Genomic DNA, 288,358 nt, shown 5'->3' on the forward strand with positions numbered 1-288,358 from the left:
TTTCAGCCCTACGATCTTTCTGCATTTGCATATCTTTGTGTGTCAATAATCATGTAATTTTTTACAATAACCTCACATATTATCACTCTATCCCCATATTGAGCATATTAGTTAAGGGGTTTTAGGAGAAAGTGATCTTCTTCTTCTTTCGGCTGCTCCCTTTAGGGGTCGCTACAGCGGATCATCTGCCTCCATCTTGCCCTATCCACTGCCTCCTCTACTTTTACACCAACCATATCCATGTCCACCTTCACTACATCCATAAACCTTCTCTGAGGTCTACCTCTTCTCCTTCTACCCGGCAGCTCCATCTCCAACATTCTTTGACCAATATATCCACTATTCCTCCTCAACACATGTCCAAACCATCTCAACCTGGCCTCTCTGGCTTTAACTCCACTGTCCCTCTGATCTGCTCATTTCTAATCTTGTCCGTCCTTGTCACTCCCAATGAAAATCTCAGCATCTTCATCTCCGTCACCTCCAGCTCAGCCTCCTGTCTTTTAGACAGAGCCACAGTCTCCAAATCATTCATCATAGCAGGACGCACTACTGTCTTGTAAACCTTCCCTTTCACTCTTGCTGCTATCCTTTTGTCACACATCAGTCCTGACACCCGTCTCCACCCACTCCATCCTGCCTGCACCCTCTTCTTCACCTCTTTTCTACACTGTCCATTGCTCTGGATGGTTGACCCAAGATATTTGAAGTCATCCACCTTTACGACTTCTACTCCTTGCATCTTCACCTTTCCACCTGCCCCCACACATGCATTCCATCTTGTCTCTACTGACCTTCATTCCTCTCCTCTCCAGTGCAAACCTCCACCTCTCCAGATTCTCTTCCACCTGCTCTCTACTCTCACCACAGATTACAATGTCATCTGCAAACATCATGGTCCATGGAGCCTCCTGCCTGACCTCATCTGTCAACCTTTCCATCACCATTGCAAACAAGAAGGGGCTCAAAGCTGATCCCTGATGTAACCCTACCTTCACCTTGAAACCATGTGTCACTCCAACTGCACACCTCACCACTGTCTCACTATCCTCATACATGTCTTGCACCACCCTAACATACTTTTCAGCTACACCTGACTTCCTCATACAGTACCACAGTTCCTCTCTTGGCACCCTATCATATGCCTTCTCTAGATCCACAAAGACACAATGTAGCTCCTTCTGACCTTCTCTGTACTTCTCTACCAACACTCTCAACGCAAAAATTGCATCTGTGGTACTCTTTCTGGGCATGAAACCAAACTGCTGCTCACTGATCTGAACCTCTCGCCTTAGCCTTGCTTCAACAACTCTTTCCCATACCTTCATGGTGTGGCTCATCAACTTTATACCTCTGTAGTTACTGCAGCTCTGCACATCACCCTTGTTCTTAAAAATGGGGACCAATACACTGCTTCTCCACTCATCAGGCATCCTCTCTCCGGGATTTTGTTAAACAACCTGGTTAAAAACTCCACTGCCTTCTCTCCTAAACATCTCCATACCTCCACAGGTATGTCATCTGGACCAACTGCCTTTCCATTCTTCATCCTTTTTAAAGCTGCCCTCACTTCCACCTTACCAATTCTCTGCACTTCCTGATCCATTATCTCTTCCCCCGTTGTCCTCCTCTCTCTCTCATTTTCCTCATTCATTAGTTCTTCTAAGTACTCCTTCCATCTACTCAACACTCTCTGTTCACTCACTAGTACATTTCCCTCTCTATCCTTTATCAGCCTAATCTGCTGTACATCCTTTCCAGCTCTATCTCTCTGTTTAGCCAAATGATACAAGTCCCTTACTCCTTCTTTACTGTCCATCCTCTCATACAGCTCATCATAGATCTGAGGCTTTGCCTTTGCCACCATTCTTTTCGCTATGCGACTAGCCTCACAGTACTCCTGCTTACTTCCTTCATCTCTCTGGTTATCCCACTTTTTCTTAGCTGCCTTCTTCTTCGGAATACTCTCCTGGACTTCCTCATTCCACCACCAACTTTCCTTGTCTTCTTTCCTCTGACCAGACAAAACACCCAAAACATTTTTGCCAGTTTCTCTCACCACCTTAGCTGTAGTTTCCCAGTCCTCAGGTAGCTCCTCACTGCCCCCAAGGGCCTGTTGCAATTTTTCCCTGAACTGCCTGCAACCATCCTCCTCCTTCAGCTTCCACCATCTAATCTTTGGTATGTCAATCATATCTGTGATCCGCATGATAGTTTTGGCATAAGTTTTACGCCGGATGCCCTTCCTGACGCAACCCTCACCATTTATCCGGGCTTGGGACCGGCACCAGAAGTACACAAAGTACACCCTTAATGGCTGGTTTGGATGGAGAAAGTGATATTAGTACATAAACAGCCTCAACAAAGAAACATATGCATGCTTGACTAGATGATACACAGACGTCAATAAACACTCCTGCACACTACAACAGGAGATATTAATCCATAAACAATTCAATACATGGTCCTATACACTACAGTAAGAGATATGAGTCCATACAAACCTTAATAAATAGTCCTGTGCACTAGAAGATAATATAACAAATGACCTCAATGAACACACAAGGAATTAGGATATTAGTCCATAAAAAGCCTAAATTAATGGTCCCATATACTAGAATAGAAGATATTAGTCCATAAACATATTCAATAAACAGTCCTATACACTTCTATTAATCTGGAAACAACTTTAATAAATTGTTCTGTACACAAGAATAGGATATAATAGTCAATAAACAACCAAAATCATTTCTCCTATATGCTATAATATAAGATATTAGTCTGTAAACAGCCTCAATAAACATTCTTATACACTAGGAGACATTAGTCCATGAACAACCTCAATAAATGTTCCGATACAGTAGAAAAGGAGATATTAGCCCATAAACCTTAATCAATTCTCCTATAATATTTTTTTATTATTAAGTGACCCTTATTAGTGTGTCTGTAAACAGCCTCAGTAAATGCTCCTAAACATTAGATTAGGAGATATTAGTCTGTAAACAACCTTAATCAATTCTCCTATAAGCTATTATAGAAGGTGTTTGTCTGTAAACAGCCTCAATAAACAGGTCTATACACTAGAACAGGAAATATAAGACCATTACCAACTTCAATACACAAAAATAGGAAATGTTTGTTTATTGACATCCTCACTGAACATTTTTATACACCAGAGGTGTCCAGTCTTATCCATAAAGGGCAGGTGTGGGTGCAGGTTACTGGAGCACACCTGACTCTGCTTGTTTAATCAGGTGGCCTCCTGCAGTCACATCAGCCCTTTACGGATAAAATTGGATACCACTGTTTTATACTGTACACAAAAAAAAACAACAAAAGCAGTATTCTAAAAGGCACAGTGACATTTTAAGAGTACAGTAGGCTAAAATAAAACACTCTAACAACGAACTTTTCCTGAATGTATATTTAAGCATCTATTACTTTCACAAAGCCTTGATATCACAAGAGTGCAGGATGTTCCTACGACCCTGCAGTTTTAGATTTTGAGGCATTTAAAGGGTTCAAAGGGTTAATCAGTCCCTCTGTTTCACATTCTGCGTGTTACTGCTCTCTGATAATTTTGGGTTTGTTTGATCCAGTTTCTGCTGTGCTGCACACAAGGTCCGAGCGGCAGTGCTAAGGGGGGACTTTATTCAGGGTGACTGTGGCCATGTACTGCACTCTGTAGATAAATATGGATGCGAATGGGCCGTTTGGTGATAATACGTGTATTTATTTAATGCCTCTCTCTCCTGTGTGTGAGGCAGCGTGGCAGCTGAACACTTATCCCTCAGTTTATGTTAATCTCTCTGAGGCCATTATGTTTATTCCTCATTAAAATTTTATCAGCCACGGCAAATTGTGGAGATTAGGACAGGGAGCGGAGATGGCCTGTCTGTTCACACGGTTATGCTTTTCCAAATCCGGACCGATCAGATTCCAGCTGCCAGGAGTTTCTGAAAATGGGATAAACCTGAAGTGAAGTGTAAAAAGCCAAGCATGCATGTGAGCTAAATCAGCTCGGAAATGAAAACACATTCCTCTTTTATTATAGCGTGCTCTCAACTATGGAAGCCCTCTCTCACCACACAAAGGAGAAAAACCTCTCCTGTTTTTAGTCCTTCTCAGTTTCTAGCAGCATTATCTCAAAATAATGACTTAATGTCTCAAAACCTTGAATTAAAATCTCAAAATAGTGATATTTTCTCAAAATATTGAAATTAGTCACTTATTTTCTGACTTATTAGCTCAAACTATTAACTTATACTTCCAATGATTTATTGACTTAAAATATTGACATAGCACCTCAAGAGTTTTCTTCTCAGAATTTTGCTTAAACTCAAAATAATGATTATGTCCTAAAATACTGAATAAATATTACTGTCAATAATATTGACTTATTGTCTCGACAGACGGACTTTCTCAAATTAGTGATTTATATTCTCAAAATATGAATGTATTATTACTAAATATACACTTATTTCTTGAAATATTGATTTAATATCTCAAAATAATAATTTCTCTCCAAATATTGACTAAATATTTCAATATATTGGCCTATTATCTCAAAATATTGACTTATATGTCAAATAAAGTTCTTCTGAGCATTTAGCTTAGTCTCAAAACAATGACTTATAGTCCTAAAATACTGAATACATACATCAAAATGATGACTTTTTGAAAGTAAAATAGTTTTTTTTACTTAAGCACATTCAGCAACATTTTAGTATATAAAAGTTGCTATATAAATAAAGACTTCTACTATTAAAGAATATATTATTTCTTAAAAATACTTTATATCTTGAAATGATGACTTATTGTCTCAAAATAATAACTTTTCATCTTAGCATTTAACTTAATACAACAATGTGTTAGAAGTTTAAAGAACTTCCATGTATTGTGAAAGTTCTACATCAATTAAAGGTATTTATGGTTGGTGGTTGGTGTAGTGTAGTGGTTAACACCTCTGCCTTCTATGCTGTAGACTAGGGTTCAATCCCCCATCTGGGTAAACACCATACCAATAAGAGTCCTTGGGCAAGATTCCTAACACTACCTTCACCTACTTGTGTAAAATGATCAAACTGTAAGTCACTCTGGATAAGAGCATCAGCCAAATGCCATAAATGTATTTATAATCCTGTATAGCATTTTAGGGACCTTAATAAGAATCTTTTTCTATAATCTTTATATCTAAAGCACTTTTTTTCTAACATTTAAATAATAAAAAATAATGGTTCTTTTCACAGCAGAATGGTGCTTCAGATTGATTCAGATTCAGTACTGTCGGTGCTGGGGATCGAACCGGCGACCGTATGGTCCTCTAACCTCTAGCACATGACTGCCACTAATCCTAAGAACAATATCACCATGCAAAGAACAATTTAATGTTCTATTTAGAACCATGGTCTTTACTTAAGAAACAGAGTACCTATAAGCTGATGGCATAAATGAAGTGAAATTCTTTTAGATTTTTTTTTTTTTTTTAGAATGTTATTCTTATATAAAATTTGAGTGGCTACCATATTATTTTTCCTCTTTGTGGAAGCTACAGAGTGTAAAGGCTCCAAGTAGTTTATTTACCTGAAATAAAGGGTAAAGGTGACAAATAGAACTAAAAAGGGTTACATAGAACAACCACCTTTGGTTCCCTGAAGAACCACTCGAAGGTTTACTGAAATAACCATTTTTGTACATAGAATGTATGAATATGAAAAATGTTGTTATAATTCACTCTCGAGGTAATGTAAAGGTTCTTATACTAATAATAAAATGCAATTTCTACTAGTTTTGGAAGACCCTCAAATGAACTTCTTCATCACCATCAATTAATATTTTCAATGAGATCTGTATTTTGCTCTCTATAGGAAAGCGAGCAGGTCAACATTTATTATATATAAGTGTATTTTTTTATTTCCATACAATGTGTTTATTGTGTCAGTTGTGCAGGACTGTTTGATATAAAGAAAGCTGCAACTGTCCATTTTATCGCACCACAGCCATCTTTGTGGAGAGGTGTAATTTTTTTTTTTCACATCAGGGGGTCCTCATCACTCCCCTTTCACTCCTCATTGCTCACTACATTCCCAACAACATTCAACACACACAGAGAGTCCAAATAAATATGTTTTACTTGATCCTATATATTAAAATATTCGAGTGGCTTTACATTCCACCCTCAAGATGGCCACTAGGGGGCCTTGCAGTAAGAAGCATCAGGTTTTCCCTAGAACTATACGCTCAAGCCAAGAACAATTTATTTTCAAGAGTGTGGAGTGTTACACAGCAGTTATCTGAGTGAGGAAGTGAGGAGATCAGGAATTTTCCCCAGGCCTGCTCCGTGTAACAGCCATAAAAGACCCTTCTGCTGACCCACCAAGAAATGATAAACATCTCGCCTCACTCTACAGGCCACACTTCATGCTCTTTGGCTCCTCTATTTATCATGTTTTTATTTTTTTTTTTGCTGCTGTTTGCTGCAGTGGTCCTCAGCTGGTTTTGCCTTAGGACAAACATGTGTCCTTTATCGTTAAGTCTTGACCCAAAAACAGGTTAATATTCAATGCTGTTTGCTTAAACCTCACCAAATAAAACATGCTCTTATGCAACCAATGGCAACTCGTTAACTAACTATGTATGTGTAAGACACAAATCTCAAAGTGCTAGGTACATATTTTGGGAAGCATGATGGTTGATGTTAGGTTCCAGTAGCAGTTCAAGTAAATTACATGGAAATCTAAATATTAGGGGTTCTAGTTATTAACTCGGTAAGTATGTGGCACCTAAACAGATTTTGGGGAAAAAGTGTCAGGCGACACATGTGATACATGAATACACTACACAGTCTTATATAGACTGTACCTGTAATCCTTCATCTGATTCTGTTGGGTTATTACCATTTATTTCAGAAAACATTGTATGTTGTGTCGTCACTTTACACCATATAAGTCACCCGCTACTTGGAGACATTAGTGATGTACCCCTTAGCATAAACATATGACATATGTTTGTACCATGTTGTTACTCCAAATGTTTGAGATATTTTATTGTGTACTTTTTCATTTTAATGTCTACCAGTTTAGCATTGGCCCTGTGATGTCCAGGTTGTTTCCATTCCTCGTGCCCAATGAGCACTGGGATAGACTCCAGCAGTCACTGCGAACCACAAGCATAAGCAATTTAGATAATGTGTGGGTGTGTGTGTGTATGTTTGGCATTGGAAGAGTAATTTAGATAAACTCAGAACTTACCATCATGTTATCTAGTACTTTGGAGTTTGTACCTCACACCTATCTAGTTAATACCTAGAACATCAGGGGGTGTCAATGACACCATTACCCAGCTTTTCTACAAAGCTTTTTTTTTTTGTGTAACAGCATGTACACTTTATACTTTCTGGGCAGCTACTGTGCAGAAAGCAACACAACATCACCATCAACGCATTGCACTTTATACCTAGTACTTTGGAGTTTGCGCTTGGATATGAATGTGGATGTGGGTGTTTCTGGATACTGCCTAGAACGTAGGGGGCTGTATAGGAAAGGGTTAGCGGCCTAACAATAAAACAAAACCTGCTGGAGTTGATAACCACTGGTTTACAGCAGACGTTAGATTGTTCACTCAGCTCTAATGTTGACCGTTCGGCCTCTTCTGCTCCCCAGCATCTCATCTATTGGCGGCCGCAGCATGGTCAATTCCCTGTGGATCTCCAGGATAGAGGAGCAAACCCTCTGCAGGAAACCACTCTCATTCTGCACAAGCAACCATCACGGCAGGACCACTTAAGTGGCCACTGCAGGCCAAGTGCACACACACAATCGCCCGTTGATAAAGCTTTCAAACTATGAATCCAATTAAAGCGAAAACAAAAGCAATATTTTCGAGAGGGAGCTGCAGTAGAGCCTGGAGTGGCTGCATAATTTATGTTTGTCCCTCTTTTTTTTCATCCTCCCCACTCCTTTCCACTTTGAACGGGGGCCTCATAAAACCAACATCCATTCAATAATGCACGACCTGTGGGTTTGTTAATAGGCTTTGTAGTCGCAGTAATGTATTTTCCTACATGGCTGATGTAGATTATGGGCCAGCTCTCTGGGTTGCCAGTTATCGATCTCCTCTAATCCCCCTGAGCTCCGTGGGTTCCATTATTCAGCCTAGCTCCTCCACCCACTACGGCGCTAGTGCTAAAGCAGCTCCAGGCAAGGGTTAGGGGCCCGCCAAGAAAAGCACAGCTCTAATCCAATAAATTCCGTCTTTCTCCCCTCTTAAATCTGATTATTCTAATAATTAAGAGAAATCACTCATGCAGAAGTTCAATAAGGTTTTACATATTCAGAACCCCTCTCAGCCCATCAGCCTCGCATAAGAGGAAAACAATGGATCTGCTCCACACAATACAATCTGATTAAGTGCGTGCCAGTGGCGGGAAACTCCAGTGATGGAGCATTCAGAAGACTGGGACCCATACAGGGCAAACAGCATTTACTTTTAAGTCTGAGACAAAAGAAGAGAACAAAGAGGTTCTGACAGTCAAGAGTGAAATTCTTTTGGACTTGCTCTTACAGTAGCATATCAGTGGAATGGTGGCTTTTTTAAGGATGGTTTGGCGCTTTTGTGGTGCCTACATGGGGTTAAATGATAAGAGAGGAGAATGACAATGCCTGCCAAATGTGGTGCACTTGAAAAATGGTCCAACTTTGATTCCGGCTGTCAAAAAGTTCTGCAACAGCTGGACCTGGTGCAGTTTAACCACGGTGATAAATAGAGCGAATCCGGCCTTAGTTTACCAAATGGCTTGAAAAAAGAAAGAAGATGACTCTACAGTTAGGGTGATCTTTGTGCTACAATGCTTTTGGATCCCATGCATGATGGGAGAAGGTTTGGCACAACCTAGCAGATCAAACCTCATCACATCACTGGATTCTCCTGCAGACAACAAAGGATCTGGATTTGAATCAGACTTCCTGTTTCCCCAAAAGGTAACAGCTGATTCCTGTCTGTTGAAGTGACGTTGCTGGGCGACTGTGTTGCCAGGACATTGGTGCTACAGACCCTCAGATTAGCATTTCAATCATCACTAGGAGCCAAGATGGACATTTTTTTTTTCCACTGGACAAAGTCTGGCATCAGAAAGCTGGAAGCCTTTTTCTTTGGCCATTGGCCTACTACTGAAGGTTCCAGTTTTATTGTAGTTTTGGTTCCTGCTCAAGATTGCTACCTACCAGCAGGACATAAAGGTACTCCAGGGTGTTCTCCTGTATCTTTGGCCACAAAGCAGCTGAAGCCAATGACAATTTAATACAATTTACAATGTAATAATTCTTTACAGGCCAAACAAGATCACCAGAATATAAGCTGGCAGTGTTGATTGATCTTTTCTTTATTATTTTTTTCACTAAGCTTACATTAGCTAGCTAGTTACTAATGTTCTTTCAGGTGAGGACAAAAACGCCAAACACTGTTACCTCAGAAGGTGAACTAGAATGGTATGTTAGTAAGCTTTTGGGTACCTGTTCAAGATTTATACTGACAGGATACCTTATAGGATGTTCTTTTCTGTCTTTGGCAATGCTTCCAGCTGATGCTAACAACAGTTTAGCAATTTTTTGAACTTACAATGTAGAGATAAAGGTACAGAAATATCAAAATAATGCACTGATTACAGAGTCAATATTTTGCATCAGTGGGGGCAGCCAATTTAGCAGTTTGTCGATGAAGACATTCTTTGCGAATGGACGTGGTCACAACCTTGAAATTTAAAACCCTCTTTGGCTTGTGCGAAAGTCCATTTCCACCAGGACAAAATTTTCTCTGATACAGGTTCAAACTTTGACTTATTAGGTTGAAAAGAATGACTTGTTGACTTATAAAATTGATGATTGTAAGAGACATAATGGAAAACTATTAATAGTATTTGAGCTAACAGAGGCATAGTGTTACCATATTTGCTACTTAGCTGCTGTTGTGAAGTTGGACAGCCTAATGAGAAACTGTAGAACAGACTCAGTTTATATCATAATACCTACATTTAAAGCCAATTATTTATTCAACCTAATGGGAAACTGTAAAACAAACTAAGTTTATATTACAATATCTACATTTAGAGTAAGTTATTCATTTCAAATTGTATTTATTGTGTATGCTAACATTCTGTAAAACCTGCTCAACCTTGCCAAACTAACTACAAAAACACACAGAGCATGGTTTGGTCAAATCTCTCATAAGCCTGACTGAGATCTAGAGAGCAGAGTCCCAACTCTATCTGCATTGACCACTCTCTGGGCACAGTCAGGGCCAAAGGAAGCCCATGCCTAGTTCCCGGAGCGCTGAAGAGTTAGCCAACCTGATTAGCGCCAGAGCGCTAGCTGGAGAGAAAGACAATAGGCAGAGTTCTTCTAGCTGGTTTGCCTCAGGAGAGAGGGCCAAGGTGGTCTGTGGGATATTTCTCCTGAGGAAATGTGCCCAGGGCAGATAAGGTGGAGGGCCAGATCGAGCTCAGCAGAGCCTGAAGCACTGACACGTCTCCACCAATGAGTAGGGCACGAAAAAGAAAGAGAAAAGAATGAGTTAGAGGGAAGAATAGGGGCCATGATGCAGAACACGGCCTTCAGAACTTTTCTTCCGTTACTGAAGATGAGCAGCAAGAACTCCCTACCGAGTCACCAAAACTCTTCAGTCTCTGGGGAAAAAGAACTTTCCAGAAATATCTCTGAGCAACACAAGCTCTGACACCGCAACAAAAGGTAACTTCTAAAGGTTTTCTTTTTAAAACAGTGAAAACTAATATTGTCCTTGATCATTCATCCCTGCCAAGCATGTAAATTAGAGCTGGGAGTAGATCTACAGAGAGAGGAAAGTGCTGCATACTGAGGAAACACAAGTGATGTTTAAAAGCGAACGTCATTCTAACTCAAATTAGCGCAGACTGTGGAGAAGGTGGGATGGAGCAAGGTCCTCTACAAATCTAGCAGAGAAAGATGATACTGACTGACATGGAGAACAGTCCATGCACACTGTTCACACATTAATGCAGGACAAGTCAAAAGTTTAGACACTCCTGATTTAATGTATCTTCATGATACAACTTCATGCTAAGTAAGTCTTGCTCAAGTGGATGTGCAATATACATGTACAAAGTGGTCCTCTGAATAACTTTAATGCCAACTAAATAGCCAAATGTGTTTAAACTTGGTGGTCCTACTCTTTGGTGAGGTTAGTAAGCAGTATGCAAAAAAAAAATGGGCCAAACCCAAAATATAATGGTTTATAATAATAGTTTTAGCCTGGCCAGGTTCCAGATTTTAATCCTATGGATAATAATTGATTCAATTATTTGTTGCTAAGACTAGTTAAAGCTTAATTTTTCAACATTTTATATTTTTGCCCAAGAGTGTAGGTTGCCCTGCCCACACAGCTTTAACAAAACTGTTTTCCCCGAAGAGTCTCTCTGTGTTTGAGTGGGAGAAACCTACACAAAGAAAGCCAACCACCATGCAAAAGCTAATCTAAGCCATGTAATAGCTGGATTGCTCCCCATTTTGCTTAGTCCTTCTTCAGGATGTTGGAGGCTGGTAGTGCTGTACTCTGAAGGCTGTCAGTCATTAAAGTTTGCTCATCTCTCATACATGTATGATTAACATCCTACAATTTCACATCCTCACCTTCTGTTCCTGTGATGAAGTGTAAGCACCCCCTTCTCCTCCCTGTCCCTAAGTCCTGCTACAACTGTGAGGGGATTTTGGCCTTCTAGCAGCAGGCAGAAGTTGCCCAGAACTCAAGCCCTCGTTCTCAGTGTTCTACCCTTTATATTACCACTGCAATGTTGAAGACCTGATAGGAACTCACAAAGATATATTAGGCAAGAAAAAGCATAGACATAATTGAGAACAAGATATGAGAGAACAGGAATAGATGTATATCTATTAGCATGCTTATTTAAGCATATAAGACAGGTTGGTTTCATTTGTATGACAGCAGGTATTGCATTAAATGTTATGAGATAGTTTAATACACAATGAAGGCAATCATAACCTGGAGTGGCAACAGTATTTATAGTCTAAAGTGTGCGGTGAGGGTGGCATTACTGTAGCGGGTTATGATCTATTGCACAATGTCTATTAACAAGAGTCTGACTACAGTAATATGCTGTGATTGAGATCCAGGTTTAAAAAGGGTATTTTACCCCCCAACCCCCCCTCCCCAGTTTTCCACAGCCAACAAGATTTCAGCTCAGTTGCATTGGAAAAGTATTCCAGGTGTTTTTTCGTGAAGTTGTTGGGAGAACCCTAGGAGTGTGTAAATATGTATCAAACCGAACAGACCTACCTTGAACCTACCTTGAACAATTGTTCTGCTCATGGAGATCTACCACCCTTGGAAGTTTACATCCCAACCATCTGGATGTAATGCTTAGATGATCCTGAATGCCTTTATTTATTATGTGGATCTGATGGGGTAGATTCGGTTAGGGCACTCTTGATCAGAAGAACCACTCTTGATTACTTCAAGATCTTTCAAATGGATCGACCCACTTTTATAAATGAGATGCAAGCAAGGAGAAACTTTTTGAGGTTTACAAGACCTTCACATGGCATCTATATATGTTTTAAACCAATTAAAGGTTTCAACTTATAACTGCACATTCAAGCCAAGAACAATCAATCTTTTTGCCAAATTTTGTTTTCATACTCTCAACATAACAAAAATTCTTTTCTTCCTACAGTATTTGGTGATGTCCGTGGGTTATACTTTGCCATTCATTTGTCTTTGAATGTCTGTCTTAACTCATTATATACTCAGCCATAATTTCAATTATGGGCGAATAATAATGATTATGATAATATTGTGTAACTGGGTTCTGTAGCTGTGTAAATATCGCAAAGTTTGCTTTCCTTCCTCTCGATCAGGCACTGAAGCGAAGCAGTTGAATTAGGGGAAACGAATAGCGTGTGACAAAGTTGTCCTATTTGTGCAAACGTCCTGATCTTGGGCTCGTTTCATTTGTATGCGCCATGTGAACGACTCTGGCACCGCGTGAAACTGACTCCATCCAAATGATTTGAAAGGTCAATTGAAGCTCAACTTCTCTGAATGAGCATGATAGTCCTCTAAAAAGCATGAAAGACTTCACTGGAGTTGGAAAAATTATAATTTTCTCAGGAACCTTCAACCCTGAAGTTATAACCAGAGATAACAAGAGCAAAGTATGGCTTTATATGAATTATTACTCACTTGTATTTCGTTTTTTTTTTTTTTTAAGTGGAGAAATTGTGTGGAAAAAGGCAGATTCTGAACTTTGAAGTAGTACCACATTAGTTTTGGTAAGTAGAAAAGGAGATATTTTTATTATGATTTAGATGTTCATGTTCAAAATGAATAGAATAAAAGTTGGAATCTGTGCACATCAAATGTAAATGTAATTAATTACTTATTTAACCAGATGCTCAAAATAGCACCCAGAGAAGCAGCCACGGTGTATTGGTGTGTTTTGCGTTTAGATAGATAGATAGATAGATAGATAGATAGATAGATAGATAGAGAGATAGAGAGATAGAGAGATAGATATCCTGAGACAGAATATTGCAGCAGTATAAAGTACAGTAAACAATTTACTTATTACATCTGGACATATGAACAGAACAGTCAGTGTTGCTATGTATATATATATTTTTTCTGTATTTATTATTTTTTTATTTAATTTTGCGTTATATTAAAGAAATTCTATGTATGTCTGGACTTGACAAATAAAGATCCTGATTTTGCATTTAAAGTCAATTTTATACACACTTGAAAAAGTCTAAAAATTGCCACATTTTGCAATGTGTACTGCCTCTAAATGAATGAAGGAAATCATTGTTTAGTTTTTGTTTTAAACGGATACAAGTGGTTAAATATAAAATTAACATTATAATGTTTCCAGTGTCCTGTACATATTTGGTACACATTGGTGCTCTTTAAGGTCAGTTTGACCCTAAGCTGTTTAAGCTGTATAAAACATACCATACTGTAACACACCTAGCCTACATAACCACACATGTAACACGCCTAACCTAACAACACATGTAACATACCTAACCTAATATTACCATACCTGTAACATATAATTACCTAACATAACCACACCTGTAACATACCTAACCTGAAATTACCATGTCTGTAACATAACTAACCTAACATGACCACGCCTGTAACATACCTAACCTAACATAACCACACCTGTAACACACTTAACCTAACTACACCTGTAACATACCTAACCTAATATAACCACACCTATAATGTACTGTGGCATGTGCCCGAACACCCAATGCTGATGAACCTCAGCGAGGATGCTGCGGAGAGAATCACGAGTGTGGAGGGGGAGCAAAGCCCAAGCTCCCCCAATGGACGAGAGTGATGTGAGTCACAGGAGTGACGGTGGGAGGGAGAGGACGATGATGATGCAGGCAAGGAGCGAGTCCCGGGCCAGGCGGCTGAGCTGCCAGCTGGGGGTGGTAACGAGGAGGCGGAGCGGCGAGCTCTCTTTCCCTCTCGGCTTGGGTGCTCACACTGCCCTTAATAAGAGCCAGCTGATGCTGATCTGGCTGGCAACATGAGCGCCTTTAAAATGAGCTGAGAAGGAACAGAGAAACTAGCAGCAGCAACAAGAGGACTGAAGAGCTGAAAAGCTAACTAGCTGTAGGCACTGAAAAATGGCCAGCATAGTGTTGGTTTGGATTGGTTTGTGTTTATGGTGTATGAAGTAAAGATATGGCTGCTGCAAACCTGAATCCTGCCTCCAGCGTCCTCCTTGAGCCCAGGGTAGCACATGCCATGCTACACATACGTAGCCTTATATAACCACACCTGTTACATACTTAACCTAAAATATCCTCACCTGTAACACACCTAACCAAACAACACATGTAACATACCTAACCTAATATAACCATGCCTGTAGTAGTCTGAGAACCCGTGATAGTTCACACCACAGGAGGAAAGGGAAAATATAATTCCCACCAGAGCTTTGATTTTTTTCCAGGATGTTTAAATTGGTTGGGTCAAACTGACTCCAAGGTTAAAAGATGTTCGTAAAGTTGAAGATTTCAAGAGGGTTAAACATTTTATTGCATCAAATCAATATGAATAGTAACATCTGCAACATGATGCTAAACAGTTTTAGAAAGTAGTTCAAAGATCAGGTTTAAAAAGAGAAATAGAGGTGCTTGCCTAAAATTAGAGTGAAAAAGCTCAGTCCCTCTTAAATGGTAAACATGCCCTTGAAATGGCCAAGAAATCTGGTGAAGTACCTTTGAGTCATCGAAGACGTGAACCAATCAGCGATGAGGGGCCAATCCATTAAGGGCTTCAACAATTATTAAAAGTACTTGATGTTTTGTAATAATAATACAAAGCCCATGTCATGTAACTGATGTAAGAAATGAAGCCACTACTGCGTTCTTCATGTTTACTGGACCACAAAAAGATCACGAAAGGACCCGAGTGTCTCAGAGTGGGAATGTACGGGGGTGGGTGGATTGATATTAATGGCTTTTCTAATGAGAGCACATGTTGGCTTAGTGAACACTCCACTCTTTCACGAACAGGCTTCTGCTGAAAAGGTAGCAGGAATGGAGGGAAAATTAATATCTAGTTGATTTTATATTTGTCTCTGTACATGAGTCTGAACACATGCACAGGTTAGAGTGCTGATTTTCAAACAGAGATTACTGGTTACTAAATTCAATGTACATACAGTGGGGCAAAAAAGTATTTAGTCAGCCACTGATTGTGCAAGTTCTCCTACTTAGAAAGATGAGAGAGGTCTGTAATTTTCATCATAAGCACACTTCAACTATGAGAGACAATATGAGAAAAAAAATCCAGGAAATCACATTGTAGGATTTTTAAAGAATTTATTTGTAAATTATGGTGGAAAATAAATATTTGGTCAATAACAAAAGTTCAACTCAATACTTTGTAACATAACCTTTGTTGGCAATGACAGAGGTCAAACGTTTCCTGTAAGTCTAAATACACTGTAGCTGGTATTTTGGCCCATTCCTCCTGCAGATCTCCTCTAGAGCAGTGATGTTTTGGGGCTGTCGCTGGGCAACATGGACTTTCAACTCCCACCACAAAATTTCTATGGGGTTGAGGTCTGGAGACTGGCTAGGCCACTCCAGGACCTTGAAATGCTTGTTACGGAGCCACTCCTTCATTGCCTGAGGGGTGTGTTTGGGATCATTGTCATGCTGGAAGACCCAGCCACGTTCCATCTTCAATGCTCTCACTAATGGAAGGAGGTTTTGGCTTAAAATCTCACGATACATGGCCCCGTTCATTCTTCCCTTAACACGGATCAGTCATCCTGTCCCCTTTGCAGAAAAACAGCTCCAAAGCCTGATGTTTCCAACCCCATTCTTCACAGTAGGTATGGTTGCAACTCAGCATTCTTCTTCCTCCAAACACGACGAGTTGAGTTTTTACCAAAAAGTTCTATATTGATTTCATCTGACCACATGATATTCTCCCAATCCTCTTCTGGATCATTCAAATGCTCTCTGGCAAACCTCATACAGGCCTGGACATGTACTGGCTTAAGCAGGGGGACACACCTGGCACTGCAGGATTTGAGTCCCTCTCGGCGTAGTGTGTTACTGAGGATAGCCTTTGTTACTTTGGTCCCAGCTCTCTGCAGGTCATTCATCAGGTCCCTCTGTGTAGTTCTGGGATTTTTGTTCACCGTTCTCATGATCATTTTGACCCCATGGGATGAGATCTTGCATGGGACCCCAGATGGAGGGAGATTATCAATGGTCTTGTATGTCTTCAATTTTCTTACAATTGCTCCCACAGTTGATTTACTCACACCAACCTGCTTGCCTATTGTAGATTCACTCTTCCCAGCCTGGTGCAGGTCTACAATTTTCTTCCTGGTGTCCTTCGACAGCTCTTTGGTTTTGGCCATGGTTAAGTTTGGAGTCTGACTGTTTGAGGCTGTGGACAGTTGACTTTTATACAGATAACGAGGTCAAACAGGTGCCATTAATACAGATAATGAGTGGAGGACAGAAGAGCTTCTTAAAGAAGAAGTTACAGGTCTGTGAGAGCCAGAAATCTTGCTTGTTTGTGGGTGACCAAATAATTATTTTCCACCATAATTTACAAATAAATTCTTTAAAAATCCTACAATGTGATTTCCTGGATTTTTTTTTCTCATTTTGTCTCTCATAGTTGAAGTGTACCTATGATGAAAATTACAGACCGCTCTCATCTTTCTAAGTAGGAGAATTGCACAATCAGTAGCTGACTAAATACTTTTTTACCCCACTGTAATTTCCACATTCATTAAATATATTCCATCAACACTCAGTTGACTTAGTTTTGGAAACAATAGTTGTCATGTAAAGTGTTCAATTCCATGTTCTGTCAATTTTCTAAGTCAAAATAATTATCTACTGCAAACAAACTTTTTAAATACACAATTACTGTTTCTTTGCTAAATTGAACATTTTGGGGAAAAAGAAAATTGGCCAACCTATGTCTTCAAAAGTCATGGCACATTTCCCCAATATGTCAAATAATTAATAGACATTGTGCACTAAACATTGCTGGAAAAAAATGTAGAGAATATTCAGTTATTTTTATTTTCACTTAGAAAGTCAACAAATGCATGCAGTTCAACTTTGACTGCACTAGTTCTCTACCACTGCAAAAGACTTGCAATCGTGAATTAAAAGTAAATGTTTTTGTAATATATTGCACACAAGAAGGCTACTTCATTTTTAAGATGTAGATGTAATATTTTTCTATATAAAAATATTCTATATATATTTTTTTAAATAATATAACCTGCTTTATTCCTCCAACAAAGGGGCATCCTGACTTGTTTGAAGCTCCATATACCGGGGACCACATTGCACATTGTATGGTTCAGACTGTTTCATCCTAGCAAGAGTTATTACAGAATATTCAGGGCCTCTTTCCAGTGAATCTCCCTGTAGTATGGTACTGATTTTCCTTTGGGGTTTCAAATGGATTCTTTATATATGGCTTTAAAGAATAGGACAAAATCATAAACTGCCATAAACAATGACATTATTCATTTGACCATGCAAATTACATGCAATTGTACTCATATTCCCATCCACAATCTGAAGTGTTCCTTTAGTCCTTCAAAGTTAAGTGTGAATAATAACAGTAAGAAGCAGAAATCTAAAGGAGAACAGTTAGACACTACAAACTCTCCTGCATTAAAACTTTTTCATTTTGGCAGTCACTTCCGCAGGAGCGGATAACGAGAAAGCCTGGCACCAGGGATGAATGCATTATAAAATTCTGGGGAAGAAAGTGACACTTTATTATGCACTGCAACATGAATTTCGCTTCCTAACTAACATGAAACACACTTAAAATTATCCTTAATGTTTCAGGACAAATTTCTAGCTTCTGAAACACATGATTTTTTTTATATATACATATATGTTTTATTTTATTCTTTTGCCAAGACTCTGTAAAAAGGAAAACATGTAAAGTGGGATAAACAAATATGTATCACTTTTTTCACAATAAACCTGAAATTATTTTAATGATGGTAATCATGTCAGTACGGAAGCTCCAAATTTAACAAAACAAAAACAACAAACTGTTTTTGAATTTTATGGTTTCCCTTATTAGATGTTTTTTTGCACTTTTTCAGTTTTTAGTTTAGAAGTCACACATATGATTAATAAGTGGTCCAATATAAGCCGATATGCAGTGACCCCATAAAGAATTTAGACATTTAAACCACTGGTAAACTACTCTGAAGTTCTTATGCTTATAAAATTTTGAATAAGTGATGTCTGTTTTTTTCAGCACCACGTCAGGCTGATGGTAGGCTCTTTGTGTGGAGAAATCCACTGCACTGAGGGTTCAGTAACAGTGTTGGAAACTTCAAACATCTGGAGCTGTTTTTCTTACAGGGCTTTCACTGAGCTTGTGTTCAGTGATGTATCATGAACTCTGAAGTGTACAAAGCCATGTTTGTATGCAAACAGAATTCTGTGAAGAATTAATGACCTGAAACTCTTCAGCTGCCTTCTGAAAGAATACTCCACCAGAAAAAGGTAATGACAGTGTTGGCACAGGCTGTTTAGCTTCTTTTCAGAGCAGCCACAAAATGCAAGCTCAGTGAGTTTTGGAGGCTTCTTGCTCCAGCCTTGAATTCAGATCTTTAGAATTACATCAGAAAGTTTGCTAATACTTTAATTCAATCTTAATTGTTAGAATTATTTTTTGGGAACAATATCTGATGGGCCAACTTCCATTCTACTGGTGCAATGGCCAGTTGGAGGCCTGCAGAAAGGGGAGAAAATAACAATGTTTTGTTTCCTGACACATTGAACATACAAACTTTTTGAGGCTGTTGTATTAATAATTTGTGCTATTATATGCCACAAGGGCGGCACGGTGGCGTGTTGGGTAGCGCTATTGCCTCACAGCGAGGAGGGCCTGGGTTCGATTCCTCGGCCGGGCGGCCAGGGTCCACTCTGTGTGGAGTTTGCATGTTCTCCGAGTGTCTGCATGGGTTTCCTCCAGGTTCTCCGGTTTCCTCCCACAGTCCAAAGACATGCAGTCAGGCCAATTGGACATGCTAAATTGCCCCTAGGTGTGAGTGACTGTCTGTGTCTGTCTGTCTGCCCTGCGATGGACTGGCGACCTGCCTTCCACCCGAAGACTGCTGGGATAGGCTCCAGCATCCCCCCGCGACCTTGACGGAGAAGTGGCTTAGAAAATGGATGGATGGATGGATGGATGGATATGCCACAAGTTTACAAAACCAGTAGTAAAAATGCTTCTATTGCTCATTAGTTTGTATCTATCATCCACAGCCGAAGATGAGTGGCACATTAATAATCTTATTTGTCTTACTTAATAGTAAATGCACATTGAAAACCACCTGGCAAAACCCTAGTAACCACCTGGGATACCATAGCCATCTAGTTTCCTAATTTGTATTTGTCTCATATTTATTGCTTTAATACACATTTATATTGACTCTTTTTAAAGCTTTTTTTGTATAATGCTCGGCTATGTCGTAAATGAGGGTCATCCTCAATGTAAATTGAAATAAAGGTTTACTGTATTGATTGATTGGATAGTTCTCCAAGAACAGCGTCAGTGACCGCTGGTCTACCTGGTTGTGCCTGTGTCCCTGCAAGTAGCTACTGCTAGTTTTGCTCAGTATTGTCCACTCCTGGCTACAAGGTGGGATTTCTGATAAAGTGGCTGAGTATTATTTTAGAATGAACACTTCACCTTCCCTTCTTCTCCCACTTTCGTCTCATTCCACTTCTCCACGTCAAAACTAAAAGCTTTTCCTGCCTGTGCTACTTATCACACCACGTAAACTCGTCATTCAGCAACTTGGGCTCCGCTAAAGGATGCGGTCAGAAGGAAAAGGCATTTATATAACCTCGTCCAACTTTAACAAGTGCACTGACAGCCTGCATGAACCGAGGCTATAAAAGGGAAAAAAATAAGGAAAGGGTTCTCTAGTCCTGAACAGAGCTGTGTCAGACAGGTGCCACAAAACTGGACACGGTCAGTTCTTTATTAACTACAGCTTTACTGTTACATCAAATTGTGCTTAATATGTCTCTTGAGAATGATGGACAATTAGAGAGAGAGAGAGAGAGAGAGAGAGAGAGAGAGAGAGAGAGAGAGAGAGAGAGAGAGAGAGAGCAAGAGAGAGAGAGAAAGAGACTGAAAAAGACTGAGCTAGTAAAAGAGGGTGGAGAAAGATAGGGAGAAATGGAAAAAGAACTAAGCAAAGCAGATACAATTTGGGTGGTGAATAATTCACTGTCCATTCTATTAGACACTCATACCTTGTCCATCCATCTTGTAGATGGAAAGTCAGAGATGATTGCTCATCTGCTGTTGCACAGTTTGTGTTGGTCATCCTCTAGTCCTTCATCAGTGATCACAGGATGCTGCTCACAGGACACTGTTGGCTGGATATTTTTTGGTTGGTGGACTATTCCTACTCAGTCCAGCAGTGACACTCAGGTGTTTAAAAACTCAAGCAGCACTGCTCTGTGTGATCCACTCAGAACAGCACAACACACACTAACACACCACCATCACATCAGTGTTACTGCAGTGCTGAGAATGATCCACCACCCTAATAGAACCTGCTCTATGAGGGTCCATGGGGTCCTGTCCACTGAAGAACAGGGTAAAAGGGGGCTAACAAAGTATCAGAGAAACAGATGGACTGCAGTCTGTAACTGTAGAACTACAAAGTGCACCTATATAGTAAGATAAAATGGACAATGAGCATAGAAACAAGGAGGTGATCATAGTGTCATGCCTGATTGGTATAAAAAAAAAATACATAAAAAAGAAAAGAAGAGAAAAAGAGCAAGGACTAGAGATGGAGACAGAAAGAATGAAAAAGAGAGAGGCACAGATGGAATAATAAAGTGTGAAAGAAAAAGAGAAGAAGGAAATAGATGGTAATGGCAGGAAAGTGACACAAATAAATAGAGTGGCAAAGGTAAAATGAGAAAGAGACAGAAGGAGAGTGTTAACTAGAAAAGTGGATTTCTGGAAAACAATGCAGAGTAATTGCAGAGATTAAGGAATTCCAAGATGGTTGCTAAGGTGTTGTTAGGTTGTTGCTAATGTATACCAGGTGATGGCTTCTGGTTGCTATGGTGCTGCAGGTAGTTACTGGGGTGTTGCTAGGTGATTTCTATGGTCTACAAGATGGATGTGAGAGTGTTGCTAAGTGGTTGCTATAGTATGCCAGGTCATTGCTAGGATATTGATAGGTGGCTGCTTTGGTGTTTCAGGCAGTTGGCTAGGATGTTGCAAGCTATGGTTGCAAGGATGTTGATAGGTGGTTGCTATAGTCCAGTTTTCTTGACTGAGGGTTGCTAAGTGGTTACAGTGCTACCTCTGCTGGTTGTACAGATATTGGTGGGTGGTTGTTATAGTATCCTAGGTGGTTGCAAGGATGTTGGTAGGTGGTTAATATCTCAGGTGGTTGCAAAGATGTTAATAGGTGATTTCTAGGGTCAAGTTGGTTGATTTTGTGTTGCTACGTGGTTGCAGTGGTGCCTCTAGTTGTTGCAAGGATGTTGCTAGATGGTTTCTATGGTATGTGAGGTGGCTGCAAGGATGTTGGTAGATTGTTGCTAGGGTCAAGTTGGTTGATTTGGGTGTTGCTAAGTAGTTGCAGTGGAACCTTTGGTTGCTGCAGTGATGTTGCTGGATAGTTGCTTATTATCTCAGGTGGTTACAACGATGTTGCTAGGTGGTTGCTAGGGTCATTATTTGCATATACAGCACTGTGCAAAAGACACACGAAACTAAGCAAATTATTTAAAACTATTTACATTAGGATTAAGTATGTTTTGCTTGTAAAAAACATTTATCATTAGAAAAAAGCTAAAGAGAGTAAAAAGTAACAATACATCTTTGTTTGGCTGTTAGAAGAGCAAAAGTTTAGTTCTAGATTTGTCCTGGGCACATTCAGAAATCGCATGGATTTGTTAAACTCTATCAGCAGCACAATAAATAGCATAGTAAAGCATTGATTCGGTAAACCAGTGAATTGATGATCACTGTGCTCTTGAAAATGATCATTCTTCAAGCGATCTTTACACTCTTTTGAATATTCATTTAATCATGAACATTCAAAAAAACACTGGCACAAGAACAGCGGTTATTTGCATTCTTCATGGAATTGATGGAAAATGTGCTGCAGATATTCTATATTGCATCTTTTTGAAAAGGGTTCTAAATAGCACCAAAAAGGGCTCTTTTGTTGTTGCAAGGTTAGCATAGCAACAAGAAGAGCCATCCTTTTAAAGTGTATAAGAAAGGCAATGGTTCTGTATACAACCATGAACACTTAGAGAATCATTTGCATGCTTATATAGTTGTTTGCATGGTGAAATCGTTCACGTGATGGGGAATGTGTTGTATATAATTCTATATAGAAACTTTTTGAAAATGGTTCTAGACAGTACCAAAAAGTGCTGTGTTATTGGCAAGATGTTAAGCTTGTAATAATAGCAGAATCCTGTTTGGTGGTATATAGAACCACATACATGTTCCTCATCAGTCTGAAGAACCATTTCACCATGCAAAGATTCATTTAATCATGCAAAGGGTTCTTTGAGTGTTCATGGTTTTATATAGAACCACTGTCTTTACTAAAGAACCCTTGAAGAACCATCAAGTGCACAATTAATACAGGACTTCATGAGGTGAGATGTTTCATACATGTTATTTGTGTTAACTGTAGTGTTTTCTGAGTAAATTGCTTACTGTCCAGATAGACAGCTTTTTAATGTACAGTTTTCTCAAGAGGCCAAGATTTTTGTTCAGTATGGTAGATTTAACTCCCTAAAATCTCAGGCTTATGACATACTAAGGCTTATTATTCAGTGACTACATGGACTTCAGAACAAACTAGCTCAGCTACTGGGTTATATAGGTGTATAATAAAACTTTGTGCCTGTTGACAGGCCCTGGACCTTTAAGAGGTTAATGGAATTATTCAATGCATTATGTTTAGTATTAGCTAGCTGCTGCGCTTCACAAACTGACAAATCTCTACAGCCACAGTAAAATGGGTCAGTGTGTGCAATTGGCTTTCTTTGAGCTACTGTGTTTCCTATCACTGTGTAAAAGAAGCTTTATGCTGCCTTTGTTGTTGGATGCACTGTGATAACTTCAGACAACAATCTCTACACTCTCAGAAATAAAGGTATAAAACTGTCACTGGGGCCGTACCCCAGGTACATCTCAGTGCCTTTAGTCAGGGAACATGATTGTACCATAATCCATTGAAATAAGATTTTTCTAAGTTGTATTGACTCCACACATCCTGTCTCATCTCCAGGCCTTTTATTGTTTTAATGTTCTGTTTCAAAACATGAGGTTATGAAAAAGTACAAATACATACTTTTCACCTGGAAAACTTATTTAAGGAACACAATTAGACATAAAAACCACTATTATACCTTTGGAACAAATGTCCAGCCTCTCTCCAGCACCCCCTACCCCTGCTCGCACCTTCACACTGCTGAAACTCCCTGCCACCTTTTGTCACCCTCGCAAAAATTTTGAGATCTGCGCACCCTTAAAGGAAAGAAAAGTAGATAGATATAGTATATTAGTTATCATCTTGATATGTTGAATATCATCTAAAAGACATGTTGGTGAACAGTTTGTATATTTAAATCTGTCATTACACCAGCGTAGGTTGTATTAAAGGGTTAACCAATGTTGGATAGTTACTGTCACTGGCACAAGGCAGTGTCGGCTGTCCGTCATGCTCTCTGAATATAAACTCCCACACAAATGCTGCTGTTGGCTGTTAATTGCATTTGTAGGTGGCACCAACAGCCGTTCCTCCAACAGAAAGATCACAATCCGTCTCCGAGAGGCCAGAGTCACTGAGTAAACATCACACCGCTGTTCACAAGGCCTTCATCAGAAACTGAGGATCAAGTGAACACAAAGTGAATGTGGAGTTACTTCTCATTTGCAAATTAGTATCCCTAAAGGCGACAATGCGGACACCCACACACTCTCCGCTGCTGCTGCTGCTGCATGTAGGAGACACACACATTGTTCTAACGAGACAGCGAGACTGATCAGATAGAAATAAAAAATAGAGGTATTACGTAAATTCCTGCCGTGTGGAATGAGCTAAAGGTTGCTTTGGCATGTGGAGGCTCATGATAAAGAAAAAAAAGTAGGAGGAAGCAAATGCTGCTTGAGATTAAAGAGAAACTGATGAAGCTACTGGTGTTACAGACAGGTAAATACGACAAGCCGAACTCTTATTGATTAAGACAGTGTGCTGTCTTAATTTCAAAGGATTCTCTGTCTTTTAAGGTAGGCTTAAGTATTTTAGAACTTTGGCTAGACTTTGCTAGTTCAGTTATTTTGTGTGTTGTCTCTGCTCTAGCTCTAATCAGCTCAGCAGTTAGGATAGTGTGAATTGGGTGAAACCAAATAGACAATTACTTTGGAGGCGGGTCCAGTTAGCTAGTCCTTATAATCAGCTGTAGCCCGCTACAGTCTGTAGCGGTTAGCACTCTCTGCTTGATTTTCCTGCTGACATTCACCTTGGCTAAGTATCTTCTCTTTTATCCTTTCTAGCACCTTTTTTGTCTTTTCTTTTATCTTCTCTACTACCTTCTCTAGTATCTTCTCTAGTATCTTCTCTGGCTAAATACTCATGCCATCAACTAATTTAAATGTTTTAACTGCATCATGCACTTTTCAATCCCTGTCCTTGTTTCTCAGAGTCATACACGGCGGAAACATTACTGGAGAAAGCGTGAAACCAGCAATCTCACCTACCCTCCACTTGTGACACATGGTCCAATAGTGGTGGCTGGTGGACTCTGGAATTGCCAGTCTGCAGTACAGAAGGTTGATTACATCACAAGCCTTGCTTCTTCTCAGTCTCTTGACTTTCTGGCTTTGACAGAGACCTGGATCACTCCAGAGAACTCTGCTACCCCTGCTGCTCTCTCTTCAGCTTTCTCTTTTTCACATTCTGCCCGCCGGATTGGAAGAGGTGGAGGCACGGGTCTGCTTCTGTCTAAACACTGGCGCTTCACACCACTTTCTCTTCCACAGCTTGTTATCTCTACTTTTGAATTTCATGCTGTCACTGTGTACTTTCCAAGCAAATTTCACATTGTTGTTGTTTATCGCCCCCCTTCTGCACTAGGTCACTTTATTGAGGAGCTGGACACTCTCCTGAGCCTCTTTCCAATTGGTGAGACTCCACTCATCCTACTTGGTGACTTCAATTTGCCGTTAGACAAGTTACAGTCATCCTGCCTCCTTCCTTTGCTGTCTTCCTTCGACCTGACCCTCAACCAGTCACCTCCCACACATAGAGCTGGCAATGTCCTTGACTTGGTCTTCACCAGACCCACGTCTGCAAAGGACCTCGTGGTAACTCCACTAACCTGTTCGGATCACTACTTTCTCTCATTCTCCCTCTCTCACTTCCTTCTCTCCCAACCTTCCCTACTTCATCACACACCACCACAACACGTCGCAACCTGCATTCCATCTCTCCCTCAAACCTTGCCTCTTGTACCACCTCAACTCTGCCATGCCCTGACTCCTTCTCTTCCCTCTCAGTGGAGTCGGCCACAGATACACTTCTGTCTTCCATATCATCTTCCCTTGATCATCTATGTCCTGTCTCTTCCAGACCGTTAAGATCATCTCCACCTGCTCCCTGGCTGACTGAGGCTCTACGTAGCAACCGACGGGCTCTCAGACTGGCTGAGAAACGATGGAAGAAGTCAAGACTCACTGCTGACCTTCTTTCCTATCAAACTCTTCTGTCCAAGTTTTCTAAAGAGGTGACTGCTGCTAAGTCTTCTTTCTACAGAGAGAAGCTTGAGGCATCCGCAGCAGATCCACGTAAACTTTTTAGCATATTTTCTTCCCTCCTTAACCCTCCCCCTCCTCCTTCTCCCATCTCTCTTACTGCTAATGACTTTGCTTCTTTCTTTAAAGAAAAGGTGAATAAGATCTGTGACTCCTTTTCTCTGACTCCAACCACTGTATGCCACCACTCACTCTCTCCTAAAACTCTTACCTGCTTTTCTTCTCTTTCAAATGAGGAAGTACATAAACTACTAACATCTTGTAACCCTACCACCTGTCCTCTGGATCCCATCCCATCTACACTGCTCCGGTCTATCTCTCATTAACTTCTTCCCTTCATTTCCTCCATCATCAACAGCTCCCTGTCATCTGGAATGGTTCCATCTTCTTTCAAGGCAGCTAGGGTGGTCCCCATCCTAAAGAAGCAGAGTCTCGATGGCACCGACATCAACAATTACCGACCGGTATCTCTCCTTTCCTTCCTTTCTAAAATTCTCGAACGTGCTGTTTACAACCAACTATCTGTCTTTCTCTCTGAAAACCAGCTACAGGACCCCAACCAATCCGGGTTCAAACCAGCCCACTCTACTGAAACTGCACTCATCGCAGTTTCAGAGAAACTCCATGCAGCAAGGTCAGCTGGACTATCATCAGTTCTGATTCTTCTCGACCTCTCTGCAGCCTTTGACACTGTCAATCACAAGATTCTTCTGTCTATCCTTTCTGGCCTTGGCATTTCAGGAACAGCATGGAAGTGGTTTGAGTCCTACCTAGAGGGGCGCTCCTACCAGGTAACATGGAGGGGCTCAACATCCACTCCATGCAACCTCTCCACTGGTGTTCCTCAAGGTTCAGTTCTGGGTCCTCTCCTATTTTCTCTCTATACCCGCTCACTCGGACATGTTATTTCTTCTCATGGCTTTTCATATCACTGCTATGCTGATGACACACAACTCATCCTTTCTTTTCCTCTTAATGACACACAGGTCTCGACTCGGATCGCAGCATGTCTGGCAGACGTTGCATCGTGGATGACAACCCACCACCTCAAGCTGAACCCAAGCAAGACGGAGATGCTTTACATCCCGGGATCTTCTGGTATTCGGTGTGATCTCTCAATTCCCTTTGAGAACACCCTGATTACTCCATCTACAGAAGCTTGTAGTCTTGGGGTAGTTGTAGATGACCAGCTCTCTTTCACGGCTCATGTTGCTAACCTGACTCAGTCATGCAGATTTCTCCTTTACAACATCCGGAGAATTCGACCTTTTCTCTCTAGAGAGGCCACACAGGTACTCGTTCAGTCTTTAGTCATTTCTAGACTAGATTACTGTAACTCCCTTCTGGCTGGTCTTCCAATGTGTACCATCAGGCCCCTGCAACTGATCCAGAATGCTGCAGCTCAACTTGTCTTCAACCTTCCTAAATTCAGCCATGTCACTCCACTGCTGCGTTCCCTTCACTGGCTTCCTGTAGCAGCTCGCATCAGATATAAAACCCTGATGTTGGCCTACAAAGCCAAAAATGGTCCAGCTCCTTCTTACTTGAGATCAATGGTGAAAGCTAGATCCGTACCCAGAGACCTTCGTGCTTCAGGTACGGCTCGACTTGACCCACCATCCTGCAGATCACAAGGAAAACATGCCTCCAGACTGTTCTCTGTCCTGGCACCAAGGTGGTGGAATGAACTTCCCCTAAGTGTCCGAACAGCAGAATCACTTGCTGTCTTTAAACGACGTCTGAAGACCCATCTCTTTACACTACACTTATCTAACCACTAACACTGTCTATTAAAGATCTTCACCTCTTTTATTGTTCACTGTATTACAAACTTTTTTTCAGCAGGTTTAGTGTTGTGTAGACTCTGTGTTGAGTTGTAGGTATTTTTCTACTTGTTGTATTTGTTTAGGTCTCAATGCATAGATAACTTCAGGTAGCAATTTAGAGCAAAGCTCTTTAAAATTATGTCGACCTTTATTAACATGAGATATTCTGAAGTAATGACAAGCACTTTTGTAAGTCGCTCTGAATAAGAGCATCTGCTAAATGCCATAAATGTAAATGTAAATGTAAGAAGCTTTTGTTGCTGCAGTACAACAAACAGCCTGTATGGGATTCTGACAGGAGCTTACTTCTACATAATAATATGACTCATATATACTATATGGCCAAAAGTATGTGACTTGCAGTCTCCATAGACAAACACTGACATTAGAACATGTCGTACTGATGAGCTCAGTGACTTTAAACATGGCCCTGTCATAGGATGCGACCTTTTCTACAAGTCAGTTAATGAAATTTCTGCCCTGCAGAAATCTGCTTTGACAAACTGTACGTGCTATTATTGTGAAATTGAAGCTTCTAGGAGCAACAGCATTTCAGCTATGAAGCTGTAGACGATGTTAACTCACAGAGCAGGGCTGCCAAGTGCTGAAGCATGCAACATAAAATTATCACTCACTATGGAGTTCCAAACTGCCTCTAGAAGCAACATCAAAACAAGAACTGGGCATCAGGATCTTCATCAAATTGGTTTTTATGGCTGAGCAGCTGCAAACAAGCCAAAAATCCTTACTCGCGATGCCAAGCATTGGCTACAGTGGTGTAAAGCATGCTGATACTGGACTCTGGAGCAGTGGAAACATGTTCTCTGAAGTGATGAATTATGCTTCACTATCTGGCAGTCTGAAGGATGAATCTGGGTTTGATGAATGCCACCGGAATGCATAGTGCCAACAGTAAAGTTTGGTAGAGGACAGATGATAAGCTGGGACTCTTTCTCAGGGTTTGGAACCCTTAGTTCCAGTGAAGAGTGATGTTAATGCTACAGAACATAGAGACATTTTACACAATTATATGCTTCAAGTTTGTAGCAGCAGTTTGGGGAAGACTCTTTCCTGTTTCAGAATGAAAGCAAGGTCATGGTTTGATGAGTTTGGTGTGGAGGAATTCCAGTGGCCTTCCCAGAGCCATGACCTTAACTCCAACATCTTGACCAACATCAATGCCTGACCTCACAAATGCTCTTTTGACTGAATGGGTATACATTCCCACAGACACACTCCAAAATATTGTAGAAAGCTTGAAGAGTGTTGGTAATATAACACAAGGGGCAACTATTACTGCCCAAGGTTTTGGAATGGGATTTCCACCATTTCAGTGTATAGTCAAGTGTCCATATACTTTTGTGTATATGTAGTGTATATATGTTCCATAAGTGTACACACACACAGACACACACACACACATCTGCACCATCTGGGTCGCAGGGGGGTGCTGGAGCCCATCCCAGCTGTCATCGGGCAGATTCTTTAAGTATATAAACAAATAAATAAATAATGTATGTATGTATATATATATATATATATATATATATATATATATATATATATATATATATATATATATATATATATATGAATATATGACCCAGAAGGAGAAGGCTTTTATATATATATATATATATATATATATATATATATATATATATATATATGAATAAATATTTTATTAATAATAATAATAATAATATGGCTCAAATGTATTACATTATCACAGTGAGAACAAAACCTAGTATGTTTTTGTGTTTTCTAATTATTTTCCAGAATTTTAAAACTGAAACTGCCTTTTACATTGTGTTAACATTTAATGCCAAATGGATCAAGCGAAGGGGTGAAAATGGCTTTAAACAAGTTCAGTTATAGCTGTTTTTTTTCCTTCCTCTGTAAAGTTACTTTTCGTAGATATAATATATTGATTAATAATGTTTGAGCATGTATATGAGCTATAAAATTTGTAATCTTAATCTGAACATCAGTAGGTTAGTGTCATGCCTACTGGCCGTTCCTCCATCCAGAGATCAGCTTCTCTGGAATATTGAGAGGCTGACTCCTCCCAACACACACACCTGCCTACAATTCACTCATCAGCACGCTTTATAACTCAGACTCTCACTCTGCCTCCTTGTGAGGTATTGCCACTCTCCGTGTCTCTATCCAGCTACCTTCACTGTGTTTTGGTCATTCCTGTTTTTTCCTGGACTCTTTGCCTGTTAATTTGCTGTTTTTGATCTAGAGACTTTGTTTATTAAAAGACTCTCTGCATGTGCATCTGACAGCTCTGTCTGAGTGTGACAGTTAGTCCTGCTTACATAGAAAATCCTGCAAGTGTAGAAAACACAACAAAATTACACACAAACACATCTGCACAGGTAAAAAAAAATGTGCAGCTTTATAAAAACTCTTCTTTCAGGTCTTTTTTATTTCTAAAGGCAGTTTTCTCCTTTTCTTCTGCTTTCTCTCCTTAAACAAATCTCCATTGTTACAGTTTTGATGGAGGTATAGAAATAATAAGGTGAGTTTATTGGGTTTGATATTAGTTAAATTGTAAGAAATAGCTGCTGAAGCTGTTCCATCCACTGACCTGTGGATTATAGCTGACATACTGCTCTAGGTATTTTGTAAATATGATTATTTTGACCCCCAGATATCAGCAAAGGATTCTGCATGTGTGTTACAGTTTTACTTCAATATTTTATGCCCGATATTGACAAAATCTGGCAGCGTACCTTCGTCACTGCCGGACTGTAATAAGTATAATTATAGCATTCACTCAGAGCACTGAGATCCCAGAATTTCTCTCTGCTCAACGTTTTCTTCTGATCAGCCTGTTAATTTTGTCAGTACAATACCAGCAGCGCTTTACCCTGCAATTATAATATAATATAACACTTTGTAAGAATTTTTTAACAACGTCTTTGAATTCACTCTGGTGTCTGAAACTGAAAGTGAACAGTGTTGGGTTGGGTACTTCAAAAATACTGATTACAAATTATTGTAAATGTCATCAGTAACAATCTTTTGGATTACTTCATAGGTTAAATATAATCTGATCACTTTAAGATTGAGTTGCTTATCTGATTTTTTTGATTGATTTACAAAGTTTTATTTAAGCCCTGTCACTTTTTTCTTTCTCACAAAACTACACTTATTATTAATTATAGTTACAGTTTACAGCTATTAAGCAGTTCATACTCAGTAAATTAAGAGTTAATGAGTCTGACTTGTTGATGTTGCATAGTGAAATGTGTCTGATTCAAAAGTTTGGGCACCCCAATCCGGTTACATAATTAGATTTTCTAACCGAATGTTATGATATCTCCGGTTTCCTCCTACGGTCCAAAGACATGCAGTCAGGCCAATTGGACATGTTACATTGCCCCTAGGTGTGAGTGTGTGAGTGACTGTCTGTGTCTGTCTGTCTGCCCTGCGATGGACTGGCAACCTGTCCACGGTGTATCCTGCCTTCCGCCCAATGACTGCTGGGATAGGATCCAGCACCCCTCCATGACCCTGACGGAGAAGCGGCTTAGAAAATGGATGGACGGATGGATGGATGTTATGATATCCTTTACAATTCACGTTTCTGTAAATTTATGACACCATTTCGATTTATTTGCTGAGTTTAATACATTGAAGAAAAACATAAATGAAACATAGAACATGGAATGTCGCATGTGCCCAAAATTTTGAACATCACATTCTATGGTCTATGCTTTTTTCCAACATGATAACAGAAGATCCATTGTTTTTTTTCATAATTTCTTCATATTTTTATTGGTTAAGACATAAAAGAGTTGTTTAGAGTGGTTTGGTGTGAAATGCTCTATTCAGTCAAAATTGTTCACAGTGGTGGTGATAGAAACCAGACGTCCATCTCTGAAAGCTCCCTTACAGAAAGTTATTATATGAAATGATTGCTTAAAGCATATTTTTTCCATGTTGCAAAAAAGTAAATGCAGGCAAAATAGCTCACAAATAAATGTATTTGTTTCAGATTTTTCACTATTTTACCAACATCAGCATTACATATTGTTGTGTCCACCACTGACTTCATGTTACTTGAGGAGCTTGGGGGTGTGGCCATGTAAAGTGGCTCTCCAAGTTAAAACAAACTCCAAGTTAAAAAGATTTGTTGTGACTGCTGTAGTTTTGGGTTGTGTAGTTTGTTGTTAAGTAGAGTAATTGTCAGTGAGGAGGGTTACAGTGCTGGAAATGTCTACCCTCCTTGGATAGTCTACACTCGTTTTACCCACTTCCTGTGTTTCAGGTTGGGGTTTGCGCTGGGCTGGGCATTTCTTGCTTTTCAAAACACAAGAGTGATATAAAGCTTAGAAGACACGTGTAGGTTCACTGGAAGTTTATGAAGTATATAGTAATTAAAATGGCTGTATTTGTGTTGTAGACATGGCAACCCCTGGTTTCTGTCACCACCTATGTTAATAAATCTGAGTCTCTACAATCAACCAGTTCAGACCAAACCACTCTGAATGACTCTTTGTATCTCAAATACTGGATTAAGGGGACCTTTGAAAATACTGTACTCTTTTAAATCTGCAGATAAACAGTAATTACCAATTAAGGTGCACTTATTTTCTCTCAAGAAGCCATGTAGTTTGACCAGTTGTGTCCAGACTTGCATTAAGGCTGTAGAGATTAGATTGGAAAATGATGGAACATTCCTTTATTATTCAAACATAGGTATATGCCAGGTTTACGGAGCTGTCACTCAAAGGTATATGTTTGAAGGTATTGCACATACAGGGGTGAAGTCTCAACCTGTCTTCCCTAATCCTCCATTAATGCTCTACTCTTCCTCTCTGCTGTCAGGTCACGTGGGGTCATGCAGAGGTAACTGAGGTGAGATGATGATCACTGCACTGGTGACACGCAAATAAACGGCTGACAAAACACTTCAGCTGTAATAAACTGGGCCTGAGCTCAGAAAGCATGACGCCTAGACACAGGGACATGACAGATGAGACGCAGGAACATGCTACGGTGATGATTCAGGAGAGCACAACAACACCTCCATATGCGCTATCCCCACTCCTCTTCGTTACATCCCTGACAGCTCAGCCGACAGCAGAGAGCAGCTGAGAGCGAAGGTAAAGGTTAAAAGTGAGATTTGAACGATGATCCTGTTTCTTCATGTAAAAGAAGAAAGAAGGTGCGGTGGCGAGGAGTGATGATGTTTTAGGGAGCTGTCACTAACCGAGGATACCTGAGTCATGTTCGGCGTCGGAGCCAGTCAAATGTCTCTGTTCAAAAAAACAGCAGTCGTTCTCTTTCATCCCATTCCCTTCTTTCTTCTTCTTCCTTTTTTTTTTTTTTTAATTCGTTACAGGGTTGACATTCATTGCAATTTTCAAATGGGCTGAAAAAGAAAAAGCTGCAATTTTCAAACAGAACAAAAACTAGCAGGAAGCAGGAAGGAATGAAGCAAGCGAGCGTTTGAAAGAGAAGGCGAGGTAGATAAGAAAAACTGTATGTGTGCAGGATCAAAGCCATTTTCCCTGCGAATGATAGAATTTAAGTCAGCAGCTAACAAATGATTTACACGGCAAACAAGCGTCCTTGCCGCACACGCACACACAAAAAAGCGACATATTTACAGTAGTGGGGAAGGAGAAAGAAGAAAAGAATGGAATCCAAGCGAAGGATTAAGAAGGCCTAGAAGCTCAGAACAGTCAATCTTGCACTCAATTCTTCTCTCTTCTTGGCAAGAGCGACTGAACTCGACAGAGGGGAAAAAGCTGGCGTTTGTGGAGACAGGCATTTTGACTTCCATGACAGCTGATCAGGGGACAGAAGCAAAAGCGAGGGGATTGCTGTGAACACCGTGTATGTGTGAAGGAGACGGCACGAAACACGGCGACACAAAGAGATCCTGTTGTCAGTCAACTGTGAAAAGTTGTTTTCTGCACAGTTATTCGGCGTGTAAAGCGAAGGGGAGTCTACACACACACACACACACACACACACACACACACACACACACACCCCTCCCCCCACCAGCCCTCACTACCACTCTTCCCGTCTTTAGGGGGAGAAGAAGGAAGGAAGCAGATGTTCCATTTTTATTTTTTCCAGATTAAATATAACACAGCCAGGTGTGCTGTTTAAACTGTATAGTGTGTATAGAGTCCACAGCTAAAAAAAAGGAAAACACAAATACCTACAAAAGGTCAGGCCTGAACCCTCGGATAGCGCAAAAAGTTTTTCTCCAGCAGCTGCGCTACACAAAATACAACTTTCCCCAGACTGTAGAGTGCTGATCCACATTGAAGTCGCTACATTACTGACACTGTAGTGTAAATGGATGAGCAAATAAACGAGTTAACAAACCGTTTATAACAAAACTACAAAATCTGTCTTTACAGAAGAAGGAAAAGGATTCACTGCATAATTAAACAGCAGTGACATAAACAAAGTCAAAAGAACCAGACAGTCCTCTAAAAGCCTCTAAAAGCTGACTCACACAAAGTTATCACATGAAATCTTTATGAATACTCCACCTGATGTCTGAGACAATGTGTTATAATAGTTTTGTGAATATTTGGGTCTAAAAAGTCCCTTCATAGCAGGGAGAAAGGGCTCATACAGGCCCTTTTTTCAGATTTACCACAATCTGGAGCCTCAGACGCTGCAGGAGGTCACAGCTGCTGCACTGCACTGCTGCTTGCTCTCTTGCCTGCAGCATGTCTGGCCTACCCTAATGAGACATACACCTCCTTGGCGTAGCTGGTGAGTTAGTCAAGTCAAGTCAAGTGGCTTTTATTGTCATTCCATCTATGTACAAGTACACAGTGGAGTGAAATTACATTCCTCCAGAAACAACCAGGTCTGGTTTGAAGCTGATGTACAAAGCTCAGAAACATTTTGCTGAAGACAAGCTGTCCAAGAACATAGATTACTGAAACCATGTCCTGTGGTCTGACGAGACCAAGATAAACTTGTTTGGCTCAGATGGTGTCCAGAATGTTTGGTGGCGCCCTAGTGATGAGTACCAAGACAACTGTCTCTTGCCTACAGTCAAGCATGATAGTGGTAGCATCATAGTCTGGAATTGCATGAGTGCTGCTGGTAATGGGGAGCTGCAGTTCATTGAGGGAAACATGAATTCCAACATGACACATACTGTGACATGCTGAAGCAGAGCATAATCCCCTCCCTTTGGAAACTGCACCACATGGCAGTTTTCCAACACAATAATGACCCCACATACGCCACCAAGATGACAACTGCCTTGCTGAAGGTAAAGGTGATGGACTGTCCAAGTATGTCTCCAGACCTAAACCCAATTGAGCACCTGTGGGGCGTCCTCAAGTGGAAGGAGAAGGAGCACAAGGTGTCAAAAATCCACCAGCTCCATGATGTCATCATGGAGGATTTGAAGAGGATTCCAGTAGCAACCTGTGCAGCTCTGGTGAATTCCATGCCCAAGAGGGTTAAGGTAGTGCTAGATAATAATGATAGTCACACAAAATACTGACACTTTGAGCACAATTTTGACATGTTCACTTTGAGGTGTACTCCCTTGTGTTGCCACGTATTTAGACATTAATGGCTGTGTGTTGAGTTCTTTTCAGAGGACAGTGAATCTATACTGCTATACAAGCTGTACACTGACTACTTTAAGTTATATCCATGTTTAATTTCTATAGTGTTGTCCCATAAAAACAGATAATAAAATGTTTGCAGAAATGTGAGGAGAGTACTCACTTAAAAATGATAAAAATTTAGATTTTGTTCTCACAACAGTGATATATGACAGTAATAAGGTGAATATCTACAGAACTTTGACAGTAGACCACCTCCATGAAGCACTGGTATCAAAATGAATATGTTAATGAAACATCTGTCAAATTTTCAATTACAAAAAATAGCAACTATTATAAAAGCGATATAAAAACTGTTATAAAAACAGCTTAAAAGAGCCTAAAATTCTCCACTGTTTGGTGTTGACTGTTTGCTTCTGTGGTGTTAGCTCTGTGGTCTGAGTAGTAAAGGAAAATAAAACATTACACTTCTTCCCAGTTTCTGGTTTTCCCTGAGTTCTCCTTCACCACCAAACACATTGTCATATAACAATTTGTTTTTGTTTGCAAAAACAAATAGAATTCCTTATGTGTTGTCTGATAGAGTGAGAGTTGAACAACAAATAGCTTTTTATTTGGCACAGGATAAAAGCTTATTTGTGTTTTACTTGCAGCTACAATACTGTGATGCTCTAACTACATAATTTTCCCAGTTCTTGATGCAGCAAACATAAATGTACCTTCACGTTGATGGTTATCTGAACTGAAACTGTCATTCCATACTTCCAAGGTGCCTAAATGATGGATGCTAAGTTACGAATTGAACCATCTAAACATTGCAGATTGTCATTTTCCACTGTGTGAATGACTCAGAGAGTGTGTTGGGTAGGAAAGAGAAAGCGAGGGGATTAAAATAGTGCAGGAGGGTGGATGAGAGGGAAGGTGTACGCTGGGATGAGATGTTGCTTTCAGAGACGAGTTCAAACCACCTCCTAATGAGATCTCCAATCAGGTTGTTTTAGCCACATTTCACAAATTAGCATTTTTCATCTCACCCAAGCTAGCCTGTGCCATCTGCTCGACATACATGCTCCCTACGGAGGCCGTGTTAATTAAGCGCCTGACTCAGAACCAGAAAATGCTTGCTTTTAAAAAGGCGCTCCCAAAAGATTCACTGCCAATTGCAAAAAAAAATGAGGAGGAAATATAAGTGCGTACATATATAGATGCATGCTTATGGTGTGGAATGATGAAGCTGCAGATGTAGACACTGAGATTGTTTATGCTGTTTCTCCTATTTTCGGGCAAATTTGTTTAGATGGTTTATAGTTAATGTAGGTTTATAAGAGGATCAGGTTCAATTTTACACAGTACACAGTTATGTGATGAAAGTTGAGTTGACACTGATTAATCGCTGATGATGTCATGAATAAATCACAGGAGAAGAGAATACTTTGTAATAAGCAACTTTAAAAAACTGACTTTAGGAACTTGAACTTGACAGTAGAATGTGATGTTATAACACACCAGGTGTGAGAAATGAACTCACTGCCGTTGTGATGGTAAACAAGAGCTCTAAGGGGCTAAAGGGTGGCCTCAAGTGCAGGGCAACAGGGGCTTGAGGGCAAAAAAACAATGGACTTAGTACTTGGGAAAAACAACCAAACAGTTTTGAGAGAAACAGTAATCCATTTTACTGTTTCACTTAGAGCTTCTTGAATAAATCAAAAGAGTCTTTCTTTATTTACTAGACATGCACTGAGACAACAACTGAAGGAACACCACAGATTATTTTTTTATATATATTTACACTGGAGAGTATCTTGAAAGAGGCAACACTCAAGACTCAAGACTAGAGAGAGCAAAGTTACTGGCTGAGTCAGAACAGCATGCATGGGACAGCATGAACTCAAGACTGAATGGAGAGCAGGGTGTGAGCACTCCTAAAGTACGGCAATCACAGCTTTTAACGTTCAGTCCTACTTACCCCATCCTGGATCGCATTGCTATCCTTCAGAAAATGGAAATATGAGATAAGGACCCCAAAGTCACCAGGCTCCTCACCTCTTGTCTTCTTTGAGGCTCCCATGTTTTTAGTGCGATCTAGTGTGATCACATGATCAGGGACAAGTCAACATCAAACTTAAAGCATCATTGTTGATCAGCAAAGTCCTAGTAGTGAAAAGTCTAACAAAGGAAGTAAAGGTACAGCACCATCTAGAAATAGAAGCCAAAAAAAGCCCCAAAAAACAACAAAAAAAACATAAAATATCTTTATTGTTGGCACTCATAACTTGACTCAAAAGAGTATTTTTCAGTAGTTTTACTTAATGTTTGATTTAAGCTAGCCACCTTAAGATTTAAGATTAGATGAATTCTGGACATTAATCTAGTAGAATGTTGTTTTAGATGTTCTACAGCTATATCAGGCATTTTACGTCTACAGCTCATTATTCTGAAGACACCTAAAATTTCATCATTTTGTTTGCAGCTTCCTAAAGTCCTACTGATCCATACAGGAATCATTTCACACATTCATCTGCAAACATATTGGCTTCATGTTATCGAAAACATCGAGTCTAAACGTTGACATCTAACTTTTCTGGAGGTCACTGCAACTGGAGGTAGAACACTTTCCAAAATTATTGACATCTTTGATAAAATAAGGTACAAATGCTGAATAAATGTAAAATTATTGAAAGTAAAATAACCCCCTACAAAAAAACAAACAAACAAAAAAAAAAACATAAAAAAACCCACAAAATAATTTACCCTTCTGTTTTTTATACTTCATGCACCATCCCTCACCCAGGATAAGGAAAACATATAGAAAGGGATTTGGGATTTAAATCTCTCCAGATATTCTGCTCTTTATTTGTAAGATCTCCCCTTCAGCTCAGCTTCATATGTTAACAATGGGGTTTGGGTCATAAGATGGACAGCTGGAGTTTCACACTCTGGAAACGTGCAAAATATATTTTGAGGGTCCAGCATTGTCAAGCCGCTAACTCACTCACTTAACAGTTCTTCTTCTGGAAACGTTCTGTTCTAGTGTGGTAATGCACTCTACCTCACATTAACTGAGACCTCACTCATCTCCTCTTCTGTCTTCAGTTTGAGACATGAAGAACAGTTACTTTTTACACCAAACTCTTGAGAAACTGGGCAAGTTTTCAGATTTACAGATGTGCTGTGACACATTATAAAGAATCCAGGGGCTTAGTTATGGTTGTTATGAAGAACCAGCTGGGTGAAGCAGTCTGCCACAGCGCCACCCTGAGGCAGAGCAGTTGCTAACTAGTTAGTTAAGAATACCAAAGACAGAAGCTGATTGTAGGTGAAGCAGCCAAACAATGAGCTTCACTGAATTTATATTTGAGTGTCTAATTTTGCCGTAACAGACAGCATGATGTCAAAATAAGTTTATTTTCAAAGATGCCCCAAAATTTTGATTTTGAAAGTAATTAGGATATATATCTTGGATTTCTGGATCTTGCTGTCTGGTCTGTAAAAATAGTTTGTAAGGATTTGAAGGCTTTGTTTAGAGGATCCAACCCTGATCCAGTCCACGGTTAAATTTTCCCAACTTTTGATGTGGTGCACCCAGTATTATATAGCTATTTACTAACTCTTTGTGGAGAGAGGGAAGGAGAGAGAAAAAGAAAGTAGGGGAGAAAGAGAGAGAGTGTGTGAGTGTGTGTGTGTGAGAGAGAGAGAGAGAGAGAGAGAGAGAGATGGGTAGAGAGAAGGAACGTAAAGAGATAGAGAGCATTAGAGAAGCACAATTATGAAGAGTAAATGAGAAAAAGAAAAGGAGATAGAGAAAGAGTAAGAAGAAAAGAGGGAAGGAGAGAAGCAGAGGAGGGGGAAAGAAAAAAGAGAAGAGAGTGAGGAGCAATAAAAACATGGAGAGAGCAGGAGAGAGAGACATAGAAAGATAGGGTGAGAGAGAGAAAAACAGAGAGAAAGTGTTTAAAGATAATCATAATAATTGTTCTTTATGCCACATTATGAAAAGAATAATAATAAAGGCAGCATGTGAGCAGAATAAAGCAGAATAAAGCATATTGTGTATAAAATACCCCATAATTGTGTCATCTGCATGTTTTATAAGTTTGTCAGAAGTCATCACAAACAAATCAGTATCAGTTTCCCATCAAAAGGAAAATCTGTTTGATAAACAGTTGCAGCTTTGAAGCTCCTGTGAGACGGATAATGATGACCCCCACTATTTCTCTTCAGAAACAGCGGCAACTTCAGCGTTCATTTCACATCTCTCTCTTTCTTCGAGCACGATGACTCTCATTAAATGATGAGAGCAAGCAGAGAAAGCCGTCTGCAGGCAGGCTTTTTATTTGTGGCTGCAGTCACATGGATACCAAACTCTTCATTTGTCCATCTGATCACTGATAGGGACTTGATGTGGGAGTTGATGTCCTATGTCTTGCCAGCTCTGTTCCTCTGATCATTAAAACAAAACTCCACCCTAATCTCCTCACTTTATATCTGAATATATCCACACAGTCCTTCTAATGGGTGAATGGTGCTACTTTATAGTCACCCATTGCTGACACTGCTTGATTGAAGAGCACTGACCAGTAGAATGGGATGCTCTGGAACAGCTGCTCATGCCTAATGCCAAGAGTGGGCTAGAGGGGTATAAAGCCCCCCACCATTGGGCTGTGTGGGAGCTGTGTTCTCTAGAGTGATGAAACTCCATGCAATACCTCTGGGATGAGTTGGAGTGACTGAGAACTGACCATCTAACATCAGTACCTGACCCCACTAATGCTCAATTAAACCTCACAGCAATGTTCCAGCATCTAGTGTAAGGCCTTTCCAGAAGAGTAGAGGTTGTTGCTGCAGCACAAACTCACTATTAATACCCTACAATTCAGAAGAAACACTGAAGGCTAAAAACGTTTGGACACATAAATCTGGTTTCCAGACAGAGATAAAGCCTATTGCTGGACCACACAGTGATCTCAATGGAGATATTATTACAGAAACATCTTATCTCTGAAATCTTACCTCTTACATCTCTGATGACTTCACTATGGACAGAATTTATAACAGCTATTACAGAATAACAGTTCCTAACTTAATGGTATTATCATTAACTCCAGATAAGAAAACAGTCTTACACAAACATCCTAACTAGACTAAATCGCCTAAATACTGTCCAAACTTTAGGAATAAACCCCAACAGTGTCCTTACTTCTGTTTAACCATCTATTTATATCTTTTTTAGGCAGCTGTGTCAGGCAGCATAGTTCACTAATAGGATAATGAGGCTACATTTATTTATGCTGTAACAGTTTCTAACTTAATAGTCTTATCATTAACTCCAGATAAGAAAAGAGTCTTACGCAAAACATCCTAACTAGACTAAATCTCCTACATACTGTCCAAACTTTAGGATAAACCCCAACAGTGTTCTGACTTTAACCGTCCGTTACTATCATTTTTAGGCACCTGTGTCAGGCAGCATAGTTCACTAATAGCATAATGAGGCTACATTTATTTATGCTGTAAACGCTGCTTTCACTGTGAGACAGTTTTCTTTTCAAACTCTAACTCATGTCTTTTAAAAATCTCCATCATCCATCCTCCTTATTACCTTCATATGTTTATGTTGATGTTAAAATAATACTGTGATGGTGGTGAATAATAAGGAGACAGAGCTGAACATGTGTCTGTGTCCTAAGAGGAATAATGTTAGTGTACTCATGTAACACTGGGTTTGCCAATCAGACAGGCATGGATAAAAATGAACCTGGAGGATTTATTTGAAAGGAGATGAACGAGGTTAACACCAGACCAGGTCAATAACCAGAAGAACCAGATACAATACATAGGAGTAGGGAGAAACAGGCGAGGTTCGTAACCATAGAATCATACAGACAACAAAGCCAAAAACAGGAGCGAGAATCGGAAACTGGAAAAAACAAAGCGAGGCCGAAACACAGAACACCTAACAGGAAAAATAAATGGCTTGATATGCACTGACTGAACAATGGCAATGCTTCACAAGGACATGGTTCACACAGACAGGTATATATACAGAGCAAAACAGGTGGACATGATTAGTATTCAGGTGACTGTGATCTGCTGGGTGGATTATGATTGGCTGGAAGAGTCTTGTGACTGACAGAAGGATTCTGGGAAGTGGAGTCCTTGATGGTACGAGTGTCGGAATGAGAACCCGGAAGTGTGACCGCTCGCTTTCACAATATTCACAACTTAAAGTTTATCACACTTTAGTTTTGACCTGTTTTCATCAGTGCCCTGCGATGGACTGGCGACCTGTCCAGGGTGTATCCTGCCTTCCGCCCAATGACTGCTGGGATAGGCTCCAGCACCCCCCCCCCGCGACCCTGACGGAGAAGCGGCTTAGAAAATGGATGGATGGATGGATGTTTTCATCAGTAATGGTAGCTATAACTTACATTTTTAACATTATTTTGATCATATATCAACATTTTAGTTGTGCGTGTGTGGTCGGTTGTTAGGTAACAGACATAACAGTTGATTGTCGACTTCGATCAAGTCAGTTAAGATTTCCTAACTTGAGATAAGATGGTGTAAGATAAGATACAATTCCTAAATTAAGGTCAGATTTGCTAAAAAGATAGGAAGATTCTGTAATATGGCCCCAGGACTTGGCTTTCCTGTCCAGGAAAGCAAACCATAATGAATCAGCTGCATGTGAGGTCCATTACTGTGGTCAACACCATGTTCATGATTAGAAAAGAACATGAAACACAGACTTACAATGCTTTCAACAGCACCAAGTGACTAGATGCTTGTACCTAACTGGTGTAGTTATGATTAAGAGAGGCTGCCTGTCAGTAAAAAAGGCAAATCATTTTATATTTGAGACCGCTGCATGTTTTCTAAATCTGTGAGAAGTCATTACATAACAAATCAGCATCAGTTTCACATCAAAGGGAAAAATGAACTTAATTAACTTCAAGCAACTGCTTGAAGACCCAGGCTTGCTTGAGAAACGTCATATGTATACAAATCATTCTACTGAACTGGTTCAAAGACAGAGCTAAAAGCACATTTGTGACTTTTAATTGTTTAAAATTATTTTGCTTTGAGTGACTCTACACCTTAATCATTTAAAACTTTATTTTAATTAAACTAATGATTGAACGTTCAATTTTATCCCTAAGAAAACAATTATAGCACTGCCGAAACATTTCAACAGTGGTAGTGACAATTTTAGCTCGTTTTAAGCATAACTCAAAAATGCTAGCCAGTACATGATTAGCAAACATAAAATCATCATATTTTTTCTTTAAAAATAAATTCAAAGTTTACTTAACTGCAGAAAATCTGTTTGGTACGTCAGTTTTAGTTATACAGCACATATAAAACCAGTTAATGAGCCGAATTTGTCCCACCATCAGTTCTCCAGATCGACCCCACCACACCCACACCTCAGAACAAGCCACTGTGCAGTTAATACAAGCAATCAATAAAAATGTGATTTGAGCTTCAGTTGATGTCAGTTCTAGGCTGTTCTAAACAAAAAGCAAAGACCTGATCGCATTATACACTAAGCCGAGACTGTGGGACAGTCAGCAAAACCTGAGACGACGACTCTAAAGATCCTGAAAGAGCATGTAGACAATGCATGTACAGCACCCTCCACGATCATTGGCACCTCTCATTAAGATGTGTTAAAAGCCATAAAATAAATTCAATTTTTATTTCAGAAGCATAATCTCACACTGAAAGAAAACTATAACCTTTAACTCAAGTGAAATTTAAAAAAAATCCCTGACTAAGAAATCATTATTTTTCATAAAATCACCTGTTCCACAATTATTGGCACCCCTAATAATTCCTAGAAAATAAATGTAATTGAAGTATTTCTGTCATTTCTACTGTAGTTTCTAAGGTTTGTCAGGATATATAGGAACCTTTAATTCCTGGGGTATAAATATGATGTAACACAGAGGCCTATGTCTCGTATCCACTCTTCAACTTGGGAAAGACAAGTGAATACACCATTCAAGTAAGGCAGATGTGTGTCGACCTTCATAAGTCAGGTAATGGCTACAAGAAAATAGCCACTTGCCTACACCTGTGCATATCTACAGTCAGAGGAATCATAAAGAAGTTTAAAACGACTGGAACAGTGGCAAACAAGCCTGAACGAGGACGCAAGTTTATCTTGCCACTACGCACAGTGAGGAGGATGGTAAGAGAAATAAAAAGTTCTCCAAAGCTCACTGTTAGTGAATTGCATCAAAAAGTAGCATCTTGGGGTCACAAAGTCTCCATAACAACCATCAGGCGCTATCTACATGCCAACAAGCTGTGATGCATGAAAAAAGCCTTTTCTCACTTACAAGCATAAATGTAAATGACTAGAGTTCGCTAAGCAGCACTGAGATTTCAACTGGGACTGTGTGCTTTGGTCAAATGAGACCAAGATAGAGATTTTTGGCACCAAACACTCTAAGTGGGTCTGGCGTAACACAAAAGATGAACATGCGGAAAAGCATCTCATGCCCACTGTGAAGTATGGGGGAGGATCGGTGATGCTTTGGGCCTGTTTCTCTTCCAGAGGCACCGGGAACCTTGTTAGGGTGCATGGCATCATGAACTCTTTGAAATACCAGGACATTTTGAATCAAAATCTGGTGGCCTCTGCCTGAAAGCTGAAGATGGGTCGTCACTGGGTCTTTCAGCAACATAATGACCCTAAAAATGTGGCTGAATCTACACAAAATGGTTCAGCAGACACAACATCAAACTCCTCCCATGGCCATCTCAGTCCCCAGACCTCAACCCAATTGAAAACCTGTGGAATGAGCTGAAGAGGAGAGTGTATAGGAGAGGACCCAGGACTCTGGATGATTTAGAGAGATTGTGCAAAGAGGAATGGTCGAAGATCCCTCTCTCTGTATTCTCCCATCTTGTGAAATGTTATATGTTGTCTTGTTGACAAAAGGGTGTTGCACAAAGTGTTAACATCAGGGGTGCCAATAATTGTGGCACAGATGGTTTCATGTAAAATAATTATTTCTTAATGTGGGATTTTTTTCCCCACTGAATAAATGCACTTGAATTAAATGTTGGGTTTTCTCTTTTTTGCATTGTTGTTCTGTATTATTAAATAAATAAATAAATAAATAAATAAATAAATAACTAAATAAATAAATTAATAAATAAATATTAGAAGCCTAAAAACACATTTTAACGAAGAGTCCCAATAATTGTGGAGGGCGCTGTATATTTAAGGGTTCTAGCTCCAAAAAGTGTTCTGCTCTTGTTACAACATGAGCTTGTAACAATTGCAAAACCTTTTTGTTGCTATAAAGGATCTTTTTCTATATTTATTTATTTGTCTGTTTCTTTGTTTGTGACCACAGTTTGAACTAATTCAGTAGAACAGCCTCTATATAGTGGCAATGTTCTAATCCCAACCCTATTCTTAATCTCAGGAACCATAAACATGGTTTTGCTCTTTTAGTAAACAAAAAAAAAACAAAAAAAAAAACATGACTTTTCATAAAAAGCAATTTATGAAATCAGGAGCATGTTGTTGGTGCTGAGTTTGTTGAAGCAGCTGCCCATTGGCTGTGTTATAACTATGTTTTGAGTTGATGTTTTATCTGTTCTCCTCCACCTACAGGGAAATGGTTGTGTGTTCACTGATCATATGCTTCAAATAAAGCTGATAGAGATTAGCTTGAAAAAAAAAAGAAAGAAAGAAAGAAACAGTAGAGTGTTCCTTTAATCCGGCACATGCAGGGCAGTTGGAGGAGGATATGATCACTGATCAAACAGTGAGCTCTCTGTCATTGTTATTGGAAGAACAGACTGAATACTAAACTTTTTTTTTTTTTCCCGTTTTTAATGAGCATTTTTGAAATGCTTTTCTGGCCAGCTTGCCAAGCCTCGTCCAGCAGAATAACACGCATATTTTTTATTCTTTTTTTTCATTGTTAAACTCAAGTCTGTATTCCAAGTCTCTGATTAAATATATTTGGACTGCAGATTTCTGTCTGATGTCTGTATTTGTGCGTCTTTGTAAAGGCACCATAAGGTAGGCATCATGTCAAATTTTTCTCTGAATAAACTCTCTCTTCTGCAAGCCTGTTGTTCAGTTTTCAGTGCAAAGGTGGAATTTGCTGCCATATGCTGCCTGTAGAACAATGGGAGACAGTATTAACTCTTAAAGCTGGTAGTCAAAACAAATACATTCAGAAAGTGATATGAATCATCTCTGACTCGTGGTTCAGTGACACGAGACGGGAAACTGTGGAATGTGCAGATGTACTTCCAGTCCATACCCGTTTTTGTAAATAGAAAAGAGTATTTATGATTATTTTCATGTGTCATATGTTTTGCCACCTTTTTAAGAAGCCAGTTTTGTTAATCTTACTTACTTTCATCTTCAATCTTACATTATATGGAATCTGATTCAGGTCCAAGTCTGTTCAATGACTTGGTTTTGTCATTCTCTCTCTCTCTCTCTCTCTCTCTCATTCTCTCTCTCTCTCTCTCTCTCTCTCTCTCTCTCTCTCTCTCATTCTCTCTCTCTCTCTCTCTCTCTTTCTCTCACCCCTTTCATCTCCTCCTCTCTGTCTACCTCTCCCTCTTTTTCTGCCTCTCTCAACTCCTTTGCCCTATCTCTCTCTCTCTCTCTCTCTCTCTCTCTCTCTGTCTATCCCTCTATTCTCTATCCTTGCTCTCTCTCTCCTTTCTATTCTCTCTAGTACCTCTCTCACTCTCCTCACACTCTCAGTATCTTCATCTCATTCTAACTCTTTCATCTCTCTCTCTCCCCTTTCTCCCTTTTTCTCTTTTCTTCTCCTTCCTCTCCCCACTCTTTCTTTTTCTGTTCTCTGCTCTCCTATCCTCTCTCTCTGTTTCTCTTTCTGTCGCTCTCATCTTGTTCTTTCCTCTGTTTATCTCAGACTCTCTTTTTCCTTACCTCTCTCTTTCTGTCCTTTCTGTCCTTGCCCCCCCCCTCTCTCTCTCTTTTCACAGTCTCTCTCTTCATCTCTCTCTATCTGTCATATTTTGAGTAAATACCTTGAGATAATTGTCTTTCATTGCTGATGAAACACAACAGATGTAACAGAGATCAGGTTGAAAAACATTGAAGTATTCTTGTAAAGAACCTCCATTTAAGTGTTCTTGAATAAAAGAGGTTATTTTAATGGAATCGATACAACGATTGACTAAAATGTTTCTTCTGTTTTGCCTTTTGGCCCACCTTTAACATCATACTTTAATCCATCAAGGTAACAGTTTAAGCACAAGAATAAAACACAAGATAACAAAAAGCTTCATGCAGTGGAGTAACACTATTCCCTCCATATAAAACTTACCTACATTAAATATATAAAAAATTCAATGTTATTTGCTTGTTTACTGTCTTTTGTTGCATCTCAAACAATTTGATGCTCTCAAAGTCACTCCACCCACTACAGCAGCTAACACTAAGTCAGAGATCCCCCTTTATTTATTCATCATTCAGTCAAAACAGCCATTAAGTGCAGGTTATTCATGTTTCAGATTAGGCTTAATCCAAACACATAAAGAATGAGAACGTCCAAGGTGAACAAACAAAAATTTCCAGAACTGAAGTTTAATAACTGATTATAAGCTACAGAGAAGATTCCGGGTGGTTGGTAGGGATTCAGATAAGCAGCACTTAAAGCTTTCATCTTTAAGAAAGAGGAGAAAATCAAGCTGCTTCAGATCTGAAAACATCCACAGGTGTTTCTGTCCATCCTTCCACTGTGAGAAGACAACTCAGCGCTATGGCGCTGAGAGGATGTGTAACTGTCAAGAAGAACCTCACTGAGAGAAGGAGACAGACACATCAAACACAGAAGCTGAACAATGGACTGACCACCCAAGAGTCCAGGCCTCAACATCACTAAATGTGTTTGGAGAAACTGAAAGGGAGTCTCCTAAAGAATGGAATGTCATAAAGATAGTGGACATAATAAACACTGAAACATCTCAAATGTTTAGTTCTTGAGGCTCAGAGGTGTAAAGAGTACTGGAAATCCATACGTAAAGGTCAAGAGGTCAAGAGGCTTTTACTCTCCTTCCATCTATGTACAAGTACACAGGGTTAAGTGAAATTACATTCCTCCAGGAACAACACGGTGCAGCTGCAGTGAAAACATGCAGACATAGTGTGCAAACAAAAAATAAGCTAGAGCCAATACAATAAATATGATAAATTAGACATTCGACACAGTAAACAGACAGGACAGTGCAGCACTGACACAACACACATTTCTGGACATGAGGTAGTGGAATAAGGTGCAGAGATATTTAACATGCTGTGATCTGTGAGACACACAGTCAGATTACATACATAAATACAATTACTGAGGTATTAAAAATTGAGTAAACAGTGTAAACACAGTGTTAGCAGCAATGTTCCAGATAGTGCAAGTAGAGCATCAAAAGAGGTGTATGTGTAGAGTGTGTGTGCGTGTGGGGGGGGGTTAGTTAAGTCCTTGTGAGTTTAAAAAACCTGATCGCTTGAGAAACAAAGCTGTTGCAGAGTCTGGCAATGGTGGCACAGATGCTCCAGTACCTTCTGCCAGATGGCAGCAACGAAAAAAGTCCACGTGAGGGATGGATGGGGTCATCCACAATGCTAGTGGCTTTCCGGATACAACATGTGGAGTAGATGTCCATGATGGAGAGGAGAGAGACCCCAATGATCTTCTCAGCTGTCCTCACTATATGCTGTAGTGTCTTGCAGTCAGAGGTGGAGTAATGATGATGCAGCTGCTCAGGATACACTCCACAGTCCTCCTGTAGAACATGGTGAGGATGGGAGGGGGGAGATGAGCCTTCTTCACTCTCCCCAGGAAGTAGAGGTGCTGCTGGGCTCTCTTGGCTATGGAGTTAGTCTTGAGGGACCATGTGAGGTTCTCTTTGATGTGGACAGCAAGGTACTTGGTGCTCCTGATGATTTCCACGACAGATCCAGTGATGTTAAGTGGGGGGTTGTCACCTCGCACTCTTCGGAAGTCAACAACCATCTCCTTAGTTTTGTCTACATTCAGAGAAAGGTTGTTGATTCTGCACCAGTCTGTTAGCCGCTGCAACTCCTCGCTGTATGCTGACTCATCATTCTTGCTGATCAGACCCACCACAGTCGTGTCATCAGCAAACTTGATGATGTGGTTTGAGCTGTATTTTGCAGTACAGTCATGAGTCAGCAGAGTAAACAGCAGTGGACTAAGCACACAGCCCTGTCACCGGTGCTCAGTTTAGTGGTGCTGGAGATGTTATTATCTATCCTGGCTAACTGAGGTCTCTCAGTCAGGAAATCCAGTACCCATTTACAGAGGGAGGCATTCAGGCCCAACAGGCTCAGCTTTCCAATCAGCTGCTGAGGGATGATGGTGTTGAAGGCTGAACTGAAGTCTATGAATAGCATTCTGACGTAGGTGTCTTTATTGTCCAGGTGGGTGAGAGCCAGGTGGAGTGTGGTGGAGATGGCGTCATCTGTTGAGCAATTGGGGCGATATGCAAATTGCAGTGGGTCCAGTGAAGGAGGAAGCTGGTCTTTAATGTGCCTCATGACAAGCCTCTCGAAGCACTTCATGATGATGGGAGTGAGTACAACGGGATGGTAGTCATTGAGGCACTGGAGACTTCTTCGGCACAGGGATGATGATGGTGGACTTGAAGTACGTTGGAACGACTGCAGTGCTCAGATAGATGTTGAATATATCCATGAGAACATCAGCCAGCTGTTCAGCACATTCTCTGAGCACTCTGCCCGATATGTTGTTGGCCCGATATGATGTTGACTCTGTGTAGAGTTCTCCGCACATGGACAGACACAGTACCTGTCCACTTGGAGGAGGTGTGGTTTTCCTCGTCGTCATGCCATTCTGTGCCTCAAACCAAGCACAGAAGTTACTAAGCATGTCTGGAAAGGAGGTGTAACTGTTACAAGCAGGTGGAGGTGACTTGTAGTTGGTGATGGCTTGAATGCCCTTCCACATGCGCCCTGTGTCAGCAGTGTTTTGAAAATGATTATGGATTTTCTTTGAGTAGGCACGCTTAACCTCTTTGAAGGCCTAGGAAAGCTTGGCTCTTGCTATGAGGCTTGCTTTGTCCCTTGACTTGAAATCTTTGTTGTGGGTTCTCAGCAGCATGCACACCTCTGCAGTACTCAAGTACAAGTACGGTTACTGTAGTGCTAATTTACTCAAGTAAAAGTATTAGTAAATAAAATTGTAAGAGTATATAAGTAGTAAGAGTAAAGTAAGAGCATGTAAGTAGTTCGTTGAAAAACGACTTAAGCACTGAATTGCTGAGTTACTCATATTTTTCATATTTCCACTGCCAGAACCTGAATATATTTCTGAGCTGACTCGGCTACATCCTTGGAAATAATCTGTATGGAAAAACATTAAAGCTAAAGTTCTGAGAGCTGAGACTGATCACAGGTCACTCTGCTAGTCACTTTTACACACCTTTGTATGAACTGTCTAAGGAACAGGGTTTACATTAAACTGCACATGTTTCATGGTTACATAATTATGACTTCATAGTTTAACTGTTTCTAATAAAGTATTTCAGAATCCCTAGAATATTCTCTAAAGAATATTACTGCTTAATTCATTTCATTTAAGAGACAAAAAAAAGAGTCAACATTATGAGCAGACTGCTTAATTAATAATGTAATTTTAGTGAGAGTCTTGCTGACCATCTGCTCCCTGGACTCTAGCTTACATTAATAGGTGTGACCCTTTACAGAGAACACATTCACAGCCTTCAAACTGTGTATTTTCACTGATATCTGTTCAGAACATTTACACCACTAAAATCAGCTGCAACATTACTGATGTACCCAGCTTTGATATTTTCTGTCATATATTTCACTAATCATGCGATCACTTCATACAGAACCAGATATTATTATTGCATTTCACAGTTAAACACAGCTACACAGCCTCTCACAGTTAAAGACAGAGAGAGAGAAAGAGAGAGACAGAGAGAGGGCAGGGAGGTGGGGCTGGATCAGATCAGCTAGTCAACAACAGCACAACAAAATCACTGTTCAGAATCTATGAAGAGCCTCTATTAGACTAGATTTCTTGTCTCACAGCCGTTCATGTCCATTTATCTCCAAAACAAAAGTTGTATAAATGGTTAAACTGTAGGCTGTGACAAACACCTGTTAACCAAAATAACTGACAGACATGGTAAAAAAATATACAGCAGATTTCCAGTATAATATATAGATTCATTATAAAAGAAAGAAGAGAATGTTGAACACTGTACCTGTTTAGCTCAGATCAGCTATTCTAATGCTCCCTCAGGCTGGAGTCGAGCTGTGAGATTGGATCTCAGCAGGTTTCGTGTTTGGCTGCTGAAAATAACACTGTTTTCTGTAATTCATGTTAAATGAACACAGATGACCATTTGGACGCGGTCTGTTCCTCCTGTGTGTGAGTTCTCCTCTGTCCTTCTCCACTAAACTGGACCTCTCTATAGTGTTTTTCCTGCTGGAGCTGTTTTTTGACTGGTGAATCGTGTAAATTGAGCTGCTCTTTGTTCCTATAGGTTTCTGAACTGATCCACCCATAATTTAATTTTACTCTGTAATGTTGTGAAAATTAAAGTAGTGAAGTGTTTCATTAAAAATTTGCTTGCCAGAGTAAAAGTACTATGATTTCATTCTACTCTAAAAAGTACCATTACAAGGAAATCTGTACTCAATTACAGTAACAAGAGTAAACGTAACTCGTTAATTACACCTCTGTCGAGATTTCTGCACAATTCTGCAAACATAAGTTATGCTTAAAGTCTGTGTTAACTGGAAATGAAATAGAGGAAAGATGGTATCTGACTTTTACACAAACTTATAAAAGTCATTCTAATGACATTTTATTCAAACATTTTTGGACCATTTCTGTTTGTCCATTCATCAAGAAATGTTCACACAGTCTAAAGGGCAGCTGGCACTTTCAAATGGTAAAAAAAGAAGGCAAACAATTAGAGAAGACCTTATTCTGCCAGTCAGCATTCTTCTAATAACCTTTTCTTAACTTCCAATATAAGTCACTGCTGTATCTCTTGGGTGTTTGCTCTGTTTGATTTTGATACCTTTAATTAATATTTGTCTTGTAAACTCGTCTCCTAACTGCACTGGTGCAGCCCAGTGATGGATGGGTTCTGTTGGGTTCCTCTCAGTGTTTTTTCTTTTTTTTCCCTCATGCTCTTGTGATGCTGCCACATGAGAAGTGTTATTAATAAAGTTCTGTTGCACATATAAGAAAATGGTTTAAAACATGAACATCGTTGCAAGGTTAAACTTTCTTTATGTGTTAACCTAACCCTAACAGTATTAAGTGAAAGTTTTGGTAACACTTTCTGTTAATGTTATGTTTTTAAACATCTATAAACGCATTTATAACATGTTATAAATCATTGATAAGGCTATAAACATGGTTATAAATATTTATAAAATGAATTCCACTGAATTCCACTTTATAACCTTTTTTATTATGAGCTATGAATATAATACATTATAAGTAGTGTTAATAGCATGTTATACTATCAAATCCCAGCTTAGAGAGTGTAAAGACAAATACAAAGTTTATCTACACCCTGAGATTTCCAATATTTTATTTGTTATTGCTGGTGCGGTTAGGGCTGCATCTTTGGGGCTTCAGTCCTGAATATTTAGATGCTCAAAACAGTATAATATTTGATATGTAGTGTGAAGTTAGTGCCAAGCTACGGTGGTGTGCACTGATTTTTCCACATTGTGTAAAACACTGATGGCAGTGCTAGTTTAAAATCTAACATTTGAAGCCTGTAATGTGCTTTATTGTGTATGTTTTAGTGCTTTAGTAAATACTTCAACTTGAAGCCTCACTCAACACTGGAGGAGGCTTTAGTACAGTACACTTTGCTTTACTCAGAGCAGACAAGTACGACTTATGAGCTCTTATAATTTGTTATGAATAGTACTTATAATGCAATATGTTAACATTTCATAATGCATTATAATGCATAATAAAGCATGGCTATAACACATAAGGCATTTCTATAAATATTTATAGCCTTGGTTATAAATGCATTAAATAAAATAAATGCATGCTTAGGAATGCATTATAGCATGTAATGAATGTGTTTTCATTCCTAGAAAGTTACCAAAGTTTTTTTTTCTTCAGAATTCTATATTAGCCATATGTTGTTCAGGGAACCAAAGTAATTTGGAATAAACTGAACTGAAAACCCTGAATAGGCCCTTGAAGAGCTCCGCTGGCAAAGTGAGAGAGGAGTCACTGGGACGGGACAAGTGACCAGAAACAGGAAGAGGAAGGAGAGAAAAAGTTTGACCTTATGGAAGTGAAGGTGGTGGTGTGTTAGGGGGGGAAAGAAGCAGCACATCCTAAAGCTATTTTTACTTTGCACAGTAACTTATACTCTTGGCTGAGGATTAACCAAATGAAGCAAGACCAGGGCATGGAGGAACTAAAAAGTAGATTTCCTCTGATGTCTTGGGAGTCATTTGAAAGCAGGCCTACACTACTGGTGAGATCTGTCCTGGATTATTTTTTTCTTGCTGTTTGTTGCAATACATTGCAAAGGACTTGTGGGATTTTGGGGTTTTGGGTATTAAGTTTGGACTTTGATGGACACTCGATATATGGGGGTCATGTATGTGCATGGGTTTGTACCAGTATTAAAAAATCTGGTTACTGATGACTCAATATAACCTGGAAAGGATTGTGTTTTGTCTCTCTCATGTTCAGAGTTAAATCTAACATCTTTAATTCTTAAACAACATATTTTACTTGGGCAACATCAGTAACTATTGTCTTTGATGAACTTTTAAAATCCCAACAGATTTAAAAAATGAAGAGCATCACACAACATTCATCAGTAACCCTCTATTGCACAATGGCAACAAACTAATTTTCCTCAAATTTCAATAACGTTATGCATATTTAAAGACAACAATGGAGTTAACAATAAAGGGAAGAGTTTGAGTAAGACAATAAAATGCATGTATGAGATTATACCATCCCTAATTGTGCACATTTAAACCTCTTTTTCAACATTCAGTAGCATTTTTTTTTGTGTCAAGAGAATTTGCAGAAATATGTTTGTTGCCTAGAGGAAACATTGAGCCACAGTGGAATGGATTTAGCCAGTCACAAGCCAGGTCTCACCACTTCAGGGAACATGGCTCTATATCATTTCTTCCCATTGGTGCACAATGTTGCCTCAAGTCAACATACTCCAAAATTGTCTATGTGTCATTATCTATAGAGAGGCTTTATTTTGGTTTAAATGGAAAATAAAAATGGAAAATATCCTTCTGTTTTTAAAGATGAATATACCTTGGTTTGGGTTGGGAGGAGAAATGCATCAGACTTCACAAATCAGAATGAATTCGTTGAGACTAGAGGCACCTGTTGGCCTTAAAATCCACTAATTCCGAACCATAAAAAGTGAAAAATATAATTTGAAACTTGTTAAAAGTGTCAAATAATAGCAGAGCAGCATATATTAGCACAGTTAGTCTGTATAACCCTTTCCAATCTTTCTCTTTTTCACCACTATCCCCCCTCTCTGAGTCTGGTGCAATATTAATCCTCATTATGTACCACCACGGGTTTGATAATACCAATACTAGCTTGGCGTGAGCCCGCCTAGCATCATGCTGTTATCAATATGCCGTGCATTCATATTCGACTCCATTGTGGTGTGTGTGTCAAATGTGTGCATGTGTGTGTGTACTTCTCTTCTCACCACCAGCTGTTCCCCATCACTCGGCATCCTCGTACAGCGGGCTGTAGTAATTGGCAATGAGCACATAAAGCTATATCCACGCTCGCTAGTGCGCTGGCTGTAATTGAGAACAGTTTGACACAAATTGGTTTATTTCTTTGTTATGATTTCCTCCCTATGGGCAGCCTGGCTGTGAAATTGAAGCCTCCTCGTTTTACAGACTCCGCGACAGGCGAACAGAACCCGCCGTGGACCGCCGAGTGAATGAGTTAGCGGAATTATGTTACTCTGTTAAAACAAGTGGGTTTTAATGAATTCAGCATCGCATTGCTAAGCGCTTTGCTTTTATTAGTATTCATTATGGGCATTTTGGGCTATCCAGCTGTTTTAGCGGTAACTGCTGAGTAAAGCGCTCTTTAACCTATTCATTTTATCAGCACGGCAGACGCACAGCTATCTGTTTTAAAATAATCAGATTAATTTGATCAACAGAGTCCATTGTCGCTGTCCACGGTGCTGACATCGTCTGCAACACGCAGGTATTATTACGCAGTCATTAGCATTAAGCATTTCAATGGGATTCACTCAGACATGCTGATTGGCTGATGGCACCATCTTGTTGTTTCATAAAATAAAAGAAACAGAGGCTAAAACATTGTTTGATTTCAACCAAAAAATAAGGTAGTTTTACATAGAAGTCTATGAATAGTGTCTATCATAACTCTAGAGGCAGGCAGGTTGGCCAGCAAAACCTCCTACCTGGCCATTTCTACAGACACTACCAAACTGTCCATCGAGCATTAAGCATTAACTTTATTCATTAGTAGAATCAGCTCAGAGATGTGATTGACAATGCTACAATTTTCGTTGGAGAGTCATGCCTTTAGAGGTGGCCCAGTTGGTCAGCAAGCCCCATCCATCTGGCCAGTTCTTCAAACACTAATGAACAGTCCATGGTGCTGAAATTAGTCCACAACATGAAGGTATTATAATACTATGCAAGTATTAGCATTAATCATTAGCTCATGTGGCTGACAAGGCTATAAACACAGAAAACAGGCACAAGGATCCTTGCCTAAAGACACCATCTTCATTTTGCCATGACAACAGCCAAACCTGTGGATTAGTTTAATAAAATGAAAGAGGTTAAAACACACATGAATGATGCTGAAATCAGCCTACAACATGCAGATTTTTTATTACACTATGCAGACATTAGCATCAGAGTCTCAAGTCTCTGAGGTGAGAGTCTGAGTTGAGTCTCAAGACTTTGAGATGCAAATCTGAGTATCAATCAGCCTTTATTTAAACTCAGTGATCTTATTTAGCTGAGCCAATACAGAAATCAGGGATTGAAAAAATTGGATTGTGAAAACATAAAAATAATAATATTTATTATGATAGTAAATTTAATAGTAAAAAGTCATCAGAATAAATCATTAAAATTGCAACAATATACTAACTTAATAAATAACATATTAAATAGAGATGAGGTACATGAAAACATAATTAAACAAATGAATAAAAGACTAGAAAATGTGACACAATAACTAAAACATACCAACATCATATTAAAAGTTAACAGAAATCAAATACAACAGTTTCAGGCTGACTGGAGGTGCTCAGAGACTAGTTGAAAATGTTCATGTGACACCAGTGAACAAAGCTTTAAAGTCTCCTGTAACAAAAGTCTTGCCTTTCTGAGATGCAAGTCTGAGTTGGGACACACATATGGCATAGTCAAGTGTTCAAGCTCAAAGCAAGAACAGTCTTATCTCAGTTTCAGTAGCTTCTCAGCTGATAATGACCAGACGAGAAATGGGTCTGTGCTAAAGTTAGTGCTGCAGCCGCTTTCAGAGGAACAGTTTTCATTTTTTCACCCTCAAAAACTGTCAGTATCTGAGAGAGCAAGCGCCCAGCAAGGAGTAAACCTTCGATCACTGGAGATGATGGTTATGGAAAATGCCTACAGTGGCTCTACAGATCATGACGACAGACACACCCCCCTGCCAGTTTGGGTGTATTTACCTTATTGCATCCCGAGCTAACATGGCATATCTGACATTTTGGTATATGGACAAAAGCATTTGAACACAGCTCATGATCATTGAATTCAGGTGTTGCATTGCCTTGAATTCGTTGTATCTCATTGCCACGGGAGATAAAATCAAACACCAAGCCAGGCAGCCTGACTTTACAAACATTGGTTCTTACTAAAGAGCTCACTGAATTTGAGTGTGGGATTGTAATAGGATGCCACCGATGCAACAAGTCAGTTTGCTAAATTTCTTCCCTCCTAGATATTCCATGATCAACTGTGAGGGCTATTATTAAAAAAGTGGAAGTATTTTGGAGCCACAGCAACTCAGCCACAAAGAGAGCATTGAGTGTTGAGGCACATATTACATAAAAATCACCAACACTCTGCTGACTAAGTAAATGCAGAGTTCAAACCTCCTATGACATTAACTTCAGCACAAACGATAGTTAGTAATATGCTATATGAACTCACTAAGTGTCCATACTGGACATAAACTAGCTGGCTGCCTATTCCATTTTCTTTTCTAGTAATTTTTATAGGAACGAGATCCGTAACTTACTAAAACTCAGCTAGATTAGCTGACAACTTCAACTGCACAGGCTGCCACACTTGTTAGTCTACTTGTCAGCCTACCTCTTTGTTGTCTTGCATCTTTTCTTTCAACACCACATTTACTGTATGACAGTGTTCATTGTGCTCTTCAGATTTTCAGGTTTTCTATAAAGAAAGGCTTGTTATGTGAAGGTGTATCAAACCTAATGCTGCTGTAAGCTGCAAGAGAACAGCAGTGCAGTAATGAATATAGCAAAGATGACCCAAGTCACTAACTTAGAGTTGGAAATGAAAAGTTTTGTTTCTTTACTGTAAGATACAGTACTTTGCGAAAGTCTTAGACACATTTTCAAAATCTATTTATTTGTGCAGTTGTGTAGTATGTGTTGCTGAGAAAAGTGTTAATATTTGAATATGATATATATATATGTATATGTATGTATATATATATATATATATATATATATATATATATATATATATATATATATATATATATATATATATACAAAGCAATTCCTGGTTTGACCAATCAGTGCTTCATTAAATTGTGCTCATGATGTAATTGATGATATTAACAAGTCTCTGTGGTGGCTGTGAAGATGTCAAGGAAAAATATGGACCCAAGAAATTCAGTTTTTATGTTTATTTGAACTATGAATATGACTTTTTTTCTAACGTATATTGTGATAAACTCACTGCTGAGGTAAATTGTTTCAAAATTTCTTAGATGACTAAAACTTTCACACAGTACTGTAGATGAACCAAACCTGCTGTATTTAGATTATTTTTTCTCTCTCAAGGCCTATTATGCTTTTTATTTCAACATCCATAACTAAAATAAAAATTTTATTTTTTATTTTTTTGGGGGGGGGTCTACTAGAACAGTTTTACATGCTTCAGTGTGCCAAAAAACATATTGCTTCTCGTACTGTACATCTCTATTCACCCTCTATCTGAAATGCTCTGTTAGAGCTCCTGTTTCTTTAAGCCCCACCTCCCAATGAACACAGTGTGCCCAGTGAGCTTTGTGACTTTGCAAACCACTTACATGCACAAAAAGCTACACAACACACCAAAGTAAGGGGAAAAAGCTGGAACAGCATAATAGTTCCCCTTTAAGTCTCAAGTTTGAGTCTATGTTACATTCTTCTTCTTTCGGCTGCTCCCTTTAGGGGTCGCCACAGCGGATCATCTGCCTCCATCTTGCCCTTGCCATGTCCACCTTCACTACATCCATAAACCTTCTCTGAGGTCTACCTCTTCTCCTTCTACCCGGCAGCTCCATCTCCAACATTCTTTGACCAATGAGTCTATGTTACATACAACGCTATAACTCTAGGTTCTTTTATGATAAAAATACAGTAACTTCTTAAATGGCCAGTAAGCCTAAAGATTTATTACACACTTCTATAACCTAAGAATCAGCCCATTTGCACTGAAGTCATTGTAGTTACTGAATAATAAGCCTTCGTATGTAATGAACCTGGGATTTTAAGGGGTTAACTCCGCTCAAGCCAGATATATGTTACGTACACATGAATGTAAACCATCAATGCAGAATCGATTTGTGCAAAAAAAGACAACTCAGCATTTAGAAAACAGTCTTTGTGATCTGTGCCGAAGCAGAAGCTTTGTAAAGCCCTTGAAAATGCTGTCCGTGGTCCTGAACCTGGCTTTGTGTTAAGTCTTAGTGGTTAGTGCTGGACACTCCTCTGTCCATGGTGCTGAACCCATTTTGCTAATTCTGTCTCCATGGTGCCGAATAAGGAATGCTAATCCAGTGCCAGTTGCTGGACTACACTTGCTGGCCTGAGGCACTCCCCTGAAATTAATTCAGCTCAATCCTTTCTGCAATAGATTTCCACTCACACTGCCTGCGGAGTCTTTCACAAAGCAGTGTTTAAACTACAAATCACATTCTTGATCAAATCTGCGTGCATGTTAACTGTATGTTGATATATAACTGCAGTGAGTGGATATTCTCGGCTACTGAAATTGTTTCAAATCCACACATGGCTTCGGCAATTTCACTGAATTTCTTCTTTTCTCCTTTGTCTTTCTGTCTTGTTTTCTTTTTCCTTCTTCTGGTCCTCCTTTGTGCTTTCAAGCTCTCGAGCAGACTTGTCTGATTGTCCCTGGAAATCTAATAAGAGCTTGATTGCTTTTCCTAATTATCCTGTTTATTGGTGCTGCAGGCAGGCCTTGTTATTGGTGTAATTAATTTCAAAGATAACTTCTTCTCCATCCGGATTAGAAATGGCATACGATAACGGTATGTCAGAAGAAAGTCCATATGTGTGTGTGTGTGTGTGTGTGTGTGTGTGTGTGTGTGTGTGTGTGTGTGTGTGTGTGCTAATTAGCTGAAAGTGCTGCCCATACGCCCATGTCCTCCTTCCTCTTGCAGCTTCTCTGGAGCTTGACGAATGTCCTCTCTCTTTCTGTGCCGGAAAAAACGATACCACGCACCGCAGCCTCCATTCGTCAACTTTACCTGTGAATCAATACCAGCGTTTTGCCTCCTACGTCTTGATAACGAGGGTGTTTAATTTGAATAAGCACAAAAATGACCTTTTTCACACAAAAAAGAACGAGAATGTTGGATTTTATACTTTCTGGCAAGTTTTCTTGTGCATAAAAATAAAATCAAGTTTAATCATGCTTATTGATAATATTCATGTCAATAAAGCAGTTCTGTACTGACATAAGGGAGAGAAAGAGAAGAATAGAGGGAATGAGAAAAGATAAAGTTGGACAGAGGAAATAGACAGAGAGGAGCAGAGAGGAAAGAGAATGAAGAGATATAGATAAAAATAAGACAAAGAGAAGAAAGAAAAGAAACAGAAAGAGACGGGGCAAGAAAAACAGACAGAAAGAGAATGAACAGATTAAGAGGATAGATGAACAGAAAGGAAAGGGAGATCAAGTTCAATTAAGAGAAAAAGTAAATAGGGGGCGGAGAGGAAATGGAAGCATGAGAGAAGATGAAAAGGGAGGGAGAGAGAGAGATAGAAAGAGAGGTAGAAGAGTAACAGGGAGGTGAGACAGACAGAAAGAGAGAGAGAGAGAGAAAGAGGTAGAAGAGTAACAGGGAGGCGAGACAGAGAGAGATAGAGAGAGAGAAAGAGAGAGGGAGAGAGAGAGAGAGAGAGAGAGAAAGAGAGAGAGAGAGAAAGAGAGGTAGAAGAGTAACAGGGAGGTGAGACAGACAGAAAGAGAGAGAGAGAGAGAGAGAAAGAGGTAGAAGAGTAACAGGGAGGCGAGACAGACAGACAGAGATAGAGAGAGAGAAAGAGAGAGGGAGAGCGAGAGAGAGAGAGAGAGAGAGAGAGAGAGAGAGAAAGAGAGGTAGAAGAGTAACAGGGAGGTGAGACAGACAGAAAGAGAGAGAGAGAGAGAGAGAGACAGAGAGAGAGAGAAAGAGAGGTAGAAGAGTAACAGGGAGGTGAGACAGACAGAAAGAGAGAGAGAGAGAGAGAGAGAGAGAGAGAAAGAGAGGTAGAAGAGTAACAGGGAGGCGAGACAGACAGAAAGAAAGAGATAGAGAGAAAGAGAGGTAGAAGAGTAACAGGGAGGCGAGACAGACAGAAAGAAAGAGATAGAGAGAAAGAGAGGTAGAAGAGTAACAGGGAGGCGAGACAGACAGAAAGAGAGAGAGAGATAGAAAGAGAGGTAGAAGAGTAACAGAGAGGTGGGACAGACAGAAAGAGAGATATGTTATCAATATTATCATGATTATCAATATATCTCAGTGTGCTTTAAGTGAATGTAGTGCATTGTGAGTGTGGCACCGATTTATACCCCCCACCCCAGGGGCTGTGCTGGATGGGCTGTGGTGACATTGAGCTCACGGTGAAGCCTCTCAGAGCTCCTTCACTACCAAACTTAACTTACAGAAAGGATGGAGATACACGGAGAACCACAGAGGAACCAACACAACTACAAGAACAGATCAATACTCTCCACCTACAGACCTCAACAGAGAGACAGACAGAGAGAGAGAGAGAGAGAGAGAGAGAGAGAGAGAGAGAAAATGAAAAAGAGATGAGGAGAGAAGAGAGAAAAGAAGAGAGAGAAAAGAAGGAGTGAGGGTGTGTCCGCTCTCCTATAAAACAGTGCTACTAAGTAAGGTCGTTCCCATATAAATACTGAAGCATTCTGCCTCACAGTGTGATGGAACACAACGAACCTGACCAGTGAGAATGTTACAGAGCTCCAGAGATTTACATGCTGTACACTCTTAAAAAGATGGCTCTTCAGTGATTCTTTAGTAAAGACAGTGGTTCTTTATATTAGAACCATAAATACTTAAAGAGCCATTTGCATGGTTTAATGGTTTTGTGTGGTGAAATGGTTCGTCAGACTGACTGAGAATGTTTTGTAAATCGCTACTGTCAGAGCAAAACTTTATAAAAAATGGTAACCTTACACTGTAAAAAGCAGTACAGCCATCATGTAGGTTTAATATACTTTAAATCATTGTGATCTACTTTATTTCATTTGTTTTATCTCAGGAATAACAATATTCCTTCTCTTTACTCAAAATGTGTCAGTGTATATACAAAAGCATATTTTAAATAAATCCATCACAATTGATATGTAGATATGTCAGTGCAGTTGTTGTGTACATGAGACATTGTAAAATTGAGTTAATAGTTTATTAAAATATGTGTGGCTGATAAAAATGAGTTGACATCCATTTCCCTTGCACTGCAATGTGTCTGTCAGCACTGGGGCTGACGGTTAACTTTTCCCGGGCAGACTAGGCATCTTTCTTAGCTGTAGGCTGCAGCCTGCTTGTGCTGTAGATTTTATGGATCCTGGAAAACACGATAAGTTGAGCAATTTTAGCCGAATATTTTGAAAATTCTTTGGAGTCAGAGATGCTGTTCGCTAAACACATTTTTCCTTGGAAGAGTGCTTTTCACTATTGTTCCAATCCTTGTAAAATCCATGGATGGCTTTACCCTCTTTACAGGAACTTATTTCCTGGCATTGTTATGAACTACTGTTACTTTTGGGTGTTGCAGCATATCATGTGAAATATCTTCCAACCATCTTCTTGACCATAATTTGACAATAATTGTTTAGAAGTGTAAACGTTATCTGGAAAGTGAACAGGGTCGCTGTGAATAATAGTAAGGTTACTTGCTTCTCTCTTCCAACTCCATTAAAGACTCCAGAGAATCTGCATTTTGAAATAGAAAATGTTACAGCTCCGTTCATAACATGAAGCAGGACGGCTTTTAGCACTAACGTTAGCTAACTAGCTCGCTAGCATAACTATCGCCGCGTCCCAAACCACACGCTTCTGTACTTCACACACTACACTAATGAGTACACTTCTAATTGTATATGTGCTATTTCTGCACACTATTTAGGGACAGAGTGTATCTTACTGAGACAAATTTTCACTTAGTGAGTTTCCTCCTCAGATGCTCCAACACGGAGGATGGGCCCCCATGCCAGATAAGGTCAGCTTTACAAATAGCACAACTAACTGCTTTTTTCTGAGTTTAGCTCCGCACTTTTAAGGATTTTGTTCTTGAGGCTGCCATTGTGCTGTTGTTAACTTTCCAGTGAGCAGTAATGTCAAAACATTCCTAATGAGAGTGAGAAGGATGCATAATGACGTCAACAACTAATTGACTACTACTAAATTAATTGGCAACTAATTTGGTCGTTGATTTTAGTCGATTAAATCAAATAATCATTGCACACCTACATTATAATGAAGCATTTCTGACATAAGCCTAATACCATACTGTTTTTTGCATCATAAATGGAGTCATTATTGAATGCTCCAAATGAGACATTGATGGGTGGGATACTACATGTACCTTTTGACTGTCATATAAATATGTGTAATTAATGGCACCTGTCACATTACTAAAGCAGAATGCATAGCCTTAACCACAGAGGTGTATGCTTAATTGTAGCCTACACGATTTTAGAGAATTGAACCATCCTTTTTTAATGCTCTATACTGCATTAATGACAGATTTCTTGTTGAAAAAACCCTGAAACGATTTAAAGTTATTAGATAAGCAACTACTGATGCCTACAGAAGCTCTTTAATCTTACTCTACATGCTTGTTTCTTGTATTTAGATACCCAAGCACTTTTTACCTTCAGTCTGGACTCATCAAACTACAGATACAGGTAAGAGGAACCTGAGATTGATTAAGCTCTTAGTATTGAAGTGGACATTGGTACCTGTAACGTTTAAGCCACAACTGAATAAGAAAAAAATGAGTACTGAAAAAATACATTTTAAGTGGTAAAATTCAAACAAAGGTCAGACTGTACAGTTTTACATAAGGGCTTCCACCTTGTTATGATCTGGTAAAAAATGATTAAGTTTGATCAGTTTTCAAACAGAATTTCAAAATGCCTTAGGAGTTCAGGTCAACTCCATCATAATCCAAATTATAAGAGCTTTTCTCTCCATTTTTTGTGAACATATGACATCAAAACATTAGATTCAGGGCAGGCATTTAGAGGAGTTCAATTCATTCTGGGATATTAGTCTTAGTGTCAACCTGGTGAGTTTTATCAGGCTCATCCTTAACATTCTTAAGCAAAGTGGTGTGCCTTCCCGTCTTCAACTGCAAAAACTGAAATATCTATTAATTTCACTGTCACTCTTTTTCACTCTTAGATTTTGTTGGCATAGGTAAAAATGAGTTGGCCAGTTTACCTACCAGAAGTGACATTTTGAAACATTATAGACTGCATCATGCAACCTTTGGCCATAACCATTCATTACTCTGTATATTCTTGGAATTCCCATGTTCCTTCACAACTTGGAATAGTCTGCATACACGTTTGTTTCAATGCCATGTGGAAAGTCAGTCACAAAGACCTGAGGCTATGCTGTCATTTACATGCCTGGTGAATAGGACACCAGGGTTTCCAACAGAGAGAGAATATTTTGAACATGTTGGCCATCATCCTTAAAAGTAATGTTGAGTTATGCTTAAAGGATGCAATTTTCAAACTAATATTTATGGAACATTTAAAGCACACAAAAACAGAAAGCTGTTCTTCTGGAAAACCAAAATGATGAATCAGCTGTTGAACCTGATAACTCCAAAGCTGCTCAAGATGAAAATATTGGTGATGATAGTGTGGTAAGAACCAGCTCAGATGTTCACTCTTTGGAAAAGGATGACAGACACTTCATTGTAGAACATATTGCTTCCTTCCTGTTTAAACTGGAAAGTGCACATCATGTTTCTAAAAGGTGTATTGATGAATTAGTAGATGAGCTACAGTCTGTGTCATCAGCATCCATGCCAATTATCATAGACACTGTTGAATCACACTTAAAGAAGAAGAATCTTGCCATTGTTGACACCATTGTCACATCTTTAGTTGAAGAATTAAACAACTCCAGCCCTGTAAGCATGGCTTTTGATAAGACTGGTCCTCTGTCATCAGCTTTCAAGAAAAGACAGTATTTCATACAAAGGTTTAACATTGTGGATCTAGTTGAATATGTTCTTGATTCGAATGAAAAGAGTTTTCATTATGTTCCAATACTTGAATCCTCGAAACAAATTTTGAGCAACAATGATATCAGGGAAAAGTTCCTCACAGATGATGGCTGCACAAGTATTCCCACACAGTACAGATCATTGCGTGATGGTGCCATTTATAGAGAGAGTGATTTTTATTCTGAAGATCGTAGAATTTCTATATTTGTGCAAAGCTAATGGTATTAAAAGATTTGGCTACACAGAGGTTCTCAAGCCACTCTTAGATGACATAGCTAAACTGGTACAAGATGGTATTTTGATTCTTGACCTTGGGAAAACTGTCAAAAGGACTGTTATTTGTGTAGTTGCTGACAATTTTGGTGCACATTCAATTGCTGGCCTTGTTGAACATTTCTAAGGACCATACCTATGTAGGCTCTGTCTTGGGGAGAAAGAAAAGGAAGTGAGATTAGGTGCTTTCTGCATGCGAACAAAGGAGGATTATTCTGTTCATGTTCAGACTCTACAGGAAAACCCTGCACTAACTCATTGCTTTGGTGTGAAAAGGCCTTGTTCACTGACAGAGAAACTGAGCCATTTTCAAATGGTTGAAGGCTATCCACCTGATATTTTGCATGACCTTTTTGAGGGGATTATTCCCATTGAACTGGCTCTGTGCTTTAGTTTAAGAGCTTAACAACACAATTAGATAATTTCTCTACAAGTGGGGAGATAAGACAGACTATCCACAGGCCATTCCCGTCACATTCTCCACATGAATAACTATTGGAGGCTGCTCCCACTAATGATAGGATACAAGATACCATTGAATGATCCAGGATGGAATGTAATCATATGTCTTAAGGACATAGTTGAATTTGTGATAGTGCCAACCCATACTGGAGCAAGTATGTCATATATTAACACAAAGATTCCTGAGCACTGACTCAGGCTACTGGAAGCATTTCCTCAGGTGAAGTTGATCCCCAAACACCACTTCCTGGAGCACTATCCAGTCCTCATTAAAGTGTTTGGACCTCTCATTGGTTTTTGGACGATGAGATTCGAGGCATAACATCGTTACTTCAAACAAATTGTATACAGGACATTTCAGGAATGTAACATTTTCCCTTGCAACAAAGCATCAGTTGATGATTGCACACTACTTGCATGCAACTATAACAGTTCCCACTTTCAATGCCGCTGGAGTATCCCTAGTGTTGTGGTTTTGTATTCAAATGTACAAGAAGCAATAAGACGAGTCTCTCCAGGTCAGACCAGTGGACATCTTTTCAGCACTATGATACTGTATGGAACAACATACTCAAAAGGCATGATTTTGTCCTATGGGACAAAACTTGATGCCTAAAACTTTCACACTGTACTGTGTGTGTGTGTGTATATATATATATATATATATATATATATATATATATATATATATATATATATATATATATAATCATTATTAATTAATATTCTATAAATTTTGTTTATTCAAATTTTAACACTTTTCTCAGCAAATAAACACATACTACAAAATTTGATTTTGTAAATGTGTCTTGGGTGCCTAAGACTTTCGCACAGTACTGGATGTCCACTGTCAGACTACAAAGTTGCAGAAAGATGTATAGTGGTGCTGAAGTGCCATATCTGTCTGGAATTGTAGGTAAATGTTTGGTCTTCTTTCAATTCTCTTTAATTTTCTCCTTTAAAACTGAATACAATTTCATAGCCATAAAAGAAAGATAACACTAAACAATGCATAACTCAGTGCAAAAATAAATAAATTTCATCGTTTTCTCATCTTTTTAAAGTTAGTATGGATGCAGCTGTGAAGTTTAGAGTTATCTAGCATCAAGGAATAAAGAAACTTTGTCTTCCTGGAATACCACATGCAAGAGTTGGAAGCAGCAGTAAAGCAAGCATTTGGGATCTCAGTGGACATAAGCCTTCAGCACAAAGACCCAGATATTGATAACTTCATTACATCAAGCTCAACTGATGACCTGAAAGATACGGACACACTGAAGATAGTGTATGCACCATCTGCTGTAAAATTAACAAATTTAGACTTTCCTGAGCTCTCAACAGCAGATTGCTCTTTCTGCACATCAGTGTCAGAAAATGACTCTGGGTCTCTACCATCAAGTGACACCATCTCTGCAGAATGTGATAACACTGTAGAACTCAGTCCCTGTAACCCTGGAATGCATAAGCCATGGTCTACCTAGTTTCCTATTCAAAGGTTTTCATACAACACTGACGTAGTGCTTCAAAAAGGACATGAAAATTACCTCTGAGATGGTTCCCTTTTGTGCAAAGAGAGGTTTTACTCTGGTGTTAAGTCCAACATTCTGGAGTGTTTAGCTGCAATCATCTTTTCTTACACTCCCTACCCAAATGATGCATGGTGTGCAGTTGCAGAGGCTGTCATAAAACAGCACCCATGTTTGAAGGAACGGGGCTCTTTCAATGGTCTCTAAGGATGGCATCAGACCCTGAAGTATAAAGTAGGAAATTACAGAAGCAAACTTCGAATGCATGGGATTCCAGAAGTATTGATTAATTCTGTAAAGCATAAACCTTCTGAAGACAAGAAACCAGCGAAGAATGTAAAAAAAGCACAGAAAGGCAAGGTGAACTACCTCACCTCTCATCCTATTGGGGAAACTGAAAATTCTCTTGAGAGTGTCAGGCTGGAATTGATCTCTGAGACAAGGAAGAAGAATAATGGCAGAGTTGTAAATGAGATGAAGAACCTTCAGTTTAAGAAGACATGAACTTGTGGGTCAAGCCCCAAGTATTGCAGATCTCCTAGAGAGATGGCCTGCTCTCTTTGAACAGTAACAGGTAAGCAGAAATCAGCAAAGCTAAAGAGCTAAAATAATGTCCATGGTCATCTATAGGTTTGGCTAAAGAATATAGTGCATAATGCATTTAGCCGATATACGTTTTTCAAATTTTACTTCACGAACCTTCATCACCAGATTCTGCTGTTTTATGCTGTATCTTGTATAGGTGTTAGCATTTTACATTGCTAGAAGTGCATTATATTTGCCTCCCATTCACACACATCAGAGGAACCAACTACAGAAACCCTGATCAGGTTTATAATAAATAGCAAATGAATCATACTGTCAAAAAAGGGTCTTATCTTAACAAATCCTGTAGTTTTTTAAGAATAAAATCAATCTGAGCTAGTAAATCTAGACCTTAACACTCAGGAAGGACATGAGGGGAGATGAGTAGGGAAAGAACAGAAGGAAATTAGGGGAGAGGACAAGAGGAGCAGAGAGAGCAGGGGACAGCCAACATTGAATGTGGTGTTTACTTACACCAGCTGACAAATCCTGCATAGTATAGCTTTAAAATCTTCTCTGCAGTGAAAGCCTTAATCCCCCGTGTCATGATTGGCCCCTCCCAGTTGTCTGTGTGCTTTTGTTTACTTGTCCATGTGCTTTTTGATTTGATTCTTCCCTGTCCTGCCCCCTTGATTGTAACCACCTGTGTTTGCCACCTGTGTCTTGTTGTCCCTCGTCATCCCTGTTGTATTTAAGCCCTATGTTTCCCCATGCAAGGTTGCTGGTCTTTGTTTATGCTGTTGGTATTGTTTAAAGTGTTTGGTGTTCCAACCTCCGTTGTTTGTTTATCCTGTGTTTCTTTTGTCATGTCAGTTCCCCATTCCATCCATGTTGGCTCTATGGCCCTGGACTGTTTTGACCCTGACTATGGATTTGCCCTTAATAAATCTTGCTTATCTCAGCATATGCGTCTGCCTCATCATCGCTCCCCAACGTTATACCCCGTATGTTGTTTAAGTGGAATAAAAACCTATCCCTTTTAATAAGTAACCAAAATGACTTACTTGTGCTTACAGGTCAATGAAGAGTTATTGAGAATCAATGGCATATCACTTGAGCCAAGATTTCTGTCACGGTTGGACAAACACACTCCAAAGATGTTGTCCCTACTCAATACAAAGGGAGGAGCCTTTGGTCAAAGAATCAAGTTCCAGATGTTGGCACTCATCCAGGTAAAAGTGGTGTGGTTCGGTCAAACATTTTTCATCCAAAAGCTATTTTTTGTCTTTCATGTACTTGGTCCTCAGTGTTATAATGTGTTTCTACTGGAAAGGATGGCGATGTCTATCTGTCTGTCCATCTGTTCAACGCTCATCTCCAACGCAGCATATCTTGAAAAATATAGCTGCACTAATCCACTTTTTTTCAGTTCGAATCTGAATTTGGATTTGGATACCCAGATTTGGATATCTGCTGATACCAATACCGGAGCTTGTTATTAATTATTATTATTACTATTATTATTTGTTGTTGTTGTTGTTGTCATTATGTGTAAAATGATGTGAGGCTGTAGTAAACCACACGAAACTTAATATTAGCAAATAATCCATTTAGATGTATTCCAAAGAAACATATTTGAACTGTAGGTTCAAATAAACCCATAGGGGAGCAGCTTGTCACTAAAAACAGCTGGTCCATCTTAAAGGTCATTCCACCTCAAGTGACCCTGGGCCAAAGCTGCTTCTAACTTCAGACTAAGATTAAGTGACCCTTATTAGTCCCACACATGGGAAAATTTCACCTCCACATTTAACACATCCATGAAGTGAAACATCACATACACACACACACACACACACACACACACACACACAGTAGTGAACACACACACACGCAGTGGGCAGCCCTATCCACGGTGCCCGGGGAGCAATTGGGGGTTAGGTGTCTTGCTCAAGGACACCTCAGTCATGAACTGTTGGCACTGGGGATTGAACAGGTGACCTTCCGGTCAAAGGGCCAGTTCCCTAACCTCCAGCCCATGACTCCCCCCTTCAGGGTTAATTCCCTTTACTTAAATCAGCTGGAGGGCCTTAAAGAGTAACATTTTTTCACTGACAGGTAGAATAAACTGTATCCACACGCCACTGCTCCATTTACAGCTGTAGTATTACTGCTAACTTCTTACTCACTGGCACACACTTGGTCTTGCTTGCTCTTTCTCTTGCTGTCTCTCTCTCACTGTCACTCGCTAACATTACACAGACGAGCTATGCACTTAGTTATAAAGGAGTATGCTACTTGTTCCAACACATGTTCCCATTTCTTATGGGGCAGGCAACTCCTTTCACAACACACTGGTTCACCTGCATAGTTTAAATACAGAGGCTGTGGGGTTTGTTCTGGTGTAATCAAGCTGTGAATTTTGATCAGGTTTTATTTCATGATAGGATCCATCTGCCTCTGTGGAGAAAAGGAGAGAAGTGGTCCTGAGATGTCTGATCGAATACATGGGGTAGAGACTAGAAGAACTCATCAGTGACCACCATGTGCGTGTTTGGTTTAAAGCTGCTTTTCTGAACTTTTCTTTTCAGTCTCCTTTAGAAGTGATAGTAAAATTTTGACTTTGTGTCTGATCTGTGTTTTAACCTGTTGATATGTTTGTGTGATTGTTCTTTGTCTCCACCAATAGAGTCGGGATGAAACAGGGGTGCATGTTGCCTGATAAAAATTCATGTGTGACATCAGCCTGATGCCACTGGCATCATAATAGAAGGACGTCCAGTGATAAGAGGTCTGACTAACCTATCAAAAGCATGCTGCCTGCTAGAGACTTTTTGTCGGAATGGATCACGTGCTCTAAACCATCATCTAAACACACAAATCTCATCACCACATTGTCTTAGATTACTGCTTAAATCCTTTCTGCCATTATTGGAAAAAAATGCAAGCTCTCTCACCTTGATAGCCTTAAAGCTGACTTGACAGTTGACTGGTTTCAGTTTGGTGTGTTACATGAGTTGCCTTTTGGCAAGTTACTCATGTAACCAGATTACAATTAGCGTTTTCTTTTTGGGTTCATTCTAATGTGCTTTACATGAAAATGGACTTTGGACTGTGTTCTGTACCAGTCATTACCTCATGAGGTAAATAGACAACAATACTGTGTGGGCAATTCAGGAGTTCTTTAAAAATAAAGGTTGTTCGAATAGGGCTAAAAATATAGTAAAAAAGCCATATTTGATGCAGTTATTTTGACACATACTGCAATTTCAGTGTGAGTCAATGTAATATCATGTCTGGTATTTACCTTTAGCAGAAAATTGCAGTTTTACCAATTTGGATATTTTGTGCCAAATTGATTGTTCTTGCTTCAAAATCCATATACACTTGAGTAATTGACAGTTTTGATTTGGTCTTACTGATGAATTTCCTTAACATTTATGGTCACATTTATGGCCTGTTCTCTAGTCACTGTTAGAAGTGAAACTGAAACTGGTTTCTAAACATTAAGCAAATGTCATAATGTTAAATCTTGTTCTCCTTAATTTGGAATAGTGTATGTTAAAAATGCACACACACACACACACACACACACACACACACATATATATATATATATATATATATATATATATATATATATATATATATGTGTGTGTGTGTGTGTGTGTGTGTGTGTATAGAAATATACAGAAATGTACAGAAATGTATGCAGCATAATTTATTTACCAGATTTTGTAGCCTGGAATTTAATGGAGTTCATACACATGTGTGATTAATTTCATTTTTGCTAAGAAAATTAAGTTACTCAAACTTGTACATAGGCTGCTACAAGTAACCTGTACTCATTTTAATTGTTACCTTTACCAAGAAAATTATGTTTACCTAACTAAGTTATATCAGCAGTGTTAGTTAACTCAGCTTGACTTTTCTGAGCTCATTTTAAGTAATATTGCTGAGTTTATTCTACTTTAAAAAGCTGTGCAGTTGACTCAACTGAAAAGGTCCAATGCAACCACTTACCTCACTTTTTTAAGTTAGATAAATGTATTACTTTTTACAGTGTACATGAGAAGGAGAAAATAAACTTTACGTTTAATGTAAGTCATTGGAACCAGAAATTTACATTTCATTTTGGAACATTTTTGGTCAAATCCTCATGAAATTTAGACATAATGTAAAGGACAACAGGCATTTTCAGATTAAAAACAAACTAGCTCAGGAATTTTCCAACTGTTTGAAGCCATCAGTGCTGAGTAGAAAAATACTGACTTTTCTGTCTGCAAATTTACTCAAAAAACTTCAACATTTAAAGAGAATTCTAAATAGAACCACTGTCTTTCCTAAAGAATCATAGAACCATCTTTTCTGAGATGATAAGTCCAGGTATTTGTCTGCACTTTGCTTGTTTTTCTGTTAAAAAGGACCACAAAAGAGACTTTTTCAAGATAACACTGTTTTATATATATTAAAAAAATCAATAATAATAATCCACATCATAATCATCATCATCATTATTATCATCATCACACTCTAAAACTTATGTGGTGCGGATTCAACTTTCCGAACAATAGAATCAGAACATAAATCATACTGTACACTCAAAAAATTCTGGCACTGGTTCTACATGAACTAATATCACTCAAAGAACCATCAAGAGATATAAGTGGTTCTTTACATGGGTAAATGGTTCTTCTCTATGAAAGAAAACCAGGTTCTTTAAAGAATCTCATTTACAAACAATTCTACATAGCACCAGAAAGGGGTTCCCCTATAGTTACAGAACCCTTTTCAGTGCTATGTAAAACCCTGTTTTGTAAGAGTTTAAATGCACATTATTATGTAATGATGTAATTGGTTAAGTAATTATGTAAATTTAAACAATAAAACAAAACAGCAGTTGGTATAATAAAGAATTAACTGAATTCTGATGGGCAATGAATGATGTTCATGTTTAAATTCATATTGACCGTATTTAGACGGAATGATTTGACAAACTGAGCTTTAGGGTGAAGAATGCTGAAGATACTGGAACTGAATGATGGTGAATTGGTTGCAGTGAACTGAGGGCGACTCATTCAGTGGTTAAAATCAGTGTTTGAATTGTGAAGAAAATCCAGAAGAAGCTCATCAATACAACCCAGAGACCACAGTGGCCTTTAACCCAGAGAGAGCCCAGCACATATGCAGCATTATTACACACAGTGGTCACCATGTGTGCAGTAAACACTGAAACCTTGAACAGTGAAAGAGATGGGAGGAGAAAAAGGGAGGGGGTGGGGGTGTGAAGAAGGGAGAGAGCAAGAGAGAGATAGAGAGAAAGCAAAGGAAGGAGGGAGTTAGAGAGAAAGGAGAGAGGGGAAAAAGAGAGGGAAAGAGGGAGGAAGAGAGGAGATGAGAGAGAGAAGAAGGGAGTTAGAGAGAAGGGTAGAGAGGGAGAAAGAGAGGAAAGGAGGGAGGGAGAGAGGGGTTAGAGAGAGAGAAAGAGGGAAGGATAGAGGAAGGGATAGAGAGAGGGAGAAAGATAGGAAAGGAGGGAGGGAGGGAGGGAGGGAGGGAGAGAGGGGGTAGAGAGAGAGAAAGAAGGAAGGAGAGAAGGAGAGAGGAGTAGAGAGAAAGGCAAGGAGGGGGAGGGAGTTAGAGAGTTAGAGAGAGAGAGGGAAGAATGGGAACGGCAGATGTAGGGGGAGGGAGAAGGCAGGGGAAGGGGTGTGTGAAGAAGCGAGAGAGAGAGAGAGAGAGAGAGAGAGAGAGAGAGAGAAGGAGGGAGTTAGAGAGAGGGCTAGAGGGAGGGAGAAACACAGAGAGGAAAAGAGGGAAGGAGAGAGGTAGGGAGAGAGGAAGAGAGAGAGAAGAAGAGAGAGAGAGGGAGAAGTTGGGGAAGGAGTGGGAATGGGAGAGAGAAAAACAAGAGAGAACTAATAGAGAGAGAGATGGAAAGAAAAGATAAGAAAGACAGAAAAAGAGAAAAAAGCTGAGAGAAAGAAAAAGGATAGAAAGATAAATAAGAACAGCAAGAGATGAAGAGGGATAACGACAAAGATAGAGAGAGAGAGAGAGAGAGAGAGAGAGAGAGAGAGGAGAGAAAAAGAAGAAGAAAAAACTCAAAGAGAAAGGATGAAAGGAAAAAGATGAGCTAGAGAACAAAGGAAGAAAGAGAGAGAGAGATTTAAGTATCTTAAAGCATCATACAAGCAAAGGGACGTGAGGAGAGAAGAGAAAGAGAGAGAGAGAGAGAGAGAGAGAGAGAGAGAGAGAGAGAGAGAGAGAGAGGGGACGGGAGAGAGAGAGAGAGAGAGAGAGAGAGAGAGAAAGAGAGAGAGAGAGAGGGGATGGGAGAGAGAGGAAGACAGAGAGAGAGGGGGGGAAAAAGAGGAAGAGAGAGAGAGTAAAAAGAATTATTACTTTCATTTCCTCCTTCTTTACTGATAAGTAAGCTTGTAAATAACTTTTCTAATGTTGTCTGTATTTGTTGTTTTGTTATTTGTTATTATGTTTTCTTGTTTTTTGTTCATAACACACACACCTGTGTGTACTGTAGAGGTTCTAGTGTGTGTGTGTGTGTGTGTGTGTGTGTGTGTGTGTGTGTGTGTGTGTGTGTGTGTGTGTGTGTGTGTGCGTGTTTGTGCGTGTTTGTGTGAGCTGGGTAAACTGTGTCTCTGAATGGATCATCCCTGAAATCCGGGCTTTGACGGGAGCATGACCATGAAATAAATGCAGAAAATGGGCTCTGAATGGAGCGGCACTGGAGCAATCCCAGCATGCCCTGCTGCCAGCCTTATACATCACACTACAGCACACAAACCTCACAGTGGGCGACCAAAAAAAAAAAAGAAAGAGGATTGAGATCATACAAAAGTCAGAAGTTTCGGGAAAACCTTGCTTTCTTTCTATTTACAGGTATTTCAATTGCTGATCCTCTTTCTGCAGCGCCCTCTGGTGACCACCCTGCTGAAAGAACAGACATGAATGTTGATATTTTTAATTAATATGATTCAAATAAACTCCCCATGTCCCCATAAATAATTTTAGATGATGTACGACTCTGCTCCCTCTCTCTCTCTGTGAAATGTTGTAGAGCTGTTAGTGAGCAATGAGGACTGAAAGGAGAGGGGTGAGAAGCCCCTGCTGTGAAAAACTATTCACACCTCCCACAAAGACAGCCGTGCCGAGACAAAACACACAATAAACACAATGAACATACAACATTTAAACACGGAAACATTTCACTCATAATCACCTTATTTACATTCAACAGGAACGCCAACACTGTCACTATAAGAGTCCCCTATAATTACTAGATTAAACTGAACACTGTTTAAAAACTACTACAATTTAATGTTAAAACTGACAGAATAAATGCTAATAAAAATTACATAAGATGTGCTTAAATTAATTTGGATGTTGTTTTCATACCTGAAGAAACATATGGGACACATTTTTAATTTTTTGAGAAGACCACCTGCCTAGCAGCCCCCAGGTAATTTGAGTTTGAGACCCCTGATCTAGATTAATCTGTATGTTGAAACCTTGCCATGTATCAGAACAACGTGTGTGTTAGATTGTGGCTTCAGCCCCCATGTGTGTGTGTGTGTGTGTGTGTGTGTGTGTGTGTGTGTGGAGGATTCTGCAGTTCCTAATCTCTTATTTATTTATTCAATAACAGCTTGCGGCCTGCGTAGTTAACACTTGTAACCAAGCCGTTCTCCTGAAAGTACACCCCCCCCCGGGCGCTGTGCTAATCCCGCCATCACCATTCAGCCCCATAACACACACTCCAGACTAAGATACTGCTAACACTCTATCTCTCACACACACACACGCACACACGCACACACACACACACACACACACACACACACACACACACACACACACACACACACACACACACACACACACACACACACACACTTGCCAGTTTATTAGAAACACTCACATGTCAGGTGAGTCACCAGCATTGCAGACGAATGGGCTCCTCTCTCTGCTGTCATCTGGCAGAAGGTACCGGAGCACCCATTTCACCACCTCCTTAATCTGCAACAGCTTCTTCCCTGAGGCAGTTAGATTATTGTGTGTGTGTATATATAGGGCGGCACGGTGGTACGGTGGGTAGCGCTGTCGCCTCGAGGAGGGCCTGGGTTCGATTCCCCTGCCGAGTGACTGGGGTCCTCTCTGTGTGGAGTTTGCATGTTCTCCCCGTGTCTGTGTGGGTTTCCTCCGGGTTCTCCGGTTTCTTCCCACAGTCCAAAGACATGCAGTCAGGCCAATTGGATATGCTAAATTGCCCCTAGGTGTGAGTGTGTGAGTCTGTCTGTGTCTGTCTGTCTGCCCTGCGATGGACTGGCAACCTGTCCAGGGTGTGTCCTGCCTTCCGCCCGATGACTGCTGGGATAGGCTCCAGCACCCCCCCCACGACCCTGATGGAGAAGCGGCTTAGATAATGGATGGATGGATATATATATACATATATATATACATACATATATATATATATATATATATATATATATATATATATATATATATATATATATATATATATATGAAGCCCAATAGCATATATTGTTTTGTTGTCCTATCTAGTATTTATTGTGTGTGGTTGGGGCCTGAAGAGCCATATTTAGTTCCAATATATACATGTTATATTGAGGAATGACAATAAAAATGACTTGACCACTGCAGAACATGTCAATCTTTGTCTTAAAAATATATTTTCACAGTATGATGCATATCTTTGCACTGTGAAACACTGTTCATGAGTTTTTGAAGTATCTGACAGAATCTGATCAGACAATAGCCCATCATCAATAAATAATGGGGAACCAGTCCCACTGGCAGCCATACTTGGCCACATCATGGTTCTTCAAGAGTTCTTAATTAAGGCAATGGTTCTTTTTAGAACCATGAATTCTGTGTATCACCAAAAAGGGTTCTGCTATTTGTATGAGATGAACAATGTTCTGTGGTGGCTGTAGCAACTTCTTTACTCATGTCTGCGTTATTCAGAGAAGAAAAAAGAAACTTCTACTGTTTCTGTGTAAGAATGAACAAAAACGGTTATTTATTCCTGACTGTACATGTGATGAAATTAAATTAAAACAAAACTTTCAAACCATGGTGAGGTTATTCCAAATATAAGATGGAATACAAATTGTAACACTAAACAGGGTAAGAAAACTGTGTTGCAACCTGTATCCTACTGCCGATCGCTCAAAACCACCTAAAAACATGTCCAGCTCCGGCACCGTAGCTGCTTAGCTCTTACAGTGACAGTGACCAAAGATGGTCTTTATGTTTTGGCTCCTACACTATTGTTATGGTGTCAAGCTCGTAACAGAACTCTTTTTGGTGCCATATAGAACCATTTTCAAAAAAAGTTTAGTACTGATGCATATCCATATACTGTACATGCTCCACTGAGTAATGTCTTCTGGGTGTGTCATACACTAGAGGGCGCTACTGAGTGAGTTCACAATGAAAGAGTTAATATGGTGCAAAATCTTTAGCATTTTTATATAGAAGAATTAACTCCTTTTCTGAACAGCTACTGGTGGGTTTTACAACTCCAAATACAACTCCACTCTTAAGCAAACCTGAGTCTTTCTTCATGCTATTATATTATTATATAAAGTCCAGAACATTTTACGAGTATTATTATTATTGTTAACAGCTGCATTCCTGAAATCAGTGGATGCTGCAGCCCCCTCAGGACCCCCACTTCCCACATCCCCGGTCTATGACACTGTTATATTTCATGGACTGTTCACAACCTGCAGTAGCTTCACTATTAGTGTTCTAACTGATTTAATTGGGTTAATGGTAACTTAGTAAACAGTCGGTCTGCATTTCTGTGGCTCCCCGTCTCCCGTCTGTTGGTGACCACTGCAGTGCAAGAGTCACACATGGTCCTTCAGAGCGAAAGGCAGGGCAAATAAAAATGATGAAATAGAGCAAAAACTCTTTAAAGACAAAGAAGTGCCTTTCTTTTTGGTGAGCTCATGCAGGCATGATGCAATGCATGATGTTAGGATGACATGTTCTGCTCCTCTGGAAATTGGACTAATTTCTACTTGTGTTCAAGTCACATGACCCATAATGTAACAAACCCCCCCCAAGACCCCCCCATGCCAACCCCTCTCCACCAACACATACACAGAATTCAATTAGACAATCATGAGTCTGGAAGCAAAGAAGCTCTCTCCTCCATTTTCTTTCTCTTTCTCTCTTTCTTAATGTATTTCTCCTCTTTCTCCACCTCATTCTCTTTCCTTATTTCCTTCTCTACCACTACATCTCTCCTTCTCTCTTACTCCTCATTCCCTTGCTCTCTCTCCCTCTTCTTTTCATCCGTTTTTTTATATTTTCTCCCATTCTCTTGCTTTTCTCGCCTCTCTATTTTTCACTTTCCCATGTCTTTCACATTTCTTCCCATTTCCTATCTTTTGTCGTTTCCTCTCTTTCTCTCATATTTCCTTCCCTTTCTTTCAACTTGCTCTCTTCTCTTTCTTTTATTTTTTCACCATTCCTCCCCTTTTGTTCTATTTCTTTTCCATATATTATTTTTCTTTCTCTCTTTCTTTCTTTCTTTCTTTCTTTCTTTCTTATAACTTTCTGTTTTCTCTTTTATCCTTTCCTCTTTTTTCTGACTCTTTCTCTGTCCTTCCTTTTCTTTCTCTCTCTCTTCTCTCTGTTTTCTTTTACTTTTCTTCCCATTCCCCTCCTTCTTTTCTCTTTGTATCTTTTCTATCATTTCTTTCACTCTTTCTCTCCTCAGTCTTTTTCCTCTCTCTCTCTCTCTCTCTCTCTCTCTCTCTGTCTGTCTGTCTCTCCGGGGATGAGGAGTGGAGGCCAGTGATCTGCAGCTCTCCAGCTCTTTTGGGTTTAGTTCTATTTTTTATTTTTAGTTCTGTTTAAATGGCTGCAGCTCTGAGGTTTTCCCTCTGCTGATGGAAAGCTTTTGTTTGTTTGTTGGTTAAGAACACGTTCCTGCATCACTGATATTGATTTAGGAGTTGAGTTTGATCTCTGTCATATTTATGAGTTGGATAAATATTGATTTATTAGGTTAACAATGATTAACTGACACGTGTAGTTCTGTAATGTCCTGACTGGTCAGGTTCATCATGTTACATCACACTGTGCAGCAGAACGCTTCAGTATTTCTATGAGAATGAGGTTAATTAGCAGCGCTGTTTCAGAGGAGCGCAGACACAGCGAAGCCTCACAGGGATACACATGATCTAACAAGAACACATGTCTGTGGACAACCAGTTAAACTTCTGATGCTAAATTGTGGTGAAATCCATTGAAAGAAAAGAGATACTCTAAATCCCACTCCCAAATTCCTCTAGTCTGTGCACATTTAACGTCACTCTCATTGGCTAACAGGTCTGTTTTCTCTGTAAGAGGTTTACTGTTATTGTTTGTTTTTACAGTGTAACATGTTCTCTACATGCTTAACTGGAGTTTTTTGAGGGTCTTCACATTAAAGAGGCTAAGTCACAGTATGTTACTTCCATATGCTCACAACAGGATTGTTGTCTGCAGGACAATGGGCTTCATGCACCAAGCATTCTTAAGAAGGAATTTCTTCTTAAAACCCCCTCATGCAGTTTTCATGAAGATTCTAACATTCACCAGTGTTTTCTTAACTGGAATTTGTTCTTAGGTAAGAAAAGAATCTAAATACTCAAGAGCACAAAGGTGAGGATCTTTCTCAAGAACAAATTTAAACTTAGGAGGATATTAAAGAATGAGGCCCAATGTTGATAAGTTACGGTAAGCTCCACCTTCACAAGGTGCCTGATTTGGAAATGTCACTCTAATTTTGTTCTCACCTTATCAAGTCTATGTTTGCCCCACATATGCATTTTTGTATATCGTCACTGTCCAAAAAAACAATTATTTGATTTCTGTCGTTTTTTCACTTTTTGACATAATTTGCACAGAACCTTTATTTCTAACAGTGTGCAAACAAAACTAAAGCAAAACATTATATTACATGAGAAAAACTGACATCTCTGAACACAGAAAGGTTGAACTGAGGAGTTTTGTGGAGCTGCATCGCTTTGATTTTGCTTTCAGAATTGAATCTTTCAGTTTCTTCCGATTGGTTTACAAGTTGAACCATATATTTAGTTTTGTAACAGTAAAATGTTTTCAGTGGTGACACGTCTGGACTGCCGACCAGTTTCGCACTTGGACTCTTTTAATATGGAGCAATGCTATTGTAATACATGCAGAATGTGGTTTGACATTGTCTTGCTGAAACAAACAAGGCCTTCCCTGAAAAAAGACACCATTTGGATGTCAACATATGTTGCCAAAGCATGTATATTTCATTCAGTATTAATGGTCTCTTCACAGATGCACAGTCACCCTTGCCATGTGGACTAATGCACCCCTATACCATTATGAGTCCTGGCTTTTAAACTGTGCACTAATAACAAACTGAGTGGTCTTTAGTCCAAAGGACGCAGTGTCCATGATTTTCGAAAAGAATTTAAAATTTTGATTTGTTGGGCCACTGGACACTTCACCTCAGTCCATTTTAAATTAGCTTGGACAATTGTAACAATTACATTTTTCATTTTCCATCCATCCTAGCAGTCTTCGGGTGGAAGGCAGGACACACCCCGGACAGGCCGCCAGTCCATTGCAGGGCAATTTTCAATTTCAACATTTGATTTTTTGTCTTTGTATTATTTTCAAATATAGGGTTTAAATGATTTGCACATCATTGCATTTTGTTTTTATTTATATTTCGTACAGCATCCCAACTTTTTTGGAAATGGGGTTGTAATTTATACTTGAAATGGGATTTTAAAAATAAGAACTATTTCAGTGAAAATGTACTTAAATACTGTAACATGATTTGTTACTTTAGACCTTGACTACTATTTATTTCATATTAGCATCAGATACCTAAGCTGCCAGATGAAAACCTTCTTTTCTAATGCTCAGTTCCTTAACATATTCCCAAATCCAAGACTTAATCTGGACCATTAGCAGACTTACTGTGCTAACACTGCTAACACAATCATTTGAAGAACCTTCAAATCACACACTAGCTTGTGTCACAACATCTGAGCAACTTCAACACAGCACTGTCAGATTAGCATTAGCAAGCTTTGAGGTGACTTAATGCAAAATGAAAATGCTAATAAAGGCAGCCGAGACACGTTTAAGGTCTGAGGGAAGACAGCGGGAAGGCATGAACTCAGTCAAGATCCTCTTAGCTGTGCGTTTTAATGCCTTATAGCCAGTTATTAGTGGAGTATAAGCTTCCTTTAGTTGTTATCTACATTAGCAATGCTGTTAATGCAGATATCTAGAATAGTTGCTCAGCTCTTACCCAAAAATGAAAATGGACCAAAAAAAAAAAACTAGGGGTTTGGAGGATAAAAACTTCACCACACTGAATATTTTGTGTCGCATAATCTAGGTGACTTCAACACAGCTGTCGGATTTGCATTAGCAGGGTTTTCCAGTGACTCAATGAGCCACATGCTAACTGAACATGCTAATAAATGCAGCTGAGGCTCACTGAAGGTCTAATGGTTCTTGGCGACAACAAAAGACTACCAGGAACTCTGTGACGATCCTCCTGGCTGGGTTGCATGTGCTAATGCATGTGAAAGAATAGTTGCTCTTTTTTATCATCAGTGACAGTGTAAACAGGTTGGGTTTGGAGGGTTAAATCCTCATTGCATCCAATGTTTTGTGTCACACAATATAGGTGACTTCCAAACAGCACTGTCAGATTAGTATTAGCAAGCTTTTACAGTGGCATAGCACACTGCATGCTAATTGAACATGCAAATAAGCAGACTGCATGTCTGTGAGCTGTAAAGATCCTCTTATGTGTGCTGGACAATGGAGAATGCTTGTGTCACATAATCTAGGTGACTTCAACTGAGTGCTGTGGTTACCATTGCTAACTGAACATGAATTCAGTTCATAGTCACAACAGGGACAACAAGGAGCTGTGAGATCTGTGTAAATGCCTTTCTAGGCAGTCATCAGTAAAGTATAAGCTGTATTATAGGTTAGCTACACTAGCTACATTCTGCCAATATAGACATACGAAAGAAAAGTTGACCTTTTTCCTAAAAGTGAAAAAGTGAGTGTAAAACCTTCACCCCAAAGAATATTCTGTGCCACTTAAATGGGGTGCTGTCAGATTAGTGTTAGCATTAGCAAGCTTTTCCCATCACTCAGTGCCCGGCATGTTAAATGAACATGCTAATACATGCAGCTGGGACTCACTGTTTCTTAGCCAAGACAGCAGGGAGCCATGAACTCAGTGAAGATCCTTTTAGCTGTGCCAGATAATGGAGAATGTTTTGCGTCAATAATCTAGGTAACTTCAACAGAGTGCTTTTGGTTCACCATTTGCATTAGCAAATGTTTTTTGTGCCATATGCTATCATGAACTCAATGAGGAACCTTTTTAGTTATGCTGAATACAGACCACACAGTTTCAGTTTCACAGATATTGCTGCTCTTCCCCGCTGTTAGGAATGAAAAACTTCATCCTAACAAATGTTCTATGTCACACAATCGAGGTGACTTCACTTTGGGTTGGGTTGGCATTAGCAGGCTTCCAGTGACTGAGTGCTAACTGAACATGCTAACAAATGCAGCTGAGACTCACTAAAGGCCTTAATGGTTCTTGAAGAAGACAGCAGGGAGCTGTGAACTCAGTGAAAGATCTTCTTATCTGTGCCAGATAATTGGGAATACTTTGTCTCACATAATCTGGGTGACTTCGACAGAGTGCCATTGGATTGCTGTTAGCATTAGCAAGCTTTCCCAGTGACACATGATAACTAAACCTGCTAAGAAATGCAGCTGAGACTCACTGAAAGCCTTAATGGCTCTAGGAGAAGACCATAGGGAGCCTTGAATTGAGGATACTCTTAGTTTTGCTAAATAATGTCTCTCTACACAGTGGCAGTGCTGCTAACACTGCTAATGCAGATATTGCACTTCTTCCCATCTGTGGAGATGTAAACTGGTTGGGTTTGGAGGGTGCTGCTTTCACTCAACAGAATGTTTTATGTCACATTACCTAGGTGACTTCAAACCAGCGCTGTTGGGTTGGCATTAGCCTTTCCAGCTACTCAATGCTAACCAAACATGCTAATAAATGCAGCCGAGACTTGCCGAAGGTCTAATGGTTCTTGGAGAAGACAGCGGGGAGCCGTGAACTCAGCGAGGATCCTCTTAGCAGACGAGAGCATGAGGGGCCCGGGGGAGAGACATGGCAGGCAGATGAAGGTGACACTAATTTGTTTTCGTGTGGGGGCTCTTGCTCCTCCCAGAGCACTTTGGAGCCAAGAGGGAAATGTAGTGCCCCCAGGCTAGATTCCCACTGGCTGAAGTTACCCTCCCATCACAGCCTGCCACCAGCATGATCAGCCACTAAGCAGCCTTCTGTCATCTACTGCTAACGCTAACCCATAAACTGGGGCAGCGCTAACAGCCTCTAAGATCAAGAGGCATTAACCAAGCAGAGAAATGAAGTCATGTGACTTGTTTCCCAGACTTGTATTCAAAATTTATTTTACATTTTTTTGTAAAGCAGCTCTGACAGAAACTTTTCTTCAGATTTTGAACCTTGAACACAATCAATAAAACATGAGGACCTTTGTCACGCATCAAATGTAAAATCAGCTCAGTGCCTTTTACAGCACTGTTAATGATCAAAAGCTGCCTTTTCATGGCCCACCACTATTAAAAGACCCCTCGAATGTACAATGTGGATTTCAGACTCAATAATGTCTTTAGAAATGCAGCAGTGAACTGATTTTAACCTTTTCATGCAGGTCCATTGACACCAGCACCACGCATGTCTGCTCTGTTTTCCACCAGAAAGAATAAAATGATCATAACATCTGAATCAGCCACTGATATCACAGTAAAAGTCTTCTGTACACGACCACTGTGGTTTATTAAAGACAAAGATAGTTATAACTTCTATAGTAACGTACTGTGTTCAACCCAGTATGATATCATGCATGTGTTCAGCATTCTATGTTGAATTCTAGGGAAAGAAAGACATTTACAGAGCAGACAGATTGTATGGTATTAAGCACACCAAACAATGCAGTAAAACAATGCAATGCAACAGTAGTTTTACTGTAAAACTAGCTGTCCGATGTAGAAAAGCAATCATCAGTTTTTCACATTTCTATTATTTCCGTGTTAAAGAGCTGCAGTAATATCTGTGAACATACAAGTTCAAAACTAATTACTGGTACGTTATTAGTTAATTCTCGTTAGATCAGCTAGCCAGTGCCAGCTATCTATCAGCATGCTAGTTTACCTAGCACTACCTGTACCAACATAAAACAAACCATAAATATTTAGGGTTTAGTTAATGAATATTTTGTTTTCTTTGTAAGTGTCTGCTTAGCACTGCTATATTGATGTTAATTTCAGCTAGTAACGGAATTTGGTCGGGATTTGCAGTGTCATGTGTTGACTTTCGGAGCTGCCTATAGCGTATCATCACTGTCCAATGAAAAACAAGTATCTCCAAAATAGAAACTTTATAGGAGAGGGCAAAAACTTTCTTTACTTTCAATGTTAATTAATGGAAAAAAAAAATTATACTAACCAATTGTGGAGCATTTCTATTGTTCCAATTATCAATATATATTTATACAATATAAAGGACAGCTGCTGAGCTCAAATGATCCAGAAAAGTAAAAATCGCAAAAAATGGAGATACGTTTTTATTGGACAGCAATGATATTTTACATGGTATATTGCAGTTTTTCAGCGGATTCATTAGTAAATACTTAAAGCTGAAGTGTGGGTCTTATTAAAGGATAAATACAAACATAATACATTGATATGGAAATTATTTAATCCCTACATTTAATTGGAAATAATGTAAAATAAAAGTATCAAAGGATTTATTTATATATATATATATATATATATATATTTTTTTTTTTTTTAATACATGCCCATTTTGAATATGCAACCCAAATATTTAATACATGCCCATTTCAAATACCAGCAACACACTTCAAAAAAGTTGGTACAGGGTATCTTTACCATTGTATTTTATCACCTCTTCTACTAAAAGCACTCTGTAAGTGTTTAGGAACTCAGGAGATCAATTGCTGTAGTTTTGAAAGCGAAATGTTTTATTGTTTACAGATTTTCAGCTGCTCAACAGCTGCAACAGGTCTGAACTGTAGGCAGGCCAGTTTAGCACCTGGACTTTTTACTACAGAGCCATGCTAATACTAACAGAATGTCATCTGGCATTGTTTTCCTAAATAAGCAAGGCCTTCCCTGAAAAAGACGTTACCTTGATGGTAGCGCAAAAAAAGTGGAGAAGAAGAGCCAAAAACAGTAGCATCAGCCTTCAAGCTTGACTTTCTCCATTTATATTTTATTATAATATTATTATAATATCTCATACAGTGTAAAAAACCACATAAGTCCAGTTACTTAAGATTACTTAACAACATCACACAGTTTGCACAATGCTAACCTGCTAGCTCTAAGCTTCCATTACTTTTTAGATACCTTTGTATCCTAACCCCAGTACTGAAACCAAATAAGCAAATTTAAGACTGGGGCTAAGACTGGGCATATTTTTTTTTGACTGAATAAAAGATGACAGTTATTTTAAATGAATTAAGTTTAATCTTGGTCTAAATTGCAAGGGAAATGGTGATTCACCACTGAAAATCCATTCTTAGTGATAGTTTAAGCTTGTCGTGGGTCTTTAATGTTAAAAAGTGGTAAGTGGAAGCGGTAATATATATATATATATATATATATATATATATATATATATATATATATATATATATATTTGTTCCTTTTAAAAATAACACATGCATGCCAAAATAAACAATGCAAATTAAAAGTCAAAGGACTCATTCTCCAGGCTCTGCACACAGTGATAGTAGCCAGTTGAAGGCCTTTGTGCTCTGCTAGCATGGTGTTGGCAGGGCCTGAATGTTGACATGCTGTGTGGAGAGCAGAAGCTGGAGGCTGCTGGCCCTTTCTGGCCTCTGTTAGCACTCAGGCCGCATCGCCCCAGCAGGGCGGCGGATGCATAATTGACCTGCACGGGGACCATTTTCCTCATTTGATTACAGCCACATTAAGCAGATCAGACAAGCCGCACTGGCCTTGTTGCCCCTGGAAACCGTGGTGGGAATACAAGTTTGGAGTCCGTATGGGCATCATTGGACTACTGGACTGTGCCAAGGCTGACACGGAGGAGGGGTGGAGGGCGAGGTGGGGGTGCACAACCAGGGTCAATCGCTCTCGATGTGGCATTTGCAGTACGGGTCTAAATGAAAGCTAATTGGCTGAGCTGTATCTGCCGGTCGCTCCATTATGATGAGAGGCTCTCGCGCTAGTGGAATGGTGGTTCTAATCACAGCCACAATAATGCAAACTGCCAGCTGTAATTGCAATATGGCGCAGTGGGAACAATAACAAGGAAGACTCTAAAAGATGTTTGTGAAAAACACTTAGCAAACAAACTGCCTTCATTTGGGTGAAAGAGTTTGTGTGTAGAAGCTCATACTTGGACACAGTTTCGACCCACTCTTGCTGTTGTCATGCTCAAATATCAGTATTTACATCAGAATCAGACTCATTTTACTGGCCAAGTATGCTTTCTTGCACACATAGAATTTGTCTTGGCTATTCAGATGCTAATAATATGGATCCACACAGTTTCAGTCACAATCCTAGTTCATCTAAGAACAATTGCACAAAATAAATTCCAGACGTCATACAACAGTGCAGCAGGGAACAGCAATGAGTGTATGTCAAATCTCAATGTTCATTCCATGTTGCTTATCCAGACAGCCCATCTAATGTGAATTCAGCCACTTTAACATCACACATTGTTATCACAGCTTCAACATCAATACATGACCTCACTAATGCTCCTGTGACTGAATGCAATCAAATCCTCAAAGCAATGTTCAAAAATGAGATGAAGACTTCTCAGAAGAGTAGAGGCTGTTACTGCACCAACGTGTGCAAAACTCACTGTTAATACCCTTCATTTCAGAAGAAACACTGGAGTCTACAGACTTTTGGACACATAGGGTTGGTTTCCAAGACAAACTCAATCATGGATTACACATTCCTATCAATACAGAATCTCTATTTAAAATGCTGCATCATTCAGAACATTGATTACCCACAGTATACATTCTATACATGTCCTATATATCTGTTATGGTGCAAAGTAGGAGTGAATGATGTCCCCCACTTCTACCAAAGTGAGGCTCACAGGAAAAAGCTCAATGTTCTGTTTAGACCTGCCTTTTAACATCAATCTTCCAGCCTGGATGGACATTTTAAACACGTCATATGCGCTTTTAGTACAGCAACTGCCAGATTAATTTATTTAGCAGAGAATTATTTCAGATCAGTGTCATACCAGAGTGTCAGGAGCTCTTTTACCCAAATCCCCTCATCAAACTTAAAATACTCTCTAAGACAGCAAGCATAGACTCAGTGTAGACTGAGGGATTCATGTGAAAACATCAACATCTGCCTTTTCTATCTGTCTATAGGTAATATTTTGATGTGGACATCTCTTGAGAATCAGCATGTTTCGTGGAACCACATCTAGGGTTGCCACCTTGACAAAAAGCAAAAACCACTTTTTCACCTCTTTGCTCCAAAACACTCATGGTCAAAATTCCTTTAGACTCACCACGAATGTTCCTTCCAGTTGTACTTTGTATTTGACCTTGTCCCTGTCAGCAGTCGTTTGTTTTTTTCAAACCAAGCTCAAAGAAGTTATTACATGACAGTCTGAAAGGAAATCAAATGCAGATTGCTGCCTTGACAAAACTTGGTGACATTTTGTTTCGTTCATTGCGTCAGTGTTTATAAACCAGAAGACACTCTCTGCATATATACTGCTTACATGAATTGTGAGAGCATGTCTGTGAAATTTGAGGAGGTTTGGTGAGTCATGTTTTTCAAAGATTGAAACCCATTTCTCATCCACTGAAAGTTCATTCTTTGGATCAAGGCTGGGGAGCACCTGTTTCAAGTTGCAGTACTCATTGAAGAGCTGGTCCCCATCAGCAAAGTCCATTTTGAGTTTATCTAGAATCTCTGATACCATGCTAATGGTGAAATCATCCCAGGGGCTGAGACTGAGCATTGAAATCTTATTCAAGAGGGAGTCTGGTCTTAAATCAAAGCAGTCTTCCAAGCAACTTGTGCTTTCTTGATGGACATCAATTGCAGTTTTTTGAAGGGCTTGGTTTACTTTGAAACCAAAAAATAGCTCATTTATGTAGGCATTTGCAGCAAAAAGACTGGAATTCTCTTGTCTCAAATTACTGAATACAGAGTGATGTCTCCCGTATTTCATGACATTATCTATCATGGCATTATCTGCACCATACGCAACAATACTCTTAATGGTAAGGCTGCAGTTCTTGAGCATTTGTGTCGAAACAACATTCAAGGTTTATTTTGCATCTTCAGAGAAATCAATCGCTCAATTCTGAACTCTATATTCTTTGCAAAAAAAACTGCTATAAATGGGAACTGGGAACAATGGACTCTGAAAAAACTGCATAGAGTTTGCGGCAGAAACATCCTCATGTTTAACAGTAAATTAGAAATGACATTCTGCATTTTGCAGATGTTGAATCATTTGGGGGGCAGCATGGTGACGTGGTGGGTGTCGCCTCACAGTGAGGAGGGCCTGGGATCAATTCCCCGGCCGGGTGACTGGGGTCCTTTCTGTGTGGAGTTTGCATGTTCTCCCTGTGTCTGTGTCCCAGACTGTGTTCTCCAGTTTCCTCCCACAGTCCAAAGACATGCAGTCAGGCCAATTGTCCAATTGGTGTGAGTGACTGTCTGTCTGTCTGCCCTGCGATGGACTGGCAACCTGTCCAGGGTGTATCCTGCCTTCCGCCCGATGACCGCTGGGATAGGCTCCAGCACCCCCCCGTGACCCTAAGAGGAGAAGCGGCTTGGAAGATGGATGGATGAATTGTTTGGGTGTTTCACAATCCAACCCTTGAAATCTTCATTCAATTCTTTTGGAGCCATTTTTCTTTAAAAGAGCAGCAGTGCTTTTTCGGGGGATTTCTTCTTTGGCCATTTTTGTACTGGTGGTACTGGTGGTTTATGATTGATTATGCTAAATGCCTAAAACTGCAATTGGGAGGGGAAAAGTGGGGAGTGACAAACAAACTGACCAAATTATTTTATTGCTTGCCACATCGAGTTAATGACTAAAAAATGTTGATAGTTTAAACCAAGATTCTTTTTTTAATAAGACTTTTTTTAATCTTTATTACAGCTTAGATCAAAAGTTCCACTTGGTTGAGTTGGAATGATGAAGATCCCCTGAAAACATATCAGATGAGTTGAAGCAATAAAGATCCACTGAAAACCTTTGGGTTGAGTTAAACCACATGTGTCAGGCTCCAGTACTAGCAGGCTGAGTTTGCCCAGCTCTAATAAATAATCTCTTTCTCTTGAAAACACAAAAATATGCCAGGCTGAGGATCCTCCAGGACCAGGGTTGGGAACCACTGATTTAGAGTGATAAAGCTCCGTTGAACACATATGAGATGAGCTGGAGTGATGAAGCTCTCTTCAAAACCTTTGGGCTGAGTTGGAGTAATTAATTAATTAATTAATTAATATACTCCATGCTTTCTCCATTGGGAGAAATATGGTAGATATCTTCAGGCTGTGATACTCCGTGTGTTATGCCTTTTCTGCCAGCCTGGCAGAAGCAGAAGGTTGGGCTGGGAGCTTCATCAAGGCCATTATTTGCACCTGAAAAGTGCTATACATTGGCTTTTCTTCTCCTATGAAGTGGATAGATGTTTTTTTATACTTTTTTTGTTGTTGTTTTTTGTTGGTGTGTTGAAATCCTGGATGAGCCACCACATTTTTCATGACTGGCTCAGCACTGTGACAAAAAGGGATCACACAGTAAATCATCATCAGAAAATACTCTTTAATGAGGTAAACAAAAGAACTCCAAGTCTAGGCTGATTTCCTATGGGAAAAATGAAGGAATAATGTTCTGAAATCACTCCTATCACATCTTTTAATAACCAAAACTGCTTCAAACCTGAAACATTCTGCTCCATGTAGATTGTTCCCTCAAATATTGTTGGATCTTTTGAGCCAAAATACAACTATTTCTACGTGCAGGCTAATGCTGTTGCACACTGAATTGACATCAGAAAATTGGCAACCTCACCAAAATACCCCACACAAACCAGCAATTTATGCAAAGCGTCATGGTTTATTTGGCAACTTTAGGCTACAGTTTGAGTATCTGGTATCGTGTTTAATAGTTTAATAATACATTTAGTTTCATGTATTATAGTTGCTTGCTTGTAATGCCGAAGAAGCATTATCGAAATTTTGGGAAAAATGAAGGGCAAAATCTTATTTGGAACCAATTTGCTCACTGCATGGTGCAATAGTGGCATTTTTTGGAAACCATTTTTTGCTCCCATAGACAAATCTGCCTAGACCTGGAGTTTCTAATACGGGCACAATGCCTGCTAGAGAACGACGACACAACGTCAGAGGTCTATTTTTTATCTTACAGAGCATTTTGTCATGATAATTTACCATGTTCCCTTTTATTTGTCACAGTGCTAAGGCAGTCGTGATAAATGTGGGGACCTGCCTGGGATTTCTGGATGACTCAACATAGCATAACCCCAAAACAGAACAAAGACAGGCCAAAAATTACTCTCTGCTCTGTAAAAGAAGAAAAGTCCAGCCACCACACACCACTCTTCAGGTGACAAGCGCTCCCAGATCCATCCTGGCATCACGCCCACATGATGTTAGAGCATTCCGGGTAAATGGTGCTGAAGATCTGAAGCGAGAGCAGAAGGTTTTGCCGCTGTCTTCTGGTCTTTGTATGAGTGAATTAATCCGTGCCAGTCCATCATGCCAGCATGTGTGAGTATTAGCACTTCAGAAGCAATTGTGAGCGCAGGTTAAATGCAGAGAGCGGGCGTTTGATCCACACTGAGTCCAGCTCAGTCTCTCCAGGATTTTCCTGTGTGTCACGGGCTCTGTCGCGCTCCACGGAAAGGTCACACTGATTGATTTCTAATAAAAGTGCTTCCTGTGGGTCATCATATGGCTGAGGCCTGGCCTTTCCACCAGGGAAGAGGGCCTGGGGACCACAGAGAGAGGAATGTTTAATAAATCTCTGTTGAAGCGTTGGATAGGTACTGTTGGGTTGCATATACTCAAACATCATATCAAGACACATTTAGATGTCTTGGTTTTGTTCCAGCTGTAGCAGAATACTGAAAAAGCACTTTAAAACACTTTACTCCTCTACATTATAAGTAATAAACCAATGAATAAACAAGCACTGTTGACCTGATTGTTTGTCTCACACTCTTTGCTTGACTCTCCACCCTCAATCTCTCACTGCTTTTCTTCGTCTCCTGGTAGCTCCAGTGTTTCCTGTGGTTTCGTGCCAGCCTGTGTGGGTGTGACTGCAATTGTGTTGACTATGTGCTAATGTGTTCTAACCGCTATTTCCGTTCCTGATTAGGATTATTGGAAATGCTCTAATAAACAGACTGTACGCCACCAAGCTTGTGCTGGCTGCCTTCGAGTGTCTGTGGTCGACTGCTGGCTGTAGTTTCTGTGATGTGTCCCACACTGTTGGCAGTGGTCAGCTCTTGTCAGCACCCATTCAACCAACTGAGCGTGCTGAATCGCCATCAGATATCAGCAGTGAGAGAGATTGCTTTTTTGCCATTGGGCGGTTGTTCAGCCTGGCCAATCAGTGCATGAAAAGAAATACAAATGACTCAAGAAGCTCAAAAAATGTTCAGACTCAGGCTAGATTAATTTGCTTGGCAGCTAAGATCATATTAGGCTGCTTTGTTTATTACCTAGGCTTAAGCTAGGCTCAGTTGTTTATTAGCTAAGTTTAGACTAGACTAATTTGTTATCTGGGATCAGAGTAGGCTAATTAATAAGAGATTCAAGCTGGGCTTATTTTTTGACTGGCTTCTGGCTAACTTAATATCTTTAAAATATATGCTTATGGGGCGGCATGGTGGCGCAGTGGGTAGCGCTGTTGCCTCACAGCGAGGGGGTCCTGGGTTCAATTCCCCTGCTGGGTGACAAGGGTCCTCTCTGTGTGGAGTTTGCATGTTCTTCCAGTGTCTGTGTGGGTTTCCTCTGGGTTCTCTGGTTTCCTCCCACAGTCCAAAGACATGCAGTCAGGCCAATTGGACATGCTACATTGCCCCTGGGTGTGAGTGTGTGAGTCATTGTCTGTGTCTGTCTGTCTTCCCTGCGATGGACTGGCGACCTGTCCTGCCTTCCGCCTGATGACTGCTGGCAAAGGCTCCACCAACCCTGAGGGAGAAGCGGCTTAGAAAATGGATGGATATATGCTTATGATGGGCCATTAGGCTAGGCTTAATTGTTTATTAACTAAGTTCAGTCCAGGGTAGTTTGTATGCTAGCTGGGCTAAGACTAGGCTAATTTGTTTATCAACTGAGATCAGACTTAGCTAAATATCTTACTAAGAAATTCAAGCTAGGCTTATTTGTTGGCTTCTGGCTAAGCTAATTTGTTAAGAGCATATACTGAGGCTGGGTTCGTTTCAAGCTTATGTGTATACTAACCAAGTTCAGGATAGGCTAACTTGTGTGGCTCTGATAAGGCTAATTAATTTACTTTTTTTTGTATCTAGGCTTAAGCTAAGATAATTAGTTTACTAACCAAAACCAAAAGCTAATTTGCTTGTTCTTCTGTAGTTCTGGGCATTTTCTTTCTTTTAAAAATGTAATTTATTTATTTATATTATGAATTTCGACTGCTGCCAGCCCCTGGTCATGATACAGAGTGATACAAAAAGATTCATCTGATTTCAAAATGATTTATTTCACTTGTAAATCATTACAGAACAACACAGTAAACTATAAATGGTTTAAGGAGCATAAAGTTTATTATGTAATTTTACAAGTGCTCAATATGAACCTCCTCCAGCTGTATCATCTAGTGCTGTGGAACCAACGACGAATGCTCTGAGCTGTTGGAGGTTCAGTGCCGACGAAAATCAAGCTGCACAGTTATGACGGATTCACTCTTATTGAAGTGAAGAACGCAAAACACTTTCTGCTCAGGGGTCTCATCTCCTCTCAGACTGAAGGGGGGCATCTTCTAGTAACAGTCAGAAACTCTATGACACCTCCCCCGTTTTTCAATTGGTTTGAGATTGGTTCCTAGGCACCTCACAGTTGTAAAATACAGTACTTTGAAATCGGATCAATCTTCTTGAATCATCCTGTAGTTACTTTTTTTACACAAACACAAAATGCATACCAGATTCCAACCGTAGCCTTTGTAGTTTGTTTTTATGCAATAAATATACAATTCACCCCCATACAAATGTCTTATTTACATTCTCAGTCTTATTTGCAATCCCACCCTGAAAAGACTAATTATTGCTGAATGATTGTATTCATCTGTGTGATGTGTAGAACAAATGGCAGAATAGGAGGATTAGATGGTGTGACTTTTGAGCAGAGGAGCATTTGTGTGGCTCCAGAGGGGAAAAAAAAAGAAAAAATCCCAGATTCCCACGGCATGAGATGGAGACGACTCTATTAACAGAAGGAGGTATAAGCGTGAAGCTCCAGCTAATCTCTCGGGCGAATCTAATGCATTAATTTATGCTTACATAAAATCAAAATATTTTTCGCTTTTGAGGTGAAAACAAAGAGACGTGCCACAAACAAATGATTAAGAGGAGAGATTAAATTGTCTTAATTGCAATTTGGGTTGTTTTGAGGACGATTTAGCATAAAATGATCTGTTTGTGTGGAATTTTTGACACCACATTAGGCATCAGTCATCGGAGCAGCTAAATGCCTGATGTTTGACTGAAAGTGGGAAACGTCAGGCCTGTACGAAACCCACTTAAAGACTGATCCCCTGTTTAAACCGAATCTGCAGTAGGATTACACTGGCTAAGGCCGAGAGGCCATCTGCTTTTTATCTGCCGGAAGAGGGGAAGACAGAATAGTAATCAAAAGAGCGAGGGAAGGGGTGGAATCTGGTTATTATTATCATTAAAATAAGGATTGGAGATAAAGCAGGATGAGTTCTGGGGATTGGAGGAGATCACAGCAAAGGATTACCTCCAGTGCTGTAGAGGATTACCAACATAAACTTACACACACATACTGTATGTATTTGTCTTTATACAGTGTCAGGATCATGCTTAGGTAAGAGCTGTATAATAATAATAATAATAATAATAATAATAATAATAATAATAATAAGAGGCTCATATATATATGGTCCCTGTTATCTCTGCTCTCTCTGTTATTCTGTGTAGCACATCTAGACATTCAGCAGGTGTTGTGATCAGGTGTGCTTAGGTTTCCAGGTTCTTTTGGAGCCATTCCAGGTAAAAAAAAGAGAGAGATACAGAGAAAGAGAGAAAACAACCTTGCATTTTTTGCAGTGATTAATGTTCTCCACTTCTCAGACCAGAGTTTTATACATTTATTAATCTTGAATTTTCCAAAACTTTGCATACCAAGCTTTTTAATACCAATCTGCATTTATTCTTAACAAAAAATAAAACAGCATAAATCACATTATGACACAGACATAAACAGATAAACAGACATGCAGACAGACAGATAAATAAATATACATAGAGAGATAGAGAGAGAGAGAGAGAGAGAGAGAGAGAGCAAGAGAGAGAGCTAGAGAGAATGTGTGTAGAAAAGAGATTGGAAGGAGAAGAAGGAAAGACACAGAAAAGGCAGAGAAAAAAAATAAGAAAGTGAGAGAGAGAGAGAGAGAGAGAGAGAGGAGCAGCTGTACGCTCTACCCTAAAATGCCTGAAGTTATTGAGAGGGATTTTAGTTAATGATTCAATCTGCTCACCGTGGAAATGATTACAATCTGCAAATGTGATATTACAGCTGCTGGCACTCCAGTCTTTAGAAAAGAGGAAACGATCAAGTGGGCATGAACGAGAGAGAGAGAGAGAGAGAGAGAGAGAGAGAGAGAGAGAGAGAGAGAGAGAGAGAGAGATTATTTTTGCTTTTAAAGAAAAGGCCTTGCAGATTTTTCTTCTAAATACTAAATGTTTGTTGTTTGCAGTTCACATACACATTAACAGGCGCACAGTGTGTTTCAAAGGTGAATACAGATGCACAGAAGGTGTACACGAAAGCCAACGATGATGTTTCAGAATGCCATTTAGTTTAAATACATGCAATTAAACTCGCATTAAAAAGGCAATTTCTGTCAGAAGCGAATGGCAAGTTAGAACAAAAATGAAATGCCCTTCTGAAAGCATTTTTCAATCATAATATCCAGCGGGAAAATTATGAACATTAAAACATTTTCGGAAGCATGCAAACAACATCCCGCATCTTTCATTAGTTCAGCGGGGCGAAGCTAATAGCCACATTACAATCAAATCCCATGTCCAGCTTTAAACCTAATAATTCTTATTCCAATTTTTCTACCAAGAGCCAAATATGAATTGTAATTGCAAAAGTTTCTTTCATATTAAAAAAAAGTAAATAATATGTTGATTGAAAATTGACTCAGCACAGTAGTTGGTAATAAAAAGAAACTGCAATCATTAAAATGGTTGGGACATTTCATTATTTCTCATTAAAGGTGTCACATGTCAACATTTCTCCCACAGTATGTGGTTATTGTCTCCTGGATTAATTAATATGTACTAGTTTGTTTTGAAAACACAGCCATTTCATTCTGCCACAAATAATTAAGAGGTACGATATGAATGAAGTTTCAATAAACTAATTTCCAGGTTGCAAATTTGCACTAGTGAATATAAGGATATGTATATTTTGTGATGAATATTTAAAGTATTGTTAACGTTAATGTACAGGACGCAAGTAGCAGCTCATTTGTTTTAAGTTAATCAGTTTGTTTATTGTGTGTGTGGAAGGAAATAAAAAGCTCTGTAGATTAACCAAGAAATCATATCTACATGCACTGGCCACTTTATTAGAAACACCTACCTTCTACTTCCACTTACTGACCACTTTATTAAAAACACCTATGTTCTACTTCCACTCACTGGCCACTTTATTAGAAGCGTCTGTCTTGTAGTTCTATTAACTGGCCACTTTATTAGATACACTTACCTTTCACTTTCACTCACTGGCCACCTTTTCACAAACGACTACCTTCAACTTCCACTCACTGGCCACTTTATTAGATACACTTACCTTTCACTTTCACTCACTGGCCACCTTTTCACAAACACCTACCTTCAACTTCCACTCACTGGCCACTTTATTACAAACACCTACCTTCAACTTCCACTCACTGGCCACTTTATTACAAACACCTACCTTCAACTTCCACTCACTGGCCACTTTATTAGATACACTTACCTTTCACTTTCACTCACTGGCCACCTTTTCACAAACACCTACCTTCTACTTCCACTCACTGACCACTTTATTACAAACACCTACCTTCAACTTCCACTCACTGGCCACTTTATTAGATACACTTACCTTTCACTTTCACTCACTGGCCACCTTTTCACAAACACCTACCTTCTACTTCCACTCACTGACCACTTTATTACAAACACCTACCTTCAACTTCCACTCACTGGCCACTTTATTACAAACACCTACCTTCAACTTCCACTCACTGGCCACTTTATTAGATACACTTACCTTTCACTTTCACTCACTGGCCACCTTTTCACAAACACCTACCTTCTACTTCCACTCACTGACCACTTTATTAAAAACACCTACCTTCAACTTCCACTCACTGGTCACTTTATTACAAACACCTACCTTCAACTTCCACTCACTGGTCACTTTATTACAAACACCTACCTTCAACTTCCACTCACTGGCCACTTTATTACAAACACCTACCTTCAACTTCCACTCACTGGCCACTTTATTAAAAACACCTACCTTCAACTTCCACTCACTGACCACTTTATTACAAACACCTACGTTCTACTTCCACTCACTGACCACTTTATTACAAACACCTACCTTAAACTTCCACTCACTGACCACTTTATTACAAACACCTACCTTCTACTTCCACTCACTGACCACTTTATTACAAACACCTACCTTCAACTTCCACTCACTGGCCACTTTATTAAAAACACCTATGTTCTACTTCCACTCACTGGCCACTTTATTAGAAGCGTCTGTCTTGTAGTTCTATTAACTGGCCACTTTATTAGATACACTTACCTTTCACTTTCACTCACTGGCCACCTTTTCACAAACGACTACCTTCAACTTCCACTCACTGGCCACTTTATTAGATACACTTACCTTTCACTTTCACTCACTGGCCACCTTTTCACAAACACCTACCTTCAACTTCCACTCACTGGCCACTTTATTACAAACACCTACCTTCAACTTCCACTCACTGGCCACTTTATTACAAACACCTACCTTCAACTTCCACTCACTGGCCACTTTATTACAAACACCTACCTTCAACTTCCACTCACTGGCCACTTTATTAGATACACTTACCTTTCACTTAAACTTCCACTCACTGACCACTTTATTACAAACACCTACCTTCTACTTCCACTCACTGACCACTTTATTACAAACACCTACCTTCAACTTCCACTCACTGGCCACTTTATTAGATACACTTACCTTTCACTTAAACGTCCACTCACTGACCACTTTATTACAAACACCTACCTTCTACTTCCACTCACTGACCACTTTATTACAAACACCTACCTTCAACTTCCACTCACTGGCCACTTTATTACAAACACCTACCTTCAACTTCCACTCACTGGCCACTTTATTAGGAACACGGGTTTTCTATTTCTGCTAACCGGCCACAATATTAGAAGCACTGACCTTCTACTTCTAATAAATGGCCTCTTTATTACAAACACCAGCCTTCTGCTTCTACTCACTGGCCATTTAATTAGAAATGCCTATGTTGTGCATCCATTCACTGTCCACTTTATTAGAAAAATTGACATTCTACATCGACTAACTGACCACTTTATTAGAAACATCCACTTTGTAGCACATCATAATTCTTTTTCTAGCTGGATAATGACATTATTTACAAATTTCTACACTTTGAAAGTGGTGGGACAAGAGCTGAATTTTGAAAAATGTTCCTTTTCTCCACAGTGGAATCTTCACGTGCACCTTTTCAGTATGGCTAAGATAACTTCATTCTGTCTGGACGAATCTCAAATGTAGCTGTGTACTACCAGACGCTTTTTAAATCCTCAGTCAGTTCCTCTCACAAACCCACAGTCGATCAATAGCCATACTGGGCAGGGGACGGCATGGCGACTAGCTCACAAGGTTAATTTCATCGACTGTGCTTGGCAGCAGGGGTCCATGGGGGTCCACCATGTCCCTTCAGCCCCTGCACAGCATGAGGCCTTCAGAAACCCAGCACACAGTCCTCCAGCATAGATTACGTTTATCTTTGGTCATGTTTTACATCAGACCAGTGCAACACCTACTGAGAGCATACACATGCAGAGTGATATATAAAGAGACCTGGTAGACCACCAGAACTGGTCTCATCAGATAAACAGCACTTACAACTTTCACACTTATCAGTGTGAAGGACAATCACTGCAAGTTTAGGAACGTAAAAAAACGTCCATTTTTGGTGATAGGCATTATGAATGATGATACGTACAAACTGGATTTGATATGTCATGCAGTACCCTTGATAAAATTGGGAAGAAATTCATTCTACAGCAAAGATAAGGAGGAGATCAAGATGTACTTCTCAAACAAAGAAGCTGCGGGTGTCCTCAGAACAATGGCTTGTCCACCTCAGAATCCTAACCTCAACATCACTGAATTTGTTTGGATTACTTCAGGATATGATCAAACAAAGACTGAACTTTGGAGGTGTGTCTGCAGGTTTCTGAAAGTGAGTCATCTGAAAAGAATGGACGCTGTAATAAAGGTAAAGAGTGACACAATAAACACTGAAAAATCTATTATTATATATTATTGTTGAGGCTTCTGTGTAATTGTTTCATAACTTGTGCTTAAAGTCTGTGTTGACTGAAAATGAAATAAATGAAGAGTGCTGTCTGACTTACACAGTACTGTAGATCATTGCTGTCATAAAACTTGTAAAACTCATTCTAATGACAATTTATTTAGGCATTTTTGGACCATTTCTGTTGGTCCATTCATTAAGAAATGTTCACACAGTCTAAAGGGCAGCTGGCACTTTCAATAATAAATGGAATAAAAAAGAAAACAGTTCCAAAGTTTTGATACGACAGTGAGAAATTTTTTAAACAAACTGCTCATCCAAAATATCTGATTCTGACATTAAATATTGCCTTAATAATCTTCGATAAACTTCTTGGAGACTTGCTCTGTTTGATTTTGGGCCTACACTGGACTTTTAAACTCCACAGATCCACAGATTTTGAATGCATCACCAAGTTAGCATCGATCTTTAGCAAAATTTCCTGTTGTTTTGTATGAGGACATGAACAATGCATAATATAACAAAGAGGGTACAACACACACGGGCACTAAAATTCTTAGACTCCCCTGTTAGCACGTGATGCAAATGAGACTAAACTGGACCAGAATTGTTTGAGCTTTTAATACTGTATTATGAATAAATATGAGGACACCAGATATCACAGTCAGACCTACGTTCTCAGAAACAAAGGTACTAAACTGTCACTGGAGCAGTACCCCTCTTCACTAGGGTGGTCACTGGGGTGGTTCCCTCAAGGCTACTTCTCAGTACCTTTAGTCAGGGAACATAATTGTATCATAATCCATTGCAATTATGTTTTCTAAGTTGTATTGACTCCACACACCCCGTCTCATCGCCAAGCCTTTTACTTTATTGTATTGTTTTAAAACATTGGGTTATGAAAAGGTACAAATAAGTAAAAAACTTACTTAAAGTTCACAATTTGACCTTACAACCACTGTTTGTACTTTTATATATGAAAAATGTATCTGCACAACACCTTTTTCACTCTAAAAGTGTAGAGAAATATTTCACTATAAAGTGGCTGCTGATTTTAAACTGTAAAGAAAGTAATTATATGCAATTTATTTTGATGGTTCACTGTAGATGCTGTGCAGATGCTCTGTATGTCTTCAAGTAACATTCAAATAAATGTTGAACAAATGCAACTAAACTTGAAGTTAGGACTGAAAGATTGTAGTAAATCTAACCCTAAAGCAAACCCGAAACTTGATTTCTATACAAAACCTGTAGATTCTTAACAATTTAAATATCTGTAGATCCTCTATAGGTGACCATTCAGTGAAGTGTGATTGTTATCTAGACTGTCCAGGCTCTGTTTTTGTATGTGCTAAAGTAGGAAGACAGGAACAGTTAGCAGAGTCATACACTAAGCTGCTTTTCCTTCTGGGTCACTGGAGGAGCTGGAGCCTATCCCAGTGGTCACTGGGCAGAAGGCTGGGAATACCTTGGGCTATTGCCAGGTTATCGCAGGGCTGGAGTCATACAGTTATTGTAAAATAAAACATTTGTGAATGTTATTTGTGAAAAATGCTTCTCAACTGTTAAAACAAGATCAAATCAGATTGTGCTGTCGAAACTAAATGTTATATCGAACCCAGTACAATACAGAGAGCAGAATAAATTCTTGGCTACAACAGCATCTGTAGATATTCCACTGAACTGAATTCAAAGGAAGCTGGAATGATTTGCTCAGGTGCCTAGAAAGTCTTCGATCTATCCATCTTTGATCTTCGATCATTAGAATGTGTGTAACTTTGATTTCAAGCTGTATAGATTTCTCTTTCTTCAGCGTAATTTGTACCATGGGGTACTTTAAAGCTTTGCTAACTAACACTACCAGTCACACTCCTGCACCGCCGGGTCTTAAAGCTGCAGATCGATCCTGACACTCCATTCATCAGCGTGTTTATCATCAGTGGCAGTGGATGAGTACCGTCTTCTTTACATCAAAGCTATTCCACCCTTTCTTTCTCCCCATGGGGTGTTCAAACAACCCCCTCCCCCACACACTTGCACTAAAGGTTAGCTTATCAACTCTTTAATAGGAAACGGAAGAGCCATGCAGTCAATGCCACAAGCTTCTGTCTCCGAGAAATGCGTCGATGAGGTTCAGGCCGATCAATGGCGGCCTGGCTAAATGGAGACAAACATGAGTGCTCACAAGGGGGGCACACATGAATAAACAAACAAACGGCGCTGTAAACAAGAGTTTATCTGCACCATTTCAGCTGAGGTATATTGATTCTGGCTCCGCCCATCATGGACACATCACAGTTAAAAAAAAAAAAAATCAGGACAAAAGGTTATTTCTAGCACGTTTCGAGCGCTTCGAGTAAACCGGTTGGTTCTGCTATGCTATGTTACCTGTAGAGTTATCTACGCTTTGCAGACAGAATCTCAAAATAAAAGAATAATTATATTACATCAGTGATATAGTAATAGAGTTGTATGCAATTTTTTTGTTTATTTTTGAAGTGAGCAGAAGTAAACATAACCTTTCCAATATGTTTTAAAAAGAATATTGGGTAGCACTTTATTTGAAGGCTACCTACATAAGGGCTTCATGACGCATTCATAAGCGCTGAATAATGCGTTTATGAAGCACTACTTGAACATTTATTAAGTGCTTATGTCGGTTCTTGCAACCTGACATAAGATGTTTTATGAAATAAATGACATTGTACTGACATAATATGAATAAACCTTGAACATATTTACAGCACTAAACATATTTAAAACACTATACATAACTATATATGTCAGCATTCTTAAGATGACATTGTATTAATATCAGATGAAATATGCCTGGAAACCACCCCCTCTTCCCTCCATGGCATAGATAAGATGATTGATGCAATTATGTATAGTGTTTTAAATGTGTTTAGTGCTGTAAATATGTTCGTTTATTCTTATTATGTCAGTACAATGTCATTTATTTCATAAAACATCTTATGTCAGGTTGCAAGAACCGACATAAGCACTTAATAAATGTTCAAGTAGTGCTTCATAAATGCATTATTCAGTGCTTATGAATGTGTTATGAAGCCCTTATGTAGGTAGCCTTCAAATAAAGTGTTACCGAATATTGTTCTGCAAATAAATGCTTGCTTTATATTTGATGGGGAAAAAAAAACAAAATGGTATTTATGGCATGTGTAAAAGTTTGCACACCCTTCCAGATGTAAAATCTCAGATCTTAATGAACTTGTTAGTTCATTAAGTTAAATCACTCATTACGCCTTAACTGAATTGTTAAGACTGGTTAAGAAGGTCAAGGACTGTTAGGAGCTGATGAGCTGATGAACTTAATAAATTCTCTTTAAACACTGGATAACCACAGGCTCCACTTAGTAGCTGGTAGAGTTAAAACAGCTGACACTGTATTGGTATCTATGTATATTTGCACATTTGTTTGTAAATCCTTTAGCATTTTCTATAGTTCTCCATAAATTTGACATCAAACTTCATCACATTTTCACAAAAGTCCTAATAGTAGATAAAGAGAATTAAACAAATGAGACCAATGTATTAGACCTGGTCACTTATTTTTTGAGGAAAATTATAATTTGAATGTGAAATAAGACAGGTGTTTTTAACCAATTGGATGGGATGACCACCCTGTTTCATTGAAAGAACTGAGGTCTATCACATTCTGATCTTCACAATGAATGTTTGTGGAAGCGTATCATGGCATGAACAAATGAGATTTCTGAGAACCTGAGAAGAAGAGTTGTTGAGGCTCATCAGGCTGGAAAAGGTTACACAACCATCTCTAAAGAGTTAGGACTCCACCAATCCATAGTCAGACAGATTATCTACATATGAAGTCAAATTTCTGCAGAAATGTAGACAATACTAAAGGGTTAACACACTTTCAAGCACCAATGTGTGTGCATCTGTTTAACATTTGCTTACATGGAAAGTTAAGAATGTTTGATGTCCCTTTTCCTGCAAAGTTGCCGTGTTTGGAGAGAAGAGGATTTGCTATACACAAATGTAATGTATAAATGTGTCTGGACTGTGTGAATGAACAGTTTAATAAAAGCTACTGCACATTACATAATTTAGCAAAATGGGACATGAAAACAGTGTTCAAGATGTGAAAAAAAAAACAAAATGTAAAAATTGAAAGACCGAAGCTGAACGTCGTCTGCTCTTCTACACATACCATGTACACAGATACAGACGTCCTAATTCCAGATGTTAATTCTCTTTTTTCTCTCTATTCTCCAATCCGTCTCAATCGTGAGACGTGTTATCCTATTAGCCTTCCCATTTTATTAAACCGCTAAAAGCTGCTTCTGTGTGGCTGTATTATTTCTCTGTATGTGTATATATGATGGAGATCCTACAATCGCTGATATTATATAGGTTTTAAGCAAAGCCTAATGCGGCCGCTTCATGTTTGACCCAGCTTGTCGGCCTTTCAGCAGGAGCCTGTGATGCTAACCCTCCAGATGCTGAGAGATAAGAAACAGATTGCGGCTTGGTGGAGGGGGGCTGAGTGGGTGGGATTTGTCCATCCTGTACGGATGGTTAAATATCTCCCCCTCCCCTTTCCAGCCCACCACTCAATGTCAATTTAACACACAGCAGACGTTTTACTTTATGCACAACATCTAAAGCTTTTTATTGGATTGAATCAATCACTGCAGCAATTGCTGAATGAACACGGAGAGGAAAACAAAACAATGGCGTCCCGTAATCCGACCGCATCGATTTGTTGGATGGCTGCTTCATAACAGCATATTTATTCATCCCTTATTGAATCAGGCCGTCCCAACTGAGCCCTGTGTCACCAACAGTACAAGCTGATTGTGGCTGGATTACTTAAGGACAAATGGCCTGTAATGAAAGCAGGTTCAATAGAGCAAAAAAAAAAAAAAAAAAAAGGAAAAAATACTCAATATCCTCCAGCACATGAGATACATTACCAGCTGGTGATCCAGTAGTTGAATGTTCAGTGGCAGTGAACTGTGGACAAAACAAAATATAGCAAACAAACTCTGAACACTGTCTAGTAAGAGTTGGCATAGAGATCCAACATCACAGAAATGCGAGTGTAACCAGGGGGCAGAAAGCAAATGAAAATGGCAAAATGGCAAATAAAGCAAGAACAGCCTACCTAATGCAGGCTGAAATCTTTGCACCACCCTGATGATGTCCACCTTGCGTCTGGGAATGCAAACACACCAGACAATTCTCAGAGGACATTGTGCACAGCCATTTTTTAAACAAGTTTCAGAATCAGCACTTCAGAATGTTAAAAGTAACCTTCAAAAAGGTATCTGCTATGCACCATTTGTTGGGCCAATTATTTCTCACTTGCAGCTTGATACGTCATTGTTTGCTCAGAAAAAAACCCCCAAAAAAACAAAAAAAAATAAAACAAAAGAATAATCATTCATGATGCAAAAGCTATTTTTGCCTTTCGGCTTTAGTGTTCAAAATTTTATGCCTAATGTTGAATAATATTCCTAATGTTGAATGAGTAACTGGCTCTAAATGTAGGTATTGTGATATAAACTGAATATGTTCTGCAGTTTCTAATTAGGTTGAATGGAATTTTTACCATCATTCGTTTGTAGCTACTTTTGTTAGGCTTCACAGAACACATTTGTGGGTGGAGCTTGGGCAGTTATTAAGGTAAAATGGGTTGAAAAAATACTTTCAAACTACAGTAGGCAAAAGTTTGGGCACCCTTGGTCAAAGGACATAGTTTGTGGATTTATTAAGTGATAAGAACCTATTGCATGATATCACATCCCCTAACCCTACAAAGTCTAACAGTAACTGTGCATTGAAATGTTCCCTGTGGATGATGTAATAAATTATTTTTACCTACAAAATTAACAGAATTTGAACAGGAATACACAAACATTTGCATACAGTTGTACATAAGCTAATATAGACAGACCCATCATGACCATGTAAGACAAATTCATCCTGCATGCAAATGTACTTGGCCAATTCTGATTTTGATTTATCAAAAACAATACAAATATGGTAATGATGCATTGCTACATGAATAAATGCATTGAAATTCGTAGACTATGCCTTATTGTTGGTGGTTAGCAGAGAAGGCAGTGCTGAACAGCAGGCTTGAGCTTTTAAATGATCTGTCTGTCTAAGAAAGGGCTGCAGTACTGTATCTGTTATTGTGCCTGTTTAAATGGCTTAAATGTGACGAGGTTTGTTGCTGTCAGTGCTTGTGTATCTGCCTGTGTGTGTGTGTGTGTGTGTGTGTGTGTGCGCGTGCTTGTGTGTGTGTATGTGTTTGCGCTCCTATTTGGCAGCTGCGCTCTCTGTAGAGTCTGGGTCTGGCTGGCTTAAATAGCTTTGCGGGGGCTAGTACGCGACACTGGTACATAACAGCACATTCAGATGAAGCTCGCTCATGAAAGCCGAGAGAAAAAGCCAGCTTTCTGCCGTTCCTCCGAGCCGGAGAGGTGAAAGAGGAACAAATGCCCGCAGGAATGAGGGATTGATCTCTCGTCTGCTTGTTTTTGAGGTTCCTCGGCCATTACTTTCATGATTCGCTCTTATTTTGGAGGCCGTGCCGTGAATAAGTTGTAGCCTTGCAGTCCCCTGTCTTTTGAAAGTGAAGAAAAACTTCCTTCTTTTTTATGTCCTGCACTGGTCACTGAGCTAGTTTACAATGAGCTTTACTGTTTCCCCAGCCTCAGTCTGTCTGCTTATCAATTGAAGAGGTTGCCATGGTTATACACAATCTATTCATAAGTGTTGTTTATTTATTTATTTGTTTGTTTTACAACTCCCATTTCTTTCTTTGCAGATATTACACCACCATCAATCGCCACTGAGACTTTGAATTATGAATGATTATATATATGTGCTTTTGCACTTTTCCCTGGAGGCTAGTTCTCTTGTTGTAGGAAGAATAGGCTGTGCTATTGAATATATAAACTTGAATATGTCTTCCAGAGCAAAATACAACTACCATGAATGGGTTTAGAAGAAAAGGCCATAAACACAGAGGACACCATGCAGAACACAATGACCTATGCATTGTACACAGATATATGGTACAGAAAATTAATGACAGTGAGAGAAAGTTGGGAAAAGTTGTGATCGTCTCGACTAAACAAACAATGAACGTGTTTCACCTCTGTAGAAATACGATGCTGAAGATGAAGAAATGCGCTACTGCATAAAATCAATCATGAACGGCTATTCATTTTCACATTGTCTCTGGCTGACATGCTTGCTTAGTGACTCTCAATTTTAACCCCTTAATCCAAATTTCTGCATAATTCACTCGTTTAGATGCAAACAAAGTCATTCAGAGTGATTTGGTGTGAAATGATTGATGAAGACTCTTTCTTTATAGTGGTGGTGATAGGAACCAGGGGTCATCATGACTACAACACAGATACAGCCATTTTATTTATTATCCAAAACCACCAGTACATCACAATACCTACATTTAGAGCCAGTTATTCATTCAGCCTAATGAGAAACTGTAGAACAGACTCAGTTTATATGACAATACCTACATTTAGAGCCAGTTATTCATTCAACCTAATGAGAACTTAGACATGTCTTCAGTTTTATATGGAATGTTGATGAAGGTAAATTTAAAATTTAAATACCTATTTTACATGTATTCCACCACCATGAATGGAATTTAAGGCCAGAATCTTCTCAAAACTATCATAAAACAATATCTCAGACATGAGGCAGTGTATTCATCAGGCAGGTGGATGTCTGGATCCTATCACCACCACTATGAACAATTCTGACTTGAAGTTTCTCTAGAATGGAACATTTCAGATCAAACCACTGAATGACTCTGTTTGCATCTTAATTGTTTAAAAAATGTGAAAGTGGTTTATGAACAGATATTAACATAACTGCTTTAAAAACACATGAACTATTACATATGTTAGAGACAGTTTAGAATTTAGACTAATGCATGTAAATGAGCTTTGTTCTGACTGTTTTCTAGTATCGGAGTCCTCTTTAATGGGTTAAAAAGTTATAAAGCTACTGCCACTTGCCTTGGACTAGCTGCCCACCCTTCATTGAAGTTCTCATGGACTCCTAACTATTACTTCTACTACTACTACTACTACTACTACTACTACTACTTCTACTACTACTACTACTACTACTACTTCTACTACTACTACTACTACTACTAATAATAATAATCATCATCATTGCTTACATTATATATACTAAGACTATATCAGTACACATGAGCATTACAGTAGACCTATGTGATATATAGGACCTTTTTTTTTTTGTCAATAATTTGTAGGTAGTTTGACCAAGGAGGAGCGGTCCCCACTTGTGAGCCTGGTTCCTCCCACGTTTTCTTCCTCAACTCTGAGGGACTTTTTCTTGCCACTGTTGCCTCTGGCTTGCTCACTTGGGGGTTTTACATTTCATTTGAAAACTTTTTCTTTACTGAAATTCCCTGAAGCTGCTTTGTGACAACATCAGTTGCAAAAAGCGCTATACAAATAAATTTGATTTGATGATTTGATTTGATAAAGCACAGAGGCTGGGATGCTGAAGAAAAAAAACAAAAACAAAACAAAACAAAAAAAACAGGTTTATAACTGTCTAGAGAATCTTCTGTATCTCTGCTCCAATCAGAAAAAAAGTGCCAGGATCAGCAATGATAGAAATTGCCAGCTCAATCCCTTCCATTTGTTAATAATGACCAATTTTCTTCTAGCAATGTCTGACAGCTGTGAACAGGAAGGAAAAAGACACTTCATTCTCAGTAGGAATGGTGAAAAACTAACCTTCTTGCTGCTTTTCATCTTTTAGGGTTTTTTTTTTTTTTGTTTTGTTTTGTTTTGTTTCTGAGCTTGAGCCAGGCGGCTGCATTTGTTAGACAAGTGCCTGTAAACCAGACAGAGACAACACAGCCTTGACCTGATGAACCACACACACAGTAGAAATGCCAAAAAGAGAGTGCTTTAACTTCAGGGCATAAACAGAGCACATGCATTGTGAGAACTCATATGACCCAAAGGTTTATAACATAGCAGCTGAGGTGGGTAACGTAGCCTAAGTCCAAATTCAAGCTAAAGTGTTATTGTTCTAATGCAATAACAGTTCAAACAGACATAAAAATAGCAAAGATGTAAGAATGTCTGAGATCCAAAAACTCCTGGAGGGCTGAGTTCCCTACAGAGCTACAGTTGAATTTTTGTTTGTTAGGCTACAGAATAAATATTTTTTTCGATTCTTTTGGTCAAAAACAAAAAAATAAAATAGATTAAAAAGTAAGATGGTAAAACTCATGGCCGTGTCATAGATGGTGGTGTTATTCTAATAAAAATTGGACTACTTTTTTTGAGGGAGCTCAGAATGTTAAAAGTACACGTATTGCAATTCATACTGGAATAATTCTGCAATTATTACAGTCAGACTGTAAAAACTACACACATTACAGATTCATACTGGATTAACATCAATGGATTAAAATCGCTGCACAATTATTGCCATCAGACTGTAAAAACTACATACACTGTAGATTCATACTGGATTAAAATCACTACACAATTACTACTGTCAGATTATAAAATATACACACACTACAGATTCATACTGGATTAAAATCACTAGACAATTACTACTGTCAGATTATAAAATCTACGCACACTGCAGATTCATACCAGATTAAAATCACTACACAATTACTACTGTCAGATTATAAAATCTACGCACACTTCAGATTCATACCAGATTAAAATCACTACACAATTATTACTGTCAGACTGTAAAAACTATACACACTGCAGATTTATACCAGATTAAAATCTCTCCACACAATCTTTACTGTCACAACAGTACAATAGTAACTCACTACAGATTCATACTGGATTATAATCACAAATCTCATCACTAATCTTAAAATAAATGACAAAAACTAAATAATAATTTTAAAAAAATACCATACAATTTAACTGGGTTTATTTAACTCAAGAATTGAAAGACAATATCTAACACAATTTTTTTTGAGAAATATCAATATCAATTCAAATCTAATGTGAAATTTAGTGTAATCCAGCTTCAACAGAGAATTAAGTCTCCTAATCTGAAAATACTTAGAAGTACAAGGTCAATAGTGCTAGCTACTGCCCTCCTCAGTTACTGACCACCTCAAACTTACCCCAGCTATGCAGCCTGCAGCAAGTCATATAAAGTCTGTGGCCTGCTCTTCATTAAGCCCAGACCTGTAAGGGTTTTAGAGGTCTAGGGAACACTAATATGCATGCAGGGCCTAAAAGAATCAAACCGTGAAGTGCTTGGCAGACATAATTTTCAAATCTTTTTCCTTTAGCTAATACAATTCAGCACGTTTCAGTCAGCAGCAGAGATAATACAGGTTTCTCTCTATGATAGCCAAGCGGTGGAAAGGCAAGTTAATAAGAATCCGCACTTGGCTCGCGGTCGAAAGCACTGGGCCGATAAGCGCCGAAATCTCCGAACGGGGGAAAGAGGAGGGGATGGTGGAGGGGGGTAAAGAAAGAAAAGGATTTTATTGCTTGTGCCAGCAGGTTGAATAATGATTATCAGCACTGTGTATCTCTCATATCTGAGTCGTAGCAAAGAAAGCCGACGCTCCAAGGCCCTAAAAGGCTCCATGTGTGTTGAAGGAGTCAAATTTGATCTCATTAATAAGTGAAAGAAGCTCATGGACAAAAATACACTGCACAGAGGAAGATGCCACAATATTGCACTCACAAATGACTGCCAGGCTTTTGTGGAGTTCAAGCATGTTGTGTGCTCTGTAGACAAACGTACACAGCTGTATTTTTTGCATTTATCATGAACCTATGGTGCAAAATGTATAAATCGGTTTCATTATGGAGTTCATACTATCTGAAACCTGGCAAAGAAAAAAAAAAAGTTTGAAATGTTTAATTAAAGAACGCTTCACAGGGTGCTCTCGTTTTCATTTGAATTTCTGTCTTTGTCTTTTTTTTCATTTTTCACATCATGACTTCAGCTTCTGCACAATAAAGGAGGGCAGAGAGAGCGAGAGAGAGCAGAAAATCCCTCTTTTTGTGCTCCCTGACAGCAGGAAGAATAATGTGGCAATCTTCCCTGGCTAATTGTATTATGATTCTGCACTGTAGCAAGCTTCCTGTTCTGTTCATTTTCAATCAGGCACATTAGGGTCTCCTGCTGGGTCCTGCCTGTCTGTGCACTGCCAGACACATCATTCATTTAAATGACTGATATGTTTCTGTTACAGATGTAGCTTCCTGTGGCAACTCGCTCGCTGTCTATATGCAGTCCTTCCGGGCTCTAACAGACATGTTAGCTCACTTCCTCACACGTTTAGACCACTCGCTTCAGCTTTAGCCACTAAGCCTTAGTCCATAAACCTGTTACATTGTTACTGTTATTAATGGTCATTAATACTCATTATCATGTGCTGTCAACTGTCATCATCACCACCAGTATTATTACCATCACTATAATCACTATACTCCACCCGCCATTATCCTCAAAGCTATCATCACCATCACGTCCATCACCATCTGCATCATGTTGTTGCCGTCATCATCAAGCAACATAAGTAATCATAGATTATTATCATGTGCTCTCAACTCTCTTCACCACCACTATTACCATCACTATCATCACTATAATCACCTAGCCATTATCCTCAAAGCTATCATCACCATTACTTCCATCATGCCATCACCATCTTCCTGTTGTAGTCATCATTATTGTCGTCAGTTACCCTCAAAAATAATCAATAATCACCATCATCTTCTCTCCACTGTCTTCACCAGAATTATTAACAAATTCTAATAATTACATAATTACAAATTCTAGTAGCTAGTAGCTGTAGTTGATACAGTTTTATTAAATGTAGCCAGTAGCTTTAATGCCTACCCATTTTTTTGTAGCTATAGTGAAAATTTTCGCTACAATTTCACTACAGGCTTCAGTCAATCTGTGCAAAATGAACCACAGAATGCAGTTGTTTACTGGGCTGGTGGCGATCCTGACTGAGCCGAGCAAATGGGCACACGCTCGCCACTCAGGGGTAGCAACAGAAACGTTAAAAAAGCCGTTTTATCCTTTCAACAAAAATCAAACCACCTTGGGAGGCACAACATTTTCTGTCCGTTTTACCATTTTGTCTGTAAGTATATCTCAGTATGTGCTGATGTTGTAGTACAGGCTGAAGATATAAACCCAAACCCAGACTTACTTTGCTCTGCTTTAACCTTTAGCTCAAATGTAGCCGCTTTTCTCTCATCTCAGGAAACTTCTCCGTGAGTTTCTTTTAAAATGTCTCTCAATGTCTCTCTCTTTTTATGAGGTTGAAGTCGCTTCTCATCCTCCAGCTTGTCATTTGAATTCTCCTCTTCCATCTTAAATGATTCCAAATTATCTTGCTGCACCATTTGGATAACTCAGAGGAGAAGCAGGAGAAAGAGAAGCGATTTATGTTTTGCGAGTTGTTGCAGATTAAACATATCAGCAAACCAGAGTGATTATAAATGTAAATAAGTCAGTTCTTCTCCAAATTATCGATGTTCGTCTTCTGTCTTTGCCGTTTCGTTATCTGCTTAGCTGTGTCTCCAGCAGTCTGTGCGTCTTCAGCGTTAAAAGTTGGTGAATTACCAGTTATACACTCCAGCGTTAAAGAAAATATATTGTGAAATCTGTGTTAGTACTCTGTGTTATAATGATTTTACAGCAAAGGAGGATTATTATGTCATTTTACCTAGAAATCTAGTTCTGCTATGGAGCTGCAGCAGCTCTGCAGCAGTGGAGCATTTATTCAGGCCTGATTCTCACCCCAACCAGAGCCACAGTCAATGATGAGGATTTTGAGGCTAAAGTGTTTGCTAGCGCCTGAAGTTTAATAAAGACTCTGAATGTGAATGTCTGTACACACACCAATCAGGCATAACATTACAAGCACCTCCTTGTTTCTACGCTCACTGTCCATTCTATCAGCTCCACTTACAATATAGGTGCACTTTGTAATTCTACAGTTACACAGTGTAGTCCCTATTATTTTACCCTATTCAACGCACCTGCATTGTCAGTTCACACTGTAGATGCAAAGCCAGAGTCGACATCTTGAACACTATGAGGTAATCATCATTTAGTCATTCATCACTGGTCACAGGACGCTGCCTACAGGACACTGTTGGCTGGATATTTTTGGTTGGTGGACTATTCTCAGTCCAGCAGCGACACTGAGGAGTTTAAAAACTCCAGCAGCACTGCAGGGTCTGATCCACCATGACCAGCACAACACACACTAACACACCACCATCACATCAGTGTTGCTGCAGTGGTGAGAATGATCCACCACCCAAATAATACCTGTTCTCCATGGTGGTCCTAACCACTGAAGAACAGGGTAATAGGGGGCTAAAAAAGTATCAGAGAAACAGATGGACTACAGTCTGTAATTGTAGAAGTACAAAGTGAATCTATATAGTAAGTGGAGCTGATCAAATGGACAATGAGCGTCTAAACAAGGAGGTGGTCAATATGTTATGCATGATCAGTGCATCTTGCTGAAATGTTTAAATTGGAGCAGTTTTATTTCAACAGTAGACAACACTTTGCACAAAATTCTCTGGTTTTGTATTCAGTTATATTTGTTGATTAGTTGTTAGGACAAACCTGGAATGATTGACTTTGCATTTAGTCTTAATCTTTGTTGGATATCATGCCTTTGGCTGTGTAAGTTTGATTGTCGGTTACACTTTTCTTTTATATATTTGCAGCTTTTCAATTGTATGTTTCTTTCTGGCACAAGATTAAATGCAGTGTCTTGTTCACACAATCAGTTGGGCGTGTTTCGTGTGTTGGGTGGAGACTTAGTAGTGCACTACTTTTCAAAGAGTAGCTAAAAGTAGCCACTACTCTTTCTGGAAAAGTAGCTAAATTGTAGCGAGCTACAAAGTGGCTTTCTGCTAATTTTCTGATAGTTAGATAGTTACTAATAACTATCCCAACCTTGGCCACATCCCATAGCATCACCATCAACAGCAAAACCACTTGATCACCATCATTTCTGTCATTCTACATCATGCTCATTCTACCATACTGTTGCTGTAACGCCATGAGTGTTTTGTGTGCAGGTGTTGCCAAAACATTTAAAAAATGTCACATGCAGTCAGACAACTGATCTCAGCTTGATACCGTGGAGAACCATGCGGACTCGGATATCATCTCAAACTCCATCTCCCAGACAGCATCAGGAGATCACATGACTGGGGACGAGCGCCCGTGTCCCTACCAACGCTCGCAGTCTCCTGATTACTGATCATGCGCACCTGTACAGGTAAACCTACTGAGACACTATTTAAGACTAGTTCAAAGTCGGCTTCGGTGCAAGGTATTGCTTCTATTTCTCAAGAACGTACTGAGCGAGTTCTTCATCTTCTATGATCTCCTCTTATGACTTCTGTTCATCGTTGTTACCGACTTAGTCTTTTGGATTTACCCTTTTGTACTTTCACTGGCGGTTTTGGTTTTCTCGTGTTTAAACTTGGAACTGGTTTTGTGACTTTGGTATTCGGTTTATCCCGGGTATCTAGATAGCTTCTTCCGCGTTTGTCTCCCTCTGGTCCAGCGTTACAGCTGAAGCCAAACCAAGGAGAAAATCCATGATCTACTGAGCAGAAAGCATGAAGAAAAGCATAAACACTATAATGTACACTGAGGAAATACACCACAACTTTGTTGAAAATCAAATGTAGCAAAATTACCAAGTCGAAAGGTTTCTCCCAGGAAAATAATTAAATAATAAATAAATAAAGAAATGTGGCCTAATACCTTTACCCATCATCCACATTTGAAGCTGTTAATTGGCATCTGATTTTACCACAATTTGTCTTCCGCCGTCATGCGCAGGTGATGCTATAGCTGACTGCAGAAAGGAAGTGTATGTTGTACTGCTAATTATTCCTCATTATATTTTTCTAACTGTTTTACCAATGTATAACAATTACATTTCAGATTTCCTCATTATTTATTGGTAATAACAAGAAGGTTGAAACTTTTGCAATTCATTGTTCTCTGACAGCAAAACCTGATGCATCACCCACTGCAAGAAAAGCTCCAGCCATTCAGTTAAAACTATGCTAAAATAACCTCTATTTTTCAACGCAGAGCTATTGAAAATTGTTATGTCCAGCATTTCTTACAGTCATTTATGGTGGCTTGGAGCATTCATTATGGTCGTTTAGAGAATAATATCTCCTAGAGGTTATTTATGCAATAATATCTCCTAGTGTACAGGACTGTTTATTGAGGCTGTTTATGGACTAATATGTCCTATTCTTATATATAGGAGTGTTTATTATGGTTGTTTATGGACTAATATCTCCTATTCTTGTATAAAGGAGTGTTTATTGTGGTTGTGTAATATCTCCTATTCTCATGTATAGGAGTGTTTGCTGAGGTTGTGTTTGGACATTTACTTTTCTAGTGTATAAGACCTTATTATGACCTTTCTATGCTCATTGTTATCAGCACCACTTACTATATAGGTGCACTTTGTAGTTCTATAGTTACAGACTGTAGTCCATCTATTTCTCTGCATATTTTGTTAGCCTCCTTCTACCCTGTTCTTCAGTGGTTAGGACTCCATGGACCCTCACAGAGCAGGTTCTATTAGGGTGGTGGATCATTCTCAGCACTGCAGCAACACTGACATGGTGGTGGTGTGTCAGTGTGTTGCACTGGTCTGAGTGTATCAGACACAGCAGTGCTGCTGGAGTTTTTAAACTCCTCAGTGTCACTGCTGGACTGAGAATAGTCCACCAACCAAAAGTATCTAGCCAATAGTGTCCTGTGAGCAGCATCCTGTGACCTCTGATGAAGCAAAGAACAAACTGTGTGCAGCAGCAGATGAGCTATTGTCGCTGACTTTACGTCTACAAAGTGGACTAAGGTAGGAGTGTCTAAATGGACTGTAAGTGGACACAATGTTTAAAAACTCCAGCAGCACTTCTGTAACTGATCCACTTATACCATTACAACACACACAGTAACACACCACTACCACGTCAAGGTGACTGCAGTGCTGAGAATGATCCACTACCCAAATAGTACCTACTCTATTAGGGTCCATGGGTAATTGTAATTGTAGAAGTACAAAGTGCACCTATACAGTAAGTGGAGCTCATAAAATGGACAATGAGCAGAGAAACAAGGATTATGTGATAATGTTATGACTGATAGGTGTATATCTCCTATTCTAGTGTATATGAGTGTTTATTGTGGTTGTTTATGGACTAATATCTCCTGTTTGATGTATGGGAGTGTTTATTGTGGTTGTTTATTTACTAATATCTCCTATTCCAATGTATAAGAGTGTTTACTGAGGTTGTGTTTGGACAAATATCTACTTTTCTAGTGGATATGAGTGCTTTTCGAGGTTGTGTTTGGACTAAAAACATCCTTTTCTAATGTATAAGAGTGTTTGAGGTTATGGACTGATATCTCCTATTAGGGATGTTTACTAAGCTATACAAGTTATACTGTATTACTGTTAATGTGAAAATGTTTATAGTGGCAGTCTCTGGAAACTGGTTTATCACTGCTAACACTTCTAAAGCAACTACAAGGGAAAAGGCTGCAGAGCTAATTCACTAAACCTACTCAAATAAACTAAAATTTTAATTGGAGCATATATGTCTTATTTTTGAACGGCTCTTACCCCGTTCATTAGAGGAGACTGACAGAATCATTCTGCCTCTCCAGTTCATTGATTTTGACTTCCATCAGCGCAGCATTTCTAGCCTATTGTACACACCTGTTGTCCATTAGAATGTAATTGTGTTCTGGAATTTCGGTATTCCAGCACTGCAGCTTTTCAACTCTTATTTCTGTTGTTTGAATCGAAATGTGAGCCTGTAATTCTTCCATTTGCCATTTGTCATTGCTATCTGAACGTTCTTTTTGCTTGTCTTTGCTTGTTCATTTTGTCCGGCTGAATGTTTTCAGACAGTACAGAAGACTTTAAAGCTGTCATCATTTACAGTTATTTTTCTATATGGTTCAAATGTAACTACATATCAGAGCATATCACTGTTGTCAGATCAAAATCTCGCATTTCCAAAATTGTAACTTTACAGGAGAAGGTAAAAACACTCTACTTTTAATGTAAGTCAATGGAACCAGACATTTTTTCCAAGTAATTTTAGGTCATTACTTTTGGTCCATTCATCATGGAACTTACACACAGTATATATGACTATGGGTATTTTCAAATCATGTCAAGGTTTTGTACCAACTGCAGCAATATGTATATTGCATAGTTAATTTCAATGAGGTTTGCCTGTACAACTTATTTTTGCTTGTTTGAACGTGAAAAATGTCAAAAACAAAGCAAATTTGATAAAAGGACAGTTTTTCTTTCTGCAACGTAACTCTGCACACAACAGTAACTTAAATAATGATTAAATCCTAATAAAATATCTCCTCTTCTACTAATGTGCACTGATGTGGTCAGGATTGAAAGTTTAAAATCTGAACTTTATAGACATTTTCTGTACTTGTTTCAGTGGGCAACAAGAAATTATTTATATACAAAGTTGTAAGGCTTAAGGTTAGGAGCAAAAGAACACAATAACAGTGTTCATATATTTTTGTTCTAGATGGCCTATCTAAAATTCTTTGAATAATCATTAGAATTCATAAAATTAAAAGTCAGTTTCTTTCTCTTGGCTCACTGAAGTGTTCAAGGGTCAAAAGTCTTTAGTTCAGTTTAGCAACTCTTATGGAAATTTTCAATACTTTCTGTTCACCCCTCATTATATTCCTCTATGCTTTGAAAATCAGCTTTGGTTATTAAATTTAAATGAGAGAAATGCAGGAGAGCTACTTTTGGGTGAGTCTTTGTTAAATGAGCACCGCAATCAGAATACATTTCTAAGAGAAGCTAACACCCCTCAACCCCCAACCCACCCCCTGAAAAAGAAAAAAGCAGCTTTAATTTCAAGTAATTCTGTTCTACACCTGAATTCCCCAATCATTATCTTTATAACTTACAGATTAATAGGTCACGAAATTTAATGCTTGTCAAACTGAGTAATTTATTGTGCTCATCGAATAATTCATAGCTCTTACACAATTTATCATCACTACTGAACAATTCATTGTGATTGTAGAATATTTCACAACACTTACTGAATTTCATAGTTGAAATGGAATAACTCATAGTAGTCAATGATAATTCATAATGATCACTGACTAATTTGTAGTAGTTTGTTAGCAAATCATGATGTTTGCTGCATAATTTATAAGATTGCTGACTAATTCATAGCAGTTTATTAACAATTCAGAATGTTTACTGAATAATTTTAATGATTTCTGCCTAATTCATAGCAGTTTATTAAAAATTCAGTATGTTTACTTAATAATTTATAATGATTGCTGACTAATTCATAGCAGTTTATTAACAATTCAGAATGTTTACTTAATAATTTTAATGATTTCCGACTAATTCATAGCAGTTTATTAAAAATTCAGAATGTTTACTGAATAATTTATAATGATTCCTGACTAATTCATAGCAGTTTATTAACAATTCAGAATGTTTACTGAATAATTTATAATGATTTCTGACTAATTCATAGCAGTTTATTAACAATTCAGAATGTTTACTGAATAATTTTAATGATTTCTGACTAATTCATAGCAGTTTATTAAAAATTCAGTATGTTTACTGAATTCATAGCAGTTTATTAAAAATTCAGTATGTTTACTTAATAATTTATAATGATTTCTGACTAATTCATAGCAGTTTATTAACAATTCAGTATGTTTACTGAATAATTTATATTGATTGCTGACTAATTCATAGCAGTTTATTAACAATTCAGTATGTTTACTGAATAATTTTAATGATTTCTGACTAATTCATAGCAGTTTATTAACAATTCAGTATGTTTACTGAATAATTTATATTGATTGCTGACTAATTCATAGCAGTTTATTAACAATTCAGAATGTTTACTGAATAATTTATAATGATTTCTGACTAATTCATAGCAGTTTATTAACAATTCATGATGTTTACTTAACAATTCATAATGATTTCTGACTAATTCATAGTAGTTTATTACCAATCCATGATGTTTACTGAACAATTTGTAATGGTCACAGACTAATCCATAGTATTTTATTAACAATCCATCCTGTTTATTGATTCATTCATAATGATTATGGAATAATTAATAGTAGTTTAATTACAATTCATAATGTTTATGGAATATTTCACATTAGACAACAATACCAGTTAAATACCAGTTATTGAATAAGTCATAGTAGATGCTGAAGAATTTATAGCAGTTACTTAATAATTCATAAAAGTTATTGATTAGTTCAAAGTGGGTTTTCTCAATGAACAGTTTATAATCACTGAGTAATATTACAACTAATAATGTGTCAACATGCCTGTTTTTAGAGTTTACAGAAAAAAAGATGGGTCGTTGTTTTTACTGGTATAAATCCAATCACAATCTTTTCAATTCAAGAAAGTAGTCATTCATTTTCATACAGTAGGCAAATGCAATAAAAGCACAGTTTAGCTCTGGTTAAATACTAGCAGCATAGTGATGGAGGGTTAGAAGTCAATGCAGTCTATGAGCTGCTCCGTTTTCACCCGCGTAACATCACCCTAGGCAGGGCTGGGCCCTTCATTTTCCATCTGGCTTTTTCTCCTTCTCCCACTGCGGCCCACATTTGCGGCCAATGCAGATCAGTGCACTCGGGGCCCCGTGCAGTCTGACTCACGCTGGGTAAATATACAAGGTGTCAAAGGTTGGCTTGGCTGAGAGGGAGGGGAAAAATGTTTTTATTATTATCATTATTATTATGGCATAGATGTGTAGGCATCCATTAGGCAGAGAAATATGCCTCGATATGCGGCTGCCTCCATTTGCATGGACCATAAACTCCTGGAGGACGCATGCTGAATAATAATCTATGATAATGGTTTTCCGCAACAACCTCGGATGGCATGCGACAAATTGAACTTTGCTAAGTGTAAATTTGTTTCTGCCCTGATTCGCAAAGTGAGGCTTTCATTAATTTTCACCCAGGGTGGAAAAAAAGACACTAAAAGCTCTGTATAAATACTTAGTGGCACCTGCAGTAATGACCATGTTGCTCTAGTACTCTTGCCACAGGGCCTGTCTGTATGTGCACACAAAACGAAAAATGGGGCTGGGTGTGGACCGCCGCCAAAGCGCCACACAAATGCTCACTCGAGCCAGCGCTGAAGTCATTGGTGGGAAAAGTACCACTACACAAATATTTCGGTAAAACTAAAGATAGCAGAAAATCTGCTGACACATTCTTTTTCAGTCTCTTAAGTTAATAACATATAGATATTAACCAGTTAGGAGTGGGGAACAGGCTCTGAAGTACTAGGTAATTATTATGGTTAACATGAAAGTGAGTTCTAACACAGTTGACACTCTTAAAATCATGGTTACCCATGTAGCATCAAAACTGGTTTTGCTGACGTCTCCATCGCTAGCTAGCTAAATTTCCTGTTCCACCTGAAATGGTGGCAGTTACGTTCTGGCGCCTCAGGTGTCAAAACTGCTGCAAAATGTAAAATGGAATGGAGCAATTCGAACAAGAATCTGGCAAATAGCTGACTCTTCCGCTTCACATCACCAAAGAATTTGGGGTGGATGATAAATGTAACTGAAGCCCAGCGGAGAAGTTGCTAAACTTTATCCTCCTCTGCTTTCACTGCAAACTGGCAGGGTCACCTACAGAGCCACACTAGTAGCCTGTTAATGAAGTGATGTTCTTTTTTATTTGAGGGTCCCATTTCAAACACTACCCCTTGTGACTCCAAGGGGCAAGGTGATACTCAAAAACAAAGGGTAGGAGTAAAAATAAGAACTGCGATTAGGCCTTTGTGTGGCTCTGGTAACAGTTGTCTACAATATAGTCACATTAATAAGCACTATTTTTGTAAAAATGGTTTATTCAACGACGGCATTGCTTTAGCTCATTTGATCCCAAGTTAAATACACTTAGTAAAAGTAAACAGCTGAAAGTGAATCAGAGTCTTGGCAAAGTTGCAGTAACCAAAGTGCAGCATTAAGAGCAATGCAGCTACAGTTCAATTAAGCCCATTCTCTTTAATTCACATCCTCTGAACCCCCTGCATCACCAACTCCCCCACCCCCAACTCTTCACTCAGCGAGCGCTTTTGTACTTTTTTCTCTTCATAAGCGTCACCATTACTGTCCATGTCCTAATTGCCCATCTACACTGGGTGCCACTTGTGCGATGTGAAGAGTGTTGATGGAAATAAAAGAAGAGAAAAAACATGTGGCCTCATCCACAGCCGTGAAAGTCGAACGGCTGCAGTTTTTAAATGCCTCTCCATGCTGCGGGGGCGAGCAGAAAGCCCGCCATTAGTAAAAACACCATCCATTCTCATCTGCCTGCGAGAGAAGAGGAGGTTACCAGGGTCAGCAGGTGCACTGCAGTATAGAGATTTATGTATTTATATTTTCCATTATGAAGTTATGACTAATATGCACCAGACCTTTGTTCGGGAACTCAAAGAAGACCTTGTGGCACCATCCTCCGAGCCAAGCTTTAAAACAGAATCAACATCGGAAAAAACTGTGGCATAATGGAAAAACTCCAAAAGGACCAAAAGCATTGCACTGAGCAGAACTAATATTTTAGCGCTTTTTGTTCTTGCACTGTGACAGCAATGTTGCTAAAGTGGCTAGGACCGGTTTCTTTTCCATAGGCTGTGTTAATAGTCAACTATCAAAGTAGGTTTGTAAAGCCGTTATACTAAGCAGTTGTATTTGTGTTGTTGAGGAAGCTTAATTCTTAATTCTTCTTTAAGGGCTCTTCACATGATATGATACTCATATACTTCATATCAAAATGCTCTGGTAGCTTCATCACTACTTTCCAAAACTGCTGCAGCAACTTCATCAGCAACTCTCTGCATGCCATTGCACATGTGTCTCTGATGTGGACTGAATGAAGAATGTAGGGTTTCTGGCATGATGGGTCAGTCCTTAGTGACTTCCTGTGTGTACATTGCTCAGTTTCACACAAAATGCAGATGTACATACAAATCCACCAGTTACACAAGGTGAGAAGCAGATGAAGAGCCCCTCTTAACAGCCTAATAACTCCAGATGTGCGTCATGTATGATCTTGTGATAAGATGGAAGGAATGGAAAGGGCAACTTTACAGATTCAGGAAATATTTGAACTGTGTTTATGTACTTCATTATCATCAATTTGACCCCAGAGACTTAAATGCTCCATCATATATCAATGAAATTGCCTATAATTATTTACTAAAGGTTGATTTACATGTAAAAATAAGTCTTAAGGCATTGTTGCATGTTTGTAGACTTAGCAAAGTCCCCATTTAAAATATATAAGCATTCTAGCTGGCTAAACAGTTTTTCACATGAAGACACATGATGCCAAATTTGTGTGAGAATATTCAGTTTGTGATTGCTAAATAAAATATGAATAATTAGACCAACAATAAGGCAGCTAATTTCTTTCTTTTTAACCCAACTGTTCTCGCCAATTAGTCCTATTCAGAAAGCTTTAGTACAGAATATCAATTTGTTATTAGCTGCAAACATAACAGTGTACAAAAGTAAATCTGCTAAACACCTGGCAGGTTCAGTAGAGTCCAAAATAATGAGCATTTTTATAGCAGGTAAAAACTGAAGTGCTACACAAAGTAAATGTGTAGTGGTTTATTTAAAGGAAAGAGGCAAAACTGCTTGACTGACAGTGATTTGTTAGCCTGTAGTTTTGTTTATCAGGTGTGCTAGTCAGCTTACGAGTCTCAGTTTCAGTAGGAATGTGTTCTATAAAGCTAGATTAGATTAGACTACAGAAGTTCATTCTGCCCTTATGGATGATGTTTTTCTCCAGTCAGTGGCTTGTTATTGGAAGTCACATTGAACCTGATGCTTCTGGTGTCACAGTGGTGATGACTACACAAAAGTGACAGGCAAAGTAAAGTTGAAACTCAAGCTTTTATTTGTTTACTGCATTAATGTTGGATGTCCTAATTCAGTCAGTTTAGTTCTTCTTTTTTTTTTAGGCCGAATCGCAAGTGTCAATTTCGAGTTAAGTCACAGATCAGTCAACACTCAAGTCCCCATCTCTGGGCTGTGTTGTTGCTGGAAATCAGACTAATTATCTCCTGCTGTAAGGGTCACAGATTATACAGTGATGCCACTTTTCCAGCTTTATAGAACAGCTGTATAGACCCGAAAAACAACCAGATTTCAAATGAACATTTCTAGCTTGATTGCTTTTGTTTTCTTTTAAGCAAATTGGCATTTGATTCTTTGTGTAACTTTTGTTCCTTCATTTGCTGTCCACTGTGTTAGTTCTTGTCAGGCAAAATGCTGGCTGCTATCACTCTGGATTCTAGGACTATGAAAGAGCGCCTTTGAATAAGAGATTTATTTGGTATCATCTCTTGCTTTTGAACAAGTGCTCCAGTGTTGTCCACTGGGTGAGAATAGGCGACCCTTCACAATCACGCATCTATCAGTATGGGAGGAACGTCATCTCATCCTAGCCTGTGGCAATGTTCTGGAAGAGCTGATGTGATGGAGATATGGAGAAAAAGGGGCCAGACATCAGTATGCACTCTGATTAAGGGTCCTGTGCCAAAAATTTCAATCCAGCCAATCAAATGTTGGCCAGGTTTGGGTCACGGTTAGGATCCCAGCGGGCTACTCCTGGAAAATCAAGTAAGACTCTAAACTACTCCAGTCCTCCAAGGATCCTGGGACCTGGTCCAAGTCCTAGCACTGCTTCTGCAACAAATCGACTGTTCTACCAGCACTGCACAGCCAACAGCTCTATTTATAAACCAGTAGAATATTATTCACGTTCCTTACATCTTCAGGCGATATAGCAGCGACAGGCTTCGCCCAGCTGAAGCGTGTGTCATGCAGAATGACATTTCTCACTATAAGCACCCCAGCCTGCATGGTTAATAACATACATCTCTGCTCTTTAAAGTCCAGCATAGTGCATGATTGCAGGCTGTCAAAATGTGGTGTCCTCACAAAAGCAGCATTAAAATGCAGAAATCTAGCGAAACAGGCCAGACTGAAAAACTGGCCTTGAAAAAACATCCACCATTTTTGGCGTAGTTATCAAAGTGGCAGTGAGCTAGCATTTTACCTACTGTTAGTGCGAAACACCAGTCAATTTAATTTTTTTTTTTTTTTTCCCCAACCACAAAGCATCTTTAGGGATCAGACAGGAGCCTAGATTACTGAGTTCAGTAGAAGGAACAGGGCTTACATTTTGATGATACAAGTCAGATTCAGGGTCGGCACGGTGGCGTGGTGGGTAGTGCTGTCGCCTCACAGCAAGGAGGGCCTGGGTTCGATTTCCTGGCCGGGTGACTGGGGTCCTCTCTGTGTGGAGTTTACATGTTCTCCCTGTGTCTGCGTGGGTTTCCTCCCACAGTCCAAAGACATGCAGTCAGGCCAATTTTTTTCTGTAAATACATCTGCAAAACTCAAACTGGATCCAGGTCTTCATTAAGGTGGTGCAGAGTTGTAGCTGTGGTTTAGGACACGGTATAATGTTCTAACATGATCTTAGATCTGCAGATACTAACCTTCTTCAAACACCTTCAGTAAAATACAGAAAACATGGAGAGACTCTTTCTGTGATTCTGAACTGTGGAGCTCAATTCAACTTTTATTCAACCCAACTGTGAACTTATTGGGCCCATGCAAAACAGCAGTCATGGTGCTGCTACTGCATACAAAGCAACTGTTTACCTCAGCATTACTGAAATATTTTAAGGGACAGACGATAGTAGTGCAATCACAAGTGATACACAGTGTCAGTGTTGACTGTTTCTTGCTCTGCGCAACCAAACAAGAGATAAAAGTGAAATATCTACTTTTTTCACTTACTTTCACATTTTGTTATGATATGTTGAGGTTTTTGTAGAATTTTTTTGTGTTACTGATCGTATGGATATATATAAAATGTGCATAAGGCGCTGGACCCAATCTGAGAGATGCCAGATTTGCATCTGACCTCCATTTTTCCATCCATTTTCTAAGCCGCTTCTCCGTCATGGTCGCGGGGGGGGGCTGCTGGAGCCTATCCCAGTCTTGGATCCAGTTTGAGAGTTTTGCAGATGTATTTACAGAAAAAAAATTGGATGATTTTACAGCCAGTGAGGAAGACCATTGTAAAATAGCATGCGTAGACAATGCTGAAATTTCTCTGTTTGAATCTATATGGAGAACTGCCCTTTCAGAGGTCAGTGCAGCTAAAGCAGTCAAGTTATTGATCGACAATATGAATTTGCATGTCAGAGCTTAAGTGAAGTTTTGCATGCAGTTGATGTGAAATATGTAAAATACTTGATTGCAATGATTTCCCCTGAAATGAATGCTAGCACAGAGTAACTGTGACTGAACTACTGCAAGACTTCAAGGTCAAACTGGACTGACATCGCAAATGATTGACAAAGTTCCATATTTCCATGACTATAATGACTTTGGCAAAACATTTGAGTGTTTCCTAAAGCATCCCTTGCCACACCCCCACCCCCCCAACTGTCCGTGTTTACTTCTTTGTTTATTCTGTTCACTGTTTCTTTTCAGTTCCGTCTCCGGGGTCACACTCTCTCTCTCTCTTTTTTTTTTTACCCCTTGTAATGTAAATGAGCTCAAAGATTTATGATGAAACTTAATTGGTCTCTTTTGTTTAGATGTTTTGCTAACTTTGGCTCCGGCCCATAATTGACACTGGTGGGATATGCGCGATCATAAATACTCTCCTTACTGTCATTTTAGACGGGATTCATTAGAGCAAGCAAGCTAACGTAGAACATCAAGCAATAGACAATCAAACAGTATTTGATTGTGTGTGTATATGGGGAGTACAGCAGTGAGGTGGAGATTAAAAACAGAGAAAACTTCTTTGCTACTTGTCAGACAGATTCAGAAATAACAAGGCAATTACATGACAAAGGTCACTTTCAATAAAAGCCAGAATGGCACATTATTGAATGTACACAGTATTTTTTCCAACAGCAGGCAGTGGGTCATCACTCATGAGCTCATCTGGAGTCAGGAGACTCCACCATTCTGATTACATCATCACTGGACATCAATCTTTTAAAATTAAAGCTTTTTAATGGGACTTGAAGGATGATCAACTGTAAATCCTGAGGCATCACAGGCCTGCTAGGCCTGCTAGGCCTGCTATTGTTCTTCATTTACAATCCTTAACCAACCTGTGCAACATGATGGTACTAGGCAATGTTGTACTTAGAACATAAAGAACACTACACTGTTAATGAAATCATATATATTTTTGAAACAGTTTGCATAATAAAATGGCCAAGATGTGAATAAAGTTATTGAGCGTGGTTGGGTTCACAGTGGTGGTGATAGGAACCAGATGTCTAAATTCTCCCTCACAAAAAATTATTACATGGAACCTGAGGCATTGTTTTATGATCGTTTTGAGAGATTTTCACCTTTAAATCCATTCATGGTGAAGAGATACAATACACAGGGTGCTGTAAGGCAAATAGTCCCTAAAGAAACTTATTTTTGTCATGATTGGCCCCTCCCAGTCCATGTGTTCATGTTTTGGTTTAGCCCATGTGCATTTTTGTTTAGGTTTACTCCAGCCCCTGATTTTGTAACTCCGCCCCTGATTGTTTTCACCTGTCCCTCGTCTCCTGGTATGTATTTAAGCCATGTGTTTGGCCTTGGTGTCTGCTGGTCTTTGTTTGATGTATGTTGGTTGTTTGTCTGTTCAATTCTGGTTTATGTCATGTCTGCCCCACGATCTCTCCGTATTGGCTTATTGACCCTGGACTGTTATGACCCTGATTTTGGATTTGCCCTCAATAAAAGTCGCTTACCTCCACACATGCGTCTGCTACCTCGCTCCACGTTACATTATTTCAGATTTTATTTAACCATCATCAACATTCCATATAAAACAGAAGACTCGTGTAGGTTCACTGGTGGTTTAGATAGTAAATAAAATGTCTACTTTGTTTTGTAATAATGGTGACCCCTGGTTTCTATCACCAACACTGTAAAGAAATCTGAAGCATTTCACACCAAACCACTCTGAATTACTCATCTCAGACACTAAATTATGCAGTTTAAAAAAAAGGCAGGATTCCTCAACAGTTCTCAAGAAATATATATAGACACTATATGGACACAGTATTGGCATACCTACAAATGATACCTACAGGAACCTTTATTATTTCCCATTCTAAATTCATAAGCATTAATATGGAATTGGTCCCCCTTTGCAGCTATAGCAGCTTCAACTCTTCTGGGAAGCTTTCTATGAGATTTTGGAGTATGTCTGCGGGAATTTTGCCCTTTCATCCAGAAAAGCGTTTGGGAGGTCAGACACTGATGTTGGACAAGAGGGCCTCACTCGCAATCTCAAATTTAATTCATCCCAAAGGTGTTTGATGGGGTTGAGGTCAGGGCCAGTCAAGTTCTTCCACACCTGACTCACTCAACCATGCCTTTATGGACCTTGCTTTGTGCACTGGGGCTCAGTCATGCTGGAACAGAAAAGGGTGCTCCCCAAATAGTTCCCACAAAGCCTTTTGCTGAAATTGCACAAAAGCATTTATTTTTGGATCTTGAGGGTTAGGATTAGGGATATGTTTAGGAAAAAATGTGGTGCTCGGAAGTTTGAGAACCCTTGAGAATTTTCTATATTTCTGCACAGATTTCACCTAAAACATCAGATTTTCACACACGTCCTAATAGTAGATAAAGAAAACCAAATTAAACACGAGACAATAATAATAATAATAATAATAATAATAACAATAATAATAATAATAAATTACATTCATATAGCGCCTTTCACAAACCCAAGGTCGCTTCACATAGCAAGACAAAAAAAAAAAAAACCTATACAGAGGAGGAGGAAGAAAAATGTGCATTAAACAGAAAAGTCTTTAAGTCAGATTTAAAAGAGGAAAGAGAAGAGCAGTCCCAGAGGGATTGAGGAAGAGAATTCCAGAGTTTGGGGGCCATGGCACTGAACAACCTCCCTCCCAAGGTGGAAAGTCTGGTGCGTGGAACAGCAAGTAAGTTGTTGCTAGAAGAGAGCAAGAGGGAGTGTAAGAGGTCAGCAGTTCTCTGAGGTAGGGGGGAGCAAGATTATGCAAAGCTTTGAAAGTGAGTAGTAAAATTTTTAACTTTATACGGGACGGGACCGGTAGCCAGTGTAGCTGGGAGAGAATGGGGGTGATATGAGCTGAACGCTTAGTATGGGTGAGCACTCTAGCCGCAGAGTTCTGAATGTACTGTAGCTTTTGGATAGACTTTACAGGGAGACCAAAAATATTAGACTTGATAATTTATTTATTGAGGAAAATGATCCAATATTCCATATCTGTGAGGTGTGAATGACCACCCTGATTTATTCAAAGAACAGGGGTCTATCACAGTCTGATCTTCACAACACATGTTTGTAGAAGTTTATCAGACACAAACAAAGGAGATTTCTGAGAACCTCAGAAGAAAAGTTGTTGATGCTCATCAGAGGCTGGAAAAGGTTTAACTTTGTGGGAACAGAAAAGGATCTTCCCCAAACTGTTCCCACAAAGATAGAATCATAGAATTGTCCAAAATGTCTTGGTATGCTGAAGCAATAAGGTGTTGCTTGAAACCCCTGGAAAAAAAAAAACTCCATGGCATTATCCCTCCTCCACCAAACTTTACACTTGGCACAATGCAGTCAGGCATGTAATGTTCTCCTGGCATTCAAACCACAAACCCATCTATCACACTGTCAGATAGAGGAGCATGATATATCACTCCACAGGACACATTTCCTCTGCTTCAGAGTCCAGTGGTGGTGTGCTTTACACCACTTCCTCTAGTGCTCAGCTTTGTGTATTTCGATCTTAGACTTGTGTACAGCTGCTTGGCCATGGAAACCCATTTTGTGAAGCTCCTGATGCTCAGTTATTTTGCTGATGTTGCTTTGAGAGGTAATTTGGAACTCTTTAGTGACTCAACAGAGAATAGTCACTGTGCACTTCAGCACTTGGTGGCTCCACTCTGCGAGTGTGCGTGGTCCATGGCTTAGTGGCTGAGCTGCTCATTCTTCTGCCAGTGTTTGTCTATCAAGACTGCAAGGCTACTATGTGCTTAATTTTATGCACCTGATAGAAATGGTTTGGCTAAAACATCTGAACTCCTGACCTCCTGAACTGAATGCTTTTGTCCTTAGATACATAGACATGGACTGTGCACTATGCAAAATCTCAGGCACCTCAAATATAAAACCATTTCTCTTTCTTTGCGTGCTCTCATTATCAACATATCACTGTGCTTAGAAGAAAACTGTGAATCTCCTACATGATAACTTCATAGGAGAAGGAAAAAACTTATTTTACTTTTAATGTAAGTCAATGTAAACTTTTTACCAAGTAATTGTGGGTCATTTCTATCCATTCATCATGACATTTACATGGCAGGCATTTTTTAATTGTGTCAAAAACAGAAAAAAAAAAAAAAAAAAAAAAAAGAGATACAATGTTTTCTTTTGACAGCAGTGATATTAGAATAAATACACACAAGCACACACAATAAAAAGTAACAAGTTGATATCCTGTTAGCTAAATTAAAGTTTGTGTATTCTTTTTTTTTTATTAGTAGTATTTAAGTGCAATCTTATGCAAATTTTGTGCATTCCTGGACCAACAACATCCATCCATCCATCCATTTTCTAAGCCGCTTCTCCGTCAGGGTCGCGGGGGGGAGCTGGAGCCTATCCCAGCAGTCTTCGGGCGGAAGGCAGGATACACCCTGGATGGGTCACCAGTCCATCGCAGGGCAGACAGACAGACACAGACAGTCACTCACACACTCACACCTAGGGGCAATTTAGCACGTCCAATCGACCTGACTGCATGTCTTTGGACTGTGGGAGGAAACCGGAGAACCCAGAGGAAAACCACGCAGACACGGGGAGAACATACAAACTCCACACAGAGAGGACCCCGGTCGCCCGGCCAGGGAATCGAACCCAGGTCCTCCTCGCTGTGAGGCGACAGCGCTACCCACCACGCCACGAAAATGAGCTCTTCTACAGTCAATACACTCCTGCACATTTGAATGCACAATTATTGCTTAGTTCCTCAATATAACCTTTGACAAGAATTCTTATTCAACTTTATTCCCTGTAGAGGACGTGTTATCTATTCTCACATAGAAAATAACAACAAACAAATGACTGGACTGTTCAAAGCTTTGCATGTATTTGTAGTGCACAACTGGTTTTCAGAATTCATCAGGCCACATCGCCACTGATTCTCTTTCAGTCTGTGTCAGTATTCAGAGGGAAAAGGCTCATCGTCTTTGAGCTAAGCTGATCTGAAACGGAGTATAGGCAAGGTTATTCAAATCTTTATTACTTTTTTCCCCCACTTTCCTCCACATCTTGAGTCTTCTGTCAAATTCTGTTACATTGCCCCTCTGTATCACTGGTAGATCACTGAATTATTCATCCTATCTGTGTTATTTGTGCATTTGCTTATTTATGAAAGCGGTGCATGAAGTGATGCTCGATGCACAGTGGTGAGGGGAGAGGGGTGGGCAAATGAAGACGTGTGAACTTGGTGGGAATTCAGGCTGGATTGTAACACTGTAATAAAATTGTGTTCTTCATACGACAAAAGAGGCCGTGTAAAATCGGAGAGGACATACCTCAGGTAGGCGATAGTGTTGTTTTTTTGTCCCTTCAGGAAGTCTTCTAGCTTCCACTTCCTCCTCTTCTCCCCTTAACCCCCTCTCCAGCCACCCTCAGGGCAAACTCCACCACCAGCATCCACACTAAGCTCATTACCACCACGGCCTTCCAACAAAGAGCAGACGTGACTGGAGTTCCAGCTGGAGAAAAAGAGGAAGGGATGCGGAGGCCCGTGTGGTGGGATAGCCTCAGCACAGGTTTGGGGTTTTTAGAGATTTTAGTAAGCCTCGGGGCGTGCGTGTGAGTTTTTTTTTTCAAACCCACTCCATGTGAGCTTCCCCATCCACTTCACTTTGACTTTTTGGCTCATTTTCATAGCACTTCACTCCTCTGTAAACACAAGCAGGTGTTTTTTTCCGTCCTCCTCTTTGTAGGTTCACACTTTTTATCATGCAGAGTGATTCTTCGGTTTCTGTTGCCATCGGGTCATTCTGAACATGTTTGTGTGTTTGTCTGCATACGTTTTCAGGGCAAAAATGTGTTTGGAGTAGAGAAAAACAAGACTAACCTACATGACCGACAAATGCTCCTGATTTTATAGAGTGCTTTTTGCAGAAAGTCTGTTTTATTTGTCAAAACTGAAAGGGCAAAAACATTTCTTTTTTGGATCCTGAGGGTTAGGATTAGGGGTATGCTTAGGAAAAAAAGGAAAAAAATATGTACAGTGGTGCTCGAAAGTTTGAGAACCCTTTAGAATTTTCTATATTTCTGCACACATTTCACCTAAAACGTCATCAGATTGTCACACAAGTCCTAATAGTAGATAAAGAAAACCAAATTAAACATATGAGACAAAAATATTAGACTTGATCCTTTATCAGAATGATAAATATAGAATATAGTTTATCAGGCACAAACAAAGGAGATTTCTGAGTTGTTGATGTTCATCAGAGGCTGGAAAAGGTTTCAAAACCATCTCTAAAGAGTTTGGACAACAAGTCCACTGTCTTGTCTACCAGTGCCGTGACCCCAAGAGTTGGTGACTGAAAGGGTTAACTTTCCTTTGGCCTGTCTCTTCCCCGGTGACTAACATGTATTAATAAAATCAGACACTGCTGAGGGTGCAAGGGTGTCTGCCCTTTGTGCATACTTACAGGCTGTTAATAACTATTGTTCCTCTTTTATTCTGCAAACCACTTGCACTTTTGACTTACTGGATTTTGATGTTGAACTGAGCACATCCAGAGATGGAGAAAAACAACTCCATGTATGGACCAGCAGGTTACGACATATGTTAGAATGTGGTCGGGCCCTTCCTGGCTGCCTGCGTGCACGTGGGACGGGCTCTCTGTGTTTATAAAGAGGGGACTGCCCCTTCTTCTGTGTGCTTTATGAATAAAACTCTCATCTCTCTACGAGAGTGTTGTTCATTATTGCATCGAGAGCTCTCTCTGTCTTGGGACTTGGTAGGATTGCCGAGCAGGTTTATCGCTTCATTCTCTGGTTTCTGAGGGAGAGCACTGTTCTAGGAGACCCTTCCTAACAGTCTTGGTGACCCGACGTGATATCCTCACCTGGTAAGTCCGTTTCCTTCCTTTGGACCTCTGCCTGGTTGACGATATCGCGCTCCTTTTTGGCTCAGCTAACCTACCCAGCCCTGTCTGGTGGGCGGGAGTATGAGATGAAGCAGGATTTTTGCCCCTGTAACGAGGGTACAAACCTAGGCGCCTAGTGGTTTTATGCTCACAATCCCTCTGACTCCCAAGATTTGTGTTGTTTGTATTTGTATTGTGTTTGTTGATATAGGTACGTCGTTTCCCAAACCAGAGCCGGATGAGAAACCTGCTGATTGGATGAGGCGATGTAATCTGGCCTACTATGTTGACCCGTTTCTCTCTAACCTAGCAGGACGGACTGAGAGTAATCCTCAGATTCCGCCATACCCTAGGAATGGGACTTTTGACGCAGGGTATTTGAGTTCTGCTCATAGAATGATTTATGAAGGTATTGGGGATCCGCAATGGGACCTCCCCTACATGAAAGAGGGTTATACGTCGTGGTATGACATGAAACAGGTGTGGGATGATTTTAAAAAGATTTTTACTCCAAAAAGCGTGCTGAAAACAATTCCGAAGCCTATTAAGGCCAAAAGGCAAGGCCCTAAATTGTCCCTGCCCTCAAACCAGGCATCATGTTGTAGTATGAACACCGTATCCCCTACTAGCCCAATGGCTCCTCTGGTAACAAATAATCCCGTCTTGCCACCCCCTTATCAGCCTCCGCCGCCTGCCACACCGGGGTTATACCCAGATCTTACTGCTCTTAAAGCTGATCTTAAGGCTTCTGATTCTGCTGCAAAGCCCAAGACCAGACCAAACACCTCAGACCCGTCCCTGTCTCTGGCTGTAGTTAAAGTCCCCAAGCCCGATGATGATGATTCGGACTTGGATGGGGAAAGAGACCCGGACTACGACCCTGGAACATGCCCCGATCCCCCACCGGGTCCGTGGACCCCGGGATCGGAACGGAGTTCCCTGGCTGTTGCCATGGCTTGGCAGTCCGGACCGGAAGGTCAACAAAGATCTCATCAAGAGCAAGGTGTATAATAGTACGCAAGGTCACAAAGGAACCCAGGGTAAGTTCTCAGCAACTGAAGCCCTGTGTCACAGTGGCTAATGTCAATGTTCATCTATAGAAGAACACTGAATAGCAATGGTGTGCATGGCAGGGTTGCAAGGAAAAAAACGCTGCTGTCCAAAAAGAACTGCTGCCTATCTGCAGTTTGCTAAAGATCACATGAACAAGCCAGAAGGCTACTAGAACAATGTTTTATGGACGGATGAGACCAAAAAATATTTTTTTGCTTTGAATGAGAAGCATCATGTTTGGGGAAAGAAAAACATTGCATTCCAACATAAAAACCTTATTCCACTTGTGAAACATGGTGGTGGAAGTATCATGATTTGGACCTCTTTTGAGGCATCTGGGCCAAGACAACTTGCCATCATTGAGGAAACAATGAACTCTGAATTATACCAGCAAATTCTAAAGGAAAATGTCAAGACTACTCAAGAGATTATGGGTCATGCAGCAAGATAAGGGGAAACTCACCAACAGAACAGAGCTAAAGCTGTTTTGTATGGAGGAATGGGCTAAAACTCCATCAAGCCGATGTGCAGGACTAATCAACAGTTACATTTATGTGCAGTTATTGCTGCACAAGGGGGTCACACCAGAAACTGAATGCAAAGGTTTACATATTTTTCCACTATTGGAAACATGTTGATTGGAACAAAATCTCCTGTCTCCTGGAACAAAATCTCCTGTCTCCAAAATGGTAACTTTACAGAAGAAGGAAAAACCAGTAATAACTTGTATATTAATAATAATGTAAGTCAAGGTAACATTTTACTTGAGGTACTGGGGGTAGTGGAGTCTGAAAAATGCAAATAATCTTAATTGATATGAATAAACATACCACTGTTGTCGGAAAAAAATGAGTGAGTGAATGAGTGTGTGTATGTTTGTGTGTGTGCGTTTGTGTATATTGAGTGAAGAGAGACTGACAGAAATACACAACTAAAAATGGGCAGTATAAACCTACGGAGAGAGAAAAGAGAGAGAGAGTGAGAGAGGAATACAGTGGAAGACAAAACATGAGAGAAAAAGTGAAAGAGAAAGGGAGAGGACAGAGAGAAAACAGATATACACATATATACAGTATATACACTGATGGACAGACAGGGAGAAAGGAGAGAGAGAGAGAGAGAGAGAGAGAGAGAGAGAGACAGACATTTAGGGAGGAGGGGTAACTGTATGTGAGGGTGAAGCATTTGCAGCGTGATTTTGTTGCCTAGGGCGCTCACATCCTCAGTATAAATATATAAATATATGAATGTCTGAGCAAGCGAACACCACATAAACAACCAGCGGCCCACGGCCGACCTAAATCTTTGATTTCACCTGAGGCCCTAAACATACCGACCAGAACAGATCAGCTGTAAATGTATAACTGTATGAATCTCTACAGAATTTGTGCATGCATTGATATACAGCACAGAAACACAATGTCTCTTTTTATTTTTATTCTGTAGATGGATTAGTATTCTTCGAGCTGCCCTGGGCAGCCTGCGCTCAAGCTGATATTGTCCTGAGTCTTCACTGAAAAAAAAAAACAAACACCCAGTTAATCCTAAAATGAAAATATACACTCAGGGGCCATGTTTTTAAAGGTACACCCACTTTATAGCTACACTCATTACCAGCTCCACTTAGCATATGACAGCCCTGTAGTTCTACATATACAGACCCCTTTCACCCCCTTTATTTTCACCTGTAGTGACACTTACATAGTAGTGATGTGGTACTGATGTGGTAGTGATGTGGTAGTGTTATGGTAATATTGTGGTAGTGATGTAGTAGTGGCTTGGCAGTGATGTGGTAATGATGTGGTAGTAATATGATAGTGATCTGGTAATGATGCGGTTGTGATGTAGCAGTGATGTTGTAGTGATGTGGTAATGATGTGGTCGCGATGTGGTAGTAATGTGATAGTGACTTGGCAGTGATGTGATAGTAAAGTAATAGTGATGTGACAGTGCAGTGGTAGTGATGTGGTAGTAATGGTGATAGTGATGTAATACCATAGTAGTGCTACGACAGTGATGTAGTGATATACTGTAGTATATACTGATATAATGTGGCAGTGATACAGTGATGTGGCAGTGACAGTAGTTACGTGGTCGATGTGGTAGTGACATGGTGATGTGGTAGTTGATCATGTGGTTGTGATAAGGTGGGGACAGTAGTTACATGGAGGTGATGTAGTAATGTGTTAGCTATGGGACAGTTACATGGTGGTCACATGGTAGTTATGTGGTAGTGATAACTGTCCAAAGACGACGCATGGCTAATTTAGCTACAACTAACTTATATATTATATTAATTTGAAATGATAATTAAATCTGCCTTTCTGGATTCATTCAGGACTCAGGTCATCATGATTAATAAATGAGTGGAATTATCAAACAAGTTTACTGACAATATGGAATTAACAGTTCTTCCCATATTTCACAAACAAATAACTTCACTCACAGTTGGCAGGAATGCTAATGCTTTCAGAATAAAAGTATCCTAGTAGTAGTAGAAGTAGTAGTAGTACTTCTGTTTTGTGCAGAAGAACTGCTATTAAGAATTGACTGCTATTAAAAAAAGATGCACTTAAGTGAGTGTAAATGCTATGCAGTTAAATTCATATTTTGTTCCAAGCTTTTTGTGTTTCATCACCGCCTTGGAGAAGACCACCTGGCTAGTGTCCCCAAGGTAATTGGAGTTTGAGATTTCTGATGTAGTTTCTGAGCACAGAATGCTATTGGCTGGATAGGTTTTTGCAATATAGCTTTGTCTGATCCACACCACCATGTCAGTGTCACTGCAGTGCTGAGAATGATCCACCACCCAAACAGTACCTGCTCTATGGTGGTCCTGTGGGGGTCCTGACAATTGAAGAACAGGGTGAAAGGGGGCTTAAAAAGTATGCAGAGAAACAGATGGACTACAGTCTGTAATTGTGGAACTAGGAAGTGTTATATTTTCATGTTTTAAGTGTGACTAATAAAGTGTTGATATATTTCATATGGTAACAAGCAAGCTAAATTGGGTTTATTCAAACTAATGAAATTCTTTGATTAAAAAGAAGCAGACATAACAGCTCAACACTTAGCAACACTTTTCATCAAGGCAAGCCACAGAAACACTCCAAAACAACCTCTGGCACCATTTTTTCAGAGTCACAAAGAACGCATGTGAAGGGATCTTATTCCTCCTGTTTTCTTTGCAGTTTTTGTTTCTGTTTTTGTTTTTTTTTTTTACTGGTAGATGATATCATGTTGTTCCCTCTTAATGATGCGTCTTCAAGCATCGTGTCATGAAGCTAATGAACTGCTTTTAGCAGACACTAGCATGGAGGAAAGCTAGAGAAGGCAGGTAGAGCAGGTACACTGCAGTCTGTCACTGTTCTCCAGGCACAGAGTGGATGAGATGAAGTCAGGACAGACCAGCAGTGTGCCTATGTATGTGTATTAGCATGCTAACTTTGGGACAGGCTGCTGTGAGAGTGTCTGGCTCATTATGTGGAATGCAGTCATCCTGCCCTGGGCACCTGCACCTTCTAGCATCTTCTGCTTGTACCTCATTGCTGTCTGACTGTGAATGTTACTGCTGTATAAAACTCCAGAACTAATTAGAAGTCATGGGCAGTGCTAGCACTAACATTAGCATATCATTTTATTGTCAGTTATAGCTGACTGGTAGCTCACTGAAACCAGTAGCATCAGCAGAAATAAGTTTGGTAACATTATTTACTTAGTGATGTGAATCAATGCAATACCTAATCATAGGTTTATCTATAACTCTATTCAATACAATTCATAATCATTATGAATAACTACTTCATGAGTAACTAGTAATTGTCCAGTTTTAAATGGTTTAGTAAAAATTCCTACTTTGTGATGCAAAAATGTTTACTTAATGCTTAGATAATCTTTATTAAGTGGTTAACACATACACTTTTTAAAAAGTTCTTCAAGGATTCTTTAGTAAAGAATATGGTTCTATATAGAACCTTGTACACTCAAAGAACCATCTACAGGTTTAAAAGGTTTTTTGCATGGTGAAAGTGTTCTTCAGATTGATGAAGTATGTGGTGCAGATGGTTCTTCGATTGTTACACACTCGTATTGTAACAAGAACAGAACCCTTCATATAGATAGTTCTTTTCGAAAATGTTCTATATAGAACCATTTACAGCACATTAATCAATCTGAAGAACCCTTTCATGATGCAACAAACCTTTTGATCATGTAAAAGTTTATCTGAGTTACTACAGAACCCTTGAAGAACCACCTTTATTTTAGGACAACGCTATAGAAATGAAACATGGATATAACTTAGTGTACAGCTTGTATAGCAGTATAGATTTACTGTCCTCTGAAAAGAACAGCCATTAATGTCTAAACAACTGGCAACACAAGGGAGTAGACCTCACAGTGAGCATGTCCAAATTGTGCTCTAAATGTCTGCATTTTGTGTGACCACCATCATTGTCTACCACTGCCTTAACCTTCTTGCGCATGGCATTCACTAGAGGTTGCTATTGGAATCCTCTTCCACTCCTCCATGATAACATCATGGAGCTGGTTGATGTTAGACATGCGATACTCCTTCTACCGCTTGAGGACGCCCCACAGGTGCTCAATTGGGTTTCGGTCTGGAGACATACTTGGTCAGTCCATCACCTTTACCTTCAGCAAGGGAATTGTCATCTTGGAGGTGTGTTTGGGTTCATTATCGTATTGGAAAACTGCCATGCAGCGCAGTTTCCAAAGGGAGGGGATCTTGCTCTGCTTCAGAATGTCACAGTACATGTTGGAATTCATGTGAACCACAGCTCCCCAGTGCCAGCATCACTCATGCAGCTCCAGACCATGATGCTTCCACCACTGTGTGGCACATGGTCTGAACACTGACAGGCTGACCTCCCTCTTCTTAAACCTATGCAGCAATGCTAGATGCACTCATGCATCTATTTTATGAAGCCAACCTCTGGATATGAAGCTAAACACGTGGACTCAACTTCTTTGGTTGACCCTGGCGAGGCCTGTTCCACATGGAACCTGTCCTGGAAAACCGCTGCATGACCTTGGTCACCATGGTATAGCTCAGTTTCAGCAATCTTCTTGTAGCCTGGGCCATCTTTGTGGAGAGCAACAATTCTATTTCTCAGATCTTCAGTGAATGCTTTGCCATGAGGTGCCATGTTGAATATCCAATGGCCAGTATGAGCGAACAAAACACCAAATTTAACAGCCCTGCTCCCCATTCACACCTGGAACCTTGTAACTCTAACAAGTCACATGACACCAGGGAGGGACAACAACACAATTGGGTACAATTTGGACATGTTCACTGTGAGGTGAACTCACATGTGTTGGCAGTTATTTAGACATTTATTTGTCAATAAGTAAATGCTTAATAAATGAAATGATAGCAATGACCAGTGCTCAGGTAATAATATAATTATTAACCAACCATTTGTATAGGAGCCTTCTACTGTATTGAAAGGTGTATAACACATAGTAACTCAATATCTTTTAATAATAAGCTGGTTGTAAAAGTTGTGAATGTAAATCAGTGTGTTGGTTAGATCCTGCTGGTGTGGGTTCACAGATGTTTCTTCTTTGTGATGAGGAATGAACACTAAAGAGAAATGTCAAACTGCTAGATGGTAGTTCCAAAGTCACATCCACACACTTTACATATATGGTTATAGTGGAGGTGCTCTGGAATTCAGTTTCAGAAGACTTTGGGAAACCATGAAATGTTAATAAAACATTTTCATAATTTTCCTATATATAGTAACAAAAACAAAAATCACTTAGCAAACTGTTTCAAGTTAAATTAGTCTTCTAGTTCTCTCAGTTCACTTTCTCAACAGTGCTTGCCTGTAAAGCATTGCCAGCATTTTTGTGTTAATTCATGTTCATTCAAAAGCACAAATAAAACAGTAAATTATATATAAAACTCACTCAGTCAAGAATTTTAATTATGTTAAACTGATGATATTTTTTACTGACCTTCTGATACAGCCTAATTTAATTTATGTTGTAAAAAAGATAAAAAGAAAAAGAAAAAAAAAGATGATGCAGAGCTTGAGACCAATGTGGACAGCATTATGATTAGCTGTAATATAATAACAGTGCTTGCAGACAACAAAGTTACATTATCGTTTAAAATGCAGCTTAATAAATATTACATTTTTATGTATTTACATAAATGCTATTAACAAATATTACATATCTAATTGTTAAAAAACTCTGATTTCCTCCCACAGTCCAAAGACATGCAGTCAGTTCACTTGGACTTGGACATGCCAAATTGCCCCTAGGTGTGAAGGTATAAGTGATTGTATATGTCTGTCTGTCTGCCCTGTGATGGACTGGCAACCTGTCCAGGGTGTATCCTGTCTTCCGCCATATGACAGCTGGGATAGGCTCCAGCACCCCCCACGACCCTGAGGGAGAAGCGGCTTAGAAGATGTGCATGTCAGTGGTGGACGAAGTACACAAATCGTGTACTTGAGTTAAAGTAGAGATACCCAAGGTAAAATATGACTCCAGTAAAAGTAGAAGTCCTTACTCTAGACCTCAACTTGAGTAAAAGTACAAAAGTATTTGGCTTCAAATGTACTTTAGTGTTGAAAGTAAAAGTACTAAATGATTAATTATGGCTGATGTCCTGTTATCATTTTTGTAACAAGACTCACTTCATGAATTCATTTCAGGTGAAAGTCCTCCAGCGTCTCTCTTGATAAACCAGTCTTTTAATAGATGTCCTTAATTAGTGACGCTGTCGTCTATTAAAATGATTATAAGCACAAATCACTGAAGGTAAACTCCCATCAGGGAGAACTGAGTGGCTCTGAAATCACTTTAACAAACAAGCAAAGTTTCAGTTTAAGATTACTTTGTAAATTAGTTACAAGCTGAAATAAAAACTTGCTTTAAACTCAGGATCACAAATAAGTTTTACTTTATTATATTGATCTGTAGGCCTCTGTTCATAAACACAAACTAACCGAAATAAAATGAAAGTGTTTGTATGAATTCAGAAAAAAAGAAACATGCCAGTCACGACTGCATATGTGTACATATTTCTGTATTGTGCTGTATTTACACAATATTAGTTCCATCATTTAGGTAGACATGTGCTCCCAAATTTTTACGTTGCTGCACTGAAGTTGAACCGTGTGCTGCACTGGGTCGGTATGACCAACAGGTCAAAACAAGCTCAGAACAAAGTGACCGCTGTGCCCTGATTGGTGTTCTTGCTTTGTGCTTATTTAATTTTGACATGTTACGTTTTCATACACAAAAACCAAAAGGAACAACAGATTTCTCAAAATGTAGTGGAGTAAAAAGTCAGATATTTGACTTTGAAATGTAATGAAGTGAAAGTAAAAAGTCGCCCAAAATAGAAATACTTAAGTAAAGTACAGATACATCAAAAAACGTACAGTAACAAATTACATTTACTTAGCTGCCACTGGTCCACCACTGGTGTGTGTGTGTGTGTGTAATTGTTAATAAATATAACAATTAATATAGACTGAACACACAGCAAAGCAATGATTATAAGTCTTGACCTCTAAAAGTTTACCATTCTAGGGCAGCATTATGGTCTTTTATTATATAGTAGTAAATTGTGAAATTTGAAATTATGCAAATCTAATCATAGTCTGAAAATTTGAATAGAGAAATCAAATGACTGTATGAACTGTATGAGAAACAGAAAAGCTTTCTGAAGAAGTTTTGACATGCAAAGCAACTCATTATAACTTCAGGCAGGAGGTCGCTTTTAAAGTATTTAATGATAAAGACATTTATGATAAGTCTATTGTGCATGAAATGTCCAAATTATAATGTTCCAGGTTGGACTGATGTGATTAAAAGGCTGTTAAAATGATAGTTTTAAGAAAAATCTAACTTACAAAATTTATTTTGGCCAAACTGATGCCTGAAAGGATAACTATTCCACATCTTTCATCCAACTTTTTTATTTCATAGTGCTCGGTTCCTTGAAAGTCGAGAGAAAAACACAGCTCAATGAAATATTAATTCCACAACCTTAAATAAAAACGATTTGTTAGATTCAAACAAATGGGCCTTCATTCCTGACACAGATGACACCCATGCAGCTTTTTGATCCCTTTTACTGAGTCGGAAGGATTCGGTTTGGCCCAAATGGCCCTTCCAGGTCTTAAGCATAGAAAGAAGTGAAGCTATTTTGGCAGAACTAATTGTCACTCTAGAGTCCTCATTGATAAAAGCTGGCAATCCAGCATGACTCATGTTAGAGACACTGCTGTGAGGCAGAGAGAAGAGATGAATAAATGAATCATCAAACTGGGTATTTGCGACAGAGTGACTCAATGAGTGTATCTTAGGCACTATGTACATACTCCATGTGATTAATAACATGTATAATTGATAAATTCCAATCATTTCTGGATTATCTGTTTGGCCTGGATTTGATACTTCACAGAAAGCTAATGGCTTATATATGATTATTATTGATTCAAAATATCAGTGATTCAGTTTACACATAATGAATCAGTATCATTGACTCAGTGATTCAGTGGTGTGCATATGATGACTTAATGATGTAGTTGGCATTAGTCACTGACTAGCAACACGAATAATGATATATATATATATATATATATATATATATATATATATATATGTGGTTATTCAGTGAAATTTTTATTTTTCAATTATTCAATTCCTCAATAGTTCAGTGACTATATGTGCTGATTTAATGGTTCAGTGACTCTCAATAATTATACTTATTGTTTAGTCTTTGCACTTATTACTCAGTTGATACAGAATTAGTTGCTTCCGTTTTATTTCCATTTTAGCCAACGATCAGACAACAGTTGTTAACAAGACTATAAATAATAACTATAATCATCATCATCATCATCATCATCATCATCATTACAGGAAAAATGATAGTAATGATCTTTATGTATGCATCTGTTTGCAACGGTGAACATTTGGGAGTCATTTTCCCCATTTGCACTCAATAAATTGATTCATTATTTGGCTGTAAAGCTAGAATTTCTAAACTTTGAAAGGTAGCACACTATTTAGGGAATACAGAGCTGTTTGAGATGTAGCCTGGATTTGATACGACCTCTGACAAGCATTTAAAGTGTGTAAGACATTCAGGTGACATTTTAAGACTTTTATACTGTCGTTTTACAGTTGATAATACAGTAAGTACTTTAATTCAAGCCTGTGATATCAATGATGAAGCTGTTTAGGCTCTTGGCTATCTTTTAGCCTGTTAGCTAGCTGACCAGCCTAATTCTAGTTAAGAACATAAGTTGCCAGCCCCTCAGTTTAAACAAAAAACGGGTTCTTACTTCATCACTACACTAGTGGTTCATGCAGGCAGCATGAGAGTCAAAGATTATTCATTAACAACACAAGGGTTTTTTTCATGCCGTGGCATAGTAATAAACAATTGAGCTGCTGTGAGGTAGTCGTAGGTGTGCACATATCAAGGAATTTACAGCGGCTTCCAATGCAGCTCAGCCAACCAGATTTTACAACCGGAACTATCCAGTGTATAATGTTCTTTTAAAGCTCAGCTGAAGCTTTGGTTTACTAACATTTGAACACGACTATATAGAATACTAACTGCCTACTGACCGTTCTTCTGCCTTTTATGCTTATTCTGCATAAATAGCATCCAAATGCAGTGGAATAGCATAACTACCATCATTACAGTTTTCAACCACTTACTGAACTCACGCTGGTTCACATATTGACGAAACTTTTTCAATAACGACTCCAAACAATAATCTACATTTGCATTTACTTTGATCAGCCCCCTTCCTATGCACAAGTACAGAGATGTTTTGTGCTCTTTCACTGCGCTGAGAAAGCTCAGCTAAGATAGTATTCGACTGTGAAAAGCCAGGAAGAAAAAAGCTCAAAATATCAATAATACATGACAAGATCCAATCTGCGCATATTATGCTGAATGCTTTCTTTGGTGAATAAAAGAGAGAGACTGAGCGAGCGAGAGAGAGAGAGAGAGAGAGAGAGAAAGAAAGAGAGAAGAGAGAGAGATAGACATTTGCCCTCCATTTTAGTACAGATCTATTCAGAGTGTGATGCTGTGTTTTTTAGAGTGTTTCCTCACCCACAAAAGCATAATGTTAGGGACGGCGGGATGTCACCACACACGGGTAAATGTTTGCTGTGATATGGGGGAGAAAAAATGATATCATTGATAACTGATAGCGGCAGACTGAAGCACAGACGTCACCCGTATGAAAAGGCTTTGATGCAGCGGCAGTGAGCGAGTGAATGCAGCAGTGTTTCTGTTTTAAATGTGGCACCGGGTGAATGAGACATCCAAACAGAAGGTCTGCGGAACTTAGTTACATCTGTTGAAGTGGTTGAAAGGCCTGTCTGTAGGGAGATGCCACTCATGTCTCTGCCACAGGCTGAAAAAAGGATATAGAATATGACTCCTGGAAAAGGCCTTTTATATTTCTCCTGCACTTACGATCGTTCTATAGCCAACACGGCACATATAAACATCTCAAACATGGCAAATATTCAGACACAGGACTACATGTGGCACAAACATAAATAAAGGTGAGTGCAGTCTATAAAGTATCATTTAACTTAATGCATTTTCACTTAAAAAGTAAGTCATTTTTTATATTATTGAACTTTGAGCATAGACAAAAGAATGTTTGAATCTGTTTGGAGGTGGAGCTTTGGAGGGAACACTGATAAGAAAGGCTGTTTTTGTTTGGGTGGAGCTTTTGAGAACACTGAAGGGAGGGGCTGTATCTGTTTGGAGGTGGAGCTTTGGAGAGAACACTGAAGGGAGGGGCTGTATCTGTTTGGAGGTGGAGCTTTGGAGGGAACACTGATAAGAAGGGCTGTTTTTGTGTGGGTGGAGCTTTTGAGAACCCTGAAGGGAGGGGCTGTATCTGTTTGGAGGTGGAGCTTTGGAGGGAACACTGAAGGGAGGGGCTGTATCTGGAGGTGGAGCTTTGGAGGGAACACTGAGCGGAGGGGCTGTATCTGGAGGTGGAGCTTTGAAGGGAACACTGATGTGAAGGGTTGTGTTTGAGTGGAACTTTTGAGGGAGCACTGAAGGAAGGGGCTGTGCTGGTTTGGGGAGGATGTTTTGGAGGCAATACTGATGGGAGGGCCTGTATATGTTGGGGGACAGGCTTTGTATTGAACACTGAAGGAAGGGCTGTATTTGTGGACGAGCTTTGGAGGGAACACTAGAGAAAGGGGGCTGTATTTGTTTGGGTGGAGCTTTGGAGGGAACACTGATGAGATGGGCTGTACTTGTTTAGCTGTTGAGTTTCAAAACTACTAAGTGTTAGTTATGTTTTACCATAATCAATGATTGTTTTACTGTTGATAAAAAACAGATTATCTCAAAATAATTAGTAGTTTACTTGATAACTGACATCTATTATGTATCAACAAACTTGTTCTATAATGAGGCATACATGAGCTGCTGATGACTCCGAGTGACTTCAAATGCCAAAATGGACAGTCCAGTTCAGTTTCTGAGCAGTGTGTGTACATTCAAACATGCTAAACATACTGCACACCAACACAATGGGGCACCATCTGCAATGAGGGTTTTTCTTTTTAGAGGACTTGGCAACCTTCTGCACTTCTATCTTCTACTTGGAGAGAAATCAAAGAAGCAGGCCGATGGAAGCCATCGCTTGTTGGTGAAGTAGAGCATGCAAGAATAGAAAAGCGAAGTGAAATCAAGCCAGATGACATTCCACAGAGGTTTAATGGGCAGTAAAATCAGAGAAAGGGGGATGAAGAGGGGGTTTTGGGCCTGTACGAAGCAGACATGCCTCGGGGCAGGGCTGTGACCTTTTCCCCCTTCGCTTTCTGATCAATACGGCCTTTCAGCCTTGTATTCTTCCCATCACCCGCTCTGGGGTGACAGGGGAGTTATCCAGAACAGTCCGCCCTGGGCCATGCATCTGCTCTCGGGGAGAAACACCACCCACCCGTCCACAAAAAGCTCCATTGAGATGTTGAAGAATGTGCCGGATGGTGATGGACAGTGATGATGGATGTTAATCTTCCAGAACATTCTTCTAAAATAAAGGTTCCTCAGTGGTCTTTAGGGTTTAAAATGTTTAAAGTTGATCTGAAATCAAACGTAACCTTTTTTTACCTTATGAGTTCATATCTGGCTGAGATACATTCCTCTGTCACCATCCCCACCCACCATAATTTTAGAGCTCTTTGGTGGATTCCTGACAGTTTTCAGTTGGAGCTTATTATTCCGTTTTTGACAGCATTTTATCATAAAACTGAAGGTGCTTTACTGCAAAACAACATAGAAAAAAAGAGTAAAAATGTAACCAAAAGTAGAACCAACAGAAACAGGTCTATATTAATAGTAATCAAAGCACTCAACAGTCAACCATTCTATCCAAAGGGCATAACAGGGGGGGTCATATATATATATATATATATATATATATATATATATATATATATATATTTATATAAGAATAAAGCATTTAAAGCCATAAATCAAAGCAAGAAAAAACATACATAATTTTAAAGGAATCATTATTAAAAGAATTAATGAAATGAAAAGAAATTAAAAGGAAAAATAAAATAAACAAATTAAGAAAAAAGCAAGATGGTTAATGAAGAGGAACATTCAGTTTACTTCTAGTACTAGACTGCAGACACACATTTTTAGGAAATAACTTGCCACCAAGTAAAATCTGTTTGGATTTTCTCGACCTTATTTACAAAAACCTGCGACGGAACGGCTGCTACAAGCCCAACCTTAGGATAAAGCCAAGCCCCACCTGTTTTATCCCCTTGTTTTGATGTCAACAGTCATTAGCAAGCAAACATTTTACATGTTTTAACCACCTTTTGGATAAAACAGTTTCAATATGTGCTTTACTAGGAATTTCCAGAAGAAGGAAAAAAAATGTTTTGGTAGGCAGTGCGTATGAACAGGTGCACTTGCAAATCCAGAAGTCAGCCTTTAACTAAGAGCAGAAACAACAAGCCATCTGTCTCGCTTCATAACCCACCAGCGGAAACACACCCTCTGACTCCTGAGCACACCTGTTTATAAGTAATACAATCATGAAACACTATTAAAGTGATAGTTTGATCAAATATACAATACCGAGACCTCATAAATTAGCATAGTGCAAACCGTGTATTAGATTTCTTGCCCTTTAAAGTCTTTTGTTGGAAACTGCAGATATGTATCAGAACTACAACTACAGACAAAGCTCTGTCCAAAGATGTACATTTAATCACAGTCTAGAAGTGTGTAGGTCCCCTTTTAATGTTATTCAGCTGAACTACTTCTGAAGCAAACCCATGACACAAGCAATAAAAATGCATGTATACAGCTGTGTAATTGCCATAGAAAAACACTGGCAGTAGAATTGAATACTTTGGAGCACCCTAGGACCACCATGCCCAGTGCTAACCATCAAAGTTGGATTGTGGAGCACTGGAATCACAGTTTTTGGAGAGCTTTGTTGAGTATCATAGAGATGAGTTGATGTGTTGAAGCTCCATTCAACACCTTGGGGATGAGTTATAACAATGATGAAGATAAAATGACATCAGTTGGGGTTAGCTGGGGTAATGACACTTTGGGTTAAATTGAGTCTTCCTTGGGATAAATTGAAGTAACAAAGCTCCACAGAAAATCTCTAGGGTGAGTTGGAGTGAAAAAGCAACTTTTTTGGGATCCGTTGGAGTGAGAACACCTTGGAATGAGTTAGAGTGAAAGAGTTTAATGAATTTCAATTTAAACACCTTCAGGATAAATTGCATTGCCAAAGCTCCATTGATGATCTTTGATACCTTGGAGTGAGGGAGCTTTATTGAACTCATTTGGGATGAGTTGGAGTAAAAGAGCATAATTGAACTCTTTCAGGATGAGCTGGATTGCTGAAGATCCACTAAATATCTTTGGCATGACTTGGAGTGAGGAAGTTCCATAGAACTCCTTTAGGAAGGGTTGAAGTGATGAAGCCCTACTGAACTTCTTTAGGATGAGCTGAAATGATTAAGCTCCATTAAACTCCTCTGGAATTATCTGGAGTGATGGAGCTCCACTGAACTCCTTTGGGATGACTTGGAGTGCAAGAGCTCAATTCAACACATTTGGGATGAGTTGGATTGCTGAAGCTCAACTGAAGATCTTTCAGATGGCATTAAGTTTCATTGGAATTCTTTGGAATGAGTTGGAGTGAAAGAGCTTAACTAAACACCTTTATAATAAGTTGGATTGCTGAAGCTCCACAGAAGATCTTTAGGATGAGCTGGAGTGATGAAGCTCCATTAAATGCCTTTGGGATGACTAGGAGTGAGAAAGCTCAAATGACCCCTTGGGGATAAGTTGGAGTAACAAAGCTTCACTGAACTGCTTTGGGATACACTGGAGTGAAAAAAAGCTTCGCTGAACTCCTATGGGATGAGCTGGAGTAATAAAGCTGCATTGAATCAATTTCAAATGAGTTGAAGTGACAGAGTTCCACTGCACTCCTTTGGGATTAGTTGGACTGACAAAGCACCACTGAATAGCTTTGGGACAAGTTGGACTGCTGTTTGTGATCCAAACAATCATCCAACATTAGTACCTGACCTCATTAATGTTCTTCTGGCTGAATGCAAATCCAATCCTCACAGCAATGTTCTTTATACTGTCGAGTACAAAGACTTCTCAGAAAAGTAGAGGCTGTAATAGTGGCAAAGGGGGCCAAACTCTCTATTAATATCTTGTACTTCAGAATAAAATGTTTGAACATATACTCTATAATCTATAATCTATAATCTATAACCTGAGCTCTACCTCTAGAACTGAAAGTAACTGTTGAGCTGACCTGGCTTTTAAGTCAAGGGGCAATATTTACAGAATATTCTGGTAAATGAGCTCCAGCATTTATAGACACATACACATATAAACTCGCACACCTTAAACTAGACAGCACCAGATAAATCCGCCCACACCATGAGCACATCAGAGCTACTGGCACTACTACTGAAGTACTGAGCACCGTGGGTCTATTTTCTGTTTGTTTTGAGTGCTCAAAATAAATAAACAAATAGAAAAACAGGAGATACGTGAGTGTATCTTCGTTATCGTGGGCAGGAAGTGGGTAATAGACTGCGTTCCCTCTGTATGTAGGCCACATTAAAAACATGCACAGTGTGCTTCCTGCCGTCAGCTTGAGTCACTCTGTCCTGTTCTGATTTCAAAATATAGTTTTAAAAGGCTTTTCAAACATGAAGATCCACTAAAAGCTATATATAGTAACTGTGAACAAGGCCGGAATTCAAATCCGGCTTTTGTGCATTGCAAAATACATGCCATTGTAAGGTTGTCAAGAAAAAAAAAAATCCAAACAAGCCTCAGAAAAATGCACCAGAGGCAATTGCTTTTGCTTAAAATGAATACAGCTTTACAGATGATTTGAATGCATGTAGATCTAGACCTACACGGAACCTCAGGACACATCAATCATGTTTATTATGGGGGTGAGCAACGTCCTGTTATTAGTTATGGCATGTAACTGTACAGCGTATTTGATTTATAGCGCTACCCAACAGTAATTGACCCAATGGAGCTGTGACATGCTCCGTCTGTTTGAACATGTGGGAAATGTGACAGCGCTGTAAGAAACCTAGCCTAGGGAGAAGGACTACATTTGTTGTGATGTTTACACCATCAAAAAATGGATGAGAAAGAGGGCTGGTATTGTATTATTCACGGGCTATTACAGGAGCTTTATCATCGGGGAGGAAAAAAAGGAACAGGCAGGATCAGCCAGATCAGCATTTTCTAGGAAGAAGTGTAAAAAAGGGGGTTTATTAACTATGAGGCAAGTTATTGTCCTATTAAATGTAGTTTGAAATTGCTCCAGGGAGGAAAAGAGGTGCTACCTGCCAAGCTGATGAAAGGCATTTGGAAGAAATGAGAAAGAAGGTCAGGCACGATGCCTCCAGGATCTAATTGGATTCGGCTTTCAATCAGCGATTTTCTTCTTTATGCTTTATGAGAGTAACAGCAACTCTTAAAGCAAAGGTTTGGCCAAATTTACACAGAATTCCCCACTTACACTAAATGTAGTCCATCTGCCAAGACATGTTGGGCATCTGAAGTGTGCATTTTTAATTTTAGCACTGGAGCCTTAAATGTGGGCAAAATTCAGGCTACTGTTTTTAGCCATGCTAATGTACTTTAGCCCATGCTCATAGATAATATCTGTCATGCAGTGTTTTATGAAGAAACATATAATCAGACTCACTATTGTTGGGAGACTGCTAGGCCAAATCCCAGCACCTGTTATCACATGATGCTACCAAGGTGGGAGGCTGAAGGCACAAGCTTCCTTTGAGACCAGCCACTAATGCAGCAACACTGAAGCCCAGCTTGGAGGACAATGCTCTCTGTTTATTCTTATTATGAGATGCTGTCTAAGGATGCTTGCTTCAGCTAGCATTACAAGTGATGAGAAATAGAGCTGTCAAGATCATGAAATTTTAGCTGACAATTGATTTGTCTTTTCTTGTCCATCGTTTGTAACTATTAAAAGTCAACCCTACACTATTAGAAATAAAGGTTCTGTGCAGGTTTGTTGTTCATCAAGGTACAAACAATGTAAATGTTGCCTCAAAGGTACAACAGGGGTTTTAAGGTCTAATTGTGTACCTTAAATGTGTTTTTTCAGGTGAAAAGTACTATCTATCTATCTATACCTTTTTGTAACCTAATATTTTAACACAGAACAATAAAATGAAAAGCCTAGAGATGAGATGGGGTGTGTGGAATCAATACAACTATTTACTAAGATTATGGTACAAACTAAGATTATGGTACAACTATGTTCCTTGACTAAAGGTACTGAGATGTTTCCTTGATGGTACCACCCCAGTGACAAGAGGTGTACTGCCCCAGTGACAGTTTTGTACCTTTATTTCTGAGAATGAAAGTGGCCACATTGGCCAATTTGCTGCCTTACTAGCTAACTATATGATTTTAGTAGCTAACACTGGTCGAACTGTCAAATCAGTACGCACAGAAATGTCTACAGTCACACATAATTACGTGTACAGTATTCACGTTTTTCTCCAGAATGAAAATCTAAGCATTCATAAGCACTCAAGTCCAGTCGTGAAATGTCCTCAGTTCTAAATATTCCACAGTCAACTGTCAGTGGTATTATAACAAATTGGAAATGATTGGGAATGACAGAAACTCAGCCATGAAGTGGTCGGCCATGTAAAATGACAGAGATGCTGAGGTGCATAGTGCATAGAAGTTGCCAACTTTCTACAGAATCAATCACCACAGACCTCCAAACTTTATGTGGCCTTCAGATTAGCTCAAGAACAGCGTAGAGAGCTTCGTGGAATGGGTTTCCATGGCCGATTAGCTGCATCCAAGCCTCACACCACCAAGTGCAATGCAAAACGTTGAATGCAGTGGTGTAAAGCGGCACCACAGGACGATAGAGCAGTAGAGAAATGTTTTCTGGAGTGACGAATCTTGCTTCTCCTATGGACGAGTCTGGGCTTGGCGGTTGCCAGGAGTTTTTCAGGAGTTGGGCTCAGCCCCTTAGTTCCAGTGAACTTTTGGACAATTTCATGCTCCTACCTTTGTGGGAACAGTTTGGGGATGGCCCCTTCCTGTTCCAGCATGACTGCACAAAACAAGGACCATAAAGACATGGATGAGTGAGTTTGGTGTGGAAGAACTTGACTGGCCTGCACAGAGTCCTGACCTAAACCCGATAGAACATCTTTGGGTTGAATTAGAGGGGAGACTGCAAGCCAGGCCTTCTCGTCCAACATCAGTGTCTGACATCACAAATGTGCTTCTGGAAGAATGGTCAAAAATTCCCATAAACACACTCCTAAACCTTGTGGAAAGCCTTCCCAGAAGAGTTCAAGCTGCTATAGCTGCAAAGGGTGGGCCAACATCATATTAAACCCTATGGATTAAGAATGGGATGTCACTCAAATTCATATGCCTGTGAAGGCAGACGAATACTATTACTATTGTCTTAACAGTTAGGGTTCAGTTAGGGTTTACAAATCATCAAACTGTGCTGGACACTGGCCCTACTGAATCGCGATTCACCTACATATTGGTATTGAGGATATAAAATTGTGTTTCATTGTTATTTATAGCTACTGCATGTGTGATTGCTTCAAAATACTGAAGAGAAATGTGAAAATGAAGAATATCAAGAGCTGTTATTATAACTCTTTTGCTTGTTTGCACTCACTATTTGCAAAGTTTCTTCAAATTCCAGTTTAGGCTAAAATAGTTGGCTGATTAGTTGTCCATTGGCTGATCGTCTGTATTTGGTTTAAGGTGAGAAACAGTTTTGGCCAAGAACTGTGGCTTTAACTCGGATGACCGTCTCTAAACATTTCTCTCTGTCCTCTGTTCTAATGCATGCTGAAAATGAAAACGGATATTTGTATGTGAGTGTGCGTGATGGTGTATTTGGAGGGGGGGTTACTAGGCAACAGAGGAAACCATTTCATCTATTGCTCTGACAACTACAGCAGAGCCGGCGGTGGGAAATAAAATCACACCACCAAACCGAATACAAAAAAGCCTTTTTTTTTCTTTTCTTTTTTTTTTTTTTATGAGCGAACACGCACAGGCACCCTCCAGTCTTCATAAAGCTCAGCCTGCGTCTGCCGAAATGACCCTCCGCTCTGTACATTAGCCTTAGATTGCATTTAAAACACTGACATTGATTTTACAGCCTGCATTCAAATTCAATAATGGAATGTTTCATCATCAAGGCTTCATAATGTAATGTACCTCTCACTCTCTCTCTCTTTCCCTCTCTCTCTCCTTCATCTTAATGGTGAAAGCTCCAGTCTTCACAGTGTAAGTGGGTAGGAGAGTCACGTCCAATGGCATGAAAAAGCTTTGACCTTCTCAGCTGAGCTTTTCTCATCATGCTGTTCCTCATTTACTTTCACTGTCTGGCTGGCTTGCTCAAACTTTCCTCTTTTTCTCCTGCACTTTTTCCTGCTTTCTTCAGGAGATAAGAGTTTGTCCCAGTGTCTGCTGCGGTGCTGGCTAGCAGGAAAGCCTGGCAGCATGCATAAGCGGGATCTAATTTCAGCGGTTTTGTCCATGCCGCGTGAGTCATTTTGGCATGCTGCGTTCGAAAAGAGCCATGTTTCTTTCCTCCAGAAAAGCCAATTGGAGCTGATGGGCCTGAAAGATGCCAGCTCACACTCTCCAGGAAAGACCCGAGATACGGAGTGTGCAGAAGCCGACATTCGATTACATGCAATTGGATGGCATTCATAATGCATGTGTAAGGCACGGATGTCGCATATTACCTACACGGTTGCTTGTGTCTTGCCCATGCATTCTCAAATCAATGGCAGTCAGCTCTCCTGCAGATGCTCTTAAGATCTTCTCCTGGATTTAACTTTTAAGAGCCTCCAGCCATAACAAAAACAGGCTGAAATTTTATAGGACTTATTAGTTTACTGAAAGTAAACTTTCATTACAGTCTTATGTGTTTTGTGAATAAAATTTTATTATAATTCAAATTTGATGGAAAGTTTGTGCAGAAAGAAGAGCAATCTTTTGTCTCATTCTCTGACATTAAAACAGAAAAAGGTGCAGAAAAATTAAATGCAAATTAAAAATCTTCTCAAGAAAAAAGGGACATCTTGTCTGATTCGTAAGTAAATCTAATGATAATGCATGGATTTACAGGGTGATTATATGTAATTACAATGTAAGTACATGTAAATAAGCTTGTATCTATGTGAAAAATGTAAAACAAAGACAACACAATAAGTTCAGTGATTTCAAGTAGAGTGTCATGAAAAATGCTCAATTATCAAAAAATTTCAAGTTGGCTGAACTCTCTTGTCCTCAAGTTAACTCAGTGGTGGCTTGGTGAAATAATATATGATGTCAAATTTTGCAAATGTATGAGTCTCTGCAACAACATACAGAGCATCTTACAGTTTTCATATTAAGATTATACGATTTCATATTATACAGAGTTTCATATTACAGTGCAAAAATCATAGAATCTGCTTCAGGTTAAATTGAACACTTTTTAAGAAAAATCACTTCAGATGTATTTTAATTTTGAGAAAATTTGAATACTCAAATAACGGTTCAATGCATAGCATCATGGAAAGTCAGACCAACAGTTTAGCAAATGTTTAAAAGTTTAGTAAAATGCATTACTTTTGCTTAGATTTGTGATTACATTTCTATATTTTTCCAGCATGAGAACCTTATCCCATCTGTAAAACATGGTGGTGGTAGTATCATGGTTTGAGCCTGTATTGCTGCAACTGGGTCGGGCCAACTTGCCATTATTGATAGAACAATGAACTCTGAATTATACCTGCAAATTCTAAAGGAAATTGTCAAGACAACTCAAGAGAATGTGGGTCATGCAGCAAGACAATGACCCTAAGCACACAAGTCATTCTACTGAAGAATAATTAAAAAAAGAATTAAGTTAATGTTTTGGAATGGCCAAGTCAAAGTCCTGACCTTAATTCTATTGAAATGCAATGGAAGGACCTGTTGCAAGCAGTTCATGGGAGGAAACCTACCAGCAGTTGAAGATGTTTTGTTTGGAGGAATGGGCTAAAATTCCATGAAGCCGATGTGCAGGACAAATCAACAGTTACCATAAACGGTTAGTTGCAGTTATTGCTGCACAAGAGGTCATACTTGATACTGAAAGCAAAGGTTCACATATTTTTGCCACTCACAGATACATAATATTGGATCATTTCACTCAATAAATAAATGAACAAGGTAAATATTTGATTCTCTTTATCTGCTATCAGGACTTGTGTGAAAATCTGGTGAGGTTTTAGGTCTAATTTTTGCAGAAATGTAGAACATTCTGACAGGTTCACAGCACCACCGTAACTTAACTAGTTACATTACATTTCAACACAAAGTTCACTGTAAATTCAAGCTGTTTTAAGGTCTTAAATCTAAAAGAAGCAAAATGAACTGAATGAACACCAGAAATAAGTAGTAAACAGTAATTCAAAACATACTTTTTATGGTTGGGATAAGAGGGTTAACAAAAGCACATTGCCAATGACACTAATTAGTCTAAACGTCTTAAGCTGACGTTAATAAGAACCAGAATAAGCTTTTATTTCTGTTCTCAATGTTTTCTTGACAAGCTAACATGCAGGACATCCTCCGCTGATGAGAAAAGCTATTGTGCAGAACTCACGTGTCATCAGCACCCACTGCAGCTCTAATAGTAGCGTTAGCACGTCTGAAGAGGCAGGCTGTTATTCAAGCTTCATCAGACACAAAACCAGAGGATCTGAAAGATTTTTAACGTTTTTGGAACAATAAAATATTTCCCTTCATGTTCCTAATTGTTTTAGCCCAGATTTCTCCAACCCTGGTCCTGGAGATCTACCTTCCTGCAGAGTTTAATTCCAACCTGTATCAAATAAGCGGCTTGACTCCTTACGTAACTCCAATATGTCTGAACCAGCCAATCAGGGACTTGGGAAGAGGTTGATTAGCTGGAGCAGGTGTGGCAGACTGTGGTTGAAAATTAGCTCAGCAGGTAGGTAGAACTCCAGGACCATGGTTGCAGACCACTCTTTTAGACTAAATCAGAAGCGTAGTGTCCAGATGTACTTGCATATGAGTCTTTTTGGAGGATCAGTGAATCATCTCAGCTTCTTATGCTATAAATGCATAACAGCTTTTGCTTCTTTATTGCAAGAGAAGATCAGAAGTATGTTCAACATCAAATGATACAGAACGTGATTACACTGCTTGAGTTTTGAGTTAACTTGAGGACCAAGAGTTCACCCAACACCAACTTTTTAGTTGATATAAAAGTTCGCAAAAGTTCAGCTTTTGAACTTAAAAAGTAAGTAAACCAGTTACATCAAAATCACTGAACTTGCAAGCTAACAGAAGAAACTGTATTTTTACATGTGTTACCTTTTTATTTTATGTTTGAATGAACTTAACATTTCATGCTAACTTGGTCACTTTTCTAAGAAGTGTTTCTTTTCTAGTTCTGCACCTCAGTTAGGTAAATAAAAATGAATTAGCATTTTTTAATCAGTTGTTCCTCCAGCTGGGACTCTTTCCATAAGATGTCTCCACCTCTTGGGCTTTCAGATATGAAAATGATAATGATATACCAAATGAATAGACAATTGGAAAGTTTCACCACGTGACCACACGACTCTTCAACGTTAAAGCAAAAAAATACTTTCTGCAGTGTGGTAAAAGTGAGATCTGAGTAACGTTAGGTGCTCCTGAGTTGACCAATGGTCTTTAGCACAACAGGAGATTGTGAGTTTGAGCTCCAGTGATGCCATAGCCACAAGTGAGTGTGCAAAAGAAGATAAGATGGAAAAGAGTGATGGAAAGAGTCCCAGCTAGTGAAGAAAACAAGGAAATACTTGCATACATTTTATATATATATATATATATATATATATATATATTACCAAACTGAGAAACATTAAGAGAACTTTTAACTAAAGAAAGTAGTAAAACTACTAGAAAGTTTGAGTTAGGTGAAAATTTGTGACCTCAAGTCTAGCTACTAGAGGTGGGAACCTCTAGGCCCCTCATGATTCAATTTGATTATGATTCAGAGGCTACGATGTGATTATAAAATGATTATGATCTTTTTTTTTTCCTACACAGTTTTTTTTTTTTCTTACTAAGTGAGAAAAAGTATTTGTAATGATCCATAATGAATTTACTTCCACTACCTTTTATTAATGAAACAAATGGATGTGATGTGGTGAGTGAACAGGTAGACCCACAGTCACTGCTCTTGTTTGGAGCTTGTGAGACACTGGCTGCCACTCATCTGTGATAAAATTGCACTGTTACAGTGAAATAAGATTCCGTGGCAATGGGTGTCCACGCAGCAGATCACAGCTATTCTACCCGTTTTCTTTAGTGATTCCATAACTTCAGTTCTGGTCTTATATATATATATATATAAAATATCTTTGAGACTGGATGTTGTATCTCAGCCCTATTGTGTCCAACATAGCATTAAAGTCAGGTCCCTTTTCCCCTGGCATGCAGACTGCAGGTCAGCTAGCAATGCAGACAGTCTCAACTAGCTAGTAGCTAACAAAAAGGCAAAGAGATTTAAGACAAACATTTGAAGACAAATGGACTTATTCACCTTTATAAGCACCGCAGTTGGTTTTCTGGTATGTTGAATCTGCAATGAGACACTGTGAAACATTAAAATGATGAAGTCAGCTTTTCTTTCGAATTTTCCTGTCCCACCTTAAATAATATCACATTTACATTCTGGTGTTCACAGAATTGAAGGTGGAATAAAAAAATAATAATAATTGAACAAGAAGCTGGAGAGTAAGGCTAGTACATCAGGTCTTGATGCACTTGTGATGGTTGCATTGTACTTGGCATATGGGTCTGTATGGTACTGATGCATGACTTTACCTGCTAATGGGAACCACAATGCATTAACATCACTTTATTTGGATTATCAACCTTATGGATTATCTACAGAAATAAAATCTGTTGAATTTTGAATCTGTTAGGATTAGGATTTGGATCAGGGTTAGGACTAGGATGAGGGTGAAGCCTGAGTTAAAGTTTTGGGGTGAGGTTAAGGTTGGGGTTAGGATCAAGACCTGGTTTAGGAAAACGTGGTTAAAGGAAATTATGGTCAATTTAGTTGAAAGTAACTTTACGGTAAATTTACAGAGCCTCTAAAGTGGACTATCCATATAAAGTGTTAAAAACAGGTTTGAGTTTGTAAGTTACTAATATTTAATCAAAAGTAAACAATCAACTTGTAGCTTGATTGATATTACCTGGAATGCACAAAAACAATATATATATATATATATATATATATATATATATATATATATATATATATATATACATCCATCCATCCATCCATCCATCCATCCATTTTCTAAGCCGCTTCTCCATCCGGGCCAGAATAAACGATTCAGGAAAATGTATTAAAGTGGAGATGTCTGTTCATTAACACTTTTAGATATCAACATTAGTCAGAGTGCCCAATATAGACAATATAGAAAATATCTAAACACCTTTCAGGCTTTAATCAAGAATTTTTAAGGACACCCTTAAATAAAATGTCTAGCAAAGGCAATAATATCTCCAGATTTCTAAGGGTTAATCACAGGGAGGTTTTTTGTCAGCTGGTGCCAGTCTGACTGCATCCAAACAGGTGTTTCCCAGAGGCGAGGCCGGCTGGCGCTGCCATTTCGCATGACATTTACACAGAGGATATAAGCGAGGCAGGAATGTATACAGCGGCTAGCAAACGCGAGGCCGCTGAAGACAGCCTGGAGAAAAATGAAGGAGAACAGAGATGAAAGAAGGCAAAGAAACAAAGTGGAGTTTAATGCAGAAAAGTGCGAAATGGCAAAGCGTCAGAGCTACACCTCACCCAAACCATGCCAGCATAACAAATGCTTCGCCTAATGGCTAATAACGGATACAAATGAGCAGGAGTTAGTTGGCAGTGCTACCTGCCCATGCTAGCTTTCACTCTTTATTAGCTGTCTTAATATTAGCATTTTGGTTAAAACATGCAGGGACAATACAAGGAAAAAGGAACAAAGAAAGAGTTAAAGCCCATTCAGAAAACACATAATTCAATAACAATAATAATGATGCTATGAGAATGAGCACCAAACCATTTTTCTGCATGTTTTTCTGTAGTTTAATCTCACTAACGTCACAGAATTGAACATGAAATGTGGCTCTGCTGCAGGAATGCAAACACACACTTCAATCCAAAGAGTTGGTGTTCCTAAAAATGAGTGAAATAGCTACCAATTAGCATTATGCAAATGCTATCCTACTGATACCAGCATAACAATGTGATGGCTAATGACCAATAACAGATGAAAATCAACAGGAATTATGTAGTTTGGTCTCATTTATAGTGTTACTGGCCCATTAGCTTTCACTCTTTGTTAGCAACGTGTTAGCACTTTTAGCCAAACATATGGATTTCATTTCGGTAAAACTAGTGAATCACTAACAAGTATACTTTTAAGGACATGTGTATGTTACTTGCATTATTTTGCATTTATTGTATGTTTATCTTCAACAGAATAGAGTTACAATTCGAGCACATCAACTGCACAAGTGCTGAAATGCTAGTCATTAATTAGCATCCAGCTGTATTCATGCTAATGCCACATTTAAATGCTGTAATGTCTTATACACAATGTGATTACACAAAACTTCTTTTTTTACACTAAAATTCAAAAAGGACAGATGCGGCAATTCCACTCCTAAAATTAGGAAACACAACTTAAGAACTGTCTTATCTTAGACTTTTCATGTCAAAAAGTTGCAATTGCTGAGTTTGGTCAGCTTGGCTGTCACTATGCTATTGACAGAGAAAACAGTGACTGGTGAAGAGAGTTCTCCTTGCATGCAAAATGTATTATTATCTAATAATAAAAACGTCAAACATCAAGAAAATAGCACTGCTGTGTGATAAAAACCACAAATCTCCATAATGGTAACTTGACAGAAGAAGGAAAAAATCATTCTTACATTTCCTTGGACGTGAATGTAATTGTCATCATGCTTTTTCACTGTATTACTGTATATTCCAAAAGTTACCAACTTTAATAAAGCTCAGCAACCTTTCAGCACTATCATAATCACTGAAAAGCAAGTTTCCTATAGAATCTAACTGGGATAGATACAGTATCTGTGTCTGTTTTACTGACAACATCATTCACACAAACAGTGCATGTTTTCTGAGATGTTTCTGGCACATTCTCAAAATAGTTTTTCCTCCAAATCAACTTTTCTACACATTCAGAATGAAAAATCTCAGTTTCTAGGATACATTCATGAGATTTTACGCATTCAGTCCTAACCCTGTTCTAAGGAATGTTACAGATGGGTTCATATCTATCGTAATATATTGTTTATAGCTGAGTTTGTGCTAGATTATTTCTTCAAAACAAGATGAATATATAATAATGTCAATGAATCAGCAGGAATAAATGAAATCTCATTGTTTTAAGAATAAACAATGAGATTTCAACAATCTGTTCTAATAAAAATGGTTTTATGCCATGTTAGCATATTTGGTCAATCTACTACTTAGTGGAACCTCTGAGTCAGGGGTCAGAATTAGGGTCAAGGATGAAGGTGAGAACTGAGAAAGACTGAGAAAAATAGCAGCGACTCTGCTTTAGCGTTAGCTTTGGTATGTTTTGCTAGTTTAGTATTCCCATACACCTCAAATGAACTCGCACTATTGATCGCCTGCAATCGATTTAGCTGTAGGAAGGCACTACAGCTGCTTAGCATTTGTATCTCCCTCCAGTGAGCCCGTGTCCACTTCAGGCTGCTGAGGCAGTGTGTGCTGTCACGCCACGATTTATCTGCCCTGCCCGGGTCGCCCCCTCACTTAGGGCCAGCTCGGCTTAGCTAATTACTGCTCAGCGACTGAAGCTCAGAGAAAAAATCACTTCCACTATTTCTGCCTCCTCTAAGATCATGCACTTAACTCGCAGAAGTTGCACTTGTCACTGACAATAATAAAAGCATGCTGTAATTTTATATAAATATCTCTGACTCATTAAAACAAGCTGTGGAAATTGCTTCTTATACTATTCTTATATTATTCTTAACGTTTGGGTTTGTAAGTAGAAGAGGGGATATATTATTATTATAATTATTATTATTATTTGAATTGGATGAAAAGTTAATGTTTACAGGTTTGTTTTACAGGAGTGGAAAAGCACTGGTAGGACTTCTCTTCAGCTCCTGAAGTCCTAACCAATAGGGGACAATTAGGGAAAATAATTTGTGGGCATTTTAAGAAATTGAGCATTTTATTTTATCCTAAACTTCACATAAAACAAGAACAGTGCTATATTTGCAGAGTTTAAATGCAAGCACTATTCTATTGAACAAAAGTCACATAAAAAAAAAATAACAGACATACAATTTTTTTAGTTCTCAGTAATCATTAGGCCTCCTCTGAAGACCTAGTAGACCCTCAGGGTTCTCTAATGCAGTAATGAAGTTTGAATTTTGATTGTATATTTTTTATGTTATCATAGTTACCCAGATGACTGCTGATTCAAAATGCTTAAGTAGTAATATAAGTGTCTAATAATAAGGGTCTAATAAAGACTGTAGAGGCCAAATTGCCCTCTACGCCTGTCTCCGGTGCGATAGCCCTGCCTGCACTGGCAGTAGTTACTCTACTGCTGCTATTGATATTCACTTCATTTATACACTGTATTTTCACCATTCATATCTTTTTCATTTTTTATCATTTTCAGCTCTTCATTTGTGTGCTTAAGAGTCCATTCCACCACTGCAATTTTGAAGCAATAAGAAAAAAAAATGAACATAGAATTGATCTGTATAGCTTATCTGATTTAGATAAAAGAAGTCACACTATAAATGGAGTTTGAATGGAGCCTGCTTGTAAAAATCTTGCAGGTGAAATGAGCTGGTTATTTCTGAATGGCTGCAGAAAGAAGTTAAAATGTGCAGCTTCACATTTCAGTCACGTCCACCACATCATCTTCTAAAGCTCCATCAGCCCTGCGCCTTTCCACAGTGCAGCTCAGAGAACCGTTTGTTAGCTGGATCTGACGTTTGGGCGCCATTCGAGACTTCACTTGACAGCTGACATACTGTTGCTGATATTGTGCTAATTGGCACACTGTACAGCACAGGATAATTAACTGATCTCCTGATTAGAGAGAAGGTTCCTCACCAAATTATGCTTCTAAAGTGACAAAGGCTGCTGCCGTAGCATTAACATGATGACAAGTGCAGCAGCAGTCCAAAAAAAGAACACTTTATTTTTACAAACATACATCAAAACTCAGCTTTTTCAAAAGAAGAAAGTTTCAACAGTTCACACATAAGGGTTGTTATTGATTATTCAGCAAATGCCACAAATGTTTCAGTGACTAATATAATATTTTTAAACAACAACTATAAATCAGTCACTGTATACTAAAACTTATTCAGCAGCAACAAAAACTTATTTACAAGTTATTATAAATGACTTAGTAATGTCTGTTTTTATAGTTGAATTATTAACTAATTGCTATGATTTATTTCATAACACATTTTATTTTGGAATTAATCCGATTTTTTTAGAACAGCTTAACATTCAGTATTAGTATTACATTGCAATGAATTAATCAGTATCTACTAGGCATTATTCAGTGTCTGTTATCAATTATTCAGTAATGTCTTTGAATTATTCAGTACCTACTTTAAATTATAAAGTAGATGCTGAATTATTCAGTATTTACTATGACTTATTCAGGGTCTGTTATGAATTATTCAGTAACTACTATAACTTATTCAGTATCTATTAAGCACTATTTATTGTTTGTTATAAATTATTCAAAAGCTACTATGAATTATTCAGTATCTAGCTTAAGTTGTTTAGTATCTAGTATGCATTATTCATTTTTTGTAAAGAATTAGCCGGTAACACCCATGAATTATTCAGTCATTTATATGATTTATTCATTAACAACTGTGTATTATTCAGTATCAATTATTAATCAGTCAGTATATACCATAAAATAATTCAATAACTTCTATAAATGATTCCATATCTACTACAAATTATTCAGTAACTACTAAGAATCATTCAGTCATTTCTACAAATTGTTCAATATCTGCTGTGAATTATTATTGTTTAATATTACTATGAATATCTACTGTGAACTACTATGCATGAATCCATCAACCCAAACTGCCTTGCATCCAGCAGTCCAGGTGGTGGAGGTGGTTTAATGGGGTGGGAAAAGTTTTCTTGGCACACTTTGGGCATTTTAATACTAATCAATCTTTGCTGGAACACCACAGCCTATTTGTGTATTGTTGCTGACCATGTGCATCCCTTCATGACCATAATTTACCATCTTCTAATGGTTGCTTCCAGCATGATAATGCACCATGTCATTTACACTGGTTTCATGAACATGAGTGATGAGTGAAGTGTTCTTTAGTAGTCTTTCAGACCACTGGACGAGAATCCAATACATCACTTTTGGGATGTGGTAGAACCGGAGATTCACAGCAAGAAAATCTGCAGAAATTGCATGATGCGATCATGTTAACATAGATCAGAATTTTAAGAGAATGTTTCCAACATCTTGAGAAATCCACACCATGAAGAACTGAGGCTGTTTTGAGAGTGAAGGGAGGCCCTACCCAGTATTAGTGTTCCTAATAAAGTGCTCACTGAGTGTGTGAAGCATGTACTGATCAGCTTTAGTTCACAGCACACTTGCTGTGGGTGGGGGGTGATGGAGTGGCTGAGAGAGAGAGAGAGTGAGAGCTGTAAGAGCTGTAGGGGAGATAAGTGGAGGGTGGATATCGGCCCAGGGCAGCAGGCTGTTTGGGGGGGTTGTTGACGGTGCGTGAGCTGCAGGGCCAATCCGACAGCCGAATGCATCGACACCACAGCCAGAGAGGATATCAGCACACACACAGCAGAGAGAAGCGCAAAAGGCACAGGTCAACCAGGACCCGCAGAGAAACCCAGAATTCAGACTCCACACCTCTAATGCTCTACTCATCAGAAGTCAAATTCATCCTTACTACTCTTAACATAATTTTATTTGGGCTGTACCTTCAAAAGTAACATCATCACTTCCTCACAGCCCAGAACAATAACACAAACGACATGTAGACATACTTTTAACTAACAACAATGTTGTTTTTTTTTTTACAAAATTTAAAGTCTTTCCTACTGGCACCAGTGAACCCTCACAGAGCAGTTACTATTTGGGTGGTGGATCATTCTCAGCACTGCAGTAACACTGACATGGCGGTGGTGTGTTGGTGTGTGTTGTGCTGGTACAAGTGGATCAGACACAGCAGGGCTGCTGGAGTTTTTAAACACTGTGCCCACTCTATTAGATACTCCAACCTTGTCAGTCCCCCTTATAGATGTAAAGTTAGAGATGATACCTAATCTGCTGCTGCACAGTTTGTGTTGGTCATCCTCTAGTCCTTCATCAGTGGTCACAGGATGCTGTTGGCTGGATACATTTGGTTGGTGTTCTATTCTCAGTCCAGCAGTGACACTGAGGTGTTTAAAAACTCCAGCAGCACTGCTGAGATGACTACAGACCAATGCTACAGATGAGCTATCATCTCTGACTTTACATCTACAAGGTGAACCAACAAGGTAGGAGTCTCTAATGGAGTGGACAGTGAGTGGACATAGCACTTCTGTGTCTGATCCACTCAGACCAGTGCAACACACACTAACACAAAACCACTACCACCATGTCAGTGTTACTACAGTGCTGAGAATGATCCACCACCCAAATAGTACCTGCATTGTGAGGGTCCATGGGGGTCCTGACCACTGAAGAACAGGGGAAAAAGGGGGCTAACAAAGTATCAGAGAAACAGATGGACTACAGTCTGTAATTGTAATGCTACATAGTACGTGGAGCTTAACAAGGAGGTTGTCATAATGTCATAATGCTATTCCTTATATATATATTTCTATGGACATAGTTTAGGACTATTGTTTCTATCCATAGCCAATTGGATGTGAGTCATATATCAATATAATAGAGTTGCAGAATTCCTGTACTTTTACATTCCTGCAAATTCAGAAGACGTGGAACAGATGGTGGATGACCCCTCAATGTCCCCACAACCATCAGCATGCATACCCCCCAACAAATACTCTGATCCATCACAACACATGCAAATCAGAACTCACACACACTAAATAATACATCAGCAGCATTAGAGCTCCAAACCCTCAGAGACCCTCTGGGCACTTAATGTCAGTCAGCATGGCGATGGGACGATGACGCCACATCCACTCTGGCATGCTGAGACAGAGAGTGAAAGAAAGATAGCAGAGTAATGGTGGCATTATCAGTGAACTGTGGTAATCTAGAAGTGTACACAATTCAATGTAAACCATTATTAATGCACATCATATATAATGCCGTTAATGTCTACGTGTGTGTTTAAAAGACTGATGTGTGTTACATGCTTTGGCAACACATGAGCTACAGTAATGCCAATAAAATGCTGTTAAACTGAACTGTGAGAGGGAGAGAGAGAGAGAGAGAGGGGGGGAGAGAGAGAGAGAGAGAGAGAGAGAGAGAGAGAGAGAGAGAGAGAGGGGGGATTGGATATTGATTATATTAGGAGAGGATACATCAGCATCCACTGAAGCCAGATATGTGTGTGAGTGTCATATAATCAAGGACACTGAGTGACTACCAAACCATCACACTACAGCCTTTTCTTTTACTCACTGTTGTATATGCATATATGTAAAATATATGTTTTTTTCTTTTCCTTTTCTTTATTCCCTTCTTATTTACAGCTTAATTACATGATTAATATATTTGAGAGTTGACAGTTTCTCTCATTATACACTGTAGACAGATATCAGGTAGATTTTGTTTTGTTATTATATATGCTTTTACATTATTAAGTGATAATTAACACTTTCTCTTCCTAATTGTTGCATTGTTCTAAATGTTATTCTTAGTTTTTTGTTGTTGTCCATTTTAATATATAAATAATTATTGCAGTGCTTCAATAATACAAATATAAATTTGTCATGTCAGCAAAGAAAACTTGAACTGAACTGAACTGAAAGACAGAACAGAGAGTGAGAGACAAGCAGAAGGAGATTGTTAAGAGACCGTGAATGTGCCTTGTTTAGGCATAATTAGGTCAGCTGTATAAACACTCAGACAGACGTGTATCCAGGCGCACTCAGGTCACAGTGTTTATAACACAGTATAACAGCCTGTTTATCATCCAGAGAGAGAGAGAGAGAGAGAGAGAGAGAGAGAGAGAGAGAGAGAGCAGCTCTGTTCATGAATAAAGTCAGATCTCTGTTAAACTCACAGATTTGGATTATAAACTGGAGGTCAGCTCTGTTCTGTCCTCATGATCAGCTCTCACCTCCATCACACAGACAGACACATCAGCATCGGAAATCTCAGATAAACACCACATTAGCTTTAACGTAACAGTTCTTCTTTCTCTGCCACACTTTCTCTTTGTTTCTCTCTCTTCCCTTTTTCTTTTTGTGGCCCTCTCTCTCTCTCTCTCTCTCTCTCTCTCTCTCTCTTTCTCTCTCTCTCTCTCTCTCTCTCTCTGATTCTCGCTCCCTGTTCTCTTTCTCTCAATCTGTGAGAGAATATATATCTGTTCTCTGCAGTAGTAATCTGTGATTTTTCAGGGTTGTATTAAAGGCGATCTCTGTGTTTTGGTGGATAGCGTGAGGGCCAACCAGGCCAAGGCAGAAACACAGAGTGTAAAAAAGTGAGCTGTTGGGAAAAGCGCTAAATAAGACTTTGGAGAAAATGAGGGAGCGGAGTGCGAGAGGAGAGTAAGCAGAAGATGAACTTTACATATTAATATGTATGAATGACATGCAGGAGAACAGCGTTCTCGCAGTGAGGCTAAGAGTATTATTATGCTTAAATCATTAATCCGTGACCAGTTTTCTGGACAAAGATTAAGCTTATGGAGGATTTCAACACAAAAGCATCATTAACAGAGTAAATTAGTCTATGAATCTTACGACTAAACTTAATCTGCGTTCATAAATCCTGGCCTACAATGCGAAAAAGAGCCAGGCACATAATCAGGGGTGAGAAGTGTGACTAGTTGCTTAAAGTCATATTTTCCTTCTCCTCACATATATTTGTGATAATTGTGTATTTTTGTCTGCTTTAGACCTATTTTGTTTTTAATTTTCATTCTGTTGTGTTCCTACTTTTGATCACTTCCCTCATTTTGGAGATTTAGCATTTTATTCTCTTCCAAAAAGAGAAGAATAGAAGTGAACAATCTTCAGTTCCTATACTAATAGTGCAGACAACACTGTACTCACAAAGACTGTTTAATGCCTGTTATAACATAGATAGTACTGGCCCTAAAATCTGATTGGCTGAGCCGTGTTTGAAGCTGTTGTAATATCCACACCTATGACTGCCTTGCAACAAATGAATTGTATATTATTGCACCACAGCACAAAAAAATTCCTTTTGGCTTGAATGAAACTGCTTACTGTTTGATCAACTGTAAAATGGCAGTATAAAACTCTAAAGAATGTCACAAATTGATTGCATGCTTCAAATGTTAATGTTTCAGTCAGAAGAAGCATCAAATCCAGGCTAAATCCCAAACAGCTCTGTATTCCCTAAATATTGTGGTAGCTATGAAAGTTTTTTTTAAATGCCTGTTTCTTAGCTCTACTATATTGCCAAAAGTATTCACTCATGTATCCAAATAATTGAATTCAGGTGTTTCAATCACTGCCATGGCCACAGGTGTATAAAACCAAGCACGTTGGCATGCAGACTGCTTCTACAAACATTTGTGAAAGAATGGGAATCTCTCAGGAGCTCAGTGAATTCCAGCGTGGTATCGTGATAGGATGCCACGTGTGCAACAAGTCCAGTCATGAAATTTCCTCGCTACTAAATATTCCACAGTCAACTGTCAGTGGTATTATAACAAAGTGGAAGCAACTGGGAACGACAGCAACTCCGCCACGAAGTGGTACGACACTTAAAATGACAGAGTGGGGTCAGTGGATGCTGAGGCACATAGCGCGCAGAGGTCACCAACTTTCTGCAGAGTCAATCACTACAGACCTCCAAACTTCATGTGGCCTTCAGATTAGCTCAAGAACAGCAGAGATAGCTTCATGAAGTGGGTTTCCATGGCCAAGCAGCTGCATCCAAGCCTTACATCACCAAGCTCTATGCAAAGCATCAAATACAGTGGTGAAAAGCGCCACCACTGCACTCTAGAGCAGTGGAGACGTGTTCTCTGGAGTGACAAATCACACTTCTCCATCTGACAATCCGATGGACAAGTCTGGGTTTGGCGGTTGCTGCATTGTGCCAAGTGTAAAGTTTGGTGGAGGGGGGATTATGGTGTGGGGTTGTTTATCAGGAGTTGGGTTCAACCCCTTATTTCCAGTGAAATGCTTCAGTAGACAATTTCATGCTCCCAACTTTGTGAGAACAGTTTGAGGATGGCCCCTTCCTGTTCCAACATGACTGCGAGCATGACTCGTCCAACATCTCTCAAAGGCACTTCTGGAAGAATGCTCAAAAATTCACTTAAACACTCCTACGTTGTGGAAAGCCTTCCCAGAAGAGTTGAAGCTGTTACAGCTGCAATGGGTGGGCTGACATCATATGGATTAAGAATGGGATGTCACTCAAGTTCATATGCATGTTAAGGCAGACGAATGAATCCTTTTATGAATATAGAGGGTGTATATATATGCATCCATCCATTTTCCAAGCCGCTTCTCCGTCAGGGTCCCGGGGGTGTGCTGGATCCTATCCCAGCAGTCATCAGGATACACCCTGGACAGGTCGCTAGTCCATCACAGGGCATATATATGTATATATATATATATATATATATATATATATATATATATATATATATATATATGTGTGTGTGTGTGTGTGTGTGTGTGTGTGTGTGTGTGTGTGTATATATGTATATATATATATATATATATATATATATATATATATATATATATATATACATATATATATATACACTTTTAAAAAAGGTTGTTCTTCAAGGGTTCTTTAGCAAAAACAATGGTTCTATATAGAACTTTGAACACTCAAGGGAGCATTTGCATGCTTAAAGGGTTCTTTGTATGGTAAAATGCTTCTTCAGATTCATAGAAAATGTGTTTTATGTGGTTCCATACAGATCCTTTTTAAAAAGAGTTCTATATTGCACCACAAGGGGTTTTGCTATTGTTATGTGGTCAAGCTTCTAAAACTAGCAAAACCCTTTTTTGCTGTGATACAGAACCATATAGCGCTCATTCTCTATCAGTCTGAAGAACCATTTTACCATGCAGAGAACCATTTAAGTATCATTTTTTTGAGTGTTCATGGTTCTCTATAGAGCCACTGTCATTATTAAAGACCCTTATTTTTCAAGACTGTAGTTTATTGTACTGCATTTATTGTACAGAACATTTTGGTTGTGTCAGCTGGACAACGGAAAGTTTTGTACAATAACAACATCATTGTTTGAAGCCATACTGAATGTGACATCATAAGAAGCAGCATTTCTAAAGGATATGACTGCAAGCAACAGCTGTGGAACTGACGAGCGGAAGTGCACATTTAAGGTCATAAACGAGATGCTTTAATGAGTCAGAGACAATTTGCAGTGCAAACTATGTGTTTGGCCTTGCTTGGAGTGTAAGAACCAAACAATGTGAAACTAACTGGTAAGTAGAGGTGTAGGTAGTGTGCAAAGTACCCCCTGGTTTTTGTGGGCTTCTCTTTTTGTGGGAAATACTCTGTTCTAGTGCGGTAGTGCACTCTTCCTCATATTAACTGAGATCTAACTCATGTCCTCATCTGTCTTCAGTGTGAGAAATGAGGAAGTCACTCTTTACACCAAACAAAATTGGATGAGTTTTCAGGTTTATAGATGTGCTGCGGCATGTTGAAGTTTTTCAGAAGTATCCAGGCATAGTTACAGTCGTTAGACTCTGAAGAACTAACTGACCCCACAGAATTTTGATTTTGAAACATTGAGGGGGTCTGAGAGGTTAATTAGGAGCTCTGTGAGCTACATTATAAGGGAGGCTATTTGGTGGTAAGGAGGTTAACCAATAAAAATCTATCAGCTGCGGTCATTTATTATGTAAACTATTTTTTTATAGTCGAATACATCTTATAGTGTGCTGTCTAACTCATGTACAATGCCCCTAAAGTAATAACATCTATGGAAGGAGTGAAATATTGTTTTGTCTTAATGTTAATTTTGTGCACTGTAAAAAGGGCTTCATTTACTTGATTCAAACACAGCATTTCCTTGTTCATGACTAAAACATGTTACATTAACATGGTTTTGTCTTTCACTTAATTATTAGCAGTAGTTGCAATGTTGCAATATTTTATTCATGATGGAAAGATTTAGTCATATACAGAGAAAAACCTGCACAATTTCACATCAGTAAAATTTCTGGGCCTTACCTGGCCACCCCTCTAAAAGTTCTAGCCACATCCCTGCTGCTAAGACGGAACCTTGGTGTGGAAAGATGTCTTAGAAAACTGAAAACAAGTCTCTTGAAAAGAAGGACAGAATAACCCATCAACATTCCATGCTTATCACATACTAAGGCTTATCATTCATTAACTACAGGGGCTTCTATGCAGATAAATGAAGCCTCTCTTAGAATAGCAGTGTGTATTAAAACTTTGACTTGGTAAGGGGTTAAAATCTCTGAATTATGATTATTATTTATTTATTAGTAGTATTATTAGTAGTATTATTTTACATACTAATGCTTATTTTACATACTTGAGCTATTCTTAGGCTTTAGAAATGTGTAATTACACTTGGGATCATCCTGGGCACTTAAGGAGGCCCTTAACCCTAGAACGCTGACGCCGGGTGATTTTCACCCACACAATTTTTGTCATGTGATTTTCATTGTGTTGCTGCTGTCTGAGTTACATGGGACTTTGGGTAGCTTCAGGGCACTCATTGATGTCATTAATGGTATGGTTGATTCCCTCCTCCCATCTGTGGTTTCTTCAAGAGGCATGCGTTTGGGTGATTTTCACCCAGCGTTAGTGATAGAGAGTAACGTATGTTATGGGTGGAATTTACCCGATGTTAGTGTTTCTGTGTTTAAATCAGGCGCTCTTTGCACTTTTCAAGGGAAGCAACATTCAGGCCGGCCACATTCTCTGCACCATTTCATCCACAGCTGTCATCCTGTATCAGGCATTCTTACTATGGCATGCTAACAAGTGAGTAACATGTAGCTAGTGTTAATTTACATATACAATTATTAGCTACGGAGACTTCTTTTTTAGCTAGCTAGCTAGAGGTTAAGGTGTAGCACTCAGAGAGAGGAAAAAATGTCCAGAAAATCTGTGAAATACCTGACTGAGGAGGAAATACAAGAGCTTCTGTTCAGGGAAAACAGTGATGAAGATGTTGATCATGTGAAAGCAGAAGTGATGTATGAAAGTGAGCCCAGCACTTCAAGTCATAAGAGAAAAAAAATACAACACCGTTATTGTGGTAGCCCTACCACCAGACAAATGGCCACCCCAGGACCTGTTGCCTCTACCTCTACCGCCCATCCTACTTTCCTTGCTGCAACTCAAGCTATCCCTGCCACACCTCATGCTGGTCGCAGAGGAAGAAGACGACGTCATGAGGATAAGGATGATGGCGTGTCACCTGTTGTGAGATTTGAAAACAGCTCCTACAGGAGTACCTCTGGTTTCCAGTGGAGTTGTCAGGCTCAGACATCAGCTACAACCAGGACAGCGGCATGGAATGTTATGCCTGCTTTTACACCAGGTCCAACACCCGAAGCATCAAATGCTGACACCCCTGAGAAGAGCTTCACATTATTTGTTGAGGACCAAATCATTGACGAAATCGTGACATGGACAAACATCCATATTAATGCTGTTGCTGCAAAATATTTAAAGAGAACAGCTACAATTGGATCCACTCACAAGCCTGAAGTGATTGAATTTTACAACCAAACGAAAGGTGGTGTTGATACGTTCAACCAGATGTGTGCTCACTACAGCTGTTCAAGAAAAACCAAGAGGTGGCCACTGTGTGTGCTATATGGCATGATGAACGCTGGTGTGATAAACCCATGGATCATTCACAAGGAGAATGCCTTTAGGAGAGGTGACACACCAATGAGGAGGAAGCAGTTTATGCAGGCTTTGGCAATGGCACTTATCAAGCCATGGGCAGAGCACAGACTCCCCTCTTCAAGTCTGTCCCGTCAGCTCAGAATCCTCATCTGCACTGTGTGCAACATCCCTACACCTGGCACTACTGCTGGAGAGGTTGGACCAGTGGCAGCAGAAAGCGGAGGTCCCTTAGTGAGGTGTGCTGACTGCCCCACAGGCTCGGACAGGAAGACACGACACAGGTGTCATGTCTGCCGTCGACCATTGTGCCCTCGCCATTACTGCCCTGCCTGTACTGACTGCATGTAAGGCATAAGGTAAGTTAGAGTTGTCCCAGAATTTGCATATAATCCTTAATTAGTATAATGCCAATGAATAAATATCAATTAATGGTATTTTCCAAGAAAATTCGTATAATCAAAAGAATTTGGTCATTTTTTTTCCCTTCTCAAAAAATGCCATTTTTTGTCTCTCTGTCCCACAGTTATCAGTGATGCAGGAAGACTGTGCCTTTACCAGACAGGCCTCACATGTCCCAGGAATAGGGGGACCAAAGACCAAGTTCCCAGCAGCATTATTTTTTTTGTTAGGACATTACCTGTTAAGGATTACCTGATTTTCCAATAATTTTTCTGTTTTTTTATAGGGTACTCCATGGTACCTTTCTTTTATGCGATGTTGTATGTTGTAGAATTAAAGAAGGGTTCCAAAACTTGTCATACAGTGTTGTACTTTTAAAATAAATTGATGAAAACTACATTTTATCTGGAATTTTATACCGGGTAAAATATACCCAACGTTAGTGATGGTGTTACTAATTTTTATGTTAGTGTTCTAGGGTTAAGGCCATTTTGACTAGAAATGAAACAAAGGGTGTTCTCAGACGTTTTCAAACACCTGTGTATGGGCCTGAACTGTGATTCAAGTCTGAGTTGCAAACTCGAGTCCCTGTCTCTGCTGCAGAGGAGCTCAGCTCTCCAACTGCTTCCGAACCTGAGACCTTTTTACACTACATTTTTTTTATCTCGACCACTTCTGCTGGAGTCGTTATTTCTCTGAACTAACAGCACTCTTACTTCAGGATGGCTTTAGGCTTTACCTATGTCTGCACATAACATACATAAGAGCATGCCACTTTATGTTGAACTGAAGTGGAACAGATTTGACCAGTGTGGCCTCGCCATTGGTAGTGACCACTATCACATAACTCAAGCTCCTTTGAATATTTCAGCACCTTTACTTTCCTCAGCCAAACCAACAGGGAAAAAGAGCAATTACTGAGCAGGCAGCTGAGGAAGGAGACCATTATTCTTATTACGTCTCTTCCTTTCTTTTGCTCCTTCCTTTCGCACTCTCTTTTTCTTTCTCTCCCTCTCTTTCTCTCTTTCTCACTGTAATAATGAAGTGCTGCAGTGGTGACAGAGCCCGGGCTCCAGCCGTGCTCCAGTATGCGTGTGGCGTTAGACCTGAAGCGCTCACGCTCTCCAGCAGATGAAGAGGAATCTCCAACAGAGCCTTTCAGATGTGCCACATGAAAGAAGGGTTTCGTGTGCCCGATGCTTATGAAAACGCCCTCATATTGCCAGCGCTGGCTGGAAGATTACGCTCCACTTGCGACAAGCACAATTACCATTTCTGCTGAAACCGAGCCATTAAACTACACCAGAACATCAGCCTCCCAGGTGTAACATGATGCTAGCATGCTACCGCACATGCCTGATTATTGCACTGATCATCTTATTATTTTGACATGATGCAAAATTGATCACAGTATTTATATGGATGCTCTTTGAAATGCACAGGAAGTAGAAAGCCCCTGGCGCACCAGCCCGCTACCAGCCAGCTGCCGACAACCAATGCAATCAACAGCTTTAGCCAATTTCCCCCCTGTCTATATTCAGCTCACGCTGCATTGCTAAACGCTGAGATTCTTTATTTTTAGGTTTTACGTGCTATGTTTACTCATCAGTCTTTGTCTTTTTAGTCTGTTTACCAGTTAATGATAATTACCAAGTTAGCATTGCTGCTTGTTTGTTAGCTGCTATTACTGGCAGACAAATGCATTCATGTCAGCATAATTCCAGACAGCATCAGTGTAGGTAGGGTTAACATGAGGAATTCCATATTCAAATTATTTTTAAATATTCATAGCCATTGCACAGGAAATGAGTGACAAAAACTAGGAGAAAACATGTTTTCTGAACCGTTTATCCTTCTGGGTCACGGGAGTGGTGGAACCAAGTTGAACCAAGTGGTCATTGGGCGAAAGGCTGGATAAATCCTGGACAGGTCACCAGTGCATCACAGGGTAGACATGGGAAGAGCATGCAACTTCCACACTGAAAGAGCCCTGGTCACCCAGCTAGGGAATCAAACCCAGGCCCTTCTGGCTGTGAGGTGACAGCGCTACACACTGCAACCCTGTGAAAAAACAATAACTTGGAATTTGCATGCAAGTTAACATGAATACAAGATTCAGGCATTGAGGAAAGCAAACGTGAGGCATGGTTTGTAAACACTGCTAGATTACAGTGATTACAGTAAATTATATTAAGTAGCTGCAGAAGTTGCTCAATTAAATATGCTACAGTATTTATTGTCATCAAGTTCACAGAATCATATTGTTAACTTAATAAAGTTTCAGAAATCTTGTATTTTGAAGGTGAATTTAGCCAAAGCATGCTAGTGTACCTGACATTGAATAGTGGAGCTAGTAGCAGTACCCTGCTAAAAAAAAGACTATTATGATGTTTTTTTTATAAGGAATTCCCTTAAAGCTTGCCATTAGAGACCACTAGTTTCCTGTAGAACTCATTTAGATCTCATTAGCAAACCATCAAATGCACCTGGAATCAGTCCCAGAATACCAGTTTACCCATTAGAGTTCTTTACGCTGTGATATCAACCCATCAGGAAAACACAGAATGCCATTAGTGGCTATTGGACACTAGCAGGAACCAACAGACACTTCTAATAGTTTATTTGACTGTTCAGAAGGATAGTGGGGGACATGTGTGTCCATTTTGTTAGCAGTGCTAGCATTTCTCACTGCATATAATGAATATAACCAACACAATAAGTTTAGATTTTTAAAGACGTATTTTTCTTTTTAGTGCTACAAACAAGGCTGTTGAGCCCAGTACTACACTGGAGGAGCTAAGCTGGAGTTCCAGAACAGAATGTACCTGCAGAAAATGGGGAATTTGTCATTTTTTATGTGGAACCATAATGCTTTGTCCAGAAGAAGTTGGTTGTGCTGAGCTGCACTCTCTACACACTCAGCAGAACACCTTGTTAAACACGAGCGCAGTGGTGCTGCCTGCCTTTCCACATGGGCAAAGACACGCGAGGATAATTATAACGCATTTCTCCAAATCGCTGCCAGAATGCTGGACAATCAGCCTGAAAATATTTCTCATACTATCGTATTATTACACTCTAGAACAGACTGGAGCTTTCAGACACCGCAGTGTGTAATAGTTCAGACTAACTTTTGTTTAGTTTTGTTCACCAGTATTTATTGCATTAATTAGCTCCTCTTGCCCAACGTTGTCCTCTCAGCCAGTTTTATTAGCCCAACTTTCCTGTGGTTTCTCAATGACTATTGCTGCTTTAATCATATTGAAGCAGTTTGTGCTCTAGTCTATGCATAGGGTCTATAAATAATGCTAATTATATTCTTATGCCACACTTTATTCAGAAAAGATGATCTCTGAAGATCTTGGCGAGACAGTCCAGACTCCATAAGAAAACTCAGATGAAAATAAAAGGTATTACACTCAGCATTGAGGAGAGTGATGGGGAAATATTCTGAAGGCATATGAAGCTCTAAAAATACTCAATGTTGTTTATGAACTGGCGTTCGCCCTGAGACCGTTTCTAACAAGCGCCAGACCAGACTCTGGGAAGTGAGAGAATGAAAGGAAACTGAGAGACGGTATCAGCAGAGTGAGAATCGCTGTGTACCAGGACATCACTGCCCAAGTCCTAATGGGAATACACACCATCGAGCCCAGACAGCAGGGACTGGAGCTATTTTTTAACCCAAAAAGCCCAAGGAACTCTCGCTGCACACTCATTATGGATTAATAAATCTGGCAACAACATCACTAGAGGGTTGCAGAGTAGCCTCAACCCCAAACCACCCCCCACACTGCAAATTCTACCCACAATTTCAGTTTTTTACTTACTTCTCTATCACTGAAAATGTACCATAACTTTTGCACAGGCTGCATTTTGTGTTGTGTTTTTGTCTCATTATATATATATATATATATGTATGCGTGTGTGTGTGTGTGTGTGTGTGTGTGTGTGTGTGTGCGTGTGTGTGTGTGCTATTCTATGTATTATATATTATGCTATAAAACTATCCTTGCTAAGTTTCTACAATATTATAAGAACAGTACAAAATATACTTAAAATATGGTTCTTTAAGGTTCTTTAGTACAGATAATGGTGCTGTTTAGAACCATGACAACTCAAAGAAACATTTGCCTGATTAAATGATTCTTTGCATATTGAATAATGGAGAATGTGAGAATGTTCTTTGAGTGTTTGTGGTTCTATATACAACCTTTATATTTAATAAAGAACCCTTGAAGAACCAACTTTTTTTAAGAGTCTACAAAAGCCACCCTTCTCTTATTTATTAAAACAAAATAATATCTATTTCTTCAGGCAACAGTATCTGCACAGATGTTTCAGCCACCTGAGAATAAGATACATTTAAATTTAAAATGTAAAAACTGCTTACAAAAGTAAACAGGGAGAAATTCCAGAAAATATATTCCGCAGAGGAGATATTTTGTTATGAACTTGAATTAGATTTGCAGTTGTGTGTCCACAGCCATTAGGTTGGAACATTGCAGCTAAGCAAAAGTAATAACTCAAGGATTATGAGGGATAACGATGCTATTAAGAAGTTTCTCATTGCTGATAGCTGGGTGATAAGCAGAGAGTAGACTGGTCAATGGTCAGCGGTCAGTGTAGAGCCTGTGCAAGGCAGGCTGGTATAAATATGGATATTCTGCCAGCTGCTCTGTGGCCTTGTCTCCGTCTCTGAGCTCTAGCCAGGCTAACGCGCTCCGCTGTTGCATAACATTAACATACGCCCTCCCCCCACACGCCACCATCATTAATAAACATTATCAGATGGTGCTTAATTTCTCTCTACAGGGGGAGTCAGTCAGTCAGCGCCGTGGCCTTAAGCCTATTTCACATCACACACACCCTCAGCAGCCCTTTCAACTGCTTCTAATCGCGGCCTATATCAATCAATAACCCCCCCACCTGCTTCCCCCACATACACCTGCTGGGTTTCTGAAGCGCTTTGGAGGCATCGGCCCACCCGCGGCCAAACCGTCACATTTTAGGGCTTATGCAAGCGACGTGCAAGAGAAAATATGTGATGGTGCACTGCCCATCAAAAGTTTACCTTCTTTTAAACTTTCCAACTAAGTCTTAACAATAAAGCCAGTTTTTTTTTTGTGCAGAAAAGTGTAATATTTAATTGTGTTCTCTGCAGAATATGTGGTGACTAAAGCAGTGATGAACATACTAGGAGGATACATTCATTCTATAGCAAAGACAGCTTAAATAAATCAATAACACTTCACTTTAAGTGGGGCTACATAACACATTTATAACATCTCACTTTATGACATGTTAATGCATGTTTAAATCAATACTTATAAAATGTACATGTTTTACATGATATTAATATGGACTATCATGTCATTTTATTGAGATACATTTTTTTCAAAATAAAAATCCTCTTTTTTTTTTATTTTGAAAAAGTACGACTTTTTTTGACAGCCAAAATAAAAATGACCTTCACCTGTACTTCCAATTTCTTTGTAATGATCAGTTTTTCCTAAACATTGCTTACTTTGCAAGTCACTTTACTACATGAAGACGTTTTACTGATTTTTTATTTTTAGAGCAAAAAATGAGAACATTTATTTTGAAAATGATCTCAGTAAAATGACATCGTATTCCTTATTAATGTCATGTAAAATATGCTTTGTGAATGTCGATTCAAACATTTATGAACATGTTATGAAGTGCTTATGTAAGATGTTATGAATGTGTTATGTAGACACTCTTCAGGTAAAGTGTTACCAAACAAATCACTGTTAACACCTATGACCTGTGATCTTAATTATACTAAACATTGATTAAATTAATATTAAATGAGCTAAGTGTAAGGTTTGTGGCGAGTGTTACACATCCATCATGTTAATTTGACCTGGCAACATTGTTGCTGTTTCTTTCAGTTGAATGTAAATATGATTAGATTTAAATGATGTGCTGTCATGTAGTCTTAATATAGATAATATTTACTCTTTTATACATAGCAGATTAAGCACTAACAAATACATCAATTTATTTACTGTATGTACTTAAATACAGAAATGAGAAATGTTATTGTTTAATAATGTGCTGTTTATGCACATCACATTCAGTCACTCAGTCCTGGGTGATACGCTGCAGTCTTTGTAGCAACTTTATAGTAGAACCGTCCTGGAGTGTGTCAGGTTTATAAAAATAGTCTGAAAGTGTTTGTTTATAGTTTTAAAGAAACGCCACATGAAAACAGAATCGGCTACAGAAGCATGATCAAGCCATCTTAAACATTCCAGTGTGGAGTGTTTAGCTGGTGATGACAGCGATGACAGCGCCCTTCACACACTGGCAGGAAAGCCTTAAATAATGGGCCTTCAGTGGAGATCACACCGATGACCAAAGTGACTCATCACACAGTTAAACGCTCTTTATGGTGAGTTTCTGACTGAATGAGTGCAGACTCACAGCTCAGCTCTCACTGATGAATGAGATGGGACTGAATATCATTGTATAATGTTATTGTACATTATGCAGTAGAACACACTGCACAGCGCAATATATAGTGTTATGAAATCTTAATAATGTTAATGTAATATCATGAGGCGCCTTAATATCATTATATATTGTTCCTTTTACAGCTGAATGAGTGAATAAGTTAATATACACTGAATAGCTTGTCTCTTGGGCACAGAGCCAGAACAGTGGAAGTCCAATTCTATATATAAATATATATGTACCCTCTTAAACATGGCTCTTCAAGGTTCTTTAGTAAAGACAAGGTTCTGTTTAGAGCTACTTGCATGCTTAAATTGTTCTTTGCATTGTGACATGTTCTGCAGTTTCATGGAGAATGTGTTGTGTGTGGTATGGTTCTTATTGTTCTATATAGAACCGTCTTCACAAAGATTCTGATATTCAACAGTCTTCAAAAAATTAACAGCAGAAAAAGAAATATTCCTGTATATTCCTTCTGTATAGAACCTTTTTGGAAAGGGTTCTATGTTGCATCAAAAAGTGTTCTCCTATTGTGTTAGTGTTATTATTATTAATTTGGTGTTATATGCTGTAAAACCATAGACAACACATTCTCCATCAATCTGAAGAAGGGTTTTACCAAGCAAGGAACCCTTTAAGCATGCAAATGGTTCTTTGAGTGTTCTTGGTTCTATAAAGAACCATTCTCTTCACTAAATTTTTGAAAAAAATTTTTTAAGGTGCATAAAATATGACAATAACAAAGTCATAATATTCTATTCTGTGTCACACTGAATAAGTGTATGGTTACAAATTTACTAAAGGACCCTTGAAGAATCATCTTTTTAGAATGTACCCAACAGAATATCTATCTATTGACCATGCACACACAGTAAATATTTGTTCATTGTATTCCATGCTGTGTTAAAGGCACCTGTACACCTCCTCGTGTGCGTTTAAACCATGCTAGATCTGTCCAAGTTCATTCCAGGCTGTTCCTGAGCATGTGGGGGGTGGATATGGTGGTTGTGGGGGGTGTATATATGGTGGTGGTGGTGGTGGTGGGGGGTGGATATGGGGATGATGGTATTGGGGGTGGGGGGGGTGGATATGGTGGTAGTGGTGGTGGGAGAGTTGTAGAAGAGTGGGAGTGGAAGTGAGGGATGATGATCGATTTGCTCTGTTTCTCCATATCTCTACGGCTCCAGCCAGGGAGGGCCGCCCTAATCACCCAACAACCAACATCTTACTGCAAAATGTCATAGGCACTAAAGGAATCTGGAAATCAATGCCATTGATCGGGAGATGAGAGGCTAATTCGGCTGTCCTTCAATATGACTGATGCACTCACCTAACCAGTAAAGGCTGTGGTGGCACAGAGACGAAGAAACCATGTGATTTTAACTAGAACAGAGAATGTATCAGAGGAAGAACAAAGAGACAATCCCCTGTAAAATGGAGAAAATTGCTGTTAAAAATATTCAACACACCTAGTCCTATGACTATCTCTGTATTAATGCACCATTAGGTTGCTTACAATGAGCTTACTGAGAGATGGGACTTGATTAATGTTCCACTTACAGCACTAAACATACATGTTTCTTACTTTAGTAACTAAAACTAACCTGATCAACTCAGCAGGTGGCTAACAGGCTAAGAGGCCTCTCTATTAACACTCAGTGTCTAGTTTTGAATGGAAGGATGCACTATAAAATGACAACATACATTGTAAAGAATATGTTATCTGCGTGTCTTATAAGCTTTAAATATTTGGTATTTTCTTTGGTAGATTAGCGTTAAACCTGCTCTGAGCAATTTTCAGAGATTTGAAGACCTCTCTGGTGGAGTCAGTAGATGACCTGATGATTCAAAGAGTATTTGGAGAGAACAAGTCAAAACTTTGTCCGAGGATATGAGTGAATGATCAACTATTGGCATCATATCTTCATTAATATAATGTTAATTTTGCATTTTCTTTCAATTTTATCATAGTGTAGCTTGAAGTCGTCTTAAACTTTGCTTTGGAATTCACATGTGGCACTGTTAGCTTGCTTAACTATGTGATATTAGATGCTAACGTAGCCCTAATCATTTTTTGATGACTTTTTTCATTTTATTTGAATATTATTTCACACAGTTAGTGTGACCTTCACTAAATCTTTACTAAGAGTTATTGTGGAGTAATAAGTGAATATTACCATGAAATACCCAACTAATCTCAAAGGGTCTGGTTCCTAGGTGGTTGCCCTTTTGCTGGTTGTAGGTGGAGCATTAATTAGTGCAACACAATGCCTGCGTAATGTGTGTTTTCCCAGTCAGTCACCAAAAGCATTGTGAATGCTAAACAGATAAGCAGGCGATTTCACTTTCTTCATATGGTTCTCTCTAAGAATAAAAAGAGGTCTTTTAAGTCATTGCTAAAGATGTAAATAAGACATTGTGAAGTTGCTGCACTGTTTTACATGTGTATGCAATGTTCTTTCCAAACTCTTAAGTGTAAACAGTGCTTTTAATGTACTGCATGCACCTTGTTGTTTTCCATGCCTCTTGCAGAGAGAGAGAGAGAGAGAGAGAGAGAGAGAGAGAGAGACGCTGTGCACGTCTCATGTGTTCAAGTATGTTTTACTGTTAAATTTAGTGGTTGGATAGTGTAGTGGTTAACACCTCTGCCTTGTAGACTGGGGTTCAATCCCCACCATGGGCAAACACCCTACACTATACCAATAAGAGTCCTTGGGCAAGACTCCTAACACTGCCTTGGCCTGCCTATGTCAAATTGTAAGTTGCTCTGGATAAAAGCGTCAGCCAAAATGCCGTAAAATGTAAATTTGTGCTGTTTAAAAACAATTTGTTTATAGTTTTTACATACTGCAGTGTCTTTTCTGTTGTAGCCTTTCAGTGTTTCAGCCAGCTTAAATTTTGTGGTTTATGCTTAAGCCTCTACTCAGTTAAATACAGTTATTGTGGGTACATGACTGTACATGTAATGTGAACGTTTTATTGACACTGATAATTATTTTTGTATTTATTTATTTAATTTGCATAATTTAATGGCATTTTTAATGAATTTATTTAATAATCATCTAACTTTACTATTTATGTTTAAGCTGTTCATCGCTTTTAAGTTTTATTATTTTGATATGTATATGTATCTTTGAAAAAAAAGCATTGTGAATGCTGAATGGGGAAGAGAGAGAGAGAGAGAGAGAGAGAGAGAAAGAGAGAGAGCACATCTGTGCATGTGCACTAATCCTGCCCCATGTCTCATGTGTTCAGTGTTCAGGAATAAACCACAGACCTCCATATGCCTGTGTGCAGTGAGGTTGTCTGATATACCATCCCTGCCTTGTTGATGTCTGCTACACTAACATAACATAGTTATAAATATACATGGAATTAGTTTCCACTGCTATGCTGATGATACACAGCTGTACATATCAGCCAAACCAGATGATAAATCCAGATTAAATAAAATAGAAGATTGTGTAAAAGATATAAGAAACTGGATGCTGCAGAATTTCCTTTTTTTAAACCCAACTAAAACAGAAGTTCTCCATCTTGGTCCAAAGGCTGCTCGGAATAAATGCTCAGATGTAATGTTAAATCTTGCTAACTTCTCTGTAATACCTGGTTCAGTAGCTAAAAATCTTGGAGTGACGATTGATTCAGATCTAACATTTAATCGACACATAGGTAATATTACAAGGGCAGCGTTTCTTCACCTCCAAAACATTTCAAAGTTAAGAAATGTGTTATCCCTACATGACACTGAAAATTGGATACATGCCTTTATAACTTCAAGGCTAGATTACTGCAATGCATTGTTGTCAGGATGCTCCAACAGGAACCTAAATAAACTTCAATTAGTTCAGGATGCTGCAGCTAGAGTTCTCACTAAAACCAGAAAATCTAACCACATCAGCATTCCACTGGCTTTTCTTATTGACGTATAAAGCCCTGCATGGTCTCTCACCAGAGTACCTGCAAGATCTTATTTCCCATTATGAACCGCCTCGTTTACTCAGATCACAGGATGCTGGTTTTCTACTGGTTCCTAAAATTCAGAAGACTTCAATGGGGGAAGAGCTTTTTCTTACAAAGCCCCCAAATTGTGGAATAATATCCCAGTTAATGTTCGGGACTCTGACACAGTCTCAACCTTTAAGTCTAGACTGAAAACATATTTGTTTAGTTTAGCTTTTCATAATTAGCCTTCCCCTTTAGATAAAGGCAGGAGACCCAGGGGTTCATGGGCATAGAGGCTTATGGTAAACTGAGATGTTGGTGCAGTTGACCCACCACTTCATGCGATCACACAGGTTTGTTGATGGTGGAGTGGGGGGATCCCAGTGTCTCAGGGTAATGTCATATCATAAGTTACCTTCTGGTTCTCTCCTTTTAGTTTATGCTGTTACAGGTAGATCTGCCAGAGTCACCAGCCACACTCTGGGGGAAATCATATTCATATTTATTGCAGTCATACTCCTGAGCAGAACTGATTTTGCCTCTTTACTCTTCCTGAGATAATGACTGCCCTCCCATCCTGCTGAAGACGGACCATCAGGGCCTCCTCCTCACCATCACCAACCTGCTCTCCTGTTCATTTGTGCCAACTGCAACATCCTCAGTTACATCACTGGGCCATATAGATTTATCAGCACTGAGATAGGATGGGACCGTTTCAGCTCACTCCCACTTTTCATAAAGACTCAGTCAGAGAACGCCTCAGTCAGAGACCGCCTCTACCAGTGCAGTTTCTAAAGCTTTACCATCCAGTCTTCAACAGAGATCCTCTTAGCTTCTATATGGTATTCAGCTTATTAAATTGTAAACACTGTTTGACCAGAGGAGGACGGGTCTCCCCTTGTGAGTCTTGGTTCCTCCAAAGCTTTCTTCCTCCAGACTGAGGGAGTTTTTCCTTGCCATCGTCACCTCTGGCTTGATCACTGGGGGATATATGTTGTAACTGTGTGTTTTCAAACTTCTCTAAAGCTTATTTTACATTGTTGTAAAAAGTGCTATACAAATAAACTTGAATTGAATTGAATAACACAGGAAATCACATGCAGAGGCCAGGAGACATTGGTTTTAGTTTTAAGCTGAAGGCTTTTGAATTAACTCTCCTTTTCAACTGTAGAGTCCATAAATAATGTTTGATTGATGTTAGTTCAATTGATGTTAGCTTAATCAATATTTAGTGTAATCAAGTTCATCCCTTACAGATCACAGATCAGTTTACTCATATAATTCACTCACTTTTCATTAAAAAATCTACTAGTTTCTGTATATTGGCAGAAACTAGACATTCAACACATTTATATTATTTATTCTTACTTGTTCATCTTTGACATATTCTCTGACATGGGGACATGTTGACTAATACAAACAAAACATCTCTTTCGTTTCTGGTCAAACTGACTCTGAGGCCTAAATCTAGACTGAACTTTTTCAAGAGTGTGATTCTGACGCAAGCAGGAACTAAGGCTTTGTTCAGAGTGCCAGCCTAAATCTGATTTTTGGCAAATTCAGTCGCTATCCAGATTGACATTTGATAGTCTGAAGAGCAAAAAAAAAAAAAGACATCTTGTTTTTGCGTATTGGATCCAAACAACAATTGGTCACCTGGGACTGCTCCTGCCTGTTCCCACAGAAAATCTGAATTGTTTGTCCCGCTCCTGCCCATAACCGAACATTTTGTTCTGTTCCTGCCTGTACATTTCCATCGTGGTGACCTTACATCCAATATCTGGAACAGTCTATTCACAAATACATTATTCTCTGCTGAAATAACATGGCAGTCATGGTCATTAGGCTTGAGGAACATCAACGAATAGCATTTATTCCCAGTGAAAATAAAACAGGAATTAAACCATTTGTGGTTTTGCTGAACTGCCATCTCGACTGTGCATGATTTAGTGATCATTATACTTTATTTCGGCGATTCAGTGATTTGCATGTTTTCTTATACGTGCTTTGTCCCATTCCCTCCTGCAATGGGCTGGTTACAATCAGTCCTGTGCCACAACATATTGTAATATGTCCCGTGGGAATCCCGCACAAGTGCTGACCTCTGGTTTGAAAAGCGATTCCACTCAGATTTTTAAAGATGCATCTCAGTCTGGACACTCTGGCCACTCAAAACAGATTTCAAAGTGTCTTTTGTGTCACTTGCAATGCGATATACAACAGCAAAGTCAAACTGGAGAGAAGTGCTGGGATTTAAGAAGAGAACCAAAGATTTATGCTCATGTCAGAGAATTGTGAAAAGTTTGGAGGGCGAGATGATGCACCTCCATCTCTCCTGCAACCACGTTTGAACTCTGCATCACCAGACTTACTGATGCCTACATTTGCAATTCAAACGGAGAATTTGAAATTTGGTCAATAATTGGATAAGAACTAAGATTATAAGAAAATAAGTGTCAAAACACATGTATTTTGTGTGTATGATCTTCATGCATATGTTTGGAATGTTCCTGTGTTCTTTCTGACTCTGCACCTTGTAGTAAATATTATTGAAAACTCATTATGCAATTAAGTTCTTAGTTACTGTGTTCTAATAATCTCAGCTACAATTACAGAATGTTTTAGCCTCATATGAAACTCTAAACCCTCATGCACTGCCCTGAATTCAGAGCTCATATCAAAACAAAGCGTAACCTCATAAAAGCTAGATGTGACCGCAAAGTCATATATACGCTGCTTAAACAGCTTCTATTTCACTGTCAAAACAGCCAGTTCATCTCTCCATCCCATCCAATACATCATATTTTAGGAGATAATAAGCTTAAACTGACTGTCAGAGTTGAATGTTTTTTTTTAGATTTTGTTTCATGACAGTGTGGCTGTTTTGATGGGATGTGAATGCTTGAGTTTAACGATATCAGTCTGAGCTCACAGACTCGAAAAGTTTAGAAACTCTGTGGCTGATATACTCATACCAGCATTAAACACTACTAAGAGGCCAGTTAGTGGAAGCACAAGGTTGGTATTTCTAATAAAGTGGCCAGTTAGTGGAAGCACAAAGTATGTGTTTCTAATAAAGTGGCCAATGAGTAGAAGTTCAAGGTAGGTGTTTCTAATAAAGTGGCCAGTGAGTGTGTTTATGTGTAAATGTATGTCTGATTGACTGCATGCCGTTCATCAGTGCTAACAGTGCCAATTTATTGACAGAAAATTAAAAAATTAATGAACATGGCCTTGACAGCGTTGTGATTGCTGTCTATGATGCACTGAGCTGAAAGGTTAAAACCATGGAGAGCTTCTCTTTTCATGACTGACATTCTGCACAATCGATTGAGCCCCTGTTAAAGATACCATCTGGTATTTAAGCCCACTGAAATGAATCCAGCCAGCAGCACGCCGTCGCCGACAACCAGGGAACACACACACACACACACACACACACCCACACACACACACACCATAAACACACTTTAACAAAGCAGCGCAACAGCCTGAGTAGACTTCAAAACATTCACACTGTTTGAAGTGCGAACATGCTTTGTTAACTCTTACAATGCCCAGTTACATCACAGATATCATCAGTAATATCAAAATCACATTGTCCCCTCAAATTACCAGAAAATGTGTTTTATGATTATACTCATTTTGCTATATGCTTACAGCTATATGCTATATTCAGCTATATGCTGAAAGCCAAAAATCTTAGACATTCTTTATAGTATTTTATAAAAATAAATTTTACAGAGCAGATCACAGAAGAGATGCCACCTGTTTATAGTTAGATTATAGCCCAGATTTGTGGAAAAATGGGTCAATATTTGTTTATCAGTAGACAAAAAAAAGTTCAGCTTCTTCTATTATAAGTGTTTAAAATTACATTGTCCATTTATTTGACTGGAAAGAACACAGTTACAGCCCTCATATGACACCCACCTATTGAATGTAGCTTATGAAATATGAAGTTATGAAGAAAACAATATGACAAAGTATTTTTTGGAACCACCAGTGGTTGAAGAGGTTAAATAGTACAGAAAAGCAATTATAATAACTCACCTTCTAAAGATTAAAATGCAAAAAAGTCCCAAAAAAGACCCATCCTCATCTGGTAAACACCAGTAAGCAAAACAATAACACAAGAGCAAAGTGAACAGAGAATAAGATTTTACAATTATCGTATGATATAGACTATAAAGAAAAGGAAAATCTCATGTTTACATGAGCCCTACAAGTGATCCACTTAATGAAGATGTTACCATGACAGATCGGGGGACAGACATGACAGACAAACCAGAATCCAACAAAACAAGCAGTGCAGAACAGAACAAACAGAACATCCAAGACAGCAGATAACAGTTGAGACAAATAAAGACCAGCACTAGACTAATGAAAACACAGGGCTTAAATACAAGAGGGCTAACGAGGGTTCACAAGACACAGGTGGAAACACAGGTGAGAATAATCAGGGGAGGAGTCACCAAAACAAGGGGCCGGACTAGGAAACCAAAACAAATGCACGTGGAAGATTAAAACACAACACGAACACATGGACAGGACTGGGAGGGGCCAATCGTGACAGTGTTCTGAGACACATAAGCTGGAAACCCATCCCACCGCCGTCTTTTAAAGATCAAAGCATAAACTTCATCTTCTCTGCAGACCAGTTTCTGCTCCCACCATGTTGAACGTAATAAACTTTCACTATGATGTGAGCACAGAATTGGTCCTGGGTGCGGAGTCAGGTTTTTAAAAATTTTGATTGATTTGGGGAACGGACAGTCTCTACTGAATGGAACCAATTAAATATTAGTTATTTTTATCAGCCTAAAAATGCTGTATCCATACATTCCTTTACATTTTTGCCATGTCGCTGTTTTTCTAACATAGAAACAAATTTTTCTATTCAGAATTGCAGTCTCCAACCCATCAGTACAGAATGTATATGTGTTTCATTATGTAAATGTGTAATTAATTATGCAGATGTGTAAATAAATGTACAGCAAAGAACACAATTTGTTATATAACTATGTAATTGTCCATTTTAATATGTATGTATCTTTATAGAAGGAAATTATAGGTTATTTGATAGTATGGGCCACAATGAGCTACTATCAGTTATCAACAATGGTGCACAGTACCTAACTAAATGTAATTCATTACTGTACTTAAGTAGTTTTTTTTTGTGTATCTGTACTTTCCTGAAGTTTTTCCATTTTGGGTGACTTTTTACTTTCACTCCATTACATTTCAGTGTCAAATAACTTACTTTTTACTCGACTACATTTTGCAAAGTCTGTTGTTATTTTTGGCTTATGTGTGCATAAAAATGCAACCTGTCAAAATGAAAGAAGGTGAAGCAAACACACCAATCAGGGTGCAGTGCGCACTTTGTTTTGAGTTTGTTTGACTTGTTGGACATACCGACCCAGTGCAAACACACGGTTCAACATCAGTGCAGTAGAGTAAAAAATGTGGGAGTGTCTGTGAAACATAAATGATGGAAAAAACTCCTTACTGTAACCTAACTTTGTTTAAATAGACCACAGTATAGAAATATGTTTACATATGCAGTTGTGACTGTTGTGTCTTTTTGCTGAATTTATACACGTTTATGTTTATGTTTATGAACAGAGACCTACAGATGCAATATAGTAAAGGAAAACTCATTTTTGATCCTTCTGTGAGTTTAAAGCAAGTTTTTATTAAATTTTGACTTTGTTTATTAAACTTTGCAATTGTTTGCCTTCAGTGTTTTGTGCTTTTGATCGTTTTAATTGACGTCAACATCAGTAATTAATGACATTCTGTTAAAATATTGGTTTAACAAGAGTGACACTGGAGTATTTTCACCTAAAATTTGTTGATAAAGCAAGTGTCTTGTTACAGAAATGATAACAGGACGTTAGAGAGAGAATCTTTTAGTACTTTCACTTTTGAGACTTAAGTACATTTGAAGGCAAACACTTTTGTATTTTTACTCAAGTAAAGGTCTAAAGGGAAGAACTTCCACTTTTACTGGAGTAATATTTTACCTTGGGTATCTTTACTTTAACTTAAGTACATGGTTTGTGTCCTTTGTGCACCACTGGTTATCAACCCATAAATTTGGTATCTATCAGTACATGCCTTATTTTCTTTCCTTTTTTTTGTTTTTTGACGTTCAGTCAAACAGGAGGTACTCAGAAGAGCAGCCTCGACCCTGTCTGTACACAATGTGAATGCAATTATAATGAATTATGCAGTTATGTAAATAAACCCATAGCAAAATGAGTAACAATTCCTAAAACCAATTTTTTTTACCTGTAAATCGAATGTAAATTTAGTTTGTCATATAACTACATAATTAACAATTTTATCATGTGCATAAGTTTATAGAATAAAACTATAAGTTATTTATCAGTGTGAGCCACAATAAGGCATTAATTATCAGTTATCAGCCCATAAATTTATCGAGTTTCATTAATTTTTTTTTTTTTTTTTGACATTGAAACGGACAGAAAGTACTCAGAAAAGCAGTGTTAAACCTGTCCATACAGAATGTAAATATAATTAATTATGTAAATGTCTAATTAATTATGCAGTTATGTAAATAAAGTCACCGCAAAAATGAGTAGAAACTGCTTATTTCTCCAGGTAAACTGCTGTAGGTCTAACAGGACAAGGTTAATGAAAATAAAGTCATTTATCAATCATAATTAGACTGACGTGGGCTGTTTATACACATTAGGTTGTTTCTTTTTTCTCATACTCTCTTTTATTGATTTCTCCGCTTTAATATCCTCTCTCTAGGACACAATATAAATGCTGCTTCACTGTCAATAGTGAAAGGATTCGACCTGTGACCTTTCATATTTTCCATACTGATGCAACACTGAACTAATTTCTCACTTTGCAAACCAAACAGGAAATTAACATGAAAAGTAATCAAGAAAATAAAGCATCAACACTGACCACCTGTGAATTAATGTTTTATTCATCACAACTGTGGGAGAGGAGAGATTTTTAACTGCCAAATCAGCTTCATTTGGAATGTAATAATTCAGAGGTGAGCTGTTTAGACAAAGCTGAAGTGTCTATAAGTATTGAGAATACGTTGTTTGAATACAGAAAAAAGGAATCTGTATTCACTGCATGCTACATTATGAAAAGGCAGAGTTCAGAATACAGTTATTTTTACATATTAAAGAGAATGTTGGTAGAATATGTACCCACTAAATGAAAATAAACAAATAAATAAATAAAGGTACACCAAGGTACACCAATTCTTGTTTATTAGCTATTATAAAACCAATGCAGTTCAGTAAACAAAATCGACTTAAGAATATATGTTATATATGCTATATATGTTTCTTTATGTATACAATAACACAGCATAGGAAACATTCCACATATAACATCATACGTATGGGTTGTATATTGAAATGTTCCATTATCTTCATCACTACTTTCCCAAATGTGTCACTGATTTGGACTGAATGAAGAATGAAGGGTTTCCAGCATGATGGGTCAGTCCTTAACGATTCCCTGAGTGTCCATTGGTCAGTTTCATTGTAAGAGGCAGATGACGTGTATCTCAGTCCATCTTCACAGCCTCATAACACCGGATGTGAGTCATGTGTGATCTCTGCAAAATATTTGAACTGTATTTCTGTACTGTATCATCACAAAGATACAGAAACATATGTAGAAACATCAAATTTGGCAAAGTTAGAACAGCCAAAAACTGCTCAAATGAATTGCCATTAGCTTAGTGCTAACAAACTATTAGAATCCTGTAGAGATTCTAGCAGAAGTTAACATTATCATAGAGGTTTGTGGTTTTCTTATGATTTAACCAGGTTTTGACATGTATAGCCCAGATTAAAGACCAAGCTCTTATAGTCATGATCACCTCTGTCTAGAACACAACTTCATGGCAGTAAAGATGTTGTCAGAGTTTCCCCCATAGTGTAAAAGAGAAAAATCCCTCTTTATATGGTCATTATTATTGTTGTGAATAATAACCGCAATGTAATCAGCAGGGTACAAGCTGCCTTTGCAAAGTAGGCCCAAAATCGCTATTTAGGCTATGACAAGTTTCATACATATATATGAATTTTCAGGGTAAATTGGCCAATTCTAAGGCTTTCAAATGCCAACTGAACTCTGATTAGAATGATGCAGTCAAATGGTACAAATGAGCTGATTAGGCAAATTAGGCTGCCAGTTACTTTAATATGCTGCAAAAAAAGAACTTATCCTTTGATATGTTCATTGTATGGCAGTTCTAACTCCAAAGTGTGTAGGATTTTAGGTCATTTGGTCATTTTATTTTATACAGTGTTGAACTTTGGCTCATGAGTCAATCAAATGGAGTGAAAAACCCTAAATGCACTGATTAGGTAAATCAGGCCACCAGTTACTTTAAAGTGCTGCAGGAAATTGACCTCATCTTTGACATGTTTGTAATATGAGAGACCACAATGTGAAGATTCTTTGGTGTATTTCATAGGAATGCTAACTTCTTCTTCTTTCGGCTGCTCCCTTTAGGGGTCGCCACAGCGGATCATCTGCCTCCATCTTGCCCTATCCACTGCCTCCTCTACTTTTACACCAACTCCATGTCCACCTTCACTACATCCATAAACCTTCTCTGATGTCTACCTCTTCACCTTCTACCCAGCAGCTCCATCTCCAACATTCTTTGACCAATATATCCACTATTCCTCCTCAACACATGTCCAAACCATCTCAACCTGGCCTCTCTGGCTTTATCTCCAAACTACTCCACCTTCACTGTCCCTCTGATCTGCTCATTTCTAATCGTGTCCAGCCTTGTCACTCCCAACGAAAATCTCAGCATCTTCATCTCAGCCTCCTGTCTTTTAGACAGAGCCACAGTCCCCAAACCATACATCATAGCAGGATGCACTACTGTCTTGTAAACCTTCCCTTTCACTCTTGCTGCTATCCTTCTGTCACACATCAGCCCTGACACCCGTCTCCACCCACTCCATCCTGCCTTCACCCTCTTCTTCACCTCTTTTCTACACTGTCCATTGCTCTGGATGGTTGACCCAAGATATATGAAGTCACCCACCTTTATGACCTCTCATTCACACACATGTATTCCGTCTTGTCTCTACTGACCTTCATTCCTCTCCTCTCCAGTGCAAACCTCCACCTCTCCAGATTCTCTTCCACTTGCTCTCTACTCTCACCACAAATTACAATGTCAATAGGAATGCTAACTAATGAGCTGATTTGATTATTTTGACTGCCAGTTACATTAAAATGCTTCTTCATCTTTGATATGTTCATAGTATGCAAGTTTTCAAACTACAGTGTTCTGCTTCTTGGTGTACTTATTGGTAATGACCATTGTATAAATTATATAATAATAATAATAATAATAATAATAATAATAATAATAATAATAATAATAATAACAATTATCATCATCATCATTATAACATCATAAGCTCTTTTCCTAATGGTAGCCACTCAAAATGCTTTACAGAGAGTTGATAACACCATTAGAAGAAAGTGTCTCTTATACTTGTGTACTTACACATGAATAATATATGCAATATTGATGTGTTCACTGTTTTAGCTGTATTGCAGAGGCAGAGCTTAGGAAATTACACAACTGTATTCTGAAGTGCGTCATAATGTTGGTAATATACCTCCTGTTACAGTCATATAAGTCTTGTTGGAAAACATTTTTACACAAGTAATATGTATATGCGTATGCAATTACACATGTTAGAAACATGTAATTACTTATATACATACAATGTGATGTGTGTATGGTGTTACATCTGAGAAATTAAATGAGTAAAAATTCATAACTAAGGTTTTGGGCACTCAAACCAAATTGATTTTAATTTAAAGTCTGTCTTATTAAATAAATATGAAATTGTAAGGCAGCCAGGTTATTTTTTTAAGCTGAATCAAAAATCTTTTTGCAGTGTGAGGGGGAAATGGTGAGGACAAGTCATGCAGGGCCTGTTAAAACAGAACTGAAGTCTGCTAGAGAGACAGACTTCCTGCGGATTGATTTCAGTTAACATCTAAAAAAAATGTTCCAGGGTTCTGGTGCTCATTTTTAAGTGGACATCTTGTTTACTCTGCAGTGATTTTTATCTATCAGATGCTAAATGGTTTCTTTTCATTTCTCATCGTTGTTGTCAGCCCACCCACATAAAGGAAACACGTAGACTAAACCCTAATGAACACCTACCAAAATCTTCCTGCACTAATGAGCTTCTGCACCACAGCCTCCCTGGAGGAGCTTTAGGCATCATTGTAAAATCAATGGAAAATCATGGAATAGAAAATTACCTACATAGCAGTAACAACTTCCAGAGCATACGGATCTCTCTGAGAGCTGAGAGGCCATTAGCAGACTCCAGCTGCGACGGGAATTCTGGTGTATTCAGCTGAGATTTCACAAGCTAACATTTCATTTGATGTAATAACTCCACTTCAGCATTTACAATGTAGAGGTTTAGCAGTTTATAGGATTGTGATGCATCAGGTTCACTATATACTGCTTGGAGATATCTAACTTCTCATAATGTTGAGGAAATACAGAAAAGGTGAGCTGACTATGGGGAGTTATTCCTAACACAGCGCATTCTGAACCCTAAATCTGTTTAGTCACAACAGTTGTTATTGTACATTATCAAGGCATTGCAAGTTCACATTTTACAGTAGAAATGGTCAAACACCAGCGATGTTCTCCAGCAGAACCCATTAAATCCGTTCTGCGAATCAGCGTACAGTATTCAGGTCATGTGGTGCAAAACTGCCACAGATTCTGTTTTAGGCAGAATCTCAAACGGCTTCCTTCTCCCTAAAGTGCAGCTTGTATGTCTTAAAATAGTGGCTACTGCATCTAATCAGAGCTTAGTGTGTCTAACAGTGTGTCTAACCACCTTGGATTCAGCCATGTATGCACAATTCATACTGGACATGAAGGGCAATATTTAGGTGTAAAGCCAATATTTCAGAACTAGTGCACTATATAGGGATCAATGAGCCATTTGAGATTCAGCCTTAGGATTTTCTGAGCTCTGATCTTATAGAGGTTTAATACTGACTATTATTCAATTGTTTGTGTTGCAGTTTTCAGGTCTTTGCCTGCTTGTTTTATGTTAAAAAATGTTAAATCCACAAATTCCAAATAACAAAATTATTTAATGAAAAAAATCAGTAAGGTTTAATTTTACCTATATTCATATACTTATAATGCACTAAAATACGTGGTTTAATAATTGCTTACTTCACACACACACACACACACACACACACACACACACACACACACATATATATATATATATATGTGTGTGTGTGTGTGTGTGTGTGTATATCGCTGCTGTTGGAAGAAGCTTTGTATCTCCATTTTTGACATTTTCCAGTTTTTGACATAATTTCAATATACCTGTTGCCCTGAAATGACTAAAAATGACTCAGTCTGGTTACACACAAACATATATATATATAAGTCGTCATAGCCTTGTGGCCTTGGGGGACAAGTGAGCCGGCAAAGATAGGCTTGTTGTGGGGTTCTCTCGGTGGAAGGCATGATTCTTTCCACATTAACATTTGCCTGATTATCACTAATTATCTAGCCTGTGAGGTTCACTGCATTTCTCCACAGTAAAACAGTGAATGAAGTTCATTGGTAAAGCAGTATTAAATACGCTTACCGGTATTTTTTTTTTGGCTCATACATCCATTCACCAGGGTGTTAATTATTCCCTCACTATTCAGGATTACTGCTACTAGATTTCATGCAGACTCAGTCATAGAATTGCGCTGCATTTCTCATAGCATTTCTGATTATAAACAGAAAATAGCACTGTCTGTTACATTAGCTGTAAATTCAAAAATCTTTAAATTGAATATGAATATGCTTAAAATGTATTTTAAAAATTAGGTCACATTTTATTAGAGGGCAGAATTTATGAGGCTTCCTGATCACTACATGTGTCTTTCACAATCACTCACATAAGCCCATATGATTGCTTGTAAAGGCTCATTCCAGCAGGCATTTTCTGCTGCTATAACAGCTGATTTTGTTGATTTTGTTGTCATTTCACAATTGATCTCCACAATTGATGCTTGTTGGATTAAGCTTTTATAAATGGCCGTATAGGTTTGTGTACTAACTATGACTAACAGCTGAATTAAATGCAATTAAATAGTGAACATGCAATTAACAGGCAGAATTGAAAGCTTTTACTGCTGTGTTCATTAATTTACCTCCATTTTTCATCATAAACACTGTAAAATAACTCAGTGGTGTCAGTGGCAGTAACCGAGCTGGATTTATGTTGTTCACCTGTGCTGCGTGTGTGTGTAATGATCCAGGTATTAGAGGTTGTTATCATGTTGTGTTGCTTTTTAACGAGGGTCATTAACGAATGTGGCTAATTGCATAGGCAGCGTTTTCGTGATGAAGAATGAGTGGAGAGGCCAAACGTGTGTTATTCCTCCGTAAAGGACCCTTGGTGCAGGACCGCTGTGCGCTCTGTTATGTGCTAATTAGCTAACACTGGGAATGCTTTAGCTAACAGGCCCGAGATAGGCGGGTGAGGAATGACTCAGGAGATTCACTCACGCTGGAGTGGGTGTTCTCAGATGGCATACTGCTGGAATTGACAGGTTGGGACTCAGGTAACAGCAGGTAAATCCTGGTGTGAGTGTATGGAGTGTTCAGGTTGCATTAACACATTCATATTCCACACTTCACCCCCAAGAAAATAATATTAATTACTCCCCACTGTGAGCACATAGCTAATATCAACCAGAGAATCAATTAGTGACCAGAACCTTCTTCACTACTGCAGGATATAAAGCTACAGTACGGATGTGTGGGTGGGTGGATGTGTGAGAGAGAGAGAGTCGAAGAAAGAGAAAGATAATAAATCATTTTTTATTTTACTTTTATTTTAATTTTTATTAAAACCCCATTTCCAATACAGCTGGGACACTGTGCAAAATATAAATAAAAACAAAACGTTTGCAATGAAGTGCAAATCATTTAAACCCTATATTTCATGGGAAATAGTACAAAGGCAACATATCAAATGTTAAAACTGAGAAATTTCATTGCTTTTTGAAAACTATATGCCCATTTTGAATTTGAGGCCAACAACACATTCCAAAAAAGGTGGGATGGGGGCAACAAAAGGCTGGTAAAGTAATGAATAAAAAAGTAATGAAAAAAAAATAACTGGTAGTTGATTGGCAGCAGGTCAGTAACATGACTGTGTGTAAAATGAGCATCTCAGAGACGCTTTCAAAAGTGAAGATGAGGAGGGGTTCACCACTCTGTGAAAGACTGCATGATCACATATTACAACAATTTAGGAATAACGTTTCTCAACATAAAATAGCAAAGAACTTTTGCTTTTCATCATCTGTGGTATATAGCAGCATTAAAATATTCAGAGAATCTGGAGAAATCGCTGTATGTAAGGGACAAGGCCACAAAAGAATATTTGCTCGACATGATCTTTGGGCCCTCAGGCGGCACTGCATTAAAAACAGATATGATTCTGTTGTGGAAATCACTGCATGGGCTCAGGAACACTTCTGAAAACCACTGTCTGTGAAAAACAGTTTGCCGCTGAAAAAAATGCAAGTTAAAGCTCTAAAATGTAAAGAAGTGACCTGACCATAAACAGGATCCAGAAACACTGTCACTTTCTCTGGGCTTGAGCTCATTTAAAATGGACTGAGGAGAAGTGTAAAAGTGTCCTGTGGTCCGTCAAATTAAAATTGGAAATTCTTTTTGGAATCATGGACACTGTGTCCTCCAGATTAAAGACCTCCCAGCTTGTTATCAGTGCACAGCTCGAAAGCCAGTATTCATGATGGTATAAGATGCATTAATGCACATGGCATGGGTGACTGGCACATCTGTGAAGGCACAATTAATGCTGAATGAAATATACATGTTTTTGCATTATACTGTATGCTATCATCCAGACAACATCTTTTTCAGGGAAGGCCTTGATTATTTCAGCAAGACAATGTCAAACCACATTCTGCATGTGTTACAACAGCATTGCTCCATATTAAAAAGTCTGTCACCCCCTAAAAACATTTGGAGGCTTATGAAATTAAAATTATGACAAATGAGCCTTCAAACTGTTGAGAGGCTGAAATCCTATATCAAACAAGAGTGAGAAAACATTTCACTTTCAAGACAACATCAGTGTTTCCTCAGTTCCCAAATGCTTACAGAGGCTATGTTTACGTGCAAAGATTGCCAATCTGATTTAATACATTTTGATTACAAATTAAGACTGAGGTGTTTATATGGAAAATCTTGGAGAACCACTTTGAATAAACGTTACCATAAGAGCGAACCTCAGGTAAGGTCCAGTCATCTTTATTGAACCCTTGGCTGCCTCTATCAGACAGTGCAGTAAAATTTCAGGTACACAGTCAAAGTCATACCACCATAAAATCAGTCTATATGCAGATGATGTTTTACTATATACTACTAAGCCCTCACTGTCCCTTCCATCAGTTTATGATCTGATAAATAAGTGACTATTCCATTAATTGGTCCAAATCTGAGTTTCTGCTTGTAAGTAAATTCAGCTGGGATGATGGGATCTTGGTATTCATATCTCTTCTAACATAAATGATTTGTATAAACATAACTACATACCATAAATGCAAGAAATAAATGAAAATCTAGAAAGGTGGAATAAACTACCATTAACTTTAATAGGCCGAATATCAGCAGTTAAAATGAATATCCTCTCTAAAATCAATTATCTGGATTCCATGACCCCTGTTACCCCACCATCAGGCTGGTTCTCCTCTCTTGACAATGCAGTTCCTATGTTCTACTAGAAGCACAAAAAGCCTTCAATCAAGTTAGCTACCCTCCAGAAACCTAAACATCTTAGAGGACTTGGAGCCCCAAATTTCTACTATTACTTTCTATCTCATCAATTGCTTTACATTAGACTTTGGACAAGTAGCTCAAACCTGCCCTGGCAAGACATTGAGGAAAGTTTACTTCAAGAACTGGACATTAACAGTATTCTATTCATAAAAAAACCCAAATTTTATAAATACAGTACAATAAGCACCATCCTAAATGCGTGGTGAAATTCAAACAAAATTCTTAACTACAGCCACTCTCCCTCTGGTCCAACTCCTCTGTGGAATAATCCCATGTTTTTAATACATTACAAACCTTTTATATTCTCAGCCTGGAAACAGAGAGGAATAACCAGCCTGGCAGAGTTGTTCTCTGATGGCTTGCTCATGACATTTGATGACATCAAAGAAAAATACAATATACCAGATAATTGTTACTTTCAGTATATACAACTCAAAGATTAAAACTACACTCCCTTAAACTTCAGGACGACACTATCTCTCTCCCAAATGAAAAATGGACCTCAGATATAAAAGAAGCATTCAATGTCAACTGGCAAAATATATACTTTATGTATTCAAAACTCCAGCTAATTCAATATAAAACCCATATAACATAAAACATATGTTCATAAAACATATGTTACAGCCTCTAAACTACACTGTATGGGATTCAGTCACAGTGATAAATGCCAACATAGTCCAGCCTTGTCATCCCTTTATGTCCCATTGTAGCACTACTTAATGACATTTCCTCACTTTCAGCACTCAATCACCTCAAATCCTTTATATTCATATCACTTACCATCGTCAAAAAAGTTATACTGCTGAACTGGAAGGACAGACCAACATTTCAATAAAGCATTGCCTTATCCTCCTCATGGATCACCACAACTTGGAAAGACTCACAGCAAATTTTAAAAATAACACAAAATTATTCAATGAAACCTGATCACAGTTTTTACAATATATTGAGATCTGATTTCTCTCTCCAAACTCATCAAAAAAGGGTTAAAACCCTTACATAAGATTTGATAACTACCCATGTTATGATTACAAAAAAAAAGGGAAGGGGACATTTGTGTTTCTGTTTGTCTATCCTGTATGTCCAGTTTGTCCATTGTGTTATTATTATTATTATTATTATTATTATTATTATTATTATTATTATTATTATTATCGTTATTTCATCCTTTCTCTTCTTCTGTTTTGTCTCTGTTATTTCTGTTTTTTGTTTCACTCAAAGCAGGGGGTGGGTGAGGGGTGGGGGTGGTGTTTGGAGGGGTGTTGGGTGGTTGTGGTGCCACATCATCTTATATCTATATGACCATTAATAAACAATGAGTTTTGACATTAATAGCAAAGTGAAAAAAGAAAAGAAAAGAAAGAAAAAAAATATATATATACATATATATATATATATATATATATATGTGTGTGTATATATATATATATATATATATATATATATATATATATATATATATATATGTGTGTGTGTGTGTGTGTGTGTGTGCGTGTGTGTCCTGGAAAAAGGGGGGTGGTGGTGTGAATATGAAAGCAAAAAAAAAAAAAAAAAGGTGAGGTCCAGTCCGAGTAAAATGAGTTTCCAGTTGGCACACTAGTGTTTTTAATTTAATTTTTAAATTTAATTTTAAAACATTTTTCACATATACTTATTAAGGAAGAGGCAGAGGAAGATGTGGTGTACTGAGACACATAAGTGGGACGTCCGTCCCACCGCTGTCTTTTAAAGCTCACAGCATAAACTTCTTCTCCTCTGTAGACCGGTTTCTGCTGCATCATGTTGAATGCTATAAACTTTTGCCAGAGCCGGTTTATGAGTTCTCTGCTTTTGCTGTGACACGAACGCACCTGTGCAGAATGTATTACACGTCCGATTTGTAGTATTTTCTTTTAAAAGAAATGGTTTCTATGATTTGCATATCATTACATCCTATTTTTATTTACATTCTGCACAGTGTCCCAATTTTATTTTCTCTTTTTGTATCAGTTTTTCCCCTCTTAATTCTCTTTACAACTCAATTCCAAACTGTTAATTTTACTGTAATTTTATGTGGAGCTTAATTATTTTGCTATCAAATGACTTTCAAATGACTGAAGAATTCTTATACTCTGTTCTAAATGTTCTTCTCCATGGATCACCACCTTATCGTGGTGGACGGGTTTGCATGCTTGAATGATCCTAGGAGCTGATGTTGTCTGGAGCAAAGCTCCTGGTAGGGTCTCCCATGGCAAACTGGTCCTAGGTGACAGGTCAGGCAAAGAGTGATCCAAAATTCCCCCTATGAAAATAATGAAAGAACGGGACTTGTGTACCCTGCCCGGATCAAGGTTACCGGGGCCCCACCCTGGAGCCAGACCTGGGGGAGGGGCTCGCCAGTGAGCGTCCAGTGGCCGGGCATTAACTCATGGTGCCCGGCCGGGCCCAGCCCAAAGGGGTTACATGAGTCCCCCCTCCCATCGACCCACCACCAATGGGAGGGGCAGTAGTAGGGGTTCAGTGCTTTGTGGAACGGGCAGTGTCTGAAGGCGTGGGCCTTGGCGTTCTGATCCTCGTTTGCTGAAACTGGCTTTTGGAACTTGGAATGTTACCTCACTGGCGGGGAAGGAGCCTGATATAGATATCGTCGGCTAGATATAGTTGGGCTAGATATAGTCAGCTAGACATAGTCAGGCTCACCTCAACACACAGCTTGGGCTCTGGGTCCAATCTCCTTGAGAGGGCTTGGACTTTTCTTTTCTGGGGTTGCCCATGGTGAGAGGTGGTGGGCAGATGTGGGCTTTCTCATAGCCCCTCGACTCGGTGCCTGTATGTTGGGGTTTTCTCCGGTGGACGAGAGGGTAGCTTCCCTACGCCTTCGGTTTGGAGAATGGGTCCTGACTGATGTATGTGCTTATGCACCGAACAGCAGTTCAGAGTACCCAGCCTTCTTAGAGTCCTTGGGAAGGATGTTTGAAAGTGCTCCTCCTAATGAAACTCTATTGTCCTACTGGGGGACTTCAATGCTCACGTGGGCAATGACAGTGTGTCCTGGAGGGGTGTAATTGGGAGGAATGGCCTCTCTGATCTGAACTCTTCTGGACTTCTGGACCATGTTTGAACACAAGGATGTCCATAAGTGCTCATGGCACCAGGACACCCTAGGCCGCAGTTCAATGATTAACTTTGTAGTCGTGTCATCGGACTTGCGGCCATGTGTTTTGGACACTCGGGTAAAGAGAGGAGCTGAGCTGTCAACTGATCACCACCTGGTGGTGAGTTGGATCAGGTGGTGGGGGAAGATGCCGGTCAGACTGGGCAAACCTAAACGTATAGTGAGGGTTTGCTGGGAACGTCTGGCAGAAGAACCTATCAGATTGATCTTCAACTCACACCTCCATCAGAACTTTGACCAGATATCGGGGGAGGTGGGGGACATCGACTCAGAATGGGCCATGTTCCGCTCCTCCATTGTTGAAGTGGCTGACTGTAGCTGTGGCCACAAGGTAGTAGGTGCCTGTCGGGGTGGTAATCCTCGAACCTGGTGGTGGACACCCCAGGTGAGAGATGCCATCAAGCTGAAGATGGAGTCCTACCGGGCATGGTTGGCCTGTGGGACACCAGAGCAGCTGGCAGGTATCAACAGGCCAAGCGATCTGCGGCTTCAGTTGTCGCCAAGGCAAAAACTTGGGTGTGGGAGTTTGGTGAGGCCTTGGAAAGTAACTTTAAGGCGGCTCCGAAAAGATTCTGGCAAACCATCAGGCGACTCAGAAGGGGAAAGCAGCTTGCCACTAGCACTGAATATAGTGGAGATGGTGTGCTGCTGACTTCAACTTTTGAGGACTTCAACTTTGACTTCAACTTTGAGGACCCTCTCAATCCCACGGACACGTTCTCCAGTGAGGAGGCAGAGTCTGGATACACGGGAATAGGCTCGTCCATTACTCAGTCCGAAGTCATTAAGGTAGTTAAAAAGTTCCTTGGTGGCAAGGCTCCAGGGGTGGATGAGATCCGTCCCGAGTTCCTCAAGGCTCTGAATGTTGTGGGGCTGTCTTGGCTGACACGCCTTTTCAACATTGCGTGGACATGGGGTGGTGCCACTGGATTGGCAGACTGGGGTGGTGGTACCTCTTTTTAAAAAAGGGGACCAAAGGGTGTGTTCCACCTACAGGGGAATCACACTCCTCAGCCTCCCTGGTAAGGTCTATGCAGGGGTACTGGAGAAGAGAGTCCAGCTTATAGTCAAACCTCAGATTCAGGAGGAGCAGTGCAGGTTCCACCCTGGTCATGGAACACTGGACCAACTCTTCACCCTCTCCAGGATTGTGGAGGGCTCATGGGAGTTTGCCCAACCAGTCCACATGTGCTTTGTGGATCTGGAGAAGGCATTTGACTGTGTTCCCTGGGGTATTCTGTGGGAAGTGCTTCAGGAGTATGAGTTTCCTCCGCAGGGTGTCTGGACTCTCCCTTAGAGATAGGGTGAGAAGTTTGATCATAATGGTGGGACTTGGAGTAGAGCCGCTGCTTCTTCACGTCGAGAGGAGCCAGTTGAGGTGGTTCGGGCATCTGGTTTGGATGCCTCGTGGACGCCTCCCTCGTGAGGTGTCACAGGCAAGTCCACCAAGGAGGAGACCCCGGGGAAGACCCAGGACACACTGGCGTGACTATATTGCCCAGCTGGCCTGGGAGCGCCTCGGAATCCCCCCTGGAGAGCTAGTGGAAGTGGCTGGGGAAAGGGAGGTCTGGGCCTCATTGCTTAAGATGCTGCCCGAACCCCGGAGAAGCGGAAGATGATGGATGGATGTTCTAAATGTTCTTTTTTTCTTGTTCCTTCTTGATGAGGCTTTGGCAACACTGTAACTGAATATGGTCATGCCAATACAGCTTATTGAACTGAACTGAGAGAGAGAGTGAGAGAGAGTCAGAGTGAGAGACAGAGAATTAGACAGTCAAAGAGAGAGAAAGGTAGACAGAGAGAGTCAGAGAAAGAGAGTTAGAGAGAGAGAGAGAGAGAGAGAGAGAGACAGAGTGAGAAAGAGAAATAGACAGAGAGTAGGTGAGAGAGAGTCAGAGCGAGAGGAAGAGAGTTAGAGAGAGTCAGAGAGAAAGAGAGAGTTGGACAGAGAGACAGAGAGAGTTAGGCAGAGAGAGAGTTAGACAGAGACAGTCAGGGAGAGAGTTAGAGGGAGAGAGTTAGACAGAGAGAGTCAGAGAGAATTAGACAGAGCGAGTCAGAGAGAGAGAGAGTTAGACAAAGAGAGCGAGTTAGAGTGAGAGAGAGTTAGTGAGAAAGTTAGACAGAGAGACAAAGAGAGTTACAGAGAGAGTTAGACAGAGAGAGTCAGAGAGAGAGAGTTAGACAGAGAGTAGGTGAGAGAGTTAGAGTGAGAGAAAGAGAGTTAGAGAAAGAGTCAGAGAGAGAGTTAGACAGAGAGACAGAGAGAGTTAGACAGAGAAAGTCAGAGAGAGTCAGAGAGAGAGAGTTAGACAGAGAGAGTTAGACAGAGAAAGAGTCAGAGAGAGAGTCAGAGAGATAGTTAGACAGAGAGTAGGTGAAAGTTAGAGAGAGAGAGAGTTAGAGAAAGAGTCAGAGAGAGAGAGTTAGACAGAGAGACAGAGAGAGTTAGACAGAGAAAGAGTCAGAGAGAGAGAGGCAGAGAGAGAATTAGACAGAGAGAGTCAGAGAGAGAGCCAGAGAGAGAGTTAGACAGAAAGAGTCAGAGAGAGAGTTAGAGAGAGAGAGTTAGACAGAGGGAGTCAGAGAGAGAGTTAGAGAGAGAGAGTTGGAGTATGTGTGTGCTGTACTGCTGCTGCTGTCAGTCTGGGTTAAGCTGGCTGTCTGTAGCTGCTTCCTCCTCTTTCACACGCTGCACTACAGAGAACGCTGTGACACTCTTTTGCTCATCCGTGGAAAATTCCATTACCTTGCTGTTGCAGAATGACTAATGATAGCGCCCTCTCTTCAAGCACTGCAAAACACCCAAACAGACAAGCCAACACATTCTCATACAGGAATCCTGTCCAGGGCCCTGCAGTAACGCGTAAAAAATCCTGTCCTGGCAACCTGACACAGGAACATCTTTAAAAATTCTGACAAGGCAATCTGATCAGGGAACCCAACACAGTTAGATTTAAAAAATCCTGAGTTGGCAACCTGACACAATCACATTAAAAAAAAATTCCTGATTAGGTATCCTAAAAAAAATATTTTTAAAGAAATCCATAACTTGGCAAGCCAACAAGGTCATATTTAATAAATCCTGCAATTTAAAAATTACTGATTAGGTAACCCCACACAGTCATGTTTAAAACATCTTAACTTGGCAACCAAACAGAGCCACATTAAAGAAATACTGATTAGGCAACTCAACATAGTCAGGTTTAAAACGCCTTAACTTGGCAACCCAACAAGTCACAGTAATATATATATACCCAACTGTTCAGGTAATTCAGCACAGCTGCACTTATAAATTCCTCAAAACAACATTTCTGCACAATTATTTGAGCAAAAGACCCCAAAATATTTTTTTGGTAAATTTAACCCAGATGTTTTTTTTTGTTTGTTTGTTTGCTTTTTGAAGATTAGTCTGATTAATCATGCATGAGTTTCAGTTTTGTAGGTCTGTCTTTATTCATGCTGGGGCAGGAATCTTCACATGGTGATGTGAGAAATGTATTAAGCAAATAATAAAAACATCTGTTGTTCTGTTCTGTATAATGTTACTGCATGAGGGCTGAATGTCACCGGGACGCTTATATTTATGTCCATTTGTTCATAGAAAATGAACATGTGAAGCAAATATGACATGACGTTATACATTTAAACAAGATGGTTCTTGAAGGGCTCTTTAGTAAAGGCAATGGTCCTATTTAGAACCATGAGTTCTATATAGAACCACTTGCCTGACTGCACAGTGAAACAGTTTTTTAGATTGAAGGACAATGTGTTGTATACGATTCTACGAACAACTTTTTTTTGAAAATGGTCCTATATATAACCAAAAGGGTTCTGCTGTTGCTATGATGTCAAGCTTATAACAAAATAAGAACCTTTTTAGATGCTATATAGAACCATATGCAGCCCATTCTCCATCAGTCTGAAGTAACTTTCAAGTACCGTTTAAGCAGGTGTATGGTCTAAGCACCCGTATGGACTACACCAGTACCAAAAAGAGTTCTGCTATTGTTACAAGCTTAATGTCAGGACATTAGCAGAACTCTTTTTGGTGCTATATAGAACCTTATACAACCCATTCTCCATCAATCTGAGTGTTCACGATTCTAATGAGTTTTCACGATTCTAAATAGAAGCAATAGCTTAGTTTGCAATAGAAGCATATCTATTTATTTTTTTACTGAATTCTAACTATTGTATTTCTATGTAATGGAAATATACAAGACTGATTTTCTTTTATCATTCTTTCACTGGTTGCATTTTTACATGGAGTGCTGGTTGCTCATTTATGTTCCTACCTAAGCTGCTAAGTGAACAATAAAACTCGCTAGCTCTGTTTTAGATATAACATAGTTCATAAGTTAATGACTGCTTAGGAAATTAAAATAGCTGGCCTTCATCACAGCTCCTGGTCCCAACATAAAATAGTTGTCATGTAATAAGACGTAAAGTTGAGATGTACTGCTAGCCATATGCTAAAGACAAGTTGCTTGATTAGCGGGGCAGCTAGCTGCAAATGAAAGCACAGAAGTACAACATGCACAATGCTAATATTTTCAACATATATCATTATAAATAATTATAATATGTCAAGATGATGTCTGGAACAGATTGATTTGAATTTCCCTTCAGGGCTCTGAGGGGGAAACGGAGGCTAATGGTGGCTAACGGTGGCTAATGATGGCAGGTGCTGTCTCCATCTGCTAAAACACTGTTTTGATGGTGCTTCAAGGGTTTATAGTAAGACAATGGTTCTACTGCCTTGCGATGGACTGGCGACCTGTCCAGGGTGTATCCTGCCTTCCGCCCGAAGACTGCTGGGATAGGCTCCAGCACCCCCCCCGCAACCCTGAGGGAGAAGCGGCTTAGAAAATGGATGGATGGATGGATGGATGGATGGACAATGGTTCTACATAAAACCATGAAAACTAAAAAAAAGTGAATGGTTAAATGGCTCTCTGAATGGTGAAACCATTCTTCAGACTGATTCTATATAAAACCTATATAGCAACAAAAAGGGTTCTGCTATTGTCATGAGGTCAAGACTGTAACAATAAAAGAACCCTTTTTGGTCCTATATAGGACAACATGCAGCCCATTCTTCATCAGTCTGAAGAGCTCTTTCAGCAAGCATATGGTTCAAGTTCAAACAATCAAGTTCATGGTTCTATATAGAAAAAATATCTTGAAGAATCATTTTTTAAGAGTGGTAAACACAGGACAAAGGCATTACTTTAAATGTCATGTTGAGATTTTTTTTCCTGCAAATGTTTTTAAATGTAACCCAAAATGGTTGTTTTCCTTCTCTGGATGTATTTAAGAGAGGTGTAAAATTGACTGCAGCTTTATATGATCTTCTAAACATGTCACTTCCATGAATTTTCTTTTTCATGATCCATTACTGTAGGTGGACCTTATAGACACCACCAATACAAATTTTATATCATGATTACCCTTGGGGCTATAAGCGCATGTTCCAGATTTCTGCATGGCTTCTTAAATTCTCCTTTGAATTCTTCTCAGAGAGACAGAGATGGAAAGGGAGACACAGAAGAGACACATAGAACAGACAGATGAAGAAAGGGAGACACAGAAAAGAGAGACATAGAAGAGACAGAGATGAAGAAAGTGAGACATGGAAAAGAGAGACAGAACAGACAGAGAGACAGAGATGAAGAAAGGGAGAAACAGAAAAGAGAGACACAGAAAAGACAAAGATACAGAGATAAAAAAGGGAGACTGAGAAGAGAGACATAGAAGAGACAGAGATGGAGAAAGGGAGACACAGAGAAGAGAGACAGAACAGACAGAGAGACAGAGATGAAGAAGGGGAGAAACAGAGAAGAGACACAACAGACAGAGAGAAAGAGATGAAGAGAGGAAAACAGAAAAGAGAGATAGAACAGACAGACATACAGAGAGACAGAGAAGAGAGACAGAACAGAGAGACATATATGAAGAAAGAGACAGAGAGAAGAGAGACAGAACAGACAGAGAGACAGAGATGAAGAAAGAGAGACACAGAGAAGAGCGACATAGAACAGAGAGACAGAGATGAAGAAAGGGAGACACAGAGAAGAGAGACATAGAACAGACAGAGAGACAGAAATGAAGAAAGGGAGATACAGAGAAGAGCCACATAGAACAGACAGAGAGACAGAAATGAAGAAAGGGAGACACAGAGAAGAGAGACATAGAACAGACAGAGAGACAGAGATGAAGAAAGAGACACAAAGAACTGTGACAGAACAGACAGAGAGACAGAGATGAAGAAAGGGAGACACAGAGAAGAGCCACATAGAACAGACAGAGAGACAGAAATGAAGAAAGGGAGACACAGAGAAGAGTGACATAGAACAGACAGAGAGACAGAAATGAAGAAAGGGAGACACAGAGAAGAGTGACATAGAACAGACAGAGAGACAGAGATGAAGAAAGGGAGACACAGAGAAGAGAGACAGAACAGAAGAAAGGGAGACACAGAGAAGAGAGACAGAACAGACAGAGAGACAGAGATGAAGAAAGAGGCACAAAGAAATGTGACAGAACAGAGAGAGACAGACATGAAGAAAGAGAGACACAGAGAAGAGTGACATAGAACAGACAGAGAGACAGAGATGAAGAAATGGAGACACAGAGAAGAGAGACAGAACAGAAGAAAGGGAGACACAGAGAAGAGAGACAGAACAGACAGAGAGACAGAGATGAAGAAAGAGGCACAAAGAAATGTGACAGAACAGAGAGAGACAGACATGAAGAAAGAGAGACACAGAGAAGAGTGACATAGAACAGACAGAGAGACAGAAATGAAGAAAGGGAGATACAGAGAAGAGTGACAGAACAGACAGAGAGACAGAGATGAAGAAAGAGACACAAAGAAGTGTGACAGAACAGACAGAGAGACAGAGATGAAGAAAGAGAGACACAGAGAAGAGTGACATAGAACAGACAGAGAGACAGAGATGAAGAAAAGAAAGAAGGATACTGGAACAAGAGAGAGAGAGAGAGAGAGGCACAGATAAAAGAAAGAAAGACATATAGGAGAGAGAGAGAGAGAGAGAGAGAGAGAGAGAGATGGGGACAGAGAATCAGAATCCTTTATTGGTCCCAGTGGGAAACTGCAGTTGTTGCAGTCGCATCCATTTATTTAGAAGAATAAACACTTTAATAATTTAAGACAAAAAAAAATTGCAATAAAAAAAATAAAAATTTGCAATAAGTACAAGTTTAAATTCTTACAAATACAGTAAGTGGCAGTGGCTTTGATAATAAATATGAGACATACAGTATAAAACAGTTCAAATTATTGCACCTCTGAGTTACTGTACATTGAGGGAGGAGTTATAGAGTGTAATGGCTACAAGTAAGAATGACTTCCTGTGGTGCTCTGTGGTGCATTTCGGTAGAATGAGTCTTGCACTGAATGTGCTCCTGTGTCTCATCACTAAAGAGAGACAGATGGGAAGAGAGAGAAGATAAACAGAGCAAGAGAGAGAAACATCCCAATTTAATATCCCAATTAGAATCTGGACAAAGAATCTTTGTTGTAAAAGTAGAGGAGGCAGTGGATAGGGCAAGATGGAGGCAGATGATTTGCTGTGGCGACCCCTAAAGGGAGCAGCCGAAAGAAGAAGAAGAATTAGAATCTGGACAAAGACCTTCGACAGTGTAGTCCTGTCCTTTGCGCTGTATGGTAGTGAAGTCTGGGGTCCACTCAATCATCGTGACTACACTAGATGGAATCTCACTGAAGTCCTCCATGCAGAATTTTGCTGAATGATTCTAAATGTTCAAAGGAAAACACCAACAAATGCCTGCATGGTTGAATTAGGCCGATTCCCTCTAATCATGAACACTGAAAAAAGAACTTACATTTTGGATGCACCTTAAATCTTCTTCTTCTTCTTCTTCTTCTTCTTCTTCTTCTTCTTCTTCTTCTTCTTCTTTCGGCTGCTTCCTTTAGGGGTCCCCACAGCGGATCATCTGCCTCCATCTTGCCCTATCCATTGCCTCCTCTTCTTTCACACCAACCATCTCCATGTCCACCTTCACTACATCCATAAACCTTCTCTTAGGTCTACCTCTTCTCCTTCTACCCGGCAGCTCCATCTCCAACATGCTTTGACCAATATATCCACTATTCCTCCTCAACACATGTCCAAACCCTCTCAACCTGGCCTCTCTGGCTTTATCTCCAAACTACTCCACCTTCACTGTCCCTCTGATCTGCTCATTTCTAATCTTGTCCATCCTTGTCACTCCCAACGAAAATCTCAGCATCTTCATCTCCGCCACCTCCAGCTCAGCCTCCTGTCTTTTAGACAGAGCCACAGTCTCCAAACCATACATCATAGCAGGACGCACTACTGTCTTGTAAACCTTCCCTTTCACTCTTGCTGCTATCCTCCTGTCACACATCAGCCCTGACATCCGTCTCCACCCACTCCATCCTGCCTGCACCCTTTTCCTCACCTCTTTTCTACACTGTCCATTGCTCTGGATGGTTGACCCAAGATATTTGAAGTCATCCACCTTTACGACCTCTACTCCTTGCATCTTCAATGCACCTTAAATCAAGTCCCAAAACAAAGTTGTAGTTTCAGGCACTCCAATCCCAGAAGCTGAACCCTAAAAAGAGTCCCGTGTCAGCTCGTGCAGAGATTGACCACAACAACCCAAAATCTGACTATATGACCAGCACTGCTTCCAAAACACCAATCAGAGTAAACCGAATTATTAAACAAAGCAAAAAATACCTTCCTGGAACATTGGAAACACAGAATTCACTCACAAAACAGACTGAACTGTTTTCTGGCCCTTAACAGGGGCACAAATTGCCTGAATATCTTGTTACTGTCCAAGATATGAAGCAGAGATGGATCCTCACCAAATACAGTGACCACAGCCTGGCCATCGAGAGAAACAGACTTAAAAAGTTCTGACTAGCGAGAGAGGAGAGAGTGTGTTGTCACTGCAGTACAGGTGAGGTAGAGAGAGAGGTAAGCTGCCCAAAGTATGAATCTATTAGAAGTAAACATTTTAGTCAATTTGAAAAACAAATAAATAACTTCAGGGCGTTGGGAGATAAAGATACATTAGTAATTATGTTAGGAGAGGGTCCAGCTGTGCCCACTGCCAGATAAGTGCCATTCACTCTCGGACAGTGAGTGACCACCAGACCACAGCCTTTTCTTTACCGTCACTATCTGTAATATAGCTGTCATTTTATCATTCTATTTTTTCCCTTCTTACTCACATAAATATTTTTTATAATGAGTTTTTTTTTCCTGTTATAAACCACATACACATACTCAATAGGTTTTGCTTTATTACATATACTTTTATATTAGTAATTGATAGTTAACATTTTCTCTTTTTAATTCTTAAATTAAAAGTGCACATTTGTCATGTCAATGAAGCAAACTTTAACCTGAACTTGAAATAGAGGGGGGGGTTAGAGAGTTACACAGAGAGAGAGAGAGAGAGAGAGAGAGAGAGAGAGAGGAGAAGGAGAGAAGAGAAAGACAGAGAGAGCGGGTGAGAGGGCAAGAGAGAGAGAGGTGGGGGAAGAGAAAGAGGCAGGAGAGAGGGGGAGAGAGGGAAGAGAAAGAGGCAGGAGAGAGAGGGAGAGAGAAGAGAAAGAGGCAGGAGAGACAGGGAGAGAGAGAGAGAGAGAGAGAGAGAGGAGAAGGATAGAAGAGAAAGAGACAAGAGAGAGAGAAAGAAAGAGAGAGAGTGGGTGAGAAGGCAAGAGAGAGAGGTGGGGGGGGAGACAGAGGCAGGAGAGAGAGGGAGAGAGGGAAGAGAAAGAGACAGGAGAGAGAGGGAGAGGGAAGAGAAAGAGGCAGGAGAGAGAGGGAGCGAGAAGAGAAAGAGGCAGGAGAGAAGGAGAGAGAGAGAGAGAGAGAGGAGAAAGAGGCAAGAGAGGGATAGGTAGAGAAAGAGAAGAGGAAGAGGCAGGAGAGAGAGAGGGGGATATGGTGGGAAAAGGATGTTTTCAGGGATCTTGGTGAGGTAACGGCATACATCATGTATATGTATATAATGTATGTGTTTATGACATAAATAGGAGCTGATCTCTCTCCAGCATCTCTCTCTCTCTCTCTCTCTCTCTCTCTCTCTCTCTCTCTCTCTCTCTCTCTCTCTCTCTCTCTGAACTCGACTGTATATCAGTGGTTTCTCCTAGCGTTCGAATTTTCTGAAACAATTGATTAAAGTGATGAAGTGACTTAATTCTAAATGAAGGCTCTGCTCCATTTACTTACGATTCCCTTTGAAGTCCTTTTTACCCTGCCCAATTACTTCCTACAGACATGTATAGCTTCACAGCCGCTTCTTTTTTTCCCTTTCTCTTACTTCAAAATTCACTCAGCCTTCAATATTTTGACAATTTATTTTAGTTGCTGTCATGAAAATAAGAATAATCAAAATCAAAAGGGGGGAAATGTTATTGTTTGATCTGATTTTTTCTTGCTATGTTGTTAAATCTCCGCTGGCGCTTCATCTCCTTTCAATTGAAAGAAGAAACAGTGATTTCTTCTGCTCTCTGTTCACAAACTCCTTTCATGTGCCATAATTTGGCGTAATGTGCTGCCGAGACGAATGTGAGAAGAGAGAGAGAGAGAGCGCTCACACAGAACGAATTGTCCAATTTTTCTGACCATTTAGTATTTTATACAATAAACACTGTTAAATTAATCAGTGTGCTTATGTGGGCTCAAAACTAACATAGAACAACTGACCTACTGAATGAGAGGATAAAGACTGAGATGGAGAAAGAGAGAGAGAGAGAGACAGAGAAAGATTGAGATAGAGAAAGAGACAGAGAGAGAGAGAGAGAGAGAGAGAGAGAGACAGAGAAAGATTGAGATAGAGACAGAGAGAGAGAGAGAGAGAGAGAGAGAGAGACAAAGAGACAAAGAGAAGCAAAGAAGAAGACATAATTAGAGACAGAGAGAGACAGAGTGAGAGAGAGAGAGGTAGAGAGAGGGGGTAAAGAGGAAGACACAATGAGAGAGACAGAGAACAACAAGGAGAGGGAGAGAGAGAGATATAGAGTATGGTGGACCTTAATTGTTCTCCATCCTCTTTCCTCTTTTCAATCTTCCTTGCCAGCTTGATGTGTTGCCATGGAAACGACAGGCCAGCATCAAAGTGGCATCTGCTATCTGTGTCAATCAACACAGGCACATAAGCAGCGCACAGGTGGGAGACTCCTGGTTAGATGTATGCACGTTCATTCAAGGTTCTTTGAGGAGCTGAGTGGCAGACTGCTCTCATTCACCCCTAAAGATCATGTGACTATTACACTGTTGTACTGTTACACTGTTACGGTGTTATACTGTTACACTATTATACTGTTACAAAGTCACACTGTTATACTGTTACACACTTACATGCTTATATTGTTACACTGTTATACTGTTACAATGGTACACTATTACACTGTTATACTGTTACACGGTTACATAATTATACTGTTACACTGTTATATTGTTACATTTTTATACTGTTATACAATTACATTGTTACACTATTACACTTTTATATGTTATATAATTATGCTGTTACACTATTACAATGTTATACTATTATACTGTTGCAATATAATAGTGGTATACTGTTACACTGTTATTCTGTTACTTTATTATACTGTTACATTATTACACAATTATATAATTACACTATTATACTGTTACATTCACTGTTATACCATTACACGGTTTCATTATTATATTATTATACTGTTACACTATTATACTGTTATAATGAGAAAGAAGAAGAGGGTATTGTGGACCTCATTTGCTCTCCATCCTCTTTCTTCTTCTCAGTTTACCTTGCTGGCTTGAGTCGTTTGGGAGATAATGACATTCAGTATCTGATATTTGAAGCACTGTAGATTGAAGGAGAAATGTCTGTTGTCTGTTGCTTGCCTTCAGGAACCCTATAGACCCTGAAATCACCAGGCTCCTCACCTATTGTCTTCTCTTAAGCATCCATGTCATTATCACTCGATCAGCTTCTAGAAAGCATCAAGCTTAAACTATCATCCCTGTAAGGTCTGTGCAACCCTACAGTGTGTATACATGTCTGTACAACTTCCCTACAGGGGGATTAATCTGTTTTTGAATACGACATAGTCACTTGATTGAAAAAAAAAAAAGATATTTGTGAATTTCAACTTCTCATATTTCAAAAACTATGCGTCAGATTTGTAGATGTATCTAGAAGCTAGTAAGTGAGATCCTTGCCTGTTTCTGACACATGTAGGTGCATCATTTTGAAAATCGCCCCTACATATCGTACAAAAACAGTGGTCTCTAATTGTGCATGTCAGTCAGACGTTGATTTCCTGTCTCAGTAGGTAGTTCTTCACCACATCAAGGGACAAATTAAACCAGACTACAACACGAGTGATTACCACATGCATTTAAAAAGGTTAAAAAATTGTAATACCTTAAATAGTAAAGCTAAAGTGGAGAGAAATTCAGATTAAACTCTCTTAAACGCTGGAAATGGGCTGTGAGAAACCTGAATATGAAATTTTTACACAAGTTTCAAATTATGTATGAAACCAACCAAACCCAAGATGAATCATGGATCTTGCTAGTATTTCAAGCCCAAGTGTGTGTGTTTAGTGAATTATCAAGTAGCCTTATACATGACCAGGGTCCGCCAGTGAGCCCAAAGTTTTATTACACATAATCTATAACCTAAGAATATCTGCAGTGAAGTCCCTGTATTAGTAAGTAATAAGCCTGGGATTTAAGGGGATATAAGCCTGCTAGAAGCCCCAGGATACTGTATAACAGCCTCTAAACACCTTTTCCTATATTCTGTTGAATAATTTCTGACTTGTAGTTTATTGAAAGAAGTACAGGAATTTTGTGGAAAGTGTCGATTCTAAACTTTCAGTCTTTACCATATTAGTGCTTGTAAGTAGAAGATGAGATATTTTATTATGATTTGAATGTGATAAAAAGGTTTTGTCATTTTTTTGACATTGAAACAAAGTGCAGACTTAAACCTGTCCACACAAAATGGAATGCATTGTGAAAAAAAATATATGTTCATCAAAGTGTCTTATTAGGTATGAAGAGCAGGTTTCATCTAAATAATGATATGATAATGAATAATGGTCACAATAAAGGGATGAAATGGGCGTGGCTGGGGTTTATTCCTAGGGTAGCACCACCATTGACACTGATTTTTACAAAACTGACAAGCAAAACTTTTATATTTTGAAAGGTTTGCACTCCGCAAATGTTTGACACAGTTTGATTTACAGATATTGCATCGTATGGAGTCACTCATGGTGCTCCAGGTAGGACTTGATCCAGAAACCTTACAGTTTCTCTGTCTGGAGCTTGACGCAGACAGCAACCCTGTGGGTACGTTCTGCACATTCACGCTGTTTTTTCCTGAAGCTGTATCATTATGAAGCACATTTTTCTCTCATAAAAAATCATAACGACATTATCTACACGGCGCTCAGGGCCACGGCCTTATGACTTCAGCCGCACAACGTATGATGGAGAACACAGAAGCTGCGACGTTCACGCAACGGTGCACACACTTTTAATTACGAATTCTGCAGTGCGTAAGCTGCAAGATGGGGCGTGAGCATGGCAGGGCACTAATGAAATTATGATTTATCTCTGCAGTTTTCTGTTTTTGCAAGAGAGAAAGAGAAAGAGAGAGAGAGAGAAGGAAGGAAGGCGCGTGTTTTGGAGCCCAGTGACGGACGGCTTCGTGCTATATTTACACGCCGCACTAATGGCATGCTAATTAACGTCACAACTCAAAGATCAATGGCCTTCATCACTCGCTCTCCGCTTCAGTCACTGGCTGCTGTTTCTAGCCAATGGGGAAGTTTTCTTTTGGTAGAAAGACTCTTTGGGTAACGAATGCATCTACATTGCATTTTTCCAGAACAGGCTAAGCGCTAATGATGCTCCCGCTCGGACAATCTCCCTGTTTGATGAACGGGAAGAGAGGAAAAAAGAGCGACTTCCATCCCTGCTGGAAAAGAATGAAGACGAAACAGTTCCTTTTTCTCAATGTCACTGTCTGTTTCTTTTGTTTTCCTTGTCAATTTTTCTTGGGCCGCTCCAGAAAGCGTACTTTTCCTCTTGTAACGAGCTGCAAAGCGCTATGGTCTGGACAGGCCCCTGCAGGCAGACATGGTTCTGCCTGTTTCTCGCTTTTCCACCCATTCATCAACTCACTGACCCTGTTACTCTGGCAAGCAGGCAGTTACTGTTTCTCTTCTCACTTATCTGACTTCTTGTCCATTTCCTCCTCCATTGGGTCCAAAGGCCAAGCAGAGGTCATTCATCCATCCTTCTGCAATCACGCTGCATTCTGATGAGTTTATTTCTCTCTGTAAGACTACTGTACTGTGTTCCGTACTTTCCCGCAGTGTTTTCCAGTAAGTTTGTCTTATGTAACGTATAGTGGGTGATCCATTTGTTTGAAATTGAATTAATTAACAACCATTTGTCACCATGTTTGCACACTGTGAAATTAGACCTCTGCATTTAACCCATCCGTGCAGTGAAACACCCACATACATGCACACTAGTGAACGAACACACACACACACACACACACACACACACACACACATCGCTTCTCCCTCAGGGTTGTGGTGCGGTGGGGGTGGAGCCTATCCCAGCTGTCATCGGGCGGAAGGCAGGATACACCCTGGACAGGTTGCCAGTCCATCTCAGGGCAGACAGACAGACACACACAATCACTCACACACTCACACCCAGGGGCAGTGTAGCATGTTCAATTGGCCTAACTGTATGTCTTTGGACTGTGGGAGGAAACCGGAGAACCCGGAGGAAACCCACGCAGACACTGGGAGAACATGCAAACTCCACACAGAGAGAACCGCAGGATACAAAAATAGATAACAGTATTCTGTGATGGAACTTTATTAGCTTGAAGCCTGTATCAAACTAAACTTTACTGGAGTTACTTGAAATAAAGACTTGGGCAATTCACTTGAAACTCAGCAGAGACTCCATGAAACAAGTATTATAAAAAAAAACTATAATGCACCATGTGAAACTATCAAACATCAATTCAAAATGATTGTTTTAACTGAATCAATGGACAAGAAAATAAAACAGGATGTGGTATGTTTATTGGCCAATTGAAAACAAAATTGACTGATTTTATGTAAGGTTGGTAATGTTTCACTTTGTCAGCTTCCTGAGCCACGCCAACAAACAAATGAGTTTCTCTAAGTTAACGTTTCTGTAAACAGCTGGTTTAACTAGCCAGCTAATGCTAACAGCTGTTTAGGCAGCTGCTTGTGTGAGAGCTTGTTGTGTTTTGCTATCCTGCTGTAATCGTGATGTATGTAGTTAGATTATTCATTTTCTTTTCTACTGAATTTTACACAGAGCTCTAGGATAGTATAAGCAAGACTGAAAGTACAAACTAAACATTCATTTTCAAAGGGTAAATGTAAAGAGAACAGAATAAAAGCTCAAGTATGTAGTAAAGAACCTGGATACAAATGTGATATGAAGATGCTGCAGAGATTAAAATTAAACTCTGTGCATGCATTCAGAGCATAATTATCAACAATAGAATTGGCAGGTGGTCCCAGGAAAAGAAGAGGAAGATAAGTAAAGTTTTGAGAAATCATAAAGCAGAAAATAGGTGTGCAATTATGACTGACCTGTTGACATTGTACACAGCGTAAAATCAGTTTGGTTTTTTAACCTTTAAAAAGTTTGTTTGCAAGCTGCATTAACATTTTTTGAACCTCAAATAATAAGTTGCTACATTATACAACACAGATTGTTATTTTGTTAACTTACTATTTGAAATTCCAAAAATTTCACATTTAAGGGCTCCAGTCCTCAGAGGCCAAAACACTGCAGACTGCAGCAAACTGCCTCATTAAACACGCCCCATTCAGCTCATCAGCTAATAGCAAGGACTTTATGAACTGAATTCAGAGCATCAGATGAAGGTTAACACTAATCTCTGCAGAACTTTGGCCCTAAAAGTCCCCAGTTTGATATACCCGAGTTACAATAACACAAATTTTCTTGCTTTTTTTGTTGTTGTTTTGTTTTTTTTTGTTTTGTTTGTTTGTTTGTTTGCTTTTTCATTTTTACAGTGCAGAGCTGTGAGGAATAATGCATTAAATTCTTCAAGAGAATTCTTCAAATTGCAGAAATGGGCATTTTTTTTCTGTCTCTTTTAAAGGTATAAAGCTTCTGTTTCACGCAGAAGTCTCAATTTCAACAGCAGAGGTGCAAGCTAGCTTATCAACATTCAGAATGGAAAAGCCACACAAATGCAGCTCGTATTTTTTTTAAATAATAATCTACTACTAATCATTTAATCAATTAATTTAACTATTTCATCTTCTTTGGTTTATTGGTCTTTGCTGCCGCAATATTGCTATTGCAATATCGCCCCCTACACTTCCTGTAGTGTATTACAGTCTGTCAGAATGACTGTGGGGATAATATGAACATTACAGAGCGCTTTTTAAATGATACAATATAAGTCACATTGCCGCCTACACTTCCTGTAGTGTATTACAGTCTGTAAGAATGACTGTGTGGATCATATAAACATTATAGGGCACTGTTTTAAATGAAACAATAGAAGTCATATCGCCCCCTACACTTCCTGTAGTGTATTACAGTGTGTCAGAATAACTTGGATCATTTGAACAGCACTCACAATGATAGCATGCATATTGCCTTTGCGTTTTTATGTACCACTATGAACTTTATACAGATGTTAATGTTAGGTTAGGTTCTGTAAGGTTACAATTTGGGAGATTTTGAACATGACAGAGCTTTTGTTTTTAGCAAATGGCATGTTGATAATAATAATGGCATGTCGGCCCTGATGGGGCAGTTGACAGGTCGCATTAACTTCGATTCCGTTGGCTGGTGCGATGTCTTGAATCCCATTCTGGTGTGGTTCTAAGATGGTCCTGCCTGTCCTTGGCAAGCGGGTGCTGTCTTTGGGGCAGTCGTGGGCTGAAGGTTAGGGAACTGGCCCTGTGACCGGAAGGTTGCCGGTTCAATCTTCATCACCGACAGTCCACGACTGAGGTGTCCTTGAGCAAGACACCCAACCCCCAGTCCGGCAAGTGTGCTCACTGCCCCCTAGTATGTGTGTTCACTAGTGTGTGTATGTGGTGTTTCACTTCACGGATGGGTTAAATGCAGAAGTGAAATTTCCCCATTGGTGGGATTAAAAAGTGTAAAAAGAAGAATAACAAAATCTGGTGACTTGTTTTTCAGAATCGAGACATAATCAGCCTCCTGGCATAGCAACAGCTTAATCAGCTTTTAATCAACTTCGCTAAAATAAAACATGTACTTTTACATGTAATGTAGATTTGATGCAGTAGTTTGTTAGCTAACTGGTCATTGAACAGATATTATAATGCATTATGGAATTATGAAACCTGACTTTATGAAGTGTTATCCTTTCACTTTTCCAAAAAGGAACATACTCTAAACAAAGAGGGTTCTTCAAGGGTTCTTTAGGAAATAAAATGGTTTGAACACTTTGCGTGATGACGTGGTTCTTGAGTTTGTTGGACAATATATTGCCAATGTTTCTATATAGAACCTTTCTGAAAAAGCATCAAAAAGAGGTTCTTCTATTGCTAAAAGCTTGATATTGTAACAATAGAAGAACAATTTTTGGTGCTACATAGAACCAACACATTCTCCATCAATCTGAAGAACGCTTTTATGATCCAAGAAGCTTTTTTATTAAGGGTTCCAAACCATCTATTTAACTACGCAGCTGACCCATCATCACTGCTTTCCTGTTTTTTGAGATATTTCTGCATGTTTGTTGGATTTTTTGCTATGGACCGAACATAGTTAACCTCCCGCCCCCCAAAAGAAAAGAAAGTTTTGTGTTTAAGTTTAATGTGAATTAAACATGCCCGATGTTCTGTGTTTTGATGTTGTTTATTTGTGTCACATTTAAGGTTTATCATCCTTCAGTGTGAAAGCAGAGCTAGTTTAGCTAAAGTTCTCCTGGCCTCATTCTGGGGAGTAGAAGCTCTGAAAATTGCAGTGGGCCCGATGCCACTCGGTTAGTCAATTGCCTGAAGGGCCACAGACACTGAAAGTAAACCTGCTTTAGTCCAGGGATTAAACCCTGCCATCCAAACAGCACGACAACTGCTGCAGATACTCACCTACCAATGCCATCAGATCCTGTTAGCCAGGAATATTGTATTACCGCTAGTGGCACTGAGATGAGATTACTCCTCCACGCTGATCCATTTATATCTGTCTATATCTGTATGTGTGTGCGTGTTCCCATAACCTGGCCAGCCTGTTGCTAATTCAAAGCTCCAGGAAGCAAATCCAATCACAAAGGAAATTCTGTTATCGTTCAAAGTTCAGCTTGGTCCTTCTGAAAGGTCGCAGTTATTGTAGCACATCCACTATAAAGATACTTCCACTTGCCCTAAAGATATAATAGAATGTAATGATGTTTTATTCAACCGCATTGTTCAATAATCAACCCACAATGGCCAATGAGTAGCCATTATTTTTAGACAATAACCATCCAAATTATATCACTCTGCGCAGAATGTAGCTAAGCAGCCCAATCACAAGATTTCCATGGCCTTTTGTTAGCTGAGAACATTCGTTCTCTCTCTTTTTTTAAGAGTAGAATAGTCAGCAAATTATGATAAAGGAACAAGTCTCGCTACCATACACCTAAATGATTCAAATGAGAAATTGTGATTAATCACAATCATCATCAGTTTGCTCAAATCTGACCCTAATATAGAAAGTTAGGGTTAGGATTGTTTCTATTTAAAGGCTGTGCATGTTTTTACATATATGTGAATGGACAAAATACACTCCATACACTCTCTGCATCATATAGATCACATATACATTCAAGTGTATGTATCATATATATCATTATATATACACAGTCAGAGTGTATGTAGTCATTTAATATCGTATATACATTTGTTGGGTTTTTGTTTTGCAACTCCTCTGTGCATGTTTACAATTGATCAATGAGTGTGTATAACATTATATAACATTTATCATACATGCAGTCATTTTTTTCACATTTATCATATATCATATACATCATCACTGATTGTATATATCATACCTATTATACCATGCAGTCAATGAGTGAAAAAAAATCCATATACACCAATCAGGCATAACCTCTGGCTTTCTACACTCACTGTCCATTTTATCAGCTCCACTTACTATATAGGTGCACTTTGTAGTTTTACAATTACAGACTGTAGTCCATCTGTTTCTCTGCATACTTTGTTAGCCCCCTTTTTCCCCTGTTCTTCAGTGGTCAGGACCCCACGGAACCTCACAGAGCAGGTGGTGGATCATTCTCAGCACTGCAGTCACATTGACGTGGTGGTGGTGTGTTAGTGTGTGTTGTGTGCTGCTGGAGTTTTTAAACACCTCGGTGTCACTGCTGGGCTAAGAATAGTACACAAACCAAAAATATCCAGCCAACATCCTGTGGGCTGCGTCCTGTGACCAATGACGAAGGACTAGAGCTTGACCAACACAAACTGTGCAGATGAGCAGATGAGCTATCGTCTCTGATCTTAGGTCTACAAGGTGGCTGACAAGGTAGGAGTCTGTCTAATAGAGTGGACAGTGAGTGGACACAGTGTTTACAAACTCCAGTAGCACTGCTGTGTCTGCTCCACTCAGACCAGCACAACACACACTAACACACCACTGTGCTGAGAATGATCCACCACCCAAATAGTACCTGCTCTGTGATGGTCCTCGGGGTTCTGACCACTGAAGTAATATATATATATATATATATATATATATATATATATATATACATTAGTAAAAATATTAGTAAAAAAAGTGAGTAGAAAAGGAAAACTTTAAACTTTAAATAAGAGAATAACTATATATGCACGCAGTCATAAAGAAAGAAAATAAAACTTTAATATTTCTGATTCACTGTAAGCAAGTGAATAAATAAATAAATAAATAAATAAATAAATAAATAAATAAATAAATTGCAACAAAAGAAAACAGAGCAAGAAAATCACTGTTTCTATTTCCAATTTCTGATATGTGGCTTCTCAATGCAGTGTAGATGGCACTCTGTAATCAGAAAGAAGCAAACAAACAAAATAAACAGGAAAGAAAAATGCAAAAACTGATATTAATAATACTTTTCTATATTTCCAATTTCTTTTCACACCACACATTGCTATTCAGCACAGTTTGAATCGTGCTCTGTAATGAGAAACAAATAAATAATTTAATAAATACCGTTTTTAACAGCACTGACACCCTTCGCGTGAAGAGGATGCGTTAGGAAATGGGAATAAATGAGGATAACTGGCCTCCGGTGACGGAGGCGGCACGTCTGCTGGCAAATTCACTCAGATTGATTTCACATGTCAAGCGGACGTCGTCTCAGTGGAGTGCAGTTGCAGTAAAAGAGACAGAACCCTGCAGCCTTCCTGCACTGAAGGACAGACAGATAGAAAAAAGTGTATGTATATATATATATATATATATATATATATATATATATCACAGCTGTTGGAACAAAACCTCATATCTCTATTTTAGTCATTTTCCATTTTTTTGATATCATTTGAAAAATGTTGTCCTTTACATTTTGTGTAAATTTCATGATGAGTGGACTAAAGAAAAAATATTTAAAAAATAAAAAAAGCCTGGTTGCATTGATTTATATCAAAAGTAAAGTAGGGTTTGTTACTTCTCCTGTAAAGCTACCATTTTGGAGATATGAGGTTTTGTTCTTACAGCAGCCATGTCTGGCACCATAAATATGGCTATACATGTTTATAAAAATGAATTACACTTTATTCCCTTTATAGCCTTGTTAATATAATAAACGATAAGAGTCAATAACATCCTACATTGTCAGTGCCAAAGAAGTCAGTCCCAACCTGCAGAGTGGCAAATAAGTATATTTATTCCCTGACATTTCCAGCTTGTTATCTCTCACCACAGGTTTTGTTAGGGCTGCACCTTTGGGACTTCAGTCCTGAAAATACAGATACCCCAACCAAGCTGTCTGACCTGGAGTTATTGCTACAATATGCTTTCCATAACCAGCACTTTAAACATTTCATCACAGCAAACCGAGTACCTGACAGACCCCCCCCCCCCCCCCCCCCCCCGCCCCCGAAACCTCCTCTGACATCACACCAGCATGAAGTTACTGTGGAGTGAAGGCATGGAGAGTGAGAGGCAGTTTAGCAGAACGCTATCCTTGTAATTTGCTCCCTCACTGGTTCTAACATTAACCACTAGAAATCTTCACTTTGCAACATCACTACACTTTCTGCTAGCATTCTGTTGGATATGCAGTGTTAATAGAACATGCTAATAAGACTACTGATAATTCATTACATTAAAAATGCCTTATGCATAATAAGCATGGGTATGAAATGTAATGCTTTTTTATCAACATTTATGGCCATGTCTATGATGCATTATAATATGTTAATGTATTACAAACATGTTAATTGGTTCTTATAAACATGGTATTCATTGAAAGTGTTACCCATACAATATAAGGTATATATAGGGTATATATACCTTGCATGTATTGCAAATGCATGAATATGAAATATATATAATTTAGCATGTGCTATGTATTCCATAATATCTGAAAATATTATAAAATAAATATTTGCTCTTTTATTTATTTATTTATTGAAATAAATTATATATGCTTTTATGTTTTCTGTGTATTTCTTATTATAAAGTCCTGAAAATGTACAAAAACAAGCTCTCATATACACACACATACACACCCATGCACACACAAACACACACAGGCGCGTGTTCAGGATACTGCAGCCGCATTGGGGGTGTCGGGGCCGACACACTCTGAGATATGCAAAGTGAATGTTAAATGCAGAGCGCCACGGGGGCCAAGCATTCATTATTTCAGAAGTAATTAGAGCTGTTTTTTCTGGTATTTGCGACCCAAATGGACACCTTACTGAGGGTTAGTAACAGTCTTAGATGTAATTGCTTTGGAGTGTTGGGGCGCATGTGACAGCGCAGCACTGTCAAACCAGCATTAACAGAGTCAGATCAGAACTGCTTCAAGAGAAAGAGTGAGAGGAGGAGAGGAAACAGTGTGCTGCGTTAGATGAATTAAAAATAATCATGTTAAAGGAATGGACATACAGATCACATGTGGGAAGAGTGTGAAGTGTTCCCATGCATCTCATATGACCTTTATGCACTAGTGTGCTAATAAGAAAAAGCAGAAAAGAGAGAACATCAGATTAACTAATGTATTTCCTGAATCTAGAGTCATCTAGAGTCACTTTTTCCATACTATCTTATCATGAGATCATACGTGACTCACATCCGGAGTTATAAGGCTGTGAAGAGGGGCTGAGATATATATCATCTGTCTCTCATTTTTAGGAACTGGAGGATTCATGCGTCCATCTACAGTTTGTATGAAACTGACCAATGCATACTCAGGAAAACACTACGCACTGACTCATCACACTGGAAACCCTTCATTCTTCATTCAGTCCACATCAGAGACACGTGTGAAATGGTGTGCAGAAAGTTTACAGCTGCTGAAGTTGCTGCAGACATTTTGAAATGTAGTGATGAAGATAACGGAGCATTGAGATATAAAACATATGAGTATCATGTTAATGCAAGAGCCTTTAAAAAAGAGTTTAACAAGATATGCATGAATCTAGAAAATGAACTCAGACCCCAGAGGGTTAAGTCTGACATGAGTAGAAATTTTGTTGATAAAGCACTGATAATATCTGAAGATGTAGGTTAAGCTATAAGGTTATTCATAAGTGACTGGTGATCAAACACTTTCAGTGAGTTTTTTTTTTTTTTAGAAATTTACTGACAGTTACTGACATAATATTTAAAATTAACAATTAAACCAGTCAGTAAAGATCTGTGTAAGAGGGAAAAAAAAACAAAACAACAAACACACAAGTGAGTTTGGTAGACCTATATTGGTTCTATAAAGACTTTAACAGTAGACGATTCTCTAAACATCCATTTTTGTAAAACTGTGTTTAATGTGGAGAACCTTTTCAATGTATACTCAAAGTATATCAAACTAGAAACAATTCAAAGGATATTCTAAGAACCATGCAAGCCAAGAACCACTTAGGTGGTTTATTTTACTTAGGTCTTTATTTTAAAAATTGATATCCATTGTGGAGGTTGAAGTGTTACTGAATAATTTATTTTATGTACTGAATGATTCATAGTATATGCTGAAAAAATAATTGTAGATACTGAATAATTCAGGGAAAGTACTGAATAATTCTTAGTAGTTGTTGAATAATTCATAGTAGATACTGAATAGTTCTTAGTAGGTAGTGAATAATTTATAGTAGTTTGTGAGAAATTCATTGTAATAATTCTTACTCGTGACTGAATGAATCATATCATGTACTGAATAATGCATAATAGTAACTGAAAATTTCATAGTAAATACTGAATAATTTATAGTATGTCCTGAATATTTCAAAGTAGTTACTGCATAATTCATTTACAGTGGATACTGAATAAATTATAGTAGATAATGAATAATTCATAGTAGGTGCTGAATGATTTATAGTACGTAATCAATAATTCTTAGTAGATACTGAATAATTCATAGTAAATATTGAATAATTCATAGTAGATACTGAATAATTCATAGTAGATATTGAATAATTCATAGTAGATACTGAATAATTGTTAGTAGTTACTGAATAATTTATAGCACTTACTGGAAGATTCTTTGTAGATATTGAATATTTCATTGTACATACTGAACATTTCCTTGCAGTTACTGAATCATTTATATTAATTATGGAGAAATTTGTTGTATGTACTTAATAATTCATAGTAGAAACTGAATCATTTATAGTAGTTACTGAGAAATTCATTTTGTGTATTGGATGATTCATAGAGGTTAGTGAATAAGTCATAGTATATACTGCATAATTTGTAGTTGCTGAATCATTTGCAGTACTGAATAACAAGTATTAAGATTAATAACTGGGTAGTAAGTCTGGGGATTGTGGAGTTTGTGTTTAAGTGACTGATTGGAGAGCAGTATCCAATGACACAATGGGCACCACCTTTCTGCTCTTTCACCAACTGCAATCTGCTGTGACCTTAAAAGCGTAATTGTGTGTTTTGTAAGGCCTCCGTGTTTTTGGACTGACCCCTCATTACTTCAGCCTCTGTGAAGCCTACCTGAGCCAACCCTGCTGTTTGATCTGATGGAGAGGATTCAGAAGGAAACTCCTCCACGGAGGTGGTGGACCACTAATCCTTTAAGAAGAGACTCTAAATTAGTTTTTTTTTTTTTCATGTAAAGTGGACTTTATCCCTCTGAAGGAATGATCAAGGGAAGGGAAAGAAAATGTAGAGGAGGTTCTGGTCCCCCCACTAGAAAAAAGAAAAAAAAAATTGTCCTCGTAACGAAAAAACCCACATGAATCACCAGTGCTGACCTTTATACAGGGATAAACAAACACCGGCTGATCTTTCAGAGCTGTGGGCTTCACTGATTGATGAGTCTAATGTTGTGGTCCAAACTGCACTCTTAAAAATAAAAAAGTCATAAAAAATGGTTCTTTGCACTGGAAGAGCAACTTTTGGGTTCCATAAAGAAACTCTTCTTTAATCATTTTGGAAAATAAACGCTATTAATCGGTCCAGATTTTGAAATTGAAAAACAGTTTTTAGAAAAATAATAATGTGTGCAGGGGTCTTTTTGGAGTATGTTTCCTTTAGGCAACATTGTGAGACATGGGAAGAAATGACATACAGCTTCCTGGGTTCCCTGAAATTGTAAGACATTGTTGCTTCAGGGCAACAAACATATTTCTGCAAATTCTCAAAACAAAAAACGTTATACTGAATGTTAAAAAAAGAGGTTTAAATCTAAAAGATTTAGATTTAGGTAAGACCAAGTGCATAATTTTTATTGACTTACTCAAACTCTTCCCTTTATTGTTAACCCTTAATGCCATGTTAAATGTTATCGTAAAGTGAGGAAAATGAGTTTGTTGCCCTGAGGCAACATTGTGCAAAAGATAGTTAATATGGGGGGATAATTTCCCCTTTGATTTCTTTAAATCTTAAAGTTTTGTGAATAAATCTACCAAGAGTCTTTTGCAGAGAGAAGAGACAGTATTTTTCTACTCAGCACTGACGGCTTCAAACAGCTGAAAAAAAGTTTGTGTTTAATGTGAGAAACCCAGAACAGCATAAAACTTTTTAACACCGCTGTTATATTTTCAAGCACTTTTGAACTTAAGATATGAGTTTAAAAAGGTGCCTCATGTACATTCATGATGTCACATTTTTCATATAATATAAAAAACAGTATTGGTGAGTCATGTAAAACCTTACTTTTGATAACATACATTATTATGGTTCATTATATGAACATATGGTAATTTGAGGATAACATTGTAGTAAAGAAATGTATGATTTTTCCTAGAAGAGTATTTCCAAGCCAAAAACCACTGAGAAAACTTTATATTTTAAGAGTGTTATGCTTCACTATGGGGACAGCATGGCTTTTTCTTCAACTCTGGAAAGAAAAAAAATTAATAAATTAAAAAAATAATAAATAAAGCACCAGGAAACCATCTAAAGGTTGCCAAAGCAGGTGGGCTTCCATTATGAATGCACCCCGGTGCTTCAGTCAAACCTTCACTTACAGCTGTAAAAAATGATAACATGTTTACAGAAGGAAAAAAAAAGCTTCGTAGCTCTTTGAGTGCCTCCATAAAGTAACTCAAAAAAAAATTATGAAAAGGCGTCTCCAGTACACCTCTGCAATGAGAGAGAAGGGGAAATATAAAGAGAAATTACAATTTGCATAGAACAAACGGAAGAGAAAGAGCCTCTTAAAACCTCAAAGTCTGGGGTTTATCGGCTCGTACAACCTGGACAGGGAAACAGAGATAATGTTCCAGGCACAGACATTGCCTTGAACCGCACGCTGCCAGTTCGCAGACCAGTCATAGTGCAACATTAGGATGAATAAACATCATTTTTATAGTCTCACGCGTCAAGAGTTCAAAAATGTGGTGAAAAAGCATCTACTTTGACAGGAAAGGGCCATCTGACTGACATGCACAGTAAAGCCAGGGTCACACTGGAGTTTGCACATTTGCAGAAGCGTAATTCTATCCATTTAAATGGAATTTGCTGCCATTAGTGATTTTGTGTTTTCCAGCGTGAAGAAACATCACATTGAGTACTTCATGGCTTCAACCAGTAGCACTGCTGGGGTGACTTTGTTCATCAGCACAGAATGTACAAACCAGAGGAACCATTTTAAACAATGCAAAAACCTTGAAACATTTCTTCCATGCTGTAAAAAAAAAAAAAAAAAAAAAAAAAAAAATATATATATATATATATATATATATATATATATATATACATACAGGTGAAAGACAGACTGTATTATCGGGCTCGATCTGAATATTCAACTATTCAGATATTTCTTTATTAGGGGATTCAGATATAGTTTTGTTGTTGATGTTGTTGTTGTTTTGTTTTGTTTTGTTTTGTTTGTTTTGTTTTTTAAGAGATTAGATCATTTAAGGTTATGGTCTGTAATGCAGCTTCATTTTTAATTTGCAGAAAACAGTGCTAAACATGGTGAAACACAGCATTAAACATAGCCCTCTGCTCTACACTGGAAAACCCACCACTCCACAGGGTCTTCAAAATAAAAGTCTAACCTGGAGATTCTGCCAAATATAAACATTTCTTCTCTTTATAAAATGTAACTACTACTTTTTTTATACTACTACTACTACTACAATTAATACTACTACTACTACTACTACTACAATTAATACTACTACTACTACTAATATTAATACTACTACTACTAATTTTACTACTACTACTACTACTACTACTACTACTACTACTATTGCTACTAGTTTTATTACTACTACTACTTCTACTATTTTTACTTTTACGACTTTAACTATTACTACTCTTACTATGACTGCTACTACTTTACCTACTACTTTTACTACTATTGCTACCACTGTTACTATTATTACTATTACTACTATTAATATTATTACTTTTATTACTACTACTGTTACTACTATCACTATTGTTACTACTACTACAACTACTATTATTATTATTATTATTATTATTATTATTATTATAGGTTGCCTAAAAGAACCTAAAAATGTCTACAGTTCTTGTTTAAAAAACACTTTCCAGTAGAAAATATAGGCACATATAAGGACTCCCACTAAAAAATCTTCCAGAAAGGCTCTTTGTGTTTCGAGTGCAGGTGAGGTGGATGGTGCGGTGCTTTCTCTGTCACTTGGCTGATGGAGGAGAATGCGGATGTGCCAAATGAACAGACTGGGATTGGTTCCGGCAACGACAGGTAGGCTGATTAGCTTGGACAGAACGGTCAGTCCAAGGATGGGTTAGAGGACTTTAACAGAGATGGAGACAGACTTTAGTGGAAGTGATGCTTCCGTGCTGTCTCTCAGCAATTGATAGTTTCAGAGTCTGACTTCTGCAAAGGAGCTTTAAAAGGTGAAGTCTGGGATGGAAGGCTTAGAGATTGAACCTGAAGATTGAACGGTCATTCCATCCTCAGTGCGGCACGACTGGATCGCCGCACAGGACATGACTGATCAAAGAATGGACAGTGTATCTGAGAACTTCTTTAACAACGGCCAGAGCAGAGGGGTCGGAGGAAGCCTGGAGGGAATGCCATAGTCCAGTTCATAGGTCTGGTTAGCAGTTTCAAAATCCAGTTTATAAAAGAACAGTTGTGGTCCTTAAATCTGATTACGCTATATAGAGAGTTCTGTTTAAATTGATTTTTTTTTGACAACTAGAATTAGGCTGAACAACTGGAGAGACAGGCTAACAGGCTAAAAGGCCTCTATTAACAATCTTCCATTAATATTCAGTGTTCGGCTTTGAACTGAAATGTTTACTGAAGTAAAACTGCAACATATAAAGTAAAGAACATATTTCTGAATGTCTTACTAGCTTTTATGTTTTGGTTGATTTGGTTGTTTTTTTCTATTTATAACCATATATTTGAGAATGAAGTACAAAAGCAACCATGTTTCAAGGAAGGTGACACAAACCTAAAGAATAAAATATGACCTACAAGGGTCTTTTAAAATAATGAACTCCTGAACTGTTTTGCAGCTTTTTTGCTGAAAAGAAAAACCATAGTGTATAGTGACCATATGTAAAAGACCAGCTGCCAGAAGGAGAAAATCTTATCAAAACTGTCATCAAAAAAATGTCTCGGACATAAAGCAGCATATTTATAACCATTTCATGTAATAACTTTCTGTGAGGGAGCTTTTAGACAAGGACGTCTGGTTCCTATCACCACCACTGTGAACAATTCTGGTTTGATAAGTTTCTCTGGAACAGAGCATTTCACCCCAAACCACTCTGATTGACTCTGTTTACATCTTAATGTAAACAAACTTAATTACATTGGAATTCTGAAATATCAGTGGAATTCCCCTGTAATGACACCCCTTACCAGTGTTATAATTACCTTAATGTGCAGGTTCTCGGTTTGAAATTATCTTGAGCAAGAATAATAGATAAAATTGCTTCAAAATGTGTTGAATACCATAAAAACTGAGCTAAATAATTCTGTTGCCTTTGTCCAGTGATCTCATAATGATAGATATTAGATTTCACATCCCACAAAATCGTTTTTTTCAGCACACACCTGGCCTTCAGATTCATGCTCATCAAAGTGCAGCCTAAAAGTTTTCTAACAATGCCAAGCACGAACATAAGTGCTCTGTCCAAGGTTCTTCACAGATCAGTTTCTTCATCTTCTCTCTCTTTCTCTCTCTCTCTCTCTCTCTCTATCTCTCTCTCAGCAGACAAAATCAGAGCCAGGTGAAGAGTGCCAGCAGAGACAGCTGTGATGAGAGTGGAGAGAGAGAGAGAGAGAGAGAGAGAGAGAGAGAGAGAGAGAGAGAGAGAGAGGAAAATATAGAGAGAGAGATAGAGAGAGAGAGAAGAGAGAGAGAGAGAGAGATAGAGAGAGAGAGGAAAAGAGAGAGAAAGAGAAAGAGAGAGAGAGTGATCAAAGTGGAGCTGGACAGGCCGTAGGAGATCTGCTGCTGGAGAAGATTAAATGGCTCTGACCAGATCAAGGTTTAGTAAAGTAAGAACCGATTAAATGGAGTCACGCATTCAGTTTATGCAGAGAGAGAGAGAGAGAGAGAGAAAGAGAGAGAGACAGAGACAGAGAGAGAGAGAGAGAGAGAGAGAGAGAAAGTGGAGAAAGAACTAAACGAAACAAAAAAGAAGACAAAGACACAGAGTGAGAGAGATAGAGAGAGACAAAGTGGGTGAGACAGAGAGAAAGAGAGAGAGATGTGAATGAGAAATGAGAGATATTTAAAGAGGCAAAAAAGAAAGAGAGGCATTGAAAGTAGAAGAAAGAAAGACAAGGAAAAAGGAGAGTTGAAAAATTAGGGGTAAAGAAAGAAAGAAAGAAAGAGAGAGAGAGAGAGAGAGAGAGAGAGATACAATGAAGAAAGAAAGAAAGAAAGAAAGAAAGAAAGAAAGAAAGAAAGAAAGAAAAACAAAGAGAGAGATAGAGACAAGAAAGAAAGAAAGAAAGAAAGAAAGAAAGAAAGAAAGAAAGAAAGAAAGAGGGGAGTGAAGAGATTTAGAAAGATAGAGAGAAATAAATGGGGAGAGAGAGAGAGAGAGAGAGAGAGAGAGAGAGAGAGAGAGAGAGAGTGAGAGAGATTGCAGTGACACTCAGCAGCTGGTTTAGGTGTCATGTGGCTCTGGTCACGCTGAGCGTTTGATGAAGGGCCAGAAGTGGACACTGCTCTCACTGACCCTTCTGTCTGTGTCTGCCTGGACAGAGCATTGCAGGCTGTGGCGGAGCGACAGACGGACGAAATCCATTTCATTAGCTTTATCGCTTTGAAGACACATCAACATCAGAAACAAAATTATTCTGTATGCTTTTAGCCACACCCATTCAGCCTACAGCAGTTTAGCCCCACCCATTTAGTCTACAGTAATTTACCCTTGCCTATTCAGTCTATAGAAGATAAGCCCTGGCCATTTAGCCTACAGCATTTTACCCCACTCATTCATCCTACAGTAGTTTAGCCTCACCCGTTCAGCCTACAGAAGTTTAGCCCCACCCATTCATCCTATAGCAGTTTAACCCTACCCATTCAGCCTACAGTAGTTTATCCCTGCCCAGTCAGCCTACAGAAGTTTAGCTCCACCCATTCAGTCTACAGCAGTTCAGCTCCACCCAGTCAGCTTACAGCAGTTCAGCCCCACACATCTCCAGTGTTGTTCTAGTTAGTAGATTGATGGAAAGACTGAGGAAGGACAGAATAAAAAATATATATGCTGTGCTTTGATGTAAATGGATTATTGTTTGATTATATTGATTATCTTGTTTTGATTATCTTTTTGAATGTTGCACCGCCAATCAGAACAGCGCTCATTTGCATATTTCAGTCTTAAAGGTACAGTAAGAGTAAGAGAGTTTGGAAAATGGTCACGTAAAAATAAATTATGACTGTTTTTGGTACATAAACCCATAAAAATGTTATAAGTGTACCTCATGGAAAAAACGAAATAAATGAAACATATGAAAATGTGGTACATAGGCCCCTTTAAAGGCCATGTCCTGCAGGCTGTTTGGTTGAATTCTGTAGTCTGGATAGAGCGTGTGTTCTTTAAACATTGCTCAGGGGCTGCTTGTCATATCTAATGTGCATGGCTGGAGATTTGTGCTTGCTCCGCTGAATTAGGCAGGTTTAGTTTGTGGATACTGGACCAGACTGCAGTACAGCACGGGTACAGTAGTGTTACTGGAGGGCAGGAGAAGCAGACAGGTGGCCTACTTCTCTTTCGCTCTGCTTCACCGACATGACAGCACATAGTGTAGGGCACAGCCTGGACCCCGGCGCACTTCCATCACCGTCCGTTTGAAAGAGGGATGCACTGGACGGTGCCTGGGGATTACAAGGGACTGCACAGATACTCCGGTTTCTCTCTGACTTCACAGGGTGATTCAGATTAATTGCAGTTGTTCTGTGGCCTGGTGTAGACCACAGGGCAGAGCATGGAGGAACTGACCCGAGGATGAAGCTGTAGAGTGCTATAGCATAGAATCTATAGTGTCAAAACCCAGCCAAATATTTGTGAAATGCTCACTATTTCCATTATAACTACTTGTGATGTCTGTGTCCAAAAGTTACAGCACCTCAAATCAATTACTCACTGTTAAATATGAGATTTCAGCTCAACTCAAAATTATATAATAACATATTACATGGCTCATCTTGAGGAAACAAGAGTTCACACAACTGACACTTCTTAGTTGAGTCAAAAAGGTCCAATTCATTTTGGACAGCTGGTAAGCCTGTCAACAGAGTCTTGATTATCAGAAGGCATGGAAATGTATAATTGGGTGCCATTAGCATAGCTATGAAAATGGATATCACATTTCCTAATGATGTCACCTAGAGGTAACATGCAAAGAGAAAAGCAAAGCCAACAAAAAGAACTAGAATGAAAAAGTTTGAGTTTGTTTGGTGGGCAATGGTCTAAACTCTGAGTCTGTTCTACAGTTATGTTGAATTAGTACTGCATTGTGTATTGTGATATAAACTGAGTTTGTTTTACAGTTTCTCATTAGGTTGAATGGAAATCTTATCAGTGGTTTGTAAAGCTTGTCCAACCTCAAAACAGCAGTTACTAAAGTAGACATTTGTGGGTGGAGACAGGAGAGGGCAATTTCAAACAACATCTTAGAGTGCCGTAATTTATTTCACCAGAGTCCTGGGAAACTAAGCTTTAAAGAGCCTTCTAAAGCAAACAGTGAACAATTAACACCAATGAAAGTCTAATGTTTTACCACCCCCGCCAACCCCAACCGCCCCCAAAAAAGCTTCACACAACTGAAGCATGCTGCCTCCAGGGATGCACGTTAAGTTGTTAATGTTCAGCTGCTGAGAAGCTCCTTTACTTTTCACTCGTCCTGTGAGGGCTGTGAGAGCGTTTAAGGGGAGAAAAGTCTTGAGCATTACAAGTGCAGTGGAGAGATGGCAGTGGAGTTTAATACATCCTGAAGCCATGTCAGTGTGTCAGGGCTAATGCGTGTAAACTGCAAACTGAGACGGATGTCTCAGCATGCTTTGCTCTTCGGTTTACTGTTGTTGTCGGATTCTGTTTGGGTATCTCACACAAAAACACAAGCTTCGTCTTCCACTGCTTTATCTGCTTTGCTTCCAAAGAAATCATTAATGAATTAAAAGAGTAGTAAGATAAATATTAAGGCTCCAAATTGGCAATGTCAATAATAAAAAACAATAACATGGATTTTGTCATATTTATTTCATGAAAGTACTCTATCAGGTTCTATAATGTTTATATGATCCACATCGTCATTCTGACAGATTGTAATACACTACAGGAAGTATAGAGGGTGGTATGACTACTGTTTCTTTTAAAAAGTGCTCTTACAGTATTTGTGAGACTGAATCAAGGAAAACCCTGGCTCCATTTTAAGAGCTGTTCCATTATTGTTTTACTTTAAATAGAGTGTCAAACCCAGTAATTATTGCGAAGTGGCAAACAAAGCTGTTTATAAGCATAATAGCAATAAAATACTTTAAAAAGCTTGATTTTTCAAAGTTTCACTTGATTTTTACATTTGTTTCACTGAGTGTAAGGCAGCAAACTACTCCATCCATTTTATATGACAGCAATTACTCTTCTAATTTGCAAACTAGATGCTAAGTGTACATCACTAGCAGCAACAGTCATTACACCCTTGTTCTAAAGTAAAGTTTAGAGTCAGAAGAAAAACACAAAGTGTATTATGTATGTACCAAAGTTCTCAAAAAACATTTCTCATTAGAAAGCTTGTATAGCTAACTGATTAGCTGACTGAAGTTAACCTAGCCAGGGGCTAATGTGTTCAATTGAAAAGTCTGCTGATTGTCCACTCACTGTTCACTTGCAAATTGTGTAACATAGAAGCACTGGTGCAAAGTCCAAAGGAGGTGTGGGTGCTCCTGCTCACTTTTTGAATTTTAGTGAAGGTGATCACTCTAGGGGATGCTGGATTGTTGTCGAAAAGGGCACATAAACTGTAATGGTAACACATTTCTCAAAAATGACCCGGTCGGTGTCCTGTAGCATTAACATCACCCTCCACTGGAACTAAGGAACCCAAACTGTGAAAACAGCCCTGGCACATTATCCCTCCTCCACCAAACGTTATTGCTGGCATTGTGTATTCTGGTAGGTATTGTTCTCCTGGCATCCACCAAACTCAGACTCATCCATCAGACTATCAGACAGTGAAGCATGATTCATCGCTCCAAAGAACGTTTACACTCCTCCAGAGTCCAGTGGTGGTGTGCTTCACCCTGCTCCAGCCAATGCTTGACATTGCATATAGTGATCTTAGGCTTGTGTGCAACTGTTCAGCCATGGAAATCTGTTTCCTGAAGCTCCCGCTGCACAGATCGTCTGCTGGATGTTCCATCCAGCGGCAGTTTGCAACTATGTAGTGAGTGATGCAACAGAGGATAGGCCATTTTTAAAGGGTGCACATTTTAGCATCTGGCAGTCCCACCCTGTTGGTCTACCAGGTGTTGCTCCTAGATGCTTCTATTACACAGTAATAGCACTTCCAGTAGACAGGGGTAGATCTAGCAGGCAGAAATTGCACTGAACTGATTTGTGACAAAGGTGGCATCCTGTGACAGTGCTATGTTTAAAGTCACTGACCTCTTCAGTATGACCCATTCTGCTGCCAGTGTTTGTCTATGGAGATTGCATGACTATGTGCTTGATTTTATACACCTGTTACCAATGAGTGTGGCTGAAACACCCATTTGTGGTGGGTTGTCCACATACTTTTGGCTATGTAGAGTGTTCAACTATAACTACAACGTGTAGAAAAAAAAATCCAGGTTGCTATTCTTGTTACTAATATTAAATTAGACAATTAATCGTCAAACAGAGTGAAAAAAAAATAGAGGTACCTTTCATCTCATGCAATGAATTGGCCTCATTCAGTACACACAATAGCCAATTTGGTCAGTAGGGTTAAATGACTGCTGTCTAAATAATAACGGGATCATTTATGATTCATTTACTGTTTTTTTTTTTTCTCCCAACAAAAAAGAAAAAGAGTGACCTTTATTTTACCTTAAACAGAAAGAAAACAGGGGAAAAAAACATTATTTGACTGGAGGAAGCGTTTCAAGTCATTTTTAGAACAAATTCTGCATCATTTTTTGTAAATAATTGCTAAGCGGATAACATCTGCATCAGGACGCTTCAGAAGTCGTGTTTGTGCAACAATGACCTCGAGCGAGTGAACGTTTGTAAGATGAGTGACACATAAATGGGTAGCTTGGCAACAGACGAACCCCGGGCAGTATAAATTCAATTTTGCAAGGGAAATGAGATATTTCCATTTATTCTAATTACCATGTCAGTCCCTCAATCCATCCATCCATCCTCTCTAGTCTCCACTTCCACCTTCCTCGTATGGGTGGGGAAAAAAAAGAAGCCTAAAGCCTGCAGTGATGAAGCTGTGACTTCTCCCCATATGTGTGATTGATTTTGCGATCATGTCAGTTCGTGCTTACAGTTGTTACGCGTCAATATCTTTCTCCATTGTGGCATCGGCATGGAATTGAATGGCATATGATTGCCTATTGATGTGCGTGATAATGCCGCATTATAGAAATGGAACAGTCTTGCCTGCGTGTTTGCTGTAAGCTCCGGCGCCTGCCTCCGCAGTGCCGCCTCGCAAGATGAAAACAACTCTTTGTTTTCCTTTAATCTCGGCGCATTTGATCGAACCACACCAAACTGATCTTCAATGGCTAATTGAACCGTCCCTTTCATTTCAAAGTGACTGGAATGTCACTGGTCACGGAACAGAGAAGAAAACGCTTGGCACTTGGCGCTGACACTACCTCCACAGAGGGACGAGGCTAAAAGCTCTTGTCTCAAATGCACACAGTGTCTTCAGTGCTGGCTGGATGACACCATCAATTGAGTGTTGATTTAAGGAAGGCTCTGGCCTGTTTTTATGAAATTGCACATGAGGACACTTAGCACTCACTCTGAGAGCATTTGATGTGAGTAGGTACTTTAGAAAGATCAGGACAAGATCATTTTCTAAGTTAATATATGGACCATTCTACCAAATTAGCTCAAACTGTGCACACAGTAAAAAAAAAAAAAAAGAAAAAAAAAAGTTTTCAGATCTTAGATTTTTACAGTGATGGTGTTCTGAACTATTTAAACTTAAAGCATTAAGAAAGATAGTAAACATATACAAAATCATTGTTTATAGGCCCCTTTCAATTGGAAGGTGTCTGTCTCAAACCCTGACCCTAATATTTACACTTCTGAAAATAATACTTTTTTTTTTATGTTGGCTTTTTCAAAATAATACATTTGATTTCTTCTGAAGTGAAGTTTAAAAGATTTAGATATATCATGAGTTTAATTTTCCAATAAAAAAAAAAAAAAACTATTTTGGCCTATATTGTCTTGAGTTTTACACTGTAGGAGGAGCCTTATTTAAGCCACGCCCATGCATTTCAGAACATTGTGTCATTGTAGTGTTATGTAGTGTTTATGTTTATGTAGTGTTATGTTTGTTTTGGTAAATAAATAATGGGCTGTTTAATCCTTTTTTAAAATAAAATAAACATAATTAAAGCATAGAGTCACTCAAAACAAACAGATCTTTATCTAATATCCAGGATCAAAAGTGGCAAATATGTTTCCAGCTCTGACTTTGAACCAGTTTATATACATATACCTGTGTGCCAGTGTTTCCTAATCGTGCGGAAAAAGTGCCCACAAATTTAAGCAAACTTTCTGTATATTAATGCCAATGTTTGATAAATACATTACATTTTCTCACAGTTTTCACCCTTTTAGCTGAAATGTATTTAGGGTTGCCAGCCATCTACTTTTCACGCAGATAGTTTAGTTTCCAGGCTGTGTGTCTATGTTTGACTGACATTTGTCTGAATTTGAACTGGTTCTCCAGAACTGTGTCGGGAATAAAAAACTATGTTGGTATGTTCATCAACTCTCACCCTGCACTGGCAATTTTAGGCCATTTGTATCATTTTTAACACAATGGCCAATCATGAAGAAAGCTAGCCTTTCCCTAAAATGAAAAAAGGACAAAAATGTCCAGGGAAGAAATCTTTAAATGGAAGCAATATCCTGCCCTTTCCTTCAAGGTGTGGATTACCAAACACTCAAACAATTCAGCATCTGCAAAGTACAGAATATGTCATTTCTCCTTCATTGTTAAACATGATGGCATTTCTACCATGAGAGTCCACCAAACCTCAGATCATCATCCAAAAGCATCACATCTCTGTTGATCTATCAGTGTGTTGCAAATTCCATTTTTTTTATGTTTCTCTGTCTTTGCGATAATACAGCTCAGGAATGCAGTTCAAATGTTTCCTAAATCTGTAGATTCACCCTTTCTATTCCATCTTATCACGAGATCATACGTGACTCACATCCGGAGATATAAGTCTATGAAGAGGGGCTGAGATACACGTCATCTGCCTCTCACTGTGTGGAACTGGTGGATTCATGTGTCCGTCTACATTATGTGTTAAACTGACCAATAGACACTCAGGACTGACCCACAATGCCGGAAAAAATTCTTCATTCAGTCCACATTGGACACACATGTGTGAAATGGCGTGCAGAGAGTTTACAGCTGCTGAAGTTACTGCAACAGTCTCCAAAAGTAGTCATGAAGATTACAGAGTATCATCTTATATGAAGAGCCTTTAAAGGAGAATTCAAGAAGATGCACGCAAATCGAGAAAAAGCCCTCAGACCCCGTAGGGTTAAGCATCATGTCTGCAACTTATCTCAGGTGCAGGTTGATGAAAGATGTTTGAAGACCAAAGCACTGCTGCAGGGCCAAGATCAAATACAAAGTACATGTGTCCAGTTGTAGCTTCTTGAACAGGTGGCAGCACTAAAGTTTGCTTCTTTCAATTTAGCACCGGACCTATGAGGCTAATGAAATGTAGGCTTTGTAGTCTTTATCAGGTGGCATCATTCAAACTGCATGTCTACTGTATATCACTACACAAACTGAAACTAACAGCTGTTGAGTTGTTAAAGGGGCATTCTGCCCAAAAAACTAGCATCTAAACTGCCAATTTGTTGTGTTATGCAACATCCCGTAGTTTTAGCTTCATTATATCCCTCTGCCTCATCAGGAGGAGATCATCACTTTATATCATTTTTATGTTTTCATTCATCAGTGTTCTCTCACTACAATATCCATGTGTTGTACAACCTTTAGGAATCCCTGTGGTGCCAACTAAACCTGACTGTTAGCCTAGCTGTTGAAGTATATGCTAATGAATACAACTGAGCTAGCAATAATGTAGCTCTTAGCTCTGTTTTTGGAGCAAAGCTATAAAGAAAACAGTGACTTTAGCACTAAAAAGAACACCAGAAATGGCTTTTCACCTTTTCACTCAGGGAAAAGGAGCCAAATTGAGGGTCAAGATTATCATCTGATCTGCTAACTTTAGCTGTTAGCTTGTTTTTTTACTAGTCCGGGGAGTCATTCTGTTGTTTGCGTAATGCATTCTCTTCACTGTAATGATGATTTGAAGACAGTTGCTATAATTATATGGCTGCAAGATATTTGGCTTTCTAGAAGTAACATAAGCTATTGCCTTCCTTTCTTCCAACAGTGTAGAATGTTGACAACAGATGTAAGTGATTTTTTTTCCATTTTGGCCAGTGTTTCCTTAAGTAATCTCTAATAGACTTGCAAATGTTTTGCAGAACATCACAATGTACAGTCCCTGCCATTGTGAGGACCAAATCAGGGAGTGACTGCGAAAGTGTGATGCCTTTAATTAGTTGTTCTTGTGAATGATTCACATCCAAGTCATAACAGAAGCCGAGAATGATGAGACCAAACAGACCTTTAATTCTGTGTTTTGAAACTCCAGACTTGGAGCACCTGCACTGTTTACTTCAGTGTTTTCATTCAGTTAAAGAAGGGATTAATTGGCTAATAATATCAGGTATTTTAACCAGGGAAACCACAATTAGACAGTGCAGGGGTTGCAGTGCAGGAGCTGGGGAGCTCTTCACTAACTGCACTAGCAAACTTACAAAACAGTTGTAACAGTAACAGTTGTAGTTTCCAGCCTAAAAGACATTCAGTCTTATATTTAATGTTTATTTAATATTAATGTTTATGAGAAATAAAGTTATACCCGGCTGTTTGCAGCTCCGTTAGGGGAACAACTGCTTCAACGGTTAACATTAGCAAAAGTTATCTAAAGGCTAGCATTGTTCACATCTGTGAACCTTACCCTTCCTATGATGACAAAGAGCTTTTCCTCCTCTTTGTGTAACGACATGGGACCCTTTACCCACCCTGACATGAAGAGCTGGTTGGCTTCTGTGCTTTTAATTGTTTTGAGAGACTCCCCAGAATAGGGATATATATATATATATATATATATATATATATATATATATATATCAGAAAAACACACATTTGGTAGCTTTCTGTCAGTTTAAGTGGTGCCAGGGGCTGTCTAAGGATCACAGCCTGTTTTATTGACTTTGTCAAGGAAACGTTTTTTTCTCTACAAAGTAAGGTGAGTCATTTTAGCCATCATTGTTCTAATCTCATTGTTTCGTTTTGGTTGGAAACAAAAGGGTCAAAATCTTGAAACATCCAACAGAAAATCATCCAATCAGGATTGTTATCTCTGTAGTATCTAGATAGATACAGCACAGATACAGCTTAGCCAGCTATCCCATTGGTTAGGACTTCAGTAGTTGGACTGAAGGCCTTACACAGTAGATTAATGATTGACATAATTAGGAAGTGAAAGAGCAATCAACCAATCACATTTAGATTTGAAATAGGACCAAGTGAGAGAGACAATGTGCCTTTCTAGAAGTTCTAGATACATTACTGACTGTCTTTTACAAGCTTCAAATGTCCATGTTTAATCTAGAACTGGCAAAAAAAGACATTAGCATTACTGTAGAGGTTACTCTTCCTCGGGTTTTGACATGGCATGAACTGAAGAGCCTGAACTGAAGACATAGCTCATGATTCACCATGGCTACTACTGTTTTAGCTATTCTAACACACCCAATAAATGACCTGCATGTCTTAAAATTAGCAAACAATCCAAGTAAGATAGGTAATTATATACCAGAAGATTACAGTGGGAACACTTACTGCCTCTGCATGTGTGATTTTAAATGTATGGCCACATTCGCTATAATTAACTGAGAAAATAAACACACTGTAATCCAATCAGTGGAATGTCTTACTTTGCAACAATATGAGTAATAAAAAAGTAAATTCCATGGAAATAAGCAAAGATAACAAGGAGATTTTATTTCTCTCTATTCCTCTAAATCCCATTTGTCCAGGGAATAACTTGTTTTGCATTTTTACCAGCTGGTGTCAATATGGGCTAAACAAGTTGTCTGTTTGTGAGCAGTAATTTAAATGGTGGCTATAAAAGAAAAAAAAGTGCTCGCTAAGAAAACACCTCTCTGTCTAGTCCTGAAGCAATTTGTAGGCTGTCAATCTGTATTTGTGTCTAAGACACATCGAGAGAGAGAGAGAGAGAGAGAGAGAGAGAGAGAGAGAGTGAGAGAGAGCCGGAACAGAGCAGGAGTGAAAGAGAGAGAAGAGAGAAAGTAAGAAAAGAGAGACCTTCTCAAAAACACTGACCGTGACAGAACGCTTCTGAAAGCGAGGGCAGATGGAGGAAGGCTAAGTGAAAGTAAGTCGGGTATAAATAAAGTTTATTTATTTATTTTTTGCAGACACATGCTATTGATTCAAATGAGATGCGTTAAGTTCGTTTCTGCAGCTGCTTCTTGAATCAAGTACCTTTGTTGTGCACCAGCCACATTTAGAGCAAGTAGAAATATATTATTTATTAATATATCGCTGTCCAAAGAAAAACATGTACTTGAGTTTTTGTCAATTTTTATCTTTAATCTTATTTCAACACACCTTCTGTCCTTTAGATCATGTGAACAGTTCATGATGAATAGAAATGCTCTAAAATCAGCTTGTAATACAACCTTTTTATATTAACCCATATTAAAAGGTAAGAGAGTTTTTGCCCTTACTGAGGTAAAGGGTAAGGGCAAGTTTTACCCTTACCGGTAAAGTTACTATATATATATATATATATATATATATATATATATATATATATATATATATATATATATATATATATATGTGTGTGTGTGTGTATGTATGTATATATGTATGTATATTGGTATATATGTATACCAAACACACAACCCTAATTCCAAAAAAGTGTGCAAATTGAAAATAATGTAATGTAATAAATGTAAATAACAGAATGCCATGATTTGCAAATCTTATAGAACCATATTTTACCACATTTTGCCATTTTATGAAAAACATTTACAACTTAATGTCAGCAATGCATCTCATAAAAGTTGGGCAACAAAAGGCTGGAAAAGTTGTGTAATGCTAAAAACACACCTATTTTATTGGCAACAGGTCTGTAACATGACTGGTATAAAAAGAGCCAATCAAAGAGGCTGAGTCTCTCAGAAGTAAAGATGGGGAGGGGTTCATCACTCTGTGGAAGACTGCACAAATCAAATTCAAGAATAATGTTTCTCAATGTAAAGTAGAAAATAACTTTTGCTTTTCATCATTTACGATACTTAATATCATTAAATGATTCAGAGAATCTGGAGAAATCTCTGTATGCAAGGGACAAACTCTAAAACTATTATTGACTGACTGTAATCTTCAGGCCCTCAGGCAGCATTGCATTAAAATCAGACATGATTTGTGGAAATCATTGCATGGGCTCAGGAACACTTCCAGAAATCATTGTCTGTGAACACAGTTTTCTGTACAATTCACAAATGCAAGTTAAATCTGTATCATGCAAAGAAACCATATGCTAATATGATCAAGAAACACCACTGTCTACTCTGGGCCAAAGCTCATTTGAAATGGTTTCAGGGGGGTTTCTAAGCCGCTCCTCCCTCAGGGTCGTGGGGGGGTGCTGGAGTCTATCCCAGCGGTCATTCTGGCGGAAGGCAGGATACACCCTGGACAGGTTGTTCTGATGAATCAAAATCTTTAATTCTTTTTTGGAAATAATGGACACTGGGTCCTCCGTGCTACAGACTCCTCAGCTTGTTATTAGCACACAGTTCAAAAGTCTGCACTCATGATGGTATGGGGGTGCATTAGTGCACATGGTATGGGTTTCTTGCACATCTATGAAGGCACCATTAATGTTGCTTGAAATGCCCAGGCTTTGGCAACATGTGCTGCCATCCAGACAGCATCTCTTTCAGGGAAGGCCTTGCATATTTCAGCACAGCAATGATAAACCACACACTGCATAATAGCATAGCTTCGCAGAAGAAGAGTCCCGCTGCTGAACCGGCCTGCTCGCAGTCCAGACTTTTCACCAACAGAAAACCTTAAGAGCATCATGAAATGAAAAATCCAGCAATGAAGACCCAGGATTGTTGAACATCTAGAATCCTACATCAGACAAAAATGGGACAACATTCCTCTCCCAAAAACTCCAGCAATTGTTTAGAAGAGTAATTTTATCCTTTCTACAAAAATCAAAGCTCTTGGGTGGGGCCATACAATTTCACGTTCATTTTACCATCTTGGCTGTAAATATGTCTCAGTGTGTGCTAATGTACTAGCATAGGCTAAAAATCTAATATAAATGAAAATGCTTACTTTGCTCTGCTTCAAACTTTAGCTCGGCTATAGCTGCTTTTCTCATATCTCTGGCAGGAAACTTTTCTACAAAAGTAGAACAGTTTCTTGTAAACTTGTCTCTTCATGAGGCTGATGTCAGCTTCTCATTCGCCAGCTTCTTGTACAAATTTTCCCGCTCCTCCTTAAATGGTGGCCGAGGCTCCAGAATGCAACTGCTGCACCATTTACAGTGGAATGAGAAAATTCAAACAGGAAGATGGTGAATAAGACTTCAGCCTTGTAACTTTTTAGTGTTTGACAGTTTCTCATTGTAGATTAAACGTATCAGGAAACCAGCTGTAGTGATTATAAACGCAAATAAGTGTATTTGTCTCCAAACTATCGATGTTCATCTTATATATTGTTCTTTGCCTTTTCTATAGCTGCTAGCTAGGTGAGATTGTTTGTATTGCTATGGTGAAGAGCAGTCTGCCCACCAATTTTCAGGGTTAAAGGTTGGTGAGTTAGCCATTGTACGGTAACTCCAGTGTTTAGAACAATCACCAGACCTTTATTTTACTGCAAAGTATGATTATTTTATTTTACCTAAAAATCTAATTCTGCTGAGGAGCTGCTACAGAGCAGTGAAAGAGACACATGTGGCTCCAGAGCGTTACGTTACCAACCACAGACTGCAAAAAAGTAAAAACGGTTGTGGTAAGGAACTCACCGTCATTCTCCAGCATTCTTCCATGAATATTCTTTAACTTCTGCATTTTTCTAGTTAGCATGTTTGCTTGTTGTATAAAATTTTGAAGCACACCAGCATCTTGATGCATAGTCCATCAGTTTGGAAAGATGGAATTAACATATATTTGTTCATTGTTACACCTTGATGCATGTTTATTGTGTTCATAACAATCTGACTCTAAACAGTCCTTTAATCGTTCTTCTAAGAAATCCATACAAGGAGTAGCTCAAAAAGACTCTTCTGTTTTGAAATGATGTTTGAATAAAATGTATTCATTATCCATTCATTTAATTCCAATGTGTTCTTCAGCTTAATGTTTTCTCTTTGAAATCACTTGATTTTACTGTACAGCACCTTGCTGTCTTTAGCTGTTTATATGAATAAAGGGAACTTATTACACATTTATTGCAGAACTGTGTAATAACATAATTACATTTGAGTGATGTAGCCAAATGGCAGTAATAACTCTGGGGTTAAACAGTGCATAGAGGCTGAATTCAGATGCACAGACTTTCGGTATCATTTTGACCCAAACGGAACCTTTCTCAGAGCTCTGAAGGTCAAGCTGTTAAGACTACAGTACCCAGGTGGAAACTGCTCTCAGCAGTAAAGTGAAGATGGACCTTGTTTTCAGGTTGTTCTCAGCTCTGCACTGTCAGGCTAAACTCCCATGCTTCTGCTGAAAAGGTTATCCTGCTTGGCGTATGGTCACCAAAACGGGTTCATGACCGGTTACCTGGGGTCGTACAGAGCATGTGTTTGATACAAGTTGTATTTTTAGGCCTTTGGAAGTTCAGCAGTGGAGCACCGCTGTGTTTCCCTCCACTACGCTAAGCTCCTTAATTGCTATTCCCATAGCGTGCTAAATGAATAATATCAACATTATTTGCAGTTGTCACTTTGCCGAGCTGTTCTTTTTTTTTTTTTTTGCTTGCAGGAAAAATAGTCTTTGTGTTTCCCTTGTTGGATTAACTGCTGATGGGTGTTTTTCAGCCTTAAATTGCTGTTGTTCAGTGACAGGGTCTTACTGCAGAAAAAAAAAAAAAAAAGAATGGCTTAAATTCACTGTACTTAATCCACGGGGCACCATTATGGGCAGCGGCCAGATGCCAGCTGAGTGCAATATCTAATGTGGTAGATTTTTCTAGATTAACTGTTTTTTTGCACTGAGGAATAATCCGCTTTCTCCGGGCAAAGAGGCAGGACATCCAACACCGGGGACAAAACGACCAATTCTGTGTAAGACCATGTGTTTTTCTAGTGCTCAGCTAAAGACAAGGATATTAACCCCTTTCTGCTCTTACATGCCTTTGTGTTTTGCATTATCATGTTGTTATTCCTGACAGAAACATTAAGTATTATAGCTCTTTCTGTAGATCCAGAACGTCAGTAATCCCTGCTATATGCTTGCATAGTAAATATTAGACCATAAACAAGCTCAATAAAAGTTCTGTTACACTAGAAAAGGAGATATTAGTCCATAGACAAACACTTCTATGCACTACAATAGGAGATAGAAGTACATAATTATAAACCTTAAGAAGCATTTCTATACACTAAAATAAGATATATTAGTCCATAAATGACCTCAATAAATGCTTATGTATGCTAGAGTAGGAGATATTAGTCCAAAAACAAACTAATAAACACTACTGTATACTAGAATAAGAGATAATAGTCAATATGCAACCTCAATCAGTGCTCTTAACTGCTAGAATAGCAGATATTAGTCCACAAACAACCTCAAAAAAACACCAAAGCATTTCTATACACTAAGATAGGAGATATTAGTCCATAAACAACCTCAATAAGCACTTCTATACACTAGAATGAGAGATATTAATCTATTAACAGCGTTAATAAACCTTCTTATTCAATGGAATAGGAAATATTAGTCCATAAGCAACCTCAATAAACATTATGTACACTAGAATATGAGATATTGGCAAATGGGGATATTGTATCAATAAATGCTAAAATACAGTAGAATAGAAGATATTGGTCCATAGAAGGCCTCAACACACACAACGGAAAAGAAGTCCACAAAGAAAATAAACCCCATGATCTGATGAAACAAGTCAGCATTTTTGAAACCCTATGCGATCTATAAACAGTCAGGAAAATGAAGTGAAAGCTGCATACATTTAGCAAATGTCTTTTTAACAGATTATGAAACTTGTTCTGAAGATTCATATAAAGCAGTTATATATGAGTTTTACTTCCATGTCCTATAACTAAACGTGGCACCAGTTCGCTGATTTTCTGGTTTTCTATCAAGACACTTCTGTTTGCCCTGAGATCGTATTTACTTCATTTTATAGCGAAAAACTTCAGCCTGACCTAAATCTGAATATTACACTGAAATGTCCCTGGAGAGGTGGATATGGAGTAATGCCCCCCCCCCCCCCACTCTCTCTTTTCCTTTACTTTCCTAATTTCTCTCTTCCCTGTCTTTTTTCACTCTGTATAACCCTCTCTCTCCTCTCTCACTCTTCGTACTCCTTTCTCTCTCTCTATCCCTCTCACCTTTCTCTCTTTATCCCTCACTCTCTTTTCCCTCTTCCCTCCCTTTTTATCCTTCTCTTTATATCCTCTTTCTCTGCTTTCTCTGCTTTCTCTTATATCCTCTTTCTCCCTGTCTCTCTCTCTCTCTACTTCCTCTCTTCAGATTCTGCTCTCCCTCTCTCTCTCTCTCTCTCTCTCTCTCTCTATCTCTCTTTCTCTCGCTTGCTCTTCCAGCCCCATCTTCAAATCAGATTACTGATGGCATATGCTGCTGCCATTAAGGTCACACACACAGCCTGGGGGTGGAGCGGGGGGAGTGAGTGTGTGGGTGGGGGGGTGTACGCCACCAGACACACATACACTCTTGCGCTGTTATACAGCAGCTCACGTCTCCCCATCTGCTCGAGCATGTTCAGTCAATCAGAAAGGCATTATGCTGCCTGATTCACATGATGCTGCTGAGGAGAGTATTATGAGAGAAGAAAAGATCAAAGAGAATCATATTTGCTGGACATAAGTCCTTGTTTTTGGTTTAAAGAAGTGGTATTATTCATGGTGCTGGTGCCTAAGAGCTTTTAGATTTGATTTGTGCGGCCTGCTGAATGCTAAGGAGCTTTGGCCTGGACGGCTGCCAGAGGTTTGCTGGTGTCCACTAGGGTGTGCGTTTGTGTACGTATGTGTGCATAAAGGCCTTCGGCATGTCGTGGTTAGTCTTTAATCTTTAAACATATTATGGCCTGGAGGACACCATCTCTCTACTAGAGACTTTAATGACTCTCAAAATTCAGAATTCGGCTCGGATTCGTCTGTTTGCACTGACTGATACGTGTGCAAATTAGTGCCACTGCAGCCACAAGCTAATGTGCTAGTCAAAGGTTAATATGTTAGCCCAGAGCTATGGCAATAGCCATGAGGGAATATGTTAGCCTCGAGCTAACAAACATGCTGTGAGGTTGTATGTTAGTCAGAAGCTAAGGCACGAGCCTTAAGGTAACATGTTGACCCAGAGCTAACAAACTAGCCATGAGATAATGTGTTAGCTCAGAGCTAACACACTATTCCCAAAGTAACATTTTAGCCCTAAGCTAACAAACTAACCATGAGATAATGTTAGTCCCAAGCTAACAAACTTGCCATGAGGTAATATGTTGGGTCCAAGCTAATGTATAGCCTTGAGGCAATATGTTAGCTGTGAGCTAATGCACTCGACACAAAATATGTCCCAAGTTAACAAACAAGCTATGAGGTATTTTCCTAGCCCTGAGCTGGAAGCTGACATACTAGCTTTAAAGTAATTTGTTATCCGTGAGTATAGTAAGTTAGGTCTATGATAATTCACGGTTATGAGGACTGTGTTTTATGACACCAAATGCGATGTAAGCCAGAGAACTTTATTTGCTCCAGTGTGTTGAATGCATTGTTTGATTTCCTCTTATGCACTGAAACAAAACAAAAGCTAGGTTTCTAGCAGTTAGCTCGTTTGTGGCTATTGTTAAGTTTAGTACAAAAATGCAGCTGTGCAGTAGAAGAGAATGCAAGCTGATAACTAAACTGTGTTGTTTTTTATGTAGCAAAAACAGCCCAAATTATTTTGGTACTGTAAGATTTATATTTGTAAATGAGCTCGTAGATGTATAAAATGTACAAAAGCATACATTTTATTTTAATGGTGTAAATTACAAGCTGTATGTATACACATGGCATCTGTTTAACATTGTTTCTTTTTGTGTTTCAGTTCATGCAGCACTGCAAAATGAAAAACGTCCTTTTTGGTTCAGTTAGCAAGCTGGCTAACTATAAACAGTAAAAACACAAAAAGTGAACATAATTACATCAGATAATTATACAGTCACCACAACACAATGTTACACTGCTCTACATTTAAAAAAAAAAAAACTTTAAATAACCTGTGTGGTTGGTGACAGTGAGGTGAGTTGTGTGCAGCTGAGGTTAGCCATGGAGATAACAGCGCAGTTAGCAAGCTGGCAAACTCAACGACCACAAGAAGTAAACACTAATGATTATTAAGAAGTAAGCACTAAAGATTATAATACAGACTGATACATTTATAGCCAATAGAGAAGAAATGTTTAAAGCTAAATTAGCATTTTCTCCATTTTGGAGGTTTTATGATACTATATGAAGCTTCGTCCCTTCAAAGATCAACACAGCCAAAGTAGTAGTGTTACATAAATTTGCATCACAAACTTGACCAACGTTGAACTTGACAAGAAGTTTCCTGCTCAAAATGTTTCCACCCTGTTAGTCTTCAGCATGAAATTGCCCCTCAAATTAATATGACTTCATTGACAAATGCTAGAGCTGTTAGAGGATGTGCTTTTTTTCTAACAAAAATAAAGCAATAGCAGTGCTAGAGTGCTAACTAGAGTAGCTGTACATTCAACTGATATTTCATTCGTCAGATCTACGATGAATATCTCTGGGATCCTGCAGCTGTGTTGAAGAGGCTTATAGGTGACTAGTGGCCTGCAGAGTGTATTTGAGCAGACAGGCAGGAAGAAGAGCAGACTTCCTTCGTAATGGAGCCTCTTTAGCGGGTGATGTGGCATTTTTGGAGGCTTTGAATCCTCGTCTGCTTTAGCCTTTGTGCCTTCCTCCTTTTCACAGCGAGAGCAGAGTGAGTGAAAAGAGGAAGGACGAGCGTCGCAGCGTGGGGCCGAGGAACGCTCGCTTTTCTTCCCTCGCACAGCTAATGTCACCAGAAACAAGGTGAAGTGCTCTTTTATTCTGCAATCGTGTTTTATTGCTTCTCTGTGCTGGGTGCCTGTCTTCACATTGCCACCCAACAACACTGCGCTAATGCCAAAGCTGTCCCATAATGCAACCCCAAAACACTGGGAGATCAAAGAGAAGCACAGAGTGTAAACAAGGAGGAAATAGATCTTCAAAAAGTCACAATTCTGCACACATTAAAGAAGTCCAGCATGCATACATACATACATACATACATATAAGGATAAATTTTATGATAACTGGAGAAATGCTGTAAAAAGAATAATATCTTTATATTGACTTGCATTGAAATGTAAAAGTGTTTTTGCCTTCCCCTGTAAAGTTATTATTTTGGAGACTTTGGACAGCTATATATATATATATATATATATATATATATATATATATATATATATATAACCATATATTTGAGCTTGTATATATCAGTTTAACAGAGACTCTTTTTTTTCTACTGATTTTCTCCCCAGTTTAGTCGTCTACAATTCCACCTGTTACTTAGGACTCCACCAATCACACAATGCTACCAATGCTAGGAGGGTGAAGGTTAGCACAGGCTTCCTCTGAGGCCTGTGAAACCAGTCACTGCTTCTTTTCAAATTGCTGCTCACGCAACGTCATTGGACAGCCGAACGCGCTTGGAAGAAAGCGCCAACCTCCATATCTGTTACGTCAGCTAACAGGCGCCTGCTCTGACTAGCACTGCGCTGAGTGATGGGGGGAGAAGGTGGGGCATCCTACCCACCCAGAGAGAGTGAGGCCAATTGTGCTGTCTTGGACTCCTGGCTACTGATGGCTGTAGAATCACCAGGGATTGAACTCTAATGATAGGGCCAATGCTTAGACGGTTGCACCACTCAGGAGTCCCTACAGTGACTCTTTCAATAAAAGGTTTTGGCATAGAGCTGCTGTTTTATATTCCTAACAACTACCTGAAACACTGCTTAGACTTTGACTCATATTCACAGTTGCTAACATGTAGAACTTAAAGAATACTCAAAGTTACATATTTTCTCTTAAAATGGGCTCCATTGTAAATCAGAGGATCACTGTTTGGTTCCTCTGTCATCTCTTAATTATGTTTGTAGTTAATCTAACTTTCAGTCCAGCTCCTGAAGTCCTGACCAATGGGAGAGCTCCCTCGGCTGTATCTACCTGGATACCACAGAGAGAACAATCCTGATTGGATAACTTTCTGTTGGCTATTTCAAGATGTTCACCCATTTGTTTTCAACCACAACTTAACAATGAAATACAACAAATATGATTTCATTAAATGATGAAAAAATCCATCCATCCATCCATCCATCCATCCATCCATCCATCCATCCATCCATCCATCCATCATCTTCCGCTTCTCCGGGGTTCGGGTCGCGGGGGCAGCATCCTGAGCAATGAAGCCCAGACCAGATTCCGAGGCGCTCCCAGGCCAGCTGGGCGATATAGTCACGCCAGCGTGTCCTGGGTCTTCCCCGGGGTCTCCTCCCCGGTGGACTTGCCTGTGACACCTCCCAAGGAGGCATCCTAACAAGATGCCCGAACCACCTCAACTGGCTCCTCTCGACGTGAAGAAGCAGCGGCTCTACTCCGAGTCCCTCCCGGATGACCGAACTTCTCACCCTATCTCTAAGGGAGAGTCCAGCCACCCTGCGGAGGAAACTCATTTCGGCCACTTGTATTCGCAATCTCGTTCTTTCGGTCATTACCCAAAGCTCATGACCATAGGTGAGGGTGGGAACGTAGATCGACCAGTAAATCGAGAGCCTTGCCTTATGGCTCAGCTCTTTCTTTACCACAACAGACCGGTAAAGAGCCCGCATCACTGCTGACCCAGCACCAATCCGCCTGTCAATCTCCCGCTCCCTTGTACCATCATGATTTGGAGGTACTGATCCTCATCCCGGCCGCTTCACACTCGGCTGCAAACCGATCCAGTGAAAGCTGAAGTTCACGGCCTGATGTCCCCAGTAGGACCGCATCATCTGCAAACAGCAGAGATGTGATCCTGAGGTCACCAAACCGGACACCCTCCATCCCCTGACTGCGCCTAGAAATTCTATCCATAAAAATTATGAATAGAATCGGTGACAAAGGGCAGCCCTGACGGAGTCCAACTCTCACTGGGAAAAAGTCTGACTTACTGCTGGCCATGCGAACCAAACTCCTGCTTTGTTTGTACAGGGCCTGAATGGCTCGTAGCAAAGAGCCATGTACCCCATACTCCCGAAGCACCTCCCACAGAATACCCCAGGGAACACAGTCGAATGCCTTTTCCAAATCCACAAAGCACATGTGGACTGGTTGGGCAAACTCCCATGAACCCTCCAGAATCCTGGAGAGGGTAAAGAGTTGGTCCAGTGTTCCACGACCAGGACGGAACCTGCACTGCTCCTCCTGAATCCGAGGTTCGACTATAAGCCGGACTCTCTTCTCCAGTACCCTTGCATAGACCTTACCAGGGAGGCTGAGGAGTGTGATTCCCCTGTAGTTGGAACACACCCTCTGGTCCCCCTTTTTAAAAAGAGGCACCACCACCCCAGTCTGCCAATCCAGTGGCACCACCCCCGATGTCCACGCAATGTTGAAAAGGCGTGTCAGCCAAGACAGCCCCACAACATCCAGAGCCTTGAGGAACTCGGGACGGATCTCATCCACCCCTGCAGCCCTGCCGCCAAGGAGCTTTTTAACTACCTTAGCAACTTCGGCCTCAGTAATGGACAAGCCTATTCCCGTGTCCCCAGACTCTGCCTCCTCACTGGAGAACGTGTTGGTGGGATTGAGAAGGTCCTCAAAGTATTCCTTCCACCGCCCAATGACGTCTTCAGTCGAAGTAAGCAGCACACCATCTCCACTATATACAGTGCTAGTGGCACACTGCTTTCCCCTTCTGAGTCGCCTGACGGTTTGCCAGAATCTTTTCAGAGCCGACTTAAAGTCACTTTCCAAGGCCTCACCGAACTCTTCCCACACCCGGGTTTTTGCCTTGGCAACGACTGAAGCCGCAGATCGCTTGGCCTATCAATACCTGCCAGCTGCCTCTGGTGTCCTACAGGCCAACCATGTCCGGTAGGATTCCTTCTTCAGCTTGACGGCATCTCTCACCTGGGGTATCCACCACCGGGTTCGAGGATTACCGCCCCGACAGGCACCAACTACCTTGCGACCACAGCTACAGTCAGCCGCTTCAACAATGGAGGAGCGGAACATGGCCCATTCTGAGTCAATGTCCCCCACCTCCCCCGATATCTGGTCAAAGTTCTGACAGAGGTGTGAGTTGAAGATCAATCTGACAGGTTCTTCTGCCAGACGTTCCCAGCAAACCCTCACTATACGTTTGTGTTTGCCTGGTCTGACTGGCATCTTCCCCCACCACCTGATCCAACTCACCACCAGGTGGTGATCAGTTGACAGCTCAGCTCCTCTCTTTACCCGAGTGTCCAGTACACATGGCCGCAAGTCCGCTGACACGACTACAAAGTCAATCATTGAACTGCGGCCTAGGGTGTCCTGGTGCCATGTGCACTTATGGACATCCTTGTGTTCAAACATGGTGTTCGTTATGGACAAACTGTGGTTTGCACAGAAGTCCAAAAACTGAACACCACTCGGGTTCAGATCAGAGAGGCCATTCCTCCCAATCACACCCCTCCAGGTCTTACTGTCATTGCCCACGTGAGCGTTGAAGTCCCCCAATAGGACAATCGAGTCTCCAGGAGGAGCACTTTCAAGCACCGCTTCCAAGGACTCTATGAAGGCTGGGTATTCTGAACTGCTGTTTGGTGCATAAGCACAGACAACAGTCAGGACCTGTTCCCCAACCCGAAGGCGTAGGGAAGCTACACTCTCGCCCACCGGGGAAAACCCCAACATACAGGCACCGAGTCGAGGGGCTATGAGAAAGCCCACACCTGCCCCCCGCCTCTCACCATGGGCAACTCCAGAAAAGAAAAAAGTCCAGCCCCTCTCAAGGATATTGGACCCAGAGCCCAAGCTGTGTGTTGAGGTGAGCCCGACTATATCTAGCCGGTATCTCTCAACCTCGCGCACCAACTCAGGCTCCTTCCCCGCCAGTGAGGTAACGTTCCACGTTCCAAAAGCCAGTTTCAGCAACCGAGGATCAGAACGCCAAGGCCCACGCCTTTGGACACTGCCCGATCCACAATGCAGCGCACCCCTACTACTGCCCCTCCCATCGGTGGTGGGTCGATGGGAGGGGGGACTCATGTAGCTCCTTCGGGCTGGGCCCGGCCGGGCACCATGAGTGAATGCCCGGCCACCAGACGCTCGCTGGCGAGCCCCTCCCCCAGGCCTGGCTCCAGGGTGGGGCCCCGGTAACCCTGATCCGGGCAGGGTACACAAGTCCTGCTTTGTTGTCCTCATAGGGGTGGTTATGGATCACACTTTGTCTGGCCTGTCACCTAGGACCAGTTTGCCATGGGAGACCCTACCAGGAGCTTTTGCTCCAGACAACATAGCTCCTAGGGTCCTTCAAGCACACAAACCTCTCCACCACGATAAGGTGGTGATCCATGGAGAGGTGATGAAAAAATTAACAACTAAAATTTTTATTTTAAAATTATTATAAAATTATTATTTGTATCACAGAAATCATTTGACCTTCTCTTAAGGCCTAGAAGGCCTTGATTGTCTCTGGAACTGCACTGCAGGGATGGAACACTGTTCTTCCAAAATTATTCAATCAGTTGCTGTTTTGAAGATGGTGGTGGAAGGTACTGTCTAAATAAATTTGCCATAGTTACTAATACATTGGGTTTAGATATCCTAAGTGGGATGGGGGGTTGGGTGGGATCATTCATTGTGTCTGAATCTGGAGACTGCCAAATCCATAGCATGGTTCTAAGAGGTTCTAGGGGGTATTTAATTAAAACTACAATGGCTTTTCACATTTTTCATGTTTTAGTTTTGAAAATAAATCCATGCAGATGGACTTTCATATTCATGTTAGTCTTTGAAATAATTGTAAAGCATTTAGACATGAACCTTAAGATGTGATATAGATATAGATTATGCAAAGTGTATATTCATTCAAGTCTGAAAATTGAAAGGTGCTGTGTAACACACTCATCTTCCTTACATGCAGATTCGTGCTTCTCAGGATGTTTACGTTGGAAATTTTCACTCTGCTAAACCTGCAAGTGCTGTTCTATCTGAAGGACACTTCACTGAAACGCCTGGAAACCCAGATGTTCAGACACTGAAGCCAATCATTTCAAGTAAATGCTTGGAATTGCATCTGCGCTTACACGCCAACTGCTGCTTAATTAATGCATTTCCATATCCCCGCTCTTAAACAGACTCCGAACTGCTAAGATGAATAAAACGTCAGTACCATAAGAAACTCTCATACTGTGTTCATTTTTACACCATTTGCCAGCTGCCCTTTACATTGTGTGAATAGTTCACGATGAATAGACTAACAAAATGGCTCCAAAAGTACTAAGTATAAAAACCTATTATATTAACGAGCCATAAGAATTGGTAACCAATCAAATTTACCTAGCTTATACCACTTACCCCAAATGCAGTTGATCAGCCAAGACATGTTTGAAGTTTCTAAAGTTTTAGCTCTGTAACTATGAAGTTAATAAATTAAGCTAATAATGGAAGCTCATAACGGCATCTACCAATTAGCACAGTGTTAACTGCATGCCTCAAATGGTGTGGAGTGGTTAAGTAATCTGTAATAGCCTTGATTATGTGATTTCTGGATGGTTTCTTGATCTTGATTTTGTCGGTAAAATTTAGATTTTATTCAGTACTATGGTTTTTTAATTCCCAATCAAAACTAAAATTTTTCAGCATCAGGAAAAAAGCTGAAAACGTATTCAACAGAACATTAAACAGAAGCCTCAGTTAATAAATCTAATATCAGATGTTTGAGTGTTCAATGTGTCACTCTTCACTTTTATTACAGCTTCCATTCTTTTCAGGAGATTCACTTTCAGTTTCTCAAAAAAAATCTGCAGACACACCTTCAAAGTTCAGCCTTAGAGGTTGGTTGATCATTTTCTGAAGTAATCCAAGCACTGATGGCAATAGTGGTGGTCAGTCCATTGCTCAGCTTCTTTGTTTGATATGTCTGTCTCCTTTTCTCAGTGAGGTTCTTCTTGACAGCTACACATCCTTTCAGACCCACAGCGCTAAGTTGTCTTCTCACAGTGGAAGGATGGACAGAAACACCTGTGGACGTTTTCAGATCTGAAGCAGCTTGATTTTCTCCTCTCTTTCAAAGTTGAAAGCTTTAAGTGCTGTTTATCTGATGGGGACAGTTTTGGTGTCTACCAGGTCTTCCAGGTGCTTGTTAGCAGTCTCATTTTCTCTGTGGTTTTTATTCAGTTGTTCACCTACAGTTTTGGAAACTCCTGCTTTTTCACCTTGGACTTGTTCCTTCCCAAAGCAAGATCTTATATCTCACCTCCTCACAAATATCTTCTGAATAATTAATAACTTATTTACTTAATGGCTGTTTGACTTGATGTCAAATAAATTAAGGGGGTCCCTGAAGGTCCCTGAAGGTTTTTTCATGACAGTGACAAAGAACAGCACAAAGAAAACCCAATAACCGTCACCAATGGGGACTAAACCCTTTGGTCAGAGATGTCCAGCTCTGTCTGGTCACCTTGGATACATTCTAGATGACCATAAGCATCTCTGATGGAGGCCATTTCCGAGGGTTGTAATTACGAAGCTTCAGATCCGTTGCTGTCAGGAGGTTAATGGGGGCAAATTGAAAGAAAGCAAAGGATCATGGTCATTAGTGTTTGTTTATAAGCAATAGTGTGGAAGAACGCACATGACATCATACACACACAGACATTACTGGATACACTGTGTCTGAAGGCTGTCAGAACACATTACACACTGCTGCAGACATGAGTGTGAAGGACAAGTGATGATTCACAAACACGATTTAATATGCTCTTTGTTCATGATAGACAAAATATAAGGTACTCCCTTATATCACAGCACAGTGGTGGTGCTACCATAAAGCTAATGTTTGCTAACAACCCTATGTGATTCTAGAAGTATGTTAGCACTAAACTAATGGTAATTCAGATGAATATTTTATTTCTAGATTAGACATGGACTTTGGAAGCTTGTAAGATATGTTCAATATGTTTTAACTGAAGCTTGTAACAGACGGTAACATATATTTGAGCTTGTATGTTTCAATGGCTATGTTTACATGCAAGAAGTCTACATCTGATTGAATACAATCCGATTACGGATCAAGACTGAGGTGTTTATTTGCTCACTCTACTCAACAAACTGAAGAAAAGCTCTGTTTACATGCTCACTACAAACTTCAGTGCATGCATAAAGAACCACTTAGTGTAGACTTTACCATGACAACAATTATCATGTGAGTCCAGTCAGAGTGAGATGAGCAGCAGTGAGCAGTGCTTGTGTTTTTAATTTCTTTAAAATTATGTCAGACTCAGGAAAACATAATTCACATGTACTTATTAAAGAAAGCCAAGAGGAAGACATCTTCTGAAACACATAAGCTGGACACCTGTCCCACTGCTGTTTTTTAAAGATCAAAGCATAAACTTTGTCTCCTCTGCATACAAATTTCTGCTCCCTCCATGTTGAACATTATACCTTTATGCTATGATGTGAACACACAGGATGCACTTAAACTTTCTGATAGGGAATGTAATCAGATACAAGCGTTTACATGGCTATTATTTTTCTATTTAACAGATTATTTATAGGACTACCTATCTTGTTCAGCTGGATAGATAAATTGAGATGCATATATGGACATATTCTACTCCGATTGAGCCATCAATTGGATTATTAATGGATTATCCGCCCGCATATAAACATGGCTAATTTTACAGTGACTCTTTCAGTAAAGAATTCTGGTATAGAGCTGCCGCCATTGTTTTACTCTTTAACACTGCTTAGACTGTGGCTCACATATTCACAATCATCCTTACCAATTATGTTTATAGTAATCTAACATGTAAGGCCTTCATCAAAGTCCTGGAAAGAAAACTTCTTATTATTTTTGTTTATTTCCATGTTATTGTCTCTTTTTAATTATTCTTATTGTTACAAAGAAAGACATTCCACTGTTTGGATTGCACTTTATTTTCTTGGATAATTACGTCAAATGTTGCAGTAAGTGTTTCCAGAATAATCTATATCTAGATCTACAATCTTCTGGTATATAATCTGCAATGTTCTGGTATATAATTCCCAGTCTTACTTGGATTATTTCCTAATTTTAATGCATGCAGATAAAAAAAGTGTGTTAGAATAGGTAAAACGAGTGAGTCATGGCTGTTAGAGCTATGTTTTCAGTTTACGCCATCAAACCCTGGTCAAAAACAGAAGAATTAAAATCTCTATGATAATGCTAATTTCTTTATTTGGTCATCATAGAATAAAATTGACATCGGAAGTTTATTCCAGACATTCCACATGTTGTAATCACGGTCAGTGACGTATCTAGACCCTTCAGAAGGCCTACTCATGAAATCAGACCAACTCTTTGTAAATTAGAAATTGGTCGGTTCCCCTGTCATTTCATAATTATGTTGGCAGCTAATTTAATGTGTAAGGCCTTCATGAAATGAAACTCCTTATTTGCAGCTAAAACTTGAGCTAAGAAAGTTTCTGCAATACTTATAGAGTTTAAATACAGCAATCATGATGATTTTACTGAATAAAATAAATTAAACATTACAGACTAAAGAGTATTTTTTTTTAATCCAAAGAAATCTTCAGATCTTCTCTGAAAATCTAGAAGTGTTCTGCACTGATTATTTCATAGTGACCAACACATACACGTTCAGACACTAAAGCACTATTCTGAATATAAAGAAAGTAAAAGATATTTTATTTATGTAGAACTACTGCACATAACAGGCATGCTCATTATTTCACAGCTAAACGTGTTCTTTCCAAGTGAAAACCAGTCTAAACATTATTTCTATTGTTTTTACTTGTGTTAAGTAATTATGTAGAGAAATTGTCTTAATAAGTCATGCTTAAAAAAGCAACATTATTTCCCAGTGTAATAAGACATTTGTATACAATAAAAAGACAAAACAAACAAACAAAAAAAAACCTTCTAAAAAAGGAACTGAATAATCTCATTATACAACAGTGTCATAATTAGGAACATTAAATATGTTGACTAGATTAGAGATGTCACTTGTTCTGCAGTGTGACAAGTTCCATGTTGTAATTTTAGATTCATAAGAATATAAATGATTTTCTAAATAGAATATTCAAATACCACTCATGTGGAAACATTTAAATAGTAAAATAAGAATATCTACATGGCTGACTTGCCCATCCTGAGTACTTATTTGAATAAATCTATGACTGATTGTGAAATAGTTCAGTTTACACAGAGCAGCATGTACAGTCCTGTTCTGTGAGTCTCAGTTTAATCTTCATAATCTGTACAGCTGTTTGGGAAACACAGAGCGTGATTTCCGATTATCAGATTATTATTATACAACAAAACAACACACAGCATCACCTAATTCTGCTGACCACCGGAATCAGAAGACGGACTGTGGAAATGGCTGGCAGACATAAATTTCTGTTTTCCTGAGTGATTTAGATTATATTTATTGATAGTTCATGTTTTTTACTAAATACAGAAAAGTGACATATTAAAAACACTGAAACGTATATTTTGGTGTTTATATTTGGATATTAGCGTTATTTATAGTCCAATTCTTATCTTCAAAAATGTTAAAGATGGAAATGGATTGTGTGTGTGTGTGTGTGTGTGTGTGTGCGCGTGAGAGAGAGAGAGAGAGAGAGAGAGAGAGAGAGAGTGTAAGGGAAAAAGAGAGGGAGGAGGATGGGAGATAAAGATAAAGGTGAAGAAAGAAAAAAGAGAGTGAAAGAGAAATACAAAAAATGAGAGAAATAGACACCAAAAGAGAGACAGTAAGAGACGCAGAGACAGAAATAGAGATATAGAGAGAAAGATGAACAGATAAAAAAAGAGGGGGAGGGAGATAAAGATAAAGATGAAGGAAAGAGAAAAAAGAGAGTAAAAGAAGAAAAGGAGAGAGAGAGATAGATTGAAAAATAGAAAGGGAAAGGGAAAAAGAGAGAAAGAGAGAGAGAGAGAGAGAGAGAGAGAGAGAGAGAGAGAGAGAGAGAGAGAGAGAGAGAGAGAGAGAAAAAGCTGAAGATGAGCTGCCTAACACAGTTGAGGTGACGTCAATAAGATTGACTCTGTAGTGCCGTAGCAGCAGCGGCACACTAATCCCAGCAGCTGAACTGTACATAACCGTGTTTGTGTGTGTGTGTGTGTGTGTGTGTATCACCCGTGTCAGCAGTAATGAGAGATATTGTTTGGCGCCGTCTGTCACCTAATTAGAGTGACGAGGCCGGCGGGGAGAGGCGTACGGAGAGACAACGAGGAGGAACAGTGCGAAAACACCGTAAACACACACAGTATGGCAGGAGCCTGCGCCCTCGGCTCACCTGCTAAACCCTGCTCGTTTCGCCCAATTCCCCTGACCAGACAGACACAAACGACAGCCACAGACAGCTGACCGCCTCTGCCGCCACTAATGAAACAGCTAGCAGCAACATGTCCGCTAACAAACACTCGACACGGACACCTGTTATACGTTTATAAGATTATTACACCCGCCTATTTTTAGCTTGCTCAAAACCAAGCTGAGTTACAGTTATTCTATAAAAACATTAGCACAGGAAATCTCCCCTCAGAGAAACACAGCTAGCCACATGGCTAAAGTAGCGCTACTGCTCCTCTGACGTTTCTTCTAAAATGCCGGGAAGTTTGTTCTCTTTTGCTGAAGTAACAGCCTCTTCTAGAAAACCTTGACTAAGTGTTGGAACACTGCTGTGAGGATTTGATTGCAGCCACAAGATAACATTTTATTAATGATTACATCTCTTGCTCAGTGTACTTTCCAGTGTTATAGCTCACCATGTGACTGCAGGTGTGGCACAATACATTACAGCGCCACACATCAACAATCTGATTGGTCACTATTGAGTTATTTTGCATAAAGTTTGTCCAGAAGGAGAAAGCAAAGAGAATATCTGCTTCAGGCCATTCAGATGAGTATGTGCTGTGGATGGTTCTATACAGAACCTTTTCGAAAAGTGTTGTATATAGCACCAAAAGGTTTCTTCTATTATTACAAGCTTGACATCATAACAGGAGAACCCATTTCAAAAAGGTTCTATTTAGAACAATCTACAGCATATTCTTCTCCATCAATCTGAATAATGCTTTCATGATGCAAAAAACATTCTTAGTGTTTTATATATATATATATATATATATATATATATATATATATATATATATATATATATATGTGTGTGTGTGTGTGTGACATATGCACTTATTGACTGTTCATACAATATATATGTTACATTCGGTCACAGATATATATATATATATATCTCACTAGTTGGAACATGCAGACACAGTTGCTGTCCCTGGACGTCAGTGATGAAAACTGTGTTTACTCTGTGGAAATGACTAGATTTTTATGTTTATGTTCTAAATAATGTTATTAAATTATTAAAAGGAATAAATACATTCTGACAAAGCTTATTTTGTCAGCTCACACAGCTATAACAACATACACTGCTTTTAAGTGAAAACAAATCTTTCTCTGGGGTCAAATATAGAGAACATATCTTGTTAAATGTGGAGGTTTTTCTTCAGAGCTTTAAAAAAAGTTTTCTGAAAACATGACAAAGTGGTATAAGGCTAAAGGAGGAGCTACAAAACACTTATAAAAAGTCTTTTCATCTTTTTCCTATAGTTGAATTCTTTTTTTTTTTTATGGCCTGTGTGATCATTGATCCTTACGAAGCAATGCATGAGTAATTCTTTTTGATCATCAGTATGTAAGAAAACAGCAGAAGTTCTTCTTCGCAACAGCCTGTGCGCGATAACCCACATGGGAGGTGGCACAGTGAGTATTAAGCGAGAATCCATTCTGATTAGCCTTAACAACTGATGACAAATGGATCATTTTATCATAGCTGATGGAAAGGAGATTCTCATCTAGCATCATCATCTCGCATTATGTTCTGCAGAGTCGTATTGATTCTCATTGGAGGTGCTTTTCTTTATAGGTTTAATTGCTCTCCACGGGAGGGCTACGCCGTAATCAGCGTCTGATTAGAGAATCAATCACACAATGGAGAGAGAAAGGAGTCTGACGCTCCATGCAGGCCCGCCGTATGTAATGGGGTCGTTTGAGCTTCCTGGAGGAGGCACTGGAGATTCATTTGGCTGTGAAGAGTGAGTGACAGCATCGCTCTCATCCGTCCGTCATAAACACCAACGTCTCAAATGGCTCAGCGCGCCGCAGTCAGCGCCACATTTAATCTCCACTGATGCCAAAGTGCCTGGATCCTCAAGGAGAGCCTTCAAGAAGAACTTTCTGCTGAGTTTAAGGTGACTCTTTAAGCCCAGAGCTCACTGATCCAGAGTTCTACAGCAAACACCACCATTCCAATGCTGGCGGTTCACTTTATGCTTATCCAAAGTAAGGATAAGCTGAGCCAAATGAACCAGTGTGCTCTCTTTCATTTATAAAGGTTGAGAATGTTCACATTTTTTAGGAATGTTCTCCAAAGTCGTGCTGTTCTAAAATATTATTTCAACTCATTACTATTCTAGAATGTTCTCCCTCATTCACACTGTTCTACAGTGTTCTCATTCATGCTGCTGTAAAATGTTTTCCCTCGTACACACTCCTCTAGAATGTTCTCCCAATTCATGATTATCTAGAATGCTATTGAGGTCATTTGTGTTCAAAAATTCTAGTGTATATGAATGTTTACTGAGGTTGTTTATAGACCAATATCTCCTGTTGTAGTGTATAGGAGTGTTTATTGAGGTAGTGTATGGGCTTATATCTCCTGTTTTAGCATACAGAAGTGTTTATTGAGGTTGTTTATGGAGTAACATGTCATATTGTAATGTATAGGAGTGTTTACTGAGGTTGTTCATGGAATAATATCTCCTGTTCTTGTGTATAGGAGTATTTATTGAATAGTATCTCCTATTTAGCATGTAAGTGTGTTTATAGAGATGTTTATGGACTAATGTGATCTATTCTAGAGCATAAGAGCATTTATTTTGGCTATAATATCGCTTATGCTAGTGTATAGGATTTTTTTTTTTTGAGGTCTTATGGACGAAAATCTCCAATGTAGCAGTTAGGAGCATTCCTTGAGGTTGTTTATGGACTTATATCTCCTATTCTAGTGTTTAGGAGATTTAGTGGTATTGTTTATGGACTATTATCTGCTGGTCTAGTGTTTAGGAATGTATTTCGAGTAGCATATCCCATTTTAGGATGTTGTATGTAGCATGTAGTATGTAGCAGTTAGGAGCATTTATTGAGGACTAATATCTCCTATTCTAGAGTATAAGGGCATTTATTCTAGTTATTTATTGACTAATATCTCCTGTTTTAGTGTATAAGAGCATTTTTTATTTTTTAGTGAATAAGAGTTTTTTATTGACTACTATCTCTTGTGCTAGTGTATGAGCCTTTATTATTGTCCTTTATAGACTAAAATATAATATCTAGTGTATAGGCCCTTTATTAAAGTTGTTTATGGACTAATATCTCCTATTTTAATGCATAGGAGAGTTTATTGAGTGCTCATTCGTGAAGGTTGTGCAGAATCTAGGAATAGAGCTGTAAGATTTGTTGATACATTCAAAAAACAAAGGCAAATAAGCTGAAAGGTCTTAATGTAGGCCAATATGGAGGCTGAATAGCTGATACATTTCCACTTTTTGCCCTCTGTCTCCTCCCTCTCTCTCCCTCCACCCACGAGAATCTGGCAGAAGCTGCTCCTTCTCCAGCGTCTTCAAGCGTGCTCAAGTGGCAATCAGCTATAATTAGCAGGAGAGGCACCACTCCTACTTCTTCAGGCTTCATCCTTCATTCTGCATCATTATTTTGCCATCGTTCTCTCGTATCGTGTGCTGCTTGGCTTCTGTTCTATAAATCAGCCTGGAATAGAGCTGCATGATACATCAGTTGTTGATCATTATTGTGATATTGGCTTCTGCAATACTAATATTACAGGTTGCTGCAACATGCAAATGAGCTCTTTAACAAATTACAGGTTTTTAAATTATAGGTACTATGAGCATGCTAAGCAGCTGGAGATATTCAAGATGAGCTTTCTGGGTGGTTTAACATCAAACATCAATAATTTTGGCCAACATATTGATAAAACCTGCAATCATGATGTTGCTGTCATTATGGCACCTTGAATCTGCAAAATGGTTTCTTTTCTCGAGGAAGAAAAATGTTATTAATATAATTTAATGTGAAAAAGGATCATTTGTATTCCTCTGTTCATCATTAAATGTTTACACCGTGTAAATGTCAGCTGTAAGGCTGTGAATCTTTGAGCTGTCAGTGATTCGATTCACAACTCACAGCCTTTCCATTTGATTCAAAAGTGATTTTTGTAAATTGTGGCTAAATAGTGATTCTTGAAACACTCACAGGTCGAGGTTGTCATATGTGACATTAAAGGACGGCAAGCGAAACAAGCCGATAGCATGAAAATTGGTTCTTTTATTGTTACCATGTCAACAGAATAACCCTTTTTAATGCTATATAGTACCATTTTCAAAAGCATGTTATACAGACCCATATATAACACAATCTCCATCAATCTGAAGAACCATTTCACCATGAAAAGAACAAATTAATCATAAAATGATGGTTTTAAATGGTTCTAAACTCATGATTCTAAATAGTTCCATTGTCTTTACTAAAGAACTTTTCAACAAGCATGTTATTAAGAGTGTATGGTTGAGTGTAAGTCAGGGGAAAAAAAATCACATCACACTTAAAAATTATGGTACTTCAGGGATTCTTTAGTAAAGGAAATGGTTCTATATAGAACCGTGAACACTCAATGAACAATTTGCATAATTAAAGGGTTCTTTGCATCATGAAAGGGTTTTTCAGATTAATGGAGAATGTGCTGATGATTCTGATGGTATAGCATCAAAAGGGTTCTTTTATGATTACAAGCTTGACATCATAACAATAAAAGAACCCTTTTGGTGTTACACAGAACCCTTTTCAAAAACATTCTACATAGATCCATATACAAAGCATTCTCCATCAATCTGAAGAACCCGTTCCTGATGCAAAGAATCCTTTAGTCATGCAAAGGTTTCTTTTAGTGTTCTATGTAGAATCATTTTCATCACTAAAGAACCTTCAAGAACCCTTTTAAACATTATGTTTTGGATTAAATATCAGACGTATTTGTTCAAAAAAGGTTTGTTTACTTAGTAAATTATGATTCAAAAATGGTTCTTCAAGGGTTCTATAGTAAAGGAAATGGTTGTATTTCGAACCGCAAGTTCATGTCACACTTAAATGGTTCTTTGCATGGTGAGAGGGTTCTCTAGATTGATGGAGAACATGTTGTATATGGTTTTATATGGCATTTTTTGTTAGTAAATCATGATTTATTCGTCACAGCATTAAAAGTTCAGTTTTGTCCAAAGATGCAAAGAATTCAAGATTCTTCTGATTTACTGTCGTTAAGAGTTGCATCGGCAAGAACTTGAAATGACGCATCAAGAAAATGAATGAATCATTACATTAACAGTCATTTCTGAAAGTTTGCAGGTTTTGATATGACTGACAATAATTGTAAAACATTTTATATTAGCAGTGCAAGCGAAGCGCTGGTATTTTGTCTGTGTCATGCAGTCATAGCCTGCGGTAACTCAAGACGACGTGTGGGAAAGCCCCTCCTCTTAGCACCCCTTAGCAAATTAAAGCAGTCTAAAAACCCAAATAAGCAGAATAAAGCAGAGGCTGATGAGGTGTCATAACACAGGCTTCTCAGAAAGGAAAGAGAAGTGACATTCATTTCCAATTCCTTTTGGCCGCCTCTGACAGAGCATTTCTCACCGAGACAAATGGATAATGGCCTCCTCCTGCCACTTTAAAGATATTACATGAGCCCACTCACATCAATCTCCTTTCCCTGCATCCAAAGCACTTCCCTCTTTGCTGTAGTCAGAAGGTTTTATTACTCACGGCCCCCTCAGCTCTCCGCTGCTTTCTTCTTAATGTTTTCCTCGGCCGTATGTACGGTGGGGATGTGGGAACAGTCTGTGAGTTACTATCACAGTGTGTGCCTGCCTTCATTTTCGTACCTTTTCAGGACCTCCGAAAAAAGATCTGAGCGACGAAAAGGTCCTTTTTCACAAAATCCCATGTTTCATTATTTAAAATTGCTATTTACTTTTGGGAAATTATTATCATCACATAGGTGCACTTGCATATATACTTTACACATTGGACTTAATATCACTACTTATGGTATAGCCACCTAAAAATCTAATAATACATGTGGAACAAAGTACATATAGTACATTATACATAATGCATAGGGGATGTATCATATAGATACATCATTGCAATGTGCAATACATATGGGATGTTACATCTAAATACTTACAAGTGGTCTCAAAGTATTAAATTATTAATGTCACAAAATTTTTATGCCTTTTCCAGCTCTGACCACTCAAGCTATCCAATAGTTCCTGCGTGAAACCCACTGTATAGTGGGTTTTTCCATCCAGGGTTTTTTCTGGAACGTTTAAGCTTTGCAAAATAAAAAAAAAACCTGAATGGAAAAAGGTTAAAATGAAAAAAAGACACCAAATATCATGAAAAGAGTTTTATGCTAGAACGAAGTGAAAAAGCATGATGGAAGATGGTTTTGCAAAGAAATGATGAGGTACTAAGCTGTAAGCCATCTGATTCCATGATTCTATGGATAGTTCAATCATGGCACATAGCTTTTCAAAGGTTGATTTCAACATTCTGAAATACCAAATCCAAAGTTTGCCTGAAAAATGTGCTCCCAAAATTGTGTGGAGTGTTTGCATTCCCAGATGCAAGGTGGACTTTGTTGAGGTAGCACAGAGATTTGATTGATTGTCCTGCCTGACATCCCGAGTTGCACACAACATGGCAAAGATGGCAAATGGCTGTAAAGGAAATTCAACTTAAAGTAAAGTTAAATTAGAGTTAAAAAGTAGAGTTAAATCTCTCCATCTTGCTTGTTTCAGTGCAGCCCCTAATCATGGTAGCCTATGTCATCTAAAGCTTTTTTGCATAACAGTAATGGATGGAAACACGACTTAATTTGCTTTTGTGGCAAAATGTTATAAATACATATAACATTTCTTAAGCACTTGAATAGCAAGTTTGTTCCAGTGTTCAGTGTGTCACTCTTTACCTTTCTTCCAACTTCCATTCTTTTCATGAGGCTCACTTTCAGTTCACCAAAGAAATCTGCAGACACACCTCCAAAGTTCAGTCTTAGTAGTTGGTTGATCATTTTGTCAAGTAATCCAAACACATTCAATGATGTTGAGGTCTGGACTCTGGAGAGGTCAGTCCATTTTTGTGTGTGTGTGTGTATGTGTGTTCTCTTTTTCTGTTCTCAGCAGTGTGCTTAGGGTCATTATCTTGCTGTACAAGTGCTGCTTATCAATCAAACATTTCCAGAGGGTATTTCATAATGTATTAAAGCTTGTTTATACTTATACTTTGTTTATACTTTAATGCCTTATGAATGCTGATAAGGTGCTACATTCTGTGTCCTGAAGAATTCTCAAAGATCTCAAATTTAAACTTAGCTGGCCAGAAAACTTCACTCCACATCTCAGAAGTCTAGGTGTGGTGTTCTACTGCAGATGTTCCTCCTGTCTCCTTTCTCAGTGCAGGCTTTTTGACAGCTACTCATCCTTTCAGACCCATAGGGCTGGGTCTCCTCTCTCTCAAAGATGAAAGCTTTAAGTGCTGTTTGTCTATTTTAAGGGCTGATGGTTCACCAAGTCTTGTGGTATTCCTGTAACTTTTAATCAGTTTTTTTTTTTACTCAGTTTGTAGAAAATACTTTTTTTTTTCTCTCTGACATTCTCCTTCATTATGCAAGAGAATTCTCTGATATCTTATCTCAGAAATATATCCTGATATAAGAGCATTCATATACACAACCTCAGGTCCTGACATTGTAAAAATACTAGTGTGTGCCTATGTTCCACTGGGACTGTGAGAATCAATAGCAAAGAGAAAACACAGAGCTGTAAAAGTTGCATTGTGTATCTGAATGCATGATTTCAGATGTAAATCTATTTTTCAATGCATAGCACACACACACACAAACACACACACACCCACCAACACACACCCACACACACACACACACACCCACACACACACACACACAAAACAATCCCTACAAATATTGCAGCATCTCGACAATACACCTGAGGCCCATTCAGCATCACGTTCGGATGTGTAGACCGTTTTTGCACCAGCGTAATACATCAGAGCCTGTCCCCAGTGGCTCAGCAGCTCTGATGCTAGCAGGAGGTTAGCATCTGCACTGCTAGCCTGCAAAGATCAGTGCTAGCTGAGTGTAAATTAGATCCAAAGCCTTGAAGAGGTGGTGTTATTCAGCACCGGTGAAATAATCACAGAGAAGAAGGCAGCATGATAATTGAGAGTGAGACTGAATCTAGCCGAGTGGTCATGTGGTTCGGTTAAATTGGTGTAGTATTATTCTTAGCATTGCGGAAGCCAGGAGTGAGCGATATAATGACACGCTATCATAACTGAGTATTTAAAAATGTGCATGTGCATACTATCCACATGCATTGTGATGATACTTCATCGTCATTCATTTAGGGACGTGCTTTAATGAAGGTGAATATTTAAATGTAAAAATGTGTTGTAGAATTTGCTGGGTTGTTGTGATTAATTACATCATGATTGGCTCAGTCATATGCATAAATTAGGTACCCGAGTTCAATTTACGTGTATTGTTAATTTTCTAAGAAAATAAGAGCCTATATATGAAACATACATGTAATTGTTTATTTGCTACTTGTTTTGGAAATTTTATCACCCAAAATTTTGTATGTGACTGTAGAACATAAACTATAACTGTGAAGTAACGAGTGGCTGTTGATGACAGGGATGATAGCCCTAGTTACTGTGTGATTATTTGGGTAAAGTGAATCTTCAATACCTAGATTTATACATTGTGTGGTACTCCAATTCATTCAAATCCATAAAAATGCAAAAACCAAAATGTACCATAAAGTTATCCAACATAATTACACAAAAAATGAAATGTACTATATGGACACCTAGACGTTTTACCCACAGGAGCTTTTATTACATCCCGTTCTAAATTCATAAGCCTTGAGTTGTGCAATTGGGTTCAGTCATTCTGGAACAGAAAAGGGTCTTCCCCAAACTGTTCCCACAAAGTTGGAAGCATAGTCCAAAATGTCTTGCTATGCTATAGTATTAAGATTTCCCTTCACTGGAACTAAGGGGTCTAGGCCAACCCCTGAAAAACTACCCCATAGCATTATCCCTCCTCTACCAAACTTTACAGTTAACACAATGCACTCAGGCAGGTAATGTTTTTCATCACTCAATATTCAATACTCAATAATTAGGAAAGATGTCGTAATAATTTTGTTTATATAGTGTATTTTGGTATGTACAGGTATGTAGAAAGTCTATAATCAGTTATAAAAGAAGTTTCACTTTTTTCTTTTGTCTTCAAATCTTGGCAGTGCTTGTTTGGATGTGCAATCTACTCAGTGTAATTAATATGGTTTACTTGATAACCTACGTTTTAACTGTGTAAAATATCAGTGAGCTCAGTTTAAAACATCCACCATGACACCAAAACATCCACTAGCATGCTAGTCAATGTGACTTGAACATACAGAAGCATAATGACTGATGCCCAGCTAACAAGTCTGTCAGCCATTCACTGTGAGTGAGGTGTCAAAATATAAATGTATCTAGTGTAAAAGTAACTGTACACTGAACATTTTGACTGTCCAGATCACTTAATGAAAGAGGTGGTTTAGCATTGCTGATGCAGTAGTGGATGATGTGATGTTTTTTCTCAGTTACTCTTCTAAAGAAATGAATCTTTTATCTCTCAAAAGGTCTAATTATTTTTAATGCACTAGATTTAAGCATTTATTTGTTGATTTTAAAAATCCATGAGAGGAAAGGTGATTTTAAGGTTTATTTCAGTGAGAAAATGCACCGTAATCAGACATTTTATTGTTCCCCCAGGAAAACTTGAGCATTTCCAAATTCCACATGGATACACATTGTGTATCATGACAAAAAAATCTTTCGTAGTTTGATGCGATATTTTATTGCTGCTCAAGCCTTCCAAGACTACTGTTTAATAACAGATTAAATAAGGAGGCATGTCATTGTGTACATGTACCATAACTAGATCTCACCTATTTTAGTCACAAACACTAAACGCAGCAAATCTAGTGCACATCAATGTGTACGAAAGCTGTCACCACATATTTTCAAACTACCATTACATCCAGTGTTGCTAAGTGCCTGTCAAACAAAAGCAAACACGGTGAATCCTGACTCCGGCTACACCGCCACTTCAGTGTTTCCCGGCAGACGTTACCATAATCATTATTACACATGCTAAATGCTTACATCAGACAGTGTGGTGCTTTATCCGTGTTGTTTTTTACAGTTAAAGCTCAGAAGCAAAGAAGCTTTATGACCTAACACTATGGGTTAATATATTATTTGTGGTGTTATGGGATATTCTGTAGAACAAGATTACATCCATCAGCCTCATCACTGTGACAAAATCCATGATTTTATATGCATGTTTTCATCCATCAGTGTTTTCTCACTACGATATCCAGCATATATTACTCAAATGCATAATACCATTGGGAATTCCTCTGCTGTCTCCTAATGATGACCACTATAGAGCAATAAATGCAACCTACAAGTTAGTTTAAAATGGTTCATCAGTTCAACTTAACAAAATAAATACTTTAACAAACATTTTTTTTAATTTAAAGTATTTTTTGAGTTTAATAAAACTGATTCAAGTGTTTGTTACCACAAAAGTCATTTTTATGTTGAACTCATGAGCCATTTTTGTATAGTGTAAATGCTTTTTTACTCTTTCAGCCAGAAAAAAAAGCCAAACTAACGTAAGATACATCTAGACAGCTAGCTACCTTGCTAACATAAGCTTTTGCTAACTGCACACTCTATGAAAAAGCTGGCTGGTCCTCTCATCTCGTTTTACTATTTTATTGCAATTGTTTTCCTTAATGTTATTTCAAGGTTCTATTCTATTTTACTATTTTATTGAAAATTGCTATTTTTCTTATTGTTTATTACTTTAAATTTGTTTTTATCACATATTTCATTGCTATCTTATTCCTATTTCTAATTTGAGCTTTTTGAGCTTAACTTGCTTGGCTACACTTCCAGGTTGAAGGTTGATTGATTGATTTATTTTAGCTTTTTAAGTGCTTCTCAAATCATATCTATCATTCGAGTAATTCATTCCCTGATGACTTGAAGACAATTACTACAGTTATATGGCTCCAATAAGATTTTTTGCATTAATGTTGGCTATCTGCAGTCTGTCTTCATGGGTTGGCTCCTAGTCTTTAATCCAGATATTTTCATGCTATATTACTGCAGCACTATTGTACAATGCAAATAGGCATGTTTACAAGGATGTAGGTATTTAATTGTATTAATTAAAATATTAGAGTTAGACAAAACAAATAGGTAGGACTTTTATACTGCAGCTGAAAATCGCAGGATCCCCTTCCTGGATCTCCTTAGAACATTCTGGCTCTGCCCCCTCATTATTGCCAACACCTGTTGCTTGTTGTGTTTGTTTGTTCTTGGAGGGTTTTCATGTCATTCTTAGCTATGTTTCCAAATGTGCCTCATTAACTCTTCTGCTCTTTCTTGTTAGCTCTGATTCTGATAGTTTTTCTGCCTATCCTGCGATCCCATCAACCTTTGATTTAGTCTGTTTTTAAACAACAAACATATTACATAAAAACAAAACATTTCTGATTTCAGCCAAAATCTCACTAAGGAGGTGAGGCCTCTGAAGATCAGAGGCAGGGCTATGTTCTCACACCAGAGGTCCCAACCTCAGTAAATGTAGTCTACCAAGAGAACACTGTGGGGTTTGGGGTGGGGGTTGGTGAAGGTGTCTTTATTAGACAAAAATCTGATTATGATGCTTGAAAAGCTTATAATAAACTTATACAACTTCTTCTAGTTTATACTTTCACACAATTCCAAATGCAGTCATTGAGCTACACACGCTTTAAAAAGATGGTTCTTCAGGGGTTCTTTAGTAAAGATAACGGTTGCATGAACACTTAAAGAAACATTTGCATGTTTATAGGGTTCTTCTTTGCATGGCGGTATGGCTCTTCGGATTAACAGAAAATGTATTGTATATGGTGGGGGAGGGCAAGGCCCACCATATGCAAGGCCTACCGGGATAAGACCCCGGGGTTGTCCTAGGACGTGTTGGAGGGATTACATCTACAAGTTGGCCTGGGAGCGGCTTGGGGTCCCTGAGAATGAGAGAGAGGAAGATGCGGAGGACAGGGTCATTTGGGATTCTCTGTTCTCCCAACTGATATGGCAGCCCTATCTGGACTAAGCGGTTAATGACGATGATGATGATGTTGTTGTATATGGTTCTGTATGGCATCAAAAAGGGTTCTGCTATTGTTACAAGCTTAACATTGTAACAGTAAAAGAGCCTCTTTTGGTGCAGAACCCTTTAAGCATGCAAATGGTTCTTCATGTGTTTGTGGTTCTTTATAGAACCATTGTCTTTGTTTAAGAACCCTAGAGGAACCATTTTTTTTTAATTAAAAGTGCATTGATAATAGATACATGTATAGCACATTATCACACTGGGGCTAATGAAGTGCTGTAAGCGTAAGGCGTCATGGGCAAACAAAACTCTCATTGCAAACAAATCTTAATACATTTCTGCAGGATGGATATCATTCATTGTAACATATATTTAACCACAATTGTCATATCCTTCGTTACTGCTGAACCTCCTGATGCTTCTCATTTTGTTTTCTGTTTTGGCAGAGCGGCCCTCACCCTCACATTTTTCACTTTATTCTCAGTCATTTTCTCATCTGTCCAGCTCTCTGTGTTCCTGTTTTTTACTGTCAGTCATTGCAGTTTAAAGCTGAAGTTATTGTTTGATTAAAAAAGAAGAGAAAGCAAGTGAGCGAATCCAAGGTTGCATTAAAATGACCTCTTTTGTGGTTTTCTCTTCAACACTGATATGCATTCAACTGTTTCTTGCTGCTTTGTGTGACAACCACAGCCAGATGTTTTCAAATCTGCTCAGCATATATTTCTCACTCTTATTCTGATTTTTGTACCTACCAGCTACCACCTACCAGAAATCTGGTAAAAATGATACTTTACTGTAGCTCAGTGTTCATAAGGCTACATGACACCAACATAAACCCTTCATAATTAACATAAATCTACATTCCTAGGCATAAAATTGGGCCAATTCCCAAAATATAATGGTTTATACTGATAGTTTTGGCTGGCAAGAGTCCAGATTTAAACCCTGTAGAGAATATTTGGTCTCGCATTAAACAAAAACTAGCTTGAAAATGTTTTTTCAGCTGTTTGAATCCGACTCTTCTTTCTATAAAAGACTGTCTGCAAATGTACAAACAAAACTACACACACAACATTTAAACTGTAGCTCAGTGTGTGTTGGTGATTTACTGAGAAGAATATGACATTGCTGGCTAGTCAGGACGACTTAACCATTTTGTGGTGTTGATGTTTTTGTTTGTTTTGTTGCACTTTTTTTTTTATTGTTTGTTTGTTTTTTATCAATACAGCCATAATAATTTATGTAAAATACCAGATGTTTGAAATATCACAAGTGGCCAGCTTAGGGTTCTCTTTTAGCAGCTGTAGCCAGTCAGCAGTTGTTCATCCTCACACACACATACAAACACACACACACACCCACCCACACCCACCCAGATACACATACGCTAACAGCAGGCCATGTAGAAAATCATTGAAAATGTGATATTTTATCCTTTCCTACTATTCACAGAAAATGACCAAAGACCAAGGAATCTGAATTTGAAATAATGATAAATCACATACGTTTTTTGCTAAACACTGAAAATGGGTCCCACAGACCTGAACACAACACAAGGGTTACACAATAGACAATAAATCACCTTTAACTCCAAAATTCACAGACCCTCATTCACGATATAGCAAACATGAACTTAGAAATATGTTGAAAAGTACACAGAATGAAAAGTAAAAATGGAATTTAGTTAATTAAAAAAGTGACAAGAATGAAACAATGAGGAATATATATTAAGATAAATAAATACATGTTTAAAAATTCCGGCTAAAACTAGGATAATAGGTAACTAAAACACTTAAAATTGCCAATCAAAGTTACTAATAGAATAGTGAAGTTGAACAAAACAGAAAATGATCCAGGATTTGCCCAGTTCAGTGAAAACTCTCTACACCTGTGATCCAGCCACCGGGATGTGTCTGATCATTTTTGTTATCTGCAGATAGCTAATCAATAGTTATCATCATTTAGTCCAGTTATTAAACACCAAACAGAATGCACAGAAACATAAAACGATCTTGCTGAGAAGAGCCCAGCACTACTCTGAGAGGGCAGGACTTCTGAGGATCAGAGGCAGGGCTGTGGTCTCACATTAGTGCATGCAAACCTCAGCAAGAAGAAGTGCATTTCTCTTTGTAATTGTATAGCTAGAAATGGCCAGCCAGCTCAAAAGAGAGCATAGACCCATAATTTATTGACAATAGAAGATAGAACACATATCACATGTTGAAAGTGAGACATTTTACCATTTTGGAAAAAAAAAAAAACATCAGAACTTGATGGCAGCAACACACCACAGAGCCTGACAGCCAACACGTATTAGAACAAACATTTATGAATGTCTATAGGCGTTTGTGCCAGCTTGAAAGTGTTACTGAATTGTTTACACATTATCATTATTATTTACTTACTTTTGGTCATGTTTGTCAGCCCCTAGGGGCCTGGGGCAACCCCACCTTACTGAAAGCTAAAATGCACAATTGAGTCTATCTACAAACTTTTAAACATTTCTTCCACGCCGGATATAAATAAACTCATAAACGAGAGACTGTATGATAAGTAGTCAGGCAGGAAACTATATTATTATCTTTACTTCTGTAATTTTGCTGTTTGTGTAGGCCTGGCAGGCTCATGGCAGCCTGCTAACTGCTCTTTAAGCTCCTTAGCTAAGCACAGCTGCACTTACAACTCACCAATCACACCAATTATCGAAACTTATTTTGTCATGACTCTGTGTTTAGTACTACTTTTGTGAGAATATAATTATCAAGGGTTCTGTAAGGTTATATTTGAGAAGAACATTTTTTCTTTGGCTCCTTCTGAGCACTGCATATTTTGGAGAAACTAACAGTTGAGGTGATTGTTTATGTTGCGCTGCTCTGTGTGAATGAAGTATCCTTTACTAACAGCGGTTAAAGGCCTGTATGATCACTGTTAGTCATGTAATCGAGTTAGTTTTACTTTTAAGGATGCAGTTTAGACCACAGTTATAGCGAGTTATTTGTTTGTAGCTGGTGTCATCAGTGCTACGTCATTAGCATTTTGTTTAGTGCTGTTTAACACTGAGTGGGTGACGTTACTGTGATATATGTTCTGTGGGTTAGTGAACATTCTGTTACTCACTGTTCATTTTACAGCCACAGACGCTCTCACACACATACGTGCACCAATATTGATGCTGAAGCATTTATGATTACTAATCAGTAAAAGTTCAGCGCTCTTCCTCCCTTAGCTCTGAACTCCAGATTAAACCACACCTATAACATAGTAATATAGAAGCATCCCTAAAACTACCTATTTATTAAGTACTTTTCATTTTATGGTAAACGATAATAAAAACATCTGTTGCACACTGTCACAAAGAGAGCTACACACTTGAAAACAATGGTTCTTCAAGTAAGGATTCTTTAGTAAATTAAAAGGGTTCTAAATGGAACAATGAACATTCAAAGAACACTTTGCATGATTAAAAGATTCCTTGCAACATGACAGCATTCTGCAGATTGATGGAGAATGTGCTGTAGATGCTTCTATATAGAACCTGTTTGAAAATAATCAAAAGCAAAAATAATCATAAGCAAAAAAGGGTTCTTCTATTGTTTAGAACATGCCTGGCATCATAACAACAGAAGAACACTTTTTATTCAAAAAGGATCCATATACGACCATCTACAGCACATTCTTCATTAATCTGAAGAACACTTTCATGAGGCAAAGATCCCTTTAATCATGCCAGGGGTTCTTTGAATGTTCATGGTTCTATATAGAACCATTTTCTTTCCAAAGAACTCTTAAAGAGCTATCATTTTAAAGAGATTATCAACAAATTTTGAGCACTGTGGTGATGGGTGACGAGTGTGAGGGGAGCAATGAGGCAGACGTATGTGCTGAGACAAGCAAGTTTCATTTTGAGCAAATCCAGGGCCATGGTTGGAACAGTCCAGGTTCATATAGCCAACACAAACAGATCGGGGTGCAAACATGACAAAAGAACACAGGCTAAACACAGAGAACAAATAGCAAACAATACATCCAGCAAACGTACAAATCAAAAACCTCAATCAAAGACCAGCAAACATAAGGGGCAAACACAGGGCTTAAATACAAACAAGGATAATGAGGGACAGGCAGAAAACTGGTGGAAACAATCAGGGGCGGAGTCACTAAAAAAGGGGGCTGGACTAGGAACCAAAACAAAGAAAACACTTGGACTAGACCAAAACACAAACACGAACACATGGACAGGACTGGGATGAGCCAATCATGACAATGAGTCAGTTAATGAGGAGTACCACCGTCTGTAGGCACTGCCCTACAGGGGGCACCCAAGAGCAGTGAAGCTACAGATAGCAGGAATGTGAAAACTTTATTTACTACTTTATTTATTACTGTTTAAATAATTTACTTAATCCTATTTACAAATCATAACTTCATTGTAGTTAGTACAGTGGACAAAGAAAAGCAGCATTTAGTCTAAAATTCTTCTTAACCAGTAGTGGACCATCTGAAGAAAAAGAGATTGCACTGCTGGTGCTAGTGGACAGTGGACCACCAGACTGACAGTCAGTGGGCAAACAGTGGCTCGATATCCTCGTGCTATCTGGGGTGGAACCCACAAGTTCTATTCCCAAGGTGAGACTGAGGCTCATATTACTGCAGCAGACCTTAAATAATGGTGGAGGTGATAAAATAAAGATATTATACACACTAAACAAGAGGGACTTGTACAGTCTGAGGGCAAAGGAGCAGGGACTCAACACCCCCCAGCAACCTGGGTCTATCTGTGCATGTGCCTGCTTGGTCATGCTCATTTTGCAGTGTGTAAACTGCAAATGTCTAGTGTGATTTAGAGATCTTTGCCCTCTTAAGAGAACACTGAAACCTCCAGTGCTCAGGAAACTGTCGGCATGCTATTTGGACCACGCAGCGGTGACTAGCATTGCAAGTATGAGCAGCATAACAACGAGGGTGTCAAACCACGAGATGCTAACTAAACCGCAGTTAAGGCAATAGCTAAGGCAATACCCACAGCAGCTGAGGCAATATCCATAACAACAGCTCCTCATTGTGCTGCTTGGCCTGTAGATTAGCCCATAAGCCTTCAAAAACCCTATGGTGTAACAAGGTTAGACAGAGTGAAGTATAGCTCCATCAAAGCTAAAAATAACATGTCACATTCTGTTTATGCTAATGCTACAGCAGGCACTAGCATACAATGCAGTGCAACCAAATCAACCAAACTAGCAAAGGAGTGCAAAATAAAGGCTTTATGCATTGAATCAAGACTCTGTTTTTTTTTTTTTATTAGTGTAAATGTAACATAACACATCTTATGTACAAAAACCCATTCCACTGTTTTGGCTAATGCTCACGGCAATATGCTTACAATCTAACCTAAAATGTCCTTGAAAATAACAATGAAGAGACAAAATCATATTCACTCAAATGTAAGCATGTTTGATGTCTGAAATGTGCTTCTTTAGTTTTAGCACTGGGGCTACGAGGCTGACAAGCAAGTAACAAAAGCTTAGAATCAATTAGCTTGATACTAACCTTCATGACTACTTGCCTTAAATCATTTAGTACTCTCTTAATCGTGTCTGACACTGTATGATACCCTGATATCTATAATCATGAGCAAACACATTAGCATAGCTAAAAGCAGTAGCAGCCAACTTGATTATATAGACAATAGTATGAAGGAACCACATAAGCAAGCCTATTAAAACATTGCTCAAGTTGTAATAATGAGTGATGATTTTGGCATCCTGTTAGCACCATGCTAACTGGTGAGATATGAGTTTTCATTACTTGCTAGATACATTAGCCTTAGAGCTCCAGTGCTAAAACTAAAGAAGCAAACCTCATTTTAAGCTCCTTTTTCATATTTCCTATGTTTTTGCCAAATACATTTACCAAATTAACCCATCAGTCTTACATACATGAGTTGAAAAGCCTGTGTATGATGGTATTGTGTTTTGAGTGACAACAGAAAGAGGTAGGGGTTATCAATAATTCAATTTATCCAGGGGAAAGGGTGGATATAACAGGAAATGACACACCATGGCTCAGCCCCGAGGATATGTGTGTCTTTGGACCACCAGCACAGGGTTACAATATTTATCTGACCAAGCAGTAATCCCAAACTTTTAACCAGAAATGTCTTTTTGGATATTTTATTTATTTATTTACAACCCCAATTCCAATAAAGCTGGGACGTTGTGTAAAACATAAATAAAAACAGAATACGGTGATTTCCAAATCGTTTTCAACCTTTATTCAATTGAATACACTATAAAGACAAGATATTTAATGTTCAAACGGATAAAGTGTATTGTTTTTTGCAAATATTCACTCATTTTGAATTTGATGCCTGCAACACGTTCCAAAGCAGTTGGGACAGGGGCATGTTTACCACTTTGTTACATCACCTTTCCTTTTAACAACACTCAATAAGCGTTTGGGAACTGAGGACACTAATTGTTGAAGTTTTGTAGGGGGAATTCTTTCCCATTCTTGCTTGATGTACAACTTCAGTTGCTCAACAGTCCGGGGTCTCCATTGTCGTATTTTGCGCTTTGTAATGTGCCACACATTTTCAATGGGAGACAGGTCTGGACTGCAGGCAGGCCAGTCCTTTACTACGAAGCTACGCTGTTGTAACACATGCCGAAAGTGGCTTGACATTGTCTTGCTGAAATAAGCAGGGACGTCCCTGAAAAAGACATTGCTTGGATGGCAGCATACGTTGCTCCAAAACCTATATGTACCTTTCAGCATTAATGGTGCCTTCACAGATGTGCAAGTTACCCGTGCAATGGGCACTAACACACCCCCATACCATCAGAGATGCTGGCTTTTGAACTTTGCGCTGATAACAATCCAGACAGTCATTTTCCTCTTTGGCCCAGAGGACATGATGTCCATGATTTCCAAAAACAATTTGAACTGTGGACTCGTCAGACCACAGGACACTTTTCCACTTTGCGTCAGTCCATCTCAGATGAGCTCGGGCCCAGAGAAGCCGGCGCCGTTTCTGGGTGTTGTTGATATATGGCTTTCGCTTTGCATGGCAGAGTTTTAACTTGTACTTGTAGATTGAACGACGAACTCACTGACAATGTTTTTCTGAAGTGTTCCTGAGCCCATGTGGTAATATCCGTTACAGAATGATGTCGGTTTTTAATGCAGTGTCGCCTGAGGGATCGAAGCATTCAATGTTGGTTTTCTGCCTTGCTGCTTACTTGCAGAGATTTCTCCAGATTCTCTGAATCTTTTGATGATATTATGGACTATAGATGATGAAATCCCTAAATTCTTTGCAATTGCACGTTGAGAAATGTTGTTCTTAAACTGTTGGACTATTTGCTCATGCAGTTGTTCACAAAGTGGTGAACCTCGCCCCGTCCTTGCATGTGAATGACTGAGCCTTTCAGGGATGCTCCCTTTATACCCAATCATGACACGTGTTTCCAATTATCCTGTTCACCTGTGGAATGTTCCAAACAGGTGTTTTTGGAGCATTCCTCAACTTTCCCAGTCTTTTGTTGCCCCTGTCCCAACTTCTTTGGAATGTGTTGCAGGCATCAAAATCAAAATGAGTGAATATTTTCAAAAAACAACAAAGTGAACATTTGAACATTAAATATCTTGTCTTTATTGTGTATTCAATTGAGTATAGGTTGAAAAGGATTTGCAAATCATTGTATTCTGTTTTTATTTATGTTTTACACAACGTCCCAACTTCATTGGAATTGGGGTTGTATTTATTTTTTAAAGGGGAAATTAGAAGTGAATTGTCACGATTGGCTCCTCACCACTACTCCATGTGCCCCTTTGTTTTGATCTTCCATGTGCATTTGTTTTGGTTTTCTAGTCCTGCCCCCTCATTTCGTGACTCCACCCCTGATTGTCTCCACCTGTGTTTGCACCTGTCCCTCGTTACCCTTATGTATTTAAGCCCTGTGTTTTCCCCTGTCTGGTTACTGATCTTTGCTTGAATCTCTGTCTGTGTTGATTGGATGTTTATGCCTGTGTTCATTTTGCCATGTCTGTCACTCCTGCTCTCCGTATTGGTTATTTGAACCTGGACTGTTTAGACTATGACCCTGGATTTGCCCATAATAAATCTTGCTTATCTCCGCATATGCATCCGCCTCCTTGCTCCCCATTACATCAATAAAATGATACATAATATATGATATTCATCTATTTGCATTCATTTTTTTGCTTTGGGATTTGATCTCTATGTTTATAATATGGTGAGTTCTGGATATTCATTTTGTTATAACTTCATCTTGGTGTTCTACAGCTTTCTTAGTCATTTTAAAACTCTGTTTATCTGCCTTTCTTTCAGCTTTATAGTGTCCTACTGATTACCTCAAACCTGTAAATTTATTCAGGACAAACATTTTAGAAACATTTTATATGTTTACATGAAACTGGTTCTATATTATTGGAAAGACTGATTCCAAACATTGGAACAGGATTGAAAGGCTTGTTAACAACTGTGTTTTATAAAAATGGTTTATTTTGGTTTTCTTCATTACCCACTCTTGCTGTAATGAGAGCTATCTAGCCTTTTTTTGTTTTACATGGCAGATAAGATGCTACAAACCCATGCTAATACAATAATAATCATTATTTATATAGCACTTTTTAATCCAGTGGTAGCTTAAAGTGCTTTACAGGCAGGTGGCAAAGCTTAACAGTAATAGATGAAATTTTGAGCATTAATTTAAAGTCATGTAAGGAAATGAAAAAACGAATACCAAAAGACATACAGTTTTAATTAATGCTACATTAATGGGATACTTTTTCAATTTTTCTTAGAAGTGCACACTCCTTTCAGTATTTCTCAGCCCACCTGCTTGGATATATCAGATATTCAGGAGCAGTGTGTGCTTTTTTCTCATTTGTAAACCAACTCTTTTGCATTCCTTTCTGCTTTTTTCCCATTGTTATATGAGTCATGAATGGCCACACCATTCAGCAACACAAAAAGTAATGTAATCCTAACACTGCCTACTCTGTCGACCAGCCCCGGTTTCATATCGCCAGGGCAAATGTGAACAGGCTAATCTCAACAACACACATTAACTGACCAATTACAATCAGCACTTCACTTAGACTTACCTCCTCAATTAATTCATATTAATATAGACTTGGTTGCGATGTGTACAGTTTCTCTGTGAGTTCTTGTAGACATCTGTGCCAGTTTAGATTGAAATATAGTGTCAGCTCACTGTAACTTGCCTAACAAGAGTTCCAATGCCCCCTATTACCCACTCCGACTCTGCCACGCTGAACGCAAAAAGTAGCATCTTTGCATCTGGGAAGCTGTTTTACATTCCAGCTGAGGGCTGTTTGTCATCTTTTCTTCAGTGCAGCTCTCTTCATTCTCTCTCCCTCTGCCTCTCTCAGCCATCTACCTCTCTCTCTCTCTCTCTCTCTCTCTCTCTCTCTCTCTCTCTCTCTCTCTCTCTTGCTCTCTTTACCGCTTGCCCCCCCATGTCTCTTTCTGCAAGTCGAGGCACGGTGAAATCTCCATGCAGCCAATTACGGCCTGCTGTCCTTGAGTGCTGAGCGCTGATGAACAGCAGAAGACCACAGCTCAGCTTTTATTTAAATCCAGCTCACTCGGTTCTCCATGGACTGCAGATACGTAGTATTTTTGAATTGTGCAGGGATGTAGTGGAGGGTAAACGCATGTAAATGCTGTTATGTACCTTTTACTCGTTTTGTTTTTTTTAGAGTTTGCTAACTTATTTTTAGAGTTTACTCACTGGAATTGATTAAAAACGTAAGTTGATGTATCTCATTTTCTTTAGCGAACACTTCTACCACTCTGTTTTAAACTTTCACCCAGTCCGTCCTCATCTACACCAACCCCCCTCCCCCACCTTCCAGTTCCATTCAGCAAATGCGAATAGAGCCACAGAGAACAGAGCATATCATTTATGTAATGAGCCTTAGAGGACCACCTGAATCGGCGACTTGTACTTGAGTTGCATAATGATGACTCACGATTCGACTCAACACCATGAATGGAACTTTTCATTTTCAACTTTTAAACCTGTGTGAATTTGCATGTCAGTTTTGCTGCGGTCATACAGGGTCAATACTGCAATGCCATTCTCCCACACCTCGCAGCAGCGTCAAGTTCAATACAGCTTCAAATAATAGCTTTGGTGTTTGAAGCTGTGTCAAACCTGACAGACTTTTAGTAGGTTTACTTTTGTACAAAGCAATGCCTACAGCTAATAACAAGACTAAACCAAAAGTTTCGAGACTTGACTCAGATTCATATCTCAGAGACTCAAGATTTGACTCAGCCTTGCGCCTCAGAGGGTTGGGCTCGTCCCTCAGGGACATTAAGAATCCTCTCGGACTCGCATCTCATGAACCTGATACTCGATTCAATCACAACAGAGACTCAGAACTCATACTCCAGTTTCAAACTTGAGCCCCAGAGACGTAAGAGATGTAACTTGGACTCACAACTCAGAGACTTAAGACTTAACTCAGATTCTTACCACAGAGAACCAAACCTCAGATTTGCACTTGAGAAACTTGAGACTCAACTCAATCTTGCACATCAGAGACTTGAGACTCAACTCAGATTCTCACCTCAGAGATTTGAGATGCAGCTCTCACCTCAGAGACACAAGATGTGACTTGGATCCACAACTCAGAGACTTGAGACTCAACTCAGACTTGTATCTCAGAGACTCAGGACTTGACTCAGACTATCACAACAGAGTCTCAAGACTCAAACCCCAGAGTTGCAAACTTGACCCCCAGAGATTTGAGACGCAAGATGTGACTTAGACCCACAAATCAGAGATTTAAGATTTAACTCTCATAACAGAGACTCATAACTGAACTCAGACTCGGACCTCAGAGACACAAGATGTGACTTGGACTCACAACTCAGAGACTTGAGACACAACTCAGACTTTCACCTCAGACACTTGATACTTGACAGACTAACACCTCAGAGACTCGAAAGTAAACTCAGGCTCGCACCTCAGAGACTTGAGACTCAACTCAGACTTGCATCTCAGAGACTCGACTCAGATTTGCACCTTAGAGACTTCATAACTCACATGTCAGAGACTCGAGACTGGACTCAGACTTGTATCTCAAAGACTTGAAACTCAGCTCAGACTGACCCCAGAGATTTGAAACTCTGACTCACACCTCAGAGTCTCAAAATTTGTCTCTGACTCAAACCTCAGAGACTCGAGACTTGGCTCAGACTATCACCTTAGATATTTGGACTGAATTTACTTGATGTCTGCTGTGAGCTGTATCAAATTTGTTAATTGGTGTAGTATCTTATATCAATCTTGAGCATCACACCACTAGAAACTTTCACAAAATAAAAAAACACTTCAAAACATTTCACTTTGCAGGCAGTGCTGTGCTGCTTCTGATATCGGTTGTGAAATTTGAAATGCATGCTGAGAATAAAACATGGAATCAGAATGCAGAACATAATTCAGTTCTAAAAGAACACAGTCACTTTCTCCTGAGTCCTAAAAAGAATCACTGGATGATACACACCCCTTAACCATGAGTGACAGATTCATCTACAACACTACAGCAGACATATAGTTAGAAATATATATAATATATTGATATATAAAATATATAGGTTTAATGTGACATGCTCAATGTGGGTATATAGTTGTCCATCATTGAACTGTGTTCTCTGGTGTGACAGAGCTCCATCTAAGACCTTTGCATGTAAGAGACTCACGAATTGACTCATATTAATACCACAGAGACTCAGGACTTACTCCCTAGAGTTGCAATCCTGACCCCCAGAGACTTGAGACATAATTTGGACTCACAACACAATATATATATATATATATATATATATATATAATATAGGTTTAATGTAATATGCTTGATGTGTGTATATAGTTGTCCATCATTGAGCTGTGTTCTCTGGTGTGATAGAGCTCCATCTATTACCTTTGGGGGATGCAGAACTGACCATCCTACATCAGTACCTGACCTCACTAACACTCTTTTGGCTGCCATGAAATCCTCACAGCAATGTTCCAACATCTAGTGTGAAGCCTTCCCAGAAAGGTAGAGGCTGATTCTGCAGCAAAAAGGGACAAACTCACTATTAATACCCTTTCAGAAGAAACAATGTAGGTTTCTACATCTATGTATCTGTTTATTTTGTCTTTCTCCAAGGACTACCATTCTAAACCTGCCCTGCACGCACCGTCCTTCAGCTGAAATAGCAAACGCAGTGTGAACGCTCTAGCCTATTTGAGCGGCTCTCATTTCGCACTGAAACATCTTCACCCCCAGCGACACTCTCCAGGTTTTAATAACACAATCTGGAACATGAGCCTTCCATTCCCTCTTATTAATGTCTGTCATTTGTCACCGTGGCACCAGCAGACGGTAGTCTGTCTGTTCAACACATGTGAGGATTACACGAAGGGCAGTGGGCAATTCATTTCAGCAAGAGAGAGAGAGAGAGAATGAGAGAGAGAGAGAGAGAGAGATGGAGCGAATGAGAGGGAGGCTATTAAAGTCCTATTTCCGCATATGCTAAATAACAACAATAATAATAAACGCCATTCACATTTCAATCCAGCACAGCGCTACCTGCTTTATGACGGTTGTATTTGGCGTACAATTACAGAGAACAACAAACAAAGAAAGCTATGCAGGGATATAAAGCTGTTTTGTTTCTGCTGTCAGATGTGTTTAATGGACCTTGTGAGTTGTCCAGATTGAGTGATAAACAATACCGTCTTTAGCCCGAATATGTACAGGTATTAGGCCAAACAGAAAGAGAAAACAAAATCTGTTTATTGTCCCAATGCCAAATGTCTTTCTTATGCTTTGGAAGCTGCAGTTATTACCAGAGATAGCAAAAGCATGACATCATTTTATACTAACTATTTCTGAATTTATACTAACTATTTCTGACTCAAAGTTCACAGAAATATAAGTGGAGGAATTGTGTGGAAAGGCTACAAACTATCAAACTTTCAAACTGTACCACAAGAAGAGGAAATTGATGAAAAGTTACAATCTTGAAAAAACTTTCTTTGACATTTTTGCCTCATTTATGACACTGGTTGAAACATGCAAAAATAAAAAAGACCCAAACCTGTCCATACAGAATGGACACTGTAAATTGAATTTTTGATTTAATTACATTAAAAGAAGTAAAGCAGAACAACAGTAAAAACTAGATTTTCAAAACTTCTCAGACAGACATAGGCATCTCAAACAACATCTGTACTCTACTACATCCAACATACACCTCTGAATTCATCCATTTTAAGACTAAGTCTGAACAATGGAGTCTTTTTGAAAGAATATGTTGACAGTTCCTTGCTTTTCTGTTCATTTAAGTATCATTGTTGTCATTACAGAAAGCAAACAAGAGAATTTGAGCATGAGTAGCTAAATCTGCCTCTCACCACCCTGCTGAGAAACAACAGGGAACTGTAAAGGTCATGTAGGAGAGAGAGAGAGAGAGAGAGAGAGAGAGAGAGAGACCAAATAGGAAGTGCAGACAACTGCCTTAATGTGTGGGACTTAGCAGGTGGTAATAATTGCATAATAACTATGTCCAACCCAGTGTTATCCAACCAGTCTAAACAGAGGGTTGGTGTGCTATAACTCAATCATTTTTTAAAACCAACATTCTCTGACCAACACAATCATTCTCCACCAAAAAACACGCTTTTCCAAAAATAAAGCACCATGTATCAGCATTCTCCACCAAACATCAGAATTCTCCAAGAAAACAACTCCAACTAACACCACGACTCTCCCACAAACACCAGCATTCTCCAAGCATAAATATTCCCCAACAAATATAAGCATTTTCCACTAAACACTACAATTCTCCATCTAACAGCATTGTTACCTACTAAACACAACCATTTTCTTACACCATTAATCCCCAACAGACATCAGTATGTTCTACCAAACACCTCCAAACACTACTACTCCCAAAGAAACATCAACTTTCTCCATCAAAATAATAGCATTCTTTACCATACACTATTATTCCCCCACAAACACCAGTATTCTCTACTAAAATACAATCTTTTTTCCAAAAAACAACATCAGTCCCATCATCAAACATCAACATTTGCCTCCCGACACAATCATTCTCCACCATATACCATCACCATTTCAAACAAACATGCATAGGAATCTTCACGTCAGTAGTCTTTTATCATAACTCTGATTAGATGGATCAATAAGAGTTGTTTCCATAGTGATGTGAACTGCATTCATCCATAGTGATGTGAATGCATTCAATAAAAGTTGAAAATTAGAGTCTTTGTGAAAGAATGTATAGGTTGTTTGCTAATAATTTCTCATCACTGTGTTGCTGTGGCATGAACTGCAGTTGGAGGACAGGAAATGATTTTTTTTTTTTTTTTTAATACTTTTTTGATCCCACAACTGGGGAAATTCCACCTCCACATTTAACCCATCCGTGAAGCGAAACACCACATACACACTAGTGAACACATACACTAGGGGGCAGTGAGCACACTTGCCCGGAGCGGTGGGCAGCCCTATTCACAGCGCCCGGGGAGCAGTTGGGGGTTAGGTGTCTTGCTCAAGGACACCTCAGTCGGCCCTGGGGATCTGGTCACAGGGCCAGATCCCTAACCTCCAGCCCACAACTGCCCTCATTTACATAGGAAGCGGTCACAAACTTTCAAAATACCTATGGTTTGCATTATTTACAGTTTCTGTTGTATTCTGCACAGTTCATCTGTGAGTGTGCACTGGTGATAGATTTAAAAGAACAACTACACTTAGCACCACTAACATTTAAATCTGGGTTAACAGTTGCATAATTCAGGTGAATGGGAATAACTGACCCTACCATGCCAAGTTCTTCATCAAATTTTCCCGTTCCACCTTAAATGGTGCAGCCATTACAGTCTGGCATGTAATAACTGCTGCACTATTTAAGATGGAATGGGAAAAAAGGAAGCCAACTTCAGCTTGGTAAAGTTGTACATCTCCATACTTTTGTAGGCTTTCATTTGTGTTCTTGAGCAGGACATCTGGAGGACAAGGTAGCTGCTTATATCTGCTGCCATGAAAGCAGGCAAGTCTTTCAGTTCAGCTGAAAAAACTTTCCTCTTCATTACATAAAGATCAAACCCAGCATATGTTGTGATTTTTTGCTCATGCCTTTCTCACACTAAATGATTAGGGATCACACAGTACTCAACTTTTAAGCTGCTTCTGCACCGAATGGAACTCAATGAACTCACACAAACTCATGAGAACACAGATTCTCTTGTTATTAGGAGATGCAAATACACAAACATGGAGCGGCTCGCTGCTGCTGCTGCTGTTTTCTCTGCCATTTGCATTGACACAGTAAAGAAGCAGCAGGTGAACATGTTTAAGTGAGGCTCATGGATTTGAAAATGTGATCAGTCTTTTCATTTTTGGAGCTTTAAATGTACAGTACTGTGCAAAAGTCTTAGGCACCCAAGACACATTTTCAAAATCTATTTATTTGTGTAGTTTGTGTTTATGTGCTGAGAAAAGTGTTAATATTATAACACTTTAATATTATATTAAAGCAACATTAAAAACAAATAATAATATTATACATAATTTGGTTATATTATTACAAAATAATATTAAAAAACAAAATATGAATTAATAATTGATAATTGTATACATATATATATATATATATATATATATATATATATACATATAATGATATTACTGATGATATTAACAAGTCTCTGTGGTGGCTTTGAAGGTTTCAAGGAAAAATATGGACCCAAGAAATTCTTGTTACTTTTTATTGTTTTTATGTTTATTTGAATTATGAATATGACTTTATTCTAATGTATATTGTGATAAACTCACTGCTGAGGTAAATTGTTTAAACATTTGCTTAGATGCCTAAAACGTTCACACAGTACTGTACATGAACTTGATTGTGCTTAAACTCAGCTCATCAAAAAGCTTTGATCCACTTGTGAGAGACTTTTTGCGATTTGGCTTTATTTACTTGCTGTATTTTCTTCTTTCCTCTCTCAGCTTTTGCAGGAGTCCATTCAGATTGAGTCATCGATCAGTTTGCATGACTAGATCACACTAAGAGTTGGGTCAAAAAAATCAAATGTTTGATACACTCCGACTCGTCTGAAACACGATCAGGAGGCCAAAATCTGAGTCTGCACCCCTCACACACTATTCAATTAGAGCCAACCAGCACAGACTGGGACAGACTATGAATTGGGGCTAAAATCAGGATAAAAGTTGTGTAGTGTAACCCCAGCTTGTATATCATTAATGCCTTTACAGAGAGCAGTCAGAAGAGAGTTTGAAAGTCTAACCAACAATAAAGGCAGCATGGAGCTTGTTTTATACAGTGACAGCAAACATGGTAGCTCAAGGAAAGCTCCAGTTCCACATGCTGTGACATTTTACTTACCAACATGCACACTACTTTGGGACAAAGACTACAGCTCTGAATGTGTCACACACACCATACAGTAGATAAGAACGGTTAAAAGGAATTACGTATAAACCCAAACGGAAGATAAAGAGTGTGGCTGAGTCAGTCTGCAGTGTTAGGTCAGACCCATAACAGAAATGGGCTCTTTACTAATCAGAGGTAAAGTACACGGTTGCTGTACATTTGGCACAATCCAATATCAAAGGAATAATAACACAGAGCTTGTTAACAGAACTACATAAAAAACCTTATGGGAGAATGTGCGCATGTGTCGGATGTGTGTTATGAAGGCGAGGAAGAGCATGTGTCCTCCCACTGCGGTGTAATGAGCGTCTGCGGGGCGCTGATTTCACTTACAGCTGTACAGATATTCAGGTATTAAAAATGCATGGCCTCATAATGAGGAAACACTCTTAATTAAGTGAGAGTAATTCTGTGTTATTTCACCAAAATAGAGACATGAATACTTAATGGATGGTAGGCAAGCAATCTCAACCTCATTTTAGCAACCATACGTTTCACATCCTCCTCGTAGTTTTTATTCACACTCTTTTAAAGGTCAACACACACACACACACACACACACACACACACAAACAGATCAAAGAAAACATTCAAAGAAAGAGTTTGGCTGAAGTATCAGAGCAAACCCTTAAAAGTGTTCATCAGACAAAACAGCCATTAAGGCCCAATCCTAATTCTTATTTTTAACCTTATAACTTGTTTTCAAGTGTCACCTTGCCCCTTGATCAGAGTTACAATGGGTAGTGGTTGAAATGTTCTCCTACAAAATGGGCTGTAGGCGATCCTGCCAGTCTGCAGTGAAAGCAGAGCAGGGTAAAGTTTAGCAACCTCACTGCTGGGCTTTACATTCAGGGCACCAAATGCTTTCAAATAGGGGGGAGGGGGGGGCAATTCATTATTGCCACCCACCCCTAATTCTCCTGTGACATGAAGCTGAAGTCAGCTAGTCATGACCCTCACATTAAAATTTTCCTGTTCCACCTTAAATGGAACAGCAGTTACATTCTGGTGCTTCAGGTGTCAGTACTGCTGGACTATTTAAGGTGGAACAGGAACTTTAGTTCGCTAGCTACTGAGACATCAGTGTACTATTGTTTTTCATAAAGAAAAGGTCCGTAATACATTGAAACAACATTAAACTAAGACAAAACAATGGGTATCATATTTTTAACTGAGAAAATACTCACATTTTTGGATTTCTGTGGTCATCTTGCTGGGTTTTCTCTTTTTTTCTCATAACTCATAACATAAAGAAAAAAGAGTCTCATGACTCTGAAAAACCTCTGTTTGGAAGGCCATGAAGCCCTAACACTTCACCCTTCCACTTTATCTCAACAAAAATCAGGACACCCTACCCCCAGACTTGACAACCAAGTAAGTGCCAAGTGGTAGGGGCAAGGAGTGAATTGGGATTGGGCCTAAGTACAAGTTATTGTTATTCAGACAACTTGCCTTTAATTTTTCAAAGACTTCTTTTCACATCTACTAAGTTCAGTCTTAGAGGTTAGTTTGGCCTTTTCTGCTTCTTACAAGCCAACTAATCCCAAACCATTTCAATGATGTTGAGGTCTGGACTCTGGGGTGGTCAGTCCATTGTTCTGGGAACACCAGCAGTTTCTTTGTTTGATTTGTCTATTTCAGTTATTCCCAAACTTTTTAGTTTGTCCTTATACATACAGTTCACGAGCACATATTTCCATGATGCATATGTCAGACATTTAGCCGTATAAAATCAGTCCTCCTTAAAATATCAAACATGCTGATGAGGTGATGATACTTCCCACCAGATATACTGAATAAGTAATGTTATTTACAAGTGCATAGCGCTCTACATGAGGACACATTATGCATATGTGAGAGAGTCAGGGCAAATTTCGTGATTCTGGGGCTCTAGGCAAAAAGACAGGTTTGGGAATGTTTAAACAAGTGATGGAACCATTTACACTACAAAATATATATATATATATATATATACATATATATATACATATATATATATATATATATATATATATATATATATATATATATATATATATATATATATCTTGGCAAATTAAATCACATCAGTCATTCTGAGATTAGTAATAGATTATTTCACTTATTTTTCATTTTGTTAAGTTTGCTTGCTGTAAGAAACATTGCTTGATACCTACACTATCTTTGCCTCTTAGCATGAATACTTTGGCCACAATATTGCGACTTTTCCTAGTAATAATGTCACTTTAATCTCATAATTATATCACTTCATTCTTGAAATATTACTTTATTCTCAAAATAGTATGATATACTCTAAAAATATGACGTTCTTAAAGTACTAAAACTTATTTTTTGAAATATTTTTTTTTTCTAATGTTTAACAGTGGCCCTAAAATGCCATCATAAAAATCACAGCAAATAGTGTTTAGAATACGTAGCTTAGTTAACCATAATAGTCATATTTGTAGTATTTTTCTGGTTTGGGTGGTGCAGCTTGTTTTGATTTAGTAATGCATGAACTTGAACTTAGCTAGGTTTGAGCTTATACACAGTTGGTGCAACTGGCCACTGGAGTGAAACACCTTTGATTACAGCCTTTTATATAAATAACAGCAATATACTAATTAGAGCACAGGTTTGTTGTTTGACGGATGCTATAAATATCCCACTCACTCATCACTCATCACTCATCACTCACATGCATATATGCCAGAGTGCAATGCTATCCATAAATCTGGTAATGGTTTTAGATTAGATCTGCTGAGAGCACTTTCTTGACAGCTACATATCCTTTCAGACCCGTAGCGCTGAGTCATCTTCTCACAGTGGAATGATGGAAACACCTGTGGATGTTTTCAGATCTGAAGCAGC

This window comes from Pygocentrus nattereri, chromosome 8, assembly GCF_015220715.1.
Source record: "Pygocentrus nattereri isolate fPygNat1 chromosome 8, fPygNat1.pri, whole genome shotgun sequence".
Taxonomy (NCBI): domain Eukaryota; kingdom Metazoa; phylum Chordata; class Actinopteri; order Characiformes; family Serrasalmidae; genus Pygocentrus; species Pygocentrus nattereri.